Genomic DNA, 288,358 nt, shown 5'->3' with positions numbered 1-288,358 from the left:
GCTGTAAACAATGCGTGGACCAGGTGAAATAATTTAGCTTCTTGCTCTATAAAATATGACTACAGTGGGGCCTTGACTTACGAGTGTCCCGACTAACGAGTTTTTTGAGATACCAGCTGTCTCTCAGCCGATTTTTTGCATTGAGTTGACAGAGTAATTTGAGTTAACGAGCTCCTTAACGAGCTCGGTCTCAGAACAAATTAAACTCGTAAGTCAAGGCTCCACTGTACTACAAGATAAGACTGAACTAACTGAAGTTTACTTATCAAAACTAGCAGCTTGCTCATCAGGTTTCTCTTGGAGACCCTCACATCACTATATCCACAAACTTAAAGCCATTTTATCTTAAATGTTGACCAATTTCTACAATCACCAAGGCCCCCAAACTCTATGTTATAGAATATCATATTCTCTCTCAAGACACTGCTAAGAGTATCAAGAGGTTATTTTGCTCGCTGCCATATATCTACTAAACTAAGGTTTGTCTGACTGATAGACTTTTATAATGGCCCTTTGCAAACATTATAGTAACATTACATAGTGATACCCCAAACCAGTAAGCTAGGACTCTCTCATTGCAGTTTCCTATCCTACAAAGTCTGAAGATAAAATTTGCAGACTAAAAAATTTTAAGCAAAGCGTGGAAGTTTATTGCAAATGTATACAAACTCCCCCTGGGGAGGGGTCCCCAAATGGGAAAATCCTGCTCTCTCTTTAAAATGGGAAAAGCATAGTCCTGTGAGTCTCTTTGTCTACAGGTTTATAAATGCTGGCAGCTCTTTGTCTCTTTATGACCCTATCTAATTGGACCCTTCCTTATTTTATGTCCCCTGGGCTTTCCTAATTGGCCACTTTTTCCCTTTTCCCTGTTTGGCATCAGTTTGAAAGTTTCAAAGCTCATCCAGTGCCCCCCTCTTCTTCCCCTTATCTTGTAACATTCCTTTGTCCTCTGTGTATGTAAGATAAACAGTCTGGCAGCTTGGAGCTGTCTCTGACCATCATGTATGCATTCTTCTCCCATGGATCCCCTTTCTCTAAAACTTCCTCTCCTATCTCTAAAAACCTTTCTTTTTTTAAATTTTATTTTATTGTTTAAAGTATTACAAATAGTAGTACAAATGTCTCCTTTTTTTCCCCACTGACTTTTCCCCGGCCTCCCCTACCCCCTGGCACTTGCCCTCAACCCCCCACCCCCCAGTGTCTTATGTCCATTGGTTATGCTTATATGCATGCATACAAGCCCTTCGGTTGATCTCTTACCCTCCCTCCCCAACACTCCCCAGCCTTCCCTCTGTAATTTGACAGTCTGTTCAATGCTGCTCTACCTCTGTATCTATCTTTTTGTTCATCAGGTTATAATGTTCTTTATTATCCATAAATGTGTGAGATCATGTGGTATTTTTCTTTTACTGCCTGGCTTATTTCACTTAGCATAATGCTCTCCAGGTCCATCCATGCTGCTGTGAATGGTAAGAATTCCTTCTTTTTTGTAGCAGCATAGTATTCCATTGTGTAGATGCACCATAGTTTTCTAATCCACTCATCTGCTAATGGGCATTTAGTCTGTTTCCAAATCTTAGCTATTGTAAATTGTGCTATGAACTTAGGGGTGCATATATCCTTTCTGATTGGTGTTTCTGTTTTCTTGGGATATATTCCTAGAAGTGGGATCACTGGGTCAAATGGGAGTTCCATTTTTAACTTTTTGAGGAAACTCCATACTGTCTTCCATAGTGGCTGCACCAGTCTGCATTCCCACCAGCAGTGCAGGGGTGTTCCTTTTTCTCCACATCCTCTCCAGCACTTGTCATTTGTTGATTTGTTGATGATAGCCATTCTGACAGGTGTGAGATGGTACCTCATTGTTGTTTTGATTTGCATAAAATCCTTTCAATAGTTTGAGGAGTAGGCATCGAAACATCTAATATGATATATGTTAGACAAAAATTTTGCCTGCTTTAAATCCAGATTACTTCACTGAGGAATCACTTAGTATTGATTACCAATAGAAATCTTAAGGTGAAGTTAAATTTGATCTAATTTGACAACTAAAAACTGAAGAGTAGCCTTGCATTTTCCCTAAAACTTCATTACTTTTGAAGCACATTTTGATCATTCAGAATATAATCTGATCAATAACAATAATATCCCTGCAGGTTCAATTTTAAATTTAAAATAACAGCCCAAAGGCCAAAATTGGTGAAAATCATACAGCCCTATATTTTCCAGAATTAATAGGCCACCACAAATATTCTATATTAGAGAAATTACATTTATGTTGTTTGGCTACTATAAGCTTGGAGTGAAAGTTTGGCAAGCAATTAGGGGCATTTCTTGCTTTACAAGTCAACTTCCTGTAAATGGTGAAGCTGGCTACACTGGTGTAGGGAGAGGAATGTATAGCTTCCTTCCCCAACAGCTCTCTTGTGTTTAAAAACCACTGCATCCAAAATGTCTGCTTTGAACAAATTAAAATCCAGCTCGGTAGCTTCTGACAAGCTAAATATCTCTCATTCTAACATCAGAAAGCAGCAGAATCTCTTTGCAGTTGTCTACACTGGACAGTATTGGTAGAACAATGTTTCATTCTAATCTTGATAGAAATGATAAAAAGATAGATAGAAAATAAAGGGGAAAATTAGATTGAGAAGTCTTGAGTGACTTATTAGGAGGTGAGATAAAGAAAATTCTGGAAAATTTACCTAAGCCCTCAGACATTCTATCATTTCTTTCCCCTACCCCCCTCTACCTTTCTCCCATTTCCTCTTATTTAAAGACATTACAACAGAAATAAAATTTGCCTTTGAAAAAGGTTAATTCATTTTGACTCAATTACAAAACTTCTATATAACTTGAATTCTGTTAATAAGAGGGTCTTTAACCTTTCAAACTTCTTTTCAGACTAAAATATTCAATTTTTTTTCTTTGTTGTTTTGCTCTATCCCCCAAGCTTGACATTGCCCATCGAACTCTGTAGCAAAAAATCAGGTAATAATCTTCTAAAGGCTTAGACTGGATGTAGAGGCAAGTGCCTGTTTCTCTAGGCAGCTACCCCCTTTGTATGGCTCTTGCAGAATATTTGCAGACATGTGTTTGGGGAAAGCATCACGGCACGTGGCAGCGGGGATTTTCTCCTGATGCCAGCAGTCCCGTTCACACAGCATGTGCCTGGAGCAGATGCAGTCAACATGATGGAACATGAGCAGGTTGCCTTTCTAAGACAACTGTGTCCAGCATTTCTTGGAAATAGTAAAAAATGCATCCTTGGAGAAGGCTCTAAGTTAAATAGGCCACATGTTAAGACAGCTACGAGATTATTAAGCAGTGCTTGAAAACATGCCTCTTAGTTTTGTAAAATAAATGTTAGCATAACTCATAAAACCTAAAAAGTTAAATGAAAACAAAATTACCCACCCTCTTTTACAGATGATTTAAACTCTTTTGGAACAAACACAACAATAGAGAAGGAGTTCATAAGAACAGTGTGTTAACATGAGTCCTTACTCACAGATCTAACATTGTTCTTGAAAATCAAGAGGAAAAACTACCAAGAAAATGAGATAATCACTTTTTTAATAATGGGCTACAGCAAAGATTGATTGTCATAGGATAAGAAAAATGTTCAACTTTGATCAAAAGTATAATTAATTAAAAGTTCAAATATAGCACAAAATGTAAGGTACTTCTAGTTTCCAAGCTTATTGGAGGCCTGTGTGGCCTATATAAACAAAATGACAACATGCAAAATGATATCTGCTCTCTTTCTCTTCAACTTTAAATGATATATTGAAACTTAGAGCATATTAGAATTTGAGGTGATATTTCTGTTAAAAAGTTTACATACAAAGGAGGACTAGATTCTGCTATAATATGTACTGAGTGGCCAGATTATTATGACCACCTGACGTTTGCAGGCAAATTAGCCATACACTGCATCGTATGGAATATGGAAGCCAAAGGCCTGTTCAAACACCTTTGCTGTCTGCAGTTACCAAGATAAAACGTCTCCAATTTGCACAGGAACACAAGGCCAGTGGTTGGCAAACTGCGGCTCGCGAGCCACATGCGGCTCTTTGGCTCCTTGAGTGTGGCTCTTCCACAAAATACCACGTGTGGGCACTCACGTACAGTGCGATTGAAACTTCGTGGCCCATGCACAGAAGTCGGTATTTTGTGGAAGAGCCACACTTGAGGGGCCAAAGAGCCACATGTGGCTCACAAGCCGCAGTTTGCCGACCACTGGTTTGGGGCATGTTTTCCTGGCATGATTTGGGCTTTTTAATTCGTGTGGAACAACATCTGAATAGCACAACATACCTAAGTATCATTGCTGATCAGGTTTATCCTATCATGTTAATGGTATATCCCAATGGACATGGCTTTTTCCAACAAGACAATGTGCCATGCAACGGTGCTCGTATTGTGCAGGAGTGCTTTCAAGAACATGAGGGAGACTTTACCTTGCTTAGGTGGCCCCCCCACAATCACCAGATCTCAATCCAATTGAGCATTTGTGGGATGAAGTTAAAAGAGCCATCAGGCAGCTGGTTCCACAACCATCAGATCTCACAGAACTGGACAGTGCTATCCATCCAGCATGGTGTCAGATTCCTCGCATCACCTTTCAACATCTTGTAGAGTCAATGACAAGAAGAATCGCCACAGTATTGAAGGCAAAAGGTAGCCCAACAAAGTACTGATGGGGAGGTCATAATAATATGTCCACTCAGTATATATCCTATCTAATAACAGACAAACATGGTACTTGACCGTACCTTTGCTAAGCCTCCTATTGGCTAATCAGTGCAATATGCAAATTAACTGCCAATAAAGATGGCAGCTAATTTGCATACTGCAGGCAGGGCGAGACAGCACCATCCCGCCTGCCCTGCCGCCATCCTGGCCTGCTATCTGTGATCCTGGGTGGGGGGGGGGGTCCCATGTGCAACCCGACCCAGGGTGGCCTGGTGGGGCAGCAGCGATCCTCTGGCCCACCCGGGGTCCTGTGTGCGACCTGGGGTGGGGCCCCAACCCCAGGATCTGCCCTGCCCTGTGCAGGATTGGGGGCAGCGCCCCAACCCCCTGATTGGCCCTGACCTGTGAGAGACCCGGGGAGGCAGGGCAGGCACCTGGGGATCGGGCCTGCCATATGCCACCCGGGGAGCGGGCCTAAGCCAGCAGGTGGTTATCTCCTGAGGGGTCCCAGACTGTGAGAGGGCACAAGTGGGGCTGAGGGACACCTCCCCCACAACCCTCTCCCCCTGCCAGTGCACAGATTTTTGTGCAACGGGCCTCTAGTGTATATACATACATATATATATATATATATATATATATATATATATGTATATATACATACTAGTGGCCCGTTGCACAAAGATTCATGCACTAGGCCTTCCTTCCCCTGGCTGCCAGCACTGGTTTTCCTCCGGCATTCGGGACCCAGGCCTTTGATCCGGCTGCAGCAGCGAGGCTTGGTTTCTCCTCTAAGTCTTCTCCCAGCCCCTCTTTTTTTTTCCCCCAGCCACTCCTTGAGAGGAGCCCAGGCCCCCAGTCCCTCCTTGAGCAAAGCCCAGGGTGGGCTGGAAGCTTGGCTTCCTTCATTGCTGGGAGCAACCCAAGCCTCCTGCTTGCTCCAGCTCCTTGGCCACCACCATCTTCAGTCAACAGCATATGCAAATTACCCGCCATCTTTGCTGGGTTAATTTGCATAGTCACACTGATTGGCTGGTGGGTGTAGCGGAGTGGCGGCTTGACAGAGTGATGGTTAATTTGCATGTTTCTCTTTTATTAGTGTGTATATATATATATCCCACATTCAAAGGCTGTTAAATCAAATTGTTTACCCATATCTTCAGAAAAAAAATCACTTCTACTGTCGTGGTAAACAACCTGCTTCCCTATTTATAATGGTCTGGCCCTCTAGCAACTTCAGCGCAAAATTATAGCTAATTTGCCTACAAACATCAGGTGGTCATAATAATCTGGCCACCTGAGAAACCAATCTAATGAGCTGGATCTTAACAATCTAATGAGAACCAATCTAATGAGTTGGATCTTAACAAACTAAGAGAAGTTTATCCATATACTACCCCAGAGTTCCATGGGCCAAAACTTCCCTATATAAGACCCCTCCTCAAAAATGTTACAAACAGAAGGGATTGGGTAATTCATAAACTAACAAATAAAATTATAGGCAAACACACTGAAAAAAATATTTAATCATAGGACAACCAAAGAAATAGGAACTAATGAAAAAAAAGGAGCTGTCTCCATCTATTGCACTGGAAAATTTATGTGACAATATCCAGTGTTGGTTAGGGAGGAAATTTGGTAGTTTGTAACAAAACTTGTAAATATGTTCATATTCTTTAACTTTAAAAATCATAGCAAAAATATATGATCAAACATCTTTATTGCCTGAGTTCTATCTCAATACCAAGAATCTATGCATTTCCAGGGAATTGGTTAATTTCATTTTGAAATACTGGTAGTTAAGTAAGCACACCTCTAGACAAAACAACATTCCTTCCCCCATTTGGATTTAAAAGAAAAAAAAAGAAATCTATTTGATGTAAAGCTCTAATGAATGTATAAAACTTCATAGCATGCATTTTATGCCTCTTGTTTCAATTTATTTTTTTCTATGCTTATTTCCCCATCACAGTTTTATTTAGACAAAAAATATATATTTTATTGATTTCAAAGAGGAAAGGAGTGAGAGAGATAGAAACATCAATGATGAGAGAGAATCATTGATCAGCTACCTCCTGCATGCCCCCTACTGGGAATGGGCATGTTCCCTTCATGGGAATCAAATCTAGGACCCTTCAGTCAGCAGGCTGATGCTCTATCCACTCAGCAAAACTGGCTAGGGCTATTACTAGACACTTTGGGGAACAAAACAGGACATAAAGCCCTGGCTAGTGTGGTTCAGTTCATTGTAGTGGCATCTCATGTACTGGAAGGTTGCAGATTTGATTCCAGGTCATAGACTAAATGTTTATCAGATGATATACTATATGAAAAATAATTTTAACAACACTGAGGACATAATAATACTTAATAAATGTCTATGATCGTAACTTTATAAAAATCAAAAGATAAGAGATCATCTTATTTAACTTATAAGTGGTGAAATATATAACATATTGGTGGTTTCTGAAAGTTGGTTTGAGGAAAGGAAGTGAAGGTGTCCTAAAGCTACAAACTTCTTGATAGAGGAGAAAATGGCGGAGGCTTAGACAGACGTGTTGGTGCTTTGTCCCGGACCAGATAGGGGCGAGCAGCTGAAACGGGTAACAATCAGCCCGATCAAGCTGGGGAGGTTCAGCTGAGAGACAGTCTGCAGCCAGGAAAGACAGAAAACTCCTAAAAAATGCGGATGGTTAGAGATTGAGGCTGAAACCTCCCTCTGGGCGCCAGCGCAGCGGCGAGACCGCGCCATCTCAGGCAGCGTTTACCGGCATCCAGAGATCGGCTACTAACCCGGCGCCTACTAACCCGGAGGCAACGATTCGCAAACAGCGCGACTGCAAGAGCCAAGGGGAGACCTGCACCCCTCCATGGAAAGGTTAGACTTACCTCAAAGGTGCGGTTCGCAGTTCAGGTTGGAGCGAGGAACGCGCGTGCGGGCGCAGGGGGAAATCTGCGTCCCCCAAAATCCGCGCTCTCCAAAATCCGTGCCCATAGAGGCCAGCGTGTCTCGCAAGTGGGGAGGGCTCCTGCAGGGCTGCTGCCAGAAGGTAACACTATAAATGAGCCCATAGTTGGACTGGATGCAAAAGGGCTGCCTCAGAGTTTCCCTGATAGCCGGCTACTTGTTGTTGCCAGGGGCTTGAGCGCGCGCAGACACTCCGCGCGGTTCTGGAAGGTGGAACCCTGCGAGTTCGAACAGCTTCCCAGGCTCTTGTTTGCACACTTCCTCTTACTTCTGTGAGTTTGATTGTTGAGCCCAATGCATGTGAGTGCCCAGTTGGGGTCACTAGCAGAGCTTGTAGGGGAAGATTGTTTTTGGGGAGCCTGGGAAACAGAACTGGGAGTGGCGCCGGGGGAACCACCTCTGGGCGGAGCTGGTTCAGGTATAATAGGCAGCTCCTGGTCGGAGAGAACTTATAGCCTCGGAGGTAAACCCAGACACACTGCCACCCAGAGGCAGAGCCACGAACTGACTCCTCTGTAAATACAGATAAGGCAATAAGGACTGTGGCTTACAACAAGGAGGAACAGTGTATCAGAGGGAAAGTCAACATTCTCCTGAATTCTGGGCGTGCCAATAAGAAGAGTAGAAGATCTGAAGCACCTGCATTACTGCACATTTTTATTTTTATTTTTTTAAATTACTTTTTCTCCTTTTAACTAAGAAAACATTTTTTTTTTTCATTTTTCTTTTTCTCCATCACCCGATTTTGCCTTTTCAGCTACTACATTTTTATTTTTAACTAGTATTATTACCGCTACCATTTTACCATTTTTTAAAGTGTCATTTTATCTTGTCTTTATTTTATTTTGGGACTAATGTTCTCCATTCTATTTTCATCATTCCTTTAGCAACATTTTTCTCTACCTCAATTTGCCTCTGTGCTAAACAATCTTCCCCACTTTTTCCCTTTTGCTGTCCTGTTTCTCTTACCCTACTCCAGCTTTAGATCTTCCCTATTCTTTTTATCCTCTGTCAAAATTTAACCCTGCTTAAATATCCTATGTCCAATCCCCTGTTCTAAATCCTTATACACCTTTCCCTTATCTTCCTTCACTATCCATTTTTTTTCCTCTCTCTCTTCTTCTTCTTTTCTCTATTGTTTTATCGTTGTTTGCCTGATTGACGAGTATATTGTTTTTTTTTTTGATTGTTTGTGAGGTTAGACTGCTTATTCTTTTTATTTTCCTGCCCCTCCCTCTCCCCCCCCCCCCCCCCCCGGTTATTTCTGCGCTTCTCTGTCCCCCTGCGTCGCTTGATATTATTGGTTGTTTGTAGTTTGTATTCATCTCCAGGAATCTGTTGCTGCAATTTGTTGGTATTAGTGGCAGACCTATAGGAGTTTTCTCCTCACATAAATAGTCTCTCCCCCTTTTACACTTCACTCTCTTTTCTCTCTTACTTTTTTTCTTCTTTCTTCTTTCTTTTTTCTTTTTTTTTTTCTTCCTCCTCTTTTTCCCCTCCCTTTTCCAATCTCATTTTTGCACTCCTTTTTTTCTTTCTTTCTTTTTTCTCTTCTACCTTTTTCTCTTCTTTCCCCCTTATCTCCCAACTCTCTTAGCTCGGGTGGCCACCTTTATTTGGGGTTAGTAATATCGTAAATACAATAGTGTTCAGTGCCTGGTACGTTGTGCCTTGTTGTGTTGTATTTTGTGCCTCTAAATCAACGCAACAGATTCAAGCAACAGCGGCCTCCTGATCACCACACGCTCTGCCTGGGGAACAGTTGCTGCGTCTGAAGCCACCCTCCACCAGCCAGAAGAGCCACCACAACTGTGAACAGCACCCATCAGAGGCCCTGCTATCAACAGAGGAGCCGCTGCTACCACAAACGCCCAAGGAGCAACCACAGCCCGAAGAGCCACTGCCACCCAGGGAGCAGCCACTGCCACCCAGGGTCCAGCCACTGAACGATTCAACAACTAGTAATGTCAGTGAGATCAAACATGGGTAGACAAAGAAACCCCCAAAGGAAAGAAAAGGAGGACTCCCCAGAAAAGCAGCTAAGTGAGACAGAGATATGCAACATGACGGAAAAAGAATTCAGAATAAGGTTCCTAGAGTACATGCACCGGATGTTCAAGAAGCAAGAAGAAACAGATGAAAAACTCAACTACGTATGCAAGAAGCTAGAAGAAACAGATGAAAAAATCAACAACTTAAGTAAGTCCCAAGAAGAAATGAAGAGCGACATAGCTGCAATAAAAAACACCATTGAAAGTATCAACAGTAGACTGGGAGAAGCGGAGGACCAAATCAGTGAATTAGAAGACAAGGAAGCAAAACACACTCAAACTGTACTGCAAATGGAGAAAAAAATTAAAAGACAGGAGGAGAGCCTAAGGGAACTTTGGGACAACATGAAACGAAGCAACATACGAATAATAGGGGTGCCAGAACAACAGAAAGATGAACATGGATTAGAAAACCTATTCGAAGAAATAATATCAGAAAACTTCCCTGAGGTGGGGAAGAAAAAAGTCACACAAGCCCAGAGAGTCCCAAACAAGGTGAACCCAAAAAGACCCACACCAAGACACATCATAATTACCATGGAAAATGTTCAGGATAAAGAGAGAATCTTACAGGCTGCAAGAGAGAGGCGGAAAGTAACATACAAGGGATCTCCCATTAGATTATCAAATGATTTCTCAACAGAAACACATCAGGCCAGAAAAGAATGGACGGAAATCTACAAAGTGATGCAAAGCAAAGGACTGAATCCAAGAATACTCTATCCAGCAAGGCTATCATTCAAAATTGAAGGGGAAATAAGAAGCTTCACAGACAAAAAAGGGCTAAGGGAGTTTATCACCACCAAGCCAGCCATGCAAGAAATGCTAAAGGGACTGGTGTAAAAGAAGAAATATCAAGCTCAGAAAGAAAACAGCCACACACACACACAAAAAAGAAATGGCTACAAACAAGTACCTTTCAATAATAACTTTAAATGTAAATGGACTAAATGCTCCAAATAAAAGACACCGAGTGGCTGAATGGATAAAAAAACATGACCCATACATCTGCTGTCTACAAGAGACCCACCTCATTGGAAAGGACTCACACAGACTGAAAGTGAAGGGATGGAAAAATATCTTTCACGCAAATGGAAAGGAAAAGAAAGCTGGGGTAGCAATACTTATATCTGACAAAATACATCTCGAAGTGAAGGCCATAACCAGAGATAAGGAAGGCCACTTCATAATACTAAAGGGATCAATACAACAAGAAGATATAACCCTGGTAAACATATATGCACCCAATGCAGGAGCACCCACATACATAAGAAAACTTCTGGAAGATATCAGGGGAGATATCGACAATAACACAATCATAGTAGGGGACTTTAATACACCACTGACATCACTGGATAAATCCGCTAGACAAACAATCAGCAAAGAAACAGCAATCCTAAATGACTCACTAGATCAGATGGACTTAATTGACATCTTCAGAACACTACACCCCACAGCTGCGGAATATACATTCCTCTCAGGTGCTCATGGGACATATTCAAAAATAGACCACATATTGGGTCACAAGCAAAGTCTCCACAAATTCAAGAAGATTGAGATCATAAAAAGCATCTTCTCAGACCACGATGGCATAATGTTAGAAATAAACTACAATAAAAACAACCCAAAATACTCAAACACTTGGAAGCTGAATAGCATGTTATTAAATATTGATTGGGTTACCGATGACATCAAAGAAGAAATTTAAAACATCCTGGACACTAATGACAATGAAAACACAACAATCCAAAACCTCTGGGACACAATGAAAGCAGTCCTGAGAGGGAAGTTTATAGCTCTACAGGCCTATCTCAAAAAACAAGAAAAAATGGTAGTTAATCATCTAACTCTACAACTCAAAGAATTAGAAAGAGAGCAACAAGAAAACCCCAGAGTGAGCAGAAGGAAGGAGATAATAAAGATTAGAGCAGAAATCAATGACATAGAGACCAAAAAAACAATACAGAAAATCAATGAAACCAAGAGCTGGTTCTTTGAAAGGATAAACAAGATTGACAAACCCCTCGCCAGGCTCACCAAGAAGCAAAGAGAAAGGTCCCAAATAAACCAAATCAGAAATGATAGAGGCGAAATAACAACAGACCCCACAGAAATACAAATGATTGTTAAACAATACTACGGGCAACTCTACTCCAACAAACTAGACAACCTGGAGGAAATGGACAAATTCCTAGAAAAATACAACATTCCAAAACTCAATCAGGAAGAATCTAAAAACCTCAATAGGCCAATAACTATGGAAGAAATTGAAGCAGTCATCAGAAAGCTTCCAGCAAACAAAAGCCCAGGGCCAGACGGCTTCACAGGGGAGTTCTACCAAACATTCAAGGAAGAACTAAAACCTACCCTCCTCAGACTACTACAAAAAATTCAAGAGGAAGGAACACTTCCAAGCTCATTCTATGAAGCCAGCATCACCCTAATACCAAAACCAGGTAAAGACATCACAATGAAAGAGAATTACAGGCCAATATCCCTCATGAACATAGATGCCAAAATCCTCAACAAAATCTTAGCAAATCGGATCCAGCAGTACATCAGAAGGATCATACACCATGACCAAGTAGGATTTATCCCAGAGATGCAAGGATGGTACAACATCCGTAAATCAATAAATGTGATACATCACATAAACAAATTGAAAGAAAAAAACCACATGGTCATATCAATTGATGCAGAAAAAGCATTCGACAAAATCCAACACCCATTTTTGATAAAAACTCTCAGAAAGGTGGGAATAGAAGGATCATACCTCAACATAATAAAAGCCATATATGACAAGCCCACAGCAACATCATACTCAATGGTCAAAAACTAACACCATTTCCCCTAAGAACAGGAACAAGACAGGGATGCCCACTCTCACCACTCCTGTTCAACATAGTACTGGAAGTATTAGCCATTGCAATTAGGCAAGAAGAAGAAATAAAAGGCATCCAAATTGGAAAAGAGGAAGTAAAACTGTCCTTATTTGCAGATGACATGATATTATACATACAAAACCCTAGAGACTCCATAAAAAAACTACTAGACTTAATACATGAATTTGGCAATGTAGCAGGATACAAAATTAACCCCAAGAAATCTGAGGCATTTCTATACACCAATAGTGAACTTTCAGAAAGAGAGATTAGAAAAACAATCCCATTTACCATCGCACCAAAAAAATTAAGATACCTAGGAATAAACTTAACTAAAGAGGTTAAAGACCTCTACTCAGAAAACTACAGGACGTTGAAAAAAGAGATAGAGGAAGACATAAACAGATGGAAGAACATACCATGTTCTTGGATTGGTAGAATCAACATCATTAAAATGTCCATACTACCCAAAGCAATCTATAAATTCAACGCACTTCCCATTAAAATACCAATGGCCTTCTTCAAAGATCTAGAACGAACTCTCCAAAAATTCATCTGGAATAAAAAAAGACCCCAAATAGCTGCAGCGATCCTGAGAAAGAACAAAGTAGCTGGGATCTCAATGCCAGATATCAAACTGTATTACAAAGCCACTGTTCTCAAAACTGCCTGGTACTGGCACAAGAACAGACATATAGACCAGTGGAATAGAATAGAGAGTCCAGAAATTAGCCCGAACCAATATGCTCAATTAATTTTTGACAAAGGAGGCATGAACATACAATGGAGCCAAGATAGTCTCTTCAATAAATGGTGTTGGGAAAATTGGACAGATATATGCAAGAAAATGAAACTAGACCACCAACTTACACCATACACAAGAATAAAGTCAAAATGGATAAAGGACTTAAATGTACGACAGGAAACCATAAAAATTCTAGAAGAATACAAAGGCAACAAAATCTCAGACTTAGGCCAAAACAATTTCTTCACTGACACAGCTCCTAGGGCAGTTGAAACTAAAGAGAAACTGAACAAATGGGACTACATCAAAATAAAAAGCTTCTGCACAGCAAAAGAAACCATCAACAAAACAACAAGAAAACCCACCTCTTGGGAAAACATATTTGCCAACGTCATATCTGATAAGGGCTTAATCTCCAAAATTTATAGGGAACTCATACAACTTAACAAAAAGAAGATAAACAATCCAATCAAAAAATGGGCAAAGGATCTAAATAGACACCTTTCAAAAGAGGACATTCAGAAAGCCAAGAGGCATATGAAAACATGCTCAAAGTCACTAATCATCCGAGAGATGCAAATCAAAACAACAATGAGGTACCATCTCACACCTGTCAGAATGGCCATCATCAACAAATCAACAAACGACAAGTGCTGGAGAGGATGTTGAGAAAAAGGAACACTTGTGCACTGCTGGTGGGAATGCAGACTGGTGCAGCCACTATGGAAGTCAGTATGGAGGTTCCTCAAAAAATTGGAAATGGAACTCCCATTTGACCCTGTGATCCCACTACTAGGAATATATCCCAAGAAACCAGAAACACCTATCAGAAAGGATATATGTAACCAGATGTTCATAGCAGCACAATTCACCATAGCTAAGATCTGGAAACAGCCTAAGTGCCCATCAGTAGATGAATGGATTAGAAAACTGTGGTACATCTACACGATGGAATACTATGCTGCTGTTAAAAAGAAGGAACTCCTACCATTTGCAACATCATGGATGGAATTGGAGAGCATTATGCTAAGTGAAACAAGCCAGTCAATGAAGGAAAAATACCACATGATCTCACTCATTCATGGATAATAAAGACCATTACAAACTTTTGAACAATAATAGATACAGAGGCAGAGCTGCCTCAAACTGATTGTCAAACTGCAGTGGGAAGGCCAGAGAGAGTTGGGGGGCAGGAGGGAGGGGAGTAAGAGATCAACCGAAGGACTTGTTTGCATGCATATAAGCATAACTAATGGACATAAGACACTGGGAGGTAAGGGAGGGTAGGGGTTTGTCAAGGGCGGGGGGGAAAAAAGGACACTTATGTAATACCCTTTGTAATACTTTAAGCGAAAAAAAAAAATAAAAATAAAAAAAAAAACACAACAAACTTCTTGATATAAAATAAATAAATTCTGGGAATGTAATATATAGTAAAGTGACAATAGTTAAAAATACTGTATTGTATATTTATTAGTTGCTAAAAGATTATATCTTAAAAGAAGTAAGAGATTAGATCTTTACAAGAAAGAAATTGTAAAAAACAATGTGTGGAGATGGATGTTAGCTAGATTTATTGTAATCATCATTTTGTAATACATACATATATTTAATCATTATGTTGTGCACATAAAACTAATACGATGTTCTATGTCAATTATATCAATTTTTAACAGACATTTAAAATTTTTAATATAAGGTCGTTGTTAATAGAATAGAATATAACCACTTAAAATGATAAGATTGAAATAAAATGAAACGATATTTACAATGAAATTTAATTTAAATTATAATATAAATTATAATATAATTTCAGTGAAAAAATTGGTTTTAGAACATAATTTTGTACATGTGAGAGAAAAAGGCCAAAAAAGAGAGAGAATATAAGTTTATGTGAAACCACAAAAAGCAATACTTAAAAATTTAAACAATCCTATTTAAAGATATTTAATTCTTGTTTTATATATTTTAATCTAGCTTTTACCATAACTACCATAATATAAAGTGTTATCTTTTTAACAGAATTAAATGTCAAATTTTGTTAAATGTTAAGTATTTTCGTCTTACATTTATAATGAAGTGAATTTTAACTTAAACCTTTACCTGGCCAAGGCCATGGTCCTTAGGTAGACAAAATTTTACAATCTACATTTTATTAATGAGGCATTTGAGACCTGGATCAGCAAAGCAACTTCCCAGGGCCAGAATGTTGCTAAAGTTGGGGGGGAATTAGAGACCCTCACACATTTCAGTCCCTATTGCAGTGCATTTCCTACTGCAATTATGCTGCTCCCTCTTATTATTCTCTCCACTCAGCCTGCTGCGAGATAACCTCTGCCTCCGACTTAGGAGTGATGTAGGCATATTTTTAATGCTTAATTTCGCAGAATTCAAATTAATTTGAAGCTTGGTTGGACATTTCCAACCGGTATGTTGGAGAAGCCCTCTGCACTTCATTTCCGCTTCTGCAGAGAAGTGTGTCTGTCCTTGGAGATGAGAGTGGGCACAGCCCAAGGAGGCGGGCAGCGCTGACACCGGGAGGCGTCTGTCCGTGGGCAGATGGGCCGCGTTCAAGCCTCTCCGGAGCTCCTCGTGGAGGCAGGAGGCCAGCGAAGTGGAGGGGGAAGTTGTGAAGTCTGGCGTGAGGCTGACAGCAGACATGTGAGGGTAATCTGTTCCAGGCAGCGCTCTGGCTGAAGGCAGCTGGACGATGACAGGGAAGCCACAGGGTCACTGCTCACACAGCACTTGCGCCCCGACTGAGGGAGCTGCGGGGCCCGGAACAGAGAAAGCAGCTGGGCTGAGAGGAGGGTCCGAGTGCTGAGGCAGGAGGCAGGTGGTCACAGGAGGAGGAAAAGACGAGGCTTGTGCTGAGGAGCATCTGCCCCTCGCCGGCTCCCACGGAAAGGCTCTACGAAGATTTAAATGGAGGGGGAAGCATTTGTTTTGACTAATCATCCTCAAAAGCAAATTTGACATCCACAATGCTGCAAGGAAGAGCTGCTGTGTACAACAAACCAAAGATGGGACTTTCTCTAGGGCTACGTAGCCGCAGAAAGGGCACCAGCAGCAAACATTTCCACGCGAGGCCAGGCGGCCAGTGAGGACTCATCCCCTCACTTCTGACTTTTCGTTGACTGATGTGTGCCTCCAAGCAAGTTGCTGAGTCTCTTTGAACCTACCTTACTTCTGGAAAAACGGATATCTTGCTGTAAAACATATACCGCTTTCCAGAGAGTGAAAGTTCCCCAGCAGAAAGCTACCTATACAAAATATAATTAGCAAAGGAAAGTGTATTTGTGTAATTGTTACATATACAGTTAAATCATTATACTTTTTGTAAAATTGTTATCCTAGTATACACAGGGCCACTGTAAGCTGTAGAGGTTATCTCTGAGAACAGTTCTTAAATTATTGAATGTAACTTGCCAGGCTATTTTGGCTGTTGCTTTAAATGATTTCTAATAGATTTAATAATAGAGAAAACCAGGTGTAAAATCTCCTTCACAGGGGCTATTTTAATGGAGATAAGTAAAAGGCACTTTCAGATTGCCCTTTTCCACTGAAGCAGGGGAAGATAACAGTTTAGAACGCACTTAGGTACAGTGGCTCCACACGTTATGTGTAGCTAGTGAGAAGGCCCTGTTTCTACCGAAACATGGATGCTCTTCTGACAAGAACAAACACAGAAAGCCAGAGCCCTCAATACACTTTTTAGGAAAGTAACTGAAATCATTTGAATACTAACTAGTACATCATTCTTGCAAGTCTTGCATTTTTAGGTAGATTTTTAAAAACTAAAATGTTATTTTTGGTAAAGTAGTACTACACACACACACACACACACACACACACACACACACACTCAGTTTCATGTTGGTTTCCCTAATACCTTCCTCTAAAGCAGCATTTTCCAAACTTTACTAATAATGAATACAGATTCCCAAATTCCTACACCATAAATTCTGAGTCGGTAGATGTCAGGTAGGGCAAAGTAATCTGTATTTTTAACAAGAACCCTAGGGAACAAGGAAGTTCAAGAAGCTGTTCTAAAAGACCACTTGGTACTGCAGTAAGTAAATAACTCCGTGCACCTAGCTTCTGCCTTAGGACAGACCATTCACGACAGCACTAATAAACCGTGCATGAAATTGATTTCATCTCTATTGGCGACATAATTTGTCCTGCAGTATATCCTGTATGCTTTTGACTCAGCTTTCATTTCAGTTGTTTTGTTTGTTGACTGATCTTGTATATAATCTCATTTACAGGGAGGATTTTAATTTTTCTCAATTATGAAGTTTGCCTTCCTCCCTCCCTGCTGTTTACTGATTTTTCAAGAAGGAGATCTCAGGCCCTAGAATCCAATTTCTTCTAATTGATTTCAGTCCAAATTAAAAGCTGAAACCCAAGCAGAGCTCATTGCAAAGAACATGGTCAGAACAGAAAAATGGAAGTTGCACTTTTAAAAAATCTTTTGTACTTTATAAATATCTTTTCTCTTCATGTAAATTAGAATTGAAGTCTTTTTTATTTTCAGACACAAATAGGGTGGTAACACACTAACAGTCTTAGCCACCATACTTATCGGTGCTGTTTTATAATGGGATTACAGTAAAACAAGAAATAACCATTTGAGTTTGTTTCCTTGTTTTATGGACTTTTCACATTCCAGCTTCTTGGCAGAAAAAGGATTAATAGAACTGAGTGCACTGTCCCAGAATACTAAACGCCCTCACATTCTATGTTCTTGAGCAAATTAAACTTAAAAAAATTTAAAAACACCAAAAAAACACACACAGCAACAGAAAAAACCTCTTTGCTAAAAGAAATACAATGAAGTAACAGACATATGCACTAAGATAAAGTCTACCATTATCTAAGCTGTGTATCATGAATAAATAATGCTCTTTAAGAAATGACACAACTCCCTTTAATCACTTGATTACTATTCAGCAAATTGTTGCTGCAGATTTGCATGCTATCTAACTTACAACCCAGTGAATATGTGAAGCAATGAGAGAATTGGAGTTGTATTGTGATTCACATACCATCAGTGCTCATCCAAGTTATACAATACGTTTGAAAATAATTTCCCTTACAAGGATAAAGATGGATTGATGGGAACCAGTCTGTTATTATTGAGATGATATCAAATATTAAACCAATTAGGATTCATCCAAATAACAAATTTTAAGGTTTATGGAAGAAAGATTCATTTATTTTCAATTAATTATAAATAAAATCTTATTACTAAAACTGTATTATTGCTACTTATAGCTGTAAAATAAAAAGTCATAAAGAAACAGTTAATGAAATAGTCATTTCATTAAAAACATTTAATTTTTTTCTATAATTAAAATTAATTTCTGACTTTGTGCATCCATGCTGTGTGTTGGATGGAAGTTTCTAATTTTATTCATGCTTGAACTCTCCCTTCACCCACTGCAGGATTGTTCTATAATTCTAGAATCTTAAATAGTTCCAAAGCAGGTAGGTAAAGATTGGAAGACACTCTGAAAAGAGGCCAATAACCAGAGTCCACAGAGTGTATCCAGCCTCAACTTTAAAAACAATTCAACTATTTCTTCAGTTTCTATATATATGTAGAACACATTCAAATCATGGTTCTTAAGAGGTATTGTTAGAGAGTCACCACTTGGAATAATCTTGTTGATTAAGAATTATGTAATCAAAGATAATTAATTTATCATTAACCAATGAGCAAAGTGAAGGAAAGAGAAAACAGAGAAATTATCAGTAAGGAAGGGCAGGCAAGAGCGAATTGAAAACTCTAAGCAAAGGTCAATCATAAAAAACAATTGCAATTTTTCCAAACACTTCCAAAACAAAATCTATTTTTCCTACACCAGAGTACTGCCAATTAATTTTCATGCTAGAAGGAAAGCTTGGGTGACTATGCCTTTTTAATTCATAGTTTAGTTCCACTGAATCAGGGCATACCTCAGAGTGGGCCTCTAAGGTAAGTTTAAACTAGTAGGAGAAATAGTAGGGGGAAATTTCTCCATTAATTTAAGAAACAGCCTAAGGGTTTAATTCAGTTTTCTGCATTTCAAAGGCAAGAACGCTTGTGAAAGGATAGAACAAAAAGCGAATGAAGTAGAATCATCTCTTGCTGCTGGTCCCGCAGTCTAATTCTACATTGCCTCTTTTCACTTAATGTCCCATCTGGTTTCTAAGTGTAAGGAATTTAGACTGTTGACTTAACAACAGGTACTCAAAGTTTGCCTTTGTTACCATGTGATTCTAACATTTTGAATGGATAACAGTGAATACTCTTGATTGTTCATAGTTCTTTTTAGGATGAACCACTTTAGAAGTAATTTTATAACCTGCAAAACAAAATAGTAAAGAAAGCATTGTGCATAGTTGGGGTGAATTACACATAATCCAAGTTGAAGGCATGAGCATCCTCTGAGAGGAATTACTTTAAAAAGCACATCTCGATATACGTTCACTTCTCAGCATAAATAGTTAAATTGAAGCATTAGTAAAACGGCAGCTTTCATATTAATCACTACTACAGAGTAGGGGGAAAGTGACATGTGGTTTTATAATCATAATGTGATTTTTCTTTATAAATATTTATAACTGACGTAGTTGGTTTTAACAGCTTTCACGTAAGTGTATGAGGGCAGAAATACACTATACTTCAAAAATAACATTTTAGCTCAGCCAGGCAGGTGTGGCTCAGCGGTTGAATGTTGACCTATGAATCAGGGGGTCAGGGTTTGATTCCTGGTCAAAGCACATGCCTGGGTTGTGGGTTCAATCCCCAGTAGATGGAGTGCAAGAGGCAACCAATCATGATTATCTCTCACATTGATATTTCTATCTCTCTCTCCCTCTCCTTTCTCACTGAAATCAATGAAAATATATATGTTTCTTAAAGTAACATTTTTGTCATAGACTATAATTAAAGTTACAAAAATAATCATAACATCTGACAAATCCAAAGATATTATTTTCATTATAATGAGTAATTTAAATGGAATTATCCTACATAATAAAGAGCTAATATGCTAATAAAGAGCTAACATGCTAATTATTAGACCGGATGGCGGAACGACCTTCTGGAATGACCTCCCTGAATGACCAGTGGGCAGGGCCAAAGGGCTGCGAGGGCCAAGCCCCTTGCATGAATTTCGTGCATCGGGCCTCTAGTATATATATATATGAATATATACACACATAAGCACATGCATGCACACGCTTAGTTTTTTCTTGACCTCTCATCACACATTTTATAGATTTTTTTTGTATTCTGAATGTGACCTTCTGAACAAAATTTTAAAATAAAACTGCTTGAAGAAAGCTAAACAATATACAAAGTAAAAATACTAATTAGGAAGAAAAAACAATGTTTGCTATAAACACTTTTTAGTATAAATAAAAGAAGTAATAGACAGGATGGTGTAGCATTTACTTACCAGATCATCATCTGCTTATCTGCCAATTACATTTAAGTAAAGAAAGTATTTAACTGAAAGGTGAAAAAATAAAATAAAAGATAGTATTTCTTCATCTATGGACCTGCCAAAATTTAATATTAGTATACTGGAGTGAGGATGTTTGTGTGTGTGTGTGTGTGGGGGGGGGGTGTTCCTTAGGTTTTAGTGTTTGTTTAGACCATTTATATCACTTGTATGATTAAAGATGCATAATATCATCTCCACTCCAGAATTACAAAATTGTCCCTTAGAATAGGGCTTAGAAACTTGTATATTAAAAAACAAAATGAATCTTTCTCATGTACACCAAAGTTGGAGAATGATTCATCTCTGTTATCCTCTCTTTTTGAGAAAACTTTCCATAGCTTGATTTAAATATAATTAGATTCAGATATACTACTACTAATCAATTATATATATATATATATATATATATATATATATCCTATCTAATAATAGACAAACATGGTAGTTAACCATACCTCCGCTACGCTTCCCATTGGCTAATCAGCAGGATATGCAAATTAACTGCCAACAAAGATGGCGGCCAGCAGCCACGCAGCTGAAGCGAACAGGAGGCTTGCTTGCTCCAGTCTAAGCAACAAAGTTGCAATTATAGAAACCAAACAAACCCCAGATACCTGCTTTCAGCAGCCGAGGCCTCAAGCTGGAGCCGGCTCTCAGCTCCAGTGACAGCCATGGAAGAAAATAAATGCCAGAATAAAGAAAAAAAAAGAGGCTGGGAGCTTCAGTTGCCCGCCAGCCTGAAAACAGCCCTCAGCCCCTCACCCAGGCTGGCCAGGCACCCCAGTGGGGACCCCCACCCTGAAGGGGATGTGACCAGTTGCAAACAGCCATCAGCCTGTCATCCAGGCTGGCCAGGCACCCCAGTGGGAACCCCCACCCTGATCCAGATCACCTTTCAGGGCAAACCAGCCAGCCCCCACCTGTGCACCAGGCCTCTATCCTATATAGTAAAAAGGTAATATGCAAACTGACCTTAACAGCAGAAAGACTGGGAATGACTGGTCACTATGACACACACTGACCACCAGGGGCCAGACGCTCAATGCAGGAGCTTCCCTCTGGTGGTCAGTGCGCTCTCACAGCGGGGAGCTCTGCTCAGCCACAAGCCAGGCTGATGGCTGCCAGTACAGCAGTGGTGGTGGGAGCCTCTCCTGCCTCTTCAGCAGTGCTAAGGATGTCTGACTGCATCTTAGGTCTGCTCCCCGCTGGCAAGGGGTAACCCCCGAGGGGTCCCAGACTGCGAAAGGGCACAGGCCAGGCTGAGGGACCCCCTACCCCCGAGTGCACAAATTTTTGTGCACCGGGCCTCTAATATATATATATATATATATATATATATATATATATATATACACATATATGTATATAATCACTAATGGACAGATTTAGAAAGAGCAGAAGGAAATTCAAAATAAACATATTTAGAAGTTACACTTTTTGAAAACTAATACTACCAATTAAAAATGTCTAAAATTAAAGGCATGTTTCAAATATCTGTGTATTGTTCTGTTACAACACACATCAGAGAATAAACTCCCCTGGACACCATGGCTTTCCTATGTAGTGTAGCCAAACTAAGACATCTGAAGGGACTATGGACAGTATTTGATCCAGACATAATTGTTAATTGATTTTGTGTGGACACCATTCATTGTCATTATGCTTCCCACCACCACTGGGATTGTCTCTGGTCCTCTTAGGCATTACTTAACCTGATGTGAGCTCTTGAGATTGAGAGTGTTAACTAGAATCGGATAAGGAAAGATAAGCATCAGAGAGACTAATAATTTGAAACAGGAGTCAATCAAATCAATTCAATGGCAAGTGCATTCTATGTCATTACTTCATGGCCAAAGGAAAACAACATACATACAGTGAAAACATTCAGAATTTGTGGAGACTATATGATTTTTTAGGTCTATCTGTTCTCTCCCAACTCTTGAGACTGTCACATTTCATGTTTCTCCCTCAGGGTATTCTACCATTAAGAATCATTGCAGAATGAATAGGCATCATGAACTTTTTTTCTTTTTTTTATTATAGTAAAATGTATATAACAGAAATTTTGCCCTTAACCATTTTTAAGTATATAGTTCAGTGGCATTAAGTACATGCATATTGCTGTGCACAGACATAATGCACTTTTCTTTTTAAAAAATATATATTTTATTGATTTTTTTACAAAGAAGGGAGAGGGATAGAGAGTTAGAAACATCAATGAGAGAGAAATATTGATCAGCTGCCTCCTGCACACCTCCCACTGGAGATGCGCCCACAGCTAAGGTACATGCCCTTGACTGGAATTGAACCTGGGACCTTTCAGTCTGCAGGCCAACCCTCTAGCCACTGAGCCAAACTGGTTAGGGCCATAATGCACTTTTCAAAATGCAAATATTTTGGTTCCATATCTAGATATCCTGATAATAAGTCATTACTTAGAAGTAGTCATCTGCCTTCTTAAAAATTATCCTATAGGTGACCCTGATGAACAACTACAGTTTACAGCCACTAATTTTATTTAATTAATTCATTTAACTCAGTCATTCATTCACTTAATCTCTTGATTAATTATTGGAATACCTGTAATTTGTCAGACTCTAGGCTAAGTATCAAGTATACATTGAAATTATAATTAGTAGTATCTTTATCATTTTTACATTATTTTTAATGTAATTCGGAGGGATATAAATTTATTTGATTTAATATAACCAGTAGAAAGGTTCTAGAAATGATAGAAAGTAAAAATTAGTACAATTTTGTCACATAACCTTAGAAAAGTGTATTTATATTTTCACACCTGAGAAAAGTTTTATGCAATGCCAGAAATGAAATTACCTCAGCCATAGTACCAAGGATAACATTGCTGATCAAAGGAGTCCTTGTAAATTTTTAAGATTTTCTTCTCTGCCATTAATTATTTTGAGGCAAATACCAGTTCTGAACATAAAAGATACCTAAAGTAAAAAAAGAACCTTTAATAAACAGAGCTGTACATGCCATCAATGCAACTCTCCTGCAAAGCCATAATCTGAATGTAAAACCTATTGCAACTAAAAAAGTTTATAAACACTTCCCTAAACCTGGAACATGGCAGCACTACCAAGCAGCAGCAGCAACAGCAGCAGCAGCAGCAGCAGCAGCAGCAGCAGCAACAGCAGCAGCAGGTGCAGTAGGGCCGGGATGAGCGGAAGCGCACTATTACATCCTTCAGGAGATGTGTTGGACTGCGGGTTTTGGCTCAATCTCTGCAAGGCTGAAACCAGCAGTCTCATTTCTCCCGAGGGGTCTTCGATTGCAAGAGGGTGCAGGACAGGCTGAGGGACCCTACCAGTGCACGAATCCATGCACTGGGCCTCTAGTTAGAAAAATAAAAATCTGAGGTAATTGAAAAACTGACATTTGGGTTGTTAGTGGTTGGGTTGTTTGGGTTATCAGAATGGAGAATATAGGTAGAAGCTATGATTTGGGGGAAAATAATTCATGAATATATTTATTAAGCACAAAGTAGAGTAGCAAGGTACAAAATGTTTCATAAAAAGTTTGCTACATATTAAGAGCTCAGATGTGGGACTTGAATCATAGATGTAAATTTGAGAGTTGTTAACACATAGGGGAGAGATGTGGGCAAATGTCATGTATTTGAGAGAATGAGATAATGATTAACTTATGACTCTGTCAAGTCCCATGTGCATATTAAAATTTTATGAGTAGTCCCCTAACACATGTAGGTGATCAATATTAATTAAATGACCAAGTAAATGAGAACTTACAAATGTGTTTAATTTTAGTTTCTTCATCTCTTTTACATAATCATAAACAGTATCCCATGCCAAAAAACATAGTGATTTCTCTGATAGGAAATATTTGAGTATCTACATGTTTAGTAGAAGTCAAAGTTTTGGGAAAGTTTACAACACAAGAGACACAAATGAGGGAAACACACAGATTAAATGTTTTGATTAAGGTCACACTCCTAGTTAGTGCTAGACATCATGGCTTACTCCAAGTTCTAAAATAATTTTATTACTAATATGTTTACTCTTACAATCTACAATACAGCTTAATTAAAACAACAGAAAAAAATCAAATGTGACTTTTGCCTTGTAATTTTTCTCTATAAAATGAATTTCCTTCTGACCTAATACAGAGAATAATAGAGTTCCACCAGTAGATTAATCCTCTTAACTCAGTTTAATAAGCCTAAGAATAAAGATACAAGGAATACATTTGTTGCACCAGGAGGGAATTGCATAAGTGCTGAACGGGCATTGTGTTTTGCCAGCTACCTAAAGTACTACATCATGCAGACAGGAAAAAGATATTTTTAAGCTGGAACAAACAATGTGGATATGTAGTTTTTAGGACTCCATTTAGCAAACACAAGATTGCAACCTTTATAGGAATTTCCCCTTAGTGAATAAAGAATAAGGAATTAAAGAAAATTTTAAAAGTGCATTTTTGATGGCATACATATCATAACTGCTTCTTAAATGTAGCAATGTTTCTTATGCCTTTAAAATATTTTGTTTTCAAATTGTTCATAAGATAGTGTAAAATGCTTATCTACTTGAAGATAGGTGAAATAGCTCAAAACCATAAAATTCTACCCACTTGATTCACACATCCTTAATAAATTTTGTTTTGGTACCTAAGTTTCACCAAATAGGAAGGTGATATTAAAAAAAACACATAAACAAGAGATGTTTATGCTTATAACCACAGACATGGATTTGAATTTATAAATTTGGATACTGTGGAAACAAATCACTATGTAAGTAATCATTGTGGTCACAGTTAAACATTGGTTCTCAAATGTCTCCCATCTCAAACAATTCAGTTCTCAACCAAGACCAGTTGTTCACAGAAAACATCTCAGTTTCCAAATGAAACTTTGATTCTCCAACTTGTAAACAACCCTTTCATGCAGATACCAATGTGATCAATCATGTGTCTCTCTCAGGTGACAAACAAAGGAGAGAATGCAGGAGTATGAGTCAGTTTACCATTAAACCTCATTTTGTTAATATCTCAGGAAATTTTGCTGCAGATATTTTCATGTTCTTTTTTTTTTTTTTGCTTTTGTTGCTGCTTATCCTATATAATAAAACCCTAATATGCAAATTGACCAAATGGTGGAATGACCAGTTGCTATGATGCACACTGACCATCAGGGGGCAGACACTCAATGCAGGAGCTGCCCCCAGCCCACAGGCCCAGGCCAGCTAAGGCGGGTGATAGCAGGGCCCCCCCCATCACCTCACTAGTCGCCCCTCTATGGGAGGCAACCAGTGGCGGCAGCGGGGGAATCATGGGGGTGGGGCCAGCCAGTGAGCAGGCAGCGCCACCCCCCAAATTGCCCCACTGGTCTCCTGCAAGTGGTTGGCCCCAGACTGGCCAAGGCAAGTGCGAGCGGGGGCCCTCCAATCACCCCGCTGGTCACCCTACAGATCAGCCCTGATTGCCAGCCAGACCTCAGGAGCCTACCCATGCATGAATTTCATGCACTGGGCCTCTACTTATTATTAAATACTAGAGGCCCGTTGCAGGAAGATTCCTGCAAGAATAGGGCTTACTGTAGCTGGTGGAAAGCAGAGAAGGGAGCAAAACCCGCTGAGGCGGGCTTCGCTCCCGCCCCCAGCTGCTCCAGCTTGGTGGGTTTTCCCAACCCACCCCCAGCCGCTGCTACTGGGTTTTCCCAACCTGCCCCCAGCCGCTCCATCTGGGTGGGTTTTCCCAACCTGCCCCCAGCTGCTGCTGCTGGGTTTTTCCAATCCACCCCCAGCTGCTCCATCTTGGTGGGTTTTCCCAACCCACCCCCAGCCGCTGCTACTGGGTTTTCCCAACCTGCCCCCAGCTGCTCCATCTGGGTGGGTTTTCCCAACCTGCCCCCAGCCGCTGCTGCTGGGTTTTTCCAATCTGCCCCCAGCTGCTGTGGCTGGGTAGGTATACCCAACCCTCCCTCAGCCGCTCTGACTTGGTGGGTTTTCCCAACCCATCCCAGCCGCTGCTGCTGGAATTTCCCAACTTGCCCCCAGCCACTGCAGCTGGGTGGGATTCCCAACCTGCCCCCAGCCGCTCAGTCTTGGTGGGTATGCCCAACCCGCACCCAGCCGCTGCTGCTGGGTTTTTCCATCCGCCCCCAGCCACTGTGGCTGGGTGGGTATGCCCAACCCACCCCCAGCTGCTCCGTCTTGGTGGGTTTTCCCAACCCGCCCCCAGCCGCTCCATCTTGGTGGGTTTGCCCAACCCGCCCCGAGCTGCTGCTGCCTGGTTTCCCCTCCCACTCCCAGCCGCTGTGGCTGGGTTTCCCCTCCCGCCTCCTGCCTCTGCAGCCTTGGCTCCTTTACTGTGTCCGCGGCCTCTACTTTGCTCCCTTCTATAGCCCTTTGCTTCCATGTTGTCTTCAGTCTTCGCTCAGAGCCGGTATATGCAAATTAACCGCCATCATGGCTGACAGTTAATTTGCATATACTCACTGATTAGCCAATGAAAAGGGTAGCGGTCGTACGCTAATTACCATGTTTTTCTTTTATTAGTGTAGATGTACAGTAAGTCACCATGAGTCCTAAGAAAGTTAGTAATAGCAGCAAAGTAAAAAGGCAAGTTGTGAGAACAATGGTACAACTTAAAAAAGAAATGACTGCAAAGTATGATAGAGGTGCTTGTGTGTGGCTACCGAGTATGGCATGACAAAATCAACAGTTAGCACATTTTTAAAATATAAACTGGCCATCAAAAGTGCTGATGTTGCTAAAGGCTTGAAAGTGCTCATAAAACAACCATCACAGGCAAATGAAGAGGTAGAAAAATTGTTGTTGATGTGGAAAAACAAAAAGCAGTTAGCTGGTGATAACATTTCAGAGGCAATGATATGAGAAAAAGCAAAGATGCTGCATCTTGACCTCCTGAAAGTCACCACTGGAATGAGTGCTGAAAGTGATTCCTTTAATAATAGTAGGTAGTGGTTCGATAAATTTAAGAAAACAAATGGCATTTATAGTGTAGTGAGGCATGGGGAGGCTACCAGTTCTAACAAAGTGGCTGCTGGTAATTTTGTGACAGAATTTCCAGAATATGTAGAGGTCAAGGGATTTGTTTCCCAACAACTGTTCAATTGTGATGAGACAGGCCTCTTCTGAAAGAAAATGCCAATGAGGACCTACACCACACAGAAGTCACTGCCAGGACACAAGCCAATGAAGGACAGGCTGATGTTAGTTTTGTGTGGGAATGCGAGTGAGGACTTTAAATTGAAACCTGTACTCATCTACCCTTCTGAAAATCCATGAGTTTTCAAGAGAAATAATGTCATAAAAAGCAAGTTGAATGTGATGTGGAGGGCTAATAACAGGCAATTATTTTTACTGAGTGGATTCATAAAGGGTTTGCCCCAAGTATGGAGAAATACCTCTGGGGAAAAACAATTGCCACTCGGGGAATTAGTAATGGACAAGACTCCTGCCCACCTCCAGGTTTGGAGGCTGAGCTGGTGGAGGAGTACAGCTTCATCACTGTGAGGTTCTTGCCACCTAACACAGCTCTTCTCACCCAGCCCATGGACCAGCACGTCATTTCTAATTTTAAGAAACTCTACAGAAAGGCACTGTTTCAGAGGTGTTTTGAGGTGACCTCTGAAACTAATTTAACCCTCAAGGAGTTCTGGAAGGAACATTTTAATATCCTCACTTGCATGAGTCTCATAAAGCATGGGGGGAAGTGCATTCCAGGATCATGTAATTGGCCTGGAAGAAACTGTGACCTGAGACTGTTGATGAAAGAGACTTTGAGGGCTTTGAGGATGAGCCTGTGTCTGTTGTGGAGGATATTGTGTCTCTGGGCGAGTCCATCGCCTTGGAGGTGGATGATGATGATGTAGAGGAGTTGGTGGAGCACCACAACACTGAACTGACCACTGAGGAACTCTAAGACCTTCAGAGGGAGCAGCAACAGGCGACAGCTGAGGGGTCTCTTTAGAGGAGAAGGAGGGAAGGGAGGATTTTTCTACTTTACTAACCAGGAACATGCTTGGGAAATGGGGAGAAATGCAAAGTTTTATTGAGAAACTAGAGGCCTGGTGCATGAAATTCATGCACAGGAGGGGGGATCCCCTCAGCCCAGCTTCCACCCTCTCCAATCCAGGACCCCTTGAGGGATATCCGACTCACAATCCGGGACCACTAGCTCTTAACTGCTCACCTGCCTGCCTGATCACCCCTAACTGGCCCTCCTGCCAGCCTGATCACCCCTAACCACCTCTGCCTGCTGACCTGATCGCCCCTAACTGCCCCCCCCCACCAACCTGGTTGCCCCTAACTTTCCCCCCCCCCCGTTAGCATGGTTGCCCCTTACTGTCCCCCCTGCCAGCCTGGTCGCCCCAACTGCCCCCCTCTGCTGGCCTGCTCACTCCTAACTTCCCCCCCTGCCAGCCTGGTTGCCCCAAACTTCCCCCCACTGGCTTGGTCGCTCCTCACTGTCCCTGCCCTGCCAGCCTGGTCGCCCCATGCAGCCTGCTGCTCAGTCATTTGGTTGTCCCTCACTAACCCCCTGGCCAGCCTGGTCACCCCACACAGCCTGGTGTTCAGTAGTTTGGTCATCCCTCACTAAACTCCCCTGCCGGCCTGGTCGCCCCACACAGCCTTCTTGTTCAGTCATTTTGTCGTCCCTCACTAACCCCCCTGCCGGTTTGTCGCCCCACTCAGCCTGTTCGATCATCCCTTCGGTTGTTTCACATGTGATGGCCCCTGGCTTTTTATATATATAGATATCCTGAAAAGTGTGATAAACTTGTTCAATGACAATGCAGTGTTTTACTTCAGGCAAGTGGTGAAACACAGGCAAAACAAACATCATTGGATAGGTTTTTATTGAGACAGAGGCCCAGTGAGACTGAGTAAGTTCTAATGCAGCAGAGAGACAAAAGAATTCCAGAAGAACAGATGTGTGCCGATTTTATGGAAGGGGGTTACCCTTCTAAGCAATAACATCCCTCCATTCCTCCTTCTCCATAGTCAGTCATCAATAGCTCTCAACATTAAAAATAAGTTCTAGTGTGTACATTTTTATTTTTTATTGTATATTTCATTTCCTTTTTAATTAAATTTTCATTTACATTTCATATCCTTTTTGTTGTTAAAGTGTCTATAGCTTAAATGGTACATTAGATATGTATTGTATATAAGAAAGGTTAAAATAGAGAATCATTTGGGGGTCTGGAAGGAACGGATTCAATTTACATCATTTCTAATGGGAAAAAGATTTTTTTTTTTTAACAAATCGCTTCTCGATCAGCCTTTGGGAATGAATTAAGTTTGAGAAAAGAGGTTTCACTGTATACCCTCACAGAAAAGAAAAGAGTAGGAAGAAGGCATGCATTCAGATTACCATAAACGAGGAGGCACAAAATGGCAGGAGCTAAGAAGGTAACCTAAATGTAAAATTTGTCCAAAGTTAAGCCTGGAGAACTGTAGAGAAAGAGGCTTACCCATCCACACATAATGGGTTAGATTAAGAAAATGAGGAATTTATTCTCTAACCCAGCATTCTCAACCTATGGGTCGCGACCCCTTTGGTGGTCAAACGACCCTTTCACAGGAGTCGCCTAAGACCATTCTGCATATCAGATACTTACATTATGATTCATAACAGTAGCAACATTACAGTTATGAAGTAGCAACGAAAATACTTTTATGGTTGGGTCACAACATGAGGAACTGTATTTAAAGGGCCAGAAGGTTGAGAACCACTGCTCTAACCCATTTGGCTATAGGCACATAATTATGATGTGGATAAGATTTCAGATAGAACCAATTGGATCTGGTCTAATCAGGTTAGTCTATAGGGTGTCTGACTAGTTTAATCTAAAATAATAAGATATAGATTATAGCCCTAACCAGTTTGGCTCAGTGGATAGAGTGTCAGCCTGCGGACTCAAGGGTCCCAGGTTCGATTCCGGTCAAGGGCATGTACCTTGGTTGCGGGCACATCCCCAGTAGGGGATGTGCAAGAGGCAGCTGATTGATGTTTCTCTCTCATCGATGTTTCTAACTCTCTATCCTTCTCCCTTCCTCTCTGTAAAAAAATCAATAAAATATATATTTTTTAAAAAGATATAGATTATATAAGAAAAGATATTTTCTAAGCAATATAACATTTGGACTGAAGAACAATCTAGTATGGGAACTATCTATAGACATTTCAAGTTATGTGAACTTCAGAATATGTTAAATAAATGATAGCTGATAGATATAGATACATGAAAATTAAAAATAAACAAGAAAAGTAAAGCCTGACGTTAATTTATCCCATCACTGTTAAATTCTCCATTATACAATTTGTTGTGATAATGTTTTGCTCATAACTTCTTAACTTTAAATATTTTTCTCTTTAACAAAAAGCATTGATGATATATTTTATTACAATATGACAAAACATTTAAAGTTATATTTTAACATTTTTATGTTTCCAAGCAGAGTGACTATAAGTAGCTTACAGAGTTAAGATAAACTTATATTCTTAATAGATTACTTCTTATACCAGTGGATAAAATGTGAAAAGAGGTAACTGAAATATTAAAAGCTACACATAAACTTTTATCTAAATATGGCAGTTTATGTCTTGAGAGAAGCAGATGCAGATTAAATATAGCAATTTGAAGAGGGAATGTCTGCAGAAGGTAAAAGGGGAGGAAACAGGATTGGCCAGATATAACAAAATCTCACCCATCTCAGTGGGGGCCTCTGAGTCTTGATTTAGGACACTCCAGTCTCAACAATTGGCTGGGGGCCTCCTGAGGAGAGCTTGGTGTTGCAGCAAATGCTGCAGGGGTCCCCACAGGAGGCTGGGAGGTGTCAGCCAATAGCAATCTTCACAGGTCTAAGGCAAGTGCTTTCTTATTACACCAAATAATAAAATATCTGCATTAATAAATTATATAGAGACTTTATCATACTTACTTATTACAAACTTTCAGAGAGGAATTTTGCATTGCAATGAGATCTGTGTTCCCCAAAACATCACTCATTGAATGTAGTTAGTTGCAGAAATGAAACTTTATGTAAATGAAATCTTGTAATAAACCACACTATAAAAATTAAATTATTGTATTAGTATAAATTTATTTCATAAATTAAAATTTCTACATATTGTGAATTTAACCAATGAGAACCATGAGTTATGTATTTTAGTGAAAACAGACATTGAGTTTAGAAGTTATGGACAAGAGTTACAGTATACAACTGCATATAACCACCTCCACATCCCAATGTAATCTGGGGTTTTGTTTCCATTGCACAGCATCTAGGAAGTCACAGAACACTTTTCAATCAGGTAAAGTTGGCCAGAGAGCTGTCAGCATGATAAAATGACACATCAGTAGTTTCCACATTATAAATATTTGGAAAGCACTTTTGAGAATGTATGTTAATTTTATTATGATTTTTAATAACTGAAGCATATATAGAAATAAAAAAGTGGATTACAATATGCAGAATCTCAGAAGCACACCATATGGAATAAAATAATTAGAAAAGTATTATTCTGGACTATAACAAGAGATCCACAGCAATAGCTTTTCTAACTTACATATGTTTAAAAGCTCAAATACTCCTGAATATTAATTTGCATGCAGGAGAAAATTGGGAAAATGAGTGGTTGATAAATTTCCTCGCTTTGGTTAGGCTGCATCAGATCTTTTAAGTATTGTTTTTAATTTAACAACCAATTTAATAAAGACAACTTTATTAAAGAATGAATACAAAAAGAAAATAGAGATTATATGCCTGTAAATGTGTTACCTAACTAACTAGGGGCTGCCTATTTTTTTTGTTTTCAACCAAAGAGAAGATCATTGCACTTTTTAGAGTGTGGGTGGGAGCATTCTTAACATGATTATCCACTGAAACCAAATGTAGACTCTAATAAAACACATAACAGAAAGGTGAATTTCAATGAGCCCAATTTGGCCAATTCCATTGCAAATCTCTCTGCCAGAGACCAATTCCAGCATGACAGCAGGGCTGCATCTGGGAATGGCTAAAGGCATTTTCCCAAACCTGAATAGGATACATTAAATTGATTGTGGCTGCCAGACAACTAAAAGGCATCTTAATTTACATGTTATTGCCTCCTACTGGCCAAGCACCTGTACAGCCATAGGCTAATTCCCCCATTCTGACAATGGACTCTGTACCAAACCCTGACCCTTTGAAGTGTATATCTCTGCCTCACCTCAGAACAAATTGTGTTAATAAAAAGCATGGGGTCCTGGGGACAGAGAGAACCTAAGACCGTAGACTTAAGATCTTGGATCTTAGCTCCTTTAGCTAAGCTCCTCTGACCCCCAATGCCTTTCAAAATTATATCTCGTCTCCGGATTCTTTATTAGTCTCTGGATTCCTATTAAATCTATGCACAGCTTTCTCCAGATTCCTGAACCCTTCTTGATGCTGGGACAAAAACCCTGGCATCTCTCTCTCTCTTCTCTCTCTCTTTCTCTCTGACACACACACACACACACACACACACACACACACACACACACTTTCTCACACAATTTACCTTCATGACTTTATGCTACTTATTTTTTCATCCATGCTTCAAATCAGAGTTGCTCAGTAAGTTTCAAGTGTGCTGAAATTTAGTCCTTTACTTTAGCATTTGGGACAACAGTGGAGCCGGGGGCAGCCCTGGCAAATGAAACTTTACCAACCCAGTCTTCTCATTTCTATCCCATGAGCTGATCTTCCTCCATGTACCACAGTGGACCATACAAACATTTCCATTTTGGTATTTACTTGAGAAATCTTGGGAAACATTGGAGATTATCAGCTTAACTGTGAGACCTATTTGCTTTGGTGGTTAGTTATTTTACCTTAAATTGTGCACATCACATCAGTAAAAGCAAAGTTAACACAAGTTGGAAGTAATTATATGCATACTTTCTGAATAGTGATTATTACAGTAGTTATAAAAATCTAATTCCAGAATTATTTATTTCTCAAATGTTTTCTAGAGCTTAATCTGAATGCTAGTTTTTTGGCATGCAAAAATTAAACATGAAGTATTCAATCACTTTTAGAATTTTCTTATTATGATAAGAAAAGTATAATATTATAGAAGTTTCAAAAATAAAAATAAAAAATGGAGTAAAACCGCCATGACTTCAATACTTTAGCACTGTTATTTTTTATTTTGCCTGTTTCTAACATTATTTTTCTTTGAATATACATATTATTCATAAAACTTAAATCATCGTATATATATAAAACTATGTATTGTTTTTGCCAAATCAGCATTGCCCTTTAAGTATTTTCTATGCTCCTATCTATTTTGCCCATCTGGACCTTTTATTAATGACTGAATAATCCACCAAGTTGATATACCATGGTTTCATTAACCATTGAACAAATATTTCTAAATCAGTGTATGTTTACTTAGCTTTCATTTTCCAAGTATATAACACCAGCATGAGTATTTAGACCTGTGCAGATGGCATTGTATGCATATCCTGCTATATGAACATAAAGATGATTCTTGATTGTTTTGGTCAAAACACTTCCCAAATGAATTGTGCTGAATTTCACTGCTGCCAGTGGTGTATGAGCATAACATTTGAACAGCTCTCCTGTTATCAGTGAGTCTCTGCCATTTACTCTTGAATTATATTTAGTTTTAAGAAGACCTGTGGTGCCCAGTCAGCATGGCTCTGTGGTTGAGCATTGACCTATGAACCAGGAGTTCAAGGTTCAATTCCCAGTCAGGGCACATGCCTGGGTTGCGGGCTCAATCCACAGTGTGGGGTGTGCAGGAGGCAGCTGATCAAAGATTCTCTCTCATCATTGATGTTTGCTATCTCTCTCTCCCTTCCTCTCTGAAATCAATAAAAATATATCTTAAAAAAAGAAGAAGAAAAAGACTGGTAGTAAAAAAACAGACCTGATCCTTCCTTCCCCATACCTCTTGCTGAGTTTTTGCTTCAGCCTTTTTCTCTGACCTTCGTAGCAAGCACAGAAGAGTAACCGGTCTTCTGTGCCAGGCTTTTTATTTCCTTATGATAAAATTATTTTTCTCTTTTTGACTTGTTTGAGCAGCCAAACTAATGTCACCTGGACCGTGGGAGCTACTGAGTAGCAGTGGGAGAACACCAGGAAAGCCCAGGCAGCGTGCATAGCGCTACTCAACTTTGCAATGGTAAGTTCATGCTCCTCCGGGATTTGTCAATTTTGATTTTGCAGCTCAGTCAGCAATGCAATGTGTGGTTTTCCTTCTGTCTGAGTTACAAAATAAAGAGTCATTTTATCTTCCAAGGTGACAAGTTGGGAAAAAATAAAACCTTCATCTCTCCATATCTATTACCTTTTCCACCTGGATGACATAAACTTTGAAACATGTGAACCATAGAAACTCTGGAGAAAGGGGGTTACTGCAGTGGCTGAGCATGTTCCAACTTCTGCATGAACAGAACTGCTCTCAGGTGTCTTCAACCATCATTATCATTACACTAGTGGCCTGGTGTATGAAATTCGTGCACTGGGGATCTCTCAGCCTGGCCCGTGCCCTGTCACAGGGCGAGAGCCCCATGATCCATTGCCCCAAAGAGGTAGGCCAGAGCCGGGGGTCCCGCCTCCACACCACGCAGAGCCATGGGACCCCCAGGCCTTGCCTCATGGATGCCTCTGCCAGGCCCCACCTCCTGGCGGAGCCACAGTGAGGCCCCTCTGGGCTCCAGGCCTCCTGGTAATGGATTGTGACAGCGTGACGCAAGTCTCTGATGCTGCAAATCCCTGACCACCCACGCCTGCTGCACATGCAGCCTCCTGCTGATCAGTCATTGCATGCGAAGGAGTCCTGACCATTTGCCTATTACCCTTTTATTAGTATAAATGATGATGGTAGGTAACAAGAAGACAAAATGTAGAAAATAAGAAAATTTTTGATTTATTATTAATATTAAAATCTGAAAATCTAAAAAATAGAGTAGATCAAACAGGAAAATGTTATTCTTGATCACTAATATAATGATAAAAGTTTTAATAGACCTCAACATTTTCTCTGTGTATTGCTTGCTCATATATTGTTCATATTCTTTTTTTAAGATTCTGTTTCCCTTTGTTTGCTATTTTTTATAGATGTTTTTTTAAACATACTTTAAAAACATTGTTAAAGTTTTTCTTTTTTTGAAAATGTATGGTGAATATTTTCCCTTGACAGCTCATATTCCTCTACTATCTAATTACTAGAGGCCCAGTGCACAAAATCCATGAACTGGGGAGTGGGGATGTCCCTCAGTCTGACCTGCACCCTCTTGCAGTCCAGGACCCCTTGGGGGATGTCCACCTGCCGGTTTTCTTCTGACTACTTTTAAGATATTTTCTGCCTTTGTTTTTTTTGTGTGTTTTTTTTTTTTTTTTCGGTAGTTTCCCTCTAATGCACCCAAGTATTAATTTTCTTTCTCCTCACAGTCCTTGCAGTCCAGGACCCGTGAGGGGATGTCTGACTGCCAGCTTAGGCTCGATCCCCCCGGGGATCGGGCCTAAAGCGGCAGTCAGAAATCCTTCTCACAGTCCGGGACTCCTCACTCCTTACCGCTCAGCTCGCTGCTCCTTAGCACTGCTGCAGAGGCAAGAGAGGTTCCCGTCACCGCTGCTGTACTTGCCAGCCATGAGCCCGGCTTCTGGCTCAGTGGTGCTCCCCCTGTGGGAGTGCACTGACCACCAGGGGGCAGCTCCTGCATTGAATGTCTGCCCCCTGGTGGTCAGTGTGCATCATAGTGACTAGTCATTCTGGTCATTCCACCTTAATGGTCACTTAGGTTTTTATTATATAGACTAGTGGCCTGGTGCATAAAATTCATGCACATTAAAAGGGGATTAATTAGAGGAAATATTTTAATATTGCCATTTTCCCTTTCTCTATAATAGAAGTGTCAGAGATGAAAGGAAATTAGTAAAATGTATATGAAAATCTTCCTCCTGTCAGAGTCTGGGGTGTGCCGTGGGACCCAGAGTCAAGTCCCTGCTGACCCGCGGCACCTCAAAATCAGACCCAGCCAGCCCCACCTGCATTGCGTGAGATTCAGACCCGGCCGGCCCCACCCTTGCCAAGCCCCTCCGGGTGGGGGGGCACAGCCTCAGGTCCCCTGGCCTGGTGCTGGGGCAGGTGGTGTGGCCTGAGGTCCTCTGTCAAGCCCTGTTGGGCCTCAGATCCCCCGGTTTGGCACTGGGCAAGGGGCACAGCCTCAGGTGCCCTGGCACACCCTCAGGTCCCCCGGTCCAGGCTGGGGTGGTGGGGGGTATGCCTTGAGGTCCCCCATCAAGCCCCGCCAGGAGGGGGGTGCAGCCTCAGGTCCCTTGTCAAGCCTCGCTGGGCGGGGGGCACAGCCTTAGGTCTCCTGGTGCCAGGGTGGGGGGCGTGGCCTGAGGTCCTCGGCCCAGGGCAGGGGGAGCAGCCTGAGGTCACCTGGCCCAGCACTGGGGTGGGGGTGCACTTTGAGGTTCTCCATCAATCCCTGCCAGGTGGGGGGCATGGCCTGAGGTTCCACCGGCCTGGCGCCAGGTGAAGTCCCACTGGGAGAGGGGGCGCAGCCTCAGGTCCCCTACTGATTGCTTGTTAAGGCTCGTTACAGGAACTCGGCCTCCACTGTGGGTACAGCCATCTTGTGTTACAGAAAACCCGCCACCACTGTGGGTGCCACCATCTTTGTGATGGCATCATTGTCAATTTGCATATCCCCTTTTTCTTAGATAAGATTAATTGCTAATTCTATTATGTTATATTAGAGAGAGAAAATAAAGAACTAGAGAGTAAGTGACTAAGTGGTTACTTTGGAATGAGATAAATTTGGATGAGAATCTGGTGTCTGCTACTTTAGTGCTGTGTAATCTTTACTTCCCTAGGTCTTGGCTTCAGACCATGGGATGAGACATCTCCTCAAGCTCACTGATTCTTTCTTCAGCCATGTTTACTCTACTAATAAGTCTGACAAAAGCATTCTTTATTTTTTATAACACTGCTTCTGACTTTTAGCATTTTTTTATTCTTTCTTAGAATTTTTATCTCTCTGCTTATATTACCCATCTATTCTTAAATGCTGTCTACTTTTTCCATTATAACCCTTGGAATATTGATCATAGTTATTTTAAATACCATTCCAATATATCCAATATTCAGGCCACATTTGGTTCTGATGTTTGCTTTATCTCTTCAAACTATGATTTTTATTTTTTGCCTTTTAGTATGCTTTGTACATTTTTCTGTTGTGGTTGTTGGTAGCTGCATATGATGTACTAGGTAAAAGGTTCTGGTAATTCAAGCTTTAGTGATATGGTGGTAAGGTGTAGGGATGAGAGGAAACCCTCTAGTACATTACTAGGTATCATTCTTTTGGACTGTGACAGACACATGTGCTTCTCAGTTTTGTTTTGTTTTCCCTCTTAGGTGGGAAGAATGGCCAGAGAGAGTGCGCTGGAAATCAATGTTCCCATCCTGCCCAGTTGGATATACTCTGATAAAATTCCAGTAGATGAGGCCCTAGTGAAACAGTTTCTCCTGACAGCAGGCCAGGTTAAGAATAGAATGCCTTACATTAATTTCTTTTTAAAAAAATTTAAATTCCTTATTGTTTAAAGTATTACAAGAGTCTCCTTTTACCCAAACTGACCTATCCCTGGCCACCCCCAACCCCAGCACATGCCCTCATGCCCCTACTGTCTGTGTCCATGGGTGATGCTCATATGCATGCATACAAATCCTTTGGTTGATCTCTTATTCCCTCATGCCCTGCCTTCCCTCATAGGATGGACAGTGTGTTCCATGTCTCTGTATCTCTGGATCTATTTTGGTTCATCAGTTTATGTTGTTCATTATATTCCACAAATGAGTTAGACCCTGTGATATTTATCTTTCTCTGACTGGTTTAATTCACTTAGGTCTATCCATGCTGTTGCAAATGGTAAGAATTCCTTCTTTTTTACAGCAGCGTAGTATTCCATTGTGTAGCTGTACCACAGTTTTCTAATCCACTCATCTGCTGATGGGGACTTAGGCTGTTTCTAAATCTTAGCTATTGTAAATTGTGCTGCTATGAACATAGTGATGTATTTATCCTTTCTGATTGATGTTTCTGTTTTCTTGGGATATATTCCTAGAAGTGGGATTACTGGATCAAATGGGAGTTCCATTTTTAATTTTTTGAGGAAATGTCATATTGTTTTCCACCATAGCTACACCAGTCTGCATTCCCACCAACAGAGAACAAAGGTTCCTTTTTCTCCACATCCTTACCAGCACTTGTCCTTTGTTGATTTGTTGATGATAGCCATTCTGACAGGTGTGAGATGGTATCTCATTATTGTTTTGATTTGCATTTCTAGGATGATTAGTGACTTTGAGCATGTTATCATATGTCTTTTGGCCTTCTGTATGTCCTATTTAGGTCCTTTGCCCATTTTTGATTGGATTGTTTATCTTCCTTTTGTTAACTTGTATGAGTTCCCTATAAATTTTGGAAATTAAACCCTTATCAGAGATAACATTGGCAAATATGTTCTCCCATGCAGTGTGCTTTCTTGTTTTGTTGATGGTTTCTTTTGCTGTACAGATGCTTTTTATTTTGATGTAGTCCAATTTTTTTTTTCTCTTTAGTTTCCATTGCCCTAGGAGCTCTATCAGTAAAGATATTGCTACGACAAATGACTGCTATTTACTGCCTATAGCTTCTTCTAAGTTTTTATGGTTTCCTGCCTTACGTTTAAGTCCTTTATCCATTTTGAGTTTATTTTTGTGTATGGTGTAAGTTGGTGGTCTAGTTTCATTTTTTTGCATGTATCTGTTCAATTTTCCCAACACCATTTATTGAAGAGATTGTCTTGACTCAATTGTATGCTCTTGCCTCCTTTGTCAAATATTAATTGAGCATAATGGCTTGGGTAGATTTCTATGTTCTCTGTTCTTATCCATTGGTCTATATGTCTGTTCTTGTGCCAATACCAGGCAGTTTTGAGAACAGTGGCTTTGTAATATAGCTTGATATTTAGAATTGTGATCCCTCCAACATTGTTCTTCTTTCTCAAGAATGCTACAGCTATTTGGGGTCTTTTTTATTCCTTATGAATTTTTTTGAGAAGTTGTTCTAGGTCTTTGAAATATGCTGTTGGTATTTTAATGGGGCTTGCATTGAATCTATAAATTTGTTTGGTTAGTATGGACATTTTAATGATGTTAATTCTACAAATCCATGAACACAGTAGATTCTTCCATTTGTTTATGTCTTCCTCTATATCTTTTTTCAGTGTCCTGTAATTTTCTGACTATAGGTCTTTTACCTTCTTAGTTAAGTTTATTCTTGGTATCTTAATTTTTTTTGTTGCAATGGTAAATGGGATTTTTTTGTTTGTGTCTCTTTCTGTGAGTTCATTTTTGGTGTCTAAAAAAATCCATAGATTTCTGGGTGTTAATTTTGTATCCTGCTACATTGCTGAATACATTTATTAAGTCTAGTAGTTTTTTTGATGGAGTCTTTAGGGTTTTCTAGGTACAATGTCATGTCATTCGCAAATAATGACAATTTTCCTTCTTCTTTTCCAATTTGGATGCCTTTTATTTCTTCTTCTTCTCTGATCACTATGGCTAGCACTTCCAGTACTATGTCGAACAGAAGTGATGAAAGTGGGCATCCCTGTCCTCTTCATGCTCTTATGGGAAATGGCTTTAGTTTTTGCCCATTGAGTATGATGTTGGCTATAGGTTTGTCTTATAAGGCTTTTATTATGTTTAGGTATGATCCCTCTCTTCCCACTTTGCTGAGAGTTTTTATCAGGATAGGGTGTTGGATTTTGTCAAATATATCTTCTGCATCAATTGATATGATTATGTGATTTTTTACTTTCAGTTTGTTTATGTGATGTATCACATTTATTGATTTGTGGATATTGTACCAGCCTTGCATACCTGGAATAAATTTCTCTTGGTCACGGTGTACAATACTTCTAATGTAATGTTGTATTCAATTTGCTAGAATTTTGTTGAGGATTTTAGCATCTATGTTCAACAAGGATATTGGTCTGTAATTCTCTTTCTTTGAAGTGTCTTTATCTGGTTTGGTATTACGGTAATGCTGGTTTCATAGAAAGAGCTTGGAAGTGTGCCTTCTTCTTGAATTTTTTGGAATAGTCTGAGGAGGATAGGTTTTAGTTCTTCTTTGAATTCTTGGTAAAACTCCCCTGAGAAGCCATCTGGTCCAGGGCTTTTGTTTACTGGAAGTTTTTTGATTACTCTTTCAATTTCATCACTAGTTATCTGCCTATTAAGGTGTTTTGATTTTTCCTGACAGTTTTGGAAGCTTGTATTTTTCTAGGAATATGTCCATTTTGTTGAAGTTGTCCAGTTGTTGGAGTAGAGTTGTTCATAGTATTATTTAAAAACGCTGTGTATGTCTGTTGGGTCAGTTGTTACTTCATCTCTTTCATTTCTGATTTTATTTATTTGGGTCCTCTCTCTTTGCTTCCTGGTGAGCATGGCTAGAGATTCATCAATCTTGTTTATCTTTTCAAAGAATCAGCTCTTGGTTTCATTGATCTTTTGTATTGTTTTTTTGGTCTCTGTGTCATTTATTTCTGCTCTGATCATTATTATTTCCTTCCTTTTGCTTACTCTGGGCTTTTATTGTTGCTTCTTTCTAATTCTTTAAGTTGCAGGGTTAGATAATTTCTTACCATTTTTTCTTTTTTCTTGAGGTCATCCTGTAGAGCTATGAACTTCGCTCTCAGGACCGCTTTCACTCTGTCCCATAGATTTGGATTACTGTGTTTTCATTGTCATTTGTTTCCAGGATACTTTTTATTTTTTCTTTGATCCCTTTGGTGACCCAATCATTGTTTAATAGTATGCTATATAACCTCCAAGTGTTTGATTTTTTGCTTGTTTTTATTGTAGTTGATTTCTAAATTTATGCCATTGTCTTCTGACAAGATGCTTAATATGATTTCTATTTTCTTGAATTTGAAGAGACTTTGCCTGTTTTCTAATATGTGGTCTGTCTTTGAGAATGTCCTGTGTGCACTTGAGAAGAATGTATATTCTGTAGCTTTTGGGTGAAATGTTCTGAAGATGTCAATTAATTCAATCTGATCTAGTGAGTCATTTAGGATTGATGTTTTTTTGCTGAGTTTTTGTTTGCAGGATTTATCCAGTGGTGTCAATGGGGTATTAAATTCCCTACTATGACTGTTGTGCTGTCGATCTCTCCCTTGATATCTTCCAGAAGATTTTTTATGTATTTGGTTGCTCCTGTAATTGCTGCATATATGTTTACCAGAGTTATATCCTCTTGTTGAATTTCTCCCTTTAGTATTAAAAAGTGGCCCTCCTTATTTTTTCTTACGGCCTTTACTTTGAGGTCTATTTTTTCAGCTATAAGTATTGCTACCCCAGCTTTTTTTTTTTTTTTCATTTCCATTCGCCTGAAATTTTTTTTTCCATCCCTTCACTATCAGTCTGTGTGAGTCCTTTGTTCTGAGGTGGGTCTCTTGTAGACAGCAAACATATTGGTCATGTTTTCTTATCCATTCAGCTACCCTATGTCTTTTGATTGGAGCATTTAATTCATTTAAGTTTAAGATAATTATTGATAGGTACTTGTTAGTTGCCATTATAATTCTTTACTAGAGGCCCGGTGCACAAAAATTTGTGCACTGGTGGGGGGGGCGTCCCTCAGCCCGGCCTGTGCCCTCTCGAGTCTGGGACCCCTCAGGGGATGACCACCTGCTGGCTTAGGCCTGCTCCCCGGGGGATTGGGCCTCAGCTGGCAATCAGACATCCCTCTGGCAGCCCAGCAGCCCTCGGGGGATGTCCACTTGCCAGCGAGGAGCAGACCTAAACTGCAGTCGGACATCCTTAGCGCTGCTGAGGAGGTGGGAGAGGCTCCCACCACCACTGTACTGGCAGCCATCAGCCTGGCTTGTGGCTGAGCAGAGCTCCCCCATGTGGGAGCGCACTGACAACCAGAGGGCAGCTCCTGCATTGAGCGTCTGCCCCCTGGTGGTCAGTGTGTGTCATAGTGACCAGTCATTCCCAGTTTTTCTGCTGTTAGGGTCAGTTTGCCTATTACCTTTTTACTATATAGGATAGAGGCCTGGTGCACGGGTGGGGGCTGGCTGGTTTCTCCTGAAGGGTGTCCCGGATTAGGGTGGGGGTCCCGCTTGGGTGCTTGGCAAGCCTGGGTGAGGGCCTGATGGCTTTTTGCAGCTGGTCACATCCTCTTCAGGGTGGGGGTCCCCACTGGGGTGCCTGGCCAGCCTGGATGAGGGGCTGATGGTTGTTTTCAGGCTGGCCATACCCCCTTTAGGGTGGGGGTACCCACTGGGGTGCCTGGCCAGTCTGGGTGAGGGGCTGAGGGCCGTTTTCAGTCTGGCCGGCGACTGAAGCTCCCAACCTCTCCTTTTTTTCTTTTTTCTTTTTTTATTCTGGGATTTATTTACCTTCTATAATTGAAACTTTGTTGCTGTCACTGGAGTTGAGAGCTGGCTCCTGCTCGCTGCAGCTCTGAGGCCACGGCCTGCTGAAAGCAGGTATCTGGGGTTTGTTTAGCTTCTATAATTGAAACTTTGTTGCTTTTGGAGCTTAGAGCAGGCCATGGCAGGTGGGGAACCTTGGCTTCCTCCATCACTGGAGCAAGCAAGCCTCCTGCTCGCTTCAGCTGCGTGGCTGCTGGCTGCCATCTTGGTTGGCAGTTAATTTGCATATCTCACTGATTAGCCAATGGGAAGTGTAGCGAAGGTATGGTCAATTACCCTTTTTGTCTTTTATTAGATAGGATGCCTGTGCTCCTTCTTCCCTTTCTATTTCTTCTTTATATAGCAGTCCCTTTAGCATTTCTTGCATTGTGAGCTTGATGGTAATAAGCTCCCTTTGCCCTTTTTTGTCTGTGAAGCTCCTGATTTCACCTTCAATTTTGATTGATAGCCTTGCTGGACATAGTATTCTTAGAATCATTCCCTTGCTTTGCATCACTTTGTATTTTTCATTCCATTCCCTTCTGGCCTGATATATTTCTGTTGAGAAATAAGTTGATATTCTAATCGGAAATCCATGTGGGTAACTTGCTGTCTCTCTCTGGCAGCCTTTACGATTCTTACGTTGTCATTGATGTTTGCCAATTTAATTATGATGTGTCTTGGTGTCAGTCTTTTTGGGTTCATCTTGTTTGGGACTCCATGTGCTTCTTGGACTTTTGTGTTTTTTTTCTTCCCAACATCAGGGAATTTTTCTGTCAGTATTTCTTCAGTCAGGTTTTCTATTCTTGCTTCGCTTCCTCTTCTTCTGGCACCTCTATTACATAGATGTTGTTTCAGTTTGTGTTGCCCCAAAGCTCCCTTAGGCTCTCCTTCTGCTTTTTAAGTTTTCTTTTCAGTTGCTACTGTGTTTGTGTGTTTTTTTCTACCTTGTCTTCTAACTCACTGATGTGGTCGTCAGCTTCTTCTAGTCTACTGTATAAGCCTTCCATTGTGTTCTTTATTGCACTTATGTCATTCTTCAACTACTCTTGATTCCTTTTCATGGTAACATTCTCATTCAGCTCCTTATAATTCTCATTGAATTGTGTGTATTTATCATCCAGATGTTTGAGCATCCTTATAACCATTACTCTGAATTCTTTCTCTGAACAAGTTACTTGCGCCCATTTCATCTAATTCTTTTTCTGGTGATTCCTTTTTCTTTCCTTTGGGGATTGTTCTTTTTTTTTTGTCTCATTTTTTACTGTAATGTTTTAATTGTTTCTATGTCTTAGATCCAACTGCTTTGCTACCCAAGTTCTTTTTGGGGTGGTGCTATGTAGTTGGTGATTTCTGGGACCCAGTGGTACAGTCTTTCAGATCTCCTGGGCTTGGTGATCTAGTGAAGCCCTCTACTTGAGCTATTTGGGTTCTCCTAATCTAGTTGGGTCTTGAATGTTATTTTCTCATTTGTGAAACTTACATGTATTTCCAAGTGGCTTTTCTTCCTTTCCCCTTGCCAGAAGCATGAGAGGATGTTTTTTCAAACTTTACTGTGAGAAACTAATAGGAGCTTGCAGATAAAACTCACAAAAATGTGAGGACTCCCCAAATACTGGGTTCCCCCTGGAGTTTTTAACTTCAAATTTATTCACACTGAACCTCTAGTAATTCTTCAATTATAGTTCAAGTTTTCTTAACCTGGCACTGGTTCCCAGGGAGGTTTCTGCTCTGAGTTGTGATCCTCTGTGTCTGCCTGTCTATCTCTCCAATTTTGAGAGTAGCTGTTTGCTCTATGACCTCAATTCTCTAATGGATCTAAGAAAAGTTGCTAATTTTCAGTTTATTCTTTCTATTAAATTTGTTGTTAGGATGGAGTATTAACTTCCTTGCTCCTTACATGCTGAACTGGAAACCAGAAGAGATCAGGGAAGTTATAAAGATTATAGAAAATGATCCATGAAAAGTAGTTAGTCAATATCTGGCAATACGTCATTTTAGGAAATGTGAGAGGTTATTATTAAATATTTGCTGTATTGACAGTCTAAATATTGAATATATTTCATTATCTATATATATAAAAGCCTAAGCGACCATCACAACCGAATGGATGACTGAACAGGCTGTGTGGAGTGACCAGGCTAGTGGGGGTGGGGGGAGATGGCAGTGAGAGGCAACCAGGCCAGCAGAGGGAAGCAGTGAGGGGCAACCAGGCTGGCAGGGGGGCAATTAGGGTGACCAGGCTGGTGGGGGGGAAGTTGGGGGCAACTAGGCCGGCAGGGGGAGCAGTTGGGGATGACCAGGCCAGCAGGGGGTGCAGTTAGGGGTGATCAGGCAGGCAGGCAGGTGAGCAGTTAGGAACCAGTGGTCCTGGATTATGAGAGGGATGTCCGACTGCCGGCTTAGGCCTAATCCCCAGGATCGGGCCTAAACCGGCAGTCAGACATCCCCTGAGGGGTCCCGGATTGGAGAGGGTGCAGGGTGGGCTGAGGGGACCCCCCCATGCATGAATTTCGTGCACTGGGCCTCTAGTCTTATGATAAAATCCCAGAGACAAAATTTTTATCTACATCATAAGGCTATTTATTGCTATAGTACTTTCTTGAGAGCTTCTAAAAATGTAGTATTTTCATCAACTTAGTTATCATTATTCTTAATAATTGCTAGCTTATTAGCAAGTGTGTTTATCTTATTGTTTGAATATGTCTCATTCATTATTAATAAAGCTGAACAGATTTCTATATATTTACTGGATATCTGTGTTCCTTTTTTGTGTGAATTTCTTGTATTTGTCATCAAAGACTTCATTTTTATTCAAGTAACACAAGTAAGATGAAGGAAGGACAAAATCTATATGTCAACTATGGGAATAAAGAGTTGACTTCATATTACACTTGATATGATTAAATTAGTATCATAATTTCTTCATATACAACAAAAATATGAAAACTCTTTATATTTGATATAAAGTAATTTAAAGTCAGAACATTGTCTTTTAGTCTAGTTGTTATGGTAAAATTGTTATTAATCATTTAGAATTTATTTCTTCTACAAATCTGAATTACATGTATTAAATTGATATTTTAAATATAATAAACAAGTACCATTAATATTGTTATGTATGTTTCTAAATTTCCCCTCTGTTAATTATCTCTAAGACTTCATGTTTTAATTTTAATTGCTAATTCAAAAGTGTTTTCATATTTCATAACTTAGTAATTATGCAATGACTTATCAAAATGGACTAGGCTCTTATTTGCTGGTTTTGTCTAAAAATATGAGAAAGTATGACTTATCTAAAATCACTTTTTAAAGCAAAGAACTGGTTTTGATATTAAATACTGGTAAGAACCTCTTATTTTCTAGCTAGCTTAGTCTGGTTACCAAAAATGAGTGGTAAAATTTTCTGTTTTGAATATTTCTCTTAAGAAATTGTAGCAATATTTTACCTTTGCATTTTTTTACCCTAGAATAAATTTCAAGTTATTTGAAATATGCACTTGTCATAAATAAGTGATAAGAAATGCTCTCCTCTGATGTTAGAGAGGGAACTCCAACTAAATCTAACTTCAAGATTGAGGAAAGTCTTTAGTTCTTATGCAATAACCTTAAGATAGGAAAGAAAATGAAGGGTAAAGTAAGGAAAGGTGAAAAGAAAAGAAAAAGGAAGGGAGGGAAGGGAAGGGAAGGGAAGGGAAGGGAAGGGAAGGGAAGGGAAGGGAAGGGAAGGGAAGGGAAGAGAAGGGAAGGGAAGGGAAGGGAAGGGAAGGGAAGGGAAGGGAAGGGAAGGGAAGGGAAGGGAAGGGAAGCCAAAAAGGAGGAAGGAAATCTAAGTGCCAACTTTTCATATAGTGTACAATCTGCACATTAATGTAACTTTCAAGAGACAATTAAAGGATTTAGAAATGGTAGATTCTTCACAAGCATAATACTCATATTCAATATCTAACTAGTAAACTTTTTGGAAAAGAAAGAATAGCCCACAGATTCATTTTTCTCTGCATATGAAATCTAAAATCTTCTACTCCATGAGCTCTCCCTTTCTTCCTGACTCTCCGTTGTTGTTAGCCTTAGGCAAAGTGGGCTAATTTGACTTTGGTTCCCTTGAAACTCCTTTGGAAATAACTCTTTCAGAATCCAGGAACCTTGCCAAAACATTTCAGCTGATTCTTTGGTATATAGAACACCTCATTCACTATGCCACAAACAGATCTAAAGAGGCAGCTGTTTGTCAGACAGATCTTGTTATATATTTCCTCTTTAGAATCACAGAATAGTAGATCTCTGAAAGCCCTTTCAATTTACCAGAAAGACTAAGTGACTTATGCAAGGTTATAGGGCCTATTTAGGACTCAAATTAAGAATTCTGATTCCATGTTCTTTGTTTTTTGTGGGTTTTCCCCCAACATGCCACACTAACAAGTCTTTTGCATGCAAGACCATTGTCCCAGTACATCATCATGTTGGAAAGTATAAAAAAAATATATTTATAGTGAGGAAAAATGACTGGTAATATAAAATATTATACTTTCCAATAATGTTTTCTATTTTAACCTACCTAATTTAGAACACAATAGTGGTCAGTTAGTCAAGTCAAAGAAGTTATTCTACCTAAATATAAGACTGATTATGCTTTTTAATATTGCTATTTCTAATTAGCCTTACTACTAGGAGATTTCAATCAGAGAGAGAGACCCAAGCCACTCATTGATTCTGTTTTATAGTAATGTTCATGAGGGGAAAAAATGATGAATTTAAGGCTAAAATTAAGTGGATGATTCCCTGAACTTTGATTCATCTCATTCCTTTCACATTCATGTGATTAATTGAAAATTTCTTACATATTTGATTTCATATACTCATAACATATTTCATTTTTTAATTTGAATTATAGCTATAAACTAAATATCACCTGGTCTTATGAGACTATGACTAACTCTAGGTTCACCTTGACATTTATTCCCCATCTCAGTGGACCTGAGCTGACCCACTTTCCCCGCAAGCTGTCTCCCTATTGTTTTAGGGAGTCCCCATAAACTCTTCTCAGTTACAGTCTCCTAAGATGTCCATCTTCCAGCTTCTTTTCCCTCTCAAACCTGTGTCCATGTCCTCTACCTGTAAAGCTACTGGAAGGATTATTATGATGTCACCACAGCCTCTGCCACTACAAGAACACCAATGTCAGTACCAAAGGCAGTATCTCCTCACGTCAACAAAACCAGTGGTCCTCTGGGTGCCAGACTACTGGATTCCATGTAGTGTTAGAGAAAATAACTCTTTCTCCCCTCTATGCTACTCTTTTTTATCTAGGCCCCCAAAATAGCTGAGTTCATGCCCACAGTTCCTCAAATCTCATAAAATTCCTTTAATTAGTTTCATCTCATAACAGGTTGAATAATGGTCCACAGAAAGCAATGTTCAAGACTTAATTCTTGGATCCTATGAATATGATATTTGGAAAAAAGGGTATTTGCAGATGTGATTAAGTTAAAAATCTAGAGATGAGCTCATCCTAGACTTAAGGTGGTTCCTAAATCCAATGATAGGTGTGCTAAAAAAAAAAAAAAGAGGAAAGAAATTGACACAGAGGCACATGGAAAAGAGCCATGTGAAGATGGAAGTAGTGCTTAGAGTTATGCTGTGCAAACCAAGAAATGCCAGGACCCATCAGAAGTTGAAAGAAGTAAGGAGAGATACTCCCCTAGACCTTCAGAGGGAATGTGGCCTTGCCAAGACTTGATTTTAGACTTATGACCTCCAGAACTGTGATAGAATCAATTTGTGTTGTTCTAAGCCACCAAGTTTGTGATCATTTTTCTGGCAGCCCTTAGGAAGTTAATACATGCTCCTTCTAACGAGTATAAACCTAAACAGAAATGTACACCAGGGAGCAGGTGACAGACACACTATCATTCAGTCACTTATATGCTAATTATTTATAGGGCAGCTAATAAGTACTAGAGCTAAAGCATGAATGAGGTAAACATAATTCTTTCCCTCAAGAAATGTTCAATCTTGCCAGGAAAAGAGACATTACATTAGTGAAGTGAAACAGTTTTTATGACAGAGGAAAAGAGAATTATGGGAGACTAAAAGAACAAGAAAAACCTCTGAAAGAAGAATCAATATTAACATTCAGATCCATAATATGATTAGAAGTAGTCAAATGAAGAATTTGAGGTAGAGATGTGTCAGGGGAAAGTGTGGTACTGACATTACAGGGAGGAGAATGGAGAGGCTCTAGGTGAGAGAGAATGAGAAAGTGTGATGTTTTGAGGAACTAAAATGTGCCCACTATTGCTTCATGATAGAACAGGAAGGAAGCATTAGTAACATAAGAGCTGAAAAGGCACAAAGAGCCCAGATCCTAAAAGGCCTTACAATTCATCTTAAAAATGACAAGATTATCTTAAGAGCAATAAGAATATGTATTAGATTCTGATTTTCCTAGAGCTGCTGATACAACGTACCATAAACGGAGTGACTTGAAACATAAGAAATGTATTGCTTTATAGTTCTGAAGGCCTGAAATCTAAAACTAAGTTGTCAGCAGGGTCATGCTCCCTCTGAAGGTGCTTGGGAAGGTACTATTCCATGCCCTTCTCCCAGCTTTTGGTTGCCACAGTTGTCCCTTGATTTGTAGAGGCATCACTCCAATCCTCTGTCTTCCTGACATTCTCCCTGTGTGTCTTCACATGGCTTTCTTTCTTCACCATCATTTTGGATTAAGACCCACACTAATAACTTCCTTTTTACATGATTACCTCTGTAAAGACCCTATTTCCAAATAAAGTCACAATCTGAGGTACTTGGGGTAAGCACTTTAACATCTTTTTTGTGATGGGGGCACAATTAGAGAAACCATAACAGAAATAATTAGAGAACTTTAAGTAAGAAAAAAAGACATCATATCATTAAAATTGATGATATCTATAGGGTATTCTGATAATAATAGAAAAGAGTAACAATGAATGAGTGGAGATTAGAAGTTCCTAATTTAGTTATTTTATAATAGAACAGTGTTCCCAAAGTAATACGTAAGTTTTTCTCTTACTCAAAGCCCTAGCTTCAAGAAAAATGCAAGTCCTCCTCTAATTACACAATAAAAGCTTCATGAATACCAGTGAAAAGGGGCAAGAGAAAAGAGAATATTATATATGCTCTTGCTATCACTATAGTCCTTAACTTCATTTTCTAACAGTATAAGTCACTTCCCTTGTAGTTTATTAACAAAGTTTTTTAGTTTGGTATTCTAAATATTTTGTAAACTCATAGCTACCTTAACCAATATGTTAACATATTAAACCAAGCCTGAAATGTGATTACAGCTAAGGAAAACGAATTTCTCTCCATGATTTTTTTATGTAAAAGATTGTATAATTTCAAGATTATCTTTTTGAAAGTAGAATGCATTTTGGATTCATGTCAGGTCACTTGCTATTCAATTCCACACAATAAAATGGTCATTTTCTGTTTGTATTAGTGTGTGTATGTGAACTAGAGGATATTACAATATTCAGAGAGTAGACACATTTGCACCACATGTTAGGGAAGTGTCCAATTTATAGGGAGATAATGAAATGTATGTTTTATGAAGGGCAAGTGAATTTCTCAAGGTTTATTCTTAAGGGAATTGTGTCTGCTTGAAAGAGTACACTCAGAAAGCAAAATCTATACTGTTCTACAGCAGACACTATAAAAATGCAAATTAAGGTTGAAACATGCCTTATTCATGAATTTCCTAAAGTATTAAATTTGAACCTCTTAAAAATACAAAGCTAAAGATGGTTTTCATTTAAAAAGCCAAAAATAAAATATGTATTTAAAGGGATAAATTATACATCAGCATGATGTATAATTTATTGCCCATAAAACTTTTATCAAAGAAACAAGGAGAATGGTATGTATGCAAATACAGGAATGCAAAATAAACATATTTCTATAAATGTGCATTAGAAAATAAAGGGCACTTAACTTATATTGATTTTCTCTTTTAAATGTGGTTATGATACAAATATATTGTTAAATAGTAAAGCTTAAGGTATTGCTAACATCAGAGATGTGCTCTTTTGTGATTTGATATTAAATCAAAATATTTATCTTGAGTAGGATTACCTTCTGTTCTGTTTCACATAATCCAGTTAGTGGCAGTAATATGTGCATTTACTAAGTCTTTAAAGATTTATTTATTTTAAGTTGTTTGTACTATTGTTGAGGTCTGGTTCCTTCCTGACTTATTTTCATAAGTGTCTCATGCTTGACAGTTCTACATATTTAAGAGTCAAGGAGAATATTGAAAACATAAAGCATGCTTAGATTTTCTAATTCACTACTTCTGGCCTTTTAACAAGAGCCTTTGTGAGAACTATGTAAACCTCTGTATCTTTCCACTTTGTCTCCTTTTCAGGCTTATGATAATGAAAAAAATATAGCCTGTATCTGGGACTGTTAAAGAAAATTATAATCATAGTTTGAAGCTTAACAGACTATAGCATCAGTTCAGATTTACTCAGCATTAGTTATTAGCTTCAAGAAATAGGTCTCATTTATTACACCACCACACATCCATTTTGACAATGTACAGTAAATAGAGGAAACATAAATAAAACCATTAACTATTTTTAAATTTATGTTTCCTCCTATCAAAACATGATTAATTTTCAAGATCTCAAAGACATTATAAAGAATACATTATGCATTGAAGTTTTTTCTTGAAGAGTGCTTACCAAACTCTCTTGTCTTCAGAGGGTATATTGCATAAGAAAAGTATATGTTTCATTACAAACCAAAGCTGAATCAGCTGCTGCTACCTTTGTGTATGAAAGTAGATGGAACTTAGAAACTGTCAGAAAGAATTGCATAAATTACAGAGCAATAGCAATAATGAAAATTTTATCTCCCATGAAGTAATTGCTATAAAGATAAAACAAAACAACTTACAGAGCTTTTACTAATTAGTGTTTATTTGTATTGCTTAATCTATTCCTTTTTAAGGATTTTTCATATATTTTTCTAACTTTGCTATAGTCAAATATCCAGATAATTATCTAAATTAGGCCAATTTTATAACTTGATTGCAATTGACAATTTAAATACTTGGTCTCAGATACCGTGTCTCACTATCCTTACTAATTCATTTTACTTTATTATACTGTCTGAAATTTTACTATAAGTTAATCCATAAATAGCCTATTTCACAATGCCATAAGTTCTAGTTACCAGTTACATATTAGCAAGTCACTTGAACAAATCCCTGAAATAAGTAATGTTGAGGGAGTGAGGCATTTGATAAGTGAGGATGAGCAATTTAATAGCTTGGGAGTGAATGGGAATGAGAGTAAGGATGGAAGCTGAGAAAAGGCTGAATGTGGCACATAAACATGGACCAAGATAGAAGAACAAGAGTACATGGCATTTGAAGATCATGAGATGACAAATTCTAGAGAGTTGGACAGCCGCACACAGTGGAGTGGACAGTGCACATACTACATTATGTCTAGAATCAACTTTCTCCATGTGCATTTCTTTAAATTACTTTTAGTACCAACTTATATTTGTACAAAGCCTACTTCCAAATTTCCCAAATTTCTTTGTAGTTTTATTTTTCTGCCTTCAACATTGTCATCAAATTTAGTGTTATTGGTCAATTCACTAAGGTCCTTCAATTTGAATTCACATATCATGAATAAGAATGGTGCTCCTGAATATAAAGAATGAGTAGCAAACCTGCATTAGTTGTTTTACATAATCAATACTCTTCATAGAGAATTACAAAAGATAATATTTTAAATCCTCATTGCCTAGTTTCAATTACTAAATCTTTTCCCTTAAGGAACTCTTGGAGATAGGAAAATAATGCTTATGCTTATAGAACCTAAGTACTATAGCTTAGTTTCACACACTCCTGGTAAGAATCTCTGTTGGAAAAAAATCCCATTTTAATTTCCACATTACCTAATAATTTCATTCTATTTCACACTATATTGGGATGGAATAATTTTTTAGTATAATTATCAATAGAGGGATGATGATGCAATGACAAAGTAGATGATGATAGCAATAACTGTCTATTTTGAGTATCCCTAAATTATTTACAAATGCATTCACCTACATTTTGTTTCATCATTACCACATCACTATAAAGTAGGCAGAAGAAATATGATCACAACTGGTTAATAAGTAAGTGAGATTCAGAGAGATTAAAAGGATCTTCCCTAGTTAATAATCCTATGTAATAAAAGTCTAATATGCTAAGTGTCCAGTCATCTGGTCATCTGTTCAACCAATCAAAGCATAATATGCTAATGATATGTTAAGGCCACTCAACCATTCTCTATGACATGCACTGACCACCAGGGGGCAGATGCTCAACTGGTAGGGTAGCTTGCTGCTAGGGCAGGGGTGGGCAAACTTTTTGACTCGAGGGCCACAATGGCTTCTTAAACTGGATCAGAGGGCTGGAACAAAAGCATGGATGGAGTGTTTGTGTGAACTAATATAAATTCAAAGTAAACATCATTACATAAAAGGGTACGGTCTTTTTTCTTTTTTAGTTTTATTCATTTCAAATGGGCCGGATCCGTTAGTTTGCCCACGGCTGTGCTAGGATCTGGCTGATCGAAACTGAGCCAGACGGGCTGGACACACCCTGGAGCCCTCCTGCAGTCCCTCCTTGGCTGGGCAACCTCTAGTATCTTTCCCTGATCGTGCACTGATGGGGTCCCTCAGCCTGGCCTCACCCTCTCACAATCCGGGACCCCTCATGTGATGTTGGAGAGTTGGTTTTGGCCTGATCCTGCAGGCCAGGCCGAGGGACCCCACTGGTTCATGAATTCGTGCACCGGGCCTTTAGTATACATATAAAGCAGAACCAAGCTTAGGCCAATTATTTGATATTTTACTACAAGGTCCTCATTGCCTTGATGGAATGTCTAAATATCTTAAGTAGAGATATTTCAGAAGCAGTATGAAAGCCATGGTGTTTAGTTTTCATGGGAAATAAAACCAGAAAAAAGGCACTGAGAGAGAGAAATTAGGGCAGATACATTTTATCATCTTTTCCATTTTATTGAGAACAAGTCTGTAGTTTTTGTTCTAGCTCTACTTTTCGGAGACAACTGAAGCTTTTAAACCACCTTTGATCAGTGTCAGCAGTTATCTGTCTCCTTCATGCCTTTTCTTAGCAGGGCTCTAGGATTGCCAGCCTCTTATTTAAGCTTCACCAGTCACACAGCAACATGGAAGCTTGATGTGTCCTGGGCAAGAGCCTGACCTTGGTTCCCTATCACAGGCAATTTCTTTGGGTTCCATGTTGTTTCTTCAGTCAGATTTTCCTAGGGAAGCTTTCAGTAACAAACAATCTCCAAATTTTAGTGGACCAACAAAATCAAGGCTTCTTTATTCTTCAGGTTATACTTCAGCTGGACATCTGTAGCAAGGCTTCAGCTATGTTCCATATGTCCTGTCCCCTGAGATCCAGTCTGCTGTGAAGTTCCTATCTTGTTCTCATGGCAGAAGAATAAATGAAGTGGCTGGAACTGGTAATAGCTCTTAAAATTTCTTTCCAGGGTTTCATATGTCACTTCCTTTGGCTGAAGCAAGGTCCCTGACCATGCCTGGAGAGAGCACTCTTCTCGCAGGGAAGCACTGCAAATCATGCCACTCTCCCTGGAAGAGGATTCCAGATCTCTACCAGTAGCCATGTGACTGCAGTCCCTGCCTGGGAGAGATGCCCCTTAAGTGTCAGGGGTGATTTTTCTGATAACTGAGAACAATATGTGATCTTACCACACTTAGAAATTGTCAGAAAAATTGTTTCTGGCATTTAAGGTGTGTTATTGGTAATTCCTGGCTTTACTGCAGCAACTCGCCTATTGTTATTTCAATTATGTTGTTCCCTCTGGGCAGTCTAAGTCTCAACTGATAACATCTGTGACTAAAAGACATTTCTTGAGCAAGGTTGTCATTTGATGGGCATGGATTTCAAATACACAGTGTTTCTTCCTGGCATCAATTAAACTTGAGCTCCAGTGAGACACTGTCCTACTCACTAATCCTTCAAGCCCTGATCCTTGCCACTTCTCCCATATATAATAATTAGCTTGTGCTTCAATACCTATTTCATTGGAGTGTTCCAAATAGTAACTTTCTTTTATCATCCTAAGTAACCTTTACTATGTCTGCCATTCCCTTAAAATGTGATTCATATAGCTGGACACTAAGTATAAGAAAGTGAGTTTATTTTAGTACTATACACTACATTTCCAGAATGTATCCCTTATTCATTAGTGGAGATCACAGTATAGTCTAGTCCTGCTCTGTACACTATGTCTCCATCAGTGCATCCTAAATTAATTTGTGATATCCTTAAATCATATTAATTTGTGTTGATCTTAGAATCATCAAGCTCCTCAAAATCATGTTTACATAAAATGGCATTATTCATTGATTTTAATTCCATTATAACTCAGGTTTGCTTTTTCTCTATCTCTTTAGAATCTATTAGATTAAGGGTGGAAGTTTGCACTATCCATTACATTTTTTCTTCTTTCATTCAAGTCATTCTTCAAATTTGCCAAGATATTTAGAATCTAAGTTTTGGCTGCAATGTATTAACTACCATTTCTGTGTGTTCAGAAAAGACATCAATAAAACTGTTGAATGGCCATTTTAAAAGAAACAGAACTCTGAAACCTACTGTTGGAGATCTTATCATTGTAGACAATGATCCGTTAATCAGCAATCACCTGCCTTTCAATCCACAATCCTTTACAGCATCCTGTGTGTTTCTGCACCTTATCCACAAAGATATAGTGACAGGATGTGAGGGCTGTCAAGCTGTAACCAGCCTATCTGTTGCCAGAATCACTTCAGATGCCTAATAGCCACTACAGAGAGTTCCTCTCCCTTCTCTGTTGTTGGCTTGGTGTGTTCTTTCTAAGCGTATACACTTAGTGAAAAAGAAAAATATTTCACATGTTCATAATTACCATGTTAAATTTATTATCCACATTCATATTTATCATGTATAACTTCCCTTAAGCCACCAATCAGAAATGAAAATGAGATTAGTCTTTAATGATCTTACACACTATTTATTTGATGACTGAATGGGCCTTTGATTTTCAATCTCTTATTGATTATAGTAGAGGCCCAGTGCACAGATTCGTCCACCAGTGGGGTCCCTTGGCCTGGCTTGCACTCTCTCGCAATCCAGAACCCCTCGAGGGATCTCAGAGAGCTGGTTTTAGCCTGATCCTTGCAGGCCAGGCTGAGGGACCCCACCAGTGCATGAATCTGTGCACCGGGCTTCTAGTATGCATATAAAATCTTTGGTTAATCTCTTCCTGCCCCCCCTTCCCTCTGAGATTCATAAGCCTGCTCCATGTTTCCATGCCTGTGCTTTCTGCTCCTGCATTGAGTGTCTGTCCCCTGGTGGTCAGTGCATGTCATAGCTAAAGGTCAGTCACTTAGGCTTTTTCCTATACTAGAGGCCCGGTGCACAAAATTTGTGGACTGGGGGAGGGGGGGGGGGAGGTCCCTCAGTCCAGCCTGCACCCTCTCCAATCTGGGACCCCTCTGGGGATGTCCAACTGCTGGTTTAGGCCATCTTATAATAAAGAGGTAATATTCAAATTGACCCTCACGCCATTGCATCACAAGATGGTCGCCCCCACATCATCACAAGAAGGTCACCCCCATGTTGTCACAAGATGGCTGCCACAAGATGGCTGCCCCCACATTGTCACAAGATGGCTGCCCCCACATTGTCACAAGATGGCCGGCAGGGGAGGGCAGTTGGGGGGACCAGGCCTGCAGGGGAGGGCAGTTGGGGGTGATTGGGCCAGCAGGGGAGCAGTTAGGTGTCAATAATGCCAGTAGGGGAGTGGTTAGGAGGCGATCACGCTGGCAGGCAGAGTGGTTAGGGGCAATCAGGTAGGCAGGCAGGTGAATGGTTAGGAGCCAGAAGTCCCGGATTGTGAGAGGGATGTTCGACTGCCCGTTTAGGCCCGACCCCTGTGGACATCCCCCAAGGGGTCCCAGATTGGAGAGGGTGCAGGCTGGGCTAAGGGAAACCCCCACAGTGCAAGAATTTCATGCACCAGGCCTCTAGTATATATAGAAATGTGGACATTACTACATATTAACATTTCTAAATTCTTGTCAAGTTTATGGTATTTGTGTTTTAATTTCATAGTTTTATGTATTAACTGGAAACTTTTAAACTGCCTGATTAGAATCCAAACCAGCATATTACATTTCCTTCACCAAAGTGGTAATTATTTTTTCAATTTACTAAATTATTTGTAATGAAATGCAATTTGTTTCATCTAAGTTTTCTCTAAAGTACCAGTTACTTCTGTTCTAGTTTTTTTTTTTTTTAATATATTTTATTGATTTTTTACAGAGAGGAAGGGAGAGAGATAGAGAGTTAGAAATATCGATGAGAGAGAAACATCGATTAGCTGCCTCCTGCACATCTCCTACTGGGGATGTGCCCGCAACCCAGATACATGCCCTTGACCAGAATCGAACCCAGGACTTTTCAGTCTGCAGGCCGACGCTCTATCTACTGAGCCAAACCAGTTTTGGCCTGTTCTAGTTTTAAAAATGTTGCTATCCTGTCAAAATGCATGTCATATTATAACTGGAATTCAATCAAATACATCCAGAATAAAAGACAGGTCATTGGTATCTGGTCCAAAGGACTCAAGCTAAACATGACAAGGCACTCACAACTGAAAACTGAATGTAAGGCAAGTATCAGGGCAGTTAAGTGGTTATACTGGTAAAAGACTGGACATCATCCAAGAGGAAAACAGCAAAAAAACCCACAAACAAACAAAAAACAACAACCAACAACTGAGGACATATTTTTATTGATTTCAGAGAGAGAAAAGGAGAGAGAGAGAGAGAAACATCAATGTGAGTCAGAAACATTGATCAGTTGCCCCCTATATGTACCCTGACAATGCATTGAACCCAAGACCTTTCAGGGTAGGATGATTCTCCAACAAACAGCCACACCGGCCAGGGTAAAATGTTGGCATCTTTATAGAAAAATGAGAACCACTTCAAAAATACAACTAAAAGACAAAACAGACATCATCCAGAACCACAGGAAGGCTGGCTGAGTGGAAATTCTACAACTAGAAAGGAAGAGAAAAGTACACTGAGACTCAGAGGAGGTGCAGAAGTAAAGTGCAGAGGTACAGAGGCTCAAATGCTCGAGGAAAGGGGCTGGCAACGCAGAACGTTGGTGTCTTTTGCAATCGAGAGGGAGGCACAAACTCCCGACGGTCCTGACTCCAGTTCTGGGCGAGTCTCTGGGGACACAGACTCATATGGGGAGAAACTGGACTTCTGGGATCGGTCGAAACTCAAGGGCGGCTTTCTCTCAGAGGTGCTTGCAGCGATTACCGGGACATGAAATTCGGGACCTCTTAGGGCAGGGCTGAGGATCAGCCATAGCTGTTCGCTCCGCCCTGTTGATTCCCTGAGACCCCGACCCACCCAAGCTGTGCACAGAGGCTTTTGCATATGAATAGGCTGGCCCGTTGAGATCTAAAATTACCTAACAAACTGCAGCTGGGTCAGAGAGACACAGAAATTCCAAAAGAAGGCCCAAGGCCCCACAGCAGCTTGTATTGCTTCACAGCTGGGCCTCATCTGGGCACCTCCAAAACCCAAACACAGAAGAGGAACCTGCAAATCTCTCCGTAGCTTCTGCTGGGTAGCCTCAGGCAGAGATTAAATTAGCACCTCCTTAGAGATCCAAGAGCCTATGTACCCAGTGGTCAGATTGGGACCATCCAGATTACAACCCCTCAGATCCATAAGGGACACACTCAGGGGGCAGACTCAGGAGCACCAAAGCCCCACTGAAGGAAGTCTTGCCCCATAAGGGTGTCTTCAGCACAGAAGTTCTCCCACCGTAGACACAGCTGATTCTCACAGCCAATTGGCCTGGAGGTCAGTTCCTCCCAGTGATACCTACAACAATCAAGGCTTAACTACAACAAGACTGTGCACACAGCCCACAAAGGGGTGCACCAAGAGTGTCCACCCCAGGTAATTGGGGAGGCTGAGCTACTGGGCCCTATAGGACACCTAGCACAGAAAGCCACTCTATCAATACAGGGAAGCATAAAAATGCAGAGACAAAGAAACAGGTCACCAATGACAGAAATGGAGGAAAGCAAACAACTGGATATAGAGTTTAAAACCATGATTATAAGGTTTTTCAAGAATTTTCTAGAAACTGCCAATAAATTTAGTGAGACCCTTGAGGATATGAAAAAGGACCAACTAGAAATTAAGCATACACTGACTGAAATAATAATATACAGAGATCCAACAGCAGACAAGAGGATCCCAAGAATCAAGTCAAAGATTTGAAATACGAAGAAGTAAAAAACACCCAACCAGAAAAGAAAAAAGAAAAAAAAGAATCCAAAAATATCAAGATAGAGTAAGGAGCCTCTGGGACAACTTCAAGCATCCCAACATCCGAATTATAGGGGTGCCAGAAGAAGAGAGAGAGAAAGATATTGAAAACCTATTTGAAGAAATAATAACAGAAAACTTCCCCTACCTGCTGAAAGAAATAGACTTGCAAGTCCAGGAAGTGCAGAGAACCCCAAACAAAAGGAATCCAAAGAGGACCACACCAAGACACATCATAATTAAAATGCCAACAGCAAAAGACAAAGAGAGAATCTTAAAAGCAGCAAGAGAAAAAAAGTCAGTTACCAACAAGGGAGTACCCATAAGATTGTCAGCTGATTTCTCAATAGAAACTCTGCAGGCCAGAAGGGAGTGGCAAGAAATATTCAAAGTGATGAATAGCAAGAACCTACAACCAAGATTACTTTATCCAGCAAAGCTATCATTCAGAATTGAAGGTCAGATAAAGAGCTTCACTGATAAGAAAAAGCTAAAGGAGTTCATCACCAACAAACCAGTATTATATGAAATGCTGAAAGGTATTCTTTAAGAAGAGGAAGAAGAAAAAGGTAAAGATAAAAATTATGAACAACAAATACATATCTATCAACAAGTGAATCTAAAAATCAAGTGAATAAAAAATCCGATGAACAGAGTAAACTGGTGAATATAATAGAATCAGGGGCATAGAAAGGGAGTGGACTGACAATTCTCGGGAAAGGGGTGTGGGGGGTGTGGGAAGAGACTGGACAAAAATCGTACACCTATGGATGAGGACAGTGGGGGGGTAAGGGCAGAGGGTGGGGTGGGAACCGCGTGAAGGGGAGCTATGGGGGGGGGGAAAAAAAAGAGGAATAACTGTAGTAATCTGAACAATAAAAATTTATTTTTTAAAAAAAGAAAAAGGATACCTACTTCTCTGGATTAAATGCAAAGATATCCAATTACTCATATTTTTTGAGGACTTGAGTTAATTACACTGGAATAATTGTCTTTTTTTTTCCCTCTATCTCTCCCTTAAAATTTACTTTTCTTAGTACTCCAGTAGTGACGGTGGCCTACCAGAGACAGATGCTGTTAGATTGTTACATATTTGCATAATAAATGACTTACAATATTTTTTACATAAATATAAATAGTCATTTTACAGAGATGACTTGTATTTTGAGTTGTTTTAGTATTTAATATTTTATTGTTTGTGATATATTTAGCAAACACACACACATATATATGTATATACTTTCTTTGCATACATCATATTTTTACTAGAGGCCTGGTGCACAAATATTTGTGCACTCGGGGGGATCCCTCAGCCTGGCCTGTGCCCTCTCACAGTCTGGGACCCCTCAGGGGTGTCCACCTGCTGGCTTAGGCCTGCTCCCCGGGGGATTGGGCCTCAGCTGGCAATCAGACATCCCTCTGGAAGCCAGCAGCCCTCAGGGGATGTCCACTTGCCAGCGAGGAGCTGACCTAAACTGCAGTCGGACATCCTTAGCACTGCTGAGGAGGCGAGAGAGGCTCCTGCCATCACTGCTGTGCTGGCAGCCGTCAGCTTCGCTTGCGGCTGAGCAGAGCTCCCCCTGTGGGAGCACACTGACCAACAGGGGGCAGCTCCTGCATTGAGCGTCTGCCCCCTGTTGGTCAGTGTGTGTCATAGTGACCAGTCATTCCAAGTCATTCTGCTGTTAGGGTCAATTTGCATATTACCCTTTTATTATATGCCTGGTGCATGGGTGGGGGTTGGCTGATTTGCCCTGAAGGGTGTCCCAGATCAGGGTGGAGGTCCCGCTGGGGTGCTTGGTCAGCCTAGGTGAGTGGCTGATGGCTGTTTGTAGGCTGGTCAAGCCCCCCAGCAGGGACCCTCACCCCTTGAGGTTGTGGCCAGTCTGGGTGAGGGGCTGATGGCTGTTTGCAGGCTGGCCAAGGCCCCTTCAGGGTGGGGATCCCCGCTAGAGTGCCTGGCCAGCCTGGGTGAGGGGCTGATGGCTGTTTGCAGGCTGGCCATGGCCCCCAGCCACCCAAGCTCCCAGTGGAGGCTGGCTGGAAGCAGGTATGTGTGATTTATTTATCTTCTATAATTGAAACTTTGTTGCCTTGAGCGGAGCCCACAGCCGGCCAGGGCAGGCGGGAAGCTTGGCTTCCTCCATTGCTGGGGCAACCAAACCTTCTGCTTGCTCAAGCTCCGTGGCTGCTGGCCGCCATCTTGATTGGGTTAATTTGCATATAGTCACTCTGATTGGCTGCTGGGCATGGCTTGGGGCGTAGCGAAGGTACGGTCCATTTGCATGTTTCTCTTTTATTAGATTAGATAAGTGGATACCTTCATTAGTGTAACTCAGCTATTTGATTGTGAAGATGAAAAATGGGTGCCCAGAGCACCTGTAATACACTCAGTGTCTTATACCTCGTACGAATAAAATGTCTATTGTACCTCAGTCCAGGGTTTTTTTTCACCAGAGCAAAAATTTTAAAAACTATTAGACTTTAAAGTATTGCTGACTTTTACATTCCATTGATGGAACTATGCAACATTTCTTGAGAGCCATTTGGCATTATGCAGCAGAAAACTTTAAACATTCCATACAATTGACCCTACAGCTGTGACAAATGTATCAAATTATATGGCACCTGTTTGACAAAACCTCACTAAAAGAGTCAAGAAAAAAACCTGGCTTAAGGAACCAGTAAAGTGTATATTTTCAAATATCTTATAGAAAAACACAAAGGAGTTCAAATGAAATAACTAATTTTGTAACATTACCAGTGCAAGAAGAAATCTGAAAGGAAACTAAGAGTAACCTCTTAAGTATTGGAAGGCAATTTTAGGGAGATAGCATTTACAATCCTGAGAGATTAGTGACTAATTCAATAAGCATATGTGAAATTGTTACTCCATTTTTTCTACTACCCAGGCTTTTAATGTACCAATAGCAACCTACATAACACACACAAAATATACTACTAAGATGCAAAGAAAAATGCAGATAAAGAGCTAATATTTATTGAGCTATAACTCTGAGTCGTGTACAGTGAAAATATATTAAATATATTATTACATTAATTCTTACAGAAAACTAAGAAAAAATTTAATGGGCATATATTGATCATTATTCACATTTATTTTATTAAAGATTAAACCATGTTCACCAAGTTCAAACAGGAATAAATTGGAAAACTGAGATTTGAATTCAGGTCTATATCATTCAAAAACTCAAATTCTTAATCAGTATGCTATGAGTAATTTCTATTAGTCATACTTAATCTCCTATCAATCATAAATGAATTATTATATATTTAGCTGTGATAATTTAATCTTAAAAATCATTCCTCAAACAAAACATACTTTAAAAAGATAAAAAGACTACTTATCTAAATTCAAAGAATAATTTTCTTCATTAAAACTCATTCTTTATAAATATGTGATGATATTGCAATGTAAAATTTGACTAAATATGTTTTATTTTAAATAATGTGATTGATAACTCTATTGCTCATAAAATACCTAGAGAATTCAATCATAATTATAATCAAATCTATATGCTCTAGCTCCTAAAACACATAATAAAGTGGAATTCACCAGATTTTTTTTTTGTTTAAATTTTCCTCCTCTAATTTAAGTATAAGTGTTTTTCATTTCACTGGCTGGTGTCCAGAACTGATTGACAGGTATGGCAATGAAATGCAAATGTATGCAAATTGGGGCACTGAATTAATAGCTATGTAAATACAGTGTTTTAACTCAACTGGGTTCCTAAGTAAGTATAGTCTCTCACATTTATGAGGAATAAGTACTACACATCCCCAAATATAGAAAAATACATACTTTCTCTTAGTATTATTGTTCACACCTTTGTTTAGGTAAAGAACATTGACTGCTTTTCTTTCAGTTTCTCTATGTCCTTTTCTTTCTTAGGGATCAAATTTTTATCTCTTTCACAAAGCTTGTCTAGACCCTCTCTAGTCCACTTAATTGGCACTTAATGATTATCTCATCTCCTTTCTTAAGTGTTGATGATGATTATGATGATGATACTATTAACTATGGATTAGCTTTTGTGAAGTAATTTCTGATTACAGGAGGGTAATCTCTCAAATTCCTCTGAGAGATTTGAAAGCATCTGGTATTGCTACTTGCCATTCTTCCTCCATCAACATGGCCACTCATTCCAATTTTTTCCTTAACCCCCATCTTTCATAACATAATGCAAATCAGCAAAATTAGTGGATATAATTAACATTAAAATAAATTTAGGAATAGATGGGTATTCCTTTCATCCATGTTCATTTTATCTTTACAATTAGCTAATATTTTGTAACAAAATCTTATAAGGAGAGTTCTAATATTCTTGATCATTTTAATTCTACCTAGTTTCAATGTCAAGAACTGTAACTTTAGCCTAACAGGTTTGGCTCAGTGGATAGAGAGTCAGCCTGCAAACTGAAAGGTTCGATTCCGGTCAAGGGCATGTACCTTGGTTGCGGGCACATCCCCAGTGGGAGGTGTGCAGGAGGCAGCTGATTGATGTTTCTAGCTCTCTATCCCTCTCCCTTCCTCTCTGTAAAAAATCAATAAAATATATTTTAAAAAAGAACTGTAACTTTAGTAATATTCCTCATTTATTTTAATGCATTATTTATATTTTATATATTATTAATATTTTGGATTACTTGAAAGTTTAACATGAATCCAAAATATTAAATTCCTCATTTTTTGTTTGTTTGTGGTAGTGTAAGTGTAGTAATTTTTTTCTCAGCTGAAAGCATATAGTACATGCCAGAAAGAATCCCCAAAAATATGATTAATATTTTTAAATGTTGTTTAAAGTAGCAAGATTTAGGATTTAAAAAATTACCCATGTGTAATACCTTAGTTTTTTATGGCATCAGGTCATTGAGACAGTAATTGCATATTAATAAATTTGACTTATTATTCTTTAGAAATACTACACAATCTAATGACTTAGATGACAATAGAATTCCCTGTACTTTCATAAATCCTTTCTAGTTCTTTTTATTCCTGAAAATGTGCACTTTTTATAATTATAGAATGATATTTAACTCAGAATTTATTTTATCCTTCCACAAATAGTCAAATTCCAATCTGTTTATGTTCTCTACTCCAAAATAAAGTGTTTAAGTTTCCAAAAGATATAGAGATATTGACAGTCTCTGAGAAAATGAAACTTTTGTTTGCTCAACAATTCTTAGGTGAGGCAATCACATGCACTTACACATTTTTATAGTATCAATTTCTTATGCAAGTAGAGTAAGAGATACGGTAGTTACTATTCCAAATTGGAATTGAGGTGGGGAGACAAAGTACAGAATTGTGCCCACTTATCATTATCTTCATTTTCTTATTGAATATATACTAGACCTTAACATCACAGACTAAAAACATACATATTATCAGTTGAGTTTTATCAGTTGCCTAAAACCATATCCAAACTATTTTTAATATAATAATGAAATTGAATTGGTGAACCAGTGTAAGCATAGATTTAGTAACAGGCTAATTCTGGATTCATTCAAGAATGAGATAGAAATATCCACACTAGCTTTAGGTTGGTCAGTTCTTTAAGCCTCAAAACAGAACCAGACTGTTCATACAATAGGATTGCTATGGGTTAAACTGTTTCTTCCCAATAAAGGGATATTAAAACCCTAATTTCTAATAACTCAGAATGTGACCTTATTTGGAAATAGGGTCACTTGCAAAGGTAATTGATTAAAATGAGGTCCAACTGGAGTAGGGAAGGCCTGTAATCCAATATGACTGACCGGTGTTCTTATAAGAAAAGGCAGAGACACTCAGAAAGAGGATGTCCATGTAAAGACAGAGGCAGAGATTGGAGTTGTGCTGCCACAAGCCAAGGAATGCCTGGGCCACTATAAGTTAGAAGGAGCAAGGAAGGCTCCTCCCTAAGAGCTTTGGAGAAAGCATAGCCTTTTCAACACCTTGCTTTTTGACTGGTAGCCTCCAGGACTGTGAGAGAAGAAATTTCTTTTTTTTTTTAAGCCACCCACTTTATGGTACTTTGTTACTGTAGCCTTAGGAAAGTAATACAGAGGTAAAGAATATCAGGAAAAAAATAACCTATTTATAAATGACAAACATATTTTTTATTTAATTTTAAATAAAAATTTTAATATCTTTCATTTTTATTTCATTGGGAGTTTGTAATCTCAAAGCCCTTTTATCCTTGACATTTCAAGACGATGAGAGCAGAATTACATCTTCAGGGAGGGAGGCTGCTTAGTATGGTTAACTGAATTCATCTCGTGGTTTTATACGTTGCTTTTCTTTTATGAATTAATCTGTTTTCAACATTTTCAGACAACCACAGATATCCCAATCATATTAAGAATTATCCCCTGTGTTCAGTTGTTTCCTAGCTTTTATTGCCAAATGTTCTTCTCTTTCATTCTCATAGTTTCATAAAAGAGAATACAATTTTAAGAATTTTCACTTTTGTGAAACCTTTTTTCTAAAATCATATTTGCTTTATTTTCAGATGTTTGTATTTATATATGCACAAATATTTAAGAGCAATATATGCATTTGTATAAGTGGCCAGTTATAACCATTTAACTTTAAATTTAACCAATGCTATGTCATTAAAAAAGTAAAACAAAACTGTGTTCTATATATCTCCCTTTATATTTATCTCTGAAGTAATCTTTGGATTTAAATTTATACAACATCTGCCCAACATGTAAGAGGGCTTCATTCAGTGATTATTTCTTTCATAATTGAATGGGCATGCAGCCTGTGGGGTGGGGAGAAATGTGTGCAAAACTAGAATCTTGGCTCTAATTAGAGAAACAGCAAAGCTGTTGAAATGCATGTGAGCCACATGCATGATCTTGGACAGAAAAATAAAATTGAACAATTATGGAATTGATTCCTAACCAAACAATATACACATGGCCACCATGAACAAAAGTTTCAAGGAATTACAATAATGAAGACATTATCCACCATTGGCTCTTGTATTGGTTATATGTATAGTCTTCATGAAGTTGTGTGGAAAAGCAGTACCAGATGCAACTGGGAGGGTCATCAAGAAGACATGACTGCTGGTTTGACTCCTGGGCAATTGAGGCTCTTCACTCCCCCTCTGACCTTGGAATTCATATTTGCCTTCTCAGCACTAGAAGCTACCCAAGGCACAACCTTAAGATAGAAATGTGTTAATGAGACTATCTGGGATGGGTACCTGACTGACCCCGGTTAAAGCCTGTATATGAATTTGGAAGATTCTGGTGAATGAGAGCAAAAATCTCCTTTGGTTGTCCTGAGGCAACCAAAGACAAGCCTTGTACCAGGTGTAGCAGTTAATAATGCGGATTTTTTTCAATAGATGGAGTTACACATATGTTGATATATATGCTATTTGATATGTATGCTATTTTGTTGTATTGACAGCAAGCTTCAAAACTTCATATGTTAAATTCTGTGAAGGTGTTACCACCATAGATATTTTTACTCTTAAAAATGTCGAATTTCGTGCCCAAAAAAGAGCATTGGAGGGAAGTTTTAATTCATTACTTTGTTTTGAAGAAAAGTGGTACTGAAAGTTATCATATACTTTGGGAAGCTTATGGTGAACATGCACCATCTCAAGATACCTGTGAACGGTGGTTTAAACGCTCTAAAAGTGATGGTTTCTATGTGAAAGACAAAGAACGTCCAGGTCAACCGAAAAAGTTTGAAGACCAACAATTACAAGCATTATTGAATGAAGATGCGTGTCAAACTAAAAAACAACTTGCAGAAAGATTAAACGTTGTTCAGCAAACAATTTCCAATTGTTTACAAGCAATGGGAAAGATTTTAAAGGAAAGAAAATGGGTGCCACATCAACTGAATGAAAGACAAATGGAAAACCGAAAAGTCATCAGTAAAATGTTGCTTCAACGGCACAAAAAAAGTCTTTTTTGCATGGAATTGTGACTGGTGATGAAAATGGATTTCTTTTGAGAATCTCAAATGCACAAAATCATGGATTGATCCAGGTCAACCATCAGCATCAACTGCAAGGCCAAATCGCTTCGGAAAGGAGACAATGCACTGCGTTTGGAGGGATCAGGAAGGTGTGGTGTATTATGAGTTTCTAAAAGCAGGTGAAACCATTAATACTGATCACTACCAACAATAAATAATCAATTTGAAACACGCTTTGATTGCGAAATGACCAGAATGTTCCAGAAGGCACAGAAAAGTAATTTTGTTTCTTGATAAAGCACCATCACACACTTCAAAACCAGTTAAAGACATGTTAAAAGATCTTGTCTGGGAAGTATTAACCCATCCACCATATTCACCAGAACTTGCTCCTTCAGATTACCGCTTGTTCCATTCGATGGCACATGCACTTTCTGAGCAGCACTTCAAAATATATGAAGAAGTGGAAAATTGGGACTCTGAATGGTTTGCCTCAAGACAAGAAAAGTTCTATTGGGATGATGTCCACAAATTACCTGAAAGATGGGAAAATGTGTAGCTAGCGATGGACATTACTTTGAATATAGCAATTTTGATGTTTCTCTTGAAATTATCGTGTTTTCTTTGATTACAAAATCCACATTATTAACTGGTACACCTGGTAAATGAGTTTCCTTGCTTATTAAACCTGTCACCTACCAATTCGGAGTGCCCTGCCTTTATCTTCAGTCTCTCCCTGCCATGACTGTCTAGGGACTGGTTTCAGATCACATCACAGAAGCTCCCAAACATGTTTGCAAGCAATAGATGCATGTAGAAAAAAGCACATTGTCATCTTTATTACTGATTGATTGTTCTCGATATTATTCCAAAATGATGTTTTCTATTATTTCAAAGCAATGACAAAAGAATGAGCTCTAGAGATTTTTTTTCACAAACACAATACACTCTTTGCTGAGAAAATACCACCTTGTGTGGACATCAGAATAATGCCTCTTCCAAGATAATTAAGTTTTAATATCAGGAAGCTGGGAATACGTTATTTTACATGGAAAAAGAACATTGCACTTGTGATTTAGCTAAGAACTTGAGATAATTATACTGAACTATCCGGGTGTGTACTTAAAATGGTTCTATAAAATTAAAATACTTTCTAAGGTACAGACATAGAGAAAAAGGTTTGACAATGGAAAGATGGCCACAGAGATGCCACTTTGGTGACCTTGTATCTAGAAGAAGGGAACCCAAGGGCAAGTAATGTAAGTAACCTTTAGAAGCTGGAAAAAACAAGGTAATAGGGTCTCTTCAAAACCTCCGAGAAGTAATGCAGCCCTGGTGACACCTTGATTTTAGCCCATTGAGACCCATGTCAGACCTTCTGAACTATGGAGCTGTAAGGTAATAAATGTGTGTTATTTTAAGCCACAACATTATACTAATAAAAGGTGAATATGCTAATTAGACCAGGAGACCCTCCAGATGTCATTCCGAACAAAGCCATGGTGGCGGGGCCAAGGCAGAAGCAGTTAGGGGCGATCATGCCGGCAGGGCGGGGCAGTTGGGGGCAAGCATGACAGCAGGGGGGACAGTTGGGGGTGATCTGGCGTGAAAGGGGGGCACTAGGGGGCAATCAGGCTGGTATGCAGAGTGGTTAGGGGCAATCAGGCAGGCAGGCAGGTGAGCGGTTAGGAGCCAGCAGTCCAGGATTGCGAGAGGGATGTCCGACTACCGGTTTAGGCCTGATCCCTATAGGATTGAGCCTAAACCGGCAGTCGGACATCCCCTGGGGAGGTCCCAGATTAGAGAGGGTACAGGCTGGATTGAGGGACCCCCCCATGCACGAATTTGATGCACCAGGCCTCTAATTTATAATAATGTGTTACAGCAGTCATAAAAAACTAATACACCTCAGAGTGTTCCAAGATGGCAACCAACAGGACATCAGTGACGAAGAGAATGTGAGTGAGAGCATGGAAGGGGAGTGTGTGGACGTGTGGGGCATGTGTGTATGTATGAGTGAGGTACAGCTATATTCTGCAGGACTGTTGGGGGCTGGTAGACCAGGCTCCCCTAGCTGGGCTCCCTCTGTTACCACTGAAATCTCCCCCAGGGCAGCCAGCTCTGCCACAGAGACCACACCATCTTGAAGGGGAGAGCAGCTGTGACTGGGAGCCCAGCCTCACCTCCACCCAGGGAGACCTCGGACACCCGCCAGGACCCTACAGCCACACCGGCCAGGGACCTGCTCCCTCAACTGGGAACCCACGAACACTGAGACTCCAGCCTCCTCAGCCACAGGCTCCTAAAAATTTTGTCCAGGGGAGACAAAATGGTAGCCGAATAGGCGGACAGGTCCTGCACCTTCTCAAGGAGCAGATAGAAGAAACAGCTGAATCGAATAACACCCACTGGAATTGGCAAATTAAACAGCTGGCGAGACAATCCATGGATGGAAAGGTCAGAGGTTGCCTGGAGGTGGGATAGGGGATCCAGGCTGGAGGGAGAAATGCACACAGATGGGACTAGAGTCTCAGAGGGAGACTTCACTCCATCAAATCTGCGGCCCTTGGGCGCAGTGTACCCCTCGAATGTGGAAGGGGGTCCACAGGGTTGCTGGCAGAAGGGGACTCTATATCTAAGCCCACAGCTGTGGGAGGCTGCGCTCAGAAAGGCAGCCTGAAGTTCTGCACTGGCCTAGCAGTGCCAGGGGGAGAGAGACATGCAGCAGTGTGATTGCTTTGTCTTTATAATTTCCTTGCTTTTACTTGCTAAACCCTGTGCATAGGATCTTGCAATTAGAAACCCTCACCGAGGCTGTGGTGCAGGGGAAGGTGGTTTTGTGGGAGCTGGAAAGCACAGCAGGGAGAGACGACTAGGAAGGCAGCTCTGGGACAGTCGGATCCCTACAACCCTGAACGGACATTTTCCTCCTGAAGACCAGACCCTTCCTAGCAGTGCAACCGCACCCAGTCTTGAGCTCTGCAGGGAAACAAAGATTCTCAATACCCCCAGAGAGGCCTTGGGGACTGGGTTGAGGGGACATTTGGTCCCAGAAACAAATATAGGAACACTGCCACCTAGGGGCTGTGTCAGAAATAGATGCTTGTGTAAATATGACTGAAAGCAGGCAGATAAACAAAGTGGGCAGATTAATCCCACCTGCTTGAAACCATGGTTGTGGCATCTGACACAGAGGAACAGTGGATACTGGGAACTTCAACATGGTGCTAACTATGTAACAGTAAACTAAGATGTGAAAGGCAGATCAATAGAGAGGGGTCTTAAACCAGCTCCCATGGGACATTAAAACCAAGCTGAAGCGAACAAACTACTACTTCAATTTTTTACTTAAGAAACTAAAATTTTCTTTATTTTATATATTTATTTATTTTTATTATGTTTTTAACCTTTCAGTTTTGTTTTGTTTTGGATTAATGTTCTACATTCTATTTTTATTTTTATTTTTTTATCATTATTTTACACCCCCCGCTCACTGATCATTCTGGAAGGTCATTCTGGAAGGCCATTCTGTAAGGTTGTTCTGCTATCCAGTCTAATTAGCATATTAGCTCTTTACTATATAGGATTTTTAATATATATGTTTTTAATTACTATTATTTTTAATTATAATTTATTCTTTTATTATTGATTATTTTATTTTTTTACTTTTCTTCTTATACTCCCATTAACTTTCTACCTCCTCTATAATGAATAGTGGCCATTCCCCCATTCATTCAATTCCTTTACCTTACCTTCTGGAAATAAGCTCTGCCTCTTCAGATTTAGCTCCCCTCCTTTTTTTTATGGGTGTTTGTTGTTTGCATTTTTGGATTACTTGTTGGTTTTATGAAGTTTTCTCCCCATATACATATATTTCTTCTTTTTCTTTTCTCTCTTACATTTTTTCCTTTTCTCAATATCATTTTGCACTCTTTTCTCTCCCCTAATTATCTTTTCTCTGGTGGTCACCTTTATTTGGGGTTATTGGTATAATGAATACATTTGTGTTTTGTTCCCTCTGTGTCATGTCTTGTTGAGTTGGTCAATGCACTAGAGAGTGAGCCACATAACCAGACACCCTGAGAGGAGTGAAAATGAAAAGACAAAGAAACAACCCCTATATGAAAGAAAAGGCGGAATCACCAGAAAAGGAAGTAAACAAAATGGAGGCAAGCAATTTGTCAGAGAAAGAATTCAGAGCAATGGTCATAAGGATACAGAAAAGGATGGAAGACAAATTGAACAACATGTGTCAGAACCAAGAGGAAATTAAGAAAAACCAAGAAGAAATGAAGAATAACACTGTTGCAATAAAGAACAAAATAGAAAGCATCAACTGTAGATTAGAAGAAGCTAAGGACCATATCAGTGAGCTAGAAGACAAGGTAGGAAAAAACACACAAACACAGCAGCAACTGGAAAAAAAAATAAAACTTAAAAAACAGGAGGAGAGCCTAAGGGAGTTTTGGGACAACATGAAATGAAACAACATCCACATAATAGGGGTGCCAGAGAAGAGAAAACAGCAAGGAATAGAAAACCTGTATCAAGAAATAATGACAGAAAAATTCCCTGATATTATGAAGAAAAAACTCACACAAGTCCAAGAGAATCCCAAACAAGATGAACCCAAAAAGACAGACACCAAGACATATCATAATTAAATTGGCAAACACCAATGACAAAGTAGGAATCTTAAAGGCTGCAAGAAAGAGACGGCAAGTTACCTATAAGGGATCTCCATTAGACTATCAACAGAAACAAAATAGGCCAGAAGGGAATGGAATGAAATATACAAAGTGATGCAAAGCAAGGAACTGAATCCAAGAATACTATAACCAGCAAGGTTATCAATCAAAATTGAAGGTGAAATTGGGAGCTTCACAGACAAAAAAGGGCTAAGGGAGTTTATTACCACCAATGCAAGAAATGCTAAAGGGACTGCTGTGAAAAGAAGAAATAAGAAGGGAAGAAGGAACACAGGCATAAAGAATAAATATGGTGACAAACAAGTACCTATCAATAATAACCTTAAATTAAAATGGATTAAATGCTCCAATCAAAAAATATAGGGTAGCTAAATGGTAAGAAAACATGACCCATATATCTGCTGTCTACAAGAGACCCACCTCAGAACAAAGGATTCATACAGACTGATAGTGAAGGGATGGAAAAAAAAATTTTCAGGCAAAAGGAAATGAAAAAAAAAAAAAAAAAAGCTGAGGTAGCAATACTTATAGCTGACAAAATAAACCACAAAGTGAAGGCCATAACAAGAGATAAGGAAAGCCACTTCCTATTACTAAAGGGAGCAATTCAACAAGAGGATATAACTCTGGTAAATATATATGCACCCAATGTAGGAGCTCAAAATACATAAAAAAACTTCTGGAAGATATCAACGGTGAGATCTATAGCAATACAGTCATAGTAGGGGACTTTAATACCTCATTGACACCACTGGATAAATCCTATAAACAAAAAATTAGCAAAGAAACATCAACCCTAAATGACTCACTAGTTCAGATGGACTTAATTGACATCTTCTGAGAATTTCACCCAAAAGCTATAGAATATACATTCTGCTCAAGTGCACATGGGATGTTTTCAAAGATAAACCACACATTGGGACACAGGCAAAGTCTCTTCAAATACAAGAAGATAGAAATCATATCAAGAATCTACTCAGACCACAATGGCATAAAATAAGAAATCAACTATAATAAAAACAATGAAAAGAAATCAAACAGTTGGAGGCTGAATAGCATGCTATTAAACAATGATCTGGTCACCAAAGAGATTAAAGAAGAAATAAAAAGCATCATGGCATGGCAACAAAGGACAATGAAAACACAACAATCCAAATCTATGGGACACAGTGAAAGCAGTCTTGAGAGGGAAGTTCATAGCTCAACAGGCCTACCTCAAAGAAACGAAAAATGGTACTAAATTATCTAACCCTACAACTCAAAGAATTAGAAAGAGAGCAACAATAAAAGTCCAGAGTAAGCAGAACAAATGAAATAATAAAGATTAGATGGGAAATAAATGACATAGAGACCAAAAACAAAAAACAAAACAAAAGATCAATAAAACCAAGAGCTGGTTCTTTGAAAGGATAAACAAGACTGATGAACTTCTAGCCAGGCTCACCTGCCGGAAGCCGGTCCATCCTTGCTGCTTGACACAGTCGCTGCAGGAAAGAAACATCTGCACAGCATATGTTTCAATGGACCTGGCATATATAGCATACTGTTCTTAATATGTTTGCTCCCTTTAAGCGCCATGTGTTTTAACCAAGGTCACCTCTCCGAGAAAGGTTGTTTCCCCAGGTGGGGATCTTTCCCTGAGGTTAGGGAGGGGATACAACCCCTTAATTAAGTGCCAGGCGGGTAGTTAAGCTACATAATCTTTACTCCCTGGAATGGAGATAAGAAACGCCCTAACCTTTGTAATAGAAATTGACAGGATTAAAATCGGCTGGTATAAATACGGATGTAACAAGACAATAAACATCAGATCCTCATCAGTTCCTAACCAGAACTCCGACCAGAACTTTGGCTGGAGATCCTGGCTATAGGTCCTGACTAGGCTGCTGATTAACTGAAGGCTGTCTTCGTGTCATTCCTTCTTCGTCGACTCCGTCCACACCTTTGGGGACCCCTGGACCCGCTGGGATTGGACCCCAGCACTCACCAAGAAGCAAAGAGACAGGACCCAAATAAACAAAATCAGAAATGAAAGAGGTGAAGTAACAACCAACCCCACAGAAATACAAAGGAATATGAAAAAATACTATGAACTATTCTTTTCCAACAAATTGGACAACCTAGACAAAGTGGACATATTTTTAGTAAAATACAAGCTTTCAAAACTCAATCAGGAAGAATTAAAAAACCTGAATAGACTGATAATTACTGAAGAAATTAAAGCAGTAATCAAAAATCTTCCAGCAAACAAAAGCCCTGACACGGAAGGCTTTACAGGGGACTTCTATCAATCATTCAAAGAAGAACTAACACCAATTCTCAACTATTCCAAAAAATTCCAGAGGAAGGCACACTTCTAAGCTCTTTCTATGAAGCCAGCATTACCCTAATCCCAAAACCAGATAAAGACACTATAAATAAAGAGAATTACAGGCCAATATCCCTGATAAACATAGATGCTAAAATCCTCTACAAAATTCTAGTGAATTGGATCCAGCATTACATTAGAAAGATCATACACCATGACCAGTTGGGGTTTATTCCAGAGATGCAAGATTGTTACAATATCTGCAAATCAATAAAAGTGATAAATCACATGATAAAATTGAGAGACAAAAAGTACATAATATCAATTGATGCAGGAAAAGCATTTCACAATATCCAACACCCTTTCTTGATAAAAAAAAACAAAAAACAAAAAACAAAAAAAACTCTCAGCAAAGTGGAAATAGAGGGATCATACCACAACATAATAAAAGCCTTATATGACTAACTTATAGCCAGCATCATAATCAATGGGCAAAAACTAAATCCATTTCCCCTAAGTACCGGAACAAGACAGGGATGCCCACTTTCACCACTCCTTTTTGATATAGTACTGAAAGTACGAGCCATAGCAATCAGAAAAGATGAAGAAATAAAAGGCATTCAAATTGGAAAAGAAGTAAAATTGTCCTTATTCAGAGATGACATGATACTGTACATAGAAAACCCCAGAGATTCCATCTAAAAATTACTATTCTATATAATAAAGAGGTAATATGCAAGTTGACCCTAATGGTGGAATGACCAGAATGACTGTTCAACCAGTCACTATGAGGTGCACTGACCACCTCTCTGTCCCTTTCCTTGGCCAGCAGGCTCCAATCACCCAATGGGGAACAGGGAACTGGGGTTGGGTGTCAGGGGACATGGGTGGTGCCAGGCCAAGGCTTCCACCCCACCAGTCACCCCACACACAGAGGGCAACCCACATCAGGGTCAGGGACAGGGAGCAGGCGGGAACGGCTGACCTCTCAGTCCCATCCCCCACTCATCAGATGGTAGGTGAGGGGGGGAGGCTAGGGTGATGGGCCCAGCTGAGGGCAGCCGGGGAAGATGTCCCTGATCGCAGGCCAGGCCTAGGGACCATACTCGCGTAAAAATTTCATGTGCCAGGCCTCTACTACTTAATAAACAAATTCGGCAATGTAGCAGGATACAAACTTAACACCCAGAAATCTATGGCTTTTTTATAGACCAATAATGAACTCACAGAAAGAGAAACAAACAAAAAAAAAATCCCATTTACCATTGCAACAACAACAACAAGAGGATATCTCTGAATAAACTTAACTAAGAAGGTAAAAGACCTGTACTCAGAAAACTACAGGATGTTTAAAAAAGAGTTAGAGCAAGACATAAACAAATGGAAGAACATACTGTGTTCATGGATTGGTAGAATCAACATCATTAAAATGTCCATACAACCCAAAGCAATTTATAGATTCAATACAAACCCCATTAAAATACCAATAGCATAGTTCACAGACATAGAACAAACTCTCAAAAAATTGATCTGGAATTTAAAAAAAGACACTGAATAACCACAGCAATCCTAAGAGAGAAGTACAAAGTTGGAGGGATCACAATACCATATATCAAGCTATATTACAAAGTCACAGTTCTCAAAACTGCCTGGTACTGGCACAAGAACAGACATATAGACCAATGGATAAGAACAGAGAACCCAGAAACAGACCCAAGCCATTATGCTCAATTAATATTAGACAAAGGAGGCAAGAGCATACAATGGAGTCAAGACAGTCTCTTCAATAAATGGTGCTGGGAAATTTGGTCAGATACATGCAAAAAAATGAAACTAGATCACTAACTTCTACCATACACAAAATGGTTAAAGGAGTTAAATGTAAGACAGGAAACCATAAAAATCTTAGAAGACTCCATAGGCAGCAAATATCAGACATATGTCATAGCAATATCTTTACTGATACAGCTCCTAGGGCAATGGAAACTAAGGATAAAATAAACAAATGGGACTACATCAAAATAAAATCTTCTGATCAGCAAAAGAAACCATCAACAAAACAACAAGAAAGCCCACTGCATGGGAGAACATATTTGCCAATGCTATTTCAGATAAGGGTTTAATCTCCAAAATTTACAGAGAATTCATACAACTTAACAAAAGGAAGATAAACAATCCAATCAAAAAATGGGCAAAATACCTAAATAGACACTTTTTGAAAGAGGACATACAGAAGGCCAAGAGATATATGAAAACATGCTCAAAGTCACTAGTCATCCAAGAGATGCAAATAAAAACAACAATGAGGTACCATCTCACACCTCTCAGACTGGCTATCATCAACAAATCAACAAAGGACAAGTGCTGGAGAGGATGTGGAGAAAAAGGAACCCTCGTTCAGTGCTGAGGGGAACACAGAATGGTGCAGCCACTGTGGAAGACAGTATGGTGTTTCCCCAAAAAATTAAAAATGGAACTCCCATTTGACCCAGTGATCCCACTTCTAGTAATATATCCCAAGAAACCAGAAACACCAATCACAAAGGATATATACACCCCTATGTTCATAGCAACACAATTTATCATAGCTAAGATTTGGAAACAGCTAAATGCCCATCAACAGATGAGTGGATTAGAAAACTGTGGTACATCTACATACACACTGGAATACTACGCTTTTATAAAAAGAAGGAACTTTTACCATTTGCAACAGCTTGGATGGAACTGGAGAGCATTATGTTAAGTGAAATAAGCCAGTCAGACAAAGGTAAATATCACATTATCTCACTCATATGTGGGATATAATGATCAACATAAAACTGATGAACAAAAATAGATCCAGAGACAAGGGGCAGAGAAGGGGGGGGGGGTTAGAGAGCAACCAAAGGACTGTTATACATGCATATTAGCATAACCAATAGACACAGACACTGGGGTGGTGTGGGACTGCCCTCAGGTGTGGGAGTGGCCAGTGGGGTCAATCAAGGAAAATGGAGACATATGTAATACTTTAAACAATTAAAAAGAAAAAAAATAACTAATACACCTCAGTTGATACTTAAATTTTAAATACCTGATTATTCTTTACTGGTAAATATGCTACATTTTTAAATTAATTATTATCTCTTTGGATGAAGCTAGGATCACAGTGACTAGTGTGTAATTTAGGAAAATATTATTTTGAGCCCATCTGCCAAAAGCTAGTAGAATATAACAACATTTGGTTATAGAATTTAACATGTATAAATTATGCAATAACATTTCATTATGGTTGCAAAACTATTGGTACCCAATCACTTAAAATCTGAGTTTTAGTACTTTGAAAAATCAGTTTCAGTGAAACTCTAAATTATGTTCTCCACTGGGATAATATCTGAGAAATAAGAAGTTGCACTCTCCTTAGCTTCCTGCCTAAATCGGTACATATTTTGTAACATGGAAAACTAATACTTTGAATATCCAGCAGAGGCAGCAATATGGAATTGTTTCCTTACCACTACCCATAGCCAGATGAAGTTAGCTGAACTGAAATCTGCTCATGTGTGAGCACATTCATTTTATCGTCAGCAAGCACTTGGCATACTGTCCTTAAAAGAGAAATATAAAATATGCTGTGTGGGGCCCTCCTCAGACTACTACAAAAAATTCAAGAGGAAGGAACGCTTCCAAGCTCATTCTATGAAGCCAGCATCACCCTAATACCAAAACCAGGTAAAGACATCACAATGAAAGAGAATTACAGGCCAATATCCCTCATGAACATAGATGCCAAAATCCTCAACAAAATCTTAGCAAATCGGATCCAGCAGTACATCAGAAGGATCATACACCATGACCAAGTAGGATTTATCCCAGAGATGCAAGGATGGTACAACATCCGTAAATCAATAAATGTGATACATCACATAAACAAATTGAAAGAAAAAAACCACATGGTCATATCAATTGATGCAGAAAAAGCATTCGACAAAATCCAACACCCATTTTTGATAAAAACTCTCAGAAAGGTGGGAATAGAAGGATCATACCTCAACATAATAAAAGCCATATATGACAGGCCCACAGCCAACATCATACTCAATGGACAAAAACTAACACCATTTCCCCTAAGAACAGGAACAAGACAGGGATGCCCACTCTCACCACTCCTGTTCAACATAGTACTGGAAGTATTAGCCATTGCAATTAGGCAAGAAGAAGAAATAAAAGGCATCCAAATTGGAAAAGAGGAAGTAAAACTGTCCTTATTTGCAGACGACATGATATTATACATACAAAACCCTAGAGACTCCATCAAAAAGCTACTAGACTTAATACATGAATTTGGCAATGTAGCAGGATACAAAATTAACCCCAAGAAATCTGAGGCATTTCTATACACCAATAGTGAACTTTCAGAAAGGGAGATCAGAAAAACAATCCCATTTACCATCGCACCAAAAAAATTAAGATACCTAGGAATAAACTTAACTAAAGAGGTTAAAGACCTCTACTCAAAAAACTACAGGACGTTGAAAAAAGAGATAGAGGAAGACATAAACAGATGGAAGAACATACCATGTTCTTGGATTGGTAGAATCAACATCATCAAAATGTCCATACTACCCAAAGCAATCTATACATTCAACGCACTTCCCATTAAAATACCAATGGCCTTCTTCAAAGATCTAGAACGAACTCTCCAAAAATTCATCTGGAATAAAAAAAGACCCCGAATAGCTGCAACGATCCTGAGAAAGAACAAAGTAGGTGGGATCTCAATGCCAGATATCAAGCTGTATTACAAAGCCACTGTTCTCAAAACTGCCTGGTACTGGCACAAGAACAGACATATAGATCAGTGGAATAGAATAGAGAGTCCAGAAATTAGCCCGAACCAATATGCTCAATTAATTTTTGACAAAGGAGGCATGAACATACAATGGAGCCAAGATAGTCTCTTCAATAAATGGTGTTGGGAAAATTGGACAGACATATGCAAGAAAATGAAACTAGAGCACCAACTTACACCATACACAAGAATAAACTCAAAATGGATAAAGGACTTAAATGTACGACAGGAAACCATAAAAATTCTAGAAGAATACAAAGGCAACAAAATCTCAGACATATGCCAAAACAATTTCTTCACTGATACAGCTCCTAGGGCAGTTGAAACTAAAGAGAAAATGAACAAATGGGACTACATCAAAATAAAAACCTTCTGCACAGCAAAAGAAACCATCAACAAAACAACAAGAAAACCCACCTCTTGGGAAAACATATTTGCCAACATCATATCTGATAAGGGCTTAATCTCCAAAATTTATAGGGAACTCATACAACTTAACAAAAAGAAGATAAACAATCCAATCAAAAAATGGGCAAAGGATCTAAATAGACGCCTTTCAAAAGAGGACATTCAGAAAGCCAAGAGGCATATGAAAACATGCTCAAAGTCACTAATCATCCGAGAGATGCAAATCAAAACAACAATGAGGTACCATCTCACACCTGTCAGAATGGCCATCATCAACAAATCAACAAACGACAAGTGCTGGAGAGGATGTGGAGAAAAAGGAACACTTGTGCACCGCTGGTGGGAATGCAGACTGGTGCAGCCACTATGGAAGACAGTATGGAGTTTCCTCAAAAAACTGGAAATGGAAATCCCATTTGACCCTGTGATCCCACTTCTAGGAATATATCCCAAGAAACCAGAAACACCAATCAGAAAGGATATATGCACCCAGATGTTCATAGCAGCACAATTCACCATAGCTAAGATCTGGAAACAGCCTAAGTGCCCATCAGTAGATGAATGGATTAGAAAACTGTGGTACATCTACACGATGGAATACTATGCTGCTGTTAAAAAGAAGGAACTCCTACCATTTGCAACATCATGGATGGAACTGGAGAGCATTATGCTAAGTGAAACAAGCCAGTCAATGAAGGAAAAATACCACATAATCTCACTCATTCATGGATAATAAAGACCATTACAAACTTTTGAACAATAATAGATACAGAGGCAGAGCTGCCTCAAACTGATTGTCAAACTGCAGTGGGAAGGCCAGAGAGAGTTGGGGGGCAGGAGGGAGGGGAGTAAGAGATCAACCGAAGGACTTGTATGCATGCATATAAGCATAACTAATGGACATAAGACACTGGGGGGTAAGGGAGGGTAGGGGTTTGTCAAGGGCAGGGGGGAAAAAAGGACACTTATGTAATACCCTTTGTAATACTTTAAGCGAAAAATAAAAAAAATTAAAAAAAATTAAAAAAAAAATATGCTGTGTGGGGGAAGGGTCAGGAAAAGAGCATTGAGTATTGCAGGTCATCTGTTTTCATTTAGCCATATATCAAGAGAGAATCCTGATCACAGCATTGTGTTTCAGGGCAAGATCATGGCAGAAGCTGGAAATAAAATGTGAAGTTCTACCAAACCCATTCTGACAGATTATTTTTTAATCCTCACATGAGGATATTTTTTCCATTGATTTCTAGAGAGAGTGGAAGGGAGGGAGGGAAGGAAGGATAGGGGAAAGAGGGAGGAGGGAGAGAGAGAGGGAGAGAGAGAGAGGGAGAGAAAGGTAGAGAGAGAGACACATTGTGTCCTGCACATGCCATACTGGGGCTAGGAAACCTGCAACTGAAGTACATGCCCTTGATGGAAAATTGAACCTGTGACCCTTTGGTCTGTGGGCTGACACTCTAACCATTGAGCTACTGACCAGGGTCTGACTGATTTTAATGCAAGCATTAATTCTATTTATTTGTAGTTCATACTTTGTTACAAAAGTGAATATTTCAGGTTGAAATGTTAAATAGGACAGGACTCAGGCACAGCAGGTGTTCACTGGAAATGTCCTACCAAACCAGAATATGTGGTTCACCCTGACCATGAACCACTCTATTACAGATTCCTTTTCAAGTAGAGAATCCTCAGCTAGGAATAGCTGCATTCTGTGCCTAGGAATGATTCACAGGAAGGTTCCTTGCAGTGCTTTGCTGGTAAACATTTAACAACCAGCTCTACTGGTAGGGTAGGTGGGGCATTCTGACTTGTACCGTTTGCCAATTTCTGTGGTGTAAATAGTCCCAATATGGACAATTTCAAGCTACCAAACTGAAGCTAGAGAATATGGAGTTGGAAAGAGATGCACACAAACTGCCCCAGCAAATTGGTAGAAGCTGGTTCCAGCTCACCACTAGCTGTCTCTGGAAACACACACATGCAGCACAGAGGCAGAGCCATGTGTGACTGGATTCTAAGAATACCAGCAATGAGCACTATTAACCAGAAATTAGAAGTTCTTCTTTTTTCTCTGCCTCACAGATTCTAACATGATTCTTCTGGGAGTGTGTGGAGAGTGCTTGGAGGGCTTTTCAAAGATCGTTTAGTTAAATATTAAAATATTATATGATTTAAATACTAGAGGCCCAGTACATGAATTAGTGCATGAGTGGGGTCTGGCTGGCCCAGCCCCAATTGGGGTAGATCAGGGCCAGGCCTGTTGAGAGGAAGAGATGGCGGAGGTTGACTGGCCAGGCCACCACAATTGGGGCCCGAACAGGGGCAGGAAGGCTGGGGGAGGGGCCGCAGGCAATTGACCGGTGGGCCCTGCCCCCATTGGGGTGAGGGAGGCCGATTGGGGTTGGGGCCAGTAGTGGGAAGGGGCTTTTTTTTTTTTTTTTTTTTTAAATATATTTTTATTGATTTTTTACAGAGAGAAAGGGAGAGGGATAGAGAGTCAGAAACATTGATGAGAGAGAAACATCAACCAGCTGCCTCCTGCACACCTCCCACTGGGGATGTGCCTGCAACCAAGGTACATGCCCTTGACCGGAATCGAACCTGGGACCTTTCAGTCCACAGACCGACACTCTCTCCACTGAGCCAAACCGGTCTTGGCGGGAAGGGGCTTTTTATACATATAATTATAAATTCATTTTAAAACTCAAAATTGAAGATTCATTTGTTTTGTGGTTATCATGTAAATTTAAATTTTGGGAGACTATAGCTTATTGGGGGGAAATCTTGTCACTAAATAAATAAAGAAATCTATGGAGCAGAGATAAATTTAGGAGTCATGTGTCTTCTCTCTCTACTGCCCAGAATCAATCAGATTTTAGAATGTTAGAACTTTTGAATAACTACTTTGTAATTCATTGTAATTTTTTATAGTGGCATTACTTGTGTTTATAAATAAGACTTATAAATTTTACTTATACTTTGTTCAAGGTCAACTGTCAAACATTACTCTAATTATTCAATAAATAAATGTTAAGGTCTGAATCTTTGTGTTTCTTCAAAATCCATACATTGAAATCCTAACCACTGATATGATAGTATTTGGAAGTGGGGCCTTTGAGAGAGAATTAGATAATGAGGGTGGGGCCCTCATGATGGGTCTTATTAAAAAGCCCTAGAGAGCCCTCTTACCCCTTCTGTTATGTGAGGACAAAACAAGAAGACAGCCATATATGAACTATGAACTAGGCCAGTGATGGCGAACCTATGACACACATGTCAGAGGTGACACACAAACTCATTTTTTTTGGTTGATTTTTCTTTGTTAAATGGCATTTAAATATATAAAATAAATATCAAAAATATAAATCTTTGTTTTACTATGGTTGCAAACATCAAAAAATTTCTATATGTGACACGGCACCAGAGTTAAGTTAGGGTGTTTCAAAATGCTGACACGCTGAGGTCAAAAGGTTCGCCATCACTGAACTAGGCCATCACAGACAGCAAATCTGGTGGAGTCTTGATCTTGGACTTCCCAGGCTCTAAAACTATGAAAATAAATATTTGTCTAAGCCATCTAATCTATGATATTTTCATTATAGCATCTCAAATGGACTTAGACAATGAATCACCAAAAATCTCTAATTTAAAAACTTTTAGCAAACTGAAATTATTGAACGAAAGCTCATTAAGCAGAAAGAAAAATGTTTCCCTACAAAAGCAAGGGAGAAACTGAATACATTTAAAGATGAGAATGCAAATTGTGTACACAATTTCATTTTGAAAATTCTGTTTTTGTGATTCAGAATATATTATGCATAAAAATAATTTTTGATGAAACTTCTATTTTTCATTTGAAAATGTATATGCTGAACTGAAGTGGAATAAAATTGAGATTTTCTAAAATATCATGTAAACAAATTTGATAAACCATTTAGATGAATTATAATTAGTGAAAACTTAATTTGACAAGTCTTTTAAAATACATTTTGAAGAAAGAGCTTTTGATTCTCTATTTAGCAGAATGTTCACCAAGCTTGTTATCTACCTTAGTATCTATAGAAAGAGTATTTCCTCAATTAAACATATGAGTATATACCAAGAATAACTATTCTGTTTATTTTATTTTTAATGTACAAATAAGAAGAAGATTTTAACATGACTTTAATATACCTACTATATCTGAATTTATTTTTAGAAAGACGGTTATATGTGAATTTTTTGGAATAATGCTATTTAAAGACTAGATCAAAATTATGAAGCCAATTGGTTAATCCATAAATAAAGACTTAATCCATAAATAAAAACATGAATTAATTTTAATTATTTTTACACCAGTTTTCACTCTCAAAACAGTCTCAGTTTTAATGACCTCTATACCCTTCAGTTCAGGATAATCTTCTTTTGCTACTTTACTAATCTCAAAAGCATTCCCCAATTTGCTAGACACTCCCCTTCCCTCCTCATAAATCCTGACCCATCAACCACCACCCCTTCCTGTTCCTCTAGCATTAGCTCTTTGGTGGGGTTTGAATTTAGAAAATAGTAGAAAGAATTGTTGACTTCAGGCAGCTTCTGCATTTTAGTTATCAGAGAGAACATATTGTGCATTAGTTTAGAAGAGGACAAAGAAAATGTAGGTTGGTCACGGGAATTAACATCTTATATATAATATTACTTATTTGTAGTCATAAAATAATCCCTAACTTTCCCTGGATGTTCCAGCAGAATCTTAGAGCTGATATGAATAGCTACAACAATTATTGGTTTTGAGGAGGTGCCTTGCTGATTTAAGACAGAATGATCAGGATTGCTTTTGTTATAATGCAGAAATACTCAAAATGATTGACATTTAATTTTTATAGAAGAAATGTATCCTGTCCACATAAGATCATTACAAAATTCATCAGCAGCATTCTGTTTATTCTCTATTATAGCAGATCTTTTGTACTGTAATATTTGTGTATATGTCTGTGTCTCCCACTAGACTCTAAGCTATTCAAAAATTGGGATCTTATCTTATTAATCTCTATATCCCTAGGGTCTGGGCACAAAATAGGCACTCATTGAGTAATTGCTAAATGAAAGAATCGTGAATTGAATCATGTCTACAAATTCTCATATCACAAATACCTCAGATGCTTGTAGAATATAATGAGTTATTTGCATCCTTGTTATATGGTCTATTGCCATGGGGAAGCCATTCTTTTATCTCATTAGCATTATCAAGCAATATCCATACACCAGTCTGGATGTATGACCAGACTTCAGGATGACCAAGACTCTACCCAATAAGATTTAAACATTTATTTAATATTTTTTCTTCAAATCCAGTAACTCTGTAACCCAAACTACAATGTCATTTAAAGTATAAAAACATTGCCCTGGCCCATGTGGCTCACTTGGCTGGAGTGTTGTCCCATGCCTAGAAGGGTCAAAGTTTTGATTTTCTGTCAGGGCATATACCCAGGTTGTAGTTTGATCCCTGGTCAGGGCACATATTGGAGGCAACCAATGGATGTTTCTCTCATTTCCTTCTCCATTACTCTCTCTAAAATCAATTAAAAGAAAAAACATAGTGAAAAGGAAAATAATCTTCCAAAATGTCAAGATGCTTTTAAAATCAATCATCCGTGTTCACATAATTGTTAGTCTCCCCCCACCCTCCCCAACACTAGAGGGAGGAACAGGTCTCCTAAATTGTTTTGTTTTGTTTTTCTTTTTCATAATATAAATGAACTGCAGTTGGCAAAAGGAAAACAAACAGAAACAGAAATAAAAAGTAATGAAGAAACTAGAGTAAAAATACATAAGGAGAGGAATTTACTTTACTAGAATGTATAAAACTTCTTTTAAATTTATTTAATTCTAGAGGCCCAGTACACGAAATTAGTGCACGGGGACGTGGGGAGTGTCCCTCAGCCCAGCCTGCAACCTCTCCTATTTGGAACCCCTCAGGGGATGTCTGACTGTCAGACATTCCTCTCACAATCTGGGACAGCTGGCTCCTAACCACTCGCCTGCCTGCCTGCCTGATTGCCTCTAACCACTCTGTCTGCCAGCCTGATAGCCCCCTAACCGCTCCCTTGGCAGCCTGATTGACACTGAACTGCTCCCTGCTGGCATGATTGTCCCCAACTGCCGTCCCCTGCCAGCCTGATTGCCTCCAACTGCCCTCCCCCTGTCAGCTCAATCACCTCCAACTGCCTTCCCCTGTGGGGCTGAGGAGACTGGGGGACTCCAGCTGGATGAGGCAGGGCTGTGGGGACTGGGCATCACCATCTTGTGGCTGTGGGCGCCGCCATCTTATGAGGACATGCCAGTCAATTAGTATAGTCCCTCTTTACTGGCTGTGGGTGCCGCCATCTTTTGAGGGCATGATGGCCAATTAGCATATTCCCTCTTTATTAGATAGGATGAAATGAGCCTTGGCAATTTGAAGAAATCCTATTTTAGGTCAGCTTCCCCAGAGAATAGCTTTTGAGTCTTTGAGATTTGCATATAGGGAATTTATTAAGGAGTGGTCTTAGAAAAACACCTGTGTGTTTAAGAGTCATCAATTAGGCAGAGGCATAAGTTAAACTCTGGTGCAATTGCAAGAAAGATTCAGTCATTTCAATGGGGGCTACAGAGCATGGACAGCCTTTCACAGTTGTCCTGAATAAAGGTAAAGGGGGCTAGGCTTTGTACTCCCAAGTCAACCAATCAATGGGTTCAAGCTAAGGGCAATTCTTGGGGAGGGAATAATTTTTGAGTCTTCAGAAGCCAGTCTTCGTAGTATCTGGAGAAATACATGTGTTGGTCCTGAAGAGAAAACTGAGCAATGAACTGAAATATTCACTATTGCCACTGCTTGGGCAACTCTGATCCACTTACTTCAGATACTAAATATACTCCCCACCTGGGAGCAGTTACTCCAGAATTAAAACTTTTCTCCTCTTCCAGAAAAATCTATAATAACAAGGTTAGTGGAAGGAACTATAGCTTCCTCTACAGTTGGTCAGGGGACCACAGTTGATATTCATTATTTCCCTCCTCTACCACCATTGTAGATTCATTTCTCTGAAAAGAGTGGTTTACTTGGTGAATTAGACCCTCATCCTTAATGAGAAAGTGTACCTAGTGATAGGCCTGCTTTATTGTCCCTTTATTCTCAAAATTGAGCAAAGGAGTAGCACAAAATGGCCTATTATATCACTTGAATGTGTAATATATCCTTCCTAACTGAACCCATGGTATATAGCATCATCTCTATCTCTTCTGGGTAGTGACAATTAATTTCCCTGCAAGGATAGTGATTTTTCTCCATACTTGCTTGTCTCTTGGTAAAAAGAATCTCAAAGCAATGAGTTAGCAGCCATAGCTTAAAGTGTAATGAAATACTTGCTGTATTCTCTAATAGAACTTTCTTATGGAAATAAGGACCTCTAGACCCACTGATCAAAAGTTATGGGGATGAGGGTTAGAAAAAACAAATTCCCCAAGTGAGTTGTTGGGAATAATGTTTTATGGGGCCATTCTTTCCCCTGTATTCTCAGATGCACACATTCATACATAACACCAGATAATAATTGTTGATTTAAATTCTATACTAAATTTTGGAGGAAGGAACAGCAATATTAGAGAACATCATCGCTAAACTGGTGCTTAATATACACTTTCTAATGGCCATTTCACTGCTTGGTCATGCTGCAAAAATCTGGGTGGTATCCTATATAATAAAGAGGTAATATGCAAATTCCCTCCCCAACACACAAGATGACCACCCCCATGTGGACAAAAGATGGCCACCACAAGACGGCCAGCAGGGGAGGGCAGTTGTGGGCGATCATGCCAGCAGGGGAGGGCAGTTAGGAGGGACAAGGCCTGCAAGGGAGGGCAGTTGTGGGCAATCAGGCCTGCAGAGGAGGGCAGGTAGGGGGGACCGGGCCAGCAAAGGAGGGCAGTTGGGGGGGACCCAAGCCTTCAGGGGAGGGCAGTTGGGGGCAACCAGGCTGGCAGGGGAGCAGTTAGGGACAATCAGGCAGGCAGGCAAGCAGTTGGGAGCCAGCAGTCCTGGATTGTGAGAGAGATGTCCGACTGCTCATTTAGGCCCAATTCCACCAAGATCAGGCCTAAATTGGCAGTCGGACATCCCTCGAGGGGCCCCAGATTGGAGAGGGTGTAGGCTGGGCTGAGGAATACACACACACACACACACACACACACACACACACACACACCTGTACACGAATTTCATGCACTGGACCTCTAGTAGTATATAAGACCATTGACCAAGTGGCCATATGCCCACAGTCATACTCCATGTGCTATAAAGTGGATCCCTCAATCTAAAACAATGTTAAGCAGACTTTTATGTTGGTGAAACAACCTATAAACTCTTGGGCTGTGGAGCTGCCTGAGGCCCTGTGGAGAAGACAAACCCACTTATGTGGAGCACATGCTTATTTAAGTGAAGATGAATTGCTGCCCTTTCTAGAATAGTAGGGTTTCAATGAAATCGCATTGCTACCAAATAGCTTACTGGTCTTCTTGAGGGAAGGTGCCTTGTTACTGGCTCAGCATTGCTCTTTGCTCCTGGAAACATACATTTGGCAGCAGCAGTAACTAGCTCAGCCTTGCTAAATTGGAGCCCATGTTGTTGAGGACAAGCATAATCAACCTGCCTGTCACCCTGGCTTTTCCATTTATGCTCCCCTTTTGCCAAAATTGGGTGGTTGATGACCAAATCTGACTGAAATTAACTGGCCTAGATATTTGTATACTTGATTGTTTAGTTGTTCTTCCATGATAGATGTTCTATGGAAGAAGTTATCATCAAGTACTCTTTTTTTTTTACACTTCATGCCCACTCCCATATATCCATCTATATAACTCAATCCCAGAAAATAATTTTTTTCCCGACTGTCAAAACTTTCTCCTTCTAGCCCCTGAAAAACCTGATTCATCCATCACTGCCCATAAGCCTACATATATTCTAACCTCAGGGCACTTTGTCTCCACATAGATATGCACTTCTCAAAGTTATACCCATTGGGAAGAATTCTCCTCACCTCTGTCTTTCAGGCCTTCCCCTGATTTTTAGCTGGCATGTCAAGCCAACTCATTTTATGACACAAACTCAGCCTTTCCCTCCTCCATCAGCTATTCATAATGAACTCCCCCTGCACCATAGGTGCATGCTAAATCATACTCTCCGGTGAGACAGTGGTAAATGATATCAGTCTGAGCCACCTGCTTATGTTGCTTACTTGTGCCCTCTGGTCATGATCATGAATAATGCTGCCATGATGAATTGCCACTGGGCCTGATCAACCTATGATTCAATGAGTCTGGCAGAACCCAGTTCTGCATGGTTACCTAATGTACATTTAGGTTCTCTATCAAGACCCCTAGAATGCCATGGCTGCTAATCTAATAGAACATAATTTTCTTCTACAGATGGCATAGCCTTGCTTCAGAACACTGAAGGGTCCAAATTAAAATTCTCTACTTAGGTAATGTGATAATGCCACATAGTGATTTTTGCCTACCACAGAGATAGATACCTTTAATATCACAGAGTATGCTGTGTTATCATCAAGCAAGAGCTCCATGTAACAAAGTTACTTGTACTACCGCCAGAACCTTCTGCAGAATGCTTTTTTACAGTGTATGTGTCTGGTATATATCAGATCACTGAAACTAACTTCACGAATAAGCAAGTCCCTGAATCTTCATAGAGTTTATTGCCCACCCTCTGCACTGCATGTATCTTAAGAAGGCCACCAGCATAAATGCTTCTACTTCATCCCATCTACTTAATATAATGACATTCCAATTGTGGACCAATGTAATATTACCATAACTGGATTGTCCAAATCATTTAGTTCCCTTCAGGCTACATTTATTATGTAGAGTAAGAGAATTAACATAGCCCTAAGAGAGGACTATAAAAGTATATTTTTGCCCATTACATATGAATGTTAACTGCTTCTGGTTCCCCTTCCCATTAGGGTTGGGAAATAATGCCTTCATCAGAACAATGGCTATTTTCCAAGTTCCTGTAGCCCTATTATACAGAGCCAGGACTAGAGGGAGCTAACTAAGACACTTGCATATGACACAAAATTTAAGAGAACAACAAAACTGAATAATAAAGGTAAATAATATTTCAATACACTGTTTTTAAATAATCAAATTACAATTCAAAATATCAAACAAAAATTTATTATTAATAAAATATAAAAATTTATAGTAATTACAGAATCAGTATTGCTGATTTTTCTTTTGTCTCAAGCTCCAGTATGGTTTGGCATAATGCTGTTTCTGATTCTGTCTTTATTTGAAATTTTGTTACATCTGGCAAAGCTCCTGCAATTGGAGCTTTTATTTGGTTGAGTTTGTGGTAGTCCACTATCATCTTCCAGAACCTATCTGATTTTTTTGTTGGGATAAGACTGATGAATTAAATGGAGCATATGATTGGAATCATCATGCCCATCTTTTATAATTTTAAGCAAAGTTTATGAAAATTTTTCTTGATATACTATCTTGGAATTATGAGTATGAATTTGAAGACTAGAGAAAAGTCTAGTAAGTGGGCTCATGTACTCAGAGTACCCAAGACTCCATTTATTACCTGGCTTCTATATGCCCCCACTGTCACAGCTGAGACACTTGTATATCAATATCAACTCAATCCCAGCACTATACTGTTCTCTAAATACCTGGCTATTCCTCTTTCCATATGAATAGCTATCCAAGTAAATGGATATAGGTCCCTTTGAGTAAAGACTGAAAATTGTTGCAGCACAGTGAGTTTTCTTTGGTTTTAAAAGTTCCTTCCTCCTAGGGAACTGATCTTTTCTTTATTTAGTGGAATCTGGAAGAATTAAAATTGGCTCATATTGTAAAACTGGGAAAGATATTGTGACATTTTATGGGGCAGTAACCCTCAGCCTCCTGATCATCCATCCTTGAATTCCTGTGATTTTTATAAATTGAGCAATGTTCTTGTCCGCTGCTAATTTGCATTTCCCTAGGCCCATCACAGTCCATCAATATCTCCATACTTCTATGTGAGTCAGCCCCGTTTGTTACCACTCTGATCTTGCTGCACTGCTATCCAGCCTGAATTATTTCAGAATTCAATATTTCTCATTTTAATAGGGATGCCTCAGGTCCCCAGATGTCAATGTTAACTCTGCCCTCTTTCCAGTATTATGTACCAGCATCTTCTTGCATTTGTCCTGATCTTGAGAAAACAGTCCCCACTGACCTTTGCAACAATGCAGGAACCCCTCTGACTTTATCACTGTGGCAAACAGACTTTCCTCCACACTCCTGTGGCATATAGTCAGCTAGTGAGTTTGCAGCTCTTATGTAGTTTATCCACTATGGCAGGCCAAATTCTTGGACTATTTTTTTTATCTTTCTTCCACCATTTGCCATGTTAGTTTTGTCATTTGTATATCACTTAGTGATAGCCATCACTTTCTCTCAGCTTCTAAGAACCCACCTAGCAGTATGTTAGCACTATCTTCTTTCATCCTTGCTAAATGTATTACCTGTATCTTGGGAGAGTGCTTTCCATGGTCCAGCTTCCCAGGATCCAGTCCCATACATACATGATTCCTGCCAGTCAATTAAATTAGCTAAACTAAATTAAGTTAGTTAAGTCTTATAGTTTCTTCCATATGCCATTCTTTTTCTTCCTTAGCAGACCCAGCACACATCTGGCTAGATTATACTGTCACTTAACCCCAGTTTTTGGTTTTTGGCTAGAACTGGATATAAAGTAGACCCTGAGGAGGTGGGATGTGTTTTGTCTTACAAGTTAGAGGACTGCATTCTCTTAAAGCAAAAGAGAAAGACTGATGCTTAATATGGAAGAGTAAACTACTTCTGAACACTTAGTCCAGTGATGGCGAACCTTTTGAGCTCGGCGTGTCAGCATTTTGAAAAACCCTAACTTAACTCTGGTGCCGTGTCACATATATTTTGATATTTGCAACTGTAGTAAAACAAAGATGTATATTTTTGATATTTATTTTATATATATAGATGCCATTTAACAAAGACAAATCAACCAAAAAAATGAGTTCGCGTGTCACCTCTGACACGCATGTCATAGGTTTGCCATTACTGAAAAACAGAGGAATCTACAGGTAAGTTTTCAAAGTGTACTGATGCACTAACTAACTCACTGTGGCAATCATTTCACATTATAGATGTATATCAAACTATTATGCTGTATCTCATAAATTTAATCTTATGTGTCAATTATAGCTCAATACATCTGGGAAGAAATGACTCTTTTCCGATCAGGAGTTTGGCAGAGCGTATATGCTGAAGGTATAACTCATGTGGCTCTAGAGCTCTGCCACTTTATAATTAATTATGGGTTTGATTCTCTGCTTTTTGTATCTGGCTGTAGAAGATGAAAATCTCTTCATATTCTGCCAAGGAGACCCTCTGGTTTTCCCATTTCACCTTAAGTTGGTGATTAATCACCTAAGTCTTTCCCAGTAAATTGATAACATTCAGCAGCAGACATCTAATTCCATTGTCCTATATTTGCTGCTTGTTAGGAGCTTCTCAGTCACTGTAGTTATTGCACCCATCAGTGCATTCCCTTCTGCTAGTATGTTCACCATTGGTGAGCATTTTAATCATTGCACTGCGACAGTACACCAGGGCATATCAGCACTCCATTCACCACTCATCATGAGGTATATATTGCCAGCTGGCTGGCAAATGATAAAGCTCCAGAATCTTTTTGAAATATTTTTCCTTGAATTATCCAAATCCTGGTAACAACTGTCTTAGGTCAAGCTGGGGTTACTGTGGAGCAGAATCAGAGACGGATATTTGAATACAGGAATCTTAACTTGCTGGGGATCAACACCTGTGAAGGAGAAAGGCCAACAGGAATGGACAGAGGAAGAAACTGAGCTGCAATGCTAATGAAAGAAGACTCAGCCAATTCCATGGAGACTTCTGAAGCTCCAATGGTTCATAGTTATTCCCCCAAAACATGAGGAGGCTGCCAGAGGGAAAAAAGCATAAACATGGCTGAGGAAATTCCTTTTGATAGAGAGCTAGTCCTGAGGGTGGACTTAGCTATGAACAGTCTACAGGTAACTTTTGTGACAGTCGGGGAATGGACCTTGAAGTGGGACATGGGTGACACAGTACAGCATTCACTATAAAGAACGTGGAGAAAATATTTTACGAAATAAAGTTATAATCTCCCAATTAATTATATCTGTACATCTGTCTCCAAGTGTGTAATATCTATCTTAAACTACTTCCTTAAAAGCAAATAAAATATGACCAAAAGTAAATCCATTTTAATTTACAATATAACCCTTCTAAGCTATAGGAAAAACTTTTTAACCTATAATAATAATGTTTTTTAAAATGCCTTTATGTTTCTCAGGAGTAAAAATCTAAAATAACAGAGCTCTACCTATGAAGAGAGTATGCAAGAAATTCTGTAAGAAATGAGTGTGAATCTCACTTTATCTTTTGTTAATTAGCACATTTTCACTCATATTCCCAAACATATAAGCATTTAAAATTAGGAAATCTTACTTTTTAATGGAATTTAAAATATATTTATGTGGAGCATGATAAAGTTTTAAAAAGAGTAATACAATGATTTTTTTTTTTGAAAATTGAAGACCTCTTTTTTCTATGAAAAACATTTTCTAGGATTAACCATGGAGGCTATTAGGCCTGTTGAGAAGCCCCTGAGAGCTGAGAAAAGCTAAATAGAAAGGTGGGGAAAAGGGAAATACAGATTCTCACTCAGAAACTTAAGTTTTCTGAATTCTAAGTTAAAACTATATAAGCATCCACATCTGCTAAGTGAGGATATGGTGAGAAGACAGCCATCTATGAACCAGTAAGCAAGCCCTAACCAGACACCTAATATGAGTCTTGATCTTGGACTTTCCAGTCTCCAGAACTGGAAGAAATAAATGTTTGTTGTGACCCAGGCTATGGAATTTTTGTTATAGGAAGCCAAACAGATAAGTCAGTAGGAACTCTAATTTGTAGCATTTGCCGGTATCCATGATGTGAACAATATACCATGGCCAATTTTGGTATGGTATATTGGCCATATATAATGATGTTTTAACAGCTAATATGCAAAATTTCTGAATATTTAACATTTAGCTCCTGAGAACCAGTGCAAGCCAATTCTCCAAGGCCACCAGCACAGCCCTCATCACAAAGATGTGGGATACATGACAATTATTTTGGCCACATCAGGCTAAGGATATTTGCCCATTTTATACAGGTTGTGTTTATAAATTGGTTCTGAATTAAACTCTATGTAGAATAGTTTGTGTAGTCCCAATATAGGATGTGGATTCCTTCAGTTTTATCTTCTTTGTCATCTTTATAAGTTTCTGAATTAAAGAACTTCTTTAGTTATAGGAATAGACCTAAAAGTATATCTGAACTAGATAGACCTTTACTCATAACTGCCATCCATCATCTTATAATAAAAAAAAAAAGAGGTGAGGAAAGTAGCAACTTTTCAAGATAGATTAAAAACTTCTAATCTAGGTATAAAATATATCCAATTTTCAGATAATGTTTCACATTTGTGCAATATTAGTCTAAAGCCATATTTTTCTTGATAAATGTATTATTATATCCAAACTAACATAAGATAATGCAAATAAGTCATAATTTAAGTATCTTTGATTTTATTAGTACATATACTTGTTGTCCCTGTATTCCTAAAAGGGAGAAACTCAGAATTAGGTATATATATATATATATATATATATATATATATATATATATATACTAAAAGACCAGATATAGTAACAAAGTTGCCCTTCAAAACTAAAAGTTTTGTAATATCTAAAATAGACCCCCAAATTTCTCACTTTAATAGAAGAACAAAGAAACAGGTTTGTAACCATCGGTTGTTTTAAAAACTCTTACTTTTTTCAAATTCGAGAATGAATAATAATTTAGATTGCTTTATTTAACAAATGCTTTCCCTTCCTTAAGACATTTTTTAGGCCTTGGAAAGATACTAAGATGGACCCTGTTCTTGAGGAGCTCATATTCTAGAAGGAGAGAGAGATGTTCCCAAAACATCAATTTTAATGTGCTATCTATTAAAACCTGTAGGGGTAATAAAAATGTGGTATAACTAGAACTTCAACTGTCAAAGATAAGTGCAACAAGCACCAAATTTAGAAGCAGCAGCATAAAAACATTCTAGAGGAGTGCTTTTCTCAGGGTGTGCTAGAGGTGGAATGAGAGAGTCAATAGTATTGGACCAAAGATTGTGTGAGGTCAGGTAGAGGGGGTCAAAAAATGTGTTTTAAAAATTATAGCAAGGCCCAATAATTGAAAATCTGAAATCCCATGTTTAAAACTTCTGGATTTTCCTATAGGTGATGAGAAGTTTCTAAAAATTATCTGATCTCATAGATGTAAAATTATAGCTTTGGAGAAAATAGTTCTAGAATAATCGTGATGGTGATACAAAATTCAGAACTACTATTTGCAAGGGACAAAAAATAGCAACTTCAATTGGTTTGATCAAAAATATAATTTGTTATATCAAGTAACTGAAAATCAAACAGCTACTCAATTCAGAGGCTCAAAAGATGTCACCTGGATACAATCTTTTTCCCTATCTCTACACCTGTCAATGTCTGCTTTATTCTCAACCTTCATCATCTCAGATTTATGACCTGTAGATGGTTGAATAAAACATCTTAATTTTTTTTTCAAGAAAGTGACAAGCCTATTTCAAATTTTATACAGAAAGAAAAAGGGTTTAGCATAAAATGTGGTTGAAAAGAAGGACAAAGTTGAATAACTTTCACTACTATAGTGAGCTATAGTAATCAATAAAATATAATATGGGATAAAGGATAGGGTTGATATCAATGGAATAGAATAGAAAGTCTAGAGATTAACCTACATTTATATGGTCAAGTTGCTGAAGTAATTCAATAGAAGAAAGGATAATCTTTTCAACAAATGGAGCTGGAACAGCTGAAAGTCTACATAGAAAAAGATAAACCTTGCCCTAGCCAGTTTGGCTCACTGGATAGAGCGTCAGCCTGGGGACTGAAGAGTCCCAGGTTCGATTCCTGTCAAGGGCATATACCTTGGTTGCAGGCAACATCCCCAGTAGGGGGTGTGCAGGAGGCAGCTGATCGATGCTTCTCTCTCATTGATGTTTCTAACTCTTTATCCCTCTCCCTTCCTCTCTGTAAAAAATCAATAAAATATATTTTAAAAGAAAAAGAAAAGATAAACCTTAAATTTTGCCTCACACTATACACAAAAAATTGCCTCAAAATATATCTTATATCTAAATGTAAAAACTGAGCTATACCTCCACCACCCAGGCATTGGGAATGCAGTCTGTTAGCTGGAGATTGTGCTTGCCAGAGGCAGGAGAGGCTCGTGTGCCACAGCTGCACTCGCCAGCCATGAGCCTGGGTTCTGGCTGAGTGGCGCTCCTGCTATGGGAGAGCACTGACCACCAGGGGGCAGCTCCTTCATTGAGCATCTGCCCCTTGGTGGTCAGTGCACTTCATAGCAACCTGTCATTTTGGTTGTTCTGGTCATTCCACCTTAGTGGTCTCTGGGCTTTTATATATATAGACTAAAGGCCAAGTGCACAAAATATGTGCACTGGGGCGGGGGGTCCCTCAGCCCGGCCTGCGCCCTCTTACAGTCCGGGAACCCTTGGGGGATGTCCACCTGACGGCTTAGCCCCAGTCCCCACAGGGATATCCCTCTCACAGTCTGGAACCCCTCACTCCTACCACCTGCCTACTCACTGCTCCTTACCGCTCGGCTCGCTGCTCCTTAGCGCTGTCGCGGAGGTGGGAGAGGCTCCCATCACTGCTGCTGCACTAGCCAGCCTTGAGCCCAGCTTCTGGCTGAGCAGCGCTCTCCCTGGGGGAGCGCACTGACCACCAGGGGGCAGCTCCTGCATTGAGCGTCTGCCCCTGGTGATCAGTGCTCATCACAGTGACCAGTTGTTCTGTTCATTTCGCTATAATGGTCATTTAGATTTTTATTATATAGATTACTAGCCATCAATAAATTCAAAGAAATATCACAATAAGATATCACTATGACAATAATGGTTAAAATTAAAAATACCAATATTACCAAGTGCTGGAGAGGATATGGAGTAGCTGGAAATCTCATGCACTGAATGTTAAAACAAAATATTACAACCACTTTGGAGAAGTTTTCCAGTGTTATATAATTTAAAAATACATTTATCATACACCCTAGCAATCAAGAAAAAGGAGGACATATGTTTTCACAACGACTTGTTTATGAATGCTTATAGCAGAATTATTCATTAAAAAAAACCTGAAAAGCATTCAAAGGGTTATCAACTGATGAACAGATAAACAAATTGCAATATATTTATACAATGGAACACTACTCAATAATAAAACAAACTATTCATACATCAACAACATGGAGAAATCTAAAATGCATTGCACTAAGTGAAAAACTCAAACATAAAAGACTATGTGCTATATGATTAACTTTCTGTCTAGTTCTGGTAAAGCCAAAACTAAAGTGAAAGAAATCAGATTATTAGCTACCTGGGACCAGAGGTCAGGAGAGGCTGCTACTGCAAAGGGAATGAAAAAACATTTAAAGATGAACAAATGCTCTTTATCTTGAACTAAAATTGGGAAATGTTTATATTTAGATTTTACCTAAATAAATGTGAGGAAAAAATTGTTTCTGAGCCTCTCCTTCCTCTTTCCCTTGTTCTCCTCTTCCTTCTCTAAAAGTTTTGACCTAGAATACTAAAATGTGGTACTGAACTTGAAATGATTGGTCAATGTCAACCCATGGTCTTTTAGTGTCTGTGTGTGTGTGTGTGTGTGTGTGTGTGTGGTTCCTTCCTCTGTCCACTGAGAGATCCTACAAGTCATATACCAAAATAGCAATAAGTACACTTAACATCCAGATATTAATTTTAACTATTATTTTTCTAACAAAATGAATTAGTGCTCTTTGAGAAATGGCTGATTTCATGGAACAGCTAGAAATCACAGAAGTGCTCAAAGAATGATGGGTCATTAAAACCAGTTTAAAGGCATTTCCACTGTCTAAATCACAGGCAATGTGAGCATCAAAAAAAAAAGATAATAATAGTAACAGATTATAACCCATTAAATAGTAATTAAATCTCTACCATGTAGTCTTACTGATATAAATACATTAATACATTGGAAGTTTGATGGTAAAATGGGATATTCATATAGTCCTGATATATCTCCACACAGAATGCTCACTAATGCCAAAAGAAAAAGGAGTAGTATAAAGTAGGGAATTCTAGCAGGCATCACTTTAATCAAGTCATCAAAGTGAATATTGTCAGCAATATAATTAAAATAGGTTGCTATCTGACAGAATGCAAAATGAAGAAAATATTATCATAACGATTTATAGACAAAGCCAACTTGAGGAACATATTTCAAAATAACTACACTTCAAATTTGTGAAGGACATGAAAGTTAAGGAAAGACTGAGAAACCATTCTAGGTGAAAGGAAACAAACAAAGACATAACTACATGCAAGACATGATTCACGATATTTTTCTATAAAGAATGTTATTGGGTTGGGCAATTGATAAAACTTGAGTTGGATCTAAAATTAGATGGTGTGGTATACAGAATAGTGATTCCTAAAGATGCATAGGCATACCTCATTTTTTAAAATATATTTTATTGATTTTTTTTTACAGAGAGAAAGGGAGAGGGATAGAGAGTTAGAAACATCGATGAGAGAGAAACAGCGATGGGCTGCCTTCTGCACACCCCCCATTGGGGATGTGCCCGCAACCAAGGTACATGCCCTTGACCAGAATCGAACCTGGGACCTTTCAGTCTGCAGGCTGACGTTCTATCCACTGAGCCAAACCGGTTAGGGCGAGCGTACCTCATTTTATTGTGCTTCACTTTATTGGACTTCACAGATGTTATGGTTTTGGTAGGTTTCTTTTTAATAAATTGAAGGCAAGGCACTCCACCAGAAAAAAGATAACAACTCATTTTATTGTGATACTCATTTCAATGCAGTGGTCTGGAACCAAACCCATACCTCCAAGTTATGCCTATATGTACATATTCTAATTGCCAGAATCAGTGAATATGTTACTTTTCATGGCAAAAGAAACTTTGCAGATATGAATAAGTTAAGGATGCTAACATGGAGAGATTATCCTGGATTATTAAAGTGGACCTAGTGCAATCATAAGGGTCTTTGCAATGTAAGGATGGCCATAGGGAATCAAAGTCAGAAAGCAATTCGAAGATGCTATGCTCCTGGCTTAAAGGATGGGGGAAGGGAACAATGACACAAGGAATGTAGGCAGATTCCACAAACAAGAAAAGTTAAAAAAACAGACATCCTTTTAGAGCCTAACATGATCTTAGCTCAGTGAGACCCATTTGGATCTCTGATGTAACATAATAAATGTGTGTAATTCATATAGCAGCAGTAGGAAACTAATGTGAATGATAATAAATAATGCATTGATGATAATTAACCTTTCTTTTTCTGTCTTTGATGTAGAAGAACATTCAGTGAAAACATTTATCTGGATGTCTTTGATTCTCTCAGAAAACATACTTTGTAGACTTTTGAGCCTTTAAAGATAATCTTTCTTTTTACTTAAGACATCTTAATATTTTTTAATGTTTTTGGTTTTCAGTAGTTTGCTCTTATATTAATAAATGTGGAGTTTTTTTTTAATTTATCTTTACTTATCCTGTATATATTTTGGTAAAATTAATGACTTTCATCAGTTTCAGAAAATTTTCAGTGGTTATCCCTTTAAATATTGCTTCTGCACAAATATGGGTGGGGTTAATCACAATTATGTTATACTCTCTCAATGTATCCCCTATATCATCTTCCTTTCTGTATTTGTCAATTATTTTTTCTCTTCATTTTTCATTCTGGATATTTTCTACTGATCTGTCTTTAAGTTTATGAATTATCTCTCCCACAAAACTAGTTTGCTGAATTATAAATTTCAAATATAACATTTTTCTTTTCAATTCTAGATTTTTCAGTTATTGCTTAACTAAAATTTCTAATTCTTTCCGAAAATACTGAACCTAATCATTTCTCATTTTGACATATTAAGCAGACTAACTTAAAGAACTTGGATTTTATCTGGATCACCTCTGTTGTCAACTTTTCTCTTGATTTTTTGAACAAGTGTTTTTATGTTTGTTTTGTTTTATTTACTTTTGTTTTAAATTAAATCCCAGCTATTACATATAAAAAGTTATAGAAATTATTTGAGTCCTAGAGGATGGTCTCTTTCTCCAGAGCAAAATTTAATTTAATCTGGAATATATTTCTTGTCAGGAGACTTGTTACAGTGTAGCTCTCAAAGTTCATCCCAATATATGGGGCGTTTATGAAGGTGTCCCTCCCCGGTGTGTCTTGGGATTCTCTTTTTTGCTTCTCTATTTCTGCAAAGCTTTCTTAAGCATAACTCACAATGTTGGATTTTCCATCTTCTTCCTGCAGTTATCAGATGACAAGGAAAAGAGTAGATCCAAATGTCAATTTAAATATTTTAGACTTCCTTCTATTCCTGAAACATAGCCCTGGAACTTCCCACTCCTTTGTGGAATCTTTCTGTGGCAGAAATATTTTACAGCTCCTCCAATCAAGAGATGGAGTCTCAAAGTCTATGTCCCCACCTCTTAAATTTCTCTGGCTTTCTGACTTGCTTAGGCTAATAGAATGCTGCAGAAGAGCAATGCATGAGTTCAAAGTCCAACACTCAATTGTTTCTTACAGCTTCTCCGCTTGGTGCTAGTGGAGCTTCACAACCAACATATGAGCAGGCTACCCTGCCCGAGAATGAAAGACTCTGTGTAAAGAGACTCCAGTCATCCCAGGCATTCCAGATGCGGCAAGTAAGCCAAGTAACAGCTCCCTGTAACATCAGCTGGAAGATATGTGAGGTCAGCCATTACTAGCTAAACCTGGCTCATACCAGAATGATCTGCAAAGTTTTAACCCAGGAATTAGATACATTGTTGCTCTTTTAAGTCATTTAGTTTTGGTTAGCTTGTAATAAACAAGATGTAATTAATTGTTTTAACATTTATTTTGCTCAAATTTTTAATTGTTCCCAGCGAGGAATTTGTCCTAGTTACCTAGTCTTCTTTCACCAAAAGAAGAAATCACTGAAAAAGATTAATATTTTATAACTTTAAACTTGCATCCTTGAGTGGAAAGTTTAAGGCTAAAGATAAAGTGAGATGCAGCACAACTCACAATAAATTATATTAATCTTTATAAGTTCTTAAACATTAGTAACTGTTTATCTCAAATCCTCCAAATCATTAAATAAAAAACTGCTTATATACATACTATGCATAAGCACATATACAAAGCACTAATTGTGTGATTTCCTTTTGAGTTTCAAAGTCATTGTTAAAATGTTGGAAAATATTGGCTTTTTTTATTTTCAAAAGTTTAGAAAGAGAAAAATAATCCAATAAAATAAGCACCATTAAATCCCACAATGTTTATATTATATAACAAATAAGCTAGTGATCTATATATCACTCAGCATAAGGAAAAACAAATGATAAAACCACAAAAAGAGAACTTGTAAAAACTAAACAAACAAAACAAAAAAGCCACACAACTACAACTGTGATAGTATGTTATCACAAGTAGGTTAGATGAGAAATAGGTAGTTGTTGACTTTGGGGACAACCATAAAAATGGTACAATAGCACAAAATCAATCATAATAAACTGGAAAAAAGTTTTTAAATAAGAGAACTAGTGAAAAATTTTCTTCATTTTTTCCTCAGGAGAATGCAATGATAAATGTCCAGAAAAGCAATAAAAATGGCTCTCTCTTTTTGAACCAAAATATATCCTCATGAAAAATAATGTAGGGGAGAATCTACTGGAAAGAAAATTAAAATAAACAGTTGTAGGTATTCAGAAAAATAATTATGCCAGATAACTGGTGCCTCTTATTTTATGATGCCTCTTATGAAATACTTCAATACTGTATGTTCAGTCTAATACAATAACAATCCTAGGCTTTAAATAAAATAATTAGGGATACAAAATAAGAATTAACAACATAGCTAGCTTGCTCACAGGAACTAAACTAAAAATCCACAACTCTGATTTATTTCAACTTTCATAAAAATGACTATATATGTTAGAAATTTGAATCTCATCACCATTGGATAACCTATTATTGGTGTAAATAAAATACATCTAATACACATATTTGAACACCATATCAGAAACAGTAATTCATCGATTACCCATATCATTTATAAGCTCTAATTTATGTTGTAAGAACAACTGCTTCTGTTGTAATTAATTCTAGTCAGGAAGTTAATCAGGCATTCATTTTTATTGGTTCACTACATGATTAATATGCTCTTGTTTATTAGGGTGGAAAAGACAGCATGCCTGATTTGGCCAGATGAACACATATGGCTCATTCAATTTCTAAAACAAACCAATACAAGAAATTTTGGGAAATTGTTGTTTTATTTGAAAAATATTCAAAAAATATTTCTGAAAAGTGTATAAACAAAAGTGAGACAAATCACAAAAAGGTACTTCAAATTTCAAGCATAGGATTGAGAAGAAAGAATTTAAGTTAGAAACCCCCACAAATTATATGATGAAAGAAAGGAAAAGTGACATTGGTGAATAGAAGAGGATGAATCTATTATAATTGCAATATCTGAAGACATTTACCTGTTCGTAGAAATAATTAGGGCTAAATTATGGATGTGGGTTGAGAAAGGGGTAAAAGCACTATAATGGATCCTAATAGTTTTTAATGTTTGAAGGATGCCAACAAGGTAATGTTGAAAGGTGAATTATTCCATTTATCCTGCTAGCTAGCTCACATGTGGGCTTCACAAAGGAATACTGCTAAATATATCTAGAAGTGTTCAGGTAAAATCAAAGCAAATTAATTCTCACAGGGTGGTAATATTTCCTTGCATTTATTTTCCCCAATATAACACTCTTTCCATCAAGACTTTGGAGGAATGACTATTGAGGGCTATGATGTATTCTCACATCACAAGACAGATAGTACATGTAGATAGATATGAGTTCATAGAGATCATATATTTATTTCACTAATGATCTGTCAACTACTCTATTATAATAAATGGCTAAGTGGTTACCTAAGCAACAGACTAAATATTTTTCAAGAAAAGTGTGACTACCTTGTCCATTTTAAAGTCATTTAGAAACAAATATATTACTCCTGGTTTAATATAATCCTAATAACAGATCAATTAACAAGTGGTTAGCTGCTTTACAAAGCTCTTATTGCCTCATTAATTTTTTGAAAAATGCTTGGAGAATAGAATACCTTTTTCCATTTGTTACTGTTATAAAAGTAGTCAATTAAATTTTAAATCATTCATTACAAGTAAATAATGTTATCATCCAGGGGTTGTATTATATTGCGAGTATTTTCAATGTCCTAATTAAGGTATACATATAATCTCAGGAATGTGCCTATTTGTTTGTGATTTATGTTGCATCCAACAAATGCTAATAATTACAGGGGAATCACAGTGATCTTAAAATATTCTTTACCAGAAAAATTATTAGGGATATATGTTCAGTTAGTCAGCAATATGGGATCAAAATCATTCAACAATTATTTAAACTCCAGGCAATTTGATTAACATCAACTATAAATGACAATCTGTCAACTCTTGTGGGAAGAAAATTGCTCATGTCCAGATCAAAAGGGCCACATATTTAAGGGCCATTTAATGATAACCATAAGCAACAAAGATAATGTGTATTGAAATGTCAGACTAATAAATACAACTGATAGTTGAATAGTAATGCAGTCCATAAGGAACCTGACAAAGTAAAAAAAAAAAAAAAATTAGTACCAGCTTATCTAATTCAAAACTATATCTGAATTTTACTATTTTTGTATCACTTTAAATTACTCTTGAGTCAGGGGGACCTTTTATCTTTCATGTCAGTTTAGTTATATCTATCGCCTACCAAGACAGAATTTAAATTATATTAATTCCTTGGTCTAATTAATATTTCATGCAAAATTCAAATAGTAACATAGTGTCCCTATGAAATAAAATCACATCATGTCAAGCTGTGGATAATACTTTAAAAATATAACTGCAGTCTGTGAGGAAACTATATTTCTATCCCCTATGCCAGAATATTTGCTATTTAGTATGGTAAATGAGCTGTAGTATTGAATTATTACTAACAAATTCCATTGCTTCCCATCTAGCCTTAGCCTAAATGAATATCCTAAGTTCTCCAAGATACACCTGGCAAAAACACATATCTATTACACTTTAAGACATTAGTTTTAGTTCTGTACCCTCTGTTCAAATGCATTGAACTACTAGATAAGGAAAACATAGAGTTTGTTTGTTAATCCTATATGAATAGAGTGTAATTTTTATATAATTGCCTTCTATAAAAATGAAAACATAATATGTAAATCTCAAATGAAAATTACTTTTAGTTACAGATGCCAAACCTCAACTGAACTATTCCCTTGCATAAGACTATACTTTCCAGGGATTTCGGTGTAAAATCAAGCTTAGAAATGGCTGTAAGGTGTTCTTTCACTTGACATTATGGTGTTTAAAGTCAAGACTGTTAAAGTAATAAAGTAAAATCCTCCTTAAAAAATAATTAAATAATTAAAGGGGGCATATGTAATACTTTCAACAATAAAGATTTTTAAGTAATAATAATTAAAAACATATAAATGTCTCTGATACTTTTAAAAATCTATTTATTTAAAAACCCTGTGTGTCACGGTCCAAAGCTCGACCAACCGGAAGGAAGTCAGTCCTGCAGGGGTCGTCTTGGAAACGGCTGTGCCCTCCCCGAGCTGTTTCCCCGGAGGGCGAGGTTTCAGGCAGGAACCCACCCTCGGATCGTGGAAGTACTGAGTCTTGGGTTGCCTTGCCAAGGGCTGTGCCCTCCCCGAGCTGTTTCCCGTGAGGCCTGAGGGAAGAACCCACCCTCAGAGTGCCAGAAGCACCCAGCAGCGGTCAGTCCTGGGTTGCTGAGGTGGAGGCCACAGCGTGGTGCAACTCTGGGTCTGGCCCAACAGGGGGCATGGCTGTCCTTCAAACCAGACCCTGACAGTAGGGAGGAGGCGTTCACCTGAACCCCAGACCTTGACAGCAGGGAGGAGGGAGCCCCATTCCTCGCAGAATTGACAGGTGGCCAACTTGCTGTCAGGGGCCTGCCAACTAGGAATCCTATTCACCTGCATATCTGTATAAAGTTTTAATACATTATATTAGAGGTCGTGGTGGTACTGTTTTAGCCACAGCGTCTACAGGAATTGCTGCAAATTTACTTTTGGTGGAAGCACCTTTCATTCCCAATATAAATTACCAATTCCATTAAATGAAACTTCAATTTCTAGACTCGATATAAACAGTGAAGTTGCTAAAACTATTAAAAAGGCCCAACTTCCCATTATTGATGAATGCACCATGGCATCCAGTCATGCTATAAATGCCATAGACAGATTACTAAGAGAAATTATGAATTTGAATGTTGTATTTGGTGGGAAAGTTCTTCTTCTTGGAGGGGATTTTCGACAATGTCTCAGTATTGTACCGCATGCTATGCGATCAGCCATAGTACAAACAAGTTTAAAGTACTGCAATGTTTGGGGATGTTTCAGAAAGTTGTTTCTTACAACAAATATGAGCTCAGAGGATTCTGCTTATAGTGGATGGTTAGTAAAACTTGGAGATGGCAAACTTGATAGCAGTTTTCATTTAGGAATGGATATTATTGAACTCCCCTGTGAAATGATTTGTAATGGATCTATTATTGAAGCTACCTTTGGAAATACTATATCTATAGATAATATTAAAAATATATCTAAACATACAATTCTTTGTCCAAAAAATGAGCATGTTCAAAAGTTAAATGAAGAAATTTTGGATATACTCGATGGAGATTTTCACACATATTTGAGTGATGATTCCATTGATCCAACAAATGATGCTGAAAAGGAAAATTTTCCCATCGAATTTCTTAATAGTATTACTCCTTCGGGAATGCCGTGTCATAAATTAAAATTGAAAGTGGGTGCAATCATCATGCTACTGAGAAATCTCAATAGTAAATAGGATCTTTGTAATGGTACTAGATTTATTATCAAAAGATTAAGACCTAACATTATCGAAGCTGAAGTATTAACAGGATCTGCAGAGGGAGAGGCTGTTTTGATTCCAATAATTAATTTGTCCTCATCTGACACTGGCCTCCCATTGAAATTGATTCGACGACGGTTTCCCGTGATGCCAGCATTTGTGATGACTATTAATAAATCACAAGGGCAAACTCTAGACAGAGTAGGCATTGTCCTACCTGAACCCGTTTTCGCACATGGTCAGTTATATGTTGCTTTCTCTCGAATTTGAAGAGCATGTGACGTTAAAGTTCTAAATACAGTGGGGCCTTGACTTACGAGTTTAATTTGTTCCGTGACGGAGCTCGTAACTCAAATTACTTGTATGTCAAATCTTAAAGTGAACGAGTGAGACACGTGATGCTGGGCTGATGTGGCGTTCACTGTGACGTTTGCTGCGCCAACTAGTGGTGGGGTATCTGAAGCTGGCTCGTAACCCAAATTTTAGCTCGCAACTCAAAGCAAAAAATTGGCCGAGAGACCGCTCGTATCCTGAAAAACTTGTTAGTTGGGACACTCGTAAGTCAAGGCCCCACTGTACTTCATCACAAGGGAAATTAGTCAAGCACTCTGAAAGCGTTTTCACTCTTAATGTGGTATACAGGGAGATATTAGAATAAGTTGAATCACTTTATCAGTCATTGTTTGCATTACTGTTGTTTATCATGTTTTTGTTGTTTTATATCATGTTTTTGTTGTTTTCATATCATGTTTTTGTCGTTTTTATATCATGCTTCTGTTGTTGTTATATCCTTTTGTTACTGTTTATTTATTAATAAATTTATATATTATTTTCATATACATTTTACTAATTTCCTTTCATCTCTCACACTTCTATTATAGAGAAAGGGCAAATAGCAATATTAAAATATTTCTGCTAATTCCCTTTTAATGTGTATGAATTTCATGCACTGGGCTACTAGTAAAAATAGTAATTAATGTAATTACCTATGCTATTTTGAGTAATTTGAGAAATAAAATTCTTTTAGATTTGGAATTGGGAGAAATGTAGGGGGCTATTGATTTAAGAAAACATTTATTTTTGCTACATTTGCAGTCAGATTTTACAAATTGACACCAACCATAGTTAAACTGTCACTTAAAATAACTTTGTAAAATAGCAGTCAAAATGTACTATTTTATAAATTGACATGTGAGGAATCTCTTCCTTTGTAATAAATAATCAGATAATAAATATATTTAATAAACACTTTAATAATTTTATCATATTTTTCTGGAGTTAAAGATTACTGGTACAAATTTTTGTTGTTATTTGCTAAAACATGAAAAGTGTTTTTATGACAAATCATTTGCTGTTCAATTGATTTCCTTTTGTCATAAAGAAGGTTACCTTATATATCTGATGCTCAGAAGTTGCATCTACCTTGATAGAGACATTAAATGAAAGAGAAATAATTATTCATAAAAAGAATTGAGAATGGATCTATTAATACATGGAAGAACAAAAAATTTAACCTAGTTCCATGTTCAAACTCAAAGAAAAAGATGGACTTACAATAGCTACACTTCATGGATTCCTTCAATCACAAAATATCTTGTTCTCATAAAAGAGGGCACAAAGAATCCCATTATATCGTATGCACATCTTTAACTTTTCCATTTTTCAAAGTAGGCTTAGAAAGAACAAAGGACTTGGAACTGTTCAATGACTTTATGCTAGGGGAAGTACTGTACTTGGGGTTCCATTCTGCCATCTCAAAGGGTTTTTTTATTTTTTACTGTCAGAGTGCTTTTTAGCCTGTAGATAGTATATGAGCAGGGAGAATTCTGTTTGTTCTTTCAAAAACAGTCCAAAACATTTCAGTCTTTGTGAAGATTTCTTGAAGCTTAAATAGAAAATAAATTCAAAGTCAAATTCCCTATTAAGCCATCCATGTTACTTGTTTCTTATTCCACTGAGAATAGTATATCATAGTTCTACTGAGACTAAAATAAGCTCAATATAAAAATGTGAATAAACTGTAGAAAAGTCTTTAATTTTACCTGAAAGTCAAACAGATCTTGAAGTTGTACAAGGACACTTCTAGTTTTTCTTTTATTTTTAAGCTTAAAAAATGCTACAGTTGCCTACTTTAGAGGTCATGTCTTATTTAAAACCTTATAGGAAAATAATAAACAAATATATATAGATATCTAGATTGGTATATTTGTATATATCTCTGTGTGTGTGTGTGTGTGTGTGTGTGTGTAAATTTGGAGACCTATGGAAAACACAGACAAAAATACCTGCTATTCATTTATAAAACATTTCATTGAAATATTATAATTTATTAATTGTTGGGAAAAATGGGTGAAAAAAATAGTTACTAGGTCAGTGGAGCTGACTTCAGCTAACAAAAATGTTATTTTGACATTCCTAATGTGTCAAAGACTCAATTTTAATATTTAGTGTGGTCTTATTTCTAAGATTCTGTGTGTGACACAGTGTTTTTAGAATTTTGATGAATCTCATTATCCTGTACTATAGAAAGAAAATAAAACTAAAAGAAAGATTAACTAGATACAGATTTGATACATTATTTCTGGTCATGTTATATTTTGTTCTAATAAATACTCAATAGTGATAACATTAAGGCTTATAGCATCTACCTTTGAACAGCATTAAACATTCTCCTAAAAAAGAGAGGCAAATTAATGTATTTTCATAAGCTGATTTAATAAAGAAATTTTGGGATATAATTTTTTTTAGGTCCTGTTGAAGGTCATGGTATTCATCTCCCAAAAGATGCTGATATGGCAAAGCCACATGAAACATTAAGTGTTAGATACAGGAGAATGAAGAGAGGAGATGAGAAGTGTAAGTATATATTATTGTATGGATATTTTCTTTTGAAAAGGTGATATATTTTAATGGTATTATTCATGCTTCATCACAATTTTGCTTATTTTTTTATACATGTGCCCTCTCTCTTTCTCTCTCTCTCACACACACACACACACACACACACACACACACAGCAGGAGTCTGTGTTTTCTTTTGATATTTATTTCCCAAGAACAAAGTTTACCCCTTTTTTTATCTCTTTAAATCTTTAAGATAGTTGTAAGGTTTTTTTTTCATTCTTTCCTTTATTACTTTTTAATCACATACCATTTGAAATAATCACAAAACATTCAAAAATATTTAGAATATATAATATATAATTTATGGAGTATAATAACAAAATGAACACTTGTCAATCAACACACAGCACAAGAATGAGGACATTAGCATGAACTTTCATTACTTATATATGCCTTCTCAATTCCATCCCACTGATCCTGTCATCCTAGGGGCAAGCCTACTGCTCAACTTTCCAAGATAATTTCTAACTGATTTGCAAAGTGGTTGAACCAGCTTACACTTACAAAAAAGATGAAGTGAGTCATAATTTTTTCATTTCTGTATTAGTACTTGCTGCTTTTACTAGTATACATTTTTTCCAGTACATTGGATAGACTAAAGGCATCTAGCAATACTATTGATTTGCATTTTCCTGATGACTAATGAAGTCATTTTAGTTAAGTTTATTTTTCTTGGCCATGGGTCTTTTGAGTTTTGTGAACTACATGTTGTATTAGTTATCTATTTCTGTGTAACAACTTACCACAAACTTAGTTTAAAACAAAAACACAATTATTATGTCAGAATTTCCATGGGTCAGGATTCCAGGCATGAATTAAGTGGGTCTTCTGCTTAGAGTCTCACAAGGCTACAAAGTGATGACCAGTCTGGATTTTTACCTAGACACTCAAAATGAAATGAATTCATTTCCAAGTTCTCAGGTTGTTGGCAGACTTTATTTTCCTTCACTGTAGCACTGAGGGGCTTTTCTATGACTGTCAGCTGGAAGACACCCTAATGACCTAGAAGTTACCCCCAGTTCCTAGAGGCTGTCAGCATTTCATTGCTAGAAAGACTTTCTCAAAACAGTAGCTTATTTCATCTAGAATACAGGCAGAGTCTCCAGTATGTTCTGCTAGCAAAACAGTTTTATGTAATGTGACATGATCCTAGAGTGACATTCCATCATCTTTGCCATATTCTACTGGTTTGAAACAAGTCACTGGTTCTGCACACACTCAAGGGGAGGGGGTTACACAAATACTGGAACAGCAAGAATAAGGAAACATGGTGACCACCACTCCAGCACCTGTCTGCCACACCTGTCTATGTCTTTACCTATTATTCTATTTGGTATTTTTCTTCTTAGCAATTAATATATTTTTATGTTATTTTGTCAATTTGTGTTGCATATATTTTCTCTCAGTATGTGATTTTTCTCACTTTATAATGAAGAAACCAATATTATTAAATTTAATAAGGTCAAATTTATCAGTTATGCTTCTATAGTTATTCCTCTTAAAACTTTTTAAAAAATATATTTTTATTAATTTTAGAGTAAGGGAGAGAGAGATAGAGATAGAAACATCAATGATGAGAGAGAATCATTGATCAGCTGCCTCCTGCATGCCCCCTACTGGGGATGGAGTCCACAACCCAGGCATGTGCCCTAACTGGGAATCAAGCCCTGACTTACTGTTTATGGGTAGATGCTCAACCACTGAGCCACACCAGCTGGGCCACTCTTGAAACTTTTTAAAATGGAAATATGGTCTAATTCTTTCAATAAAATTTAAAGGTTTTCACTTCAATTTTAATTGCATTGATATGTTTCCGGGCTCTATAATCTGTTCTGTTGATTAATATATTTGTCCATTGAACTTATTAGCCCTATAAGAAGCCTCAAAATCAGAGAAGGCAAACCCTCCCTTCTTGGTCTTAACATCTGTTAATATCCACAACTACCATTTTAACATTTCAGTTGAGTTTCAGTAAATCTAGAAATAAAAATAAAAATACAATGAGAGGAGAAAATAGCAGCTGAATAGGCAGACATGTTGGGCACCTCCTCCCAGGGCCAGGCTGGAAAGACAACTACATTTGAGAACATGCACCTGGAATTTCCAGCTGTGGTCCAGCTGAGGAGGTGACAAAACAAGGAAGAACAGAAGGCACCTGGAAACTGTTAGGAATGGGGAGATCCTGAGAGGGGATTTTCAGAGCACACATACCCACCCGCACCTGGGTGGTGTCCAACCAGCAGCGCCTCCAGACGTGCAGCCTGCGACCTACAGCTCCTGTATCATCTAAGCAGCTGCAAAAGGTAGCAAGACTGCTGGCAGCAGCAGAGTCTAGACCGGACAGATCAGAGCCAGTGGGAAAGAAAGCCACAGTTTTTATTCTTTTTGTTCCTTTTTTTTTTTTTTTAATCTCTAAACCCAAAGCACAGGAGTTATCACTTGTAACAACACACCTGAGGCATTGGCACAGGGAGGGAGGCACGGACTTGAGGTGCCTGAGGAAAGACAGGGGAGGGAAATAGGGCAAGGAGACCTGAAAAAGCAGTAGCTAGGAGGCCTGCATTGGGTCATTCATATGCTTCCAAACCAAAATGGCCATTTTCCCTGGGAGGAGCTACCTCCTCCAAATACCCAGAGGGCAGGTAAAGGGAAAAAAAAAACACTCTAGGTGATACAGCCTGCCAACATCCTGCATTTTGAGCTTTACAGAGGAAACAAAGGCAGATGCCAAGCTTACAGGTCTGAACAGTCTCAAGGAGCCCTCAGTGACCAGAGTGGAGGAGGGGCCATGTGCCCCACTATTCTAGGAGTCAGTCTGATGAAAACTCCAGGGTCTCAGCTGACTGCGTTGGTCTCCATACAAGACCTCTGTCCAGCCAAGGGCACAGTAATATTTTGGGCCACTCATGGAGTAGCTCTGGGACAGGAAAAAAAACAACAAAAACCCCCCCACAAAACCTCATGTTCCCTGAAAGGGAAACAACACCAACCCCCCCTAAAGCCCTATCAGAAACAGACTCTTGAGTGTTGAAGACTGACAGCTGGCAGAGAGGCAAAGAGGGCAGATTGGACTCTCCTGCTTGAAGCCAAGGCCTGTGGAGACAGACACAAGCAGTGGACCGGTGGGTCGCTTGGAGCTTTAAGGAGGATGTTAAAAGCCAAAAGACAGTGCCTGACAGTGGTTAGTTCCTAAATACCTAATAAGAAGCCCAGAATTGGCAGAAGGAACAAAACAGTGGGATCCTAAGCCAGCTCCTACATGGTATTAACACTCAGCTGACGTGAACAATACTTCACTCCATTTTTTTTTATTTTATATTTTATTTTTGCATAATTTTCTTCCTCTCTTCTCTTTTTTTCCTCCTGTTTTTCCTCTCCTTCCTCCTTTTCAGTTTTTCTCTTTCCTTTCCTTTTTCATCTTCTTTAAAACTGACCTTCATTATATATCTGCTTTATTGATTATTCTAGTCTCTATTGTTTTGTTCACATATCTAATTTCCTCTTCCCTGCTCCTACTCAATTTCCCTTTCTCTTTTCCTTTTTTTTTTCACTAATTTTTTCCCCCTCTCTCTTCTCTTTCTCTTTTCTTCTCCTAATTTCTTAACTTGTTTCACTTCCTAAATTTAGGAATATCTGCTCTCTCTTTTTTAATTTTTTTCTTTCTTTTCTTCAGATTTCTCTTCTCCCTTCTTTATTCTAAACCATGGTCCGTCCCTATTCCTCTTTAGTGTTATAATTCTTTAGCATTTTTTTTTCTTTATTTAAGCTCTGCATCTATAAATTCTGACCCCCTTTTTTTCTGGGTATTTTTTGTCTGTGTTTTTTGGTTTATTTGTTTGTTTTGTTGTGTTTTCTCCCCATATATATATTTTTCTTTTTTCCCCTATCATTCTTGCTCTCTTTTCTCTTTCCTAATTCCCTTTTCTCTGGTGAACACTTTTGTATTGGGGTTATAGGGGTCTGTGTACATTTCTGTTCTGTTCCTTCTGTGTTGTGTCTTCTTTTGTGTATTTTGTGCTGTTTGCTCAGCACCTCCACAAAGGCTGGTACAACGTGGTAGGGAGCAAGCCTCCTAATCAGACACCCTGAGAGGAGACTCTATCCACAAATGGGAAAATAACATCCAAGACCCAAATACATCAGGAGAACCCAAATATCTCAAGTAGGGGGCTTCCCTAGAACTCCCAGCCCAGGAGACATGAGAGACTGCACCACTGGGTCCCACAAAAGATCTACTACATAAGATCAACCCCCAAAATTTCAGTGGCATAGCAGTTTGGTCTAATATGTAGAAATAAAGGAATAGCAAAAATGGGGAGACAAAGAAATAACTCCCAAATGAAAGAAAAGGAGGGATTCCAGAAAGAAACTAAATAAATGGAGGCAGGTAATTTGTCAGAGAAAGAAGTCAGAGTAATGGTTAAAAGGATGCTCAAATGTCTGGATTAGAAATACACACAACTTAATGAAAATTATAAGGAGTTGAATGAGAAATAAATCAACATGAGTAAGAATCAAGAAGAAATGAAGAATGACATAGCTATAATAAAGAACACTATGGGAGGTTTCAACAGTAGACTAGAGGAAGCTGAGGACTGAATCAGCGAGTTAGAAGACAAGGTAGAAAACACCCAAGCAGAGCAGCAACTGGTAAATAACTTAAAAAACAGAAGAAGAGCCCTAGCTGGTTTGGCCCAATGGATAGAACATCTTTATGCCGACTGGAGGGTCTCAAGTTCATTTCCAGTCAAGGGCACATGTCAGGTTGTGGGATCAATCTAGTAGGGGGCATGCAGGAGACAGCCAATCAATGGTTTTCTCTCATCATTGCTGTTTCTATCTCTCTCTCCCTCTTCCTTCTTCTCTGAAATCAATAAAAATATATTTTAAAAGATAACTACAAAATGTAAAAAAAGAAAAAAAAGCAGAAGAGTCTAAGAGAGATTTGGGGCAACAGAAAATGAAACACATCCCCATAATACGGGTGCCAGAAGGAGAGAAACTGACCAAGAAATAGAAAACCTCTTTGAAGAAATAATGACAGTAAACTTCCCTGACCTTGGAAAGAAAAAAGTTACATAAGTACAAGAAGCACAGGGAGTCCCAATCAAGATGAACCCCCAAACACCCATAATAAAACACATCATAATTAAATTGGCAAATGTAAAAGACAAAAGAAAGAATCTTAAAGGCTGTAAGAGAGAGACAAAAAGTTACCTACAAGGGATCTTAGACTATCAACTGATTTCTCAACAGAAACACATTAGTCCAGAAGGGAATGTCATGAAGTACACAAAGTGATGGGGGGAAAAGGGACTGAATCCAAGAATACTCTCTCCAGCAAGGCTATCATTCAAAATTGAAGGGGAAATCAGGAGCTTCACAGAAAAAAAAATGGCTAAGGGAGTTTATTACCACCAAACAGCTATGCAAGAAATGCTAAAGGGACTGCTATAAAAATAAGAAATAGAAAGGAAAGAATGAACACAGGCATAAAGAATAAAAATGGCAACAAACAAATAACAATCAATAATAACCTTAAACATAAATGGATTAAATGCTCTAATCAAAAGACATAGGGTAGCTGAATGGATAAGAAAACATGACCCATATATCTGCTGTCTACAAGTGACCCACCTCAGAGCAAAGGACCCACTCAGACTGAAAGTGAAGGGATGAAAAAAAAATTTTTCAGGCAAGTGGAAATGAAAAAAAAATCTGGGGTAGAAATACTTATATCTGACAAAATAAATCTCAAAGTGAAGGCCGTAACATGAGTTAAGGAAGGCCACTTCATAATACTAAAGGGATCAATACAACAAGAGACTATAACTCTGGTAAACATATGCACCCAATAAAGGAGCATATATATAAAACTGCTGGAGGATATCATGGGAGAGATAAATAGCAATAGTAGAGGACTTTAATACCCCCCTGACATCACTGGATAAATCTTCTAGACAAAAAGTCAACAAGGGAACAGCAATCTTAAATGACACTCTAGAAAAAAATGGAACTAATTGACATCTTTGGAACATTCCACCCCAAAACTACAGAATATACATTATTCTCAAGTACACATGGGACATTTTTAAAGATAGACAACATGTTAGGACACAAGCTAAGTCTCTATAAATTCAAGAAGATTGAAATCATATTAAGCATCTTCTCAGACCACAATGACATGAAATTAGAAATCACCTACAATAAAAATGCTCAAAAAACAATCAAATACATGGAGGCTAAATAGCATGCTATTAAACAATGAATGGCTTACCAAAGAGATCATAGAAGAAATAAAAAACATCCTGGAAACAAATGAAAATGAGCACACAACAACACAAATTTATGGGACACAGTGAAAGCAGTCCTGAGAAGGGGAAGTTCATAGCACAACAGCCCTACCTAAAAAAAAAAACAAAAAAAAAATTAATAAGTTATCTAACCCTACAACTTAAAGAATTAGAAAGAGAACAACAAGAAAAACCCAGAATAAGTAGAAGGAAGAAAATAACAAAATCAAAGGGGAAATAAATAAATGACATAGAGACAAAAAATAAAATAAAATACAAAAGATCAATAAAACCAAGAGCTGGTTCTTTGAAAGGATAAACAAGATTGATGCACTAACCAGACACATCAGGAAACAAATAGAAAGGACCCCAATAAACAAAATCAGAAATAAAAGCGGTGAAGTATCAACTGACTCTACAGAAATATGAAGAATCATAAAAAATACTATTAACGACCTTATTCCAACAAACTGCACAACCTAGATGAAATGGACATATTCCTAGAAAATTATAACCTTCCAAAATTCAATCAGGAAGAATCAGAAAACCTGAATAGGCCTATAATTGCCGATTAAATTAAAGCAGTAATATAAAAAACTCTCAGCAAATAGAAGCCCTGGTCCCTATGGATTCACAGGGGAGTTTTACCAAATATCCAAAGAACTAACATTTAATCTCCTCAAACTATTCCAAAAAATTCAAGAGTAAGGAACACTCTTTGAAACTCTTTCTATAAGTCCAGAATTACCCTAATTTCAAAACCATATAAAGACATGACAAAGAAAGACAACTATAGGCCAATATCCCTGATAAACATAGATGTTAAAATCATCAACAAAATTATAGTAAAACAGATCCAGCAATACATTAAAAAGATCATACATCATGATCAAGTGGGATTTATTCTGACTATGCAAGGCTGGTACAATATTCACAAATCAATAAATGTGATACAGCACAAAAACAGATTTCAAGACAAAAAGCACATTATCATATCCATTGATGCAGAAAAATCATTTGACAAAATCCAACACCCTTTTTTTGATAAAATCTCTCAGTAAAGTAGGAATAGATGAATCGTATCTCAACATAATAAAGGCCATATATGACAAACCTACAGCCAGCATCATACTCAATGGGCAAAAACTAAAAGCATGTTCTATAAGAATAGGAAAAAGACAGGTATGCCCACTTTCACCACTCTAATTCAATGTAATATAGGAAGTCCTAGCCATAGTAAACAGACAAGAAGAAGAAATAAAAGGCATCCAAATTGGAAAGGAGGAAGTAATACTCTCATTATTCACAGATGACATGATACTGTACATAGAAACTCCTAAAGACTCCATCAAAAAACTACTAGATTTAATAAATGAATTCAACAATGTAACAGGATACAAAATTCACATCCTAATATCCATAGCATTTTTATACACCAATAGTGTCAATCCCATTTACCATTGCAATAAAAAAATTAAGATACTTAGGAATAAAAACCAAGAAGACCTGTACTCCAAAAACCACAGGACATTGAATAAAGAGATAGAGGAAGATATAAACAGGTGGGAGAATATATCATGTTTGTAGATTAGTAGAATAAGTATCATTAAAATGCCCATAGCCCTGACCGGTTTGGCTCAGTGGATAGAGAGTCGCCCTGCGGGCTGAAGGGTCCCGGGTTCGATTCCGGGCAAGGGCATGTACCTTGGTTGCGGGCACATCCCCAGTCGGGGGTATGGAAGAGGCAGCTGATCGCTGTTTCTCTCTCATCGATGTTTCTAACTCTCTATCCCTCACCCTTCCGCTCTGTGAAAAATCAATAAAATATATTTTAAAAAAATAAAATGTCCATATTACCCCAAACAATCTACAGATTCAATGCCATCCCTATTAAAACACTAATGGCATGTTTCACAGACCTAGAACAAACACTCCAAAATGTACATGGAATTAAAAAAGACCCTAACTAGCCACAGCAATCATGAGAAAGAAGAATAAAGTTGGAGGAATCACAATACCAGATTTCAAGTTATACTACAAAGCCCTTGTGCACAGATTAGCCTGGAACTGGCATAAGAACAGGCAGAAAGATCAGTGGAACAGAACAGAGAACCCAGAACGTGACCCAAGCTAATATGTCCAATTAAAATATGACAGAGGAGTTAAGAGGCAAGAGCATACATTAGAGCAGAGAGTCTCTTCAATAAATGGTTTTGGAAAAATTGGACAGATACACAAAAAATATGAAACTAGACCATCAACTTACACCATACACAAGAATAAACTCAAAATGGATAAAAAGCTTAAATGTAAGATGTGAAACCATAAAAGTCCTAGAAGAAACTATAGGCAGCAAAATATCAGACCATCTCTCATAGCAATATGTTTACTGATACATCTCCTGGGACAATGGAAACTAAGGAAAAAAATACACAAATGGGACTACATTGAAATAAAAAGCTTCTACCCTGCAAAAGGAATCATCAACAAAATAACAAGAGAGCCCACTACATGGGAGAACACATTTGGCTATGATACGTCTGATAAGGTCTTAATCTCCAATATATATAGGGAACTCATGCAACTTAACAAAAGGAAGACAAACAATACAATTTAAAAATGGGCAAAGGACATAAATAGACACTTCTCCAAAGTGGACATACAGAAAGCCAAGATACATATGAAAAAATGCTCGAAGTAACTAATCATCTGAGAGATGCAAATCAAAACAACAATGATATATCATCTCACACCTGTCAGAATAGCTATCATCAGCAAATCAACAAATGACAAGTGTTTGAGAGATTATGGAGAAAAGGGAACCCTAGAACACTGCTGGTGGGAATGCGGACTGGTGCAGCCACTATGAAGAACAGTATGTGTGGAGTTTCCTCAAAAAATTAAAAATGGAACTCAGATTTGACCCTGTTATTCCACTTCTGGGAATGTATCCAAAGAATATATGCACCCCCATGTACATAGCAGCACAATTTACAATATCTAAGATTTGGAAACAGAACTAAATGCCCATCAGTAGATGAGTGGATAAAAACTGTGGTACATTTACAATGGAATACTACACAGTAATAAAAAAGAAATAACTCTTACCATTTGCAACAGCATGGATGCACCTGGAGGGTATTATGTTGAGTGAAATAAGCCAGTCAGAGAAAGATAAGTACCAAAGGTCTCACTCATATGTGGAATCTAATGAACCAAATAAACTGATGATCAAAAATAGACCCAGAGTCATAGAAACATGAACAGACTGTTGAACCTCAGAGGGAAGGCTGGGAAGAGATCAACCAATGAACTTGTATGCATATATGCATAACCATGGACATGGACAATGGGGTGGTGAGGGCTTGGGAGGTGTTGGGGGACTAGAGTAGCCTAGAAGTGGTTAATGGGAGAAAAAGGAGGACCTATGCAATAGTTTCAACAATAAAGATTTTTTAAAAATGAAATAAATAAAAATACATTAAAATTTTGTTACTGAGTCTTTTTTCCATGAACATGAGCTATAATTTCAATTCTTTAAGTCTCCTTTAATGTCTTTCAATATAATTAGGTATTTTTATTTGGTCTTGCAAATGTTTTTTTAGTTAAAGGTACCAAATAATTTCTGTTGCTATTGTAAAATGCGTTTTTTACTTAATGCTCCCTAATTTTTGTTGTGGTTTTGGTTTTTCTTGGTGACTAGAAATGTACTAATGTATTTGTATGCACTGACTATACTGATATTATAGCCAACCATTTGGCTAAACTTCCTTATTGTGTCTAATAATTTACTGATAAGTTCTTTTGTTTGGCTCTATGTAAAGCTTCATGTCATTTTCAAATAATAATACTCTGATTTGGTCTTTTCAGTCTTTGTTATTATTTGTTTCATCTTAATATAACATCTAGTGTAGTGATGGATAGAAATGCGAGGTTTGCTCGCATTGTTTTCCTGATTTGTAAGGGAATGCTACCAATATCTCTCTGATTAAGAATTATATCTCTTTCCTTCTGATCCTTTGCTTTCCCTTATTGGTGATACTGAACAGGTAGGTATATGTTCCCTCAAGTGGGTAAGGATTGGGGGAGTTGTCGCCACAGATTCCCAAAGAGAGCTGCCAGAGTTCTACAATAGTGAGGAGAGTGTCCACACAGGGGAAGCCTGACATTGGTTTTCAGAGCCCAGTAGAGTGAGTAGAACATCTTCAGAAAGGGGTGGGCACCTGTAGTATATTTGAGCCCACGTGGATGGGATGTGAAGAGTCTGTTTGTGAGGGACAGCCAGATGAAAAATCACAACTCAAGAGGGGTGAGACTGGCATCCATGTAGGAGGGGGTCAAGATGCTGACTTTTGGATCCCTCTAGAGCCCTCTTATACAATTAATTAGGCTGACTTATGTTATCAATATTATGTTGAAGAAATTACGGTGTGTTATCTAAAGCTAGAGCACAAAAGACATGCAGGTTTCTACCTCATCTTGGATTACTTGTTCTTGGTCAAGTCAACTTCAGCATTGTGAAGATAATTAAAACAGCCTTTGGAGAAGTCCACATGGAGAGGAAGTAAAGATTTCTGACAGCAGTCACCGAGGAGCTAATAATACCTGCCAACAGTCATGTAAGTGAGCCACCTTGGGAGTGGATCCTCCAGGCCCAGTCAAGCCTTCAAAAGACTATAGCCAGGGGCAACAACCTGACCCCAACACCTTCAGAGTCCTTGATCTAGAACTACCCAATTAAGGTACCTCTGAATAAATTGCTGATGGAAGTATAAACCATAAAATACTCTGAAAGAAAAGTCTCAGTGTATGTATTCTGACTGAACTTTGAGTCAATGTATTAAATTCTCTCCCTTACCATCAAAGTGCCAATTATAAAAGGGGCACTTTTAGTGCTCTAACTAATTTTAATTTTTTATAACAAAAACAAAAAAAGAAAATCTTCAGGACAGCAACAGAGATCCCTCCAGGTATTCACACGCAGCTGAAGTTCCCTCCTTGCTTCCCTCAGGCAACTAGACCTTTAGTGTGGCAAAGTAAGACTCCAGCAAATCTTAACTTTCTCTTCTGCTTTCATCATGGACCCATTTGAACAGGGACTCACATGGACTTGGAGCCAACTTACTGCATTTCGAAACATTGGCCTCCCCTTGTCCCATTAAGTAAGAGCAAGTGGAGACAGACTCACACACATGAACAGGGCCAATATGAGAAGCAAAATAAATGCTTCCTATAAAAATTTTTGTTTTACTTCAAAAACTAGAAGAAAACTTTATAAAACCTATAACTATAATCAATATTATCAGTGTCTATAGAGGTATTGGTATTTTTTAGTAATCATGTCAAACCAAGACATGCCAGTTCTACTTTCATTTCTTTGATTACTAAAAAATGCCAATACCTCTATGGTCACTGATCAGGTATTGGCATTTTTTAGTAATCAAAGAAATGAAAGTAAAACTGGCATGTCTTGGTCTTTCAAATAGTTGAGTAATTTTAACTGCTATTGTCCTGTATTAGGGCAGGGAAATAGAAACCCTTAGATAATTTTAGTTGAAGAATAAATTGCTATGCCTATTCTGAAAGGAAATTTAAAATATGTAGTAAAACCTTTAAAATAATCAAATGTCTTAATCCAATAATTTAACTTCTAGAAATTTATCATTATAAATTAATCAGTGAGACACACTAAAATGTAAGTTCAAGGTATTTATTGTGCTAATGAAAATAAATTAGTTAAAATAGAAAAAATAATCTAAACTATCTAACATTAGCGTTCAGTAAGTAAATGGTAGTATTGAAATGCCATACAATTTGCACTTGATTAAAACTGAAAGAAGCTTAGCTCAGAAGTCCCACTTCAATTTGAAAGCAAAGAAAAAAAATCACATTAAGATGGACAATAACTGTTATCTGTGGGTAAAATTTATTATCTCAACTAAGTTAAATCAAGATTCTCTTCTCATTTTTTACTTTGCTCATTCAAGATGATTTCAGTTCCCAGAAGCTTTCTTAATGTCTTTAGTTCAGTAGAGAAGCATATGGTTTACAGACCATCCTCTTTCCTACTGACTTACTTGGCCTGATCTTTAGTGTGTTTTGGTATCCACTGTATCCATTGCATCTGCCATGCATGTCTCATCATAACTTTTGATGTCAAAACCTTGTTCTCTGAGTCTGCCTAGTCACGATTCCAGTCCTCTGCTGGTTGGTGGACCCTCTTAGCATTTTCTTTTCTTTTTTTTTTTTTTTAATATATTTTATTGATTTTTTACAGAGAGGAAGGGAGAGAGATAGATAGTTAGAAACATCGATGGGAGAGAAACATCGACCAGCTGCCTCTTGCACACTCCCTATTGGAGATGTGCCCACAACCCAGGTACATGCCCTTGACCGGAATCGAACCCGTGACCTTTCAGTCCACAGGCCAACGCTCTATCCACTGAGCCAAACCGGTTTTGGCCCTCTTAGCATTTTCTAATCCCTTTCTAACCCAAGACTCAGGAAGCCTCAGCTGCATTCCTTGTACCATGCTGGAATACTTAAGACTTTCTCCATAGACCCATCTCATGCCATAGATTTTATGGCACTTAGGTGCTAGGTTGTATGTGAAAACTCTCATTAGCCCTATGGCCATCATGATTCTACCCTAGAAAGCCTTATGCTCAGGGCCTTACCAGTCTCACATCCATAGTTTTAATGAAGAAGGGGGCAGCAATAACATTGTTTGTTCTATTCTAATGTTCCATGATATCCTGTTCCCTGTCAAGTGGTTGTACTTTTATCATTTTGGAAGGGAAATATCTCAAGGGAATTACTCTCACTTTAAGTCTTTCAGACTCTGGCTTCCTCAAACCTCAAATCCCATTCTATCTCATCAAAGCATGGTTCTTACAAATCAAAGCTTTGTTCTCAAGATCATAGTACATTTCAAAAAACCATTTTGCACTTCAGTTAAAATAGGGTTTTTTGGGTTGTATATAACCTCATGTTCAGGAGAGGGGTGTTGAAAGCTAACTCTGCGATCTGAATTGTGGCTTCCGAAAATGTGATTTAAAAAAACGGGAGAAGCAATCTTTTACTATTTATTCATACAAACACAAATACAGACTGGTGTAAAATTAGGTTTATATTGTTTATATGAAAAATACAATAATTAATAAAATGAATAATAATACAAGAATAAAGTATTTTGCATACTCACAATATAAACCTACTTTTGCCCCACCTGTATAAATGAGAATGGGGAAAAAAAAAAACCACAAAAAACAGCTACACCATTTATAATGTTTATCAATATGTCCATATTCTGTTTGCTTTTTTTCAGTTTTCTATAATGATATTTCTAAAATAAATATGTTGCTTGTGTGATCTGATAAAATTATTATCAAAGAAACTTAATTACTTTTTTATATAACAGTTCTTAGCTTTACTCTTTCTGATATTGTTATTTAATACATTTGAAACTGTGGTTTCTTTTTCTAGATCATTTCTCATTCCTTCCCTCATCATTTGCATCTATATTATTCTGAATCAAGAATAATGTCTTCTAATTTTCCTCTGCAAAACCACAGCATGTAGTATATACTCAATAATTTGTTGTCAAGCCAACAAAATAAAATTCAGGGAAGGCTTCTAGTCAAGAGGGCAGATAGGTAAATTCAGTACTCGGATTCTCCCACAACCACATCAAAATGGCAACCAAACTATAGAACAACCATCATTCAGAACTGCCTGAAATCTAGCTGAAAACAAGTCCTATAACTGAGTATATAAAGAAGAAGCCACATAGAAACTGGTAGGAGGGGCAGAGACACAGAACTGGCTGGTCCCACTGGTCCATATAGGACACATACTACATAAGGCCACTCTACTAAGATTAGGGGACACAGCAGCTCTGCCTAATATATAGAAACAAACACAGAGAGGCAGTCACAATAAGAACACATGCTAGAAATCAAGAAGCATATCACTGCTGCAAAGGTCCCCACTGAAGAGCATGGAGTTCCAGCCCCATCCCAGGCGCCCCAGCCCAGAGTTCCAGTGCTAGGAAGAAAAGTCACCGTAAGTTCTGACTGTGAAAATCAGCAGGAATTGTGACTGAGACAGAGGACTCCTGGAGTCTTAGGTGTTCCTCTTAGAGGGCCCACACATGAAGTTAGACTCATACACTCTAAGCTCCAGCAGTTGGGCAGCAGCTCAAAAGGTGCTAGAGCAGTGGTTCTCAACCTTGGCTGCACATTAGAATCACCTGGGAATCTTTTTAAAATCTTGATTTCCGGGCCTCATCCTCCGGAAATTTCTTTGTTACTAATGTTGTGGCCCCACCCCATAACGAAGAAACAGAATTTCTGGAGGGTGAGGCCTGGAAATCAGGATTTTAAAATGATTCCCAGGTGATTCTAATGTGCAGCCAAGGTTGAGAACCACTGTGCTAGAGACATATGAGAAGGAACTGAATAGTCTGGTATCAGGGTGACAACTAGAAGTGCTGGCAGGGGCCATTATTCTTTTGATGAACCCCCCCCGCCCCCCCCCCTCCCACCCACAGAGCTGGCAGGTGGGCACCATTTCTGAGTCTCCATCAACCTTGCTAAAACTGTGGGCTTTGCCCTGGTGATTCCCTGAGACCACCCCATCGAACTTGAAAGCCCACCAAAGCCATTTCTAGTGACTTTTTCATACAAATAGCCTTTCTTGGCTTATGCTACAGACTTTCCTAATAACTCTCTAAGGTTCACAAGCCCCTAACAAGAAGCATGTGGCCTCAGCATTCCATGCAACTCTTTCTAAGTGGCCCCAGGTTTGGCACTAGTGCCACCTAGCCTCAGCTTATTGTTTGGTCTCTTCCAGACACCTCCAAGCCCAGTACTAGTAGCAGCAATCCACAGATCACCCTGTAGCTCATACAAGGTGGACCTGGGCAGGGCACAAGTGGCTGCTCATGATGGCCTGCACTTCCTGCGAGACCCCAGAGATAGCATACCTGCTGGATAATTTCAGATCATGCCAAAGCACCACCCAAATACCTCCATGAGCAACACACTGAGGGATAGAGTCACTGGGCACAGGAGCCCTGTTGAAGTGAGTCTTGCTCCATGGGGTAAGCCCCTGCATAGCAGATCTTCTGCTATAATTGCAGATAGTCATTGAAACTGATTGGCCTGGGGGGTCAATCCCTCCCATTGACACACCAAAGCAATCAAGGCTCAACTACAGTAAGACCTTATACACAGACCACATGAGGGGTGCACCTGAAGTCCCCAGGTAGGATGACCAAGGAGGCTATGCTGCTGGGCCATACAGGATACCTACTACATAAGGCCACTCTACTAAGATTAGGAGACATAGCAGCTCTGCCTAATATACAGAAACAAACATAGAGAGGCAGTCACAATTAGAACACAAACATGTCCCAAATGAAAGAACAGAACAAAAGTCCAGGATGAGAACTAAACAAAATGGAGACAAGCACTCTACCAAATTCAGAGTTCAAGACATAATAAGGATGCTCAATTATCTCAGTGAGAACTTCAATAAAGATATAAGAAACATAAAAATGGAGATAAAAGACATAAAAAGGAACCAGCCTGAAATGAAGAATATAATCATTGAAATGAAGAATATATTACAGGGAATCAAGAGGAGAATAAATGAAGAAGATAATCAAATCAGTGATTTAGAAGATAAAGAGCAGATAACAATGAATCGAAAGAGAGGAAAAAAAATCCAAAAGAATGAGGTGAGTATAAGGAGTCTCTGGGACAACTTTAAGCCTACCAACATTTGCATCATGAGGATGCCAGAAAAAGAAAGAAAGCAAGAAACTGAAAACCTATTTGAAAAAATTATGTAAAAATCTCCTAGCCTGGTAAAGAAAATAGATACACAAATCCAGCAAGTACACAGAGTTCCAAACATGATGAACCCAAAGAGGTCCATACCAAGACATGTCATAATTAAAATGCCAAAGATTATAAAGTCAACAAGAGAATTTTAGAAGTGCCACATGAAAAGGGGCTAGTTACCCACAAGAAATTTCCCATAAAATTGTCAGCTGATTTCTCAACATATACTTTCCAGGGCAGAAGAGTCTGTCAGTAAATATTCAAAGTGATGAAAAGTGGAAATCTACAACCAAGATTACCCTACCCAGAAGAGGTATCATTTAGAATTGATGGACAGAGCTTCCCAGACAGGAAAAAGCCGAAGTAGTTCATACCACCAAACCAGTATTATAAGAAATGTTAAAGGTTCTTCTTTAAGAAGAGGAAGGAAAAAAAATATATGAAGTAAAAATGGCAATAAGTGCATATATATCAAAAATAACTTTAAATGCAAGTGAATGAAATGCTCCAATCAAAAGACATACAGTGGCTGACTGGATAACAAAATAAGACCCCTACATATGCTGTCTGTAAAAGATTCACTTCAGATGGAAAGACACGGACTGAAAGTAAAGGAATGGAAAAATTTATTTCATGAAAATGGAAACAAAACAAAACCAAAAAAAGTTGGTGTAGCAATACTTACACCAGACAAAATAGACTTTAAAACAAGAGACTTTAATAAGAGACAAAGACGGACCCAATCATTCCACTTTTGAGTATTTATCAAAACACTAAATTGAAAACACATATGCATCCATATGTGCATTGCAGCATTATTTACAATGGCCATATGGAAGCAATCTAAGTGTCCATTAATAGATTGGGTGCATATAAAGAAGTGGTGCATATATACAAAAAATATGACACAGCCATTAATAAAATGAAATCTTGTCATCTGCAACAACATGCATGTACCTAGATTTAATCTAGGTCCTAGAAGGTATTGTGCTGAGTAAAATAAGTCATAGAAATACAAATGGCATATGATTTCACTTGTATGTGAGAAACAAAATTAACAAATAAGCAGTACAAAAACAGACTCATAGATACTCATGTTGACAGTCACCAGATGGAAGAGGGGATTGGGGCATGGGTGAAAGGATTAAATAGTATAAATTGGTAGTTATAGAATAGTCATGGGGATGTAAAATATAGCAGAGAAAATACAGTCCATATAATGTAATAACTATGTATGGTGACTGATGTGATGGGTACTAGATTTATTGGGTGATCACTTTTGTAAGTTATATAAATGTCTAATCATTGGGATATAGAACTGAAACTAATATAATATTGTATGTAAGCTGTAATTGAAAAAAAAATAGTTTAAATAAATAAATAATAAATAAATTACAGGACCTATAGTATCTGGTTGTCTTTGGACCTGGACTCCTTTTATCACGTGGGCACTTCCCAATAATTTAGTTTCCAGTCAAGATTTTTTCCCATCTACTCTTTGTGCTTAGATTTTTTTTTCATTCTCTTATTTTTTTGGAATAAAATAGAATGTCAGATGTTCCTGTGATTTTATCATTTGAAGACTATGCAACCAAGATCCACTATAAAAAGAAGATACAGGCTGTTAAAATCCCTATTCCCTAGTTCAACAGGGCCTAGACATAAAAAATTCAGGAAGAAATTCAATACCTCATTTTTGAAGTATGTTTCTGTTTCTCTTAAAATACTCTATTTACCCAGATCCCTAGAGTCTTTTGGACAATACCCAAGAGAGAATTTTAAGTAACCAGTGTGCTTCTTATTTGTTGACTGCTATTGAAGTTTTCCTCTTTAAATTTAAAATCGTTTAGAACAACTTTTTTCAACACAATGGGGAATTTACTTTATTTGAAAGGAGAATATCGAATTTTAGTATACGATTTTGATGGAAAAACAAAAGTAAAAAATCTCTAATGCATACTGAAAATATCGTATTTGGATCTGCTACATTGCAAGAGATTGATGTCTCTCCCTACTGAGGCTGAGGTTGACTGCCTCATCTCTTCCTCTCTAAAATAATATAGTTTGAATAAACCATTTAAGTAAACTAAAATTATTTCAAATTATTAAATGGAATTTGTACTGCCAATATTAAGTGGGACATCTTAGGTGGAGAATCATGTAAGCATTTGTTGTTCTGTCACATAAGATATACTTATCTTGTTACCAAATAATCTTTTGGAAGATATTTATTGTATTTCTATTTATTTAAAAAATATTATTTTTACAGAAGATTTGGTAAATAAATGGAAAAGGATTTTTAGAGTTTCCAGTGTTGTTTTTCAGGCAAAGTTATGCTATCCCTCATTAAAATTTAGTGAAATCTAGAACCAGCAAAGCATCTTGAAATTTTAGTTTATTGTATAAAAGCTGATTTCTGGAAACTGCCAAGACTGTTATACAGACTCTTCTTCATTTTTAAATGAATAGTGAAGCCCTTCATTCCCCGCATTTTATGTTTTATAGCTGAGTTACAGTTTTTTGGTTTTTTTTACAAGACACCTGCCTCCCCATTTCAATCATCTTAAATCAGGGAATAAAAATGTTTAATTTTAAATTCAGTCAGCACCCAAGCCACTTGAAGCAATGGATTCTATTTCAGCTACTGTCTCTTTGTCCCTCATGTGGTAAAAACAAAACAAAACAAAAACTTCCTCTCAAGAGCTGAGCATGTACAGAAGCTAATTAAAATTCAATTTAAGTCGTCCCAGGTGTATAATTATTGGTGATATTCATAGTCCTAGTGATTGACTTTAACCCCTCAGAACCTTGTATTTCCAAAATGATGATGGGTGATATTTTAACTTCCCTGAGCTCCAAATTGTAGACACCAAAGTGTTATACAAAAGAAAATTGTACACAATTGCAAATGCATAAAATCTCTGCATTAATCTTGGAAATTAAAGTGTGCTGTGAGCTTTACATGAAAATATAAATTTATAGAGCTCTCTGGAGCAAGCGGGACAGGAAGGGAAACAAATAAAATATTTATTTCCTAAAAGAGAGAAAGATAGTCAATGTTTAGGTGTATGGTTACTTCTAAAATCAGGTAGGGTTGATTTCTTGAGTTTTTATTTTTCTAATGCTGAGCTTAACTCAAGTGTGTTTTAGTCACAATATAAATTGCCTTTTAAAAAATATTTATTTAGAGAGCAGGTTTTTGTGGATGACCTGCTGCTCTCCCACCCTCATATGATTCAACCCTGTCTCTGCTTAATTGGCTCAAGTAGTGACAGGGAACATGTACACATTGATTGTCCAGTTACATATTCTGGTGACCACAAAGAGAACATAAGGCAAGGGACTCCTCTGGGGAGAGTATGGGGATCCCACTTGCTGCCTAGACTGGGGGTTCCTGAGGCTCAGGCCTGGACTCATTTGCAGCGCTGCCAGGAATTTTCCTGTTCTGAGTCCCAGCCTCAACTTCAGCAATCCCCATTGTCTCACCTGAGACCTAAGTTGAATCAAGCGTTTTTGTAGGAAGAGGCATTTACAGTGTATGGCATTTTACTGCCTCCCATCTGGAGGAGCCTGATCAGCTCCAGGTGGGAAGGGATCTCCAGTGGTCCTTGCCTGGTCTCTGAGTTCTTAGTCTGATCCACTCTGAGACAAGAGACATTGCTCTGCTTCAGTCAGTTGTAAACACAGGGCATTCTGAGGTTTCTGTGGCTGGACAGACAAGGAGCATGGTGTGAAGCTCTTGTCTGTGGGTTGTGCATGGCTGTAAATATTGTACATAGAGTGTCTCTGTTGATTGTTGTTTTGTGTCTTTGATGTTTGGTTTAATTTGTTTAAAGATGGGCCATATTTCTCTTTGCTAGGGGCCCCAGCTACTTGTGGCAGGCTGGACCTGTGGCAGGGATTGCAGGAACTTCCCAGCAGCTGCCAAGAATTCTTAATCTTGGGGACCCTTCCTGCTCCCTCCCTCAAGGCATCAGCTACTGGACACTCTTGACTAGTGAAAGTTCTTGTCTGTCTGTAATGTAACTTGGTTACTGATTGATGTTCTTTGCTTGCTTGCTTACCTTTGGGGGATTTTAGTTTGCTGTTCTCTGTGTTATGAACATAGGGAATCCTCTGTCTCTGCTGTTTAGGCTTTGTAGCACTCAGAACACATTTGCTGTGCTGGGTTAGTGTGAGATAAGATTCTAAGGCTAATGCCCCAGTCCACCCTTTTGTGAGTACTCATTCATTTACTGTAGTGGTTTTTCTGTTTCCATTTTAAAGATCTCTTCTTATATGCAAGATTACATATTGTTAATCTACTCAGAAAGAAAAAAAATACATGGGAAATAAAACCTTCTAACCCCCCAAGTCTTTTTCCTACGAGGACCAGATATGCAGAAGTGCCCTCCAGCAGGCTACTGAAATAGCAGTGGGGGGTGGGGGGGCACTCCCATTTTTGTACGGAAAAATAAAATAGAATAGTATTTTCACATAAAAGTTACTGAATGCTGGGGAGTTATCCCTGTTACAAAATTTGCTCAAAAAATGCCTTGGGTAATAATTGGCTTTTAAATCTCAAAGTTGTTAAGGCAAAATAAATATAACTAAAATGAAAGGTATATAATAAAGCTTTCTTAGTGATAATTATATATGCCTAACCATAGTTTTCCAAAGACTTTGGTAACTTAAAGCTTTTGAGTTGCTGGATTAAATAGAAAAAATTATTAAATATCTAGGTATTTTGAAATAACAGGATACTGAAATATTAGTCTGAGTTTGCTGCATATGGAGAATCTAAAGGATGGATTTGAATCTGTTAAAAGTCTTGTATTTTATTTGAAATATCTCTTAAAATGTGAATGTATTGCTAATCTGAGGGATGTTAATTACTTACATGCCACCTAAAAATTAAGGTTTCTAAGGGTTAAGAATTCTAACTAATTGGAAAGAAATTATGGTTTTGGTGTAATAGAAGGCATGAGGCATGGAGATAAATTTTGAAGGAAAAAGAAAGTGGGTTCTAAAGCTGATTATTTTTGAAAGTTGTAAGGTTTCTAAAGAAGGTTTGTGAAAGTTGTAGAATTTTTTAAAGAGAAATGCTGGGGGGAAAAAATGATATAAATGACACAGGCCAGTAAGCCAGGACAAGTAGAATAGGGAAAGTGAGATGGTTAAACAGTAATTTGGAGTCATCTAGTAAATCCTATCTTCCCTAAACCAAGGACACTTAAGAGTAAATGATTTGTGTTTTGCCTCCCTATCCAGAGGGTAAATAAATAGCTTATATCAACCTACTCAGGGAGATAGCAGAAATCCAGTTAGTGTCATTTGCTAACCACACCCAAGGACAAATGAAGTTAGAGAATAAACCTCATTTTGGTTAGTTCTTTTCTAGTATGTTAAAAGGGAAAACATCTCTCCTGTTTTTGCCCAGGAAGCAAAAGTTCTATAAGTTAATCAGGCACTTGATTTAAAAAAGAAAGCCATCTTTTTAATCATGGGAACTGAAGATTGCTAGCCTATGTTTGTATTTAATATCCTTTTGTCACTTTGAATGCCTAATAATAATGATACCTGATCTTTTGGTAAAATAAGTTTGACAACCTTCCCAGAGTTTGAATTTTAAGAAACTTTTTCTTGTCCTAGAATTGACTTTAGACCATTCCAATAGGCCCTGGAATGCCTCAAGAATTTGTTTTCTCTCATGAAGGAACATTTTCTGCTTAAGATACATGGGAAGCTCTGTCAAATAATAATAACTATATTATGCTTTCATTAATAACTAATTGTTATTTATAATATTGTATTTTGCAGAAAGGACAATATTCCATTATAATCAAGTCCATAACTGTGTCATTTTAAATTTCTTCTTGTCATTTAGAGACAGTCACTGTTTTGTTATAATGCATCTGGAAAAATATACATCTTCTGAGGGAACCATGGGAAGGACTCTGACATTTTCAGATCATCCCTTTTGAATTGGATGGAAATTATTAGAACTCTACAGAATATCTGGATTTATAGAAGTAAATACTGGTAGGAAAAATCAGGAGAAACAAAAAATATTGATTATGGGACTGAATGAACTGAAAATAGTTATATAATTTTTGTTGACAGTATTACTGATTCTTAAACTTTTTGTTTTTCAGATGTAAGGAAGCACTTTAAAAGCAATTGGCAAGCCCTAATTGGTTTTGCTCAGTGGATAGAGCATCGGCCTGCAGACCGAAGGGTCCCAGGTTCTATTCCGGTCAAGGGCATGTACCTTGGTTGCGGGCACATCCCTAGTGGGGGTTGTGCAGGAGGCAGCGGATCGATGTTTCTAACTTTCTATCTCTCCCCCTTCCTCTCTGAAAAAATAAATAAAATATATTAAAATAAATAAAAGCAATTGGCAAATTATATACTTTTCTCCTTACCTGTCCCTTCAGAATTCGGCAATTCTTAATAAGTAGCAATACATTTCTTTGCATGAATTCAATAAGATTTGTTTCCAATTGTGGCTATATTAATATTAACTCAGACTTTGACTGGAATGTCATGTCTGACAGAGACATGCCTGGACTCTGTATGTCACCAGAAAGCTTTAAGGAATGGAGTCAATAAGAGCCCCTTGGAGAAAGCCTGGTTACATGGTTCATGGCATCTTTCCAGGTAAGGAACGAAGTTTGCTTTCCTGAGAGATGGCAATGAAAAAACCTCAATACATCATTGGGGACCTCAACTTGAAGAATGTACCTGTCTACAGGTATTGCAGACAAACCTAATGGCAGCTAGATGGCTCAGCTTCTTTGCCCTGTGGGGCTAATTAAAGTTTGATCATGAAATTCCAGCAAATCATATCTTTTTAAAATAGCCTATGTGATCAACTATTATTCTTATTTTGTTCATGCAAATAATTAGGCCAAATTGTAATTAGACTTAATACAGTAAATAAATTGGTCTTAATTTGGCTCTTTAATAAAAATGAGGGTGATTTTAGGGAGAAAAATTGTGTTTCAATAGGAAATTATTAGAACTGAATTTTTTTTTTCTTTCCACCAGACCACTTATTGTAGTTCTTGCTGTTCTAACTTCTGCCCAATAATACTAAATTTTATAACACAGTTTGTCTCCACCAGGTTACAAGCCCTACTCCCACTCAAGGAATACCACCTCTCGGCACCATTGCCACCTCCTTCCATGACCAGGACTCATCGTCCCTCTGACAGAGAGCAAAGATCTCTTGGCTCTGAAGGAAAACTTCAACCCACTTCAGCATGAAGCAGTTACAGAAGAGACCCAGCGCCTCTTTTCTCTGAAAAAATTCAGAGCCAAGATCCTTGAGGGGATGTGGTTGGCAGTTACACAGACCTGAGCAGAGCATGGATAATGGGCCAACCAGAGGAGAAATGGGTGAGAATTTGAGGCATGCTTCTCACCACTCCAACTGCTCTGAAGCTGGCAATGGAGGAACCTGTATAGAATGGACCTTTACATTTTGCTAAGTAGGAGAATTCTATTGATAATACATAGAATTATTTTATTCATTTTGGGGAGTCATATACAGGGACCTTTATATGTTGGGACCCACTGTCTTGGAAAAGGATGCAGGGATGTTTCCTCTCAAGGTTACTGCAGTAGTTCCCTGTGGCAAATGTCTGACTGTTACTGAGTGTTCTAGTTATTGTCTTTCAGGATCTAATAACTACAATATTAATTGTTCTGATAATGTCACCTTCCCTTATAGTAATGGACATACTAAGCTGCTGGCTGGTTGGTTTCTGATACATGGGGTAACTATCCCTGCTAACAGCACCAGGGCCCTGTTCCTTAGGGTGACTGACTGTCTTTATGCCTTAGAAACATCACAGGGTCTGAATCAAAAGAGACTTTCTCAAGGCCCTGGCACCGGACTGCAATGACGATCTCCACCTGTGGAGCCCTGCTGAATATATCGCTTTGGCCATTTTTGTTATGCTGGCAATGGTAGGCTCCCTTAATGTAGAAGTGACCTGGCTGGCTTGTAGCATGGTAAAAGCCCTGAATGCCACCTCCAGGGCTATACAGGGGATAAATTAAGAGCTGAGCCAGGTCAGGGAGGCAGATCTAGAAAATCAGGCAGCAATAGATTATTTGCTGCTGCAGCATAACCATGGTTGTGAGGAATTTAAAAGAATGCACTGTTTTAATCTTTCTGACAATTCTGTTGATAGAAAACATATCCAAGATCCTGCATTTGGTGTATTCCATCCCTGGGAACTGCTTTCAAGGCAGAAGCAAATGCAGTCCAGCAGGATGAGACTTTTTCATCTAAAACTAATTTCATAGATATGAGATGATAGAAATAGCAGTGGGGAAACGTTAGGGGCAAGAATAGAATATTGGGGACTAGATAAGGTTATGGAAAATATTAATTGTGATCTGTTAACCATGATTGCTTTGTGTTGGTTAAAGTAAGGACATTCTGACCTGGCTGGGAGTTGCATGCCCCCAGGACCTGGGAATCAACCTTGGACCTGGGAGTCAACCATGGAATGCAGTCCATTCTCATGGAAAGATTAACAACCTTGTTGCTCAAACTATGAAGTCTCACCCCAGCCTCCTACTTCCCTGTGCCTGTGGTCCCTACTTCCCCATGTAATCTTTGTCTGACCCTATATAAGCATCTGGCTTATGGGGGTTGCAAAGCAGATTTTTGTGGAAGACAGGCTGCTCTCCCATACTGCCAGCAGTATTAGAATAAACGCTCATATATAATTCAAAAATTATTTACTAAGTTGATTGGGGTGGCCTTGGTCAACATGAACATATAGGTTTCAGGTGTGGGTTTCTATGTTACAAGATCTATATATTGAAGATATAGGTATAAAGACCTATTTTTGGAACATATATTGGCATCCTATGTTCCATACAAAATTGGAAGGTCAAATTTTCTCACCAAGGAAGTAACTGATTAGAGAAATACCACAAAATGAGTAGAAATGACAACTCTATGTTCTCTTTCCACAGGTGGAAGAATTTAATTACTATGAAATATTATTTCCTATTGCTACAGAGGAGTCTAAGAAGAATTTAATCCCGGCCTCTGTTCCTATATAGCATAGACTTCTGAAGTCAGTTCACAGAGCAGCAGCTCCATAGAATGCAGCTTGGGATTTAAAAAAAAGAATCCTTTTTTAAGGATCTTACTGGGTCATGATTTAAATTTAATGGAGTATCAAATCAAATACTGACTCTGAAACTTCACCATCTTCTTTTGGATTTTCTAAAGCACAGTGTCAATCTAGAAATATGTTTAGTTGAGTTGAACAACTATAAAAGAGAAGGTTTCACCAAGTCATATTTAGAGAGGGGAAGTTTGGGGGTAAACGTCTTAGAACAAGTAGTTTGGCACATTGAATAAAAGATACTACTTTTCATATATATACATACATATATATATATACATATATGTATACATATATATTTATATACTTATATAAATATCAGTAAAATAATTTTATAAAACATCTTGAATAATTATAGAGATCTGGAAATTTTCATTTGTCATGGAATTTTATAAATTTTAATATAATTAGCCTTTTAATATTGGTAATCCACTAATAAATTAGTTTATATTAGGTTAATAGCTGAACCACAAAAAAAAAAACATCTATAATACAAAGGTGCCCTAATATGAAAAAGTTAAGAGAAAGAGTTAAGATTCTCTAGTAAGAGTTATCATTTTGTCACCCAGGATAGAATTTATTTCCCAACAGTGTGGGTTTTTTTTTCTTCTTATATTCTTCAAGATGATACCAGAATGGTAAATTTAGAAAGAAGACTGGGATGACTTTTTAAGAACATGAAATTGTTGAAGATATGAGAAAGAGCAACTAATTTTACCCAAAATTTTGTATGGTAGGTACACAGCAGAACCCATTAAACCATCATATACCCTTCTTTACCTCATACACTCATAGTTTAAATAATAAAATAAAAATGAAGATGCAAGTGGAATTAAGTTTACCCTTAACATTCAACAGCTTTGGTTTTTAAAAAAATGTTGTTTTGTTTTCTTTCTTTTTTTTTTTTTTTAATTTCATTGAGAGGAAGGGAGAGGGAGAGAGGGATAAAAATCATCAATGATGAGAGAGAATCACTGATTGGTTGCCTCCTACATGCCCCCAACTGGAATAGAGCCTGCAACCCGGGCATGTGCCTTGACTGGGAATCTAACTGTGACCTCCTGATTCATGGGTAGATGCTCAACCACCGAGCCACACCAGCTAGGTGACAACTATAGTTTAACACAGTCTTATACTTGTTTGCTGAAAATTTTAAACATTTGATTCATTTTTAGGTAATCTGGGATCAATATAATCCTATTAATTATGAAAACATGTCAGCAATCAGCAATCCATACTTGGAGAATGGGCAGGGACAGGGACAGGAAAAAATAAATCAATTGACCTGGCCAGTATGGCTTAGTGAGTTGGAGCATTGCCCCATTTACCAAAAGGTGGTAGGTTCAATTCCCAGGCAGGGCACATACCTAGGTTATGACTACAGTAGTTTACTTCTTGTGAAAACTAAAAAACAAACAAACAAAAAGAATCTAAGTGTTATAGTCACGAGATATATGTTCAGTTAAAAAGCATTAAAAATAGAACTTTTTGAATTTGATCCTTAATTCTTTTTTTCTCAGAGACATTGACAGTTTAAACTGTGATTTTTGCCAACCACAGAACATTTCAGGAGTGAATACAATCCCAGGTTCATCGAGTCTGGTATATAGTTCCTGACTACTACTGGCAGTTGCACCAATTTCTTTTTGACCTGTCATATAAGTACACATCCAGCTTTTGTTATTATAGTTTGAACATTAAACACTTTCAACTCTAAGCCTTCTTTCCACAGAGCTAAATGACCCTCTTGTTTTAGCAAGTGCTTATAAACCTATTTCCCCAAATTTTCATTACATGGGTCAATAATGAAATTTTACATGGACAGTAAAATGCACTCATATATACTGGAGTATTAGGATAAGCAATGCTGCTTATCAACACTGGATCACCTTGTTTTACACAGAGATATAAAAAATATTAGACATCTACTAAGACAATTTTATCAGAACAGACATAAGCCCAATCAGCCATAAACAATCAGGCACCTGCACAAGGGCATGGCAGCTAAATGTGAGTCTGAAGTTGAATACTAAATTATATATACATAACGCATGTAATTATGTATATACATGCACACATTAACATATATCTTGATAAACTGTAGAATGCTTTGTGCAAAATCATGTAACTCTGACCCTCATATTTTTATAATGTATTACAAATGAGAAGCCAATCAAGAAGGACCATTATATTATGAAAGTTTCCAATAATACCCTTCTGAAAATTGACAGATGCATTTATTTGTAAAGCATTGTGTTGTCCACACATGTAGGATTCTTCTTTAATACTGTAGGAGAATTTTTAAATATTCTGCAAATGATTAACTGAATTGATACTGTTAATAATATGATATAGAAGAGGGTATGGAGGATAAATGGTGATGGATGGACACTGACTTGGGGTGGTAAACACACAACACAGTGTACAGATGATGTGTTGTAGAATTGTTCACCTGAAACCTGTATAATTTTGTTAACCAGTGTCACCCCAATAAATTCAATAAAAAAGAAAAAATAATAATATAATATGTAGATGGTTAAACACCTGGCAGGTATGTTTAACCATGTATAATTGTAAGTATAATTTATGTGAATATACCAATATTACCATCTATATGTTTTTCTTTTTAAATTAATTCAAAGCCATAAATCATTTCTTAAAAGTACACAAGATATGTATTTTTTATCTTGATGCTCTACCAATTATAAACTATTAATCTTACTTATCAGGAGCATCTAAAACAAAATATTTTTTTAAAATATATTTTATTGATTTTTTACAGAGAAGAAGGAAGAGGGACAGAGAGTTAGAAACATCGATGAGAGAGATCGATCAACTGCCTCCTGCACGCCCCCTACTGGGGATGTGCCCTCAACCAAGGTACATGCCCTTGACTGGAATCGAACCTGGGACCCTTGAGTCCGAAGGCCGACGCTCTGTCCACTGAGCCAAACCGGTTTGGCTAAAACAAAATATTTTTATACAATAATTTCAGTCTATAATTTTGAGTTTTAAAGATGAAATTTATAAACTTACTATTTAGCCCCTTCTAAATGTCCCACTGGTAACATCACAGCCCATCAATTTTTTTTTCTTCACCATTATTTGCTGCACAAGGCATGTTTGCCACTAGGTATTTCTGCAGAAGCACCTTTAGTGTTTTAGAATTAGAGCTTCATCCCATGCATATGATCTTCTCAAGTCCCATAATTGTTTGAAGAAAAGATTTTGCTCCTTTAAAAAGTGACATTGCCTTGGCCAGGTTGCAATTGATTAAAACTGAGCTCTAATTAAGTGCATTTGTTAAAGTTTTCTGTTTAAAATAATTGAGATATGGCCCTATAAGCAGTGGGCCATATCATCTATGTCATATTATAAATGGAATGGAGCTCATGTCATGGTTGCTTTTGGATAATTTGTGCAATTGTCTGTGAAGTGCTGCTAGACAATTTCTGTGAGTGACTGTTTTGTCTTTCCATTCAAATAGGCTTCATAATAAGCTATTAAGCTTGTTTTCTGGAGATATACATCAATAATTTAAATTGACCCAGCACTTGTTTTTTTAGCAATACAGCATTCTAGATATTTAATTTTTAATAAATTCATGGATGAGATCAATTAAATATAGAAAAGCCCATCATCTCTGTCCCAGAACTGAAGCACATTTAGTGACACGGTGAGGCGGGAAAGATCAGAATGAAAATAGAAGAAGAGCGAACAAAAGATAGAGCAACAATTATAACAAACACAATCATAATAAAAAAATATACTCTTATAAAAGAAACTTTGTATATAGGTCTTTCAAATTTTATACAATTGAGCTTTACCGTGTTTTGAGCTTCATTACTGATATACTAAAATCTCACATTTTCTTTCTCCCTCAGTGAGAACTGCCATATTCTGTTTTTAGTCCCAGGTAATTTTATTTTGGGGCTAAGAAAACTCTTAAAATAACTTTTGATTATTTATGATTTACAGGTTGATATCAGAGGCATTTTTCCAGAGGCACAGCAACACCTCGCATAAGGACGCCTCCTATTATCAATGCTCTCCAAGGATCTGGCTTCAAATCATTCTGGAAGCATCGCAGTAAATATTTCACTATTGACCTAAATGTGATTAAAGAGACCGCTATTATTGAAAAGCGTAGTCAGCTGTCTTAAAGCTTGAATTCTCTCCCAAATAATGAGTTGCCCTTGATCGCCTTTGACCAGTTCCATTTTTTAGGAATGATCTTTGGGTCATCAGTGAACAAATGAACTTTTTGACACAATGATATGGATGAATTGTCTTCCTTTTTCATTGTGACAATTTCTGTTTATATAGAAAGAGCATTTTGCAAGACAGCCTTGGCTAGCTCCTTCAGTGTTTTTTAATCACTTAAACCAGCCTTGTGCCTCCGGAGGTGCTCCATCAGGCAGGTTTCCTGAGTTACCACAGGGCTGCAGACACCACCAAACTGGATTGTTAGAGCACTAGAGACGCAATATCACGAAGGCTGCAAGGAACACAGCTTTCATCCTCCACAAGCGTTATTGTGTACATTTTAAAGCTACGGGAGACTTGGTGATTGCAATTCACAGAGGTTTAAGACAAATTTTGTTTTTACCACACATGAGACTTTTAAATGTCAACTAGAGGTTCTAATAAATATATAACCTCAAAATAAAATTTAGCAGTCACTCTAATATGATTTAGTGTGAATGTGCACATCAGATGAATTATATGGCCACTGAAGTGTTTTCAAAAACTATCAATGCATTTTTAATTATATCAGTGATACTCCCCAAATAATTTTTGCAGCCTTATATACTCAAAATAATTAGAGCTCACAGAGCCTCCATTGATTATCCAAAGATGATTACCTCTTTTAATAAGAAAATTTATTTCTTCTCTCTCTCCCTCTTGCTCTCCTTTCAGTTAATGTGTAGCAAAATTCATTTTCGAGGGGGAAAGTAAAACTAAAATTTTGGCTACCTTTCTTTTAAAATGTTATTTTGCTTTAGATGATAATTCAGTAAACAGCATAACGGTTTACACAGTTATTTGAAGAAATTACACTAATTCAGTGTCATCTCAGGAAACGTGGGAGAAATGCAGATGAAAATCAGTCTGTAAATAACCTTGTATGTTCTCAAAGGAAGCAATTACCACCCAGAACACCCTTCCGGTGACCACTGAGGTGAACACAATTTTGATCAGTGTGTTGACAGACTCCGATTCATTACAAACTCATCTTCCTGAGTGAGTGCTCACAGATTCTGTGGCGAGTCACTTGTGCTAGGAAACTATTTGGTTTCTTATGCAGATAGTTACTCAGCATGTGACCCTAAAACAAATTGCCCCTTCTTCCAGAAAGGAAACTGCCCTGAAATAGATTGCCCATTCATTTCATCCACTCTCTAAACCGCTGTGTGCCAATTGAAAATTCCAGGGCATGACTTTTCCAGGAACTGTCCTCTATCTTAATTTTAGCTGTTCAGAAAAAGACAGGGCATTCAAGGTTTCCCATCCCCTCCTCTGCAGTCCCACAGAAACTGCTGTCATTGTATTACTTTCTGCTGGCCAGGCAGGTATGAGGCTTCCACTGAGGTGAATGTTAAAACAGCCACATGGGTCAGCAGGCAGATGGAGAAAAGAAGCGGGGATAGCGAAACAGAACATGCTTTTAAAAAAGACAGCATGCCATGGGGTCACACATGTGGTGCTGGGTGATCTGACACTGCAATCCTGACAGTTGGATAGGATTTGAAAGCTGAACATTTTTCTAAAATTATTTTGGCTAGTTCAGTGCTTCCAGATTATTTTATAGGGTGTTTTGAAATATTATTTAAATAAATTAAATAAAACTCCCGTGAAGACCTGACAAAGATATGCAGAAATTTTATACTAACCCAAGCAATAACGTTTTCATCAGAATAATGTATCAGAATTGTGAGTTCCTTTCTGAATTATTCAAATGAAATTAACAACACAATCAGGAAATGAGGAAATATAGGAAGAGAAAAGTTGAAAATGCAAGAAATTATTGGGTATGTAATCTCATTCTACTCAGTAAATGTGGTGTGAGGCTCTGGAAAGTACATCCCACAATGGTTGGATTTGTGATTAGACCACCAACCTTTCAGTATGGCCTCACTTATGCTATTGTCCAATACCAGAATTAGAAATCCAGTTTCCAGTACCACACTCCAGGGCCTCCATCTGCAAGGTATCATGCTTTTAGGAAAACAACTCCATAACCTTAATGCAGCAATTCCTTATGAGCAAAACCCATCCCTCACCCTCCACAGTTTTTTCAACAATTTGATTTAATAGTATTCTCTCAGACCTGGGCGTATCTGAAGCTCAAGGGAGCTGACTCTATAGTGCCTCAAATTCACACATTTTCACCACTTCAGGGGAAATTATTGAAACCAAGGCTATCACACTGAAAATTCCAGAGGTGGTCTTTATAGCATAATATATATGAATGACACCACTGAGAATCATACCGGGCACAACATACAAGGCCAACATTTGAAGACCATTTGAAGGCAAAAGTTTTTTCACAAGAAGATGATATATTAAGTCATTATCACCCATCAACTCCTTTGTCCCTGATTCAGTTACGGTTCAACCAGAGAAACAGAACCAGCAGGAGATATATATTTGTTTCAAAGAACTGACTTACATGAATCCGGCGGTTGGCTAGGAAATGCTAAAATTTGGAGTCAGACTGTCAGAAAGACCAGGCTGGGAAGGAAACTCGCAGGCACAAACAGAAGCTGCTGCTCACAAGTGGAAATTCCTCTTCAGGAAACCTCAATCCTGCCCTTAAAAACTTTCACCTGATTGCTCACGCCTACTCAGACTGTGTATGATCACCTCCCTTATTTAAAGCCAACTAATTATGGGTTTGAACCCCATCTACAAAATACTTTCCTAGCAATATCTTGATTAACATTTGATTAAACAACTACAGACTTGACTTTAGCCTTTAGCCTAGGCAAAGTGAAGTAAAAGTGAGCATCAGAGTTCTCTACCAAAAAATAAATAAAAGTTTACTGATTTCATTTTCTTCATTAATAGTAAAGAAGAAAGCTAACTGCCAGGAGAGAAGATTTAGTCACACCTTGTGATGGTTAATTTTGTGTCAAATTGACAGGACCTTGAGATGCCCAGATATCTGGTTAAACATTATTTCTGGTATGTCTATGAGGGTGTTTCTGGAGGAGATGAATATTTGAATTGGTTGACTGAGTAAAGCAGATGGACTCATATACATGGGTGGGCATTATTCAATCTACTGAGGTCCTGAATAAAACAAAAAGTTAGAAGAAGGTTAAGTTACTCTCTGCCTAACTGCTTGGGCTAAAACATTAGTCTTCTCCCCACACTTAGTGCTTTCAGTTGTTAGACCTTCAGATTCCAGCTCATCAGCTCTCCAGCTCTAAGGATCTGGAACTGCAAAATTGTACCACCAAGTTTCCTGCGTCTCCAGCTTATACATGTGGCCTTGTTTTATGAGTGTCCCGACTAACGAGTTTTTTGAGATACCAGCTGTCTCTCGGCCGATTTTTTGCATTGAGTTGACAGAGTAATTTGAGTTAATGAACTCCTTAACGAGCTCCTTAACGAGCTCGGTCTCGGAACGAATTAAACTCGTAAGTCAAGGCCCCACTGTAGATGACAGATCATTAGACTTTGCTCAGCCTTATAATCATTTGGGCCAATACCTTACATCAAATCTCTTTCCAGATGAGAAGAAAGATGATGATAGATAGATGATAGATAGATGATAGACAGAGATAGATAGAAGATAGGTAGATAGATAGATAGATAGATGATAGATAGATAGATAGATGATAGATAGATAGATGATAGATGATAGATAGATAGATAGATAGATAGATAGATAATAGATAGGTTTTGTTTATCTGGATAATCCTAATACACATCAAATATAGTATGAGTGAGCTAGGTCCCTATCCAGAACAAGAAATAGACAAGAAGAAAAAGAAGTGAGGATGTAACCAAAAAAAGAACAGACTAAAAACTTAAAGTGAATTTACCACTATATTTGACAAAGGACAAAAATAACATTTTAATATATTGGTGTGATTTTGTTCCCCGCAATTTTCATTTCCCTTAATTCTGTTTTTATTTCATGGATCTTCTTTCCTTCAAACTAAACCCAGAGACATCCATTGCCTTGGGGAAAGATTGCAAAATCTCATCCATGTAGTTATCAGAAGTCAAGGCATTTTGGGGGGGTGGGGGAGATAATCTTCCAAAGACAGTTTCCTTCCATCTACTTTCCAAATTCCAAGATAATTAAAATTTGCTTTAAGGATATCAAAGAAGAGGGCAAAGAGGCAGGATAAGGAGAGAGAAAGAAGTAAAATGTCAGGACCTGGGTAAGACCATGGCTAACGACCCACTCCACTGAGTTCTAAGTCAAGAATGGAAGGGATGTCAAATAGTTCAGAGGATCTAAAACAATAAAGAATTAAAAATAAATAAATAAATACATAAATATGGAAGAACCTATATTTCCTACTTTATCAGATCTATCCACAGATCCATATAAGAAGAAATATATTTTTTCTGCATTAGACATGGGAAGCATCAGAAGAAACACCTGCATGCTAGGAGTGAGACCACCCATAGCGTCCTGTACAGGAGCACAGCATTTTTGATGAAGGGAAGATTTCATTTGGTTAGATAAATTAATGATGTTCATGTGAATCAGCTTTGTCTTGTGGACTGCTTTGGCATTTGTTGCACTAAAACTAATTTAACCTCAAAATTTGTTAGATCTGTGTCTCTGTCACCAAGAGTTCCCATATAATATTTATGGGTGATGTCTTCACTATCTTATTCTGTAACTAAATAAATGTGTTCACCATAAACATTCCTAACCATAGCAAAGATTTGTGCTGGGGCTTCTAATTGGATATCTTAACACTCCATCCTCTATTTCCATGGTTAGAACATAACAAAATGACTATAATATGGGATTCTAATAAGGCAAATTCATGCCACATTTTTATTCCAGAGAAGCAACATCTGCAAGAACACTCAGATCGTTTTAAGTGTTCTTGCAGTAAGATGCAGGTCTGTCAGTAGGTGCAGGTCTCAGTGCCATAAAGGCCTTCTGCACACAGACCTTCGAGTTTGAGCTATAATTTGATGACTTTTTGCTGCCATACTTTATCTGTTCATTGTAGAGCTGATGCACTGACTTATCTTACCAAGAACTGTCACATCCTGGTCCGACTTTGCATCGCTAGGAACTCACTACCAAGGAAAACCAAACCTATTGAAACTTTCAGTTCCTCACCATTAATGCTGTTTTTGGAGTGCCTGTGGGGTTGCAGCTGATGTGTAGCCTCAATAAAGCATATTGTTAGTCTGTAGCCCTGAGTGCAGAAATAATTGACAACCTGCTCTAACTCCTTCAGTATAAGCCTTTAGGGCATCCTCATCCATGTTAAACAACTACTAGGTGACTGCTTCAAAAATTGCAAGCTTCTACTGAATCCTGCTCAAGGGCAAGAACTTTCTGGATGAGGAAAAGTAAATCTTTATACCAGTGCTCAGGTTTCTGGATGCATCACTGATCAAGAATAAGAAAGATGGGATATTCAAAAACTAGGAGGCAGAGCCATCTAAATCCACCGGACATAGACAAAAGATAAAGTGGTGCTGTGCACATTACATTGTCACACATATTGAGCAGTAGATATACAGTGTGGGTTTTTTTTGAATGAATTCATAATAAAGAGAACCAGGTGATAGACAGAAAATTGAGCTTTCTAATTTGAATACCTTAATTTAAAAATTTTACTTTTCAAGTTTTTTTTTCAAAATTGTAGACATTTTGCCATGGATATAACATTATTTTATTAATTATTGTTTATTCTTTTGGTTATATATTAGCACATAACAACCCATTTCAATACTTAGCTGATAAAAAAAAAAGATTTATCAATGAAGATCAGCCTTCCCAGAAGTCTCTAGTGAACCTCCTTTTATATTTTACAGGCTAAAACTAAGACATCAGCTCATCTAAAATCAATTTCAATTTGAGAGGCCTCTACTCATACAATATCTTAAATATGCAATGGAAAATGAGAGTGGCTTTTACAGGCAATAAACAATATCTATACAATGGACTTTATGTACTTACTATGAAAGATGTCAATTTAGCAATGATAATTGATTATCAGCATGTAGCATGTTCCACCATTCCGGTCCCTTGCTCCCTTTCTTTTACCCAAGCAGAAACACCTGTGATCCATTCAGGATGGTTGTTGCTGCCCTGCAATAGAATCAGTTCACATGTCAGCATGGAGGTCTTGAGGCTAGGTGCTTCCTGAAGTGTCTGAAAACAGCTCCTCACTCTGCATTTCCTTCTTAGGCTTAGGTAGCCCAGGAGGTTGCTAACTCTGCGAAGTGCAGGAACATTGCCTTGGGGTATCCAGGGCAGCATTATGTCCAGAGTGCTGCAGACATTAATCATCAGTCTTCTCTGCTGCACATGGTTGCAGGAAGGAGAAAGGGGGATTAGGCAATCCAGGTAGAATTTGGCTTGTTGAGAAAGGCAAGCCAGGTAGAATTTGGCTTTTGAGAAAAAATGAGTTGTGCTCTTTCTGCATGTTTAGCATTCTGTCAACCTCCTGGTTAACAGATCCTATCTAAGGTCTCTTTAAACACCCAAGTAAAGCACAGATGCAGATGCTCAGGGCTTGGCGAACAAAAATCTGAGGATATCTCCAGTGTAGGAGTTTGGCTTATTAACTACTGTCAAATATCCACCTTCTGAAACCTTTGTACTGCTTGAAGTTTTATGTGAATAAATCCATGGCTCTTGGGATCAGAAATAAGGAAAGTGAGAAAAGAAAGATCTAAGATACATTTAAAGAATTTAATCCCTTGGTAGTAAAGGTCCCCTCCCTACACCATCCAATAAATTTTCTGATAGTTTATGAGGTGTTCAGCATTTTTTTCGTTAGTTTTTGCCAACTTAATCATGTTTCCTAAAGTATAAAGTTCAGTAGATTTGACTCAAATTTATTTTAGTATTCCTGCTAAAAAACTCATACCTATATTTTTCTTCTCTTGCTCTTATGCACTAATTACTTTAAAATGAGTTACTCTATCCCACTAACTCAGCACATAGATGTTAATCTTTTAATTTTCCATTTTTGCCTAATCATTTCATTATCATTTTGACCTCTAGTAGTTTTAGTAGCACTTTTTAACACAAATGCTGGATTCAATTTACCCTTCAACTCATGAATCTGTGTGCCACATTCAATTGCTTTGTCTTTTAGGCATTTCAATGGCTCTTCACGTAAAGATCTTAATGTTTTCTAGCCATTCAATCCTTACATGCATTTCTTAACATCCTCAAACTTTCTCCATTGAGTATACACCTTGATAATCTTTTAATCCTTTTTTTTTACTTACTCCTCTCAAGTGTTTTATATATTCTTTGATTCTTTGACTAGATTTGATTAACTACCCTGTGAAAAGAGTGGCCATATTTACCTGGAGGCTGAGCAAGGTGTCTGCACAGAGTTGATGGTCAGGGCAAGCTTATTGGATGAAAAATTTGAAAATAAGTGAACAAGGCACTCCAATTATTTCCCTAATTCTAATTTCATTCAAGAAAGGATGGTAGATGCCCTGGCTGGTGTGGCTCAGGTTGTTGGGTGTCCTCCTGGGCACTGAAAGGTTGCTGGTTCTATTCCTGGTCAGGGCACATAACCAGGTTTCCAGCTCAATCTCCAATAGGGGGCAGGAAGGAGGCAGCTGATTGATGTTCTGTTCTCACATCAATGTTTCTCTCTCTTTCCCACTGTCTCGCTCTAAAAATCAATGAAAAAATAAGAGAGGATGGTAAAAATGTCAGGTCTCTTAATATAGAACTCATTGAGAAGAAAGAATATCAATTATCTTCCAGGAAAGTTAACATAACAGATGATTTGAAAATACTAATTGAGCATTTAAGCCAGTTATGAAAACCTTAGATTTTCAATCACCTTTGACAGTCCTACCCACTGAACATATAGCTTAGAGATGAGATTTGGGTACATTGATTAAAGCTGCGCACCGTGTGTGTGTTTGTGTGTGTGTGTGCGTGTGTGTGCGTGTGTGTGCGCACGCGCGTGCGTGCTGATAATGAATTATCATTGCTAAATTGACATCTTTCATAGTAAGTACATAAAGTCCAATGTCAAAAAACCTGGGTAACTATATGTTTATGCCTTATCTTTAGGTAAGTTACATAAATCAATAACTTGGTTTAGGCTAAATCATGTTATAAAAGAAATTATTTTGGTCCCAGTAGTGAAGTATAAAAAAATTTGGTTCAGTGAATTCTGTTACCAATCTATCCAAAAAAATTTGAAAGTAATTTAACCAGTTGGTATCTGGTATATTTAGAGTTTTAAACTTCCCTAAAATCAGCATTTGTTGTTTATGTAGAAGGTAGTTGCTAGAAGGCAAAACAGAAGTTTTCAATGCCCCCCAAAATTAAAAAAATAGTGCATTTATAATAAAGTATCACACTTGTATTTGCTGATTTATGAGTTTTATCTAACCTTAAGAAAATCTACTTCAGTTGGATACTAAAATTGTTAAGAGGTTAAAACTCATAGTAATTGTTTATGTGATCATTTAGTTGTCTTAAGTTAAATACAAAAAATTAGAATAGTTAAGGGAAAATTAAGTTTATGAAAACATCACTTATCATAAAACATTTGTAAATATTAGAGCTAACCAGAAAAAATTACAAATTAAGTATTTTTAAGTAATTTTTATATATTTTAATGCAAATCATTTAAATGTGCAGCTACTGAACACTTTCAAAAACTAATAAACTGATGTTATTCCTGTGGACAAAATTTGACTATTAGTAGCAAATTATAACCTGAAAATTGACAGACAACTATTTTTTCTCAGCAAATTCACATCAGAAATGTCTAATTAAATGACCCTGACCTGGTATTCATGATACATCATTTCTATTTCTGGCATTTCTAGCTATTTGTTGATCCAGGAAAAAAATCAATTAACCTTCTGTAACTTACTTGTGTCATCAATTGTGGTGTTTTTTTAAAGAAAGATAGATTAGTCTCTCATCATATCTAGACATTATGGCAGGGACTTTCCAATTAATTGTCACAACAAATCTATAAGTGAGGTACTATTTCTATCTCCAATGTACAAGTGAGGAAACTAAGGCTTAGAAATTTTAAGTAAATTGGCTAAGATGACAAAGTTCACACAGTTGGAATGACCTTTAAGTTGTTTTTGACCTCTGACACTAAAATTAAAGAATAGCATTTGAATACAAATTGAATTAAAATATGGACTTTAAATATTTAAATTAAAATTTGAGTTGAAATACAACTTGAATTTAAATGGGATTCTTTAAGGCCTTGGCTGGGTAGCTCAGTTGGTTAGAGTGCCATCCTGATATGCCAGGGTTGTAGGTTTGATCCTGGTCAGAGCACATATAAGAATCAACTAATGAATGTATAAATAACTGGAAAAACAAGCCAATCTCTCTCTCTCTCTCTCTCTCTCTCTCTCTCTCTCTCTCTTTCTTTCATCAATAAATAAAAATTAAACAAAATAAATGGAGTTATTTAGTCCTTATGTATGCATACACTGTTTCCACAGCAAAGCATGGGTTTCAAAATCTGTGCTGTGAAATTTGTGGTTTCCATAACTTCCAAACAGTCCCATATTATCCCACTGCTGCACCAAATTGGTGCACATTAGTGCTATATCCACCCTTCAACCATGAGCTGACTTTCTAATGTCTTCTGGTTCTCTGTCAGAGTGAAAAAAGGGAACATCTGAAATACTTTCAACAATAAAGATCCTTTTTGTAAGTGTGGATTTTATGTTTACCTGACCCAGATGACCCTCAAAAAATAAAAAATAAAATAAAAAAGTACCAGTCATTATTTACTTTAAATCTAGCCTTGCCATAGCTGGTTTGGCTCAGTGGATAGAGTGTAGGCCTGCAGATTGAAGAGTCTAGGGTTCATTTCCTATCAAGGGCATGTACCTCAGGGGCAGGCTCGATCTCTGGCCCTGGTCGGGTGAGTGCAAGAGGCAACTAATCAGTGTATCTCTTTCACATCAATGTTTCTCTTTCTGTGTCCCTCCCCGTCCCTTCCACTCTCTCTAAAAATCAATGGAAACATATACTCAGGTAAGGATTAAGATTAACAAAACAAAACAAAACAAAATCTAGCTTTACCCACAACGTGCCCTGAGATACATAAATGCACCTCACGTTGATGAACCAATAACATGAAGAAGATAAAAATGGTACTATTTATTTGAAGCATCAAAGTGATAGATTTAGAGGCAGCACAAAGTGTGCAGCATGAGGAGGCAGGGGCAAGAAAGAGGAAGTAAACCTGTAAACTAGTACATCCTGGCTGTTTTCTGCTAAAGATTCTTTTTATAAAAAGTTATCTTTATTGTTGAAACTATTACAGATGTTCCCCTTTTTCCCCCATTGACACCCTCCATCCTGTACCCACCCTTCTCCCAGGCCTTCACCATACTGTTGTCTGGGTCCATGGGCTATGCATATATGCATAGAAGTTCCCCAGTTAATCTCTTCCCACCCACCTTTCCAACCCCACCTTCCCTCTGAGATTCCACAGCCTATTCCCTGCTTCTATATCTCTGGATCTATTTTGTTCATCAGTATATTTTGTTCTTTAGATTCCACATAGGAGTGAAATCATGTGATACTTGTCTTTCTCTGACTGGATTAGCATAATACTTTCCAGGTCCCTACATGCTGTCTCAAACAGTAAGAGATCCTTCTTTTTTACAACTGCATAGTATTCCATGGTATAAATGTGCCACAGTTTTTTTATCCACTTATCTACTGATGGGCACTTGGGCTGTTTCCATATCTTAACTATTATAAATTGTGCTGCTATGAACATTGGGGTACATACATTCTTTCTGATTAGTGTTTTGGATCTCTTAGGATATATTCCTAGAAGTGGGATCACTGAGTCAAATGCGAGTTCCATATTTAATTTTTTGAAGAAACTCCATACTGTTTTCCACAGTGGCTGCACCCCACTAGCAGTGTACTAGGGTTTCCTTTTCTCCACATCCTAGCCATTACTTGTCATTTGTTGATTTATTGATATTTCCATTCTGACAAGTGTGAGGTGATACCTCATTGTTGTTTTAATTTGCATCTCTCTGATGATCAGTGACTAAAGATTCTTAAGCACATCAAATAAATTAAGGTTCAGAGCAACCCTACCAAATCGCAGATGAATGGACAGGATAAGAACTGTTCACAGAGTGCCAATGGGGGGAAAAAATGACAGACATGTTCAGTAGTAGGTGCAGTTCTTTTTAAAAGCACTATATAATGTCCTTATCAAAGAACAATTCTGTTTATTTAGTTTGGGTTTAATTTCATTTCCAAATGGCAATAATGCTAGAAAATGCTACCAACACAAATGATATTTTTAATAGAATAAAACAAAAAAATCTAGTTTCCTGAACATTTGCTATACAATATTCTATATATTATTATTATTTAACTGTCATGTCTATTTTCTCATAAAAATTAAAATATGTTATGGGAATGGTAATGATACATAATACATATTTAAGTGTTTAATAATTTACATTTTGTTAATTATTTTGACTGATTTTGGATAAAGATTGTTACAACACATAAACAGACCATCTGTTGCTGTTAGAATCATTAATAAATACTCCCTGAACTAAGTATTTTAATTAAAATAAAATGCTGCATTCATTAAGGCCCATCTTAAGAGGCATGCTCCAAAAGGAATTAATAGAGTATCCAGCTGCCAATCTCTAAATAGTTTTAAAATATTAAAAACTTTTATTCATGAGGAGCTACATGGATTTGGCTGATTAGGGAACAATCTGTTGAGTCTAATGCCCGCTGCTGTGTGGGATTCAGGAGTATGTGAATCAGTGAAAATGACACGCCTATTCCCATACCGTTCCACAAAGTTACCAAGAGTCACAGTAGTGCAAACGCTTTCTTCACTATGTCTTTGGTTTTTAAGGGGATCAACCCTACTTCCTTATTTTCTCACTGTGTAACTCTGAAAAATTTACTCAGCCTTTCTGTGCCTCAATGATCTCATAAGTAAAATGAAGATAATAATGGTGTCACCATCATATAAGGGTTATGAGAATTAAGAGTTAATAGCTATAGGAAATCTGAAGAGTGCTTAATATACAGTAAGTGCTTAATTAATAATGGCACAGCTTTTTTTACTTCAGTATTATTGTGCTTACTCAATGCACCTTTGCAACTTTTCTTTAAAACATGTGTGACATTCTTTCACGTATTCTTAAGGATGTTATATCTTCAATTTTTGAAATTTTTGCTGATTTTTCTTTGAAACTCAATGTTGATGGAGCAAAGGGCAATGGATGAGGGAAGTAAGGACACCTGTAATGTCACTTTTTTATTGTTAAGTTTCTTTTTTTTCCTTTATTTATTAAGATATTTTTAATAAAAAATTACATATGACAAGTAAGGAAATATGTGTGTATAATTTCTAAGTTTCAAAGAAAAAAATGCTACACATATGCATAAGTACCAATCCCAAAAATAAGTTCTACAAGTGGAATTAGAGAGCAAATTATCACAAAAAGCAGGATGGAAGAAGGAAAATGGTAAAAAGAAAGAGAGAAAAGGAAAGAAATCAGGAAAATAGTAAATATAAAGCCAACTCAAAGAGATTTTTGAGACTAGAATTCTGAATAAAAACCTCTAAAACGGAAAAAAACAACAACATTTTACATATTTTTATCTTAGTGCTTTTCCCATGACTTTAAGTTATACTCTTGAGAGTGTTGTATGGACTCTGACTGCCTCACATACTTTGTGAAGTTGCTGATCATGGTTATAGACTTCACTAGAACAGGATGCTCATTTTTCACATTTTCCATTCACTTGCCTAGAAAAAGCCAGGTTTCTTGGAGCTCTTGAACTTGAGAGATTCCAGCATGAACTTGAGGCCATACAGTGTCTGCTGCCAGAGCTCCCTGAAGCAGTGGGGTGGTGGTGAGAATTGAAGAGGTCCTCTCCAAATGAAATGTTAACCTACTCTGTTACGTTAGACAAGTCCTTACACCTCACAAATCACATTCACTTATGCCAACTGATTATATCATCACAACCACTTTTTAAAATTGCTATTACATTCCAGTTTTAAAGGTTAGGAAACTGAGCCTTAAGAAGCTTAAATGGCTTTCCTCAGGTCACAGAACCAGAAAGTGTAACACTCAAGCATCAATACAGAATTCAAAACTATTTGCTTTTTATTGTCAACCCCAGCAGTTTTCAAAGTGTGAAATGCAGAATTCTGTGGTTCCATTTCGGAATCTTAAGGAGTGACACAGAGGTGAGGAGGTACCTGAGCACTCTGCCATCCCACCATCACCCTTTCTGCTTTCACAGACAGCACAATCAGTGAGTTTCGGATATCTGAACTTCAAATGAGACTTTTTTTTTAACAAAAGCATTGTACTGTTCAGAATTTTGTTTTTCAAAATTATTCAGGAAATTCCTTCATTACAAAGAGTTCCTACGACCTTCTCTTTGGATAACGCATGCCTGTATATATCTAGTTTATTCCCTACTATCATTTAGTCATGTTTAAATGTCTATACAATAATTAAAATCTATATGTTTTCCTATGACATGCACCATATACTGATCTGGTTATATTACAGAATAATTACTAGCAGAGAGATCAATAGTACATCAATGCCACTCAAAGTGTGACCAGTAAACTTACTATGTCTGAGATAAGAAGCCTGTGCCAGAATGCAAATCAGCACATTCTTCCCTCACATAAAGTCTTAACACACAAAAACAAAAACAAACGTTAGCTGAACTAGACAGCGTGCTAAGTTGATTTATATTCTATTGCAGCGGCTTATGTTGTCACTCCCCAGAAACAGTCTCTCTGGGGACACTTAGAGCAGCATTATCTAGATTCCGGAAGTGCTCTGGCCTTGTAAATGTGTTTTCCTCACCTACAGTATGTCCAGAACTTTCTCAACTGGCTGTCATTCTAACCATTCTTTCTACATCTCTTTTGTCTGCTCTATGGTTTGGCTTCAGAATACTGGAGCTTTCTATTCTCCAGCTGCATCAATTCTTGATTTCTTTGATCATCCTGGATGAAATTTCTACATCCATGACTTCAAAAGTATTTTTTATATACAGTTTTTTCTCTTTTATCTCTGACCATGACTTCTATTCTGAGTTTCAGACTCTTTATTAGGAATTGCCCCCTAACCATTTTTATCAGATTTTATTACTGGCACCTTGACTTTAGCATTTCTAATTTAAAAAAAATATCTGCCCTTACACTCCTTCCTCAACAACATTAATTAAGACTTTTAAAATGGCAAAGAGAGAGAGAGAGAGAGAGAGAAAGAGAGAGAGAGAGAGAGAGAAGGAGAGAGAGAATTTTAAGAAAAGAGAAGAGAAAACAAAATATTTTGGCTTTGTTTAAAAAATAAATAACTCCAAGGATTTATAAACTTTGGGGATGATTATATTAAGGAGCTCGGAAATGTCATCAAAATCTGCTTTTTTCGTCACAGAGATCAGCTGTCTTCTATACAGGCTTTATTCTTTAGGGTGACCAGTAGCTTTAGATTTACGTAATTTCTTCTCAGCAGTTAAGAACCCAAAGAAATAGCCTCTCTTGCCAATACTTCCATCTGTATGGCCAATAATATACCAAACTGCAATTGGCCATCCCTGGTACTTGCAATGGAGTCAGCTACATATACTATATTGACTATAATAAGGAGGCAGGATAATTCCACAAGCAATATATGGCATTGTTTCAGGTAAAAAATACTGGATGTTGAGGACTCATAAAAAAGAGAGCCCAAAATACCCAGCCTACTATGTGCTATCACCTCTATTTTCATCAGTTAATCAACTCACCTGGCATTCATTCAGACTTCTAATCTGAAAACTAGGTAACTTTAAGTACTATTGCTCACTATCTGCCCATATTCATTCCCATGTTCATATCCAAAAAAAATCTAGTAGATTCTACCTCTGAAGTATCTACAATATCTGGCTTTTCCCTTCCTCCCAATTACCAATGTCTTTGTCTTCTCTTAAGTTATCATTACTAATTGTTTCAACTGATTTTTCTACAATCAATCTTTCTCCTTCCATTCCACCTACTTTTCTGAAGGCAATGGAAACTAAGGAGAAAATAAACAAATGGGACTCCATCAAAATAAAAAGCTTCTGCACAGCAAAAGAAATCATCAACAAAACAACAAGAAAGCCCACTACATGGGAGAACATATTTGCCAATGCTATTTCAGATAAAGGTTTAATCTCCAAATTTTACAGAGAACTCATACAACTTAACAAAAGAAAGATAAACAATCCAATAAAAAAAATGGGCAATGGACCTAAATAGACACTTTCAGAAAGAGGACATATGGAAGGCAAAGAGACACATGAAAACATGCTCAAAGTCACTAATCACCCAAGAGATGCAAATCAAAATGACAATGGGGTACTATCTCACACCTGTCAGAATGGCTATCATCAACAAATCAACAAATGACAAGTGTTGGCAAGTATGTGGAGAAAAAGGAACCCTCATGCACTGCTGGTGGGAATGCAGACTGGTGCAGCCACTGTGGAAAACAGTCTGGAGTTTCCTTAAAAAATTAAAAATGGAACTCCCATTTGACCCAGTAATCCCACTTCTAGGACTATATCCCAAGAAATCAGAAACATCAATCAGAAAGGACACATGCACCCCTATGTTCATAGAAGTACAATTTACAGTAGCTAAGATTTAGAAACAGTCTAAGTGCCCATCAACAGATGAGTGGGTTAAAAACCTGTAGTACATCTACATAATGGAATACTATGCGGCTATAAAAAAAATAAGAAACTTTTACCGTTGGCAACAGCATTATGCTAAGTAAAATAAGCCAGTCAGAGAAAGATAGATATTACATGATCTCACTTATTTGTGGAATATGATGAACAACATAGACTGATAAACAAAAATGGATCCAGAGACAGAGAAGCACCGAATGGACAATCAAACCTCAGAGGGAAGGCAGGGAAGAGGGGGGATGTAAGAGATCAACCAAAGGACTTGTATGCATGCATATTAACATAACCAATGGATATGGACACTGGGGTGGTGGGGCTTGTCTTGGGGGTGTGGGACTAGCCAGGGAGGGGTCGATGGAGGGAAAAGGAGATATATGTAATACTTTAAATAATATAAAATCCAAACTTCTGAGATTAGTTCATGCATTCTTGCATCAAGGATTCTGATCACTATCCCTGGACAACCAATCCCAGGATATCTACATTTCAAAGGACTCATAGGTCTAATTACTTTAAAATTCTTGACATCTGTTAATTCCGCACTGCTTCACCAACACCCTTCTCCTTCTCTACCTGCCCATGTAGCCCCCTCCAGACTATACTTCCTTCCCTGAAAGACAATTTCCAAGCCTTCTTAACTATATTATCAGAAATACCAGTCACCCTCAATGTCTCCCTATTACATTCCTGCCTAAGAGAAACTTGGCTTCCTGAGAATTCCATTTTCAATCAAGTCATGTGCTGCATAATGGTGTTTCCATCAACTACTGACAACATAAGTGACAGTGGTCCCATAAGATTATAATGGAGCCGAAAAATTCCTAGAGAAGTAGGAGCCAAGGTAATGTCTTCGTGCAACACATTGCTGTTTTGTGCCATCTCAGCGAATCAGTTGCAACACTATCGACTAGAAATGTCTGGAAAGCACTCACCTGGGTCCTGGTGAGCTTCCCACAGACATCTCACCTTTGTAAACCAATATTAAGGCTGCACTGACCCTGATGGTTCTTACCATGATTGCTAGACACCCTTCAGTGGTAACCATTAGGAAACTTTGAAGAGAAAAGCAGTTTATTACTAACAGGCCCTATAATGTACAAGGCACTCCTAGGGGCACACAGAGAGGTAGTGGCTAGACAGACCCACTCACATGGAGTCTGGGGTTCTGCTTTTATTGCAATTGAAGTTGGAGCCTAGGGTTTCTCAGGCTCACACTTTACTGGTGAATTTAAAGCATAAGAGAGGGAATCTAAAGCTCAGGAAGAGAAAAAAACAACAAGTGGCTCAAATGTTCAGTTATGGAAATCAACCAGTATCTCTAAAACAAAGGATTTAGGTTGGAGGTGGCCTGGATCTTTATCTAGTCCTGTGGTTGTCAGTGCATTTATTCATTCCAGATAGCCAGTTTTGAAGTGGATACCTTGGCAATCAAAGCTTAAGCCAAGCACTTACATTACAAAAAGAAAAGCCACTATCAAAAAGCTTATACTTCACTTACTCACATGTTTGTGGTGATGCTAGTGTAAACAAACTCACTGAGCTGCCAGGTGTATAAAAGTATAGTACATACAATTACAGTAGTTAGCTCTACTATCTAGGTTTGGATAAGTATACTCTAACAATTTTTTAAAAATATTTTTATTAATTTCAGAGAGAGGAAGGGAGTGGGGGAGAGATAGAAACATCAATGATGAGAGCAAATCATTGATCAGCTGCCTCCTGCATGCCCCACAATGAGGATCAAGCCAGCAACCCAAGCATGTGCCCTGACCCGGAATCAAACTGTGACCTCCTGGTTCATAGGTTGACGCTCAACCACTGAGCCATGCTAGCCGGGCTGGATAAGTGCACTCTATGATGCCCTCCCAAGGACAAAATCACCTACGGACCCTTTTCTCACAAGTATCCATATTATTAAGAGGAGCCTGACTATGTAACACTCTCATATGGAAGATACTCATTGTCACAGATTCCATTTACTCTAGAGTTGTTAGATAAGGCGAACATCATTCTGGCTTTTCAACAGCGGTCTGGGTCATTACTCAATCACAGTTATGTCTAACTCACTGTCACGTGGAGATTAATCACATCTGGCAACAACACCCTCTTAATCTCCTCAGCTAACAATCCCTGTTCTTTTCACTCATTGGGGACCTTACTACCAGAATCACTAATTTTCCCTTCACTCCATAGTCCTGAATTACTTCAGTGTCTGTAAGACCCACCAGTACACTAATCTTTCAATTACTTTTTTTTTTTTTTATTTCTAGTGATTTTACCTTCAACTCCTCTCAAATCCTCCACTCCTAAGGCACCACCTTGAACTACCCATCCACCCACAATTTGAATTCAAATAACCCTACTCTCCAACTGATGCCATTGTAATAACCTCGTTATTATGTAGCAGGAAAGGAGGAAAGGAAAGACCAGGTGGACCCATGCCCAGTAAGGTCTGAGTGATGTGGGAAGATGCATTCCCATCAGTCACACCTGAAATGGACTCAGTGGCCACTGCGAGCATGTGAAACCTAAATATTTAAACTTCCAAACAAAGGAAGTCCCACCCTTCTCTCTCTTCTCCCTCTCAGTGCCAGGACCTGTTGGGACTCCTGCTGCAGGGAGATGCACTCCCCTGTGCCCACATGGCACATGGCCATGATGGACTCCACACATGGACTAGTAGACTTTAATTAGTTTGGATGCTGAACCACACCTGGCTACAACATGGAACGGAAACTACAGACACTGGCTCTATTTCTGGTTTTGCTGGAATCCCAGCTGCACCTTTTCTAGGACTAACTTAAGGGGCAGAGAAGTTTGAAGTCTGAGAAATATAACTTTACACAAATAAAGCCTTCTTCCACATCTCATCATCCCATGTGAATCTTGGAAAGTCATTTTCTGAAGATATCACAAGGACCTCATTCCCACTTGTGTCTAGGAAATCTGGTCCATTAATTGCTTCGGCATCACAACCACATTCTACCATCCTGTGGGCTTTCTCACTCTGAAATTCCCTTTGTACGTACCTGTCTTTGTTCTTATAGGAATTTTTAGTTTCCTGGCCCTTCTATTTTATTTCTATCAGCAGATTTTTTTTATGTTCCCCTCCTTGACTAGATAGCTTAGATTACAATAAAATTATACGTCCTTTGATATCTTCAACATTTCCCCCTGTTGCTCTATAATTGTATTGTTCTATAAAACAGTAAACTGGTTGGATTCAACTCCATCTGTTACGGGCCTCCATCCAGTTTCCTGAGAAATGCCATTGGGCTTTTCTCCAAATTCTAGACTACCTCATGGTCACCATTCTCACCAAACTCTAAACTATTAGATATTTACTTCACAGAACTAGCAAATCACCTCATATTGTGGTTGGTCTGTTTATACAATTTTTTCCTTTCTAGACATGTTGAGAGCAGAAAGCAAGTATTAGTTACATTTTTTATTCCTGGCATCAAGCACACTGTAGTTGTTGAATAAAAATAAAATAAGTGCCATATTATAACATAGTAATCTTTTATGCAGAAAGGTATATGTTTTATATTTAAATGAAAAGCAATAAAATTTGTTATTATTCAATATGTTAAATTTGAATTTATAGTAACTTTACAAGAACAAATTACTTTTTCTAAGGACAAACCATAATGCTTTTGCTCCTTTGTAAATAATATAAAGTATTCAAGTTATTCTACTAAAATTTTTATTTTGTTAATGAAGACAGTGGATTTGGTGCAGGAGTAGATAAACAGAATATAGGATCCAGAAACAGACATATAAATAATAGTCACTAGAGTCAAGGCAAAGTTGACAATGTGTTACATTGGAAAAATGATTCGCTCTCTTTGATAAATGATGCATGGTCAGCTGGACCTCCCTCCCATAAAGCACAAAAGTTAATTCAAGATAGTGTATAGGTCTAAGTTTGGAAAATATAAAATAAAGCATTTAGAGAAAAATAAAACATCTTTCAGGTTTTCTTAAACAGAACACACAAAAAAGAAAATAATGTTATATTGAAATATATTAAATTGAAGCACTTCTACTCATCAAAAAGACACTATTAAGAGCATAAAAAGACAACCTATAGGGTGGAAGAAGAATTTTATAATAAATACATCTAACAAAATATTAATATTTAGGAGATATTTTTTAAAAACCTACAAATCAATAAAACCTCCCTGAAATTAATTTTAAAAATACAAGTAATCCCCCTTAATAATTATATTTTTTATATTTATAATGGCACATGACTCGGTCACTTGGACACACTTCACAAAGGAGGTTAGCCAAATGGACAATAAACATATGGAATGTGCTTAAGCTCATTAGTTATCAGCATTACACTTTGACCTGAATAACTAAAATTCAAGAGATAAGAATACCAAGATTTCAAGTATGTAGAGCCCCTAGAATTCTAATTTAATTGGCATTGCTGCTTGGAAAATTGTTAGCATATATTAAAGTTAAACATACACATATTCTATGACCCAGCAGTTCCACTGCTAGAAATGTGTTCTGATGTTCACAGAAAGACATGTAAGATAATGTTTATTGTTGCACTAGTTAAAAAAGCTTTAAATTGGAAACAACATAAATTTCTAAAAATATCATTAATAAATAAGTTGTGATATAGTCATACAATAGAAGAAAATAGAGCAATGAGAATAAATGATATAATAATATGAACAGTGTGGATGAATCTCACCACTGTAAAGTTGAACAAAAGAAGACATATACAAAAGAGTCCATATTGTCTGATTCCATTTATATAAAATATATAAACAAGGATATCTAATATATGTTGATAGAAGTCAGGACAGTTGTTATCTTTTGTGTGGGGGAGTTTGGTCACTAGAAGGAAGCATGAGAATGACTTGTGGGGAGCTGTATATAAGGATATATCAGAAATTCACTAAGGTCTGCATTTATATGCAACTTATGTTAATTATGCTCCAATGAAAACATATGTAATGCCCCTGGTACTTATGGTATATAAGGCATCTTTGAGATGAGACCTCATATGAAAAAAAAAATAAAGTGAATAGAAGTCTAGAGAAAATAATGAAAGAGCCAAGTTCAGAAAGTGTAAACTCTTATAAATTGAATATGTAAGTACAGCAACTCATAAAAAAAAGTATAAACTATTAAAAATAGAATCATAGATTCTATGGCCTAATTGAACATATGTGGACATTATTTCTGTACTGACTTTTCAACTTTTTTTTTGAAATGACTTCTTAAAAAAAATTTCTGTGCCTTCTAAGGGCCTTGCACAGTAGATTAAACATAGTTTTGCAAATGACTATTCTTTGTCTTTATCAAAACAGAATAAACTGTTTTGTGGTGTCCTGGATCATCATTTAGCAGTTCTTTTCATTTATAATTATCTTTATAAACAAGATTTTCTAGAATATTGTTGGTTCCTATAAACAAACTTTGGATGTCAGAAACAGCATCTCATTTTAAAAAGCATGTTTTCTTCCTAATTGAAAAATTATATTGCTTTTGGCACAAACTGAAAGGAAAAGCCATCAAGTAAGATGTAGATAGTTTTAAATGACTAAAGATTATAAAAAGCTTTTATAACCTGGAATCCCAAGTTACACACTAGCTGAGATGCATTCAAAGAATATGGCAGTTTATGGCAAAATATGAGAAAAGAGTATTATATTAAGGCAATTTATTTTCTCATTTTTTTGTTATGCACTCATTTGTGATAAATGCAGCTACAGGTAGCAGATGGTTATTTAATAGGCAGGAAAGTCAAAATTAAACTATCCACTTCTGCAAAATACCTTTAGGTAAAAGAGAAGGACATATTATCATTGAGAATAATATTAAACTCATTAATAATTACCTTAAGAATGTGCTTTAGCCATAGAATCTAGCAGCAATAACTGTTAGATTTTCTAATATTTTTCCAAGATAGAGTTCATAAAATAGGCAAGATAATATACACATACATTTTAATTCAGTCAGATAGATAGTAGATATACAATGTCATGGCACTTTAGTTTCTTCCCTAAATTTATAATCTGGAGTAATAATAAAAGTGATTACCAAACAGGCATTCTACTTATGTTCTTATATGAATTATCTCCCTTAATCATTACTTTAAAAAGTCAAAGTCTTGTGGTAGATAATCTCCAAATGTGACTGCCATCAATTATTTCTCACCTTATATAGGTATGCTGATCTTAACATCAAGAGAGGGATTCTAATTCCCTGGGCTGGCTTTGTTTTGTCCCTTTTACCAAAAGAAATGTGACCAACCAGGTTATAAGAAACCTTACAACTTCCCTCTGGATCTCTGGGAAAGGATGATCTTGTGACACTTCTTCTCAGAACCCACCAATTTACTGTGAAAAGCCCAAAACCAGCGCTAGATTCATGTGCATGCAATTTGCACTGTCACTGTCTTGAAATTCTTAATAATTTTTATCATTCTGCACTGGGTCTTGTAAATTATGTACCTGGTTTTGCCCAAGCACATAGATAGGCTGAGCTCCCAAACCACAGACAGCATTACCTGTCCATGATTCACCTGGAATATTCATCCCAATTGAGCATTTAAATGGTGGCAGTCCCAGTCAACACCTGATTACAACTGTGTGAGAGACCCCGAATGAGAACTGCTCCATTAAGCCCAGCCAACCCCCCAAACAATGAGAAATAATAAATTATTTTGTAAGCCATTGAATGCCCGTGTGGTTTTTGGCCCAGCTACAGATAAGTGAGACAGATAGGTACTATTATTAAGTCATATTCCTTATATTAACCTTACGAAGTAATGACCCTATATAATAAAAGTGTAATATGCTAAGTGTCCCACCGATAGGTCCACTGCTCGACCAGTCGCTATGATGCATACTGGCCACCAGGGGGCAGATGCTCCGACTGGTAGGTTAGCTTGCTGCTGAGATCCAGCAGATCGGGACTGGGTGAGATGGCCCCAATCAGCACCAATCACCAGCCAGGCTGAGGGACCGCAGGCCTCTAGTTAATATTGTAATCACCTTTTGAAGCATAGAGTAGCATTTCTTGTAAAACTATACAGTTAGAAGAATGGGAAAGCAATAAACAAACTTAGGTGTAATCAAAACACATAGCCTTAGCAAAATCTTAGACATATGCTGAAGCGATTTTTTCACCCATACAGCTCCTAGGGCAATGGAAACTAAAGAGAAAATAAACAAATGGGACTACAACAAAATAAAAAGCTTCTGCACAGCAAAAGAAACCATCAACAAAACAACAAGAAAGCCCACTGCATGGGAGAACATATTTGCCAATGTTATCACTGATAAGGGTTTAATCTCCAATATTTACAGGGAACTCATACAACTTAACAAAAGGAAGATAAACAACCCAATCAAAAAAATGGCCAATGGACTTAAATAGATACTTTTTGAAAGAGGACATAAGGAAGGCCAAGAGACATATGGAAACATGCTCAAAGTCACTAATCACCCAAGAGATGCAAATCAAAATGACAATGGGGTACCATCTCACACCTGTCAGAATGGCTATCATCAACAAATCAAAAAGGAACCCTTGTGCACTGCTGGTGTGAATGCAAACAGGTGCAGCCACTGTGGAGAACAGTATGGAGTTTCCTCAAAAAACTAAAAATGGAACTCCCATTTGACCCAGTGATCCCACTTCTAGGAATATATCCCAAGAAACTAGAAGCACCAATCAGAAATGATATATGCACCCTGTTTATGGCAGCACAATTTATCATAGCTAAGATTTATTATTAACAGCCTAAGTACCCATCAGCAGATGAGTGGATTAAAAAACAGTGGTACATCTACATAATGGAATACTACACTGCTATAAAAAAGAAGGAACTCTCATCAATCAGAACAGCATGAGTGGAACTGGAGAGCACTATGCTAAGTGAAATAAGCCAGTCAGAGAAAGATAAATATCACATGATCTCACTCATTTATGCAATATAATGAACAACATAAACTGATGAACAAAAACAGATCCAGCAATAGAGAAGCATCGATCAGAGCATCAAACTTCAGAGGGAAGGTAGGGGAGGGAGGGAGTAAGGGGGAGAGATCAACCAAAGGACTTGTATGCATGCATGTAAGCCTAACCAACGTACACAAAAAGGGTGGTGAGGACATGAGTGGGGGAGGGGGGGCAATGGGGTGATAAGGACACATATGTAATACCTTAATCAATAAAGAAAAAAACACACACATAACTTTAGCTATAGGTTGTTGGAGCTTCTTTTATGTGTCTAATATACAAGAATATTATTTAATTTTCCATTCCATTTTAATGTGATTTTTCCTATTTTTTTTTAGTTTCAACTCTAACAATCTCATTTATACATGCTTCCAAATTATCACTGAAGGGATTTCAAGAGTAATGTGTGAGGCTGTAACTTCCAGGGCCTCATCATTTCCTCAAAAAGCTTCCAAATGATAATAATTGTGGATATTCCCATTTTAATGCTATCAATTATGCTAATGGGAGTGCATTACTCATTCTCAGTGATGTATGTTCATCTTTTATGATTATGTCCTCTTCTATCCCCTGCAAGTTCATCATTAATTCCTAATTGCTCAAAATTATTTTCCCACACATAGACACCCATGAGGCCTTTGTGATGAGAATTCATTTCTCAAAAGAGAATTTAAGACTGAGTCTCAGATGATCAAAAACTGATGAACCAGGTAGTTGACCTGAACCAGCTAATTAAGCTAAAGGTAGTCACCAGGGGGAAAAAAAAGCACATTATCAGGTTCACTTTGATGACAAGTAACAATTTCAGGGCTCCTGGAAAAGCAAAGAGATACATCAAACAGAATTTCTTAAAATTTTATTCCACTGTGACTATGACTCAACTTTTCTGTTTCTGGAATTAACCTAAAACACTTGAGTGAGACTCTCCATAAACCACTTCTTTGTTGAAGTTGTTAATTAGCTTGTAGCCTGAAAAGTGAACTCTGAATTATTCTTCTGTTTGGATTTACATTGTTTCAGATTAAGTTTGATGAGTGTTAAAGAAAAAAAAGCATCTTAGGAAATAATTTTACTTCTAACCATGACTGTATATTTCAGATAATATAATTCATGCTTGAAATGTGTCTATATTCAAATATGTAGCACAAGCTTCAAGGAAAATATAGAGTTTTCTAAAGAGCAACCAGAAATGTGTACTAATAAATTCTATAATAATTTTAATAGAGGTAAATAGTAGCTATGTATTAATAAAGCCCAAATTTATTATTATAAGATTCATTATTGATTGACCACAATATTTGATGTCCCTTAATATTCTTTATCCAATTATCTGTTTACAGAAAGTCAAATAATGACTTCCAAAAATACCATATTTTCTCCTCAAATAAACATACAGTATAAATAAAAGGACATAATAGCATCTTACTTCTCTGATATAGTTTTATTCTGTGATCTAATTAAATGCTGAAACTTTCAAAATTACTTTATATGTTTTCAATAAAAATATTTGATAATTTTCTCTGTCACAAGGAAAATAGAGTATAGTAAAGATTTTTAAGCTTCTTTTGATATTGACAATCTATTGCAGTTTAATCATTTTGTATCCTGTAATATAACAATATATTTAAGGGTATGGATATATGTAAATAATATTTGATAAATGCTTCTGGAACCAAGAAAGGAAGGAAGGGAGTAAGGAAGGGAGTGGGGAGGAAGGGAGAAAGGAAAGAAAGAATGAAGAAGGGAAGGAAGGACAGATGGAAGGGGAAGAAGGAAGTGAGGCCTGATTATAACTCCATAATTTCTCTAAAAAACAAAGGAAGAGAGAGATTCAAGATGGAGGCCAAATAGGCAGACATGTCCTGCCCCTTGTCATGAAGCAGATAGAGGGAACAACTGAATCAAATGACATCTACTCAGAATTGGCAAATTAGACACAGCAGGTGAAACAATCCACAGCCAGGAAGGGCAGAGGACGCCTGGAGAATGGTAGGATTGGGCATCTGGGCTGGAGAGAGAGACACGCACCTACTGGGACAAGAAGGTCAGAAGAAACCTGTGCTGCACCAGGTCTGAGTCCCTTGGGGACACAAGTAACACCCAACTGTGGAAGAGGGTCCACAGGGCTGCTGAGGAATGGGGAATCTAAATCTGAGTCCACAGCTGAGAGAGGCTGCACCCAGAAGAGCAGCCTGAACAGGTGCCTGAGCAGTGTGGTGCTGGGGTGAGGAGGGTGGAGCCGGAAACTTGCAGTTGCCCAGCTGTTTTGCCTCTGCCTTGTCTTTGCTTTTATTCACTAAACCCAGTTCATAGGACCTTTCAATTACAAACACTCACTGAGGCTGTGGTGCAGGCAGAGGTGCAGCTTAGTGGAAGCTGGGGAATGCTGTGGAGGGGAGCAAGACAGGGAGAGATGACCGGGAATCTGGCACTGAGACATTCCAGACCCTCCAAATCTAAGCAGCCATTTTTCTCCTGAAGAGTCAGCCTCTCCCAGCAGCCTCAGGACAGCTAGTGCAGCTGTGAGCTTTGCAGAGGAAATGAAGACTCTGAATAGCCCCAGGGAGACCTTGGGGACTGGGTTGAGGGGCTGATGGGTCCGGGAAAGCAATACAGAAAAAAACCTGTTTGAATAAATAATGACAGAAAACTTCCTAGATCTTTTTTTTTTTTTTTTCTTTTTTTTTTTGTTTTGTTTTTTTTTTTTTTTTTTTTTTTATTGGCATGTTAGAATTTTATATTTTGGGGTTTTGAGAAACTAGTAAGCATCAAAAGTAAATCTTCATAGAAAATTCTATGATAATATCAATTTGTTGATCTTTTTTTTTTTTTATTTTTTAAATTAAATCTTTATTGTTCAGATTATTACATTTGTTCCTCTTTTTTCCCCCCATAACTCCCCTCCTTCCAGCTCCCACCCCACCCTCCACCCTCACTCCCCACCCACTGTGTTCATCCATAGGTGCATGATTTTTGTCCAGTCACTTCCCGCATCTCTCACACCCCTTTTTCCCCCAAGAATAGTCAGTCTATTCCCTTTCTATGTCCCTGATTCTATTATAATCACCAGTTCATTCTGTACATCAGGTTATTTATTCACTTGATTCTTAGATTCATTTGTTGATAGATGCATGTTTGTTGTTCATAATTTGTATCTTTACCTTTTTCTTCTTCTTCCTCTTCTTAAAGGATACCTTTCAGCATTTCATATAATACTGGTTTGGCGGTGATGAACTCCTTTAGCTTTTCCTTATCTGTGAAGCTCTTTATCTGACCTTCAATTCTGAATGATAGCTTTGCTGGATAAAGTAATCTTGGTTGTAGGTTCTTGGTATTCAGCACTTTGAATATTTCTTGCCATTCCCTTCTGGCCTGCAAAGTTTCTGTTGAGAAATCAGCTGACAGTCGTATGGGTATTCCCTTGTAGGTAATTGAGCCTCTTTCTCTTGCTGCTTTTAAGATTTTCTCTTTGTCTTTTGCTCTTGGCATTTTAATGATGATGTGTCTTGGTGTGGTCCTCTTTGGATTCCTTTTGTTTGGGGTTCTCTGCGCTTCTTGGACCTGTAAGTCCATTTCTTTCACCAGGTGGGGGAAGTTTTCTGCCATTATTTCTTGAAATAGGTTTTCAATATCTTGCTGTCTCTCATCTTCTGGCACTCCAATGACTCTGATATTAGACCGCTTAAAGCTGTCCCAGAGGCTCCTTACACTATCTTCACACTTTCGGATTCTTTTTTCATTTTGCTTTTCCAATTGGGTGTTTTTTGTCGAATCTTTGGTTTGATTATTGTACTCCTCTGGTCTGCTATTGGGTATAATATTCTTTATTTCAGTCCGTGTATGCTTACTTTCTAATTTCTTTATCGTAGCATCGAGGGTCTCATTAGTTTTCGTGAGGCTCTGCACAAATTTATGGCAAGCCCTCAAAATTGCGATTCTTAGCTCCATATCCTCCATTTCTGTCATGTTTTTTTGTCTCCGCATCTTTTATGCTTTCTTGGTGCACCCCCTTGTGGTCTCTGTCAACTTCCTAGATCTTGAAGAGGAAAAAATTACACAAGTCCAAGAAGCACACAGAGTCCCAAACAAAATGAACCCCAAAAAAACAATACCAAGAAAAATCATAATTAAACTGGCAAACATCAACAACAGTCAGAATTTTAAAGGCTTCCAGAGAGAGAAAGAAAGTTACCTACAAAGGTTCTCCCATTAATCTATCATCTGATTTCTCAACAGAAACACATCAGGCCAGAAGGGAATGGAATGAAATAAACAAAGTGATGCAAAGCAAGGGACTGAATCCAAGAACACTATACCCAGTAAGGCTAGCATTCAAAATTGAAGGTGAAATCAGGAATTTCACAAACAAAAGAAGGCTAAGAAAGTCTATTACCACCAAGCAGCAATGCAAGAAAGGCTAAAAGGTCTGCTATAAAAAGAAGTAACAGAAAGGGAAGAAGGAACACAGGCATAAAGAATAAAAAAGGGAGCAAACAAGTAGCTATCAATAATAACCTTAAACATAAATGGATTAAAAGCTCCAATCAAAGTACATAGGGTAGCTATGAATGGATAAGAAAACAGGACCAATATATTTGCTCTCTATAAGAGACCCACCTCAGAGCAAAGGACTCATAAAGACTGATAGTAAAGGGATGGAAAAAATTCTCCAGGCAAATGGAAATGAAAAAAAAAGCTAGGGTAGTAATTCTTATATCTGACAAAATAGACGTCAAAGTGAAGGCCATAACAAGAGATAAGGAGGGCCCTTTCATAATACTAAAAGGAGCAATTCAACAAGAGGATATGACTCTGGTAAACATATATGCACACAATACAGGAGCACCCAAATACAGAAAAAATAAACTTCTGGAAGATATCAAGGGAGAGACCAAAAGCAATACAATCGTATTAGGGGTATTTAATACCCCATTGACAACACTGGATAAATCCTCTAAACTAAAAATCAGCAAAGAACCAGTGATCATAAATGACTCACTAGATCAGATGAAATTAATTGATATTATCAGAACATTAGACCCCAAAGCTATAGATTATACATTCTTCTCAAGTGCACATGGGACATTTTCAAAGATAGACCACATATTAGGACACAGGTAAAGTCTACTCAAATTTAAGAAGATAGAAATCATATCAAGCATCTTCTCAGACCACAATGGCATAATATTAGAAATAAATTACAATAAAAACAATCAAAAAAATTCAAACACTTGGAAGCTGAATAGCATGCTATTAAATAATGATTGGGTCACCAAAGAGATCAAAGAAGAAATAAAAAGCATCCTAGTAACAAATGACAATGAAAACACAACAATTCAAAATCTATGGGACACAGTGAAAGCAGTCTTGAGAGGGAAGTTCATAGATCTACAGGCCTACCTAAAAAAAAAAAAAAAAAAAAAAAAAAAACAAGAAAAATGGTAATAAATAATCTAACCCTGCAACTAAAATAATTAGAAAGAGAGTAACAAGAAAAGCCCAGAGTAAGCAGCACAGAGGAGATAATAAAGATCAGAGCAAAAATAAATGACATAAAGAAAAAAAAAAACACTACAAAAGTTCAGTAAAACCAAGAGCTGGTTATTTGAAAGGATAAACAAGATTGATGAACCTCTACTCTAGCAAAGCTCACCAAGAAACAAAGAGAGAGGACCCAAATAAACAAAATCAGAAATGAAAGAGGTGAAGTAACCATGGACCCCACAGACATACAAAGGATTGTAAAAAAATACTATAAACAACTCTACTCCAACAAACTGGACAACCTAGATGAAATGGACCTATTCCTAGAAAAATACAATCTTCCAAAACTCAATCAGGAATAATAAAAAAACCTGAATAGGCTAATAACTACTGATGAAATTGAGGCAGTAATCAAAAAGCTTCCAGCAAACAAAAGCCCTGGTCCAGACAGCCTCACAGGAGAATTTTACCAAACATTCAAAGAAGAACTAAAACCTAGCCTTCTCCGAATATTCCAAAAAATATTCAAGAGGAAGGCACACTTCCAAGCTCTTTCTATGAAGCCAGTATTACCGTAATCCCCAAACCAGATAAAGACACTATGAAGAATGAGAATTACAGGCCAATATCCCTCATGAACATAGATGTTAAAATCCTCAACAAAATTCTAGCAAATAGGATGTAGCAGTACATCAGAAGGATCATACAACATCACCCAGTGGGATTTATACCAGGGATTCAAGGCTGCTACAATATCTGCAAATCAATAAACGTGATGCATCACATAAACAAATTGAGAGACAAAATTCACATAATCATATCAATTGATGTGGAAAAAGCATTTGAAAAAAATTCAACACCCATACCTGATAAAAATTCATAGCAAAGTGGGAATAGAGGGATCATACCTCAACATAATAAAAGCCTTATATGACAAAACTACAGCCAACATCATACTCAATGGGCAAAAACTAAAATCATTTACCCTAAGAACAGGAACAAGACAGGGATGCCCACTTCCACCACTCCTGTTCGAAATAATACTCGAAGTGCTAGCCACAGCAGAGAAGAAGAAATAATAGGCATCCAAACTGTAAAAGAAGAAGTAAAACTGTCATTATCTACAGATCACATGATATTGTACATAGAAAACCCTAAAGACTCCATAAAAAACCTACTAGACTTAATGAATGTATAGCAGGATACAATATTAACACCCAGAAATCTATGGCTATTTTTTATGCTAATAATGAAGTCACAGAAAGAGAAACTAAAAAAAAAAAAATCCATTTACCATTGCAACAACAACAAAAAATTAAGATACCTAGGAATAAACTTAACTAAGGAGGTAAAAGACCTGTATTTGGAAAACTACAGAACATTGAAAAAAGAGATAGAGGAAGACATAAAAAAAAATGGTAGAATATACCGTGTTCATGAATTAGTAGAATTAACATCATTAAAATGTCCATACTACCCAAAGCAATCTATAGATTCAATGCAATCCCCATTAAAATGCCAATGGCATATTTCACAGACCTGGAACAAACTCTCCAAAAATTCATCCTAATATATAAAAAGCCAGGGGCCATAATAACTGAAACAACCGGATGGACAACTGAACAGCAGGCTGCGTGGGGCGACCAGGCCAGCAGGGGGCAGATGGGAGTGACCAGGCTGGCAGGAGCGGGCAGTTGGGGGCAACCAGGCCAGCAGGGGGGGACAGTTGGGGTGACTAGGCTGGTGGGGGGGCAGTTGGGGGCAACCAGGCCAGCAGGGGGGGCAGTAAGAGGCAATCAGGCCTGCAGGCAGAGGCAGTTAGGGTTGGTCAGGCTGGCAAGCGGGCCAGTTAGGGGCGATCAGGCAGGCAGGCAGGTGAGCAGTTAGGAGCGAGCAGTCTTGGATTGTGAGAGGGATGCCTGACTGCCTTTTAGGCCTGATCCCCCAAGGGGTCCCGGATGGGAGAGGGTGCAGGCTGGGCTGAGGGGACCCACTCCCTTGTCCATGAATTTTGTGCACCAGGCCTCTAGTATGAAATAAAAGAAGACCCTAAAAGCTGCAGCAATTCTTAAAAAGAAGAACAAAGTTGGAGTGATCACAATACCAGATTTCAAGCTATATTACAAAGCCACTATTCTCAAAACTGCCTGGTACTGGCACAAAACAGACATATAGACCAATGGAACAGAACAGAGAACCCAGAAATCGACCCAAGCCATTATGCTCAATTAATATTTGACAAAGGAGGCAAGAACATACAATGGAGTCAAGATAGTCTCTTCAATAAATGGTGTTGGGAAAATTGGACAGATACATGCAAAAAAATTGAACTAGACCACCAACTTACACCATACACAAGAATAAACTCAAAATGGATAAAGGACTTAAACTAAGATGGAAAACCATAAAAATCTTGCAAGACTCCACAGGCAGCAAAATATCAGACATATGTAGTAGCAATACCTTTACTGATATAGCTCCTAGGACAATGAAAACTAAGGAGAAAATAAACAAATGGGACTACATAAAAAAATAAAAAGCTTCAACACAACAAAGAAACCCTCAACAAAACAATAAGAAAGCCCAATAAGTGGGAGAACATATTTGCTAATGTTATCTCTGATAAGGATTTAATCTCCAAATTTACAGGGAACTAATACATCTTAATAAAAGGAAGATAAACAATCCAATGAAAAAATGGGCAATGGACCTAAATAGACACTTTCAGAAAGAGAACATACAGAAGGCCTGAGAGACATATGAAAACATGCTCAAAGTTACTAATCATCCGAGAGATGCAAATCAAAATGACAGTGAGGTTTCATCTAAGACCTTTCAGAATGGCTATCATCAACAAATTGACAAAGGACAAGTGCTGGTGAGGATGTGGAGAAAAAGGAACCCTCGTGCACTGCCGGTGGGAATGCAGACTGGTGCAGCCACTGTGGAAAACAGTACGGAGTTTCCTCAAAAAATTAAAAATTGAACTCCCATTTGACTCAGTAATCCCACTTCCAGGAATATATCCCAAGAAATCAGAAACACCAGTCAGAAAGGATATATGCACCCCTATGTTCATAACAGCACAATTTACAGTAGCTAAGATTTGGAAACAGCCTAAGTGGCCATCAGCAGATGAGTGGATTAAAAAACTGCGGTACATCTACACAATAGAATACTATGCTGCTATAAAAAAAAGAAAGAAGGAACTCTTACCTATCAGAACAGCATGAATGGAACTGGAAAGCATTATGCTAAGTGAAATAAGCCAGTTGGAGAAAGATAAATATCACATGATCTCATTCATTTGTGGAATATAATGAACAACATAAACTGATGAACAAAAATAGAGCCAGAGACATAGAAACATTGATCAGATCATCCAACCTCAGAGGGAAGGCAGGGGAAGAGGGGGGAAGAGATCAACCAAAGGACTTGTATGCATGCATATGAGCATAACCAATGGACACCGACAGTAGGGGCGTGAGGGCATGTGCTGGGAGGTGGGAGTGGCCGGGGAGAGGTCAATGGGACGGAAAAGGAGACATATGTACTACTTTAAACAATAAAGATTTTAAATTTAAAAAAAAGGAATTTGTAAACTGTTACTCATTTTCCTTCTCTCAGTACTACTGAGAAACGAACTGGCCCCTTGTTAGAGCAAGTGCAATTGAAAAAAAAAGAACTGTTTACTGACAACCATTTGTGTTGCATAAGATGAAAATGTAAATAAATTGTCCTATTAATTTTCATTGCTCATTCAAGTTCATTGATATATGGATGTGAATGTCATGGGGAAAGGTATATCATTTATCATTTGTTACTTTGTCTCTAGTGCCTAACACAGTGGCTAGCATCTAGTATGTGCTCATTTAATTTTTTGGTGATTAGATAAACAAGTCAATGAGTTTTATTTCATTGTTGTGGGACGGTTTTTTAAATAGTCTGAAATAAGATTTCAACTATCAAATTCTAATAAGTTTTTAGAATATCATTTTATCTCTATTCTGTTCCCAATTTATCACTAATAACTTGTTAGCTACCATATAATCATTTTCAATTATTGTTCTTAGATGAAATTATTATAGATTATGTAAAACATGGCTTTTGAGATGTTTCAAAGCAGCAAATTGAGAATTTTTTTCTTTTTGTCTAATTGATGGATCACTTTATTCAATTGTACTAATTATCTATTGCTGCATAAAAAATCATTCCAGACTTAGTGATTAAAACTATGTTTATTATCTCTAACAGTTCATGCAGGTCAGGAATTCAGAAAGGTATCAGAAGCCTGAGGATGCAGTCTGATGTTAGTTGGGGCTACAGTCATCTGAGAGCTTGTCTGGGGCTAGCAGATCCACTTCCAAGTTGTTTTAATCTCAAAACTACAAGTTGACTCTTTTCCTTTTGGGCTGTTTTGTTGTCTTCATGCCATGGCAGTTGGCTTGTCCCAGAGTGAGCAAAGCAAGAGGCCAAGGAAGAAACGACAATGCCTCTTACAACCCAGCCCTAAAGGTTATGTGTCACTTCTCCAGTATTCTATTGGTCACTCTAATCAGGCCTGACTCAATGGGTATGGATAGATAGGCATGAATACTCGGAGACAAGGGTCATTAAGCAACTTCCTGGAGACTGGCTACCAAAGCAATTATATATGTAAAAATACAATAACAGTTAAGTGTTTAAATTGTTTAACCTATGACCAAGAAGCCTTTGCCATTAATTCTGATAAAAGCTTTTTCATCTATGTTTCCTCATACCTTGACACTTCTGCCTTTAAGTAGTCTTAAAAGGTTTGCCATGAACTTGAAGTTTCCTAGAACTGGGATAACAATTTAATCATAGTAAATGTGTTAGCCACAGTTTCTTTATTTTCATTTCTTCTCTCATTGATTTGATTCGTATAAATTTACATTTGACATACTCAAATAATAAAACCATAGACTTTTTTCAAAATTATTTGAGTACAAATAAGGTCATTTTTCCTTAAAGTGCTTTACCCAAATTGTTTCCACTTAACCATTTGAAAGGAGCAGAGATGGCCTAAGCTCATGAACTAATTTCATAGAAAGAAAAGGCAAACCCACCTAGGAGAAAGGGAAGGAATACTGAAATTTGACTCTGAGGAAAATCTTAAATTATGGAGTCTGTGGTTAACCAGTTAATGGCCACACGTCCAGAACGGAAACCATCCCCCTTTCTTCCATATACGCTGGAATATTTGCGAATTTAAGTTACCATAATTTTCTTTACAAACCCAGAAATGTCACTAACAAGTCTGATTTAAAATTGGGTGACCAGAGTTGATTAATATGCAAGGTTTGTGTCTATAGATGCTTATAGCGTACAAAGTGTTAATGAAGCTGCAGAGGAAGGGAAGCTAGAATCTATGGGAGGAACTAGTGTGCCTTTAGCACTTTGATTCAGAAAGTTTCTCTGACAGGCTTCTGATTCTTCCTCAGCAGGCCCAGATGCAGGGTCTTGTGCCCAGTCTGAGAGTGACAGCAATATCTGTGGACTTGCCATTTCAGTAATATGCTAAAAGGAAGATACTTTCTCCTCAACAGCATTAAATCAAGTGTATTCTCCATGTCATTTGCTATGCTAACGTGTTCTGCTTTATTCAAAAGCTTATAGACGACCATTTTCTAGAACAAATAACTTCTGTCTTGGGGAATAGTTGACAAAAGCCTCTAGGCCCTCAGAAATTTCGTTGGGTGGAAAATGTGGCATTTTTATAAATAAGTTTTGGGAAAAAAGTTTTGTTCTTGGGGATTTTTTATGTGATAGTAGGAAAGGCTCTGACTCTGAGAAGTATTTCAATGCCATTTAGTGAGTTACATACTCACTAATTATGTAACAAGGAGCTTGTTACTTACACTTTCTTTGCCTCATATGTCAACTGAGAATAACATGTATCTCACAAAATTCTTTTTTTGTTTTGTTTTTACTTTTTTTAAATTTTTTCTTTATTGATTAAGGTATTACATATGTGTCCTTATTGCCCCATTCCCCCCCCCCACTCACACACACACACCCCCCTCCACTCATGCCCTCACTCCCCTGCTGTCTGTGTCCATTGGCTAGGTTTATATGCATGCATACAAGTCCTTTGGTTGATCTCTCCCCCTTACATGATCTCACTTATTTATGGAATATAATGAACAACATAAACTTATGATCACAAAATTCTTATAAAGATTCCATATGATAACAGTTACAAAGTGCCTCATATAATAAATGCCTATTAAAATTTTTTGTTTCCCTCTCTCTTTTCATTTTTATTTATTCTCAATATGAACATTATTTTCTGACAATATCAAATTAATTTGCTGGCAGCCAATATTCAATCCTTCAGAGAAAGCCTTTTCTAAAGTCTATCTCCTGTAGATTGCATATTTTGCTCATAACCTTTCTTTGTCTTTTAAAAAGCAAGGCCAATAGCACTTCCTCATCTGTCTTATGTCTAATCTTTTTTAGGATTTAAAAAAAATTTTTTCACTATTGTCATTTTTCAGATAATCATCAACATGAGTTTTAATAACCTGTCAAAAAATGTTGTCCTCTTTAATTATTTATTGAGCATCACTTGTGGTTGTTTGTTTATTTGACCTGAAGTAACATTTGGATCATATCTGATAAAGCTGTCATTAGTAGTTTCATTTTCAATTTCTCTACCCTTCTCCTATAAGTAAAAAAAAAAAAAAAATCAATATAGTATTAGTGTAATATAGTATAAGAAGAAAAATTTGGTTAACTTAGACTTTTTAATCTCTTAGCACTTACTATTCCCTTTTGTAAAATTATTTTTCAACGACTTTATTATTCATTATTTGCATGTCCTAACAAATATCAAAAATATAATTACTCCCCTTCTTGTTCTACAAACCTTACAAATTCAAAAGTGAACCTTTTAAAAAAATGTCTGCCAAGTGTTAAATATCATTATGAATTTATTTTTTCAATTTCTGGTTACTGTTTTTCTCCTCCAGTTTTCATCAATGGAGTTTTAATATGAAAAATGTGGATATTAATGTACAAGTACCACTACATTATTTTATATGTACAAGAGAATGTGATGAATGTATGGCCCACCCCATTCTCTTCTTACACATTATATTAGATTAAGCATGTTTCTCATGGAAAAGCAGCTCACAAGGTTAATTCTCTAAAAGCGAAAGTAATTTTGAAAATCCCCATATTTATTTCAGATCTAATATATTTCTCTATCATAGTGTTTTTTTTCTTTTTAGCTTCTACCAAAATTCTGTGACAATATTTTGGTTTCACTCATATTTAAATAATGGATCACAAATTAAATTTGTGTTATTTTTTGACAGAAGAAAACAAAATAAATTCATTAATTTTTTCACTACTTCTTTAAAATGTCTTGTATTTTTTTCTAATTCTAAATAAATAAATATGGAAAATAACCCTATATTAATAAAACCATGCACTACTTTTGGTTTGTGACAACGCTATTTATTTACTAAATTTCAGCCTCACTGCCAAAATTTTATGAAAATGAATACAATGATAACAGAAGTAATAATAAGAGTTTAATTATGTTCCCCATAAAAAAATATGTTGAAGCCCTGACGTAACTCAGAATGCAACCTTGTTTGGAAAGAGAATCTTTGTGGATGTAATCAAGTTAAGGTGAATTCATTAGGGTGGGCCCTAATCCAATATAACAGGTCTCCTTATAAGAAAAAAGAAGGAAATTTCACACAGACATGTACAGAGGAAAACAATGTGAAGAGACTTAGGGAGAATGCCATATAAGATTGGCGTTATACTGCCACAAGCTGAGGAACATTTGGGGCTACCAGAAGCTGAAAGAGACAAAACAGAACCCTTCCCCTGTAGGTTTCAGGGAGAGAAAGGCCTTGCTAATACCTTGATTCCAGACTTTTAGCTTCCAGAACAGTGAGAGAATATATTTCTGTTGTTCTGAGCCACATGATTTTTATTACTTTGCTATGGCAGCCCCAGGAAACTATACAAACGTAAAGCTAATACCAATCTCAAGTCACCAGACATAAATTACTATATAAATACAGTTTTAAAGGAATTATTTTAAAAATGAATAATTGTGTGCCACCATGGATCTTTATCATCATGGAGTACTTTGATGACATAATAAAGTAATACATTTTGGATGATTCCATGTGTCTAGCATCATTATAGGTGCGTTACTTGTATTAATTTATTTAATCTTCACAACTATGCTTTGAAATAGTTATTCCCATTATAATCCCTCCTTTGAGGTATAGAGAAGTGAGGTAACTTTCCCAGATCATCTCCCTCATATGTGAAGGAATAAATTCAAACCCACAGAGTCCATGTTCTCAGTCACTACATGAGATGGCCTTCAACCCCTTTATCCCTCGGATTTCACCGCTCACCAATTAATGTCTCATTTTGTCAACCTTATAAAACATAGCGGTTGTAACTTTATCCAAACATTAAAAATACTCATTGTTTTACCATTGAAGGCAGCCAGAATTTTCTGTGTGGCATGTGGAAGTTATAGGACAGTCTGTGACCTGGCATAAACCTACATTTCAAAACACATCTCTAGTCACATGTGTTTAGTTATTTTAAAAAAGGAAATTATATGAGTGATGTTGGAGAACAATGAGAGAATGTAGAAATGTCAGGGTTTAGGTTCAGTGCAGAAAAATACAGCTGACAGTAAGTCCTTCATATAAGGCAGCAGTTGATAAGACACACAAGCCTACAAATCTTGACCTAGACCCTTGACCTGTCTAGTCTTTTCTCTTTCTACTCTCACTTTTCACAGAACTAATGCACACACTTCTGCAATTTTATTTTTTTATATATTTTATTGATTTTTTACAGAGAGGAAGGGAGAGGGATAGAGAGTTAGAAACATCGATGAGAGAAAAACATCGATCAGCTGCCTCCTGCACACTCCCTACTCAGGGTGTGCCCGCAACCAAGGTACATACATGCCCTTGACCGGAATCGAACCTGGGACCCTTGAGTCCGCAGGCCAACACTCTATCCACTGAGCCAAACCGGTTAGGGCACTTCTGCAATTTTAAAATGAACATGTTCTCTCTTATATCCTGACATTTATATTTGCTGCCTTCCTTTCCTGTCCTCTTTTTCTCCCTAACATCATCATCCCTTCCTCAACTCCACTCTCCCAGTATACCACTTTCATGAATAGCTTCTACCAGAACTCTATGGTTTAGTTTATTTATCTCTGCCCTGGTAAGCCTTCTGTGATTTGTCTCCCATCAACTGGGGAGTCCAGAATATGTTCTCTATCTGTGTTCAGTCCTTAATCTTCATATTTCTGGGGTTGTTTTTTTAATTATTGGGGGTGACATTGGTAAATAAGACTATATAGGTTTCAAGTGTACAGTTTTATGACGCATCATCTGAACATTACATTGTGTGTTTACCACCCAAAGTCAAATCTCCTTTTGTCACCATATAGCGGACTTCTTTTACCTTTTACTTCCTCTCCCCACCTCCTTTTCATCTGGTCACCACCAGAGTGTTGTCTGTGTCTACGAGTTTCTGTTTGTTTGTTTGTCTTGTTTGTTCACCTGTTCCTTTCAGTTTTATATCCTACTTATGAGTGAAATAATTTGATTCTTGACTTTTCCTGTCTGACTTTGCTTAGTATAATATTCTCAGGATCCATCCATGTTGTTACAAATGGCAGTATTTCATTATTTCATCGTTTCTTATAGCTGAGTAGTATTCCATCGTATATACGTACCACTTCTTTGTGCAATCATACATTAAAGGGCACTTTGGTTGTGACCATGTCTTGGCCACCATGAATAATGCTGCAATAAACATAGGGGTACATATATCTCCAAACAAATGTTTTCAAATTTTGGGGTATGTATCCAGAAGAAGTGTTGTTGGGTTATATGTTAACTCTATTCTTAATTATTTTAGGAAAATCCACCATACTGTTTTCTATAGCAGCTGTACCAGTTTATATTCCCCCCAGTGGTGAGTCAGGGTTCCATTTTCTCAACAACCTTTCCAACATTTGTTATTACTTGTCTTGTTGATAATAGCCATTCTAACAGGTACCATCTCACTGTAGTTTTGATTTGCATTTTCCTAATAAGCAGTGAAATTGAGAATTTTTCATATATCTGTTGGCCATTTGTATGTCTTCTTTAGCTTTCATTGCACACTGTTGTAATGGTCACTGGGCTTCTCTGTATTGCTATTCTAAGCTCCTTGAGAACAGCAACTGCATCACATTAGTCTATGATGACCTAGAGCACACACAATGACTAGTATTAGCTCAATGTGTGTTTGATAAATGAATGAATGCTGACAACTAGAAAACCTGGAGTGTATGTTGAAGAACAAGCAGAGACGTAGGTCAGGCCTAGGGGAAGATCCTAAAGCCACAGCTGTATGTGGTGCTAAAACTGTGGAGTCAATGAATAATGGTATAAAAGAGTTATACCTGCCATCCAGTACCCAAAAGCAGGGGCGACAGCACCTGGTTGGGAACAGAGGACTGAGCATATTGCATAGGCCAAAGCAGGTTTTTATCCAGACTCACTGGGAGAAAACATGAGGAAGTCAGTTGAAAAGAATGGATCACAGTAGTATCAGAACCTGTGCAGATAGCGAGAAGAAAGGGAACTGCAGGCTAAGACTCTGGTAATGCTGAAGGTAATATTAAGGACAGATTAATTAGAAATAGAAAATTACCATATCAAAAAGTTATACAAATCTTTGCTTGGGAAGTTATTCAGGCCAGAGAACTTAGAGTCAGAGGATCCTAATAGGAAAGCAGATGCTGTTGCAATTTTATTAAAAATTGATGACTATAGATATGTGATTTAGATCCCAAAACGTTATGGAATTTCTACTACAGAAGAAATCATTTCCTATGTGATTAGCCAAGGCCATCAGCTCCTTGAGAGTGGGCCTATAGCTGTATGACTCACTGTTATATCCTCAGCCTAGCACCCTATATACACTGAACAAGTGCTTAGATAATAGAATGATGGATCTTTCACTAACATGCCGTAACAACTTCTCTTCATTTCCTCCCTTCTCAGTGTCACCATTCATACAATTGCCCAATCAAGAAACCACAGATCACCTCTGGAGGAGCACTTTGAGTAGCCAAACCTTTGTTCTGTACTTGGCATTCCTCTCCTACTCGCCTAACAAAATGTCTTTGAGAATTAATATTGAACAATGTTTCAAAGCAAGATTTCAAACTTAGCTGAGATGTACTAAAGTTTATGCCACCATATGCTCTATATTTGGAAGATGGTGATACATTTGGTAGGAGAAATTCTATAGATTAGTATCATTATGTGCATTTTGATAAGATTTTTAGCTTCTCAATATATGATGTTTCATGCTTTAGTGAATTCTTCACAGATTTTATATATCTACATGTATCTATCTGATTATACATGTACATAAAGAAGTATTTTAATAGAAAGCAGTGTCTTTAAGAATTTCCAAATATATAAAATGGCCCCATCTATATATATAAAACCCTAATATGCAAATAGACCGAACAGCAGAACTGAACAACCAGTTGCTATGACGTGCACTGACCACCAGGGGGCATGTGCGGAACATGGCAGGTGCCAGCCATGGTGGGATAGTGGAGCAGGTGAGCGGGGGCACCAGACCAAGGCAGGGTGCTGATTGCTATCATCAGGGCGAACTTCTGGTGATTACTGAATCCTTTGCTCCCTTGTGCTACAGTCCCACCTGGTGCTCACACCTGCTTCCAGCGCCGGCCCTGCTTGCACCTGCTGCCTGGTGCCAGCCCCTCTCTCTCAACTGGGCCCAATCACCCCTCAGGGCTTCTCCACCTCCCCCTTCTCCTGAAGGGCAATCGGAGCAGCAGTTGCTGCTCGCACCCGCTGACAGTGCCTGCCCCACTTGCACCCACTTCTGGCGCCAGCCCCTATCATTCTGTGCCATCAGCGGGTGCAAGCGGGGCCAGTGCCATCAGCATGTGGGAATGGCGGCAGCAGAAGTGAGGCTGCCGGCAGATAGGACCGGAGGCTGTGGTGGGAGGAGCCTGGTGGGGGCAAGGAGGATGGGCTGAAACCCGCCCCTGTGCCCACTGCAGCCTCATGGCCCACAGTTCCTTTCAAGGTACATAAATTCATGCACTGGGCCCCTAGTAACTTTATAAGGAAGGAGGCTGGATAGATGGTGTTTGATGGTAATATACTCTATTTCCTATTGTAAGAATAACATTATTTACCAAGAAGGAATTAAGGGAGCAGGAGGTTGACATTTACATTGCTGAAGAGTCAAAAAACCCACTGAAAACATTTTAACATGTGAGAAGGAAAAAAATTCTTATCTGTTAAGAGCAAAGAGAAGAACAAATGCAGATGTATAACAAAGCATTCCTTTAGTGGTGAAAACTTAATGGGTCATTAAAGTTTCTGGAGGTTAACTTCTAATGGGCAAACTGGAATATTTAGGTAGAATGATCCAATTTAGTTTCTCAAAGGCCTAGTTTCTATAGCCACAGAGCAGGATCTATTTCATCCTGTCAGACTCCTTTGAAAAGTTTTAGCTGCTTAGAGACATTTTGTTTAAGACAAACTATATGGTTATTTTAAGCCATTGCTTTGAGGACACTGTAGAACTTAATTTAGCCCTGGGCAGATCACTGTGTGTCTGGGTTCCCAAATATTACTCCTCTGGGAAACTTTCTGCATGATGCAGGAGCATGAGAGTGGCATTATCTTATCACCTCAATTCCTAGAAATTCTGTACTGGGAATCTCGGGTAATAGACTATGATGGGAGAAGTTAAACTATATGGCCTGCCTTATTTTCATTTAATTATTTTGAACAACTGAAAGTTTTCTAAGATCTGGCTTCTCTCAATCAAGTCTTTATATCTAACTGCCTCTTAAGATGATCACCTTGCAATAAATAGACAACTGAACTCTTGATTCTTGAGGCAGCATCCTTTTTTTTATTTGGACTTCAGTTCTATCCTTGAATCCTGACTGAACATTTCTCTGTTATCAGAAATTCCCTTGGCTTTTGTTCCTTGATCCACTTGTCAATTTTATCACTTTTTCTCCTATTCCTCATGACTTCCCATGAAGCCACAGGATTTAGGTGTTTGATGACAGACAACTCATGTGCCTTGTGGATTACAATTTATTAGATTCTGGTTTTACTCAAATACTGAGCATACTTTAATAACAAGTAAAACATTTCACAATTTGTGTAGGAATGGTACCTTATCAAGCAGATTAAAAGGACAGGGTACCTTTCTCTTAGGAGGGAACAGGTAGTCTTGATGTGGATTAGCCTAAAAAATAATCAGGCATAAATCAAGAGTAAGGGGGAATATAATTGAATATTTTATTTCATGCAACTTAATTTTAAGGAAAACATGGTTTCAATAAATGAAGCTAAATTTTCCCCTGGAATTCAGAATTCAAACCATATTTAAAATGTATCAGTCAGCTAATGCTTGGTTTAAATGGGGTTGTTGGACTAGCATTAGAAATGCTATAGTTTTTACTATTTTCTACAGAAAAAAAAACATTTTCCAATTTATGTATCACACAACTCAGCAAACTTTTTAAAAAATAAATTTTAATTATAATTGACAGTCAATAATATATTAGTTTCAGGTATACAACCCACTGATTTGACATTTATATAACTTAGGAAGTGATCACCTTGATAAATCTAGTGTCCATCTGACACAAATAATTATTACAATAAAATTGATTATATTTCCTATGCTAGAAGTTAGAGCTCCATGGCTATTCTGTAACTACAGATTTTTTTTTTTTATGTCTTAAGCCCTTCATCTTTGTCTTCTGTCCCTCCAGAGTCCCATTCCATTTTGTGACTGTTAAAATGTTCTTTGTATCTATGAATCTTGTTTGTGGTCTGCTTGGTTGTTTATTTTGTGTTTTTAGGCTCCACGTATAAGTGAAATCATGTGGCACTCATCTTTCTCTGATTTATTTCACTCAGCACAATATCCCCGAGGTCCATCTATATTGTTGCAGAGGGCAAGACTCCATTCTTTTCTCTTTTTAAGACTGAGACACATTGATGGACACTTGGGTTGCTTCCATATTTTGGCTATTATAAAAAATGCTGCAATGAACATTAGAATACATATGTCTTTTCAATTTCATGTGTTGTGGTTTCTTCAGATAAATACCCAGAAGTGAAATTGCTGGGTCCTTGGTTGTCTCAATATAGCTGATTTTGTTTGGAGTAAGTATTGCTACCCCAGTGCTTTTTTTGTTTGTTTGTTTACATTTTCAAGAAATATCTATTTTCATCCTTTTACTTTTGGTCTGAGTATTTTTTATCTAAAGTGAGTCTCGCCGAAACCGGTTTGGCTCAGTGGATAGAGCGTCGGTGTGTGGACTGAAGGGTTCTGAGTTCGATTCCAGTCAGGGGCATGTACCTGGGTTGCGGGCACATCCCCAGTGGGAGATGTGCAGGAGGCAGCTGGTCGATGTTTCTCTCTCATCGATGTTTCTACCTCTCTATCTCTCTCCCTTCCTCTCTTTAAAAAAATCAATAAAATATATTTAAAAAAATAAAATAAAGTGAGTCTCATGTAGACAGCATATGTAAGGGTTATGTTTTGTTATCCATTCAGCCCCCATATGTCTTTTGATTGGAGCATTTAATCCATTTGCATTTTCACTAATTGTTGGTAGATATATATTCATTGCAATTTTATTATTCATATTTTTACCTTTTTTTTCTTCTTCTAGAAGACCCTTTAACATTTCTTATAATACTGGTTTGGTGGTAATGAACTCCTTTAGCTTTTTCTTGTCTAGGAAGCTTTTTATCATTTTAAAAATTCTAAACGATATCTCTTCTGGGTAGCGTAATCTTGATTGTAGGTCCTTGCTTTCCATTAATTTCATGCCAATCCCTTCTGGCCTGCAAAATTTATGTTAAGAAATCAACTGACAATTGTATAGGTGCTCCCTTGTAACTAACTGCTTTTCTCTTGCTGCATTTAAGAATCACTCTTTGTCTTTAACCTCTGTCACTTTAATTTTGAGTGTTTTGGTTGAGCCTCTCAGAATTCGTTTAGTTTGGGACTCTCTGAAGTTCCTAAACTAATGTGTCTATTTCCTTCACCAGACTATGGGATTTTTCCACCATTATTTTTTTAAAATAGCTATTCAATTCCTTGCTTTCTCTCTGCTCCTAGCACCCCCATAATGTAAATGTTTTAAATCTTGGTAGTCTTGAAGTTAGTTGTCCCAGAGGCTCCTTAAACTATCCTAATTTTTTGTCATTTCTTTTTTTTATTGTTTAAAGTATTACAACTAGTAGAACATATTTCTCCTTTTCCACCCTTTTACCTCCCCCTGGCCTCCCCCACCTCCCAGCACATGCCCTCATCCCCCTAGTGTCTGTGTCCATTGGTTATGCTTATATGCATGCAAGTCCTTTGGTTGATCTCTTACCTTCCTCCTCAACCCTCCCCTGCCTTCCCACTCAAGTTTGACACTGTGGAAAACAGTATGGCGTTTCCTCAAAAATAAGTAATAGAACTTCCATTAGACCCAGTAATCCCACTTCTAGGAATATATCCCAAGAAAACAGAAACACCAATCAGAAAGGATATATGCACCCCTATGTCTATAGCAGTACAATTTACAATAGCTAAGATTTGGAAACAGCCTAAGTGCCCATCAGCAGATGAGTGGATTAAAAAACTATGGTACACTTACACAGTGGAATACTACGCTGCTGTAAAAAGGAAGGAACTCTTACCATTTGCAACAGCATGGATGGAACTGGAGAGCATTATGCTGAGCGAAATAAGGCAGTCAGAGAAAGATAAATACCACATGATCTCACTCATTTGTGGAACATAATTAAGATCATAAACTGATGAACAAAAATAAATCCAGAGACAAAGAAGCAAATGCTTCTTTTTCTTTCAAATTATTTGATCCTAGCTTCAGCAACTCTACTGTTAATTCCCTGTAATGTATTATTTATTTTAGTTATTGTATTCTTCACTTATGATTAATTCTTTTTTATGCATTCCATCTCCTATTTTATGTTTTCTATCTCTTTGTTGAAGTTCTCACTAAGTTCATCTATTCTTCCCCTAAATTCATTCAGCATCATTATAACCAGTGTTTTGAACTCTGCATCTGGCAAATTGCTTATCTTCATTTTATTTAGTTCTTTTGTTAGTTATATCTCCCTGTTCTTTCGTTTTGGTCATGTTTCTTTATCTCTCAATTTGGGCTGCCTCTCTGTGTTTGCTTCTATATATTAATTAGAAACAAACTACTTTTCCCAGTCCTGGTAGAGTAGCCTTATGTTGTAGGGGTCCTGCAGGGCCCAGTGGTGCAGCCTCCCCAGTCACCTTATCTAGGTGCTCCAAGTGTACTCCCCAACCCCTCTGTGTGGGCTGTATGTACCTTTCTGTTGTAGTTAAGCCTTTATTATTATTGGCACCTCAGTGGAAAGGATTGATCCCCAGGCCAATGGGCTGTGAGGACTGGCTGTGATTATAGCAGAAAAGCTGTTATGCAAGGGCTGACCTCACAGAGCAGGACTCACTTCAGCTGTGCTCTGGTGCCTACCCTCATGGGGGTGGTTGGGTGGTCCTGTTGTGTAGTCTAAAGCTGACCATTGGGTGTACTGGCTCTGGGGCCTCCAAAGAAGTACAGGCCAATGTCAGCTGCCTCCAGTTGTCTGCCTGGGCCACCTGGCATAACTACAGATACCAGGTAAATCTTCAGACAGCTGCTACTTGTGCGTGGCTTGGAGGTGCTTGGGGAAGGCCAGCTCTGAATCGGGACTGGCTGCTATTAGTGCTAGGGCTGGAGCCACCTAGCAAGGGGTAGAAGGAATGCTGAGGACAAATGCTGTTTGTTTTGGGTTTGTGAACTTTTGAGCAATATTAGAAAGTTCACAGCATGAACTAAGACAAGCCATTTGTATGGAAAAGCCACTGGAAATAGCTTGAGTGGGCCAGCAACTTGAGTGGGGCTGGGTCTCAGGGAATCACCAGGGAGGGCCAGCAGTGTTAGCCAGGTTGATGGAGACTCAGTTATGGCACCTGCCTGCTGGCTCTTGAGGAGAAGGCTCAGCAAAGGAACAATGACCTCTTCCAGCATTTCTCTCTAGGTGAAAACTTCCCTCCAGCTCTCATTTTGGAGCCAGACAATTCATTTCCATAAGTTCCTGGTGCCTTTCCAGATGCAGCCCCAGCTCTGCAGTTCAGAGTCCGAGTTAGTCTGTGCCCAGGCCCTTTAAGAGGAATCTCTGGGTCTCTAGCAGCCCTCCATCTCACTCAGCCACAATCCCCTCTGGTTTCCATAGTCAAAAGTTGTGGGGACTTCTCTTCTTGGCACTGACATCCTGAGCTGTAGAGCCTGGGACTGACATCCTGAGCTGGGGAGCCTTGGCTCCTCCTGAAGCCCAGATATCCCACATGGGAGTTCCTCATTTCTGCCCTCTTTCCAGTCTTGATGTGGATTCTTTATATCCTTAGTTATAGGGCTTCTGTTCAGCTAGATTTCAGACAGTTCTGAATAATGGCTATTCTATAGTTTTGATATGATCATGTATGGATGCAAGTATCACATTTGCCTGTGCTGCCATCTTAACCAGACCAACTCAATCAAATTTTAAAATAGAACTCATTTTTACATTGGAGTTAACTATGTAGTGATTTTATTCCAGTTGTAAATAAAATGTTTTTACTATAAACTTTATAGTAAATACAAAATGTTTATAGTGAATATAAAATAAAAAAATACTATTTTATGACATAACAAAGTTGTTAATACTTAACCCCCATAAAATGAATCATAGACTTGCTCTTCCTCACCCACTCTCCCAACATATGTATCAGTAAGCAACTCTTGTTGATTCTACTTTCAGAATTCAATTTAATGGATATATGTGCTTTTTACCCCATTAACATAATGCTCATTTGAGCCACCTACCAAATCATTCATTTATGTTTCTACTAAATCCTTCTACTTATCTGCTTTTAATTCCCCAAATAATAACTATACTAATCAACTCCGCAAATAATAACTACACTAATAATTATTGTGTGTCAAATTATGTTCCCCCAAAAGATATGTTTGAGTGCTGACCCTTAATACCTGTGAATTTAATCTTACTGAGAAATAATTAAGCTAATATGAAGTTATACTGGATTAGTATGGGAATTTAGGTACAGAAACAAACAGGGAAAACACCATGAGATGATTGAGAGATGATAAAGGCAGATATTGGGTGCATCTACAAGCCAAAGGACACAAAGGATTTACAGGAACCACTAGAATATAAGAAGAGTCAAGGAAGGATTCTCCTTTAGAAACTTTAGAGAGAACATCACCCTGTCTACTAAAAACATGATTTCAGACTTTTAGTCTCCAGAACTGTAATAATGCATTTCTGTTTTAAGTCACCCAGTTTGTAGCTATTTGTTATGGCAACCCTATGAAATTAATACAATATGCAAAAGCAAAAATTCCATCAAGTCACTCTATTAATTAACATCCTTCTTTAACATTTGTCTTTAGATAGAATACAAACTATTTTGCATTTTAACTATTTTGTATCTATCCTAAGGAACTCCATGTGATCTGAATCCTGCCTAACTCTCTGGGGTAATCTCTTGACAATTTCACTTTCCCAGGTTGCCAAACTTCAGTGATAGAGGACTTGTTAACTTTTCTCCAATTTGCCTCAACTCCAGACTCTCATACATACTGCTCCTTCTGCTTAAGCATCCTTCTTTCTCTCTATTCCTTTTCTCCAATTAACATGACTAACTGATATTTTCTTATCTCACAGCCTCATTTCTAGAGAGGTTTCTCAATATGTCCAAGTTTAAGCTCATCTATTATGAAACATATAGTAAAGATGGTATTATAACTATTGGATTTTTTCCCCCTCTGTAAACCTAATAGGCCCCAAAAGAAAGAACAACATCTTTGCAGTGTTTTCTGCTGCATCTAGCATGTGTTGCACGTAACCATGTTTTCTTTACTACCATTACCCGATCACAATTAACACCTATTATTTACTAATTAGAGGCCCAGTGCACAAAATTCATGCACAGTTAGGGTCCCTAGGCCTGGCCAGCAATCAGGGCTGATTGGGGCCTTCCTTCATTCTGTGCCACCCCCTGGTGGTCAGTGCACTTCATAGCAAGTGGTCGAACTCCCAGTGAGTCGAACACTTGAGGGGACAATTTGTGTATTAGCCTTTTATTATATACTATATAATAGAACCCTAATATACAAATTGACCAAATGGTGGAATGACCCGCAGAACGATTGGTCACTATGATGTTCACTGACCACCAGGGGGCAGATGCTCAATGCAGGAGCTGCCCCCTGGTGGTCAGTGCGCTCAGCCAGAAGCCAGGCTTACAGCTGGCAAGTGCAGTGGGAGTGGTGGGAGCCTCTCTCACCTCCGTGACAGGTGGGCGGTAAGGAGTGAGGGGTTCGGGTCTAAGCCAGGAGGCGGACATCCCCCGAGGGGTCCCGGACTGCAAGAGGGTGCCGGCTGGTCTGAGGGACCCCCTCCCCCCAGTGCATATTATTAGTAGGATAATAATATTAAAGAGCTAATAATTGTTGATCACTTACTTGTGCCAGAAATTTTTCAAATAATTAATAAATATGTTATATCATTTAATGTTCTAATCTAATAGGGGTTACTGTTAAAAATAAATAGATAAAATACAACAGGCCTAAAATGGAATCACTTATGCTAAGCCTCACATTACTAAACTGAGACTTTATTTCAATTTTAGCTTTCCCAGAAATGGAATCTTAAATCAGTCCATTAAGAATGCCTGATCAACACTAGTTAAATAATCTACCTGTGACTTCTACCATGCCACAAAGGAAGTAACCTTGAAATAACCAACTCACTTTTTGACTAGTATCACTTCCTTGTCTCTGACTTCTTTTGCACACAACAGTCTTTCATTTTGTGCAGCTCCTTTCTATCTGTAGATTGGATGTTGCGTGATATAGATCAATTTTTGCTGAAATAAACTCTTAAAAATTTCAATATGCCTCAGTTTATATTTTAATATTACATAGCAATCAGCATTAATTCTAAGCTATAGATGAGAAAACTAAATTTTAGAGTGAATTATTAGTGAAGGTCACACTGCTCTGAAGTGATAGAATGAAAGCTCACTTTAGTTTTTTCTGACTTCAAAAGGCCATATTCTTAATGATTTTGCTCAATAAATATCTGTTGACATTCCAACAGAGAGAACAACACAAATAAAGGCCAGGTGTTAAAATTAACACAACTGTGTTTGAGGAAGAATGAGTCAGAGACTTAACTTTTAGTGACAAAATGAAAAAGAAGATTTCTTGTACGTAAAGTCCAGATTAAGAAGTAAATTTGAAGAAGATAATTGAGACCCCAAGATTAGGTGGAAACAGTCTTTAGGAAGGTAGAGTAGGGAGAAGCAAAGGCCTATTAATTGGGGGGGGGGGGGGTCAAAAAGGGCCCTATCTTCTCCAAAGATACAAATCCAATGTATTAAAAAAATATAAACTGATTCAATCACATCAAATTCACAGCTCCCTATGGGATTTAAACAAATACTCCCAAGTTTTGAGGGGAAGCACTAGGTTGGGTAGAGTATTGTGGCATGTATGTTTTAAAATTTTGTGGGGTAGCTACTTATATTAGATGATCACCATTAGCTAAATTTATGAAAACAAGTAATGTGGGATATACCAAGAATAAAGAATTTATGTTATTATCTATATTTTAAATCCTTTAGCAAGATTTCCAGAAAAGTTTTTTAAGTTTTTAAAACTCACAGGAGAAAATTGAAGTAAAATATATTGCCCATTCCTTTTTTAGAATATTATTCTGCTTTGGGCGATAAAAGGTAATTAGTAGGTAACAATATCTTTCTGTATATACTTTTTGTAACAATAGGAAATGAGTTGCATTCCAATGCAAATGTTGATATAATTGAAGAGAATTTATTGGAAGAACAGAAAAATGCTCAGAGAACTCTGGGAGTGTACATCAGTCAGGCTTTGGTGGGAGGAAGTAATAGCTTCTGATAAGCCGTCAGGTGAGGAGAGAAGTCACAATATTTCAATGTGAAAGAAAAAGTCAAAATGACTTCAAATACTGAACCTGAAACATTTAGGGCATGAAACCTATAAAAATCTTAGAAGCAAACAGAGGCAGCAAAATCTCAGACATCTCACACAGCAATATGTTTATGGTAAAAGAAACTAAGGAGAAAAATAAACAAATGACACTACATCAAAATAAAAAGCTTCTGCACAGCAAATGAAACCACCATCAAATTGAAAAGGGAAATCACTAAATGGGAGAACATATTTGTCAATGATACATCTGATAAGGGGTTGATATCCAAAATGTATAAAGTACACATTCAACTCAACAAAAAGAAGACAACTAATCCAATTAAAAAACGGGCAGAAGACCTGAATAGACATTTCTCCAAAGAGAACATAGAAATGGCCAAGAGACACATTAAAAATTTTTCAAAGTCACTAATTATCAGAGAAATGCAAACTGAAATCACAATCAGATATATCACACCTGTCAGAATGGCTATCATCAACAAATCAACAAACAACAAGTGCTGGCGAGGATGTAGAGAAAACGGAACACTAGTTCACTGCTGGTGGGAATGCAAATGGTGCAGCCTCTATGGAAAACAGTATGGAGTTTCCTCAAAAAACTAAAAATGGAACTTCTGTTTGACCCAGTGATCCCACTTCTGGGAATATATCCTAAAAACCCCAAAACACTCATCAGAAAGAACATATGCAACCCTATGTACATAGCAGCAGTATTTACAACTAGAGGCCTGGTGCATGAAATTTGTGCACGGGGCGGGGGGGGGGGGGGGTGTCCCTCAACCCAGCCTGCATCCTCTCCAATCTGGGACCCCTTGGGAAATGTCCGACTGCCGGTTTAGGACCAATCCCAGGGATCGAGCCTAAACTGGCAGTCAGACATCCCTCTCACAATCCGGAACTGCTGGCTCCTAATTGCTCGCCTGCTTGCCTGATTGCCCCTAATTGCTTCTGCCTGCCAGCCTGGTCACCCCCTAACCATTTCCCTGCCAGCCTGGTCACCCCCCAACTGCCCTCCTCTGCAGGCCTGGTCTCCCCAACTGCCCTCCATGCCGGCCATCTCGTGGCAGCCATCTTGTGATGACATGGGGGCAGCGATCTTGTGACCACATGGGGCGGCCATCTTATGTGAGGGTATGACAGTCAATTTGCATATTACCTCTTTATTATATAGGATAGCTATGATTTGGAAACAGCCCAAGTGCCCATCAGTAGATGAATGGATAAAAATGCTGTGGTACATTTACACCATGGAATACTAGGCAGCTGTAAAAAAAGAGGGGTCTCTTACCCTTTGGGACAGCATGGATGGACCTGGAAAATATTATGCTAAGTGAAATAAACCAAACTGAGAATGACAAGTATCCCATGAGCTAACTTATTTGTGGAATAAAATGAACAAAATGAATTGACCAACAAAATAAGCCTCGAAGAAGGGAGGTATGGGAAAAACTGACATAACTCAACGTGGGGTTGGGGAGATGAGAAGAGATAAACCAAAGAATGTATATACTTATATGTACAGTCCATAGACATGGGTAATAGGATAGAAAGAGAGAGAAACATTGATCAGTTGCCTCCCACTGGAACCCCAACCTGAGATCGAACCCTCAACCTCAACTTAGGTATGTGCCCTGACTGGTTTGAGCCCACAACCTTTTGATGTATAGGACGATGCTCCAACTGACTTAGCCACCTTGTCAGGGCACCAACCACAGATTTTAATTGTGTAGATGGAGTCCCCAAGAATCTTCATTTTTAAATGCACCCTAGAGAAGTTAAGTATTTTCCAGGTGATAGAGGTAGTCTTTTTCACACACTGAAAATATTAGAAGGTCCAGGAAAAATTAAAATAATAATAAAAACTCACTTTAAAAGATGTGAATTAATTCCAATGAAAACAAATAAAGGAGTTAACTTTAGTGTATAGCAAAGAAGACAGGAGGATGATTTAACAACTGCCTCCGAGTATATGAAGTGTGTATATAATAGAATAGTTGAGCAATTTTTCTCCATTTCCACTGTTGCCTACCCAACAGGAAATTGACTTGAATTAAAGTGAAAACTTAGTTACAAAGAAATATTTATTGACTTAAATAATGATTATGGACTAGAATTGTCATGTAGAGCATTTTAGAGCATCTGTATTTCTGTGTGTGTGTGTGTGTTGTTTTTTGTCTTGCTTAATAATAAAAACAGTAATAGCTATTGCTATTTTACTATAGTAATTTAATATTTTACTATAGTAATCATATTCTGCTCAGTCCTGGCTATTTCAGTGTATGTTTCTTCACCAATATTGGAAATGGGGTCATTGACCATAGGGTATTTTAAGCTCTTTCCAAGTTCTATGCTTGAAACATTTAATAAGGATATATTGCTCTTTGAGTAGGCTGTGCAAGAGTCATTAACTGAGACTAATATGCTATCCTCAAGATGTGCCAGAGCAGCCTCATTAATCACATCAAATTGCTGCTGAAGACATTTTGTGTATGAGTGTGTATGTGTGCATGTGTGTGTGTGTGTGTGCATGAGCATGTATTTGTGTGTATGGTCATTTATTAAACTCCTTTGGAGTTACATAGTAAAGATAATGACTTAATTAGAAGGCACACCCTGTCCATTTTTAACTTTTTCTCTTTTCCCCTAACTGGTAAGGACCAGTCCTGCATCCAGGCAGCTGTTCTCTTCAGCTAGCATTTGTAAATGTTAAGTGTTTAGAGTTGCTAGAGCAAAGAGAGGGAAGAATTCCACCTGGTTCTCTCTGTTGCAACGAGAAAGAAGCAGTCTGGTTTCTGCAGCAATCCCAAGCTGTGATAAGCCATAAAAAAGACTGGTTGAAGTGACTACAGATGTTGTGTGAAATAGCCAGTATGTTTTCCACCTGTCTGTATTTGCCTAAGGGGTCAGGGACAATCAAATTAAAGCCGTATGCAAAATGTGGCAGATGTTTGTCCTATTGAGATAAATCTGAGCAAGTTGCAGGAAGGTACAATAAATGTAATACATAAAACAAAACACAGAAACCACTGTAGAAGGTGTCCTGAGAATAACAACATTTCTAAATAAAGGTCCATTACTTTATGCCCTTCCCTCCTAATTAGACCCATAATTGGACACTGTATAGTACCTAGTAGAAGCATAATTAGTCACTCCTTTTATAGCAGTATAATTTGTTAGGAGTTAGATTATTGAAGTCTAAGAAAGGGTCATTTTGGAGATTTTTTAAATCTCTCTTTCAGGCAACAAGTAATGATATGATGCATTGACCATTTTGTTGGAAGAATTTGGGTGAGTGTTTCTCCATCAAATTAATATCCTTCTACCTAGCTCATGTTCCTCTCAAAATATAGGAGGATGGTCTGTATCTCTGAGGCTAATGCCAGGCAATGAAGCGGCCTTTCGATAACTTATTGACTGGAACATAGCTAACATGTCAGGATCAGGGAAAAAGGAGTCAGAAATGACATTATGATTATATATGTCTTGAAACAAAACACTAATATGAAGCATTTTTCTTTATGTCACATCAGTTAGATGTTTCTGGTCAAATAGATGATATATGTTCCTTGGCAAAATTCTTTTTTGGTCTTTGTCTTTCTTTTCCTATATTAAAATACTTTATGCTCTGAAATTTCAGGAACTGCCCCTGGAAATTGTTAAGCCTAAAAAATATGAGTTGGCCAGTGAAGGCATAAAACCAATCAACCATTGGACATTAACTCTTTTGAAGGTTGTAAAACCTTACAAGACATGATGAAATAGCATTCATTGTATTTTGTGGAAAGAATAATCTGTTCCAATTCAAGTCATTTGTAAATACTTTCAGGGACATAATAGAGGGTTGTGAGTTTTCTACTTTAAGGCAAAATACTATTATGATTACTGGTGTATTTTGTTCCCTAATTTCATTGTCATAACGTGACACATGGATCTGAATACAGGCAATTCACTTGTGGTCACAGCTGCTGTCAACTGCAAGTTGATTTAGATGGCAACCTGTGTGGCTATAGTGAAGGCCAATGGAAATTACATAAACCATTTTTCTTTCTCTACTGAGGTTTCCAAACTCTCAATCATAAGGCAAGTCAAGCACAGAAACCTAATTGAGATTGGATGCCTGTTGCTTGGTACAGTATTCCTCCTTACTACTACAGAATAAATATTTACTGTAGACTGTGGGCTTTTTGTCAGAGTTATCCAATGTTGGATAATGTGTAAGAATTGATGGTATTGAAGAGGTCTTTCCCAAGAGAACACCAATATTTTCTAGATTGACCTAATTGATCTATCAATGCATTCATTGATTGCTTGTTATTTGTCAGGTACTATACTACAACTAACTGAGCTTTATCCTTACCAAATTCTGTTGCAGTGACTGTAATACTAGAATTACTTTATCAATGGTGATTTGGAACACGAGGTGTTCTAGTTTCTTTCATCCAATCTTTTAAAGAACAAGGTGTATAAATCATCAGTACTCCTGTGAATCAAGGGAATGTACACAGATGGTTCCAGACTTCTGGTATTACTAGTGAACATCATGAACATTTTGGGAAGCCAGGATAGGTGACCAAAAATAAGCACAGTGATGGAAAATGAGGGTGCCTCAGGCTAAAGAGATATTAAGGAGTAATTGCTTATAGTTTCATCAACCGAATCTGTCAATCACATGATCACATTGCGTATAGAAAAATGTGCCTGCCAACCTAAATAAAATAGATGGACTAATTTAGCAAACACTAATCAACTAACTCAGGTAGAAATTTCAGTTAAATTGTAATGTGTACATATTGACAATAGGTTAATTTCTAGGGCAGCTCAAGCATTAGGAAATTCCTTGGCTAATAAAATTGATTGATTTGTGTGTTCTTCATGTTTGAAAGAATAGACTTAAAACACACTTTGAAAGAATTGTAAAAGTATTGCATTTTTTCCTTTAAAAAAAAAAAGCTATCAAGATATTTGAAATAATAATAGATGGATGCACAGTTTAGACCAAAACATTTTTTATAATTAGTGTGTGTGTGTGTGAGTGTATTTTTAATTGTATAATTGACTACTTAGACTATTACATTTATATATATATATGCCTATATGTAAACCATTAGAGGAAAAATTATTATGATTCAATTAAGATATATTATGTAACTAGACTTTGGGTAATATATGTTGAGATTTTTATAGCATGCCCTGACCAGGAGGCTCAGTTTGCTGGAGTGTTGTCCCAACACAAAAAGGTTGTGAGTTTGATTCCCAACATGATGCATGCCTAGGTTGTGGGTTCAATCTGTAGTCAGGGCACATATTAATAAAACCATCCTCAAGTGAGGACTTAAAATGTTTTATAGCATACTGGAAATCAATCTGTATACTCTAAAATGTAGTATCTTATACACATCATAGAATTATAGAATTTTATATCTCAAAGAGATCTTAAGGACCGCTTACAAAAATGCAATATATGCTCAATAAAAAATAAGGAGATTCAAACATATCAAACCAAAAAAGTTAGAGATCCATAGGACCATATGAAATACAGAATTAAATTTAACTAGAAGTTCCCTTGACTGAAAAGGTAATAATATGTTTTCCTGTATATAGTTAGTTCTAAATATATCACCACCCTTTGCTTGCCTACCAGCACTCATCCTTAGCCATTTAAATAAAACATAGGAACATATCAAAATGTTCTTGAATGGTGAAGTTAGGATTTTTTTAACATAATAATGTTTCTCTCAATTATGGAAAAAATGGCCCTCTATTTATAAATGGGTACAAGGAGGAAGATGATAGATTTCATACAAAGTCCAAAAAAATACACGAGAAATTAATAAAATTTACTTATTGACTGTAAGTAAAGTTGACTGAAAAGTATACCCCTTAAACATGGGAATATTAATAAGTTGCACATGATAGTTTTACTTTACAAATCAGAGATACGTATTATCAATTTAAGTAAACACTTGAAGGCTAAGAGTTCCTAGACATGACCATAATCTGATTGGTAATATTTTAATATCTAAAGAGAGAATGTGTTCACTTTTGCCCTCTTTTGGTTAGTTTTCAAAGACCAAAGAAAAAGGACATTTTTAAAAAAGAAATGTTCTTAACTTTTTCTGTCTGACTTTATAAAACTGAAAGCAACAAATGAACAAACAAGAAAAACAAACAAAAACTCACAGACACAGACAACAGTATGGTGGTTTCCAGCGGGAAGGAGGTAAGGGTAAAGATGGTCAAATATATTTGACTTTGGTTGGTGGACACACAATACAATATACCAATCATATATTATAAAAATGTACACTTGAAACCTACTTAATATTGTTAACCAATGTTACCCCAATAAATTTAATTTAAAAAATAATTTTTAAAAGTAATGTTATCGGTGCCTTATTTATAACTAGAGGCCCAGTGCATGAAATTCGTGCACTAGGAGGGGTGTCTCTCAGCCCAGCCTGCACCCTTTCCAATCTGGGACCACTCAGATGATGTCCGACTGCCAGTTTAGGCCCGATCCCACAGGCAGTGGGACATCCCTCTCACAATCCGCTGGTTCCCAACCGCTCACCTCAACCACTGCTGGCTCCCAACCGCTCGCCTTCCTGCCTGCCTGATTGCCCCTAACTGCTTCTGCCTGCCAGCCTGATCACCCCCTAACCACTCCTTTGCCAGCTTGATCGATGCCTAACTGCTCCCCTGCCGGCCTGATTAGCCCCAACTGCCCTACCCTGCTGTCCCGGTTGCCCCCAACTGCCCTACGCTGCCAGCCCAGTCACCCCTAACTGCCCTCCCCTGCCAGCCTGGTCACCCCCTACTGCCCTCCCCTGCTGGCCTGGTCACCCCCTACTGCCCTCCCCTGCTGGCCTGGTTGCCCACAACTGCCCTCCCCTGCAGGCCATCTTGTGGTGGCCATCTTGTGACCACATGGGGGTGGCCATCCTGTGTGAGGGTGTGAAAGTCGATTTGCATATTACCCCTTTATTATATAGGATGTTCATGAAAGAAGATAACCTAACAGGTTAATAATTATGTTGAGTGTTCTAGATCAGTACTTAACAATTGAACTAATAAGTTCTGGGAATATAATGCATAGTATGTTGACAATCCTATATAATAAAGAGGTAATATACAAATTAACCCTCACACCCTCATAAGATGGCTGCCTACAACTAGGCTGGCAGGGGGGTTAGTGAGGGACGACCAAATGACTGAACAGCAGGCTGAATGGGGCAGCCAAGCCGGCGGGGGGTCATGAGGGGCAACCAGGTCAGCAGGGGTGGCAGTAAGGGGTGACCAGGCTGGCAGGGGGGCAGTTAGGAGCAACCAGGCCAGCAGAGAGGGGGCAGTTGGGGATGACCTGCCTGGCAGCGGGGGGAAGTTAGGGGCAACCAGACCATCATGGGAGGCAGTTAGAGGTGATCAGGCCGACACACAGAGTCAGTGAGGGGTGATCAGGCCAGCCGGGGGGGGGGGTGGGGGGCAGTTAGGAGCAACCAGGAAGGCAGGCAGGTGAGTGATTAGGAGCCAGCGGTCCAGGATTGTGAGAGGGATGTCCAACTGCCGGTTTAATCCCAATCTCCAGGATCAGGCCTAAACCGGCAGTCAGACATCCTCCGAGAGGTCCCGGATTGAAGAGGGTGCAGGCTTGACTGAGGGGACCCCCCCCCCCACCATGCACGAATTTTGTGCACCAGGCCTCTAGTGGTTAAATAATACTTACTGTAATTTAAAGAATAAAGAAATTCAAACATATCAAACATTTGCTATTTTAGAGCTTAAGCATTCTCACCATCTACACACACACACAAAAAAATGATAATTATGTGAGCTTATAGATATGTTGAACAGATTGTGGTAATTAGTTTACAATGTACTAGTATATATGTATATCAAGTAATCACATGATACACTTTGCATATATACATTTTTATTTGTCATCATATATTTTAACAAGTGTAATGTAGGAGTTCAAATCCCCAGAGTGCCATGCTGTTCTTTGATAGTCCGAAAAAAACACACTGGGGACCAGAGGGGAAGGACATAGCCTTTATTACGGGATGTGCTGATGGTGATCGGTCAGGTGAGTTTCCACACTCTGCCAGGGTCAGACAGGGATTTATCAGGCAGAGGGGAGGGGAGGGGAGCCATGCTGGGAACAGCCTGTGTGCAGGTCAAGGACAAGCACAAACATAGAGTCTGGTGAATTTTGTTAGCTGCCAAAGATGTGGGAAGATACCCAGGTATGAGCTGCTCTGCTCCTTTGGGCCGCTGGCCAGGCAGACACTCTTCAACGGACTAAGAGGGGAAATTGGGTTATATCCTCACATGACCCCACAACAAAGCACTTAGGAAAAGTTTCAGCTGTGACAGCAAGAACCACAGAGCCATGCAGCACAGTGGCAGTGGCAGCAGGAACAGTCTGGCCAGGTCGCAGAGTCTCCCCAGGTGCAGGAAGGTGAGCAGAGTTCTCAGTGATTTAATTCTTAAAAAACTAATTATTAGAGAATGTTGTTCAAGATGGTGGCAAAATAGGTGGAACTTGCTTGCAATTTCTCCCAGAATCAAACTGGAAATTACAACTAAATTGGGGAACAATCACATTGAATCACCAATAAAAAACTATTTGAAGAGAAGACCTTTAACCAAGACTGGCAGAAGAAGCCACCTGGGGACTGGTAGGAAAGGTGAAGATGTGAAAGGGGCTAGCCCCACTCCCACAGGTGGCTGGCTGAGGTTAAAAAGGAATTTCTCAGCTGCAGGAGTTCCCCCTGAGAAGCCTGAAGGCTAGACCCCCAGATCAGCCTCCCCAGCCTTGAGCACCAGACCAGGAACAGGTAGGTGCCCAGGTAACATCCATCTGTGAAAAGCTGCTGGAGAGAAAGAGCCCACTGTAGAAAAAGCTACCCTTTTAAAGGGCCAACACACAAAATTTTCATTTACTGCATTAACACTGGGTTGCAGTGGAGGGTGGTCAGTGCGAACTGGAGCTGCCTCAGGAGTCTAAAGTGAGTGTTTTTCAGGAGAGACATGGGAGAGAGGCTGCCAGGATCCTTGTGCTGGATCATCTTCTGATACCTCCAGTAGTCATTTTTCTTGAGAGGAGCAATCCCCTTCTAGCAGCATCAGCCTAGGGAAAAGCAATTACCACACCCTCTGGAATCCCACTCATCCCACCCTGCATTTTGAGGCCTGCTGAGGAGACAGAGGCGTAGGCTAGAGCATTGAAATCTGAGCACTCTCAGGAGGTGTCAATGACTGGCTTTGGAGCAGAGCCATTCCCTCCACTTTCCCAGGAACCTGACTGGTGCTTCCCCCTCAAGGGAGAGCTGATAGAAACATCCTCTTGGTTTAAGGCAGACACAACACCTGGGCTCCTGAAACCCAACCTGCCTACTAGGGGCTCTGGCCTGCTGAGGTCAGGGACAAATTCCAGGACAGAAGCAAAAGATTGGTTGGGGAATGGGGGCCGCACCCACCATCTTTCCTGAAGTCTGAACAGCACTTCCCCCTCACAGTAGATGCAGAGGCCCCATCCTCCTGATTATGCAGAGGCTCTTACAGAAAGCAAACCTTTGCAGTGACATTAAATTCTCCAAAAAAAAAATGATATAGCATAGCTGAATGGGTAACAAAACATATCCTCTGGAGAGGATTAAAAATTAATAAAGGTCTCAACTAAGCAACTTAACTTGATACATCAAGGATCTAGGAAAAAAATAATAGACTAAGCCCAAAGTCAGTAAAATGTAGAAAATATAAAAAAAATTAGAGTGGAAATAAATTAAGACTGAAAATAGAATAGAAAAATTAATGAAATAAGAGCTGGTTTTTGAAAAGATAGATAATAAAAACCTTTTAATTACACTTAATAGAAAAAAAAGAGAGAGAAACAAAATAAATTTAGAAATAAAAGTGGAGGTATTATAACTGATACCATGAAAATACAAAGGATATTAAGAGATTACTATGGACAAATACGTGCCAATAAATTGGACCTTGACAAAATGAGTAAGTTCTTACAAACATACCACCTACCAAGACTAAATCATGAAGAAGTAGAAAAATCTGACCAGATCAATTAAATCTGAGATAGAAGCAGTTATTGAAATCCTCCCAACAAAGAAAATTCCAGGACCATATAGCTTCACCAGTGAATTCTACCAAATAATTAAAGAACAGATACCAATCCTTTCAAACTATTCAAAAGAAAACATAGGAGGGGAGAAAATACTCTCAAACTCATTTTATAAGGCCAGCATTAACCTGTTACCAAAACCAAATAAGGACACTACAAGAAAAGAAAATTATAGGCCCTTTTCATTGATGAACATATATACAAAAACATCATCAACAAAATATCAGCAAACAGAATTTAATAATATATTTAAAAGATCAGATATCATGATCAAGTGGCTTTATGCCAAGGATGCAAAAATGTTTCAACTCCAAAAATTAATCAATGTGATGCATTACGTTAATGAAATGGAAAGTAAAATGTCATATGATCATCTCAATAGATGCAAAAAAAACATCTGACAATTTTCAATATTATTTTATAATAAATTCCCCACAACTTAATTATAGGGGAAATGTACACCAACAAAATAAAGGCTATATATCACAAACCCACAGCTGAATAACATCATACTCAAAGCTGCAAGCTTTTCCTCTAAAATCAGGTACAAGACAAGAATGCCTACTCTCACCACTTTTACTCACCATAATAATAGAAATTTTAGTCAACACAATTAGGCAAGACAAATAAATGAGACATCCAAATCAGAAAGGAACAAATAAAATTGTTTATATGTAAATGATATGATCTCATATAAAGAAAATCCTAAAGACTTCACACACAAAAATGTTAGAACTAATAAACAAATTCAGTAAAGTTGCAGGATACAAAACCAGAATCAGCTGTGTTTCTGTGCACTAATAACACCCTATCAGAAAAAAGAAATTAACAAAACAATCCCAATTACAATTGCATCAAAAATAATAAAATACCTAGGAATAAATTTAACCAGGGGGGTAAAGGATCTATATTTATGGTGACGATAGTTGATAACAGTGTGTTGTATAATTGAAATTGGCTGAAGGTGCAACTTAAATATTGTTAACAACAGCAACAAAGAAAAATAAATATGTGAGGTGATGGATATGTTAATTAACTAAATTTTATATATTGGTTCTACCTCGATGAAGCTAAACTTTTAAAAACAGAAGTTAAACTTCCAGAAATATTTCTAGATGTCTATCTATCTATATAAAAGCCTACTATGCTAGTTGTCCCTCTGACCGTTCGACCGTTGGACCAGTTGCTATGATGTGCACTGACCACCAGGAGGCAGATGCTCCAACCAGTAGGTTAGCTTGCTGCTGGGGTTCGGCTGATCATGACTGGGTGAGATGGGCCAGACACGCCCTGGAGCCCTCTCACTGTTCCTCCCCGGCCCTGATTGTGCACCGGTGGAGTCCCTTGTCCTGGTCTGTGCTCTTTCACAATTCAGGACCCCTCAGTGGATGTTGGAGAGCTGGTTTCGGCCTGATCCTCACAGGCCATGTAGTGCAAGGGTCAACTGTATTTTAAATAAAATTTTATTTTAAATAAAAACTTTTCTATTGATACAATTAGAGGAAGTCTGTCTTTGCAAATTAAAGGTCACTTTAAAATTTTTATGTTATTCATAACTTTATATTTATTTCGGTTTTAAAATGTTATGCACCTAAAAAAATATCTCCTTGGGTATTTTGTTTGTTGTTTGTTTTGGGGGTTTTTGTTGTTGTTGCTGCTGCTGTTGTTTTTTTAACTACAGAAACAGTTTTTGGAGAAGTTGTAGAGTGATGTGAATAAGCACATAGAAATAGCTTCGTTATAGTTTTGGAATATTTCCCTAAATGGTCAATGAAATGACCCAGGTGTCTACCAGTTGTGGTGATAAAAATCTTGCTGTTATATTATTTCTAGGAGTTTTGAAAATATGAGGGCAAATAGAAGTAACAATTAAAAAAATACGTAAGACCATTAGCCTAACAGTCAAAACTGGCAGAGACAAAAATTATTTGTTGACACACACACAAAAATAAATTTTTTAGTGCCAGTTCTCATTTGAGGCTATTTCACAGATAGCATGAGTACAAAGGAGGAACATAGTGACAGCAAACAGTTGCTGGGAAGGGATATAGCCAATACTCAAGGCTATGGGCAGAAATAGGTATATTCTCTTTCACTTTTTTTTATATTTGGTGCTTTTTAAAATTAAACACATTTACATTTTTTGAGGCTAAAGACTCTGAATATCTTTGTACTTGGAGAGATATAAGCATCAGAAATTATTTGGAAATTGTTGACAAAGCTTAAAAATCAGAAATCTTGCCTGCTGTGTTCATGAAAGGAAGTTAGTAGATATTTGGTACAGGTTTGTAATGAATAAATAGGGCATATAAAAACTTTACAACTAAATATAGTGAATTATTTTAAGTGCTTTCCATTAAAAAGCATTCTAGAACAGTGGTTCTCAACCTTGGCTGCATATTAGAATCACTTGGGAATCCTTTTAAAATCCTGATTTCTGGGCCTCATCCTCCGGAAATCTGTTTCTTTGTTACTAATGTTGTGGCCCCACCCCATCACAAAGAAACAGATTTCCAGAGGATGAGGCCCAGAAATCAGGATTTTAAAAAGATTCCCAGGTGATTCTAATGTGCAGCCAAGGTTGAGAACCACTGTTCTAGAATCTAGAGCAGCGGTTCTCAACGTGTGGGTCGCGACCCCTTTGGTGGTCGAACGACCCTTTCACAGGGGTCCCCTAAGACCATCCTGCATATCAGATATTTACATTATGATTCATAACAGTAGCAACATTACAGTTATGAAGTAGCAACGAAAATAATTGTATGGTTGGGTCACAACATGAGGAACTGTATTTAAAGGGCCAGAAGGTTGAGAACCACTGATCTAGAGAGTTACAGTCTAACATTCAACCTAAGTATTTACTTATAGAAAACAGAAAAAAATATTTAGATAAGAATTTAGTACAAATTTTTTAAATCAAATTCTGAGTCTGCCTATTTATATGGTAGCACTAAAAAGTGGTTGGTTAATTAATTGTACCTCCCTTTTCATCCTCTTTCTCCCATGCTTTTATTACGAAGGCTACAAAAGTTATATACTTAACGACTCAAACTTCAGCTTTCCAAACTTCCTTCCTGCTAGGGGATCCATGTTCTCATTGTTCCCACTGAGAAATGTAAATAGGTGTCTACTGATTCTGCCTTTTTCCCTAAATTTTTCCTACTTCCTTTTGTCTGTGTAAATGATGGAAACCCTAGGAGTATAGCAGCCTTCTTATGACGTGATGCGACAGGATGTGTATGTGAAGGCCTGAGAAAGATCCCGGGTCCTTGTTGGCATAATAGAGAGACCATATCAGTACTGCATTAAAGATCTCCACGTTTGTTGCTATATTGTGTATTTAAGTTTTTAATTGTATGTTTTTCTATTGTTTGCTGCTAAACCCATACCTAACTGATAGAAGTCACACATCATTTAGTTATCGTGTTTTGTTTTTTTTAAGTCAGATATGTTTCTTGGTTTGGGATTCCACAGTGGCAGTCTCTGGGACACTGATTCAATTGCAAGTATATTATTTCTGATGGTGATCTCAGGAAATATCAGGAGGGAGTGAAGAAATGAGTCAAAGGAGGGAAGGATATCAGTAAAGGGACATTATCCATTATCAGAGATGCAGAGAGAACTTGGAATAGTTGCTTGGACGCCTGCTTAAAGTTCTATCTGACTGGTGGCTTCTGAAGAGTACGGTTTATGGTGGAATCAGTAAATCCCATGGCCAAGTGCCTGTTGTCATAATTCCTTCAGCATAAAGAGAAGGCAATTGCACCCAAAATGTGTGTAATCTTGAACCTTGGACATTGGTGCAGGTAGAGGCACTGCAAGCAAAAATGTAAACACATATTGGGGAATCATTCCAATACCAACAAGGATGAATTACCTTTTTTTCAGTATGTAGGGCCCCAATGCAATCAACTTGCCACCAGTGACTGCTCTCTAATTAATGGTATTCTATTGAGGGCTTTCTACCACTTTCAGTTTTATATTTGGGATTTTGTGCTTTCCAACTCTCTTTAGGCTCTAATGGATTAGCTATCCAGGATTTCCTGAAGATCAGGCCTCCCGGTTGTCATTCTGACTTCCTGTTCATTGCCATAATTATATCCATATCTCTAATAGTTAAGTGCTGCTGTATGGCCTCTACAATTAGAAATTACCATCATTCTCATTGACACTAGGTAGCCCAGTTCTGTATAACATTAGTCCCTACCATTAACTTCTATGGAAGAGAGCTCCTAATTCTCAACAATATTAATTTACTCTTTACTAATACATTCCCTATGACTTTAAAGAAAGGAGGATTCTCTGAGCCTTACCAGGGAGCATAAACAACTCATTGATTCTTCAGTCTTTCATAGTAAAGCCATTCTAACATCCCATATCAATAAGAGTATTAAAATCATCTTTACTATTTTCCAACAAAGTTCTGGCAAATCCACCTCATTTTCTATGGGCTGTAATTTTTTCCAAATTCTAAGGAGCCATATTAACTCTGCCTTTGTGAAGCCTTCTGATTTCAAATCAAGTTCACTACACATTCCCCTGTACCATATACATAGAAGGCAAAAACCAAGATTATATACTTTGATTACTTACATTTTTTAATATGTTGCTAAAGTTGAACTCCTCAGGATGGAGACCATTTTAAAAAATCAGTTCAGGTTTTATGAAACTGGAATACCTTATCTTATCACAAATTATTGATCCATCAGATTGTTTACTCTTTCACATAGGGAACATATTTTTTAAATAAAAGAAAAATTTGCCTTTTATTTTTAAGTAAATCATATTTTAGGGGACTGTCTTTAGGCAACAGTCTAGGCAAAGTATTTATAACCAAAATATACATCTTATTTTCCTCTAAGGCAAAGGCAAATTTTTAGCCAAATGCCAGAGAAAGAAATCAGTGTGGTAGGCATGATGCTTTCTTAAAAAAGTTTTGTCTCTCTTGTAAACTGTTAAATGTAAATGTAATCGTAATTCACTTCCCTAGGAACATCCAGTCCCATAAAATTAAAAGTTAAAGCTCTATACATTCAAGTTCTTATTTAAAATTAGAACCAGAATTAGTGTTACTTAGATATGTCTTATTTGTTTTTAGTTATTAGGTTAACCTTAATTTTCATCCATTATTGGTTATCAATAAATTAAAGCTTTTTGCAATTTTAAAGTATGTTCAGATTTCATAAATTTTACAAACTGTTAATTCTTTCCTAGAGAAATGCTGTTAATCAAGATAATACACCTAATTGATTTAAGCTAGCATTTGGTCTTTGCCATTAAAGTATAAACAGAAAATGATTTGTGAGTAGTAAGTACACATTTCACACCTAATATAAGTATTTAAATCTAAAATACAATTCTATTCTCTAATTTGGCAAATAATATTAATTAGAATGTAGTTTTATGTGATATAGATATTTACAACTACTTCTTTTAAAAAATCCTATATTAATTCTATGGACTCTAAACTTGAAGTTTAGGAACTCATTTATAAGTTTTCTTCAAATGAGATTCATGATTCCTCATAATAAATATTTAACTGTAAGTCATAAACTGAAAAAAAACCTATAAAACTTCAAGAAAGCCTTATACCATGCTATTGTTATCACAAACCCATAATTAATAACTGCATAACATCCTATATAATAAAGAGGTGATATGGAAATTGATCCTCACGCCCTCACAAAGATGGCTGCCTACAACCAGGCTGGCAGGGGGATTAATGAGGGACAACCAAATGACTGAACAGCAGGCTACGTGGGGCGACCAGGCTGGTGGGGGGTGGTCCATGAGGAGCAATTAGGCTGTCAGGGGGGTAGTTGAGGGCAACCAGGCCAGCAGGCGGCAGTTGGGGGCAACCAGGCCAGCAGGGGGCCAGTTAGGGGTGACCAGACCAGCAGGGGGACAGTTGGGGGTGACCAGGCTGGCAGGGGGGCAGTTAGGGGCAACCAGGCCGGTAGAGGGGGGCAGCTGGGGGAGACCAGGCTGGCAGAGGGGGGCAGTAAGAGGCTACCAGGATGGCAGCAGGGGTAGGTAGGAGCAATCAGGCCAGCAGGAGGGGGGGTTGCAGTTGGGGTGATTAAGTTGTCAGGGAGGGCAGTGAGGGATGACTAGGCCAGCAGGGGGGCAGTTGGGGGCAACCAGGCCAGCACACAGAGGCAGCGAGGGGTTATCAGGTTGGCAGGAGGGGGGCAGTTAGGGACAACCAGGCAGGCAGACAGGTGAGTGATTAGGATCCAGCAGTCCAGGATTGTGAGAGGCATGTCCCTGGGATCGGGCCTAAACCAGCAGCCAGGCATCCCCTGAGGGGTCCCGGATTGGAAAGGCTGCAGGCTGGGCTGAGGGTACCACCCCCCATGCATGAATTTTGTGCACCAGGCCTCTGTTTTTAATATTATAGAAAATTTTAAAATTAATCATGCAAATTTGAGGAAAGAACATCAGATTTTTAAATTTATTTTTCCAAACAAAGCAGGAAAAGTCTTGACCAATAATTACATAGTAAAAAGCAACATCAACAAGCAAATTAAGAATTGCCTGAAGCTCTTTCAAGGTTACATCTTAATATCCTTGAAAGGAGACACTTTAAAAATATAAGATCTTCTGAAATGAGCAGTCTTGTTATATTATTAGCCTACTGAATAGATAGAAAAAAACATTTGCACAAAAAGTATTTTAAAATGTTATATGAAACAAATATATATACTTATATAGAAATAATATATATGCTTATATAATACTAGAGGCCTGGAGCACAAAATTTGTGCACGGGGTGGGGTGGGGGGTTCCTTCAGCCCAGCCTGCATCCTCTCCAATCTGGGAATCCCTCTTGCAATCTGAAACCACTGGCTCCTAACTGCTCACCTGCCTGCCTGTCTGATGCCCTTAACTGTTTTCCCCTCTTGGCCTGATAACCCTAACTGCCTATCTGCTCTCCCCTCCTGGCTTGATCCTCCTAACTGTCTATCTGCTCTCCCTTCCTCTTTGTGCACAGATGTGCTGAGGCCCCAAGTGCAGGTGTGCTGGGAGCTCTCCCACATGGCCCTGTCCCCGTACTGATTGGTCATTATGTGACAGCATCCCAGGCAATTTGCATATTCCTCTATTATTAGTATAGATTTCTACATAATATCTACACTAATAAAAGAGAAACATGCAAATTGGTGTCACTCCGCTACGCCCACCAGCCAATCAGAGTGACTATGCAAATTAACCCAACAAAGATGGCGGTTAATTTGCATATGCAGGCGCAGAGCGAAGACTGAAGGCTCCGGCCGGAGTGAAGACTGAAGACTGAAGACTGAAAACTGAAGACTCAAGACTAAAGAGGCTTGGGTCCCAGGTGCCGGAGTAAAACCAGTGCCAGCAGCCAGGGGAAGGAAGGCCTATTGCGCTAATCTTCGTGCAATGGGCTTCTAGTTTATATATTTAATCCAATTGCATTAGATTCAATATTTTAGTAACTTTATAATAAAACAGGAGACTTCCCCAAAATTGGACACCCAGGATCAAATTCCCAGCAGCAGGATACAGAGTAGTTTAGAAACTGGGCCCTAAACTCACATGCCCTAAAAGTCTCAGCTCAATACATACTGACTCATTAATGATGTGTTTCACTTTCCTTATATTATACCATGATACTCACAGAATAACCTCCTTGACTTATTTTGGCAGTCAGCTGAGATAGTGATAAAGCACCAAGCCCAGGTGATTCCAAGAACTTGAAAAATATTTGTCATTCTTCTGGAAATGGTAGCTATGATGGTGGTGGTGTTTCTTTCCATAGGGTCAAATATTTCCCTGTGCCTTTTGGAGGCTTTTGGTGAAAAGTTTAAGAAGTAAGTTGACACAAATAAGCATTAGATATTTCTCAAACTAGATATTCAGTTTTCTGTGATTATGTGCAACATTTCCATACCTTAATATCCATCACTTAAGAAGGGCTTCCCACCATCTCAGTCTTTGAAATCCTACATATTCTACAATTATTTTTTCTCTCTTTCTTGACTTCTTCCCTGATCATATTAGCTAAAAATAACTTCTCCTTCATCTATTGAAGTCATTATGCTTTATTTACATTTTGAGTGCTATGATTATCTAGAGATATGTACTATCTCATTTTCTCCTAACAAACAGCCTAATGAAATAAATATAATTATCATTCCAATTTTCCAGATGAAAAAACTGAGGGTACATAAATTATACTTATTGTCCAAAGTCACCAGCAAGGAAGCAAAGTGATTGAGACAGGTCTAGCAGCCTTACATGTTTACCTTCCAAAATAAGTCTTCCCTACTGCCTCAGTCTCATATATGTCACTAAATAGGCCATCTTGGGTTGCCACTACTTGTATTCATGGCTTATTTCTCTTACTAAATTATAAGCTCCTAGAATTACAAACTAAATTATAAGCTCCTTAATTACAATTTTTTTCTCTTGTTCTTTATAACAAAAAGGACAATTAAGGATAACAGGAGGGAAGAAATGCTTTTATCTGACCTTGCTGAACTCAAGGAAATACTAACACTCTCAAGGGAAATGAGCATGGAGAGGTATCAATACTATAAAGATTCAGACAATTGTCTTAACTTTCAGAAGTTATGCCAAGGAAATCTGAATCTTTGTCATGTCACTATTGATGATACATGTAAACTTTCATAGGGTCATGAAATAAATAGTGATGAACCATTCACTTCCAAAGCTTTTGTTTCCTCTGAAGGCTGACATGGGGTGTCATATGAAGTCATGGGTGCCATTATACTTGCTACAATCAATACTGTAATTAAAGGGACTAGCATCTGAAGAAATTGATCAAAGAGATCCAAACCTATATTCCCACTTTATATGACTTCAAAGCAATAAAAAACAAAATAGATATGCTGCACACACACCAAAAAAAAAAACACAAAACACAAACACACACACACACACACACACACACAAAACTGACATTTCCTAGGAGTAATTGCTCAGAAAGATATGAATCAAGAAATAAACAAGGTTTTATACAAATTACAGATGTGTAAGTAGCCATTTGCAGAAATAAAACAAAAATAAACATGATTTCTAGTCAACAGTGTCTACTTCTCTCAGATTTTTCACATTCAACACAGAACTGACATAATGCTTTGCACTTTTATGTTTTTGTCAATAAGATTAAGATATCAATGGCAAGCTAACATAAGAGTTAAGATCAGCATTTCTACTGCATAAGAGGAGGTCTTTGATTTCCCCGCACAAATTCAGTACTAACTCATTAGATGTAACTATAACTTATTACTTTGTTTATTTGAAGATAATGCCTCAATATTTGGCCCTATGAATAAAGCAAATAATTTCATGTAATCTTAGAATTGAAGTGCATCTTAAATATCATTGTAGAAAGTACTTGAGTGGCTAAAGGATTCCCAGAGTTTGAAGACAAAGTCAGATAAAGGTTACTGTCTGAAACAAAGTTATAAAGATCATAACATTTCAATAACAGGTTTAATTAAATATATTGAGCATTTACCATGTTACTTACATGTGTCCTCATATTGATTGTTCTCATTAATGGATTCTATTATTATTTAGTGAGACATCTTACATTCAAGTGACAAAAAACTCAAGCTTGCTTAAACAGAAAAAGAAAAGAATACAGTGAAGAAATGGAGGAGAGGAGAAATGCTATGAAACCTAAACAAGATTGCAGATGGACATCAGATATTGACTAGAACTGAGAAATGTAAACTATTAAGAGTTTTTATTTCTATCAATGATGCTTTTATTTATATATCTTCATTACTCTTCTTTCTGATTCTTTATCCATATAGAACATTATGATCATATCACAGCCCCTGATTTTATGTGTTAAATGTTGTCTATAAATCACTTGCACTCCCATAACCAACTCTAATATCCCCCCAAAAAGAGAATCTAATTGGCATCATTGTGTCATATATCCAATCCAATCTAATCATTAATGTCTGGAAGACAATGTTACATGTCTTTATATAGCTACCAGAAATTGTTTGTAGTAAATAGTAGCAAAACTATTATAAATTATAAAGATAATCCAACTATATTAATACACATTAGTAATGTATCCAAAGATCCAAGACATTGAACACAATCCAATCAAAGAGATCACTCACATCTAAGTTTCCTGAAAAACTATAAGCCACTCATCTCTTTTGTAATGTGTGTGAGGTGATCTCTCTATTTTGAAACAGAAAAGCTGTGACCTGAATTGAAAATTTAAAAAAGAATAGCTATATATTAAAAATGAGTCCATGCTAACCAGGTTTGTCTAAGAGAAAATGGTTGTCATAAATTTTCTAGTAACTAAATAAGTATGTTTTTTAGTATAATGTATATAACTCTTGAATCTATCCCATCTTGAATGAAATATTTCTTAAAATCACTCAGTTGACTTTACTCTTCTTTTGTGAACACCCTACGGTCATATAACTTACACCTTCAATTTTATTTTTAGCTTTATACAAAGAAAATATTGATCCTGATCATAGACTCAAGACTTCTCATCATTAGCAAAGTGTACTTCCCATTCTAAATAAATAAAAACTGATTACCCTTAAATGAACAAATGCCTTAATCATTGCTCTTTTTATGTAAAAGAAAATGTTCAGTCACAGGAAAAGAAAAATGCATTTTTTAAAATCCAAGACATGCTCCTTATATACCTAATCCAGACAGATCATAATGACTTGCCATTTACTGAAGTTGGAAAAATTACTCTCTTATAATAACAAACTCTTTAAAAAAATTTAATAGCTCAATATATTTCAACAGGGTGCTAAGTCTAATGTTTATTGACAAGATATCTAAGTGAAAATTCTTATAGCAAGGAAGCTCATACAAATAGGGTAGTAAGTATGTGTTATAATGAAAGTTCAATGACATTAAAACTGGTTAATTCAAAATTTTACCACCCCTACTTGGAATGTTAAGAAACTGCTTTTGAAAAAAACAAAAAAAAACAACTATTTTCCAATTATACAAGTATATGTACATTTTATGGAATCTACTTTTGAACAGTGGAAGAATAAAGACATTGGCTGTGGTTGAATTGGTAACTCCAATTTATTCGCTTTACTATAGTTGAGATTTCATTTTAGGATGATTAGTAATGATTATAAGCAACTAATTTAAAAGGTCACTAGGTGAAAAAAAATCAAGCAGAGAACATCATAATTCTTTAAATTAATGGTCTTTTTTTTTTAGTTGCAAAACCTTTTTTTAAGTGTAGGACACAACACAACATGTATGTAACACTACTGTAATCAGCGTGTATTCTGGTTAATGAAAAGGGATGAGAAGTATAGGATCACTCTAATGAACTCTTTTATTTCTGTACAAGCTGACTTTGAGTTACTTCTTAAAGCCCTCTGGAACACAGTTTACAAACCACTATCTAAATTAAAATTCTTCTTATGGTTTTCATAATTTTCACAATAAATTCCAAACATATAAATAAAAAGTGATATAAGTTTTTACAGTAGTTGCACTGTACTCTGGATTACATTGTTTCTAAACTGTTCCTTGATTCATAATAATTTCATTTTCTGCAATGGAATAGTTTACAGCTATCTGGTAAGTGCCATGTTTTCATAGACCTTCCACCATCATGAGCAGCTAGATCCCTGCTAAAACTTTCCTTTCTTCACATGGAACTTAGAAAAGTGCTTACATAAATTAAGGAAATAATGCTGACTTACCAAAATGCCTGTCACTTTTTTTTCCTGGAATACCTTTTTACTTTTTTAGGAAGTTACAAAGCAACACTATTTGATTTCTTCACTTTACTACACCCAAATGATAAAGCATTTAAGGCCACAACTTTATGACAAACTTTATGACAAACTTTATGACATTCTCTTCAGCAGTATAAATGTATTATGCTCTATCTCTCTCATTCTCTGATTGAAAAACAATGTTAACAAACAAGATGGTGATGCCACATTTTATTAAGGTTACTTACTTGCCTATATCCCTATTAATAATACTAAAATATTTCTATTAATAATAGTCAAATATTTCACCAATATTCAGTTTATTTATCATGTTTACATACTGATTATCATTAATAATGTATGGAATTTAACTGCATTATCCTCTAGGAGAACTGTGCAGGTATAGGTATATATGCTATAAGAGAAAAAAATGAGGAGGAGGAAGAGCACTAACTGTCACTTAGATTATTCTTGGAGACCCATGCACTGAAGCAACTAAAGGTGGGCAACCGGAATAAACAGGGAGACGAGAAGGAAGAAAAGTGCAGACAGCCCACAGATGCAGCTCTGTAGCTAGGAGCTCATGGCTCAGCAAGGAGAGGGATGAAAGCCAGTGGTAGCAGGCACCTCCCTCTGCTGGAGGAACAGAGAGCTGGGGCAGGGGAGGAGCAGCCCAACAGGAGCAGCAAGCAGAGAAAGAGTGAACAGTTAGTCAGCAGATGCCTGACAGAGCACGGGGTTTGGCCATGGGGTTTTCCTTTGTCCAGTCAGGTGGTGGTGTTTCAGACAAAGAAACAGAACCACAGAGCCATGCTACTGCTTGGACTCCCAAAACTCGCTTCCTGTTGCCCTTGGAGTCAGGTTGGGGAGCATATTATCTGTAAACCAAGAGCTGTTGCAGTAGAATCACTGTTTCCCTCTGTGACTAATTCCCAGGATGGGTGCTTGGGGTGGTACCCCATGGAGTTAAGGGGTTGCCATTATGGCGAGGGCAAAACAAACCCCACCCTAAGCAGCAATGCTGTACTGTCTTACAGATGCCACAGAGGTTCAAGACTGGAAGACCACAGAAGTAAAAATCTATCAATTCAGCACCATCTACTGAAAAGTAGTAGAAAGACCTCTTCAGAGATAAATGTGAAAGCAAAGGAGGACAGCAAATACCATGAAGAACCACAGTAACAATGATGACCAGAAAGAAAATGAAAAATCCCCAGAAGCAGGCAGGAACATATGGAAATAAATGACAGAGATTTCAAGATTACAGTTCTGAAAATACTCAACAAGATGTGAGAAAATGCTAACAGGCCATTCAATGCACTCACAAAACAAATCAATTAACAAAAGAAGTATTTTACTAAGGAAATTGAAACTTTAAAAAATAACCAATCAGAAATACTGAAAATGAAGCACGTAATTAAGGAGAGTAAGAGTGAACTACTGACCATAGAAACAGAACCAACCAGATAGTGAAAAGATATCAAAAATAGGAATCTATAAATAATGCAGAGGGAAGAAGAGAGAGACCTGAGAGTAAAGAAAAATGAAAGAGCTCTACAAGACCTATCTGACTCCTTCAGAAAAAGTAATATTAGGCATTGCAGAGGAGAAAGAGAGGGAGCATGGAATGGAGAGTCTATTAGAACAAATAGTGGATGAGAACTCCCCAAATCTATGGAAAGAACTAGATACTTGAATCCAAGAATCAAACAGAACACCTAGTTACCTCAATCCAAAGAAGCCCTCTCCGAGGCACTTGTTATTCAAACTATCAAAAATTAATGACAAAGAAAAATTCTTAAATCAGCCAGGGAAAAGAAGGAAGTGACCTACAAAGGAAACCCCAACAGAATTTCATCTGACTTCTCAGCAGAAACTCTACAAACCAGAAGAGAGTGGAACCAAATATTAAAATGTCTGAAAAAGAGAAATTACCAGCCATGAATAATATATCCAGCAAAATTATCCTTTAAATTGAAGTAGAAATAAAGATGTTCCAAGACATACAGAAGTGGGGGGATTTTATCTCCAGAAAACCTCCATTGCAGGAAATGCTTAAGGGAGTTATTCTACCTGAAACAAAGATAGATCATAAGATCACAACACTGTAAGATCACCAAAAAAATGTACAGCATAAACAGGGATAGTTTTTGACAACAAAACCATTCAAGGGGGAGGGGGAAAGGTCTGAACTGGCAAAGGAAGATAAAGATTAGATGCATTCAAAAGGAAAAAAAACTACATTATATATCAACTTCATTTTTATAAACCTAACTAGAGGCCCGGTGCACAAAAATTTGTGCACTCGGGTGGGTCCCTCAGCCCGGCCTGTGCCCTCTCGCAATCTGGGGCCCCTTGGGGGCCCCTTCCCCTGGCTGCTGGCACTAGTTTTCCTCCGGTGCCCAGAACCCAGGCCTTCGCTCTTCGCCAGGAGGGGCCCGCCCAGTGGGCGAGGGGCTTAGCTCTTTTAAAAATACTTCTGAATGTTTGGTAAACAACTCTATAGGAATATGCTTTCTGGAACATGCTGGTTGTTAAGGGCTGATTTGGGTAATCAACAAAATGTATGTTAAAATCCTAATCCCCAGAACCTCAGAATATACCTGTATATGGAGATAAGATCTTTAAAGAGGGGATTACATTAAATTGAGGCAGTTCCAGTGGGACCCTTAGCCCATTTCACTGAAGTCCTTATAAGAAGAGGAATGTTGGGGTCCTGCCCAGCAGGTCTAGGGGTTCCCAAAGGTGTGGACAGAGTCGGCGAAGAAGGAATGACACAGAGGCAGCGTTCAGGTGATCATCATAGCCAGGTTCTCTTTTTATTGCCCTGTTACATCTATATTTATACTATTTGATCCTATAAGCATACCTCTATAAGCTTTTTTTTGCTGAGGAGAGCATGGGGTCCGTTTATTGGGGGGGTCAGTCAAAGGGGGAGCTGGCTAGGGTGGGGTAGGGCAGCAGCTTGTTTGGCCCCCGAGAAACCCAACTTGAGTCCAGAGCCTCAACCACTTCGAAGCCAAAGTCTTCCTCCACCTTTATCTGCAGGGGGGCCAGCTCCGGAGTCAGCGGGACTCTGGCCTGGTGCCCTTCCTGTGGCGCTCACTGCGCTCGCTGCCTCTTCCACCCGCTGGGCCCCTCGCCAGGGGCCGGGCTGCTGGCTTCTGTGGGAGCTGGCATCCTCCTGGGCGGGGACAGCCCCTCTTTCTCTGGAGGCTCATTCTCAGCGTTGCCTGGGGTGGGGCGTCTGTGCCCTGGCTGCCCTCATCCTCCAGTAAGATGGTGAACTGGCTGGCCAGGTAGTCATCGCCGTAGGAGTCCAGCACCTTCATGAGGAACCTCCGCTCCTGCTGGAGTCTCCGTGTTATCCTCTGTACCTCGTGGAGCCTGTTCAGGACTCGCTTGTTCACCTGCTTGATCTCCTTGCAGTGCCGACCCAGCCCCTGGTACTTCCTGTGATTGAGTTCCCATTGGCACCGACAGCTGTTGCTGGCCTCGGGCTGCCTCCTCCTCTTCATCTCGCTCCTGGAGGCTGGAGCTGCCCAGACCCCCAGACACGAACTCCACTTTGGTCTCAAGCTCTCTCTCCAGGATGTGACCATGAAACAGCAGAGGCAGCGCCAGCTCCCAGCCGGGAGGTGCTGAGAACTCCTCAAAGTTATTGGACCCCTCTCTCTGCTCCAGCTCCATTTCTCCCTGGCTCCCGGCGCAGAACTTCCAACCTTGCCTCTAGTTTAAAGTGGCTTGCAAAATGACACAGCCCATCCAATTTCACAGCCAGGCACCCAGGCCCCGGCCGCTAAGCCTCCTGGGAGTTGTAGTTCTCTATGTCCGGCTTGCCTCCCTCACCCCGCCCCCATCCCAGTCCCAACTGAAAGGCCCTGCTGGCTGGTCTAACCCTGTGGCCAGGCATCTGAGTCACCTCGGGTCTTTATTCCTGTCCTGACACCGCGCCATCTGACCACGGAAACTCTCCTTTTGGGAGGCCCCTAGGTCTCCTTCTGGGTCTCCTCAGGCCAGGCACCGGATCGCGTGCCCCAGCAGCGATGCAGCCCTGGCGCCTGAGTCTTCTTCTGGGGACTGGCTGCATCGCCCCCGGGACCCGATCGTGTGCCCCAGCTGCGATGCAGCCCGGGCCCCTGGGTCTCCTCAGCCCAGTCACCTGATAGCATTCCCCAGTGGCGATGCAGCCCCTGCGCATGGGTCGCCTTCTGGGTCTCCTGCTGGGGCCTGGCTGCTTCACCTGGATGGTGTGCCCCAGTGGCTATGCAGCTCCAGCACCTGGGTCGCATTCTGGGGTCTGGCTGCGTCACCCCCGGGGACCGGATCTCCGTGCCCAGCTGCAACGCAGCCCCGGCCCCTGGGTCTCCTCAGCCCAGGCACCAGATCGCATGCCCCAGCAGCTATGCAGCTCCGGCACAGCTCCGGCTCCTGGGTCGCCCTCTGGATCTCCTGCTGGGGCCTGGCTGCATCACCACCCGGGGACAGGATGGTGTCCCCAGGCAGCTATGCAGCCAGCCTCTGGCCCCGCCTCTGGGTGTTCTCCCATCACTGGTGATCAGTGATCTGAGAAGCCAGGCAGGGCAGGGAAAAGGCAGATATCCACCTCTTCCCTGCCCCACCCAGCTTTTCCGATTACTGGCCCAGGGCCGGCAAAGGCTGCCAGGTTCTCCTATCACAGAAGCCAGCAAAGGCAGCCTGGCTTCTCCGAGCAAAGGCAGCTAGGTTCTCTGGCTCTTGGCTGCCACCTGGGTTTCCGATGCAATCAGAGGCAGGCGGCTTTTTCTCTCCTTCCCCTTTCGCCTCCCAGCATTGCAGGCTACATATGCAAATTAACCGCCATCTTTGTTGGCAGTTAACTGCCATCTTGGCTGGCAGTTAATTTGCATATCGCCCTGATTAGCCAATGGGAAGGGTAGCGGTCGTACGCCAATTACCATGTTTCTCTTTTACTAGTGTAGATAGTAACTAAACACAAAAATCCTTAAACCAGGACATATAGCTTAAAGAAAGAGGAAACAAAAGAAAGATGTATGGAACACAACAGACAGAAGCATGAAGGAAAAGAATCAATGGAGGCACAGGCCTACCAGAAAACAAAAGATAAAATGGCTACAGAAAATCCTTATATATCAATAATTACCCTAATTTTAAATGGTCTGAATTCACCAATAAAGAGGCACAGAGTAGCAGAGTGGATAAAAATCAAAACTCAACCATATGCTGCCTATAAGAGACACATCTGCAAAGACAAAGTTAGATTTAATATAAAAGGATGAAAAATGATTCTCTAAGGAAATAACATCCACAAAACAGCAGATGTAGCCATATTTATATCTAACAAAGTATTTTTCAAAATAACAAAGATAACAAGAGACAAAGATGGACACTTAATAGTGATAAAGGGAACACTACATCAAGAAAACATAACACTTCTTAATATATATCCACCCAACCAGGGAGCATTGAAATATATAAAACAACTACTCACAGAACTAAAGGGAGAAACAGATCAAAACACAATCATAGTTGGAGACCTTAATATTCCATTGACAGCTCTAGACAGATTAATCAAACAAAAAATCAATTTAAAAATTATTGGCCTTAAATGAAACACTAGACCAAATGGATATAATTGACATTTACAGAACATTTCATCCCAGAACATCAGACTATACAGTCTTCTCCAGCACACATGGAACATTCTTAAGGACAGACCATATGTTGGGTCACAGAACTAGCATCAACAAATTCAAGATGATTGAAATTATACCACGCATATTCTCTGACCATGATGCCTTAAAATTAGAAATCAACTGCCAAAAGAAAGTAAAGAAACCCACAAATATGTGGAGATTAAACAAAATACTACTAAGAAATGACTGGGTCAAATAAGAAATAAAAGATGAGATCAAAAGATATATAGATACAAATAAGAATGTCAATACAATATATCAAAAACTCTGGGATGCAGCAAAAGCAGTAATGAGAGGGAAGATTTTTTATCACTATAGGCCTATCTGAAGAAACAAGAGAAATTCCAAGTAAACAATCTAACATCACATCTTAAAGTACTAAAAAAAAGAACAAAAGTAACCCAAACTCAGCAGGAGAAAAAAAAATAATAACAATTAGAGAAGAATTAAGTGAAATAGAGAACAAAAAGACTACACAAAAAGTGAATAAAACAAAGAGCTGGTTCTTTGAATAGATTAATAAAATTGACAAACCCTTGGCTGGACTCAATAAGAAATAAAGGGGAAAAACCCATATAAACAAAATCAGAAATAAGAGAGGAGAAGTCACCACAGACATCACAGATATTCAAGGATCATATTAGAATATTATGAAAGACTTTATGCCACCAAATTCAATAACCTGGAAGAAATTGAATAATTCCTAGAAATATAAAACCTTCCTATACTAAATCATGAAGAATTTGGTAATCTAAAATAGACCGATCATCAGTGAAAAAATTAAAACAACCATCAAAAAACAAAAGTCCAGGACCAGATGGCTTCACCAGTGAATTCTACCAAACATTCAAAGAAGATTTAAAACCTATCCTTCTCAAAATCATGCCAAAAATTGAACAGGCAATACTTCCCATCACATTCTACAAGGCCAATATAACCCTGATACCAAAAACTGGCAAAGGTAACACCAAAACATAAAACTACAGACCAATATTTTTGATGAATATAGATGCAAAAATCCTAACCAAAATATTAGCTAATCAAATACAACAGTACATCCAAAAAGTAATACATCATGATCAAGTGGGTATCATTCCAGGGACACAAGGATAGTTCAACATACACAAATCAAACAATGTAATATGCCATGTTAACAAAAGGAATATACCATTTTCAATTGCAACCAAAAGAATAAAATAGCTAGGAATAAACTTACCAAAGAACCTGAAAGACCTATATTCTGAAAATTACAAAACATTACTAAAAGAGATTGAAAAAGATGCAACAAAATGGAAAAATATCCAGTGTTCATGGATTAGAAGAATCAACATAGTTAAAATGGACATATTACCCAAAGCAATATACAGATTTAATGAAATCCCCATCAAAGTTCCAATGTCATTTTTAAAGAAATAGAACAAGAAATCATCAGATTTGTGTGGAACCACAAAAGACCCTGAATAGCCAAAACAGTTCTGAGAAAAAACAAACAAACCTGGAGGTATCATACTACCTGACTTCAAATTATACTACAGAGCTACAATAATAAAAACAGCATGGTATTGGCAGAGAAACAGACACAGGGATCAATAGAACATAATAGAGAGCCCATCTCTAAAACCACATGTATATGGACAGATAATTTTTGGCCAAAATGAGCCAGAAACACACAATGGAGTAAAGATAGTCTCTTCAATAAATGGTGCTGGGAAAACTGGAAAGCCACATGTAAATGAATGATACTGGATTACAGTTTGTTCCATGTACAAAAATTAATTCAAAATGGATTTAAAACCTAAATATAAGGCCTGAAATAGTAAGTTCCATAGAAGAAAATATAGGTACCAAACTTATGGACCTTGGTCATAGAGAACATTTTATGAACTTGACCCCAAAGGCAAGGAAAGTAAAGGCAAAAATAAATGAATGGGACTATTTCAAACTTCTGCACAGCAAAAGAAACTGACAACAAAACAAAGAGGCAGCAAATCAGATGATAAACAATATTTGCAAACAGTAGCTCCAACAAAGGTTTACTTTCCAAAATATACAATGAACTCATAAAACTTAACACCAAACTAACAACCCAGTCAAAAAGTGATCAGAGGACCTGAAAATACCCCTCTCCCAAGAAGACATACAAACAGCCAAAAGATATATGAAAAGATGTTTAACCTGGCAATTAGGGAAATGCAATTCAAAACTATAATGGATACCACCTTTTACCTGTTAGAATGGTCATTATCAACAAGAAAAGCAATAACAAGTGTTGAGAAGGTTGTAGGGAGGGAAAACGTACCCTATTCAGTGCTAATGGGAATGTAGGCTGATATAACCACAGTGGAAAGTAGTCTGGTGATTCCTCTAAAAATTAAGGATAGAACTACCAGAATCTAGCTACCTTATGACTCAGCAATCCTTGGTATATACCTGAAAAACTCGAAATCATGTATTCACAAAGATATATGCACCCCTCTGCTCATTGCAGCATTATTCATGGTGGCCAAGACATGGAAGCAAGCAAAAAACATGGAAGCAAGCCAAATGGCCTGTGAAAAAGGACTGGATGTGGTACATATACACAATGGAATACTACTCAGCCATAAGAAAGGATGAAATAGTGCCATTTGCAACAACATGGATGGACCTTGAGAACATTATGCTATGTGAAATAAGTCAGTCAAAGAAAGCTAAGAACTGTATGATTTCACTCATATGTGGGATATAAAACTGTGTGGTGATTGCCAGAGGAAGGGGGTGTGGGGAGAAGAGGATGCTAATATAAGGTGACAGGAGAAGATCTGACTTTGGGTGGAGGGCAGACAGTGCAATATACAGACCTTGTAACATAGAAACCCACACCTGAAACTGTGTTCATATTGAACAATGTCACCCCAATCAATTTAATGAATAAATGTTTTTAAATGTTCTCTGAAAGATAAAAGGCACATCTGATAAAGAACTCTTATCCAAAATATATAAAGCAGATTTATAACTCAATAATAAAAAAATAAACAACCTAAATTTAAAAATGGGCCAAAGTCCTGAACAGGTATCCCACCAAAAGAAAATAATATATTCAACATCATATGGCATCAGGAAAATGCAAATTAAAACCACAATGAGATATCACTACACACCACTTGGACACTGACAATACCAAATGCTGGCTTGGATGAGAAATAAAAGAACTTTCATTCATAGCTCACGGGAATGCAAAATGCTACAACCAGTTTGAAAGAAAGTCTGTCAGTTTCTTATATTTTTACACATACCATAATCCAGTAATCACACAACTCAATATTTATCCAAATGAATTGAGAACTATTATGTCCACACAATAATCTGTATTTGGATGTTTATAGCAACTTTATTCATAATTGCCAAAACTTGGAAGCAACCAAGATGTCCTTTAATAAGGAAATGGAGAAATTCTGGTATATATAGACAATAAAATATTATTCAGTATTAAAAAGAAATGAACTATCAAACCATGAAAAAAAACCTGGGAAAAAAACTAAGTGCATATTACTAAGTGAAAGAAGCCAATCTGAAAAGACCACATACTACATGACAGCAACTATATGATATTGTGAAAAGCCAAAACAATGGAGACCATCTATAATAATAAAAGCATAATATACTAATTAGATTGGACACCTGAAAGAACTTCCAGATGTCCTTCCGGACGACCTTCTGGACAAAGCCAGGGATGTGAAGGCTGAATCAAGTCACAGCAAATTCCGTATATCGGGCCCCTAGTAAAAAGATAAGTGGTTGGTTAGGGGAGTGAGAGGGGTGAATAGGCAAAGCACAGGGATTTTTAAGAGTAAAACTATTCAGAATGATAATAAAATGGTGGATACACGTCATTACACATTTGTCCAAACCCATAGAATGGATGGTTTACCCCAGGGTAAACTATGGTCTTGGGGTGATACTTACACATCAATGTAGCTTCATTGTAACAAATATACCAATCTGGTGGGGGATGTTGATAGTAGGGGAAACCATACATGTGTGGGACAGGAATATATGAGAAACTCTGTATTTTTTTTACTTGCTTATTTTTTATTAAGTTATTACAAATGTGCCCTTATCCCCACATTACCCCCTTCTCCCCCACTCATGCCCTCACCACCCTGTTGTCTGTGTCCATTGGTTAGGCCTATATGCTTACATATAAGTCCTTTGGTTGATCTCTCGCCCTTACCCTCACCCTCCCCTACCTTCCCTCTGAGGTTTGATGGTATGATTGATGCTTCTCTGTCTCTGGATCTGTTTTTGTTCATCAGTTTATGTTGTTCATTATATCCCACGAATGAGTGAGATCCTGTGATATTTATCTTTCTCTGACTGGCTTATTTCACTTAGCATAATGCTCTCCAGTTCCATCCATGTTGTTGCAAATGGTAAGAGCTCCTTCTTTTTTACCGACACATAGTATTCTATTGTGCAGATGTACCACTGTTTTTTAATCCACGCATCTGCTGACGGGCACTTAGGCTGTTTCCAAATCTTAGCTATGGTGAATTGAGCTGCTATGAACATAGGGGTGCATATATCCTTTCTAATTGGTGTTCCTAGTTTCTTGGGATATATTCCTAGAAGTGAAATCACTGGGTCAGATGGGAGTTCCATTTTTAGTTTTTTGAAGAAACTCCGTACTGTTCTCCACAGTGGCTACACCAGTCTGCATTCCCACCAGCAGTGCACGAGGGTTCCTTTTTCTCTGCATCCTCTCCAGCACTTGTAATTTGTTGATTTGTTGATGATAGCCATTCTGACAGGTGTGAGATGATACCACATTGTTGTTTTGATTTGCATCTCTCGGATTATTAGTGACTTTGAACATGTTTTCATATGTAGGCCTTTCTTCTGTCTTCTTTTGAAAAGTATCTATTTAGGTCCGTTGCCCATTTTTTGATTGGGTTGTTTATGTTCCTTTTGTTAAGCTGTATGAGTTCCCTGTAAATGTTGGAGATTAAACACTTATCGGTGATAACATTTGCAAATATGTTTTCCCAAAAGACCTACACGCAGAAAACTACAAGATACTGAAAAAGGAGATAGAGGAAGACATAAACAGATGGAAGAACGTACCATGTTCATGGATTGGTAGAATCAACATCATCAAGATGTCCACATTACCCAAAGCAATCTATAGATTCAATGACTCCCCATTAAAATACCAATGGCATATTTCACAGACCTAGAACAGACTTTCCAAAAATTCATCTGGAATAAAAAAAGACCCCGAATGGCTGCAGCAATCCTGAGAAGGAAGAACAAAGTAGGTGGGATCTCAATACCAGATATCAAGCTGTATTACAAAGCCACTGTTCTCAAAACTGCCTGGTACTGGCACAAGAACAGACATATAGACCAATGGAATAGAATAGAGAACCCAGAAATCGACCCAAATACTATGCTCAATTAATATTCGACAAAGGAGGCATGAACATACAATGGAATTAAGACAGTCTCCTCAATAAATGGTGTTGGGAAAATTGGACAGATACATGCAAAAAGATGAAACTAGACCACCAACTTACACCATTCACAAAAATAAACTCAAAATGGATAAAGGACTTAAACATAAAACGGGAAACCATAAAAATACTAGAGGAATCCACAGGCAGAAAAATCTCGGACATATGCCAAAGCAATTTCTTCACCGATACTGCTCCTAGGGCAATGGAAACTAAAGATAAAATAAACAAATGGGACTACATCAAAATAAAAAGCTTTTGCACAGCAAAGGAAACCATCAACAAAACAACAAGAAAACCTCTATATTTTTATTCAACTTTGCTATGAGCCTAAAATTGCTCTAAAAATAAAGGTTATTAATTTTTAATTAATTCTTAAAGTATTATTATGTAAACTTACTTGTCCTATGTATCTCATGGGTCTGTTGTGTGAAGGAAAGGGTCTGATGAATTTTAAAATACTTCAAATAAATAACTCTACTTTCATCTTCACCAAATTTAAACTTTTTCTTTCAGCTGTTTTATCTAGCAGAGCGTATGGTGCCTGTATCAACTCAGAAACCAAGAAGGAAAGTAGAGAACCATTCTTCATGCTAAAATAATTCTTATCCCTTATATCCAAATAGTCACTATATTTTGTCTTTAAAATTTAGCTTGAACCCATTTTCTCCTCTTCCTTACCTCCAAAACCATTGCCTTGGGTACGTACTAGAATCATCTGGGGAAACTTTTAAAGCTCTAATACCTAGACATCACCCCAGTTAAATTACAGCAGAAGTGGAAAATACAGGGTGATAACCACCTTATTTCCCTCAACAATAAAGTTGAACTACCTTAGGTGTCATTTCAACATTATTTACCAGTTTTGCTTACATGTCAAGGAGGGCAATAGCCAAAACTACTGGTGATTGAAGCTTTAATGAATTATTTTGATTGCTTATTTCAGAAAGGCTCTCTGTTTTACATTAAATCCTCCTCAATTATTGAAATGCTGATCTAAATTCTGTAATGCAGACTGTGGATTTGCTTTAAATTATCCTCACTGTTTTCTAATAGTATGAGTTTATCTGACAGAGAAAAAGCTGCCTTGTCTCCATGTAATTATTTGAACCACACAAGTAAATTTGAAATTACTGTCTTATAGTTAAATTTTTAACTGAAAACCAGCTGTGAGAACACCCATTCTTTGTTATCAGTAACATTTATTTTTTAAAAAATATTTAAAAGTTATTGTTGCTAGTAAGAAATATAGAGTCTGCCCCTTCCTCCCACATGGCCTTATCATCATTGTTGGTCTTGAGACCAGAAACACCAATCCCATTATGTCTTTTTTCCTTTTTATATTTGCCACCAAAGTAGACTCCCAGGTCACCCTCAAATCCTTCCATTCTCCATATAGCTCTCTATATCCTTTATCCTCTTCCCAACTCCTATGAGTCCTCATTTCTAAAACCTCCCCATTGAACCTTCTTAAAGTCACCACCCATAAACAACAAAATCCTCCATTATTTCAGTATTTTCTCTGAATATTACCTACTCCTTGTATTTATACAAGGACCAGAAGCTATGTTGAACATACAACTTTCTTTGCAGCCCCCTCTTTTATTCCCCACAGCCTTCTCAGCACTGAGCCTAAAAATGATAAAGGCTTCTTCCTTACTCCCATTCCCACATTGAACATTTCTTTATGACTTATAAATTCCCAACTATGAATACTGTGTTATTAAGCCTCAAAAACATTAATCTCCTACTGGGGGTTTTTGTTGACCTCCATTATTTATTGACAATTTTATCTTTCTCAGCTGTATCACTGTCATCATTTTTTTATTTCAATATTCATGTAGGTAATAATGCCAACACCCTAAGTTTTGACCTCTTTTGAATGATCATAATCTCAGTTTTAAGAATCTTATTCTTTGAAAATTACCTCCTAAATTTCCAACTCGTTATACCTAGTCTCCCAATACCTATAATTCATAAATCCTTCAAGAATCTACAGTCTATTGATCCTATTTCATTTTTACTGTCTCTCATTTACCTCATGCCATCTGTTCCCACTTTACCCAGATAATTTCTACTCCCAATTCTAATAAACTATGGGGATTATAAACAATTCTTTGCTTACATCATGAGATCTCTTGGCTCTCTCTCAATGTGCAATGCTTATTTGGTAAAGCTCAACCAGTTTGCTTACTCTGAATCTGTATTTTGGGACCTCACTGTGGTTCATGAAAAATGTGCAACCATATTAGTTGGTCTCATTTTAATTTCATGCCTATTAATATTAACAGGCCTCCTATTGCCTCTTGACAATCATAATACACCTATATAGTTCATTCATTTTTTATTCTCTTAGATACTCTTGATTCTTTTAAGCATCTCTTTTTCCCTCTTAACTTTTAATACTACCAATTGAGAAAACTTCAGTGAACAGAAGCCAACTTCTACAAGACACCAAGTTGATTCACCTATTCACATGCTTGGCCTCCCCTAATCTATAATAATAAATGTGTAATATGCTAATTAGACCAGACATCCTTCCGGATGAGCTTCCAGATGAAGCAGGGCTGCGTGGAATCAGGTCCTTGGTGCCAGAGGTAAGCCAATGCCAGCAGCCAGGGGAAGGAAGGCCTACTCTTGCACGCATTTCATGCATTGGGCCTCTAGTGTTTTAATGATTAAATTTCACTATTTAAGGCCAACCCCTCCACTTATGCATTCAATTGTCTGCTCTTGTCTATCCTGCAAATTTTCTCCTGCATTATAGGTGTTTCCCTCTCCACTAGATGATTCCATCAGCTAATAAATGCTTATTATTTATCTCATATTAAACACAAAACAATAATTATTCTAATCATATTTCCTCTCTACTACTGCTTTATTTATTTCCTTCTCTCTTTTTTAAATTAAATTATTTATTGTTTAAAGTATTACCCAAATCTCCTTTTCTCCCCATTGACCTCTCCCTGGCCATTCCCACCCCTCAGCACATGCCCTCAACCCCCTACTATCTGTGTCCATGGGTTATGCTTACATGTTTTCATACAAGTCCTTTGGTTTATCTCTTACACCATGCCCCTCTACCTTGTCTCTGAGGTTAGATGGTCTGTTTAATGCTTATGTCTCTGGATCATTTTTTGTTCATCAGTATATGTTGTTCATTATCCCACATATGAGTGAGATTATGTGGTATTTATCCTTCTCTGACTGGTTTATTTCACTTAGCATAATGCTCTCCAGTTCCATCCATGCTGTTGCAAATGGCAAGAGTTCCTTCTTTTTTACAGCAGCATAGTATTCCATTGTGTAGATGTACCACAATTTTCTAATCCACTCATCCGCTGATGGGCACTTGGGCTGTTTCCAAATCTTAGCTATTGTAAATTGTGTTGCTATGAACATAGGGGTGCATATATCCTTTCTGATTGGTGATTCTAATTTCTTGGGATATATTCTTAGAAGTGGGATTACTGGGACAAATGGCTGTTCCATTTTTAATTTTTTGAGGAAATTCCATACTGTTTTCCACAGTGGCTGCACTAATCTGCATTCCCAACAGTAGTGCATGAGAATTCATTTTTCTCCACATCCTTGATAGAACTTATTGTTTGCTGATTTGTTGATGATAGCCATTCTTACAGGTGTGAGATGGTACCTAATTGTCATTTTAATTTGCATCTCTCTGATGATTAGTGACCTTGAGCATGTTTTCATACATCTCTTGGCCTTCTATATGTCCTCTTACAAAGTGTCTCTTTAGGTACTTTGCCCATTTTTTGATTGGATTGTTTATCTTCCTTTTGTTAAGTTGTATGAGTTCCCTCTAAATTTTGGAGACTAAACCCATAAGGTAAATATCATTGGCAAATATGTTCTCCCATGCAGTGGACTTTCTTGTTGTTTTATTAATGGTTTCTTTTGCTGTGCAGAAGCTTTTTATTTTGATGTAGTCCCATTTGTTTATTTTCTCCTTAATTTCCATTGTCCTAGGAGCTGTATAGGTAAAGATATTACTATGACATACTAGTATGTCTGATATTTTGCTGCTTATGGATTCTTCTAAGACTTTTATGGTTTCCTATCTTACATTTAAGTCCTTTACCATTTTGAGTTTAATTTTGTGTATGGTGTAAGTTGATGGTTGATTTGCATTCTTTTTCATATATCTGTCCAATTTTCCCAAGACCATTTATTGAAAAGATTGTCTTGATTCCATTTTATGCTCTTGCCTCCTTTGTCAAATATTAATTGAGCATAATGGCTTGGGTCGATTTCTGGGATCTCTGTTATGTTCCATTGGTCAATATGTCTGTTCTTGTGCCAGTACCAGGCTTTTTTATTACAGTGGTTTTGTAGTATAACTTGATATCTGATATTACGATCCCCCCAACTTTGTTCTTCTTTTTCAGAATTGCTGCAGCTATTTGGGGTCTTTTTTATTTCATATGAATTTTTGGAGAGTTTATTCTAGGTCTGTGAAATATGCCGTTGGTATTTTAATGGGGATTGCATTGAATCTATAGATTGCTTTGGGTAGTATGGACATTTTAATGATGTTGACTCTACCAATCCATGAACACGGTATATTCTTCCATTTGTTTATGTCTTCCTCTAACTCTTTTTTAAACGTCCTGTAGTTTTCTGAATACAGGTCTTTTACCTCCTTAGTTAAGTTTACTCATAGTTATCTTAATTTTTTTGTTGCAATGGTAAAATGGGATTTTTTGTTTGTTTATTTGTTTTGTTTTGTTTCTCTTTCTGTGAGATCATTATTGGTGTATAAAAAAGGCATAGATTTCTGGGTGTTCATTTCGTATCTTGCTAAATTGATGAATTCATTTATTAAGTCTAATAGTTTTTTGATGGAGTCTTTAGGATTTTCTATGTACAATATCATGTCCTCTGTGAAAAAGGACATTTGTACTTCTTTTTTCTAATTTTAATGCATTTTATTTCTTCTTTTCTGATTGCTATGGCTAGCCCTTCCATTATAATGTCGAACAGGAGTGGTGAAAGTGGGCATCCTAGTATTATTTGTGTTGTTAGGGGAAGTAGTTTTAGTTTTTGCCCATTGAGTATGCCGTTGGCTGCAGGTTTGTCATTGTAAGACTTTAATTATTTTGAGGTATGATCCCTCTATTCCCACTTTGGTGTGAATTTTAATCAAGAAATGGTGTTGGATTTTGTCAAATGCTTTTTCATCATCAATTTATATGATTATGTGATTTTTGTTTCTCAATTTGTTTATGTGATGTATAACATTAATTGATTTGCCGATATTGTACAAGCCTTGCATCCCGGGATAAATCCCAAGTGGTCATGGTGTATGATCTTTCTAATGTAATATTGGATCTGATTTGCTAGAATTTTATTGAAGTTTTGGGCATCTATGTTCATCAGAGATATTGGCCTGTAATGTTTTTATCTGGGTTTGGGATTAGGGTAATGCTGGCTTCATAAAAATTGCTTGGAAGTGTGCCTTCCTCTTGACTTTTTTGGAATAGTCTGAGAATAGGTGTTAGTTCTTTTTTGAATCTTTGGTAAAACTCCCCTGTGAAGCCATCCAGATCAGCACTTTTGTTTGCTGGAAGTTTTTTGATTACTGCTTCAATTTCATCAATAGTTAGCCTATTCAGGTTTTATGTTTCTTCCTGATTGACTTTTGGAAGATTGTATTTTTCTAGGAATAGGTCCATTTCATCTAAGTTGTCCAGTTTTTTGGAGTAGATTTGTTTGTTGTATTTTTTAAAAATCCTTTGTATGTCTGTGGGATCAATTATTACTTTACCTCTTTCATTTCTGAATTTGTCGCTTGGTGAGCCTGGCTAGAGGTTCATCAATCTTGTTTATACTTTCAAAGAACTAGCTCTTGGTTTTATTGATCTTTTGTATTGGTTTTTTGGTCTCTATGTCATTTATTTCCACTCTTATCTTTATTATTTCCTTCCTTCTGTTTACTCTGGGCTTTTCTTGTTGATGTCTTTCTAATTCTTTAAGTTGTAGGGTTAGATAATTTATTACCATTTTTTTTTTTTTTTAGTTAGGCCTGTAGATCTGTGAACTTCCCTCTCAGGACTGCTTTCATTGTGTCCCATAGAATTTGGATTGATGTGTTTTCATTGTCATTTGTTTCCAGGATGCTTTTTATTTCTTCTTTCATCTCTTTGGTAACCCAATCATCTATATAATAAACGACCATTACGGCAGAACAACCAGAACGACTGGTCTTTATGATGTGCACTGACCACCAGGGGCAGACGCTTAATGCAGGAGCTGCTCCCTGGTGGTCAGTGCACTCCCACAGGAAGAGCAGCCACTCATCCAGAAGCCAGGCTCACAGCTGGCGAGCACAGCAGAGGTGGTGGGAGCCTCTCCCGCCTCCGTGGCAACGCTAAGAAACAGTGAGCCAAGTGGTAAGGTGCCTGCCACTAAGGAGCAGTGAGCCGAGTGGTAAGGAACAAGCAGGCAGGCGGTAAGGAGTGAGGGATCCCAGATTTGGATAGGGCTGTCCAATTTGGATCGGGCCTAAGCCGGAAGGTGGACATCCTCCGAGGGGTCCTGGACTGGAAGAGGGTGCAAGCCTGGCTGTGGGATCCCCTCTCACAGTGCACAAATTTTATGCACCATGCCTCTAGTTGTTTTATATCATGCTATTTAGCCTCCAAGTCCTTGATTATTTTTCATTGAGAAGATGGTTGATATGATTTCTATATTCTTGAATTTGAATATACTTTACCTGTGTCCCAATATGTGGCCTATATTTGAAAATGGCCCATATGCACTTGGGAAGAATGTATATTCTGTAACTTTGGGGTTAAATGTTTTGAAAATGTCAATTAATTCCATCTGATCTAGTGAGTCATTTAGGATTGATGTTTCTTTGCTGATTTTTTGTTTAGAGGATTTATCCAATGTTGTCAATGGGCTATTAAAATTCCCTACTATGATTGTATTGCTTTCAGTCTCTCCCTTGATATCTTCCAGAAGATTTTTTTTTCATCCATTTGGGTGCTCCTGCTTTCAGTGCATATATGTTATTCAGAGTTATATCTTCTTGTTGAATTGCTCTCTTTAGTATTATAGGTGCCCCTTTCTTAATCTTGTTATGGCTTTCACTTTGAGGTCTATTTTGTCAGATATAAGTGTTGTTACCCCAGCTTTTTTTTCATTTCCATTTGCCTGAAATTTTTTTTCCATCCCTTCACTATCAGTCTTTGTAAGTCCTTTGTTCTGAAGTGGGTCTCTTGTAGACAGCAAATGTATAGGTCATGTTTTCTTTTCCATTCAGCTACCCTATGTCCATTTAAGTTTAAGGTTATTCGTGATAGGTACTTTATGTTGCCATTTTTATTCTTTATGCCTGTGTTCCTCCATCCTTTTCTATAACTTCTATTTACAGCAGTCCTTTCAGCATTTCTTGCATTGCTGGCATGATGGTAATAAATTCTCTTGGCTTTTTTTTTTTTTTTTTGTCTGTGAAGCTCCTGACTTTACCTTCAATTTTGAATGATAGCCTTGCTGGGTATAGTATTCTTGGATTCAGTTCCTTACTTTACATCACTTTCTATATTTCATTCCATTCCCTTCTGGCTTGATGTGTTTCTGTGGGGAAATCAGTTGATATTTTAATGGGAGATCCCTTGTAGATAACTTTCTATCTCTCTAGCCTTTAAGATCCTGACTTTGTCATTGGTGTTTGCCAATTTAATTATGATGTGCCTTGAGGTTAGTCTTTTTGGGTTCATCTTGTTTGGGACTCTGTGTGCTTCTGAATTTGTGTGACTTTTTTCTTTTCCAAATTAGGGAATTTTTCTGTCATTATTTCTTCAAACAGGTTTTTTTTTTTCCTTGCTCAGTTTCCTCTCCTTCTGGTACCCCTATTATGTGGATGTTGTTTCATTTCATGTTGTCCCAAAGCTCCCTTAAGCTCACCTCCTGCTTTTTAAGGTTTTTTTTTCCCACTTGCTGCTTTGCTTGTGTTTGTTTTCTTACCTTTTCTTCTAACTCACTAATGGGGTCCTCAGCTTCTTCTAGTCTACTGCTGAATCTTTCCATTGTGTTCTTTTTGCAACTATGTCATTCTTCATTTCTTCTTGATTCTTACACTTGTTGTTGAATTTGTCTTCCATCCTGTTCAGTGTCCTTATAACCATTGCTCTGAATTCTTTCTCTGACAAATTTCTTGCCTCTATTTTATTTATTTCATTTCCTGGTGATTACTCCTTTTCTTTCATATGGGGGTTGTTTTTGTCTCACCATTTTTGCTGTTTCTTTGAGATTGTTTCTATGTATTAGACCAAACTTCTATGTCACACAGAGTTTTGAGTTTGTCTTATATTAGATGTTTTGTGGAACTCAGTGGTGCAATCTCTCAAGTCTTCTGAGCTGAGTATTCAGGGGATGTCCCCTACAGGGGATATTTGGGTTCTCTTGATTTAGTTGGGTCTTGAGTGTTATTGTCCCTCAGGGTGTCTGGTTATGTGGTTCACTCTCTATTTTGTTGACTGAACAGCACAAAATACAACTCAAAGAGACACAACACAAAAGGAACAAAACACGCACGTACTCACAGCACTGATAATTCCAATAAAAAGTGACCACAAGAGAAAAGAGAATTAGGAGAGAGAAAAGAGAGCAAAAATGATATCTAGAAAGGAAAAAAAATGGCAAGAGAGAAAAGAATAAGAAGAAAAAATGTACAGGGAGAAAACACAACAAAACAAACAAATAAACCAAAAATTGCAAACAACAAACACCCAGAAAAAAGGAAGCACAGAATCTGTAAAAGCAGATCTTATATACAGAAAGTAAGGTTAAGTAATTGAATGAATAAGGGAAGGAACACAGTTAAGTATAGAGGAGGTAGAAATCAAATGGGTGGATAAGAAGAAAATAAAAATAAATAAATAAATAAATAAATAATAATAATAATAAAAAATTTTAACTTACCTGTCCATTTGTTCTTCTATTTTTGGAAAAGGAGGATATAGAAGAGAGCAGATAAGCTTGAGTTTAGTGAGTGAAACTAATTGCACTTTGGAGAAGAAAAGAGCAAGAGAGGAGAGGAGAAACAAAAGCATTAAAAAAAAATTGACTAGTGAAGAAAAAGAAGTGAGTAGTGTGCATAGAATTAGAGCAGGGGAGAGTAAAATAAATATATGAGTAAACCAACAGAGACTACAATAATAAGAACACATCAATAAAGCAGATAAAGAAGATCAATATTCAACAAGGGGTAAAAAGATAGGAAAGAAAAAACCAAAGCAGGGACAGGAGAAGAAAGAACAGGATGAAAAATGGGTAAGTAATGAAGATAAGAGTGGAAAAAAAGAAAAAAAATAAGATAAAATAAAATAACAATAAAAATAGAATGAATAAAAAATAATACAAAATATAAAAGATTAAAAAAAGATTTAAAAAATTGTAAATAAAAGATAAAAAATAAAAAAGTGAAGTGTCGTTTGCTTCAGCCAAATTTTAACACCACATGGGACCTGGTTTAAGACCCCACTCTTCTGTTCTGTCTGCCACTTCTCAGTTTCCTGTTAGGTAGTGAGCACCATGTTGAAGTTCCAAGCGATCCACCACTCCTCTGTGTCTTTCTCCATAGCCTTGGCTGCGAGCCAAGCGATCCACCACTCCTCTGTGTCTTTCTCCATAGCCTTGGCTGCGAGCAGGTGGCACAAATCGGCCCGCTTTTTCTATCTGCCTTTTGTCAATCTTAGTCACTCTAGTATCTGTTTCTGACAGGGCTTTAGGTGGGGGTGGTGTTGTATTACTTTCCAGGATGATTGGTCCCTCCGCAACCCAGTCCCCAAGGGCTCCCTGGAGCTATTCAGAGTCTTTGTTTCCTCTGCAAAGGTGTAGTCTTGGTGCAGCTGCACCAGCTGCCTCAGGCTGCTGGGAGGGGATGGCTCTTCAGGAGAAAAATGGCTGCTTAGGTTTAGAGGGACCTGAATATCTCAATGCTGGATTCCTGTTCACAGCTCCCTGTCTTGCTCCCCTCCACAGCCTCTTCCCAGCCTCCACAAAACTGTACCTCCACCTGCACCACAGCCTGTTTGTATTTGAAAGGTCCTATGAACTGGGTTTAGTGAATAAAAGCAAAGACAAAACAAAGGCAAAACAACCACACAACTGTGAGTTCCTCTCCCCCCAGCACCACACAGCTCGGGCAGCTCTTCAGGCAGCCTTTCTGGGGGCAGCCTCTCCTGGCTGTGGACTTAGATCTAGATTCCTCAACCTCTAAAGCCCTGTGGACTTCCTTTCTTCAGTTGGGTGTTACACTTGTTCCCAAGGGACGCAGACTTAGTGCAGTGTAACTTCCTTCTGACCCTCTCAACCTGGTGGTCATGCATCTCTCCGCAGCCCAGATCCCCAATCCTACTGTTCTGCAGGCGTCCTCTGCCCTTTCCAGCTGTGAATTGTCTCACCAGCTGTGTCTAATTCACCAATTCTGGGTGGATATTATTTGATTTAGATGCTCTTTCTATGGGTTTTGGGACAAGGTGCAGGACACGTTTGCCTATTTTGCTGCCATTTTCTCCAATATTCAATATTCTTGATCCACTAATTTTGTGGTCCTGAAATTTCTTTCTCCTTCTTTGTACTCAGTAGCTGGCTACTCGGAGTGTGGGCTTTTCTTGTGTTGTCTCCTCATCTCCACTCAGCTGGCTCCTTCCACTTCTCTGGTCTGCTCCTTGCCTGCCATCTGGCTCCCTCACTTCTCCATTTCCTTCTCTTTACATAAAACATCTTAATGAAATTTACTTCCAATTCTTACTCTACCATTCTCTCTTAAACCCACTGAATTTAAGATTTTACATGAAAGAAGCAACATGTGTGTAAAGTTTCCACAATGGGAAGTCCATTTTAAACTCAGAGTTTTGGGACTGATCACATAGTTTCTTCCTAACAACTAGAAAAAACAAACAAACAAAAAAAAAACCAGATTCACGGAAGGAAAGCAGATGCCACTATACTAGTAAATTACATTGTTTGCACAAACAATCTAGATTCAACAAAATTACTTCATTAGTTAGGGCAGTGGCTGGCAAACTGCGGCTCTAGAGCCACATGCGGCTCTTTGGCCCCTTGAGTGTGGCTCTTCCACAAAATACCGACTTCTGTGCATGGGCCACGATGTTTCAATTACACTGTACATGTGCGCCCGCACGTGGTATTTTGTGGAAGAGCCACACTCAAGGGGCCAAAAAGCCACATGTGGCTCGCGAGCCGCAGTTTGCCAGCCACTGAGTTAGGGAATGATTTGGAAGCCACGTTTTCAAACACCAGTCAACTGTGAACCTTGCAACCAAGCCCACTAAAGAGAGTAGCCTCTTCCATTGTGTTAACCTTTTTGTGCATCACACACACAAAGATATTTTGACACCCTAATCTTTTGATTTTGATTCATTTTTGTTGTTGCTACTAACAAAGAGTTATTGAGAATCAATTGATTGATTATTGATTTATGACTAAATTATATTTTTAAAATAAACCTATTTTAATTTACTTAACAAAATCAAATTGTATAAATCATTTATCTACTCCAATAATGGCTGTTTTCATTGCTGTCATAAATTACTAAGAAATTTAACTTGTATTTTCAAGTTCTATATTCTCTGTATTATTATTATGAGTAAATATGTAATACTTTCTAACCAATTACTGCATTAGATTACATAATAGGTTATAAAAAATATATATCATAGATGAATTTTAAAAGGAAAAATAAATTCAGTAATTTATGGCAGAATCCATTTTGTAAAAGTTCTACACCCTGATATTTACAAATGTTAAGTATAGGCTAATAACTGCTCTTAATTTATCAAATATTTTTTCTATGCATGTTTTTCTAAAGGTACAGTCATTCCACTCAAAGTTTTAATAGAGCTCTGGGAGCTACTTGCCCAGGAGAGCAAAATATTGGTCTATGTGACTTTTGGATATATTATGATATAGTAGACACACTGTAATAAATGACATGCACACTCTACTATGGTACTGGTAACATCTCAAAATTCCTCATAGAAAGGGAAAATAAATAGAGATAGATAGCTACAATTTATTTTATTTGCACAATTGATTTTATTATAATGAAATGTTATAAAATTAGGAGGTAAAACAAGTCTTTATTTAATGCAAAGAGAAACAAGGTCATCTGAGGTGAGGTGTTAGTGCAGACAATAAGGAAGCAAGTCTGTTTTATCCTTTCTCTCACACATACTGCACTTTGCCTGTGTGATAATTCATGAAGGGAGAAAACAAGTACAGAATTTTAAAGTCAAATAAGATTTTCTCTTTGAATTGTAAAATTATAATTGGTGAATCTCTTGCAGCTGCCTCTTAGAATCCGTATTTTCCAAATGTTAATAGGCCCCAAGTTAGCAATAAATGTGAACATTAAATGGAAATCTTTTGTTTTGTTTTGTTTTATCAGTGCACACATAGAATCTTCACTTTTACAGTATATTCTTATTATTTGCCAAAGTAATAGTCTATGCCATATGTTAAATGGTAAACATTCTTTTGTTAACTAGTCTTTAAATCAGTTAGTGATTATTTCAAATATTAAAAGCCATTTCTTATAAAACAGGGAGTTTAATTGAAAAGATGGTCCTATTTAAATTTCCTCTGTAGGCTTACTTTATCTAAGAGGATATATATATATATATATATTTATTTATAGTCATATATATATTTATAGTCATTATATATATATATCAGGATCAGAACCATTCAAAAACATGGACAGCAAGAATACTGCTATGTTCATTTCTTTTTACAATGTTTTAATTATTCTCACAACTGGAACCAAGATATAATTATTTTTCCCTAAGCCTGTCTGCAGTATTGACTAAACTACCAATCATAAAATATTGCTTTGACCATAACGAGGCTTTCCAGAAAATGCCTATTTGTTACAATGAAAACATTCATTTATAAAACACAAAAATAAAATCGATTTTGTTTCAAATATGTTTATTTTTTTATTTTAAACTTTATAAATGACAGTCCACATATTTTAAAGGATCATGACATTGCATTTATGAACAGAAGGAAAACATAATATAGATATTAGGGTAGGTTTCCTTTGTAAATTAGCATCCTAATTTCTGCCTGGAGTGGGTAATTAAATTTGTCACCATGGACACTTTTCTCACTGTTCAGAATTTTCAACTGTATTTAAAACAGATCACATCCACCTCCTCTGCATCAACCTACCAACGAGTCAATGGAAATCGAAACACACCAAAATAGGCACTTCATCCTGCTGCCAAGAGGAGAAGGTTCAGAGCAAAAGGTGTAATTAAAAGTATGACTAAGCAGACAGAGTCACATTGAAAAACTTCTCACAAAAGCGAGGAAAAATATTGGAAAAAGAAGCAAGTGCCCCCAAATATAATATTGCCATCTCTGACTGAATCGTTTGAGCTCCAGATCTCAGTTTTCTGGTGTAGGACCCAGTTGCTATAGAAACTTACAACTGGGAGCTAAATAAAGTAATTTCTATGCTAGTGTTGGTGTCTATAACTTCAGCACCTGATGCTAACCAAATTGTGCTCAATAAACAAATTTAAACTTTAAAAGCCTGCATTGCGATCACAATGCTTTCTATACAACTGATTAATCTCAATTGATCTTGGCTCAGAGCACAAGAACATAAGAAATCTCAGAAACAGAAAAAGACTACTTAAGGTCAATATGCCTGCATCCTTTGTTTTTCTTATCTGATTTCCTACTTTATCCCCATACCTCTATCCTGTCTTAGTTTTAAAATAAAAAGTCAGCTAGCTTGCTCTTCAATTCATCGATAATCCTGCTTTCACTGATCCCTTTTAGACAATTTATTCTATATTAAACCACTCCCTCTTGGCCTCCCCCTTTTCATTTATCCCACTCTAAACCTAAAGAACAAAGAGATCAGGCAGCCCAATAGATACTTAGTCCTTAATCCTCCCGACAGGGCCTGTTATTGCTGCACATTTGATTATAAGATTATTCACTATTTGGCAAGAAATCAAAAACCTGAAGTAGCTGCCTAATACCCCTGCTTGTGTGGGTAGTCAGACCCTCCCCCATTATGTCACAAAGCAGTGTGTTTGGCTTTGGTAATGTTCTTTTATTAAGAGAAGTGAGACCACAGGGATAAATATATATGTTTGCATATTTCCCCAGCATCACTTTAGACAGGAACGATGTTGGCAGCTACTGTAGAAGCCCTTTGTTCTTCTCCAGTGAGCCCACATATTTCAAGACAGTGTCACTGTGAGAATTTAAAGTATGAAAAAAAAAAAGCATTTGAATGTATTACCTCATTAAAGCACATGGATGTCAAGCATCAAATGCATGTACTTGCAAATTTGTTTATTCTTATCAGAGATTTGCAGTGATAAGTAGTTAAAGGTTGACTTCTATCATTAAAATATTGTGTTTGTTTCACATTTATAAATATCTTGGCTTCAGTCCCAATGAACAAGTTGGAGGCTTAGATGAGTCTACCTATGATCTGGGATCTCAAAGCCACAATCAGCCCAAGGCAGTGTATTTGACACTAATAAGAAATGCGTATTGCCTAATGATGGAAAAAATAGGTCAGATGACACAATCATTTTTTCAGAATTAATGATTTATATTTCTACCAAGGCTTTATTACAAGAAGGAAGGAAGGAAGGAAGGAAGGAAGGAAGGAAGGAAGGAAGGAAGGAAGGGAGGAAGGAAGGGCAAAGTTCATCCAACTTCCATAAAATTAAAGGTTTTTAAAAAATTCTTTCCTTTGAAATAAAGATGTAATTTTAGGAGGTAATATTTTCTTTTAATTATCAAGACACAAACACCAGGGGAGAATTTGAAACATCAAAATAGGAACTGATAACATGAGCTCACCATGCATGCATAAACCTCTCCCCCTGGGTTCCTCTGGATTCTCACTGCTACCTTGGCTTCTGTCCAAGGAGCTTTTTAAAAGCAAAGAGGAAGCGCTGGGAGATTAAACCTAAGAATTGACCTGCTACTACCACTCGGTGTTTGACCAAAATTCTCATTAGGAAACAACATGGAATAGTTTTTAGCTGCAAAAAGGGACCCAAGAGAATAACAGAAACATATTAGCTTAACTGCTGGATACACGGTGCTGCCTGTATACCGAAACAAAAACATCCTGGGAGAGATATCAGCTATGTCAGAAACAGTCAGCTAACAACTGTCAGCTGGGATTGTTGACTCGAATTTTAATGCACTGAGCAGCATTTGGAAGCAGGTGACTTCGAAAAAGGATGGGGACATGAAATTTTATTAGCTATGGAGACAGGGAAAAAATGAAATTTGGTAACTCTCTTTTTTCATTATTTCTTTATATTTGGGAGATTTTACTTCATTTTTTCCTGCACGTGAAACCTCAATTCTCATATATTTGCATAGATATAAATAACAGGCTCTGTCATTACACAATGCAGAACAGCACTTACCAGTCATTTTATGAATACTTGTTTTATATAGGAAGGAGAGGAAGGCAGAAGCCAATGAGGGGGAAAGAATGGAGGGGGAAATAAACCCTGAATGAATTGTCCCCGAGAAAAGGAACAGGGAGCAGAAGTGGGTTCAGATGAGGCTGAGCTTAGGCATCAGAATGCTTAGATGCCAGCCTCAAGAGGTAAGTGGCAGGTGGTTGCATGGCCCTGGCCAGGTGATCAGTCAGCACTCACTAGTAGTATTTGGCATTCAAGTCAAGCAGCTGCAAAGTGGAAACTGCCCAGCAGCTTTGTAGAAAGAGAGAGATACAGGCCATTTTATGGTTGCAGGCTCCCATCCAATAGCGATAGGAGAGGGCCAAGGACACTGGCCTGTGCCCCTAATGGAAAGAGAAGAACTGTTCTACAATACCGAGAGAGGACTAGGCAGGAAAGAGAACACAGTCCAGGGTGTCAAGAAGTCCCTGGAGTTAAAGAGGGAAAAATCATTTGGCAAGTGTGGTACCCTTTGGAGAAAAGATTGGCAAGAATGAATGGGACCACGGGGCAGTCTACCCTGTAAACCTTTCATAGATTGACGGTGATTTAAGACACACTGAACAATAGGTCTGCTGGTCCTTAGCCCAAAGCTCTTCTACAACCACTGGTTCAAGGCAAATAATCCCATTTTATCATCATTATTTTTATCACCGTTATAAGTAGCAACACAAAATTTTTTCATAGGTGTACCAAAGCTAACCAAATAATATTTAATTTTGTCTTCCATTAAAATAATATCTAGAATGCCTTTCTTAAATAAACATGAAAAAATGGAAATTGCCATAAAGACAGTTTTTCCATTTTTAGCATTTTAAATGTCATAACTATGTACTAGTCATAAATAAAAAAGAATTATACAGACTTTGTCCCTGCCTTCTGGATTATTTTCTAAAACAAAAGATTACCATTATGGTTGTAATACTGCAATGTGTTCTAGAAATTTAATTCTATAATTTCATTTGCCACCAATTTATTTCCATTCCTTAAATATATATTGTAATATATTATTTATCTAAATCTAGGGTTTGGGGCAAAGGTTATTCAATATGTCGTGGTAAATCTTTTAAATTCTCATTTGGATTGCAAGTTTTGGATAACACTACTTCATATATAACACCTAGAGGATTAACAAAAGGACTGCACGGAGGAATCAAGTGAATATATATGCCAGGTCCAGGGTTTAATATAAAAATCTAAACATTCTTATATGCATTTACATATAATATTTTATTTCTTATATTCAGATCTGAATCGCTCTTCTTTAGTGTCTTAACAAAGATTTGTGCTTAATTGTGAAAATAAACAAAATTCTGGCATCACGGGTATTGTAGCACAGTGGACAGGGCACTGAATTTAGATAATTATAAATTGATTACTCAGTCTTTATTTTTTGTTCATTTTTTGCATCATGCATAAAAAAGAATATATAAACAATAGTAATATTTAATACCTAGGTATCCAACATAAAGCTCAAGACAGAATTTTACTAAACCTCCTATGTGCCTTTTCCCAAATCTTTCTCTCCTAATCCAGAGGAATTTTTTTTATCTACAATATTTTGGGTTTTTTTACCTTTTTACCACTCATCTTTTTGTTTCTTCATAATATGTTTCATTTTGCATATTTTGAACTCCACACTTCTGTTGTTAGTTTTCATTCATCATCATATTTTTGAGGGTCATCCATGTTGATATGTATAGCTGTATTTTATTTATATTCCCTGCTGTATAGTATGCCATTGGATATATACTCCTGGCACTTAAGTGCTTCCTGAAGTTGTGTTTTCTAAAACAAATAATGTTGTCACCTATCTTCATATTCATATCTCCTAGTATGTAAATTAAGTTCACTTTCTCGTCTCTCAATTGAGGATAACAATAGGCACATTCTAGGATTGTCCATACCAATACCAACATTCCGTTTCCTGATCTACAACACAATAACCATTATTCTTAGCATTAAATGAACATGTATATAAATACATAGAACAAGGACTGGTGTTCATAATAGGTGTTCCATAAATCTTTGGTCACTCTCCATTAAAGATTAAGAGATGACTTTAATCTCATAGGTAGAGTTGCTTTATGGAACAAGCTATGTGATCTGTAGGTGCAGACACTTCTGACTCAATGTTCAATGCTACCACTTGGCCTCTAACAAACGCAGACCTATATGGTTTAATTATACTTACAAGTCAAATGGACAACACACTTAAGGATAAATGGTGATGTCAAATGCCATAGAATGAGAGAGGAAGTGCTGCTTCTTGCTTTCCCAGGATTTGCCAGCATTATCTTCCTGGATAGTGTCCAGCTGCTCAAGTTTTCCAGGGCAAAGGCAAAGTGCCTTCTTTTGACCCAGATAAAGCTTCTAGATACGGACAAGTACAACACTGCCACCACAAATTCATGTACTAGATGTGTGACCCAGTTTTCTTCGAGAAATGCTGCCACTTTTGGGGGCCAGTAGGGAATACTATATATTACTCACCACTATTACACTAATGTTGCATGTGTTAAGAGCCTTCTTCTGTATAGCACACAAAAAAACATGGCAGGGAAAACAGTGATAGGCTACCTTCTTTGTGGTTTGAAAAATAACCCTGAATCGTCTTTTCTTTTTACAGTTTTCTTCATTACAACTTTCACGTGGGTGAAACTTCTGGTTTGCAGAATTTCACATTCTATCTGTTTTCTTCCCTTATTTACTACCTTTCTAAACATTTCCTAACAATACCAAGCATTTTATAAATGTACGTCTGATTACCCGCCATTAGTTGTTAAATTTTTTGGGGGGGAAAGGGGAAGGAAGGATAAGGTGAAATGGCTGAAATAAAAACAGTTGACCCTTGAACAATGTGGAGGTCAGGGACACCAACAACCCTGCACATTCAAAAATCCATGTATAACTTTTGACTTTTGAAACTTAACAACTAATAGTCTACTGTTAATTAAAAGCCTTATTGATAACATAGTTGACATATTTTGTATGTTATATGTATTATGTTTATAATAAAACTAGAGGCCCGGTGCACAAAAATTTGTGCACTCGGGGGGCTGGGGGAGGGGAGTCCCCCAGCCCGGCCTGTGCCCTCTCACAGTCTGGGACCCCTTGGGAGATAACGACCTGCTGGCTTAGGCCTGCTCCCGGGTGGCAGAGGGCAGGCCCAATCCCTAAGTGCAGCCCCTGGTCAGGATCAGAGCAGGGCTGATTGGGGAGTTGGGGCGCCGCTCCATCATGCACAGAGCAGGTCGGATCGGGAGGTTGCGATGCCACCCTCAGTCACGCTCAGGGTAGGGCCGACTGGGGGTTGGGGCACCACCCCCTGTCACACTCAAGGCAGGGTCGATGGGGAGATTGCGGCGCCACCCCCTATCACACACAGAGCAGGGCCAATCAGGGGATTGGGGCGCTGCCCACTGTCACTCACAGAGCAGGGCTGATCAGGGGGTTGGGGCTCCGTACCCTGTCACACACAGAGCAGGGTCAATCAGGGGGTTGGGGAGCTCCCCGCTGTCACTCACAGAGTAGGGCCGATAGGGGAGTTGGGGCACCGCCCCCTGTCACACACAGAGCAGGGTGGATCAGGGGGTTGGGGCGCTGCACCCTGTCACACTCAGGGCAGGGCCAATGGGGAGGTTATGGCTCTACCCTGTCACACACAGAGCAAGGCCCATGGAGGGGGGTTGGGGCGCCACTCTCTATCACCCACAGAGCAGGGCCGATCAGGGGGTTGGGGCGCCGCCACTGTCACACTCAGGGCAGGGCCAATGGAGAGGTTATGGCTCTACCCTGTCACACACAGAACAGGGCCGATCAGGGGGTTGGTGCACTGCACCCTGTCAAACACAGAGCCGCAGGGCAATCAGGGGATTGGGGACCTCCCCCGTATCAAGCATAGAGCAGGGCTGATCAGGGGGTTGGGGTGCCTTCCCCTGTCACGAACAGAGCAGGGCGGATAGGGAGGTTGTGGCCCTGCCCCCTGTCACACACAGAGCCGCAAGGCGATCAGGGGGTTTGGGCGCTGCCCCCTGTCACGCTGATCCCGGTGCCGGGAGCCTCGCTGCTCGGCAGATCCTGGTGCCAGGAGGCATATTACCCTTTTACTATATAGGATAGAGGCCTGGTGCATGGGAGGGGCTGGCTGGTTTGCCCTGAAGGGTGTCCTGGATCAGGGTGGGGGTCCCCACTGGGGTGCCTGGCCAGTCTGGGTGAGGGTCTGACGGCTGTTTTCCTGAAGCGAGTGACTAAAGCTTTCAATACTCCTTGTTTTCTTTTTTTTTTTTTATTCTGGGCCAGCTTTAGCTCTGAGGCCTCGCTGCTGAAAACATCGATACAAAGTTTCTGTCCGGCTGGCTGGTTTCTGGAGTTTTGTTTAGCTTCTTATTTGCAACACAGTACATAGTTGCTTAGAGTTGCAACTGAGAGGCCGGCAAGTGAGGCGGGGAACGTTGGAGTCCGCAGCAAGCAAGCCTCATGCTTGCTTCAGTGCCTGGCTGCTGGCCGCCATCTTGGCAGACAGTTAATTTGCATATACTCACTGATTAGCCAATGAAAAGGGTAGCGGTCGTATGCTAATTACCATGTTTCTCTTTTATTAGTGTAGATAAGCTAGAACAAATAAAATGTTATTAAGAAAATCATAAGAAAGAAAATATACAGTTATAACATTTATTGAAAAAATTGCATATTAATGCACCAGCACGGTTCATATTGCATTAAGGGTCAACTGTACTTAAAAATTCTGAATTTACATGTTCTGTTATTAAAATAAGACTTTCGCCAAAACCGGTTTGGCTCAGTGGATAGAGCGTCGGCCTGCGGACTGTAAGGTCCCAGGTTCGATTCAGGTCAAGGGCATGTACCTGGGTTGCGGGCACATCCCCAGTGGGGGATGTGCAGGAGGCAGCTGATCGATGTTTCTCTCTCATCGATGTTTCTAACTCTCTATCTCTCTCCCTTCCTCTCTGTAAAAGATAAATAAAATATATTAAAATAAAATAAAATAAAATAAGACTTTCCGCCAAAACCGGTTTGGCTCAGTGGATAGAGCGTCGGCCTTCGGACTGGAAGGTCCCAGGTTCGATTCCGGTCAAGGGCATGTACCTGGGTTGCGGGCACATCCCCAATGGGAGATGTGCAGGAGGCAGCTGGTGGATGTTTCTCTCTCATCGATGTTTCTAACTCTCTCTCTCTCTCTCTCCCTTCCTCTCTGTAAAAAATCAATAAAATATATTTAAAAAAAAAAAAGACTTTCCTTCCCCTCTTTTTTTTAATGCTGTCTTTTATTTGGTTAACATTCAACCAGACATGATAGGAGGTGTGAAAGTCAGATTTCAGTAGGTATAGCTGATAAAAAAAAGAGAGAGAAAGAGAAAAGAAAAGGAGACAGAACACTATCGGTACAGGTAGACTTGTTAGAAATCCACTTTGAAAATTTCCTGAGTGTTTCACTTTGGTTATTTGCTTTCCTAGCTCTTCCAAAGAGCTTGTGGGTAAGCATTAACAATAGCATGCAACAAAAAATATTTCTCTTCAGAGGTTGCTAGCAAAAGTGCATAAACATTTGACACAGATAATATTGTGAAGCTGATGCTTTGGGAGAAAATTTCTTGAGGTACACAAATCATTGTTCAGGTTGCTAATTTGGGTGGGGAAGGCTTCATCTCTAAACATTGTGGCCTATACCAAATTCTAGTCTGTTATGTGAAGAAATCTGCTTCACAGAAACAACAATATAAAGTGAAAAAATGATGAACAGAAGAGCCAACTAGCCTCAGGGCTGTCCTGACCCAGAAGGGATCTGAGATTTTGTAAAGCAGCCCAGTAAATGCTGAATAAAAGTTCAGACTTTGCTTCTAAGCCTTTTTCTTAGCACTAATTCCAGAATGGTATCATGTTATAAGTTAATAATGACCAGTGGAATGCTTTGAGGAAAGGAGGCACAAGGGAACGAGGCTAGAACTGGCCATGGCTACCCCTTACTTAAAAGTAATAGGCCTAATGTGAAAGCCCACATCAAGCTTGTGGGAGGAAATTTTGTCAACTCGGAAGCAGATAATGAAAACTCTAGTGAGAGGCAGGCGGACATTGACACTGTTCAGTCTCATCAAGTGGCTGATGAGGATGAGGACACTACATTGTTCCCTGAGGATAGAAATGAGCCAAATAATGACAGCATGTGGGAGAGAGGCAATTAAAAAATGCAGAGAGCATGACTATTAGATCTCAGTGTCTGATGAGGGGAATAGAGAAAATGAACCACTTAACATGGCTAAACACATACACAATGAAATGTATTAGGTACAAATGATGTAAAATAGATGCTTTAGTGATTAGAGTATGGGACCATGACTCTACATAGAACAAGCATTTCTGCAGCAAGCTATGGGTAGAGAGAAGGTAAAAAACAAACAAACAACAACAAAAAGGTAAAAGGCTTAGTCTTTCATGTGTTTAATAGCTAAACGGCACCATAACATCAGAGTACAGATAGAGAGTAAAAACCACACTAATTGGTTTAACACAGAGAATTCTAATATAGGAATTATTTAAAGAGTTCTTGAAAGGCTGAACAATGAAAAGGGACACTGGGCTAACACAGAGACAGCAGTGAAGGAATCCCTTAGAATGCCAGGAACAGAGGAAGAGGTTGAGGTTATCAGGGCACTAGAGAAGAGGCCTTGAGCAGCTGTGACCAAGATCTATTAGGAGTGAGAGCTCCTTACTATTGCTGGTATCTCAAGTTCAAAGGAGATTCCCTACTAACCTGCATGAGAGGTTGCTACCTGACTGTTGTTAGTTTCTCCAAAAAAATGCCAAAAAGTTGGTTCTGAGGACATGGAAGAAAGCAAGAAACTGAAACCAACAGTTTCACCCAACCTTCCTCAAAGGTTACAAGCTACTCCTGAGATTAGGCTGACAGGATAGTAGACACCTTTCAGCTTCTCTAGTGCCCTCCATTGGCAGAACTAACAGGAAAATAGGTGGCAAAGAAGAAATGTAATTTGCAGAAACCCTAGCATCACAGAACTAAAATGTTAACCACTGTCACCACAAACTTATAACTTTCAACCTGAGAGCTAGAGTACATCAAAGGGATTTATTAGAAGACACTAAAAGTGCTATAATTTGTTTGCACTCTTATGGAAAGAGGATGTTTTTGGTGCCCTCCTTTTATATTTATGCATCTGAAAGAACACCATAATCATCAAAGCCTTTTTTCAGTCTATGTTTACCTATAAAATGCAATAAACTCAGCTATTTTCTTAATAAGGTAGAGAGTAAGATAGTGTATCCAGAGTTTAGTTAACTCAAAAGTTTCATCATTTAAAATGGATTGTTAATGGGCTTGGAAATATTCAAATGTGGGGAGAAGAGAGAAAATAAAAAGAATAGTCTAAAACAGGATAATTGGCCTCTGAAAATTAAATCAATTATATGAAAGCATCCTAGGGATCTCTAGGAATCCCTATTTTTAGGGCAATATATTGATATGATGATTAATCCACAGAGCAATAGAAGCACAAAACAGATACAATTGTTAAAGTGGTTGTAAAAAAGCCTAATGAAAAAATAAGCACTATTTTCAAGAACAGGAAGAAAACATGCCAATGGATGTCCCTTTTTCCAATTTGTATGTCTTTATGCTCATGTAAAAGGAGGTATACTATTTTGCTAACACGTCATGAGTTAGAACATAAATGCATATGCACAAATGAGGTGAAGAAAAATGGTGCGGAATTACGTAAAGTATTAAAAAGCACATTATTACACCCGTCTGGACATATTTTTCCCACTGTATATCTGTGATTGGCACTCTGCAGAGAGAAGTGAACCCTTCCCACTTTACTCAGACCTCAATTCTAATTGATTTTACAAGGCTATTCTTCCTAGCGTGAGATACTACTCCTAAGAGAAAATTGAGTATGAAGACAAATCCTGACAAAACATAAAATACATGCATACTCTTTTATTTGGATAATCTAGGTTCATATATATTAACAAATGTGACTAAAGCCTGTGAAAGGTTTGCAAAATTTTACAGGAGATTGTTAAATGTTACTGCAATATAATCTATGTCACAGCATACACAGTTCATTTAACAATTTTACCATTTGTAAACTTTAGTATGTTATGCCCATTGAGTAGAACTTAAAATAAATGTATTTATAACATTTTGTGTTTACCATAGTGCTTAATAAATAGTTTTAAAGTCTAGAAAACCTTTCCCTTGGCTATGAATTAATCTATGGAGCATTCAAAATGGTTGAATGTGCAAGTTGGGAAAATGAGCATATTTGTTACAGTAACAACCTTCTAATGAATTATGGACTTGTTCTTGCAAGTTGTTTATTTAAAAATGGTCCTCATCAGTGGTCCAGTTTTCTTGTTAAAAAAAAGGATTATTAAAACAAAAGCAAAAACTAAAGTACAGGCAGTTGCCTGATCTTTGTGTTTTTATCAAATCAGGACAAATACATTAAAAATTTTGGATTGTTATCATGCTACTACAATAGTTAATTCTTTGCTTTTTGAACTCTGACCCTCCAAATTTTCTTTAGCAGTTCAGTAGTATCTTCAGTGTACTGCTTATAAAACACATAGTATTATGCTCATGAAATTCTTTTAAAATTTATTTGGGATCTACATAATTTTAGAACCATGGAATTATAATATTGTTCTCCTTTCCTTGAGTTAATACATTGCATCATACTGCATACAGTAGAAGAATTTTCCTCCTTTAATCCTCTTTGATTGCTGTAACTTGGCTGATGATGATTTCTGAGAAGAGTTATACTTATGTCTCACTTTAAATACCTTAGCTTGGCTTATGTGCAAATACAATGGCCATATTCCTACGTATAATTGAAATGGAATTGAATCCACCTCTAGTGAGTTAATACTTCTCTACTTCCTATGTTGAATGGTTGGCAACTTTCTGGTTGCTGAAATTATGCCAATAAGAGTTTGGGGATTATAAACTTTTGATGGGATATTTTCTTCATCTTGAATTTTAATCTCTGTATGTGCAGACATTTTAAACACTTTGCCTGGAACCTATTATAAATTCAATAAATGTTAGTTGCATGATTTCATATATATGTATGTATATAAACCCTTATATATTTTTAGTATAAAAATGAGGACTCCATTCTCTGCAGCATATAGAATAGGAGTCTGAACATATTTTCTAGACTTTCCGGCTATACAGTTTCTGTCACTAATAATTGACTCTGCTGTTGTAGCATGAAATTAATACATAAACAAAATAATATCTAAATGAATGGGGGTGGTTCTGTTCTACTAAAAATTTATCTACAAAAACTGCTGGTAGGCAGGATTTAGCCCAAGCGCTATAATTTACTCTTAATATAGACAATTTAAAATTGCACATGCAAGTTGAACTATAGAATGATCAACAAAATAGAGAGTAAGCCAAAGGGAATTTTGTTGAACAATATCATTCAAAATACACATATAATGTTTCTGAAACTTTATGAGGGTTTTTTCTGGCTCATTTTAAGAAATTGTATATATTTCATAGTACTCAAATATGTAGTAATTAAAATATAAAGTAAATTCTGTTTTTCATTGTCCATATGATACAAAACACATTGATACAATTAGGTATGAAAATTTACACTAACAACACAAAGCATTTCATGAAAAACAAGTCCAAAAATTGAATTTATTTAAAGGTAAATTCTTGTTTCAATCTATGACTGACTTACTCGTTTTATTAAATTATTATTTCTTTTATTGTTTAAAGTATTACATGTGTTCCTTTTTCCCTGATTAATGCCCCCATTAAATTATTATTTGTATTTATTAATAAAATTGAAAGATATGAGCTTCGTTTCATTAATCTCTAAAATGGGAAGAATCCTATATAATAAAAGTTTATTATGCAAATTGTCCCCTCAACCAGAGTTCTTCCAGGAGTTCGACCAGGGGGCAGGCCAACCTGGGGAAGGGAGGGAGGCCCTGGCACTGGCAGGTGGCCAGGGGAAGGGGGGGAGGCCACAGCTGGCAGCCGGCAGCCACTAGGGATCCTACCAGTGCATGAATTTTGTACAATGGGCCTCTAGTACTCCCATGAAAACCTTCAGTGAAGGAAGAGAAAAATCATATATATATTGGTTTAAATTTCTCCAGAGGAGAGGTCATGTCTAATTTGTTTAGTGTGATCTTTCAGAGTATTTTGATACTCTCTTATAGGCAGGTGATGTCAGCAAAAACCTTCAATATATTAAATAAAATATATTCAGACTAAATGTCTTAAATAAAAATATCACAGAACTGAATTGCTACTGAAAGCCCACAAGAATAACATAAAAATGATTATAAAGTATTCTATAATCAAACTGCTCTCTTAATGCTTAATAATATTTCTGTTAATGGCTTTCCTCTTCTAGAATTCCACCTCAGTCATTTGATTTCTTTCCTGTATCACCAGATTATTTTAGCTCTTCCTAGTCTCCCTTAGATGTCATTCAGTGAGTTAGAACCATTTGGCAGGCAGCCATACCCTACCTGTGACAAAGAGCAGTAATTTTACTTAAGTTCTGTGTCTTAAAGATAGAATTGTCATCTCTGTGTTGGTCGAGGTGGATTTATAAGGCTTACCGGGGTAACTCTCTTAGTGGATATTATTTTACATAGCATGAACTGCAGAGACAACTAAATCTATGAACACAACCACTGACCGCTCTAATAACACCATGCTCTAATACGTATCTAGGTTACAGTTAACAAATCTTTGAATAGCTAATTTTTATCTCATCGATTCTACTTGTATGCTTTATTGCCTCTAGTTAAAGCAGAAAGTTTATTTTTTCAGATAGTGAAAATAAAAACTAGATTTGCAAGAGCAGGGTATGCTTGGGAGTGCAAACCAAAGTCAGATCCTGGAAGAATCTCTTTGAGCCAGCTCCCTAAATCACATACAGGTGCTGAACCTTCTTAAATTCTGCTGATACTGACTAGACGAGACAAGAGGTGACATGTATGTCCCGCCTCTGCTGTTCCTGAGTCTTTCCTACAGCAGTTCTTCAACAGTCACAGTTGGAGAAAGCCCTCAGAGAGCAATGGCATAACTGCTCCTTGTGCTTTATGCATAACAGAGACAACTAGAAATGATGAGTTTATTTTGTAAATTTAATTTAGGAGGTTTTTACACTGTATGCACACATCCTTTCCTGAAAATCACAGGCAAAGTATTAGATTTATTTCAAGCCCAACTAAATACAGTTTTGCTGAAACGTAGCTGAGAAATGTAGATGTGTAAGAATTGAATCATGTTAGAGAGAATGCCAGCATTGAGTTCATCATCCATGGAAGTGGTTTGGACTTGCATATATAAATAAAAACTCATCCAGATACTGGGGTCTATCTTTTACCATTTTTCTCTGCACATAAATAATATTACCAGGATATAAATAATAAAAAAATATGCCTACTTTAATATAACATAGTATTTAAGACCATTGGATTTGGAATGTAATAAATAATAACTAGATTTAAAGCCCTGTTCCACTACTTCTTAAATTTGTGTTCTTGATAAGCTGCTTAATTATAAGCCTAAATTTCCACTTTGTGGAAAATAGGGTAATAAATGTAGCTACTCATAGAGTTATTATGGAAATTAGCTTAACTATGTATGTAAAGCTGATGGTCCCAAGTCTTGTACAAATTATGCACTGATTCCTGAAAGCTTCTTGGATTAGAGCAGGGAGGAATAAGTTTATTAAAAATCACCTCCTGGCCACCTATCTGGCCCAATCAAATTGATCCTTCAGCAATACCAAATATTTTCTTAGATAATGAATCAGACTTAGTAAAGTTTCTACTAAAATTGGGCAATGTAGAGACAACCACATGGAAATTCAAAAGCCAGGTCTATTGGAAAAAGATCAAAGATGACCAGGTTGAGTTTGGTCAATGAGAGAAATGTCATGCAAAGGCAGAAAGAATTTAATATTCCCCCTGAGATGCTACTACATTAGCCCTATAAGAATTTCTCAAATATTTTAGAGATATCTTTGTATACTTACCCTCTCATGTATGTAAATTTCTTCTTCTAACGATTATATATCCAGGGCCTACAAAGCAGCACACTGAAATGGGCTTGCAGACAGTGACAGTATCACAACTCATTCAGATCCACAGTTTGGTTGGCTTGAAATACACTCCTCTCCCAAGCTAATTCCAGTGTTAATTCAACATTCAGGTTAGATGTTACCTTTTCCTTAAAGACATACCCCCCTCTCTCTCTGCTCCTTTGTAATGTTTTCTAAAAGCCTACAGAGTAACATTTATGATAGTTTTATCATCAACTGGTCCTTGAGAGAATAAAACTAGTGTCCTCAGAGAATAAAACTCCTTGAGAACTATATGAGATACTGTTCATCTTTTTATCCATGGCCCCATTTACAGTGTCTCGCACAGAGTGGTCACTCAATTCAAGTTTATGAATAGATGATTTAATAACTGAGCTAAGGAGCTCCAATTACAAATAAGACATACAAATGTAGTAAAAAAGATAACAGAAACAAACACTCATGGGCATCACTACTTTCTTTTAGTAACTTATCTTTTCCTAATTTTATTTTGAAAGATTATCCTAGGGCAGAAATGTTGAGCATTTATCAACTTCATAATAAGTGTAAAATCTATAACCAATATTTTTAGAGCACCCATAAAAACAAGGTTTAAAAAGGAGAAAAAAATAAGGATGACCAGTCAAAAAAAGAGAAACTGGAAGAAAATGAGTTCTGCTCTACTGGACTTGATGATAATATATGTCTCCCATCAATTCCCCTTTCCTCCAAGCCAAGGCGATCCTTTTGTCATTGTGATTACTAAAGGCATGATAGCCTCCTGGCTAACTGATGATCCTGACACCGCGTGCACACAAGCATCAATTCTTTGCTCCTAAAGCCTTTACCCATGTACACAGTAAACACTTAGGTTTGGTCTCCTGGGAATACTTTTTAATCCCTCTATTTCATATTCATATTCTAAGACAGGAGAAGCATTTACTCCTATTGGGCATACCCAACATGTCTTTAGGTTATCATTCAGTCTCCATGAGACATAGTACTAACTGTAAGAAACATTCATCTTAAGAATCCATAGTCTTACATTTCTTGATAAAATAAATTTTCAAAAATCAATCAAAAAATTTAATCTCTAAAATGTTCACCAAGCCATATGAATGAATATAACTCTAAGGAGAGTAGATTGCCTTCTCCATTTCTACCACAAGGAGTTTCCATTCTTATTTTACAGCATTCGTGTGATGAGTTGCAAAATTGTAAATTGACCATTTTTCTGAGGCCAACCCAGATTTGCTTTCAACTACAAGTGTAGTCTAAATAAGAACTAATGAAAGGTAGGTTTTATTTTTATAGCATAGACACCTTTTTGCTTTGTTTTACTATGTTGCCTAATAACTCTAAGCCCACCTTGCAATTTATGTGACAATGTTGGCTTCCCAGCTGGAGCATCTGTCCAAGTGCTTCCCCATGCACTGCATCCTGTGTGAGACAGTGATAAATCCTGTCTGAGACACAAAGGACGATAGGCGATTTAAAAATATATATTTTCCTCTGTTCTCACTTTCTTCTGAGAAGTCTTTCATTCTATTTCTGAGTTGAGTTGATTGATTCTGAACTAGTTTAAACTCAAGGTCTGGAGCAACAAGCTGAGAAAAAAAAGATAGAGATATATTTTAAAAGTGCCTTGGCTTTATCTTCTGATTCATTCAATAGAAAAGCTTTTTTATGGATAAAGTTCCTTTTATAAGCTGTAGTACTCTGTTACTATTGGAGTGAAGCATTACAAAAGAGGGGCAATGGTGAAATGCTGACAATTTAGTACATATAAAATATTAAAGAAGTGAATATTGAACAAGAAAAACTCAAGCTTTACTTGTGGTATTTCTGTGGGGTGTGTGTGTGTGTGTTGCTTAATTAGTTCAGTAAGTGAACTGTAAAGCTTTAACTGTGAGCAGTGAGTGCTGGGAAGAAGGGGGAAAATTCTCTTTTCCCTCCTTTAGTTATTTTTGGCTGACTGAATAATGAAATCAACAGGAGGCAGACTGACAAGAGAAAATCAAATTTAATCTCTTGCTCAGGGGAGCCCCACATACATTAGAGATCAGAAACTGCATGCATGAGAGGCTCAGAGATAGAAAGGGGGATTGAGGGGTGAAGTAGGTGATTTGTGGGCTTCCAAAGGTCATTGCAAGATGATAAAAAGAACAGATGTTTAGTAAATAAAGTTTGTTCTGCCCTATAGATAGGTCAAATGAAGTTATCTCAAATAATCTCTTATGGGCAAGGCCCCTATTTCAAATTCTTCCAGGTAGTAAGGGGCAAAAGTTACACTCGAATCTGAAGCTAATTACCTTTACCTCAAAGTAATCTGCATAGCACTGAGACACATCTTGAGGTGGCTCGTTCTGGACTCCACAGTTCATAATAGATAAATACAGGGAAGTTTTAAAAATTGACTTTATTTTGGAGGGTAATTTTTTTTACTGGAAAACAAATATACAACTTAGAATGGATTTGAGGCAAATTGTTGCTTAAGCAGGTTTTCTTTAAGTTAACTAAACAAAGTTTAAAATGCAAGTAATATATATCTATAAAAGTCTAATATGCAAAGTGTTCCCTCAGGACTTTTGACCAACTGGGAGTTCTATCGCTCGCTATGACATGTGCTGTCCACCAGGAGGTGGCGCGGAATGAAGGGAGGCCCCGGCTGGCAGCCAGCAGTTGGGGAAGGAAGGCCCCAGCTGGCAGCCGGCAGCTGCTAGGGACCCTACCCATGCACAAATTTCATGCACCAGGCCTCTAGTAATAAAAGAAAAGTTCTGGTACAGGACCAGCAGTACAAAAAAACAAAACAAAAAAAACTAGTGTATGACTACCTGGATAATACGCCTATTTTGCAATAGTGCAACTTTTAAGTACATATTGTTGACTGTCCATTGTCCATGCACAGTTACAACTCCACATTTCAACAACAACATGTTAACAGTTCTTAAAAAAAACTACCTAAAAAAGGGAATAACTCAGATGTTCCCTTATATGACCAACTCCATCTAAGTTTAGATGTGTATAAGGGCTTAGATATATGCAGAGTAGGCCACATGCAAACGTTACCTGAGGTATGTTCTAAAATACAGTTTCAAGACAATGACAATAAGATAAGGGAAGAAAACATGGAGGAATGAAGTCCTAATTACAGTTCATAATACATAATGTAGGGAAGGGTTTTTTTTTTAATGGTTTTAAATAAAGGTAGCAAAAAGCTAAACTTCCCTGCCTGTTCGTGTAATCAGAGAACCTCAGCACTACTCTTAAGTGGAATGACTAGCTGGTAAAATGTTAAGAACCTCCTCAGAAGATACCCTTTATCTGCCTGATACCTTGGACCCCATCAAAAAGCTTCCTGCCTTTCCTTTGAGGCCTTAATCTTCCCATAAATTAAAATTTCACCTGTGCTTGGTAAAATATTGGGTTATGAGGCAATTCCAATTCAATATTCACATTTTTTAACAGGAGCTCAGACCATGGAATGCTTTTGAGAACATTCCATATAGTAATGGGGACTCTTGTTTTGGTAGAAATAATTTTCAATCTATCAAATACTTTTGATGTACTTGCCTATTATGTTTGTAGTGAGCATGTGGTAGGTAGTTAAAATAGTCTTTGGGCTCTTTATATACTCCTAGTTTATATACTAACATGATTTAGGATGTGTGTATTTTTCTAAAGTACATTTTTCAGCAATAAAAGACTAACTCTTTGAGACTTACTCATTCCTTAACTAATTTATTGCTATCTAATGTAATGGAAAATGCCTTGATTTATGTATTTGAAGAATGTTATATTTATATATATTTCTCTCCTCCTTATGTTTACCCATCCCTATGTCAGATGTCATGGAAGTCAAGTACTTATAGTACAAGGACTGACACTATTGCAGCTCACTTATTGTCCCATATACGGACATAGAAGCTTAATTAACACTTTTGATGTCTGTAACTCCCTATGCTTGAGGAGGTTCCTCCCTACTTAACTACTTCATTTTATACAGCACAGCACCCACTACCGTCACAAATATTTCCTTCTTCTAAGATTGAAGTCTCTTACCTCTTGATTAAAATCTATAGCAGGTCTTTTAGACCATTGATTCCTAGAAACTATAGAGGAAATAGTGTTTCATTCATTCAACAAATAATTTTTGTGTCTAGTATTCATATTGGAATTACCAAGGCCTTTTGAGATATATTATTTATCACATATTCTAATACTACTAGAAGCCCGTTGCATGAAATTCGTGCACAGGAGGGGTCCCCTTAGCCCAGCCTGCACTCTTTCCAATCCAGGACCCCTCGGGGGATTTCTGACTGCCAGTTTAGGCCCAATCCCGGGGATCGAGCCTAAACAGGCAGTCGGACATCCCTCTGACAATCCTGGACTGCTGTCTCCTAATCGCTCACCTGCCTGTCTAGTCGCTCCTCACTGCCTCAGTGTGATGGCCTGATCGCCCCTAACTGTCCCCCACTGCCAGCCAGGTCACCCCCAACTGCTCCCTGCTGGCCTGGTTGCTCCTAACTGCCCTCCCCCACAGACCTAATCACCCCTTACTGCTCGCGGCCCCCCCCCCCCCCCGTCATCCTGGTCACCCCACACAGCCTGCTTGTTTAGTTGTTTGGTTGTCCCTCACTACGGCCTGGTTGTAGGCAACTATCTTGTGAGGGCGTGAGGGTTAATTTGCATATTACCTCTTTATTATATTGGCTACATTATTTCCACCTAAATTGTATATTCTCCCCAGTCAATCTCTATTCCCTATCCTGCTTTACTTTTTCTTCCTAGTATTTATCACCACTTTAAATTATATTTGTATTGTCTAATGAATTATTTTTGTATTGTCTAACTCCTTGTACTAGAATATAAGCTCCGTGATGGTGGTGAATTTGTTTTATCAACTGCTTTAACTCAGTACTTAAAACCATACTTAGGCCATGGTAAGTACTCAGTACTCACTAAATGACTAGCTCAATCGATTAATGAATTGGTCTTAGTTTTAGATATTACCCAGTTCTTCACCATGCCAGGTAGAGAACCTGTGCTACTAATCGGATTGTGCCATAGGTCTCAGGTCTAATAGTATGATGGGGAATGGATATGCTATGCTTATATAAAGCTACCTATATTAATCTTTGTAAATGTTAAACCCAGCTTGTTATTCAAACCAGGTTTTTCTCTCAAAACTAGAACTTACATGTTAAAAGATTTTTTAGTATACTTCACAATGCAGCATTTTCAGTTCCAGTGTGAATCTAAGGAGCAGCCTGACCTTCAAGGCCCTGGTTAACACTGACTGCCCAGACACAGGCATTCGCTGGTAAAAAAAAAAAAAAAAAAAAAAAAAAAACCACGTGGCCACTCAAGGACTCTAATGATGAGAATCCATATCAGGAGCAGCAAGGACACTGCCTGCATGTCCACAACCCCTGCTCCTGTCTCTTTGTTCTACTTTTTCTCTCCCACCTTATAAAAATGTCCACCTGCACTGAAATCTTAAGATGGGTTTTTGAGGACTGTGAAAACTCCCCCATCTTCTCAGGATGCCAGCACACAACTGAACCTCTTTCCTTTTACCATTACCTGTCTCATGAGTTTGGCTTTTGTGGCAGTGGTCAGTAGAATCAGATTTTGGTTATAATAGAACTGAATGAAGGCTCAGAACAAGTGGAAAAGATGTACAGTTACTGAAGACAAAGAAATATCTATTTAGATTTTCTCAGCATTCAATCCTTTTGCTTCATAGAGATACAATTATTAAATTGATACTCAATAACAAATCCATTGCTGTTAATCTAGCTTGTAGCTAATAATTTAAAGGTGAAAATTGTAATTACCTATTATCAAGTACCTTCGCATATTTACATCTCTATGTGTTGACACCAATATTAAAAGAAAGGCATCTCATTATAAAGGATATTTCATAAGACTACAGGATTTTGAAGAGAGATCCATTAAAAATATAAAGCCAAACAATGTTTTTTAAATCACTTAAAATTATAAAAAAGAGTGTGCATATAAAATCCTAAGGAATCTGTGACTTCAAGAATGTACAGCCACAACTGTGGGAGCAATGGTTGACATGCTTTACAGCATTCTTACAATACCTTCCAAAGGTAAGGGGATGCTTTCAATGAAAATAAGGACATTTTGTGGATGGAGGATATTATCTGCATAACTGGGTAGAATGCAACAAATGTTTTAAACAGTTCATTTTGATCATTATTGTCAGCTTTGTTTTGTTTTTTCAAAAAAGAACACAAACTCGTATAAAACAAAAGATGCTTTTGTTTGAAACTGGCTCTATATGTTAGAAAGTGCTTGAAATTTTGTTTTGAAATACATGAAAGGACTACTTACATGTATACTAATCCAGGTAGAATAAGTGTGATCTTAAAGCTCCATAAGCATCTAGAAGCCTTCTCATTTCCATCTCATTTCCTGCCAAAACCTAACTACCAATGGAAGAGGAGAAGGAAGGGCTAAATGCAGTGTTAAAAAAAAGAAAAAAGAAAAAAAGAACACTTTTAAATTGGGAGTTTCATCAAATGGTCTTAAATCATAAGATGAGTAGGTGATTTTTTAAATGTGAAAACTTTCTTATGGTATTATAATCATAAATCCTTTAGTGCAGTTAATGCAGACACAGTTTGTATTGTTTCAAATTAAATGAAAGCAGTGATACCTTACAGATAGAAAGCTCTGAAGGACTAGTAGATGTTGAAAAGCTGAATCTAACAACATATTTTTTCTTCTAGCCATTTTACATTTGTTCTTTAACATATCTTTAGGTAGAGAGGAAAGATTTTTCTAAGAGTAATCTGAAAATATACCAAGGGACAAAGGTACAGCACTGATAATTTAAGTATTATTGATCTTATTAACATAATATAGACAATATAAATTATACCTATACTAGGGACCTAGTGCACAAATTTGTGCACCTTGAAAGGAACTGTGGGCCACTAGGCTGTGGTGGGCACAGGGGCGGGTCTCAGCCCATCTTCCATGCCCCCGCCCAGCCCCTCCCACTGCGGCCCCTAGTCCCCTCTCTGCCAGCAGCCCCACTCCCACTGCTGCCGCTCCCATGTGCTGCCAGCACTGGCCCTGCTCATACCCACTGATGGCACAGAGTGATTGTGGCCGGCACCAGGTGCTGGCAGCGGATGCTAATGGGGCCAGTGCCAGCAGCAGGTGTGAGCAGGGCCATCAGCAACAGCAGGTGCAAGAGGTGGTGGCTGCTGCCCCCATTGCCCCTCAGGAGCAGGGGGAGGTGGAGAAGTCCTCAGGGGTGATCGGGGCTGGCAGCCGCTGCTTGCACCCGCTGATGGCACCTGGTGGTCAGCACACATCATAGTTACCATTGTTGTTCCGGTTGTTCTACCATTCGATCTACTTTCATATTAGCCTTTTATTATATAGGATATGGTGCAAGAGAATAATGGGAAAATCTAAACATTTTTTAAAATTCCATCTTGGACCTATCAGTTTAGTCAAGTATAAAAGGTACAATAATTATGTAAGCAAATTTAGTGAATAGTCCAACACATTTGTCTATTCTATATAGTCTGTCCTATATAATAAAGGCCTTGGCGGCATCACGCCCTCGCGCAACGCCCTCGTGTGACATCGTCACAAGATGGCCGCCACAAGATGGCCACCACAAGATGGCCACCACAAGATGGCCACCACAAGATGGCCACCACAAGATAGCCACGTGAACAGCAGAGGCAGGGCCAGGTGGCCACTCCACATGGTGAGGCCTGGGGGTCCCGTGGCTCTGTGCAGTATGGAGGAAGCCGGTCCCAGCATCTCCGCCACCTTGCACAGAGGAGGCAGGTCCCAGCAAAGGAGGCAGGTCGTGGCAGGGGAGGGCAGTTGGGGGCGATCAGGCCAGCAGGGACACAGTTAGGGGAAAATCAGGCTGGCAGGCAGAAGCGGTTAGGGGCAATCAGATAGGCAGGCAGGTGAGCAGTTAGGAGCCAGTGGTCCTGGATTGTGAGAGGCATGTCCGACTGTCAGTTTATGGGATTGGGCCTAAACCAGCTGTGGGACATTCCCCAAGGGGTCCCAGATTGGAGAAGGTGCAGGCCGGGCTGAAGGACACCCCCTGCCCCCGTGCAAGAATTTCATACACCGGGCCTCTAATATGTAATGAGAGAGAAATGTACCTATTTCTTTTTTCACTAACAATTTTCCATCAAAGTAGAAAGTGTGGCATTAATTTGTAGCATGAAAAAGAAATGTTACAGGAAATAAAACTAACTTTTGGTAAGTACCAGTCACTGCTGGTATATGGTTTATATGTGTTAGGTTGCTTGAATTTAATATTAACCCTATGGGTCAAATGATTATATTGAGCAGAAGATAAAGGTGAAACTGCATTTTTACTTAGAGGCATGCAGCAGGAAAGTAGCAAAACTAGCGTTTTGAGCCCATATCTGCCTAGTTAGAAGGAATAAATAACTATGAAAACTTCATGTCCTAACACCTTCATGTCATGAGTATTATGAATAATTTTTGAAATTATTCATAATATTTATGAAAAATGTAAATCTTATTTACTTAATAATTAGAATACTTTTATTTGGAAGATCAAATTAATTTTTTTAGCAATGAGAGGATGCAAAGTCTTAACTAAAATCATAGGTGTTTAAGGTGGAGATATTCAATAAAAAGAGATGTTTTTGTTTTCAGTAAAAATCTACTATCCATTCTTTAGCCAGATGTGTAGGTAAATATTTATGACTCAAATTGACCAGTAATTAACTCTATTTCTGTAAGTAGGAAGTTAGACATGAGCAGCTGGTGTGGGGCCTGTCCTGGGGACCTGACAGGGATCAGACCAACATTGCCTTCAGACCACCTCTCTATGGCAGCCCAGCAGCCAGCAGACCACCAGTGGGCAGGTTGAGAACCAGCAGACTCTTGTCGCAAGCTCAGAGGAAAAGGACATGACCTCAATGCAACTTTATTAGGGCCCTGGACTAACTATAATAAAATTTACATTGTGGTTTTGATCCCCCATGGATTTTTCTGGGCATGCACAGAAGAAATATAGTTTTATAACCCTTTTCTGTCAATCATCCCTAAATGCAAATTAAAGTCTCCACCCAGAAAATTCCTCATTTAAACCATATATCCCAGGAGTTGGAGGCCATTGTCTCTCTCAACTGGTCCTCTCCTTACTTGGAGTGTATCTTCAATAAATCCCACTTTTCTTTATTTCATTTTCGTTGACCTTACAATCTTTTCTGCATCAATGAGAAGAACCCAGATACAGCTGGTAACCCCAATTGGTAACACCTCTAGGTGTGATATTATTTGTTTAAAATGTTATTAATAATATTGGAGATTTTTTTCACTGAAACAATGAAAACTTCTTTGGAAAGACATCTAGTCTTTCAAGCTGAGGAAAAAACAAAGATAGTAAATATATAAAATAAAGTCATTTTGAAACCCAAAATATGGCCAAAATGTGGTTGGGACCAAGCTCTTTGTCTCATGAAACTGAAGAATGGATTCACAGCAAAAACGATGAAAATAAAACAAAATTTACCGGGTGGTGGAGGCGGGCGGGGGGGGCTGGACAAAGCTTGGGGGGATATACAGAGGCAGCATGAAGGTGGTCCAAAATGGGTTACTGCTTAAGCTCTTTGGCAGTGGATCTCAACCTTCTGGCCCTTTAAATACAGTTCCTCATGTGGTGACCCAACCATAAAATTATTTTCGTTGCTACTTCATAACTGTAATGTTGCTACTGTTATGAATCGTCATGTAAATATCTGATATGCAGGATGGTCTTAGGCGGCTCCTGTGAAAGGGCCGTTCGACCACCAAAGGGGTCGCGACCCACAGGTTGAGAACCGCTGGTCTAGGGGCTATTCATATACTCTGGTAGCTTCTTATTGGTCACTTCAAAGAATTCTGGCAATATCCAATTATATCAAAGTCCAAGTTCCCAACTGTGGGAAGACCTGATTGAGGACTGCCTCTTCAGGTCTAAGGTGACATCACTATTCCTGCCTGGTTGGGTCAAGGGTCAAGTCCCTCTCTTCCCCTCCAGCCATCCCCCCCATCCCACCCCTGTGTCCAGCCAGTTCCCACCTAGCTAATTCTAGGTCCATTGTTTGTTTCTATGTCTGACTTCCCCCTGCTACCTCCACATGGTCTCTGTCCCTGATTGCATACCTAGCCCTCTTTTACTATCTCCCAATTTTAACCAAGCTGCTAATATTATTAACATTATGGAGGCCTGAGGTTGAGGCTGCAGGAAAAACTCCATTCTTGTTTTACATAGCCTGGGAACTTAAATTTTTAAAAATTTTCCAGTCCTGCATCAATGTGTGACTATACATCTGGACTTCCAGGTAACCCTTTGATTACCCCCTAAAGGACTCACATATACATCTGTCTTACACCATTATCTGGACCACTGAATGTGACCAGACCTCCTAGTGCCCATTTTCTGGACCACCTGACATCCTCTATCCTGACATCCTGACATCTGACTGATAACCATCCTGGACCAATCACAAGCTAAGAATACAGAACTGATAATTCTCAAGACTGTACTTTTTACTCTAAGAACTTTTAACTTTTCTTTGTTTTTTGGAACACTTCTAGGTTTTTGCCTGGCTGTATTCTCATTTTGCAAACTCTGAGACTCTTGAATAAATCTTTTTCATTTATTTCTAGCTAAAGTCTCCAAACTCTTTTTTAATTCATTCATCGAAGCATGATTATTGTGTCTGAGACTCTATAACTTGAATAATTGAATTATTTTACTCTGCCTTGAATTTTATCTGATGTATTACTAGGAAAATATATATATATATATAAAACTTGTTAAGAGCAACATGAAAGTTAGTATCACAACCAGAAAATACATTTCTTAGATTCAATTTGGTGTCACTTCCTGCTTTCCAAGAACTGGGGTAACTAGAGACCTCTGTGCTCCCTGCTCATCTAAGTCTGCCAAGCAATTAGCATCTCTTAACATTTCCTGGCAGCTGCCTAATGAAATGCTTATTTCTCCAGAAAAATCACTTTGCATATAAAGCTTTGTCTGATCCTCTGAAGCTAACAAAGGTGTTTCAATCCAAGAGACACTCTGACATTGCTGAAACAAATGTTCAGATATTAATTTTTAAAAATCCCTTTCAAAATTTACATTAGGCCTATCTATAGACCCTCAGTTGAGGTAAGGTGATCATTAAAAAACAAAGTAGCATCTACAAAGATTTTTTTTTCTCACTTTCAAAATGTCTTCATTCTGTAACTGTTTTTATCCCCCAGTATATTATCAATTCATTTGCTTTCTAAAATGGTTTCTTAGCGGAAACTCTGAGCAGTGAAAAGGATGTGAATAAGAAAAAAAGTGCTACTTAAGCTTTTTCCAGCTGTTCTGTCTCCATCATTTTTATAGCTAGTAGACCTTTGCCTTGTTCTTTAGTCTTGTGGAAGATGAACAGATTTCTGCCCACTCTTACAGAAGGTTCTTTTCTAAGTTCCATTTTCAGAACATAAGTTCAATTTTCTTATCTTTTTATTTATGCATGCCAGCCTAGTAAGGTTTCAGGCTTAACTATAAGAAAATACAAGTTTCTGCAGTATTCTGACTCTTCTACCTTGAATGCATGGACAATTAAGCTAAAAGCTTTGGGCTTAACCTCTTGTCATTAGTTGCACATGCACTTGCAAATTTTCGCAATATTTGGCAAGGATGGGAACTTCTTTGGGGGTTAGGGCAGAGTCCTTCAGTATAGTGATTGTCAGGATGTATTAAGGTTATAGAGAGCATGCCTTGACAATTGATAACACATGAGAGTTATTGTCAAGCCCCAGAACCCGGAATAATCTTATCTTTAGAAATGGTTAAAAAGACAGAACTCTTCCTGGTGTCAGTACAAGAGCAATAGGATGTACCTAGGATCAGAACAAAGAAATCTGCTTCATAGTCTGTGCTGTAATCAGACTATGCCACATTCAGAGTTAGATGGGACATTTTTCCAATTCCCCACCTGTTTAAAGATACCAATCATGTCATAATACAGGGCCAAGCAAAGTGAATTGTGTTGTAACTCTTAACATAGACTTTTATAGCTGTTTTGCGCCAAAGGGAAAGAGAACTCAAAGGAAACCAAAAACCTTTTAAAAGAGAGAGGGAGGGAGGGAGGGAGAGAGGGAGAGAGAGAGAATCAGGAAATGGGTCAAGATTAAATTCCAACACCAGTATTTTCAATTCTAAGACCAGTGATGCTTGGGCTTGAATTGGATAGGTTAGGTTTTAGTGACAGAAGAAAATGAATAGGAATCCTAGATTTAAATGTAAAAAACTACAGACTAACCACTGTTCTCCTGATTTAATGCTTTTATCAGAAAGAAATGACTTTTTAATTTTTATGTATATCTTGCTATGTAGAGAAATATAAATACAAAGTTTCTCCGTATAGCAATATATCTAACACACACACACACACACACGCACACACACACACACACGCACACACGCACACACGCACATAACCTGCTGTCTTCTTTTTGTCCTTTTTAAATGAACTGAGAGCTTCAGAACTTGTTAAAAGATCTTCAACTTTTTGTTACTACACATAAAACCTGACATACAATTTGCTCAAAAAGTCTCAGCTTAGGAATTCTCTTGGACTCTACTGGTTTGTATTGAATAGAATATTCCCAAGGGGCTATAGTTTTTGCAATGGCTCAGGAAGCAAATTCTAAAAGCAAAAAAAAATTTGTATCTGATACAGTAGAGGAAGAATATGAGTCTGCTTTAGCTAAATGTAATTATTAACTAGCTATTAATCACATTGGTCCTTCCAGTTCAGTTTCACTACTGTCATTTTCTGTAGGGAAGCATGGGACTTGGTTGGAAAGTCTGTAAGGAGGATACTCTGAAAGGTCAGAGGCCTCTTGGTGACATTGCCGAAGGTGGCAGCCCCTGCCTTAACTTTCCCAAATAAGTCTGAGCCCCTGGGTGTTTTACTGGAATCTTTATGTTTAGCCTTCAAAGCGTCCTTGCTTAAAGGACGCATGTGTCTTCTCAAGGATGCTTACCCTGCTTACAGTATCTAATAGTTAATTTGAGTTCAAGCTGTTGTTACAATAAAAGCCTAAGGAGGCAGGCGAACGGGGCTGCTTGGTGGTGATAGCCAAGTAGTCCCTTAGCCTCTCTTTCCCAGAAACGTGTGTCAGAGTAACCATTCATCCATCGCTCAGGGTCTGCTGGTCAGTCCCGGCAGGTGGTGCCTCAAGTGAGGAGCCAGGAACACAATGAAATGAGACGGAACCCTCAAAAAGTAAGAAAATGAAAGTGACTTTGCAGTAAGTCATTGGAGCCTGTTTTGGATTTCCAAGTTCGAGGGAATTATTTCTCAGCTGAGCAATTCACTATCTCTGTTATGCTTCTTAAGAATGTGAGTATGTTTTCCATTGGAAAAATAAGCCTATTTCTGAAAGCAAGGAAAAAAAAAGGTTTTTCCTGTATTTGCCTAGAAGCAAAGGTGATTATATACATATATATATATATATATATATATATATATATATATTTAAAATAAGTATGTTATGTTAATCAGGAAGTTGATTACTTTAAATAAATATATTAGTTAATATTGTTTAATACTACTACTAATAATAATAATATACATTAATATAATATATTTGACTGCTTTCCCAGGGTTTAAATTTTAAGATTTGCTTTCTCTCCTTATTAGGAAAAATTTTATACTTAAGGTATATAGGAATCTCTGTCAAATAAGGAAATAATAATTATATTCTATTTATATATGCATGTTAAATAGATTCTAATATGCTTTCATTTATAACTAATTGTTATAAGTTATAATATTGTGGAATATTGTGTTTTGCAAAAAGGACAAGATTCCACGTCATTTATATTACTCTATAAAAAGTATCTGGATTGATAGAAATATTGGCAAAAAAAATCAGGAAAAAAAAATTTAATTGTAGGACTAAATTAACTAAAAACAATTATAGTTTTAGTAATTATTGTTCTCATGGCATTATGTTTGTTTGCATGAATCCAATAAGAATCTGATTTCTTCATAACAGGACATAAGTCAGTTTCCAGTTGTAGTTTTATTAACCAAAACTTTGCTGGAATGTCATGTCTTAAAGAGAGACATGCCACGACTCTGAATGTCACCAGAAAGCTCTAAGGAATGAACATTGACTTTGAAGCTGATAAACCCCTTAGATAAATAGGATACCTTGCTTGGTCATGTAGTTCATAACAGTCTTTCCAGGTAAGGAATGAAGGTTGCTTTCCTGAGAGATGGCATGAGAGAAATCTCAAGACACCTTTGGGGACCTCAACTTAAGGAATGCACCCCAATTCTGGAGGTATTGCAGGCAAAGCCTGATGGCAACTGTGTGGCTTGGCTTCTTGGCCCTGGGAATACACTTTCTCATGAGATTCCAGCAAAGCATATTTTTTTAAAAAATAGCCTATGTAATCAACTGTTATTCTTGTTGTGTTTATGCAAACCGTCAAGCAAAATTATAACTAAACTTAATACAGTAAGTAAATAAGTCTTTAATAAAAATGAGAGTGATTTTAGGGAGAAAAAGTGTTTCAACAGGAAATTATTAGAAACTGTTCTAACTTTTGCCCAATAATACAAAATTTTATAACACAGTTTGTCTCCACCAGATCACAAGCCCTACTTACACCTAGGGAATCCCACCTCTAGGCACCATTGCCACCTCCTTCTGTGCCCAGGCCTCATCGTCCCTCTGACAGAGAGCAAGGATCTCTTGGCTCTGAGAGAAACTTTTAACCCACCTCAGCACAAAGCAGTTACAGAAGAAATCCGGGGTCCTCTTTCCCTGAAAGAATTCAGAGCTAAGATCCTTGAGGGGGTATAGTAGGCAGGATGACAGACATGAGCAGAGCAAGACAATAAACCAACTAGAGGAGAGATAGACTCTGAGACATACTTCTCACCACTCCAACTGCTCTAAAGCTTTAAAGGAACCTGTATAGAACTAACCTCTAATCATAACTAATTAGAAGAAATTTATAGTTTTCATGTAATAGAAGGTATAGAGATAAAGAAAGTGAAGTAGACAAACTGAAAGGATGTGTGTACGTTACAGAGGATCTGTACAAATTGCAGAAGGTATATATAAATTGCAAAAGGTATGTATAAGTTACAGAGGGTCTGTATGAGTAAAGAAGAACTAGAGTTGAGGAAGTAAAAATTGTGAGAAGGGATATAAAGAAAGGAATATAACAGGAAGGAAATTAGAGTAGGAATACTTAAAAATAATTGTGAAAGTTATAAGAATGTTTATAAAAGTCATAGAAGGTTTATAAAGAGAAATCTTAAAAGGAATTATAAGTATACTGATTAATACATCTGATAGGGCACCTGAATTAATCTGAAAAATAATAATGTGTTAAATCTTAGAACACATATACTTATATGTGAACGGGGGCTACTTTTTTTTTAAGTTTTCTTTTCAAGGCCTGTGTAAAGTAATTAGGGAGGTGACTCCTCTGTGAATCCAGCAAGCAGAACCGATAAGCAAGGTCAGACTGACCCACCAGGAGTCAAAACATCATCTTATTGCCTAACAATAACTGATGTCTACAGACCCCAGGCCTGCACATAGCTACATTCCTCACCCTAGCCCAGCCGTGGGCAAACTACGGCCTGCGGGCCGGATCCGGCCCGTTTGAAATGAATAAAACTAAAAAAAAAAAAAAAGACCGTACCCTTTTATGTAATGATGTTTACTTTGAATTTATATTAGTTCACACAAACACTCCATCCATGCTTTTGTTCCAGCCCTCCGGTCCAATTTAAGAACCCATTGTGGCCCTCGAGTCAAAAAGTTTGCCCACCCCTGCCCTAGCCCCTTCCCCTTTATAATCCTATCCTCTACACCTTGCTAGAAGGCAAGATTTAATGCTTGTAAACACCCTTTCTTCTTTCCTAAAGTTTTACATATGTCTCCTTTTTCCCCAGTTGACCCCCCCCCCACCATTCCCACCCCCTGGCAAGCCCCCACCACCCCATTGTCTGTGTCCATTGGTTATGCTAATATGCATGCATACAAGACCTGTGGTTGCTCTGTAACCCCCCACCTCCCCAGCCATTTGTCTCTGGATCTATTTTTGTTCATCAAATTATGTTGATCATTACATCTCACATATGAGTGAGAACATGTGATATTTATCTTTCTCGAACTAGCTTATTTCACTTAGCATAATGCTTTCCAGTTCCATCTATGCTGTTGCAAATGATAAAAGTTCCTTCTTTTTAATAGCGGCATAGTATTCCATTGTGTAGATATACCACCATTTTTTAATCCACTCATCTGCTGATGGGCACTTAGGCTGTTTCCAGATCTTAGCTATGGTGAATTGTGCTGCTATGAACATAGGGGTGCATATATCCTTTCTGATTGGTGTTCCTGGTTTCTTGGGATATATTCCTAGAAGTGGGATTACTGGGTCAAATGGGAGTTCCATTTTTAACTTTTTGAGGAACCTCCATACTGTCTTCCACAGTGGCTGCACCAGTCTGCAGTCCCACCAGCAGTGCACGAGAGTTCGATTTTCTCCACATCCTCACCAGCATTTGTCGTTTGTTGATTTGTTGATGATAGCCATTCTGACATGTGTGAGATGGTACCTCATTGTTGTTTTGATTTTTATCTCTTGGATGATTAGTGACTTTGAGCATGTTTTCATATGTCTCTAGGCCTTCTGTACGTCCTCTTTTAAAAAGTGTCTACTTAGGTCCTTTGCCCAATTTTTGATTGAATTGTTTATCTTTCTTTTGTTAAGTTGTATGAGTTCTCCGTAAAATTTGGAGATTAAACCCTTATCTGAAATAGCATTGGCAAATATGTTCTCCCATGCAGTGGGCTTTCTTGTTGTTTTGTTGATGGTTTCTTTTGCTGTGCAGAAGGTTTTTATTTTGATGTAGTCCCATTTGTTTATTTTCTCTTTAGTCTCCATTGCCCTAGGACCCTTTCTTCTTAATTGGACTAACCATTGCTGTCATTGTAATTCTCTTTGTTTTTCTTATAGTCTACAAAATCAGAATTCAAGTAATGAATGCACTTCGCAGACCCCAACATTCCAAAGCAGAAAGTTCGCCACCTCCCTCTGTCTTCTACAGCCAGCACAACAAAAAGCAGGGAGATGTAGGGAAGCATGGGACTTGGTTGGAAAGTCTATAAGGAGGATTGTCTGAAAGATAGGAGGCCTCTAGGGGACCTTACTGAAGGCAGCAGCCCCTGCCTTGATTTTTTCAAACAAGTCTGAGCCCCCGGGTATTTTACTGGAATCTTTATGTTTAGACTTCAAAGTGTCCTTGCTTAAAGGACACATGTGTCTTCTCAAGGATGCTTACCCTACTGATAGTATCTAGTAGTTAATTTTAGTTCAAGCTGTTGTTACAATAAAAACCTGTTACAATAAAAGAACAGGGCTACTTGGTGGCTATAGCCAAGTAGTCTCTTAGCCTCTCTTTCACAGAAACATGTGTCAGAGTAATCATTCATCTGTCATTCAGGGTCTGCCAGTCAGTCCCTGCAATTTTCATCCTAAACTGAAGAAAAAAGGTAGTAATTGGAATATTTACATGACCATCTTACACAAAATACTGCACCATGCATAAATAAATCCTTTCCCCAACTCCAAAATAAAACATAATATAAAATCTGCAAGTTGATATAAACCTCTCACATGTCTCAATTATACTTCATATTCAAACAGGTGTTCTCAGCAAATATTTTATGCACTGTAAAAATGACAATTACTAGAACTTTTTGAAATGTCAAAAACTGAAGGGTTCTTTTCTATGTATTTAATTTCACAATTAGTAAGTCATACAGAATATTTATTAGACCTAATATATTTTGTTTTACCATAGTCCTAAATAACAAACATTCCATATTCAGCAACTGACGTACACCTGTAGTTGTCAAAGATACCAGTGCATTTGGCAAATCCATTAACTAGCAACCACTGAAGTCTAATATTGAGTCACAGAGGTTGACATTGATCAGACAATTGAAGCATAAAAAATAGCATAAAGAAGGAGGGGGAAAAAAGAGGAAGAGAAGATTATCTAGGATGGATCCAGCATTTCATACTCTAAAATACTATATTATTGATTAGAATTTCTAATATAGTTTTTGGAGAAAATTGACATATGGAAAGCTAAGAGTTCTTTTTAAGAAGAATGTTCAGACAGAAATATTTAAATACGAGAAGATAGGAGTTCTGGGATTTATTTCAAAATAACTTAATGGCAGCATGTTGGAAAGGGCAGTTAGATAGGATGGTCATATAATTCATTGTCCAGATTAGAACACCTTTAAGAAAGTAAAGTTAAGATAATTAGTAGTCATATATTGATTTAAACTAAAATGTGACCAGCCTAAGTTTAGCACAAATGAGACAAGGCAAGAATTGAACATTATGGAGCCATTATGAGTTGTGGGAACATATGGGTTTGTTATATTGTGCCCTTAAATTTGCAAATGTTTTGAAATTTTCCATAATAAAAGTTCTGTAGCATAAAGAGTATTACATATCTGGCATTAAAAGCATTATGACTTTGGTTAACCACTTTTCTTTATTGAGTTGATTAGTCTCCAACTGATGGCAAGGTCCCTTCCCTTTCTAAAATTCTGAAATTCTACATCAACAAAAGTTGAGCCTGACTTTGATTAGAATGAAAATAAACATTGAATATGAAGAGAAGGATAGAAGAGCTTGTTCAACCATGTTATTTCTAGCAGATTTTATTGACATCCCCAAAAAGAGAAATGAGTAATAGTTAAATTAGTGCTCAGTAGAAAGGCTACACTAATGTGAGTGCTAGGGAGAAAAAAATAAAAGACAATTTTCCATTTTAAGGACTTCTCTCTCCTTAACTAAACAAAAGTGCTGTGAACCTAGTAAGCATGGGACAAGTAGCACTGATGGTATAAGGCATAAGCATCGGTTACAAGCAATAAACACCAACCTGAGCTGTACAGGCACCAGCATTATAGGTTTCTTTGGCCAGGTGTCATCATCAATATGGATACTACTGTTCTTTCCGTCTTAGGGTAATCTGTATTGATTGTAGTGGGCAAAAAAATACAAATTCATAGACTGAATCTGTTGTGCTATGGCCAGTTTTTCTCCAGATATGACCATGAGCATCATTAATTAGACTTAGCAGTCTTATCACTTCTTATTCATTCTTGTATCTACTATCCATTCATATATGTAATTATATAAATTATATTTTGGTCCTGAAGGGAATGTTAAGGAATGGTAGTCTAAGAAAAACCTGTTGTAAAAAGCAAGTTTACATAAATTTTATCTCATATTCTGGTTTTTCCACAATCAGAAAATAGGCCACATTACTCAATACAACTACATAAATAGCTCATGTAAGTGAATGATCATTTCTTACATTATTTAATCCACACACAAACCTATAATATATTATATATAAAGTATGTGCCATTATTATCATTATCATTTTACAAATGAGAATTTAAGGCACAGAAAGGTTAGCAACTTGTTAAGGTCATCCAACTGGCAAGTTGCAAAGCAAGGATTTGAACAATCATCCTGACTCTTAGGCTATACTTTTACCTGAAACCTGTCTTGCAAGGCAGCATTTTCAAATCAGTAGTCATGACAAGCTGTACCATAAGCCACCCAAGATTAGAGAGACTGAGTGCTATACTTACATTAACCATATGTTGCCTTCCAACAAATGTGAAATTTCTTCTTTAAAAAAAAATGGGGGGGCGGGGGGAGAGGGAAATGGTACAGGTTTAAATTGGCCAAGAATTCTGGGTCAATCACCAACTCCAGATAGTATATTTATATTAGTCTAAGTAAGGGATTGACAAACTATGGCCAAGGAATGTCAAAGATTGCCAAGAAATCACCAGAATCTAGGAAAGTGACATGGAACAGATTCTCCTTCACAGCCCTCAGAAGGAAATTGCCTTGACAAGATCTTGATTTCAGACTTCTAGCTTGCAGAATTGTGAGACAATACATTTCTGTTGCTTAAGCCTCTCAGCCCTAGGAAACTAATACAGGGCAACTGCAGCAAACTTAGATTCATGAGTGGAGTAGGCTGAGGACAAAAGTCAACACAGTGATCATAATCTTACAGGGATGGAGAAGTGGTACCCAACAAAGTCATTGGGGATATGTTAACCCACCAAGATAAATTGTACCTCTGGATTTCTTTCCTAGGATAATAAATCATTTAATTGCCTAAGCAATTTTGCATATTGTCCTCTGTTACTTGCAACCAAAAACTTCAAAAATGATATACTACAAAGTCACTATTTTCTAAAGCAATCCTGATTTCAAATATTCTATTTCACTGTCCATATAAGTATAGTCAAACCTGTAGTTTCTGGTTCAGAATATAAGATGACTATAGCAATACTCATGTCTGGAAGTAGGTAGAAATGAAGAAAAGGCAGTTTTAGAATCAGAGGGCAAAGCAGTAATGAGCAGAGCCACAGAGAGTGAGGCAGCCAGACTTCTGAATGATTAGAACAGGTATGATCCAGTCTTCAATTCTGAGATGTGATGAAACAGAGTAGTAAATTATGAAAAGAGAGGAGGATTTGTTATCAAAACTGACTAAGACTTCTCTAGTGAATGGCAACTTCATTTCTTGATATTTACATGAAGGCCAAAACATTTTTAAATTAAAAATTTTAAAAACACAGAACTGACAAGATTTTACATGCAAACATTAAGAGAAGACCTACCAGCTATCTGTGCACATTTTTTGATGCACATTTGCATGTATGCTAGGGGTAGGGTTCAACAAGCATCAAGAAGTGATAGGACAGTTATCTAGGGGGAAATATCCATAACAACTGAGAGAATGAATAAACAAGTGGGCCATGGTCAGACCATATATAAAAATAGAACTCTGACTCACAACCCTCAGCAATGTGCCCAAGAATACAGCCTTATTTGCAATGCAGCTCAAGAAGCTAGGGTGCTGTACGTCAGAATGCAAGAAACCAGATTGTTATCCAGTGATAATATAGGAAGCTAAATAATAACTTTTGTAATAGCACAACATGGCTAGGACTTTATTAATAACTGACACCTTCCCTAGTTTTTGTTCCTCTTTCCAACTTAGGACCAACCACAGAAATTCAAATATGCACCCCTAACCAATCACACAGGATGCCCCTCTTCTAGTTAGCCTGCCTACAGCTGCCCCATGCCAACAGTCTCCAATTAGGGCATACCTGAAGCCTTCCTTCTCTTATTTTCACTATAAAGCTCCCCCACTCTTCTGCCTGCCTTCGAGTCTCTGCCAAAATACAAGTGATGGTGGCTGACTCCCTTGCTAGGATCAAACTCAGAATAAATACTTTGCTTTTCTCATTTGGTTGATTTTCATTTATTTCCACACAAATAAGTTTTATATGTATAAATGTCTTCCAGCCCTCAAAACGCCTTAAGTCAATGGTTTTCATGATTGTAGTTTTAGGGGAAAATTCAGGATTCCAAATTAATACTTGAGGAGCTTTCAAAAATGATACAGCCCTCACCACTATTCACCACCCACCCCAGACACAGAATTATATCAATAGCCAGCCCAGTATTGATAGTGGTTTATCATATCCTTCAGGTGTACTGAGCAGAGAATGCTTGAAAACCATTAAGCACTATCTTTAGCTGAAAGATGCGGTATCTCTCAAACTCTATCTAACCACTGTCCAAAGATAACTGTAATGCCCAAGTGACAGGCAATAATCTGATTTATAAGTTGACACGACTTGATTATGATTCAGAAAAATATTTCCTTTTATTTTAATACTAGAAGCCCAGCGCACAAAAATTTGTGCACTGGTGGGGGGGTGGTCTTTCAGCCCAACCTGTGCCCTCTCACAGTCTGGGACCCCTCGGGAGATAACCACCTGCTGGCTTAGGCCTGCTCCCATGGTGGCTGATGGCATGCCCAATCCCGCGGTGTCTGCCCCGTCTTCCCCATTGCAGATGGCAGGCCCGGATCCCACGCTGGGGCGGGCAGCGGCTCAGGATCCCACTGAAGCCCGCCCCGCCCACCCGGCTCCACACACCACAGGCCCAGATCCCGTGCTGGGGTGGGTGGTGGCTCGGGATTGCGCTGCCGTGCCCCACCAGCCCTGCACACGCGCTGGGGGGGGCGGCGGCTGGGGATCTCTCTGCCACTCACCCTGGGCCGCACATGGCAGGCCCGGATCCCACACTGGGGCAGGCCGGCGGCTCGGGATTGCGCTGTTGCCCACCCCAGGCGGGGCGGCTCAGTGGGATCTGCCTGCAGTGTGCAAATTAGCCACCATCTTTGCTGGCAGTTAATTTGCATATCGCGCTGATTAGCCAATGGGAGGCGTAGTGAAGGTATGGTCAATTACCATGTTTGTCTATTATTAGATAGGATATATGCTTCCCAAATGTTCACATTTCCTCTAACCCCATATAACTCAACAAGCATTTCTACACATCATAACCCTGCTTGAAGAAGTGGCAACATATCTTTTTGATTCGATGTTATAAGGAACTGCCCTAACAAGCTGCAAAAAATACCAAACTTACATAAAAAAAGATGAAGTTACCAGTTCCTATCCATTTATGTAGACCAGGCTCTTATCTTTTATGTTGAATTACTCAATTGATCCCTGACCATCCTATATAATAAAAGCCCAGTGACTGAAATGGCAGAATGACCAGAGACCAAAACCACCTTGGCCCCACATCCCGGCCGGCCCAGCATCCCAGCGGGACCCTCACCCCAATCGGCAGCAGGGTTGGCTGGCAGACCACCCGCAGCTCCTTGCCTTGGCCAGTCCCACCCTCCCTCCCCCAGCAGGAACCCCCACCCCGTTCCAGGGCCCTTATCAGGGCAGGCCAGCCAGCCCGTACCTGTGCACTAGGCCTCTATCCTATATAATAAAAGAGTAATATGCAAATTGACCCTAACGGTGGAATGACCCGATGATTGCTCAGCCAGTCACTATGAGGCCCTCTGACCACCTCTCGGTCCCTTTCCCTGGCCAGCAAGCTCTGATCACCCAATGGCAAACAGGGAACTTGGGGTGTGTGGCTGAGGACATGGGTGATGCCAGGCCAAGACCCCCATCCCACCAGTTGCCCCACACACAGAGGGCAACCCGTGGCAAGGGTGGGGCCAGTAAGCAGGGGGGAGGGGGGAAACAGCCGACCTCTTGGTCCCATCCCCCATCTATCAGGCTCCAATATCCCAATGGTGAACAAGGAACCGGGGGTGGATGGTAGCAGGGGGCGGGGATGGCTTTGGGCAGCTGTGGAAAATGGCCCTGATCACAAGCCAGGCCTAGGGACCGTACCCTCACACAAATTTCATGCACTGGGCCTCTAGTATTTCTATAAATAATTATCAAAGTAGCCTTCTTTAAATGCCATTCTCATGCTTTCTATCATCTAGTGTCTCCCTATTGTCCTTATCAAATCCAAACACCTCATCCTAAATTCATTTATTCTAGTGTTATATCTCAGTTATCTATATATTTTTAACTCCAACCAAATCAATTTTGTAGCTGCTGTAAATAATATTTGTATTTTTTTCTCTTAACCTCCTTTCATACTACAAATATAGGATTTCCTATTGAAATGTGTGTATAAAAGCTCCAAGACTTGGTTAAAACTCCTGGGCTTCTGGAGACCTTCTCCTGCCCAATTTTAATCTCTTCCTTTCTTCCTTTCTTTCTTTCTTTCTTTCTTTCTTTCTTTCTTTCTTTCTTTCTTTCTTTCTTTTTTTCTTCCTTTCTTTCTCTCTTTCTTTCTCTCTCTGTCTTTCTTTGTTCTCTCTTTCTTACCCTCTCTCTCTCTTTGTCTTTTTCCTGGATATGCATAATATATTTTCCAGATGCTTTCTGCCTTCAGATTTTTGTCAAGTGTTTATGTTTTCTATTAATCTGCTTGCTAGATTGGAAACTCCTCAAGGGCAGGAATCTTGCTTTCTCTTATTTCCAGTTGTCCTCAACCCTCTGTCCTCAATCTCTATCAGTGCCACACAGATAAGAACTTTTAAATGTGCGCTATCTGACTTACATATGTTTTCTTTCATATGAGTGTATTAAGCTCATCAGCAGCTGGTTGAGTCTACTTATTTGAAAAGCTGTTCTAACGTATACAATAAGTAATACATTTCATGTTTGATGAATAATTGCTCCACTTTAAAATTCTAAAGAGCAGCATAAAAATAGCATGTGACAAGGCTGTCCATCTGGAAGCAGCATTCTGTGCATTACAAAGTGAGAAGACACTAAATCCTGAAGAGAACTCAAATTGGAGAGGCCAGTGAAGTGTTTTGCCAACAGGAAAGGAAGATGATTGCTTTTCTCAAACTGCTGTGTTGCCAAGTATAGGAATCCAGCTGTTGTGTGAGACTTACACTCATTTCACTTAACTACAAATGCATCATGCATCATTTTTCTTTAATTACTCAGATTAGCTGGGTAGGTGTAGGTGATGCACTGAGGTCTGAGTGTAATCAAAATGAGTTACTGTGATAAAACAAAAAGGAAAATATTTTTGTAGTCAATGAAGGAAAAAGTATGTTTATGTGAAAAAACAAGATCTTGTCAATGTAACAATCTAATTAGCAGTAAACTCTCTTTACTTCTAGGACTAAGAATCTCCCAATTATAAATGAAGTGATTTTTAGAAGAAATATATACCAATTTTTTATAACTCTTAATTACTTTTCCATTTTGTGCCCTTATATTCAGGGCATTCCGATGGGCTTTTTTCTCACTAAGCATGCTCACTTTCCTTTCTCCTCAAATCTCTGAAAAATTTTCAAGCCCCTGAATTTTGACATCAGAATTTCAAATCCTCTATCAAATTCTTTGGCCCTCCCTAAAACAACTCAGCTATTATATGAGTTTCTCATCCAATTTTCTCTAAGTGCTTTTGAGATTTTTCTCAAAATGTTCCATATTCTCAAAGTGGCCTCTCTCTGTCCATACTATTTGGAAATAATTTTTATCTCTTACTGGAAAACTTCACTAAGTTTTTGATTCAGTTTTATATCCTGATGGTACCTGCTTCACCAGCATGTCTGCTTATGTGCATCCAAAGTATTTCATTAACTATATTTAACATCTGTACACATTCACGTGTTTTATTTATTAGTAAATGGTTAATGAATGAAATACATCTTTGCTACTCTTTGATGCTAATTACATTACTATTTAATTGAAAATAAAGGCTATCCTATATAATAAAAGTGTAATATGCAAATCAACCGAACGGCGGATTGACCAGTCAGTGAGGGTCCGGCCGGCAAGCAGGAGGCACCAGGCCAGCCAAGGCGTGTGCTAGTGGGCAGAGGGAGGGGACAGCAATGTGGGGGGGAGCAGTGACCAGAGGGGATGGAGGGGCAATTGGGGGGCAGGGCCAGCCACTGCCTGGTCACCTCCCACAGAAGCAGGCCACCAGCAGCGGCAGCAACAGGGTGATGGTGACGGCACCATCCCCTGATTGGCCGCCCAGTCACCTCCCACAGAGGGAGACCAGACTGTGGCTTAGGTTTGCTCCCCTTAGCCATCAGTAGGACATCCCCTGAGGGCTCCCAGACTGTGAGAGGGCACAGGCCAGGCTGAGGGACACTTCCCCTGCTGAGTGCACAAATTTTCATGCACTGAGCCTCTAGTATTATATAATCCTGGTGTTGTGTCAAAACTTTTAGCACCTAGAATAATAGTTTGACTAAAATAGTTATTAATGATGCTAGTGATTAATATAAGGTAATGAAGTTCCATTGTTATCTTCTTCCCATTTCTTCATTCAACCTTTATACATTCCTCCAAGTGCACGCACAACTTCTGTAGAAGCCGCAACTGTGACTCCTTTCATATGTGTCAATAATATTGTTCTATGAGTCATCATTATGTAGCGCAGCCCCATAAGTACAGTATCCCTCAACCATTTAGGAGTTGTTTTTTCTATTTTAACCCCTTTAATAACAGAAAATTCCAGACAGAGCAACACTTTAAATAAAATCATAAAATTCCAACAAAGGCAAATAACACATACAGCTAAAATACAAAATAATTGGTGAAAATTCTTGAGTTCTAAAGGACAATTTTAAGAATGTAATAAATAATAAAAACTATAAGGAAGATACACCAATTTGATTATATACATAAATTTTCAAACCTTATTCATTAGAGAACAAAAAATCCAAAACAAGAATTTGAAAATGTTCTCAACATCTATATCAAAGTTAATTTTTTTCTGTCTACTTATTTACTTATTCTTTGGTTCAATTGTTGATAGATATGTATTTATTGCCATTATAATGTTCACATATTTTATTTCTTCTTCTTCTTCTTCTTCTTCTTCTTCTTCTTCTTCTTCTTCTTCTTCGTCTTCTTCATCTTCTTCTTCTTCTTTTCCTTCTTTTTCTTTAACATTTCATGTAATCCTAGATTGGTGGTGATGAACTCTTTTATCTTTTTCTTGTATGGAAAGCATTATATATGTCCTTCAAATCTAAATGATAGTTTTGCTTCAATTTTAAATGATAGTCTTGACTGTAGGTCCTTGCTTTTTATCACTTTGATTATTCTTGTTAATCCTATCTGGCCTGCCAAGTTTCTGTTGAGAAAATCAACTGACAGTCATAGGGGAGCTCCCTTGTAGGTAACTAACTGCTTTTCTCTTGCTGCTTTTAAGAATCTCTCTTTGTCTTTACCTTTTTGCATTTCATTTTATTTATTTATTTTTCTTTATTGATTAAGGTATTACATTATGTGTCCTTATCCCCCCATTGCCCTCCCACCCACCCCACTCTTACCCTCACCCCCGTGGTGTCTGTGTCCATTGGTTAGGCCTATATGCTTGCATACAAGTCCTTTGGTTGGTCTCTCCCCTTTACACTCACCCTCCCCTACCTTCCTTCTGAGGTTTGATGGTCTGATTAATGCTTCTCTGTCTCTGGATCAGTTTTTGTTCATCAGTTTATGTTGTTGATTATATTCCACAAATGAGTGAGATCATGTGATATTTATCTTTCTCTGATTGGCTTAGTTCATTTAGCATAATGCTCTCCAGTTCCATACATGCTGTTCTGATTGGTAAGAGTTCCTTTTTTTTTATAGCAGTGTAGTACTCCATTGTGTAGATGTACCACCATTTTTTAATCCACTCATCTGCTGATGGGCACTTAGACTGTTTCTAAATTTTAGCTATGGTAATTGTGCTGCTATGAACATAGGGGTGCATATATCCTTTCTGATTGGTGCTTATAGTTTCTTGGGATATATTCCTAGAAGTGGGATCACTGGGTCAAATGAGAGTTTCATTTTTAGTTTTTTGAGGAAACTCCATACTGTTCTCCACAGTGGCTGCACCAGTCTGCATTCCCACCATTAGTGCAAGAGGGTTCCTTTTTCTCCACATCCTCGCCAGCACTTGTCCTTTGTCAATTTGTTGATGATAGCCATTCTGAAAGGTCTTAGATGAAACCTCACTGTCATTTTGATTTGCATCTCTTGGATGATTAGTGACTTTGAGCATGTTTTCATATGTCTCTTGGCCTTCCTTATGTCCTCTTTCGAAAAGTATCTATTTAGGTCCATTGCCCATATTTTGATTGGATTGTTTATCTTCCTTTTGTTAAGTTGTATGAGTTCCCTATAAATGTTGGAGATTAAACCCTTATTGGTGATAACATTGACATATATGCTTCCAATGCAGTAGGCTTTCTTGTTGTTTTGTTGATGATTTCTTTTGCTGTACAGAAGCTTTCCATTTTGATGTAGTCCCATTTGTTTATTTTCTCTTTAGTTTCCATTGCTCTAGGAGCTGAATCGGTGAAAATATTGCTTTGGCATATGTCTAAGATTTTGCTGCCTGTGGATTCCTCTAATATTTTTATGGTTTCCCATCTTATGTTTAAGTAAAAATTGGACAGATACCTTTTTTCATTTTAATTATGATGTGTCTTGGTGTGGACCTCTTTGGTTTCATTCTGTTGGGGACTCTCTATGCTTCTTAGAGCCATACGTTTATTTCCTTCACCAGGTTAGGGAAGTTTTCTGTCATTTTTTAATCAGGTTTTCAATTTCTGGTTCTCTTTTCTCCTTCTGGCACCCCCATGATGTGAATGGTGGTATATGTAAAATTGTTCCAGAGTCTCCTTACACTATCCTCATTTTTTTGGATCCTTTTTTCTTTTTGCTGTTCTGATGGGGTATATTTTTGCTTCCTATAATCCAAATTGCTGTTTGATTCTTGGCTTCATCTACTCTACTGTTGATTCCTGGAAAATTATTCTTCATTTACTTAGCATATCTTTCATTTCTGACTGATTCTTTTTTGTAGTTTCCATGTCATTTTTTATGCTTTTAAATTTATCTCTGTTCATCTACTCCCCTGAGTTCATTGAGCATCCTTATAACCAGTGTTTTGAACTCTGTATCTAGTAGATTGCTTGTTTCTATTTTGTTTAGTTCTTTTTCTGCAGTTTTGTTCTGTTCCTTCATTTGGACCTGATTATTTGTCCCCTCATTTTGGCAGCCTCCTTGTATTTGTTTCTATGCATTAGATAGAGCTGCTATATCTCCTGGGCTTGGTAGAGTGGACTAATATAGTAGGTGTCCTATAGGGTCCAGTGGGACAGCCTCCCCGTTTACCCAGTCTAGGCACTCCAAGTGTGCATACCTCATGTGAGCTATGTACACCCCCCTGTTGTAGTTGAGCCTTGATTGCTGTTAGCACATCAATGGGAGGTATTTACCCCAAGACTGACTAGCTGCAAGACTGGCAGCAGCCACTGTGGAGAATCAGCTGTGCAGGAACCCACTCTATAGAGCAGGACTTACTTCAGTAGAGCTCTGGTGTCCACTGAGTCTTCCCCTTGATTTTGTTGCTTGTGGAAGTGGTAGCATATTGCTTACACATGTTCAGAAGGTGTCCACCAGGTGTGCTGGCTATGGGGCCTCCCAAGAGGTGCAAACCAAGGTCAGCCACCACCTGTGCTTTGCCCAGGGCCACCCTGCATGAGCTATAAACAATCTGCAGATGGTTGCTACTTCTACTGGGCTTGGAGGTGCCCAGGTGAGGCCAAGTTGTTAACCAAGGCTGGATGCCACTAATTCTAGGGCTAGACCACTTGGCAAAAGATACAGGGCCCACTAAGGCCAGATGCTGCTTATTTGGGAGATTTTAGGAAAATCTAAAGCATGAGACTAGACAGGCCATTCATATGGAAAAGCCACTGAAAATAGCTTGGGTGGACCCAACTACTGGTGGGCTAGGATCTTAAGGAACCAATAGGATGGGGCTAATGGTGTTAGCCAGGTTGATAAAGACTCAGATATGGCATCTGTCTGCTAGCTCTGCAGGGCTAAGGCTCAGAAAAGGAATAATGGCCTCTGCCAACACTTTTGTCTTGGAGAAAGCTGCGCTTTCAGCTCTCAGCCTGATGCAAGACACTTCAGTTCCTCCCCATATGTCCCTAGTGCCTTTGGAGCTGCTACCAAGCACCAGAGCTCAGGGCGAGTGAGTCTGAGTAAGTCTGTGTGTAGGCCCTTTAAGAGGGACTGCCTAGGACTCCAGAAGCCCTCCGTCTCACTCAGTCACAATCCCTGCTGGTTTTTACAGCCAGAAATTATGGGGACCTCTCTTCCTGGCACTGGAACCATGGCTGGGGGGACTGGTGTCGGGTTGGGACCCCTCACTCTTAAGGGGGATACCTCTGCAGCCAAGATACTGGTAGCCTTCATGATTTTTATCTGCCACACATGAGTGTGGGACCAGCTCCTTCCACTTCTCTGTCCTCCTACCAGTCTCAATGTGGCTTCTTTTTTATATCTTTTGTTGTAGGACTCCCTTTGAGCTAGATTTCAGGTGGTTCTGAATGATGGTTATTCTATAGTTTACTTGTATTTTTTATGTGGTTGTGAAAAGATGCCAATACCACATTTACCTACACTGCCATATTGACTGGAAGTCTAGAATTAATCCTATAATTTCCATATTGCACGAAAATAGTTCAACTGCTTTCTGTGGATAGCATGATAGCACTGCAATAACTCTGTTCATCCTTCACCCCACTTTGATTCCTGTTAACTCTTGAGTTTCTTAAACTTATAGCCTTTTCATAACATAACTTTACTGTCTTAAGCTAACTGAAATTTCTGAGAACTTTACCTTGAGGGTCACTATAGGACTTCTCTCCAACAAGTCAATACATTAATCTAGGATTTGTGAATAACATAGCTTTTTAAAGAAAAAAAAAATTAGACAGTAGGGTAAATATGTGTAGTAAGATCTGCTGAATTATGGTTACCTTAAGTGATTCTTTTATCTTTCCAATGAAATCTACAAGATGAAAAAAAATGTTTTAAATTTTTGTAAAAAATGTCTAGTTTTCAATAATTCTCTTTTGAGGAGACAGTGACCTGCATGACATCAACTATGAAGGGAATAATTTAGCTAGTTAGTCATTCAGTGAGGATTCTACTGGGTCAGAAGCAAGCAATACCATCCCTTATGAAAGGAAGTACTTTAACAAGTAGGGACAGGAATATGGTCTGATAAATATATAATTTGTCTATTTCCTATGTCTCTAAGCAAGAGACTAAATAAATGTCTTAAGTTCCCTGAGTTTTATGAAAGTATGAAATTCTCACTTTTTCTCTTCATCTCTCACTCTTTATATATATATATATATATATATATATATATATATATATATATATTAAACATTCAATTTTCCTGACTTTGGAAGAAGTAGTAATGAATCATTTCAAAATGTCTCCACATTGAACACAAATTTTATAGTGGACAAAATGGGCCACAAGCATATAACATATTATCACTTCTTTATTTTGTTGAATCATATATATTTGTGTGTGCTCTCTTTTAAAAAGCTATTTATTTGAGGTACCCATAACATTAGAGAAAGTGCTTATGTTTCAAGCCCCTTCTATGTAATATAAGATTGTACAACAAAAATTATTCCATACACGGGAATGATTTTTAAAACACTAATGTTTAGAGTTTTAAAATAGAATTCTGGAGTGTAATGTTTCAAAAGGGTCATACACAATCCTATAGAGAGCAATATGACTTTGAGTGGGGAAAGACATATGGCTTACAAATTGCTTCATCTGATTCTTCACGTTTGCAAAACTCAAGAACAACAATGCCAATTGGCTCAACAAGTTTAGGCAATTACGTTACAGATGCAGTAACAGTGAAGAAAGTTCAGTTCAATTTCTGCAAGCACTAGTCCAAATTAGAACTGCAAGCAAAGCAATGAGTAGTGATTTCCCCCCCTAGTTCTTAATGCTCTAGGCAAGGGATTCAATCCTAAAGGCTATGCTATTGAGAACAGGGAAGAAAACTGAGAAATGGATAGTGTTTTCAGTGGATGCTGCTGTAAGCACTATGAAGAGGAAATTACACAAATCAGAAGAAAAAATAAAGGGGTTGCTGGGAATAATAAAAGATAAAGCTATGTGCAAAATATTTTTATAAAATGATAAATGTGGAGAAATTATTTGTTCTTTTGAGTCAAAACTTTTAAAAATAAGTCATCTGATCCATAGAGGGTGAGAAGAGTTAATAATGTACATGGAGATATTAAGTTATTGTTACTGGCTTGCTAATATCGCTGTTTTTAGCTTTCAAATGGCTTTGGCCTAAGTAACAATTTTCCATTTAAAATCTGTCTGACCTACTGACACTCTTTGATCACATTGCTTACTCAGAGCAGGTGTTTCATGAAATGAGCTTTCAGTGTCAATAATAAAGCACCTTATAGGGTCCATATCTTGGCCAGATGTATGTAGTTTTGAAGTCTGAAATCTCTGGTGTGCTCAAACTTGGGAATCTAAAGCAAAGAGCAAATAGGTTTTTTTGTGTAATGTTAATGTCTTTCTCTTCTTCTTTAGAAAATTCATGTGTTTGAAGTGAATGTTATTTTCCTTGCATTATTGCACCATAGGAAAGATCTGTGAGGCAGAGAAGCTTTTATTCTCATTATTCCATATATATATATGGAAGCACTAAGAAATATGAAATCCTTCACTGTTGCAGACTAAAAGATTTTCATTTTGTCTGGAGGGGAAATGTGCCAAAGTGGCTGAAAATAATTCAAGTAATTGGCAAAGAGCTATACTCTTAGGAGCCTTTTGGTGTAATTTGATTTTGTGCCTTTTAGGGGAGCAAGTGAGATGTGATTTTATCTGCCCCTGAGAGCCAAGAGATTTTAATCATAACAGAATTCTTAAGGTACATGATAATGAACTACAATGTGTAAAGACAATATGATTATGATAATCTTAAGAGATAATAATTATAATAATAATAATAAAGATAATGCTCAATTGAGTTAGAGAATGTCCCTTACCATGCATTTTGTTTGTATATGCAAAGTTTGTACTTTTCCTTAACACTGAGAACTGAGAAGACAGATCTACTTAAAACCTAGCTGCTCTCCTGCCTACAAAGTCACAGGATTATTGCAAAATTCCTTAAGTGCTGTTAGTAATCAATAATGAAAATAACCAACTCAGAACCAGCCACTTAGATATGGGCACCCAAGGCATTACAATACAATGATCCTACTTAGCACAAGTCCTAGATAAACTTGCAAGGCAGCCAAGTTTGTTTTGGCACACTCCCACCGAAAGTCCCTATCAAGATCACCTCTCATTATGGCTTGTTTGCATGTCTTGGATCTTCTTCAAACAGAGGCTTAGAATCTATTAGTTTTCAATTTCTCTTCTATTACAAAAGACAACTTTATGTGTTGTTCCTTATTTTGAAAGATGCTAATTTCATCAAAATAATTTCAGTTGCACATTTTTAAGCATATTTTATACAAGGAACACTTCAACTTTCCTCTTTTCCTGAGACTTAAATGTAAGGCAAGCTCTGACTATTAATATTACTCATGTGGAAATAAGTAGATTCAAGTTGTTCATTCACTGCAAGACTGTCCAGGCAACTTGTAAAAGGCTGTATGAGCCGTCTCCAGAACAAGGCTACACATGTATAGCACAGTGCATTCACAGCGAGGTTCTAGAGCCCTCTCCCATCAGAAAACCCTGCTACCTGAGGGGTCCTTAGGTCTTCCCATAGTTCAGTAGTTCTCAAACTTGAGCTCACATCCAAATCACCTGAGGGCTTATTTAAAAGCAGATTGTTAATTGGGCTCCACTCTCACAGTTATTTTAATCAGTAGGTTTTAGGTGGGGAAGAATATCTATATTTCTACCACATTTCTAATTGATGTTAATGCTTCTTGTCAAGGGACTATGCCATAGATCAGTAGTCCCATCTCCCCAACCATTTTGTTTTCCATAATCCCCAATTTTATTTAGCATACCCCAAGGATCAGACAGAAATGAACTTTACTGTATGAGGGTCAGAAGTAACACCATTTGTCTAAGAACAAATTTTGTGTTTGTGTGTTTATGCAGCTCAGTGAGTGAAGTGTCCTGGATGCAGTGAAAATCACAGGACTTGGAAGTCCATGCAGAGCTCCCAGTTTCAGATGACATGAGGCAGATGTGCTTCTCCCTATTGTTCCTGCTAAGAAATACTAAAACTCTGGACATTTTATAGAAAACAAATATAAGAAAACTGTAAAGAAAAGATAGAGAAAGGCAGAGGCAGACTAGCTGGGTATATTAGAACCTGAGGAATGACATGGCAATGAATTCACTGGGTATTCTTTTGGACTCATGTGCCCCGGACTAAATGCTGGAGAACCAGCACCCCAAAACAGCCCTTGGGTACAGACCAAAAAAGACCCAACAAAAGTTTGCTGTCTCTAGACACAAGACTAGGCAAGGACAGCATAGGATGACAGAAAATTTATAGAGGGTAGCAGATCAACTCCAGACAACCAGCATGGAAAAAACTGTAGTGGTGTGGGGGAAATGAAAGATATTGGTCAAAGGGTACAAACTTTCATTTACAAGATAAGCAAATTCTGTGGTTCTAACCTAAAACATGATGACTATTCATAACAACTTATTGTATACTTGAAATTTGCTGAGAGTAGATCTTAAATGTTCTCACCACACACACACACACACACACATAACTATGTGAGGCAATGGATATGTTAACTAAACCTCATTGTGGTGATCATTTCACAATATATACATATATCAAATCATCATCTGCTGCATCATAAACTTACACAGTGTTACTTGTCAATTATATGGGGTTGGGAGGGGGGGACTATGGCCTTTTTCCCACTCTAATCAACAAAGGCCTACTAAAGAGCCTAAACTTATATCCTCAACCTTGGGCAATGAAGCATCATCTCTGCCAGAGGTATGTTAGAGCTGGGACTTATATGCCTGCCTGAAGGTAAAAAGACTCTCATAGTGTCGGTGGAGACTCTTTGAGATCTAGAACTCCCACGCCCAACCACTGGTGACAAAGTGCCCTTTCCTCCTCCCCATCAAAGTGTCTCAGAGAAGGCCCAGTGGGAAGTCTGGACTTTGACCACTTTTCAGCAGTAACAATTCTCTCCCACCACCCCACAGTGCCTATGCAGCCTACATGGGGCAATAACAATGAGACCCTCCCGCTCCCAGCCCTGATGGGGTCAGCATAGGCCTACTGAGGATCTTTATGCAACCCCACTGAGAAGAAGGTCAACTGAGGAGAAACTGGGCATTATCCCTACTTGGCAGTAATAAAGCAGCCTGGTACTCTCACTTTGCCCACTAGCATGATACCACAACAAGGCATGCTCAAACACTGACGTAAGTATTACCAAGAATCTTATGACATAATACACAAAACTTCCAGAGTACAAGAAAAAATCACTCAGCAGTTTTTATGGCTAATTAGTCCTATACTTGGTCACTGGAAAAGAAGAGACAAATTTCTGTTAAAAGTTCCAACAAGAAATTTTCTACCATTCTGGTCCAAATATTACATGATTGGCATCCCAAGTATAGTATAAGATTTTTCTTTCTGAGATGTCTTAATGAGGCCAATAGAATGTTGATTATTTTGCAAATCAAAAGGTCTAAGATGACATGGATGGCTTTGTTTGTTCCTGATAGAGAATCTGTTATGTACCTGAAAGGTTTTAGAGTGAGTCAGAAAGGTCCATTCTCAAATCCCTGATCTTTCACTTACCAGGAATATGATCTTCATTAAATTTATTAACCTGTCTAAGCCCTTAGTTTCTCTGCCTATAAAATGTAGAAGTAGTAGTAGCAGTTGTTGCTGTCATAGTAGGAGTGTGATAGTCATATATTAATGGAAGTAGTAGTCTGTCACTTTGCCCATATCATCTCATGTAATACCTTCAACATTCCCTTGCAAGATAGGTAACATAAAGTTCATTTTAAAAGTAAAGAAACTGGGGCATTTAAATGTGAAGAGTTAAGTAATTTACTCAAGATCATACAGTTCTGTTGGGTTAGGTCATCAAGAAGACATGCGGCCAGCTTGGCCTGAAAGCTGGACGAGGGCAGTTGGAGGTGCCCACTCCCTCCTCTGTGCCTGGAATGTGTGCTCCAGTGGGGCGCCTTCAGCCTAGAAGCTGCCCAAGGACATGGCCTAGAGCTGGTGATGTGAGGAGGAGGCCATCCGCACTGGGTGTGGGAATGACCCCAGGTAGGGCCTCTATATAGACATTCCTTGCATACTTATGGAGTAAGTTGTTCAGGGCTGTCAAGAGTTGCAAGTCAGAGGACAGGGTAATTGCACCTCTAGCTTAGGTCTTCACTTTATTTCTCATTTACTTGTTGTTTTTTTGTTTCTTTCCAGATTTCAGCTTTTCTTTTTTTAAAATTTCACTGCATTGCCTAGGCCATCTATCTACTTCAATATAGAATTCTGTTCTGTTTTGTTTTCAGACCATGCTATATTTCCCCACCAGGGAAATCTACACTTGAAATGGAGCGATGAAGAAATGAGGACATCAGGGAGAAAATGTGCACAGGTAGGAGAGCAGTGATCTAGGAGCACAGTTACGAGGCGGAAATGAGGAGCGAAAGAATGGCGATCACTTTACCTCTGGCTACAGTCAATAACTAGCAGAGTAATGGAAGACAGAGAGGAAAGGTGCTACAGATTTATCGTGAATACATCTGCTCAGAGAAATCCAGTGAGACGCCACGCATCTTTTTTCTCTCGCTTTGAATATTTTACTTAAGTAAATAAATAAAACCTGCTCACAAGATATTTTTTAAAATCCTTCTCTTTCTGATCCCCTATAATTTTAGGAATCCTAAATTGTCAAAAACACATCATGATTTCTAAAATAGAGCTTCTTCACACCTACCCACCCCTAAAAAGACGGACTAGGAGGGAAGTAAATTTCAACCTTTAGTTATGGCTCCTCTGGCTTTTCCAGGCTTATTTCTTCTTCAGACAAATTCCATTCCCCCAGAAGCTACTCTATCAAGAGCTTCTCAACCATGCTATTAATGTGAAAATGAAAAATCTGCTTTATAGAGGCGGCACTCATGGGAAGAAGCACACTGGCTCTGTGAGCTTCTAAGACTCTTGATTACCTGGAATTCCTGAAGCTTTCGCAGTTTGTTAATGTACCTCTTGCAAAATAATGAGATTTCAACCTTTTCCAAACATAGTGGCTTTGCTTTTCCTTAGATAAACTCTTGCACACATTTCTAACTCCAATTTCCTCTGGCCTTTTTCCCAGCAATCCCTACTTGCATTCCTCCTGCCATTTGCTATTAATCTAGAAACCAAATAGCAATAATGATTCTATCAAATAACAGGAGATGTTTTCAAATATATAATAGAAGTGAGATTATTTTCCTATTCAAAATCAAAATAGTACATTGGTTAATTCAAAATAAGAACACATACCTTTTATACAATTATCAAATAATTATTAAAAGAAATATGTGGGTTTAAAGGATCCTTACTTTTTTTCTTTTTTTAATGTCATGGACTGTAACCCACAGAAACACTTTCTTAGAGTCCCTATGTCCTCACACACCCACTTCCCTTACACAGCTGCTTCTGGGCCTCTCTCTTAAAAAACGCAGATTCAGACAGCTTTCATCAACATAATCTGTGAGTTTCTTTGTGTTACCTTCCTCCAAATTCTGCCTCATGAGGAGCCTCCCAAACAGGACTCTGCTGGGAGGACAGCGGGAAAGGCAGAAACTGAGTAGGTAACAGCAGAACTTTCTTCAGCTTACAGGGCCAGGGGAAAGGCTGAAAATACACTGACAGCAACAATTTTGTCTGGTTAGACTTACTATTTTTTAAAATAATTTTTATTGTTTTTATGTTGATACTATCACAGATATCTCCCTCCTCACCCCACCCCAGGTCTTCACCACCCTATTGCCCCTGTCCATGGGGTATGCATATTGATAGATAAAGATATAGATATAGATATAGATATAGATATAGATATAGATATAGATATAGATACAGATTTAAAAAAACCCTTATATGCAAATAGACCGAACAGTGGAACAACCAAACAACCAAACAACCGGTTGCTGTGAAGTGTGCTGACCACCATGGGTACCCAAGGAACATGGCAGACGTTGGCAGCAAGCGGCAGAGCGCAGAACATGGCGGGCGTTGACCGCAGCGGGATGGTGGAGCAGGTGAGCAGGGGCTCCAGACCAAGGTGGAACGCTGGTCGCTGTCATCAGGGCAAGCCTCTGGTGGTCACTGAAAATTCTTTGCTCCCACACACCACGGTCCTGCTGGTGCTCACCCCGCTTGCACCCGCTGTCAGTGCCTGGCACCAGCACCAATCGCTTGGCTCCATCAGTGGGTGCAAGCAGCGGCTGCCAGCCCCAATAACCCCTCAGGGCTTCTCCACCTCCCCCTGTTCCTGAGGGGCGATCGGGACTGGCAGCAGCCACTCGCACCCACTGGCGGAGCCAGCCCCAATTACTTCGTGCTGTCAGCAGGTGCAAGCAGGGCTGGTACCATCAGCATGTGGGATCAGCAGTGGCAGGAGCAGGGTTGCCAGCAGACAGGGAACCAGGGGCTGCAGCAGGAGGGGCTGGGCAGGGGCATGGAGGTTGGGCTGAGACCTGCCCCTGTGCTCATCCTAGCCTTGCGACCCATAGTTCCTTTCAAGGTGCACGAATTCGTGCATTGGGCCCCTAGTAAGTATATAAGTTCTTTGGTTTATCTCTTCTCATGTCCCCAACCCCACATCAAAATATGTCAGTCTGTTCCCTTCTTCCATGCTTTGGGTCTTATTTTATTGCTCAATTAATTTTGTTCATTAGATTCTACAAATAAGTGAGATCATATGTTATTTGTCTTCCTCAGACTGGCTTATTTCACTTAGCATAATATTCTCCAGGTCCATCCATGCTGTCCCAAAGGGTAAGAGATCCCTATTTTTGGAGTATCCTTACTTTAAAGTAGTTAAAGTTCACTAACGTAGCTATCTTGATTTTAGAAAAAAGAAAATTTTTGCTCAATTCTAATATTTGCAGTTTTCATATCATTTCATTGTAGGCTTAGCTTTCCTTCGATATATTGGGGAAAAATTATCCCAATAGAAAAAAATTCAGTCTTAATGTCTGAAATCTATTTGGCAAGGCATAGCATTTTCTTCAAACTTCTATTTTTTGGTCTACTTAACATTTTTACATATCTCTCCATGATTTATCAGAATCCTATCTAATAAAACAGTAATATGCAAATTAACCAT

Source organism: Myotis yumanensis, unplaced genomic scaffold, assembly GCF_028538775.1.
Source record: "Myotis yumanensis isolate MYYU_CA2020_CCGP unplaced genomic scaffold, mMyoYum1.0.hap1 SCAF_2, whole genome shotgun sequence".
NCBI classification, from domain to species: Eukaryota; Metazoa; Chordata; class Mammalia; order Chiroptera; family Vespertilionidae; genus Myotis; species Myotis yumanensis.
The sequence above is the reverse complement of the archived record's forward strand: the minus strand, read 5'-3'. Positions refer to the sequence as shown.